Raw genomic sequence first — 288,358 nt, 5'->3', positions numbered from 1 at the left:
CAATTTTAGACATTCTGATTGGCACCAACATGTTTTGCATAAGTGTATTGTTGTTTGACTGGGCTATCGCGTTCCTACCCCTGAAGACACAAGTTGTGTTATATTTTGTATTGTAGTGTGAATAATGTCCTGCGTCTTTGTGAATATGGTGATGTCATGTGTCGTAATGGTAATATACTATATACTGTACCTGTGTAATGTATAGTATAGGGTGTATGGTGTAAGATGTAATGTTATAGGACAGGTAGTATAGTGATGTAGATAGTTAACTGTAGCATAGGTAGTGATAGGGTAAAATAGGATAGAGTTAATGTTTGGGAGTAGTCCACAAGAGTTTGGTTAGTGTTAGGGCAAGTGACTGTTTCATGTGAGTTGGGGAGCTGAAGTTTAGAGTGCAATGTGAGCAGTTCTGCCTAAAGAGTGATCCATAGAGAAAAGAGACTAAGGTGAGGGATAGTGAGATCCTGAAGAAAATTGACCGAAAGAGACAGTGGCCTTCCGGATAAGGGTCCTTGAAGATGCTGCCGAGTCACGAACCCCAGAGCTTGTAATGCAGAAGGTAACGAGCCTAAACAGAACTGAGTACTTGGGACTAGTGGAGTCCCAAGTGCAAGGGTTCCAAGGTGCCAGTAGTGGAAGAAAAAGTGTGAAGAACAGCTGAGAAAAGTAAGGCAACTTGCTGATCAGAATTGTATGGTAATGCTGGGTTGTGGCGAAGAAGGGAGAAACAGTGTACCTCACTAGCCCTACAGTAAACTAAAGAGGAAGGATACTTGTCATAACACAGCTGTTGGGTGACCCTGGACCAAGGGCTCCTTCCCTGTGGCTAACACTAGGGGGCACCCTAGCTTGCCCTACTCCCCTTGATACTTCTGACGGTGAAGATCCTGGGGCCTTCACCCTTGCCTTATCTCCTGAGTTAGCTCTCCGTCTGTTCTCTTCCCCCACCCAGGGAAGAGGGGAGTTATTGTGCACCGTAATACATCAACTTGATAAACAAGGCAACACAAACAAGGGTTATCAGAAAATTCCAGGCATACAAAATATTCACTCACATTTAACATAGGAATGCACCATGACATGGAGGTAGGGGAATAAACCAAAATTGAGAAGGATAGAGAATTACCACCCATACAAACTAAACAACAGTCACAGATAACTCCTCCAACTCTCCTTCTCATATAAACTCCTCTCCCTCCGTTAGCCAAGCAGCAAATGCTTGCTTTGACAAGAATTTGTAACAGAGTCCATATTATAAAAGGGAAAGGATTGGCTAACCGAGCTCAGCTGTGAACACAGTGATTACTAACATGGCCGATTAACCACTATTCTGCCAGAAGAAATAAAAATTCTTCATTTAAAATGAAGGAGAAGTGCTTCTTCTCAGTGCCGAAGTAGGAGCAATTAGATGATGCGGTCTTCCGGCTCCACAATGTCACGGTAACCCCATGACAGTACCTGCCCTCTTCTACAAGGAACCTCAGGACCAGGCCTATCAGGGTGTGCCACGTGAAAAGTCCAGACCAGTCTAGCCACATGAACATCAGATGCTGGTACCCACATCCTCTCCTCAGGACCATACCCCCTGCAATGTCCCAGATACTGAAGTGACCGATGAACAACACGGGAATCTAAGCTCTTCGCAATCTGAAACTCCAAGTTTCCATTGACAATGACAGGAGATGGTGTTAGAGGTGATGGTACTGAAGATGCAACATATTTTTGAGGAGAGATCAATGAATACATTATCGATCCTAAAGGTAGGCAGTAGAAAAGGCAAAATGCTGCGGGGTTAAAGATGTCTACAATCGTATCAGGACCTATAAACCTGGGACCCAGTTTCCAAGACGGAACCTTCAGCTTAATGTTTCTAGAGGATAGCCACACTAAATCATCAACACACTGGTCCAGTCCAACCAAATGTCTCCGATGAGCCACACTCTTATATTTGGATCCCATCTTCCTCAAATTATTTGTAACCCCCTGCCAAATGGTAATAATAAAAGATGAAAACCGTTCTTCCAGTAATCCAGAAGGGCGATTACTATTAAATGAACTAAACTGAGGATGGAACCCATATGCCCAAAAATGGGGCTTATCAGACAATTCCTGACAATTATTATGTACTGTGAAATCGGCTAATGGTAAATACAGTGGGTACGGAAAGTATTCATACCCCTTTACATTTTTCAGTCTTTCTTTAATTGCAGCCATTTGGTAAATTCACAAAAGTTCATTTTTTTTCTCATTAATGTACACTCTGTGCCCAATCTTAACTGAAAAAAACAGAAATGTAGTAATTTTTGCAAATTTATTAAAAAAGAAAAACTGAAATATCACATGGTCATAAATATTCAGACCCTTTTCTCAGTATTGAGCAGAAGCACCCTTTTGAGCTAGTACAACCATGAGTCTTCTTGGGAATGATGCAATAAGTTTTTGACACCTGGATTTGGGGATCCTCTGCCATTCTTCCTTGCAGATCCTCTCCAGTTCCTTAAGGTTGGATGGTGAACGTTAATGGACAGCCATTTTCAGATCTCTCCAGAGATGCTCAATTGGGTTTAAGTCAGGGCTCTGGCTGGGCCAGTCAAGAATGGTGACAGAGTTGTTCTGAAGCCACTCCTTTGTTATTTTAGCTGTCTGCTTAGGGTCATTGTCTTGTTGGAAGATCAAGAGCACTCTGGAATAAGTTTTCATCCAGGATATCTCCATACTTGGCTGCATTCATGCTTCCTTGAAAGACAACCAGTCATCCTGTCCCTGCAGCTGAAAAACACCCCCATAGCATGATGCTGCCACCACCATGTTTCACTTTTGGGATTGTATTGGGCAGGTGATGAGCAGTGTCTGTTTTTCTCCACACATACCGCTTAGAATTATCACCAAAAAGTTTATCTTCGTCTCATCAGACCATTGAATCTTATTTCTCATAGTCTGGGAGTCCTTCATGTGTTTTTTAGCAAACTCTATGCAGGCTTTCATATGTCTTGCACTGAGGAGAGGCTTCCGTTGGGCCACTCTGGCATAAAAGCCCAACTGGTGGAGGGCTTCAGTGATAGTTGACTTTGTGAAACTTTATACTATCTCCCTACTGCATCTCTGGAACCCTGCCACAGTGATCTTGGGGTTCTTCTTTACCTCTCTCACCAAGGTTCTTCTCCCATGATTGCTCAGTTTTGCTGGATGGTCAGGTCTAGGAAGACTTCTGGTGGTCCCAAACTTCTTCTACTTAATGATTATGGAGGCTGTTGTGAATTCTGTTCTCGGGCTCCCTCCTGTGGTCATGAGTGGTACTGTGTGAGTTGGTTCTTGGGCTCCCTCTGGTGGCCTTTAGCGATATGGCTGGGCTCAGCTGTTTCATCTCCTGCTAGGCTGGGCCTATTTAACTCACCTGGACCTTTACTTGTCACCTGCTGTCGGTGTATTCAGTCCTGATCCTGTGCTCTCCTGAATATTCCTTGTGACCAGTCTCCTGCTATGAGAAGCTAAGTTTGCTTGTTCAGTTTCTCATTATTTCCTTGAAAACGTTTCTCATTATATTATGAGTTCAGCCCAGCTTGCTTTCATGTGATTTTTTGCTTGCTGGTTAGTTCTGGGGTGCAGAGTGCGCCCCTCACATCGTGAGTCGGTGTGGGGGTTCTTGTATTCTCTGCGTGGTTTACTTTTGATAGTTTTTGTACTGACCGCACAGACACCTATCTTTATCTGCCTATCTAGTATTAGCGGGCCTCATTTGCTAAACCTGTTTCATCTCTACGTTTGTGTTTTCCCCTTAACTCACCGTTATTATTTGTGGGGGGCTATCTAAAACTTTGGGGATATTTCTCTGAGGCAAGTGAGGTCTTTGCTTTCTCTCTAGGGGTAGTCAGTTTCTCAGGCTGTGACGAAGCATCTAGGTTTTCAGGTAACGCTCCACAGCTGCCTTTAGTGTGTTTGGATAGGATCAGGATTGCGGTCAGTATAGCTTCCACATCCCCAGAACTTGTCCTATATATTCAGGGTATATGTGTCAGGTCAGTTTGAGATCCTACCACCAGGATCATAACAGGAGGCCACTGTGCTATTAGGAACCTTGAGTACTGCAGAAATTCTGATGTAACCTTGGCCATATCTGTGCCTTGCTGCAATTCTGTCTCTGAGCTCCTAGGCCAGCTCCTTTGACCTCATGATTCTCATTTGGTCTGACAGGCACTGTAAGCTGTGAGGTCTTATAGAGACAGGTGTGTGCCTTTCCAAATCAAGTCCTATCAGTTTAATTAAACACAGCCGGACTCCAATGAAGGAGTAGAACCATCTCAAGGAGGATCGCAGGGAAATGGACAGCATGGGACTTAAACATGAGTGTCTGAGCAAAGGGTCTGAATACTTATGACCATGTGATATTTCAGTTTTTCTTGTTTATTACATTTGCAGAGTGAAAAACTTAAAGAGGTATGAATACTTTCCGTACCCACTGTAACCCAGTTCTACTGATTTCCTGATACAAAACACCTGAGGTCTATAGATTCTGGTTAACCGGTTCAGTCTGCCTTTTAGTCTGCGGGTGAAGAGCGGAAGAAAATGACAAATTAATCCCCAAATGGGTGCAAAATGTCCTCCAAAACTTGGAGACAAACTGCACCCCCAATCAGAAACAATATTGATCAGGATCCCATGCAATCTAATTATTTCCCTGACAAAAACTTGCACCAAGGATTTGGCATTCCATAAAGCTGCTAAAGCGATAAAATGAGACATTTTACTGAATCTATCTGCCACCACCAGTATTACAGCATTCCTTTCCGACGCGGGAAGATCTGTAATAAAATCGACTGACAAGTGAGTCCAAGGTCTACTGGGAATCTCCAATGGGTAAGTATGAGAGGTCTTAGAACATGTACAGATACTGCATGCAGCTACATACTCCCAGACATCCTGATGAGCACCTGGCGACTAAAAATGCCGAAGCAGATCAGAGGTGGCTTTATTACCAGGGTGTGCAGCCAACACTGAAACTTGTTCGCTAAGGACTCTAAGATGAAGATTAACAGGAACAAACAGTTTACCAAGTGGACGGGCAGCAGGGGTGTCCTCTTTAGCATCAAAAACCTCTCTTTCCAGATCGGAGCATGTAGACGCCATAACCACCCCTTTTTGAAGAATAGGTACTAGTTCACACTTACCGTGTATACTCGAGTATAAGCCGACCCGAGTATAAGCCGACCCCCCTAATTTTGCCACAAAAAACTGGGAAAACTTATTGACTCGAGTATAAGCCTAGGGGGGAAAATGCAGCAGCTACAGGTAAATGTCAAAAGTAATAATAGATACCAATAAAAGTAAAATTAATTGAGACATCAGTAGGTTAAGTGTCTTTGAATATCCATATTGAATCAGGAGCCCCATATAATGCTCCATACTGTTCATTATGGCCCCATAAGATGTTCCATTTTAAAATATGCACCATATAATCCTGCATAAAGGTTAATAAAGGCCCCATAAGATGCTCCATAGACACATTTGCCCAATATAATGCTGCACAAATGCTGATTATGGCCCCATAAGATGCTCTATAAAGATATTTGCCCCTTATAGTGCTGCACAAACGTTATGGCCCCATAAGATGTTCCATATTAAAATATGCCCCATATAATCCTGCATAAAGGTTAATAAAGGCCCCATAAGTAGTGTTGAGCGATACCGTCCGATACTTGAAAGTATCGGTATCGGAAAGTATCGACCGATACCGGCAAAGTATCGGATCTAATCCGATACCGATACCCGATACCAATACAAGTCAATGGGACACCAAGTATCGGACGGTATCCTGTATGGTTCCCAGGGTCTGAAGGAGAGGAAACTCTCCTTCAGGCCCTGGGATCCATATCAATGTGTAAAAGAAAGAATTAAAATAAAAAATAGGGATATACTCACCCTCTGACGCGCCCTGGACTTTACCGCCATAACCGGGAGCCGTTGTACCTAAGAATGCGCGCTTGAAGGGCCTTAGATGACGTCACGGCGCTCTGATTGGTCCATAGCGGTCGCGTGACCGCTACGCGACCAATCACAAAGCCGTGACGTCACCTAAGGTCTTTCAAGCGCTTGAAATACCTTAGAAGACGTCCGCAGCTTCTGATTGGTCGCGTAGCGGTTGCGTGACCGCTACGCGACCAATCACAAAGCAGTGACGTCACCTAAGGTCTTTCAAGCGCTTGAAAGACCTTAGGTGACGTCACTGCTTTGTGATTGGTCGCGTAGCGGTCACGCGACCGCTACGGACCAATCAGAGCGCCGTGACGTCATCTAAGGTCCTTCAAGCGCGCATTTTTAGGTACAACGGCTCCCGGTTACGGCGGTAAAGTCCAGGCTGCGTCGGAGAGGTGAGTATATCCCTATTTTTTATTTTAATTATTTCTTTTACACATTGATATTAATCCCGATACCGATTCCCGATACCACAAAAGTATCGGATCTCGGTATCGGAATTCCGATACCCGCAAGTATCGGCCGATACCCGATACTTGCGGTATCGGAATGCTCAACACTACCCATAAGATGCTCCATAGACACATTTGCCCAATATAATGCTGCATAAATGCTGATTATGGCCCCATAAGATGTTCTATAAAGATATTTGCCCCTTATAGTGCTGCACAAACGTTATGGCCCTATAAGATGCCCCATACAGAAACTTGCCCCATATAGTGCTGCACAAACATTATGCCCCTATATAGTGCTGCAGAAACGTTCTGGCCCCATATAGTGCTGCAGAAACGTTATGCCCCATATAGTGCTGCAGAAACGTTATGGCCCCATATAGTGCTGCAGGAATGTTATGGCCCCATATAGTGCTGCAGGAATGTTATGGCCCCATATAGTGCTGCAGGAATGTTATGGCCCCATATAGCGCTGCAGGAATGTTATGGCCCCATATAGTGCTGCAGGAATGTTATGGCCCCATATAGTGCTGCAGGAATGTTATGGCCCCATATAGTGCTGCAGGAACGTTATGGCCCCCATATAGTGCTGCAGGAATGTTATGGCCCCATATAGTGCTGCAGGAATGTTATGGCCCCATATAGTGCTGCAGGAATGTTATGGCCCCATATAGTGCTGCAGGAATGTTATGGCCCCATATAGTGCTGCAGGAATGTTATGGCCCCATATAGTGCTGCAGGAATGTTATGGCCCCATATAGTGCTGCAGGAATGTTATGGCCCTATATAGTGCTGCAGGAACATTATGGCCCCATATAGTGCTGCAGGAATGTTATGGCCCCCATATAGTGCTGCAGGAATGTTATGGCCCCATATAGTGCTGCAGGAATGTTATGGCCCCATATAGTGCTCCAGGAAAGTTATGGCCCCATATAGTGCTGCAGGAACGTTATGGCCCCATATAGTGCTGCAGGAACGTTATGGCCCCATAGATGCTCCATACAGACACTTGCCCCATTTGCTGCGATAAAAAAATAAATCACATGCTCACCTCTCCGTCGCTCAGGCCCCCGGCACTTTCAATAGTCACCTGCTCCTCGTTCCGGCGCCGATCTGTCTCCAGCACTGACGTTCAGCAGGGGGCGCGCACTGACCACGTCACCACGCCCTCTGACCTCAGCGTCACTGCTGGAGACAGATCGGCGCCCGGAACGAGGAGCAGGTGACTATCGCGCAGCGCTGCGCTCCCCTCCCCGTATACTCACCTGGTCCTGCCGCTATGTAGATCCTGCTTCCCCGACGCCGCAGCGCTTCATCCTGTACTCAGCGGTCACATGGTACCGCTGATTACAGTAATGAATATGCGGCTCCACCCCTATGGGAGGTGGAGCCGAATATTCATTTACTGTAATGAGCGGGACCATGTGACCGCTGAGTACAGGAAGAAGCTGAAGCTGCTGCTGCAGGCGCCAGGGAAGCAGGGACCGCGCCTGGACTAGGTGAGTACTTTTAGACAGCCCCCGCTCTCCCTCCCCTGCCGACCCCCAGTATGACTCGAGTATAAGCCGAGAGGGGCAATTTCAGCCCAAAAAAGTGGGCTGAAAATCTCGGCTTATACTCGAGTATATACGGTATTTCCTCCCCCAGGAAAGCAACGGGATAAGGCATCTGCCTTAGTGTTTTTGGTCCCCAGCCTATATGTGATAAAAAAGTTAAACCTGGTAAAGAGCAATGCCCATCTTGCCTGTCGAGGTGTTAGATGTTTCACCGATTCCAATATACCAGATTCTTATGATACGTGCTTACCATAACTGGATGAACTCCTCCCTCCAAAAAATTATGACACTCTTCAAATGCCCATTTGATTGCTAAGAGTTCTCTGTTACAAATGTCATATTTTTTCTCAGCAGGTGACAGTTTTTTTATAAAAATAAGCACATGGTTGTCATTTACCAGGAGACACACCTTGGGACAATACAGCCCCCGCTCCCACCTCAGATGAATCAACCTCAATGATAAAAGGCTGAGAAATGTCAGGTAGTATAAGGATCGGCGCAGAAGAAAAACACCTCTTCAACGTATCGAATGCCTCCCTGGCAGGACTGGACCACTTGGAGAAGTCCATCCCCTTCCTGGTCATATCCAAAAGAGGTTTGGCTACTATCGAAAAGTTCTTTATGAATTTACAGCAGTAGTTGGTGAAACCTAAAAACCTTTATAACGCCTTCAAATCCTCAGGACAATCTCAATTCAATACCTCTTGGACTTTCGCTGGATCCATGAAAACAACAGGAGGAAGACAACACATATCCTAGGAGAAGGATCTTCTCAACTAAAAACATACACATCTCGGGACTGACATATAATTTGTTGTCTCGGAGCATATGTAAAACCTGCCTGATATGTACCTGGTGTGACTCAAGGTCAGGTGAATAAACTAATATGTCATCTAGATAGATTACCACAAATCTGCCTACCTGGTGTTTAAAGATGTTATTTATAAAGGGGAAAGGAGTGGCTAACCAAGCTCAGCTGTGAACACAGGAATTTCTAACATGGCCGATTAACCTCTGTTCTGCCAGAAGAAATAAACACATTTAAAATGAAGGAGAAGTGCTTCTTCTCAGCGCCGCAGTAGGAGCAATCAGACGCTTTGGTCTTCTGGCTCAACACTGCGTGGTAACACCATGACAATACTCATATCGGCCTATGAGTCTGTTCAATCCAGATCAGGAGACTCACTGCCAGTTTATACATCACAGTTCATATATGGACCATGCTTCATGAATGTCTGAATTCAGCCTGCAAGACAGAGGGAGATATCTAAACTAAAAAAAATGTGAGGAATATAGCACAATGTTCAACTACATAGAAATAGGATTTTTTGAAATGAAAGAAAAACTGATGAACTGTGAAAAAATAGACTTCCCAGAGAATTACTTAAATAAACTTTTTAAGAGACTTAACTTTTAAGCAGGCAATAAATCCTGCTGCAAGCGTGCCTGTCTAATGTCTTCTATGAATGACAAAGCCATGCATGCAGTCCCTATATGATGGCACTTGTAGTCCTTCTTACAACATGGACCCATGGGTGGAGTGTATCATATTATCTCTTTAAATAATGTACTTGCATAATACAGATTCCCATAATCCATGATAATAACGCTACACATTAAAATATAGGGACATTTCCTTAGGAAGTGTTTCACTGTTCTTTGTGTCCTTATTTTGGGTAAGAAAAGACATTTCACATTTTTTTTTTAACTTAGATCCTCAAATTGGTGCTGATCTACTGATTCTGAATCAGTTTTTATTTGTTGTGCCCCTCCTTTCCAAGCTATGTCCCTCTGTAATAAAAAGGTACCCGTATTTTTTGGACTATAGGACGCACCGGACTATAAGGCGCACCCAGGTTTTAGAGGTGGAAAATAGGGAAAAAAATATTTAAAGCAAAAAAAATGTGGTAAAATATTTAATAACATAAATAACATACTATTATATGTGGTGTTATTATATATAATAGTACGTTATTATGTTGGAAGCTGCGGGACCAGTGTGGTGTCTGTAAAGTACTATATGAAGACACTGGAGGGTGAGTATAAGAATGGGGGCACAGGGCTTATAGTGAAAGCACCACTCCAGCACTGCAAAATAACACTGGAGTGCTGCTTTAAAATCCCATGGGAGAACTATAACTCCCAGCATGTCCTGCAGATCCTATGACATGCTGGGAGTTATAATTCACCAAAGGAGTGGCAGAGTGCTTTATTGTGTTTTGTAAAGACTAACCTCTTAATTGTGGGAGCCAGCCTGTGGTGAGGTAAAAGCTGGAGCATCCCATGGCTGCACACACAGAGCCCTCTCTCTTGTAGCCTTTTCACAGCGCATGGAAGCTGCAGATTCTAGGTGGGAGTCTGAAGGACCTATGATGATGTCAGAAGAGGGAGGGCTCTGAGCTGCCATGTGATGCTCCAGCCCGCCCACTTCTGACATCACACAGGTCCTCCTTGTGCACCACAGACAGCTCAGCATCCAGCACAGGCAGGTATGCAGCGATCTCCTGGCCCCTGCTGCTGCTGCCTCCTCCCCAGGACACACAGATTCTCCCCAGAATCAGTGCTGGGGAAACTGTGTGTCGCTGCTTAAGTGCAGTATTCATTTGCTGCTCCCCGCTCACCGCTCAGCTGATCGGTGGGCGGGGAGCCGCTAATGAATATTCACTGCACTTAATCAGCGAGGCCATGTGGTTTCCCCAGCGCTGATTCCGGGCAGTGGGGACATCCTGAAGTGGGATATCATTGCGATCCCACTCGCTGCTGCCCCCCTCCCCACATGCTATATCCGTACTATAAGACGCACCCACACTTTCCTCCCAAATTTGGAGGAAAAAAAGTGCATCTTATAGTCAGAAAAATACGGTATATCACAGAATTCTGAGGGCTTGGCCATGTTTTGATTGGCCCATCACAGAGGAGAAATAGCAAATTCCAACATAATTGGTCAAAGAAAAAATATTATTTTTATTACTGGAAGGCAACATGTTGGAGTGGAGATTTAGTGGCACAGTAAATAAATAAATAAACACTTCCAGAATTGATGAAACTGCAGTAATTGGAGGAGCTACTTAGTTTACATTAAAATATCTAGTGATATTTAAATGTGACTGGATAGAAAATAGCAACATTATTTCTAAAAAAGAATTTTTACAGCAAGACTCTTTACATAGCAGATCAAGTTAAAAATATATTGGTTAAATATTACATAAAATAATAAAAGTCTATTTAAATGCATTTTAAAAATAAATGTATGATATATGGCTCCCTGGAACATTGAAACATAGATTCATTGAGAAGCTGTTCCCAATGTAGTAGTGCACTGTCAACTAAAAGCTTGATTAAATATGAGTAGTTTATTTCCTCCAGTTGACTTCACCTGAGCTGTCATTGTTTTGAATCATTTTGTAAGAAATGTTCTTTTAGTGTACTTTGGGAAAGCAGTAATTCATGCATAACACAACAAGCTTCTCATACAACATCATGGTAAAGTATGCAATTCTCCATAGTCATAATGTCAACCTCGCAAGATTTCTTTGTTGTCAGAACACATTTTCTGGATGACATGGTATATAATGCATTCTTTTGACCTCTGGTTAGAGTAATGTACCTTATTGAAGTACTTTAGTGTTTCATAAGTTGCCAAGCAACTGTCCTCATGTTATATTATCTTACCACAAAAGTAGAGATAAGCAAAACTATATTAATCATTTTAAGGTTATATGATTATAATATATTACTATTTTATGATCCCCAAAAAACATATGAACTGTAGGGCAGAGTTTTATCCTCTTAGCGCAAAGGCGATTTCTCATTTTTGCTCATTATTTTTTCCTCCCCTTCTTCCAAGATCCATAACTTTATTTTTTTGTTGATACATCCATATTAGAGTTTGCTTATTGCAAGACTTGTTGAAGTTTTGAATGACACTATTATACCATGTAATGTACTAAAAAGCGGGAAACGAATGAAATGGGGAAAAAATTGCAATTATACCATAGTTTTTTTGTGGTTTGCTTAAACAATTTTCACTGCATAGTAATAATGACCTGAAAAAATAATTTTCCAGGACAGTACAATTAAATCAAACTTGTATTTTTTTATTTAAGTGGTGAAAAAAATGCAGACGTGTATATAAAATTCTGTCTTTCTGTTTTTACTTTCTGATACCTGTAGCATTTTTATTTTTCCACCAGTGGAGCTGACCATCGGCTTATTTTCTGTGTAACAAGCTGATGGCTTTATCAATACCATTTTGTGGCTAGGTGTGATATTTATCACTTCCTATTATATTTTTTTAGTGAAGTGTTGTACCTGAAAAACTGCAATTCTGGTAATTTATTATTTTCCTATTTACAGTGTTTAGTATACAGATTAATTTGTGATATTTTGAGAAGACAAGTCTTTTAAGTTTTAGGCTATTCCAGATATGTTATTTTTTAATTACTTCATTTATAAAGAAGGAAAAGAAAAATGATTTGAATTTGTATATTTTCTTAACTTTTTGTGCTTGAAAAAAAAAACTATTTTTTTAAATTTTTTTACTCTTATTTTTTAGATTGTTCAGGGAACTTGAACCACAATTGTATGATCATATATACTATCTAATGCAATACCACAGCAAGTGCAGCATATAATGAATATATCATTCCTTGTAGCTCAGCGTGTGGCTGAGCTTCATTAAACGGTCCAAGAAGGCCAGTGACCTGGGCTTTCAGCAGACCCTCCACTGCCATAGTAGCCCTTTGATTCCTCTCTAAATTTATAGTTGTATTTAAGTTATCAGTAGCTGGCAAAGCTCAACTCTGTTAGACACAAATGCTTGTTATTTCATTTAGCCAGGTATATCCATTCTAGGAGCATATCAGGTTAAATAACAGAGAATAATATTTATACAGATTCATTAGCATCTTTTAACTCTTATAAACTACTCATATAAACTACTATTAGAAATCTACTTGATGGAGCATCAAATAGTTTTTTGTAGGGAAACATGTGAAAGGTAAAATAATAGATTTGCAAGAGAAAAAAAGAGCAGAGCTACATGGATAAAAATGAGTGATAGATCCATGTAGAATTCATCCATTCCTTCAAAAATATTTCCTGACAATGCAAGCGAGTTGGTAAGAAGCCCCACAGGTGTAAAATACTGAAGAACAAACTTTCCTACATCTGATCTTTTTATTACTAACACATTTTCTTTCATCACTATCACCGAAACCAGGCTCACCCCCTCTGACACAGCCTCTCCAGCTGCACTTTCGTATGCTGGATTTCACCTTTTCCACACCCCCTGCCCCTTCAGCAAGCATGACGGAGGAGTTGGTTTTCTCCTGTCAGATAACTGTTCTTTCATCCTAATCCCACTGCCACCCTCTGTTACCCTCCCTTCCTTTGAGGTGCACTCTGCGCATGTACTCCCCAACCAACCTCCAACTGGCTGTCATTTATCGCCCCCCCAGCCATCACCTTCTTTGACAACTTCACTGCCTGGCTACGTCATTTCCTCTCAGATGACATCCCCACTATCATCATGGGTGACTTCAACATTCCCACTGACGTTTCTATCTCAGCTGTCACTAAACTTCTGTCTCTCACTTCCTTCTTTGGCCTCACTCAATGGTCATCTGCAGCCACTCACAAAAATGGACAAATACTGGACCTCATCTTCACCCGCCTCTGCTCCCTATCTAACCTTTCTAACCTCTTTATGACCACAACCTACTTACATTTTCTTCCCTCTACGTGTCCACAATCCCCATGTGGACTTATTGCTCATGCTCAGGATATTAGATCATGCATGCTCCCAGCACTATCTACAGTAAGTACACAATACAAATACTTCATTTTCTCTCACCAGCATTACATAGGCTGGCCATAAACTGACAAGAAGAAAAAAATGCAAGATGTATTTATTATTATTTTGGCCAAAATTCCTCATTAAAAAAGTGCTCCCATCAAAGTTGTTATCTCATTAATATATTGCAATCATCATATTATAAAGCACTGTGTAATTACAATTGCTCATTTTGCCTTTTTACCCAGCTAATTCTTCTCTTTTCTCTGCTCTATGTAGAAACAGGATGTCTCTTGTCCCTACACAAATTATTCGCCTCTTCAACTCCTCACCAAGCTGTTACATTCCTTCTCCTTGCCAGGGGCTTTTGCAATGACTTTTGACTCATACAGGGAAAACTGACTTCCTGTTTCTACATTGAACTTAGAACGATTCAGTTAGTTTTTAATCACGTGATCCCATAGACCTAATGGAAAAGAGAAGAATTATCTGGGTTATAGGGTAAAATGAGCAATTGTAAGTAAACATTGCTATTTAATATGATGGATCTAATATATTAATAGGATAAAAAATTTGAAGGGGGTGAAATTTTAAGAGATTTCACTGAGAAGAGGGGAGGAAAAGAACCCTACCATGAAGTCCATGTACAAATTGTGGTGGATAATTAAGCAAACAAGTGGACTCCTTGGAAAAAGGTATACATGAGACCCAGATCCAAATATATAATAGGGACTTAAAATATTTCCAACTAAAGACAGTATAATGATAGAGAAATACATCACATCATGTCAATGAGATATCCCGTACTCTCTCGGTGTCATCACTGATGTCTACGAGTGATTCTTTGGATAATTCATCATATGCTATGACAACATGTTTTGGGACTAGACCTAAATGTAAGCGGGCACTAAGACACTTACCCTGCAAATGGAATTTTGATGCCTCACTAGACAGGAACAAACATGATATGAAGGTAGGAAGGTAATTAACCTCAGTTCATATGACTTTAATCACAGTGACTTACAAGTTCTCACCAAGGGTATTTCATTCTATCCATATTCTAACTTTGACATGTTTACAGCGGCAAAAGATTTACATATAATTGCAAGGACACTAATTTAAAAAAAAAACATTTTCACGATCAAACGCTTCATACTCTGTTCCCTACAGAAACAGAGCAGGATGCTTTGAGAAATTTGGAGGGACTTGCAACTGAACATGATGCCCTTGAAAGTGGTAAGAATCCCTCTACCATATGCCCTAAATCCAAAAAATTCACAGCCCTTTCCACATGTCCCAATGTGGATCTCTTTGTTCAAATTGTGCCCAAAATTGTGAAAAGATCCCTAGGCGGGTTAGGCATGACAATCTTTTCAGCAATGAACATACATCCCTGGATAAACCACAAATGAGGAATGATGTAATTATTAAGCCACTAGATAAAGGTGACAACATCATCATTTGGCCAACTGAAATGTATGAAGCAGAAGCTTTCCGCCAACTTACTGTAGAAACAAGGACTGCTATAAATAACTTACGGACAATTCTTCCGTCAGCTTCTGTACACAACTTCACAGCCTGCTAACGTTGGCAAAATTCTATGATATAATCTCTAAAGAACTGTTTACTGCATCACGTGTAATGGAATCTACAATTCCTACACTATATCTGTTGCCTATGATACACAAAGAGAAAGAGACACCACCAGGTAGACCCATTGTCTCTGGTACAGGAAACTATTTGGAACATGTAAATGGGTTCATAGATGCCAAGCTGCAACCCTTGGTGGAATGCATTCCATCTTTCACAAGGGACGCCACGAAATTTCTCAAAAAAGTTCATGGGTTACATATTGGTGATCGTACCTTATTTGTCACATATGATATTGAGTACCTTTGTAATAACATACGCCACGTTGACAGTATACGTATACAGGCTACCAAATTCTTTTTGCAAACCTCCAATATCTCTGCAACTATGTCATCATTTATTGTACAATTACTGGAATTTACTCTCTCGCACAACTTCTTTACGTTCAAAAGGTCCTTATACCTGCAGCTCCGAGGAGCAACGATGGGTACAGCCTTTGCTCCATCCTATGCCAACCTGTTCCTGGGGCTGTGGGAGAGTGACCTCTTCCTGTTAGATCAGCTCTCGTCAATGGACTGTGTTCTCTTTTGAACATGGTACATCAATGATATTGTCCTGATCTTGCAAGGAGCCAAATCACATGTCTTTCATATCTACTCTCAATTACAATAAATATAACATTCATCTGACCCATCATGCTAATAAACCATCCATTGATTTCTTAGATGTCAATATTAACCCCTTCAAGTCGCAGCCCTTTTTCGTTTTTGCGTTTTTGTTTTTCACTCCCCTCCTTCCCAGAGCCATAACTTTTTTATTTTTCCGTCAATATGGCCATGCGAGGGCTTATATTTTGCGGGATGAGTTGTACTTTTGAACGAGACCATTGGTTTTACCATGTCTTTTACTAGAAAACGGGAAAAAAATTCCAAGTGCGGTGAAATTGCAAAAAAAGTGCAATCCCATACTTGTTTTTTGTTTGGCTTTTTTGCTAGGTTCACTAAATGCTAAAACTGACCTGCCACTGTGATTCTCTAGGTCATTACAAGTTCATAGACACCTAATTTGTCTAGGTTATTTCTTATCCAAGTGGTGAAAAAAAATTCAAAACTTTGCTTAAAAAAAAAAAAAGTGCCATTTTCCGATACCCGAAGCGTCTCCATTTTTCGTGATCTGGGGTCGATTGAGGGCTTATTTTTTGCGTGCCGAGCTGCCGTTTTTAATAATATCACTTTTGTGCAGATACATTCTTTTGATCGCCCGTTATTGCATTTTAATGCAATGTCGCGGAGACCAAAAAAGCGTAATTCTGGCGTTTTGAATTTTTTTCTCGCTACGCTGTCTAGCAATCAGGTTAATGTTTTTTTTTTATAGATTGGGCGATTCTGAATGCGGCGATACCAAATACATGTAGGTTTGATTTTTTTTTATCGTTTTATTTAGGATGGGGCGAAAGGGGGGTGATTTAAACTTTTATGTTTTTTACATTTTTTTCATATTTTTAAAAACATTTTTTTTTTACCTGTGCCATGCTTCAATAGCCTCCATGGGAGGCTAGAAGCTGGCACAACTCGATTGGCTCAGCTACATAGCAGCGATCATCAAATCGCTGCTATGTAGCTGAAATGCAGGTGTCCTGTGAGCGCCGACCACAGGGGGGCGCTCACAGCAGGCCGGCATCAGTAACCATAGAGGTCTCAAGGACCTCTATGGTTACTGTCCTGACACATCGCCGACCCCCGATCATGTGACAGGGGTCGGCGATGACGTCATTTCCGACCGCCCGGCCGGAAGCTTTAGTTAAATGCCGCTGTCTGCGTTTGACAGCGGCATTTAACAGGTTAATAGCGGCGGGTGAATAGTGATTTCACCCGCCGCTATTGCGCGCACATGTCAGCTGTACAAAACAGCTGACATGTCGCGACTTTGATGTGGGCTCAGCGCCGGAGCCCACATCAAAGGGGGATTCACGGCATGCGCAGTACATGTACGGCGCATGTCGTGAAAGGGTTAAAAATGACATTACAAATACCTTTCAAACGGATATATTTTGTAAGCCTACTTAAGTTATTTCATTACTACATGCTTCATCCACACATCTGTTATGACCCCAATGGCGAGGGTCTCAGAGGAACGTGGAAGTCTGCAGAATACAAAAATCCAGCTCATAGGGCAGTGGTAACTGGGTTGACCATATATCTACTCCTAACGCCAACACTAGAAGTAGCCGGGGATCATTCCTACGTTGATTCTAGATGACACGCGCCAGCCGGAGAATCTAGCTACCCCTAGTAGAGGAAAACAAAGACCTTTCTTGCCTCCAGAGAAGGGGACCCCAAAGCTGGATAGAAGCCCCCCACAAATAATGACGGTGAGGTAAGAGGAAATGACAAACACAGAAATGAACCAGGTTTAGCACAGAGAGGCCCGCTTACTGATAGCAGAATAAAGAAAGGTAACTTATATGGTCAACAAAAACCCTATCAAAATCCACACTGGAAATTCAAGAACCCCCGAACCGTCTAACGGTCCGGGGGGAGAACACCAGCCCCCTAGAGCTTTCAGCAAAGGTCAGGATATAGATTTGGAACAAGCTGGACAAAAATACAAAAACAAAACAAATAGCAAAAAGCAAAAGGCAGACTTAGCTGATATAACTGGAACCAGGATCAGTAGACAAGAGCACAGCAGACTAGCTCTGAAAACTACGTTGCCAGGCATTGAACTGAAGGTCCAGGGAGCTTATATAGCAACACCCCTAACTAACGACCCAGGTGCGGATAAAAGGAATGACAGAAAAACCAGAGTCAAAAAACTAGTAACCACTAGAGGGAGCAAAAAGCAAATTCACAACAGTACCCCCCCCCTTAGTGAAGGGTCACCGAACCCTCACCACGACCACCAGGGCGATCAGGATGAGCGGCATGAAAGGCACGAACTAAATCGGCCGCATGAACATCAGAGGCGACCACCCAGGAATTATCCTCCTGACCATAGCCCTTCCACTTGACCAGGTACTGAAGCCTCCGCCTGGAGAGGCGAGAATCCAAGATCTTCTCCACCACGTACTCCAACTCGCCCTCAACCAACACCGGGGCAGGAGGCTCAGCAGAAGGAACTACAGGCACAATGTACCGCCGCAACAAGAACCTATGAAATACATTGTGAATAGCAAACGACACAGGAAGATCCAGACGAAAAGATACAGGATTAAGGATTTCCAATATCTTGTAAGGCCCAATAAAACGAGGTTTAAATTTGGGAGAGGAGACCTTCATAGGAACAAAGCGGGAAGAAAGCCATACCAAATCCCCAACGCGTAGTCGGGGACCCACACCGCGGCGGCGGTTGGCAAAGCGCTGAGCCTTCTCCTGTGACAACTTCAAGTTGTCCACCAAATGATTCCAGATCTGCTGCAACCTATCCACCACAGAATCCACCCCAGGACAGTCAGAAGGCTCCACATGACCCGAAGAAAAGCGAGGATGGAAACCAGAGTTGCAGAAAAAAGGCGAAACCAAGGTGGCGGAACTAGCCCGATTATTAAGGGCAAACTCAGCCAACGGCAAGAAGGTCACCCAATCGTCCTGATCAGCAGAGACAAAACACCTCAAATAAGCCTCCAAAGTCTGATTGGTTCGCTCCGTCTGTCCATTAGTCTGAGGATGGAAAGCAGACGAAAACGACAAATCAATGCCCATCCTACTACAAAAGGATCGCCAGAACCTGGAAACGAACTGGGATCCTCTGTCTGACACAATATTCTCAGGGATGCCGTGCAAACGAACCACGTTCTGGAAAAACACAGGAACCAGATCGGAAGAGGAAGGCAGCTTAGGCAAAGGAACCAAATGGACCATCTTGGAGAAGCGATCACATATCACCCAGATAACGGACATGCCCTGAGATAGCGGAAGATCAGAAATGAAATCCATGGAGATATGTGTCCAAGGTCTCTTCGGGACAGGCAAGGGCAAGAGCAAACCGCTGGCACGAGAACAGCAAGGCTTAGCTCGAGCACAAGTCCCACAGGACTGCACAAATGACCGCACATCCCTTGACAAGGAAGGCCACCAAAAGGACCTGGCCACCAGATCTCTGGTGCCAAAAATTCCCGGGTGACCTGCCAACACCGAGGAATGAACCTCGGAAATGACTCTGCTGGTCCACTTATCCGGGACAAACAGTCTGTCAGGTGGACAAGACTCAGGCCTATCAGCCTGAAATCTCTGCAACACACGTCGCAGATCCGGAGAAATAGCTGATAAGATAACTCCATCTTTAAGAATACCAACAGGATCAGCGACTCCAGGAGCATCAGGCACAAAGCTCCTAGAAAGAGCATCGGCCTTCACATTCTTTGAACCTGGTAAATACGAGACAACAAAATCAAAGCGGGAGAAAAACAATGACCAGCGGGCCTGTCTCGGATTAAGGCGTTTAGCAGACTCGAGATACATCAGATTTTTGTGATCAGTCAAGACCACCACACGATGCTTAGCACCCTCGAGCCAATGACGCCACTCCTCAAATGCCCATTTCATGGCCAACAACTCCCGATTGCCCACATCATAATTTCGCTCGGCAGGCGAAAACTTCCTAGAGAAAAAGGCACAAGGTTTCATAACAGAGCAACCAGGGCCTCTCTGCGACAAAACGGCCCCTGCCCCAATCTCCGAAGCATCCACCTCAACCTGAAAGGGAAGTGAGACGTCAGGCTGGCACAAAACAGGCGCCGAAGTAAACCGGCGTTTCAACTCCTGGAAAGCCTCCACGGCAGCAGGAGCCCAGTTAGCTACATCGGAGCCCTTCTTGGTCATATCCGTCAAAGGTTTCACAATGCTAGAAAAATTAGCGATAAAACGACGGTAGAAGTTAGCGAAGCCCAAGAACTTCTGAAGACTCTTAACTGACGAGGGCTGAGTCCAATCAAGAATAGCTCGGACCTTGACTGGGTCCATCTCCACAGCAGAAGGGGAAAAAATGAACCCCAAAAAGGGAACCTTCTGTACACCAAAGAGACACTTTGAGCCCTTGACAAACAAAGAATTTTCACGCAAAATTTTAAAGACCAACCTGACCTGCTCCACATGTGAATCCCAATTATCAGAAAAAACCAAAATATCATCCAGATAAACAATCAAAAATTTATCCAGATACTTCCGGAAAATGTCATGCATAAAGGACTGAAAAACTGAAGGCGCATTGGAGAGCCCAAAAGGCATCACCAAGTACTCAAAATGACCTTCGGGCGTATTGAATGCGGTTTTCCATTCATCACCTTGCTTAATGCGCACAAGGTTGTACGCACCACGAAGGTCTATCTTGGTGAACCACTTGGCACCCTTAATCCGGGCAAACAAGTCAGACAACAGCGGTAAAGGATACTGAAATTTGACAGTGATCTTATTTAAAAGCCGATAATCAATACAAGGTCTCAAAGATCCGTCCTTTTTTGCCACAAAAAAGAATCCCGCACCAAGAGGGGAAGAAGACGGACGAATATGTCCTTTCTCCAGAGACTCCTTGATATATGAACGCATAGCGGTATGTTCAGGTACCGACAGATTAAACAGTCTTCCCTTAGGAAATTTACTGCCTGGGATCAAATCTATAGCACAGTCACAGTCCCTATGAGGAGGCAGTGCACTGGACTCAGACTCACTGAAGACATCCTGATAATCAGACAAATACTCCGGAACTTCCGAAGGCGTAGAAGAAGCAATAGACACAGGCAGGGAATCCCCATGAATACCACGACAGCCCCAACTTGAGACTGACATAGCCTTCCAGTCCAGGACTGGATTATGGGTCTGTAACCATGGCAGCCCTAAAACAACCAAATCATGCATTTTATGTAAAACTAGGAAACGTATCACCTCGCGGTGTTCAGGAGTCATGCACATGGTAACCTGTGTCCAATACTGCGGTTTATTTGCTGCCAAAGGTGTAGCATCAATACCCCTAAGAGGAATAGGATTTTCTAATGGTTCAAGAGTAAAACCACAGCGCTTAGCAAATGAGAGATCCATGAGACTCAGGGCAGCACCTGAATCTACAAACGCCATGACAGGATAAGATGACAGTGAGCAAATCAAAGTTACAGACAGAATAAATTTAGGTTGCAAATTACCAACGGTGACAGGACTAACAACCTTAGCTATACGTTTAGAGCATGCTGAGATAACATGTGTAGAATCACCACAGTAGTAGCACAAGCCATTCCGGCGTCTATGAATTTTCCGCTCATTTCTAGTCAGGATTCTATCACATTGCATTAAATCAGGTGTCTGTTCAGACAACACCATGAGGGAATTTGCGGTTTTTCTATCACATTGCACCGAATTAGGTGTCTGTTCAGACAACACCATGAGGGAATTTGCGGTTTTGCGCTCCCGCAACCGCCGGTCAATTTGAATAGCCAGTGCCATAGTATCATTCAGACCTGTGGGAATGGGAAAACCCACCATAACATTCTTAATGGCTTCAGAAAGGCCATTTCTAAAATTAGCGGCCAGTGCACACTCGTTCCAATGTGTCAGCACGGACCATTTCCGAAATTTTTGGCAATACACTTCAGCCTCGTCCTGCCCCTGAGACATAGCCAGCAAGGCCTTTTCTGCCTGAATCTCAAGATTGGGTTCCTCATAAAGTAAACCGAGCGCCAGAAAAAACGCATCAAGATCAGCCAATGCCGGATCTCCTGGCGCTAGCGAAAAAGCCCAATCCTGAGGGTCGCCCCGTAAGAACGAAATAACAATTTTAACTTGCTGAGCAGAATCTCCAGATGAACAGGGTCTCAGGGACAAAAACAATTTACAATTATTCACGAAATTCCTAAACTTAAACCTGTCTCCGGAAAACAGTTCAGGAATCGGTATTTTAGGTTCTGACCTAGGATTTCTGATAACATAGTCTTGTATGCCCTGCACACGAGTAGCCAGCTGGTCCACACTTGTAATCAAGGTCTGGACATTCATGTCTGCAGCAAGCATAGCCACTCTGAGGTAAAGGGGAAAAAGAAAAAAAAAAAAAAACTCAGAATCTTCTTTCTTATAATCCCTCTTCTGCAATGCATTAAACATTTAATACTGGCCTGGCAAACTGTTATGACCCCAATGGCGAGGGTCTCAGAGGAACGTGGAAGTCTGCAGAATACAAAAATCCAGCTCATAGGGCAGTGGTAACTGGGTTGACCATATATCTACTCCTAACGCCAACACTAGAAGTAGCCGGGGATCATTCCTACGTTGATTCTAGATGACACGCGCCAGCCGGAGAATCTAGCTACCCCTAGTAGAGGAAAACAAAGACCTTTCTTGCCTCCAGAGAAGGGGACCCCAAAGCTGGATAGAAGCCCCCCACAAATAATGACGGTGAGGTAAGAGGAAATGACAAACACAGAAATGAACCAGGTTTAGCACAGAGAGGCCCGCTTACTGATAGCAGAATAAAGAAAGGTAACTTATATGGTCAACAAAAACCCTATCAAAATCCACACTGGAAATTCAAGAACCCCCGAACCGTCTAACGGTCCGGGGGGAGAACACCAGCCCCCTAGAGCTTTCAGCAAAGGTCAGGATATAGATTTGGAACAAGCTGGACAAAAATACAAAAACAAAACAAATAGCAAAAAGCAAAAGGCAGACTTAGCTGATATAACTGGAACCAGGATCAGTAGACAAGAGCACAGCAGACTAGCTCTGAAAACTACGTTGCCAGGCATTGAACTGAAGGTCCAGGGAGCTTATATAGCAACACCCCTAACTAACGACCCAGGTGCGGATAAAAGGAATGACAGAAAAACCAGAGTCAAAAAACTAGTAACCACTAGAGGGAGCAAAAAGCAAATTCACAACACACATCCATCGTTCATGTTTAAATCCATCCCAAATGGCCAGTTCCTTCTTCTTCGAAGAATCTGCTGCTCCGATACTGATTTTGAAAAAAAGGTCCAAGATCTTAGGTCCAGATTTCATGATCGGGGCTACAGTCGCCGCATGGTAAAAAGAGCCTACTTGTGATGCACAGTGTGGGAAGACTAAGTGTAACACGAGGGGAAGAGGGGAAGTAAGCCCAAATACTAGGGAAAGGGGAGTTCAGACCCCAAGGTAGATCTAATAGCACCCTACCTCCCCTACCATTCCTATATTGGTTCCACACCAATCGATGAGTAGGAACCTGAGCCCTGTATATCCTTAGAGCTAGGCCCTGAATAAGGAAGGGGGATGTGAACTGGTCAGTCCCCACTGTATGCTAAAGATGAAGGGAGGCAAACAAGTGGGAAGCAACTTATCTTGAACAGACTCAGAGAGGTAACGTAAAATGTCCTCCAACACCACCATAGAGGAAGTTGGCCAGCTGCTATTGTTCCAAGCCTTCACAAGGGAAAATGTTAATATCACAGGTGACTTACTAAAGCTGACTGGAGTCTATAAACACCCAGGTCAAGGTGTGTCAATTAGAGCTGTAGGGAGGTTGCCACTGGGTCCAAAAGTCAGAAGGATTAAGATGGCATCTACAATGCCTAACACAGAGACCTTCTACAGCCATATGCATAGCGATTGTAGCATCTAACACACCCGTTACACTACCATTACACTACCATAGAGTGATACATTCTTCACATAACTAATATCTCTATTCATCTAAAAAATCTCCACGCATTAAACTAGTCTGTTTTATTACTAGATTCCATGCCCTAGCGGATGCCATGAGGCAAAGTCTTCCGAAATTGTGGCTAATTTTACTTGCTGACCCCACACTATCCACCTACCTATCAGACAAACCTTGGATCACATTTCTCAGCACCATAAATTTACAGGATCACCTTGTGAAAAGTCACTATCAAGTCACCCCTCGGACTACTTTCTTGGATGACCATCCTCCCCCGATGTGGGCTGGTCACCATGCGGTAGGAGTGTGGAATGTCCTAATGTCGAAAGTGCCAATACCTTCACTAACTCTAACGGTACACGGACCAACAAAATCACCCAACCAATCACATGTACACCAAAGACAGTAATTTACTTTACTACTTGCCCCTGCTCATTGATATACATAGGTCTACCACAAGACAACTGAAGATACGCATCCGATAGCACGGCAACCAAGAGTGAAAATGATATCTCTGTCCTGTAGACTATTCCAAGACATTTTAAAGTCCACCATAATTGTGATACCTTTCTATTTTAAGTCTGTGGCATTGACAGAATTATTAACAATACAAGGGGTGGCAACATCAGCCGTAAACTCGCACAATGTGATACAAAATGGATTGGGACCTTGAATACTGTTCACCCCTTTAGCCTTAATGAGAACAATTGTTATGCCCCCTTTCTCTGACCACCATAAGCCATCTGGTTGGTTTTATCTGTTTTTAACTTTGTTTTTTTTATATATATTTTAATACTGCATATGTGTTATGTCTGTTTAACTATTTAATATCATTATATATGTCCCCACAATTCATTCTACTTATTTTCCCTCTCAGTTTTTCTGATTATGTAGCCAGTATGCGGAGCTAATATTCCATATTCCAGTATGTAGGGCTGTCCCATACTCCTTATGAAGCAAGAATCTTCACCAACTCATCTGACATTTGAAATCTTAAGAATTTTACTTTTACTTATGACACATGTATTTTGTTTCCTTATTTCTATTGTTCAATTAATCTTCTCCTATTATTATTATTTATTTAGTATTTTCTATTTTTTATTTATTTTTTTATTTTTCACTATGCCAGTATTTTTGTAGAGGCCGTCAGCAATGTCTCCTCATTCTCCATAACTAGATCACCAGGCTTAACGTCTTCTGTGCTGCTACAGACAGTCAATTTTTTGGCAAGGGTGTTTATGAGGCCCATAGTATATTTTTAAAAAATTTAACCCCCATGGGGAAATGTTTGCTAGCCCATACACTTAGTGTATGGGAATTACATGTCTAGGAAATCTGCTCCTTTAAATTGGGACTAGTTTTTAATGAGGCCTTCCTCCACCTCTCATCATTTTCCACCACTAGATCACCAGGGTTCACGTGTTCCGTGCTGCTACAGACTGTCAATTTTTTGGCAAGGGTGTCTATGATCCCCATGAAATATTTTTTAAAAATTTACCCCCCATGGGCAAATGCTTGTCAGGCCATGCACTCCATTACAAGTCTCAGAGACCCACCCCCCTACATTGGGCCTACTTCTTAACTCTGTTTCCTGCACTGTCTCTTCCTTACCTGCCACTAGATGACCAGGGTGAAAGTGCTCTGTACTGTTATAGGCCGGTGAATTTTGGGCAAGGGGGGCTGTGATGGCACTAGTTTATTTATGAAAATGGTACCCCCATTGGGGAATTGTTTGTCAGCTCATGCACTCCATTACAAGTCTCAGAGACCCACACCCTTACATTGGACCTACTTCTTAACTCGGTTTCCTGCAATGTATCTTCCTTACCTGCCTCTACATGACCAGGGTGAATGTGCTCTGTACTGTTATAGGCCGATGAATTTTAGGCAAGAGGGGCTGTGATGGCACTAATTCATTTATAAAAAAAGGTACCCCCCATTGGGGAATTGTTTGTCAGCTCACGTCATTCAGACTGCATTGTTGGGTATTCTCAAAAGCTTAACTAAAAACAGACATCATTATGTCTCACATTAGTAAACTTTATAGTCTTGCAAGGATTTAAAGTAATCTGTTTCACTCACTTCTGGACTAATTGGTGATATTTTTATCAGACACAACTCTGAAGTGTTAGCAAGTTTTGGTGGAAGAGATACAGATTCTTTCCATTTTATTCCTTGCAGTCAGTTCTCCTTACCTCTGTGTAATTTTATATGTGATTTTTTATTTGAACATTGAGAAATGGATTTGGTAGGGGAAGAATGCATTTTTCTGACATTTGAAAATAATCTTTTGGAAACATGCCTTGTTTAACGTCCACTATCTTGCAATGTACGATCTTTGCCTACAGTTTAAGGCCGGTGTCATACCTAAGGTATCAAAATACGGTGTCACGCTCACGCCCTGACTGGTGGGCGTGAGCTCGGGGGGTTTGTGGCCCCACTGTGCCACAAACCAGACTACCCTGGAAGGGGCGTGACTATGACAGCGGCCTGGGTTTTCACTGGAGCCCCTGATGGTGAGGTCTGGTTTGTGTAGCAGGCAGCTGCCAGGTGCTACTCCAGGGCGGTGTCTGGCTGTGGCTGCTGATCCCACTTGGGAGACAGGAATACCAGGATTGGTGCCAGCATCAGGCAGGACTGGCAGAAGAGCACGGCTGAAACTCAGATGAGTAGGCTGGCACGGCTGAGACACAGGGCTGGCAGAGACACTGCAGAGGACACAGGGCTAGCAGAGACATGGCAGAGAACACGGCTAGCAGGAACACACGACTGGCAGGGACGGCAGGAAACACAGGACTGGCTAGGACGGCAGGAAACACAGGACTGGCTAGGACGGCAGGAAACACAGGACTGGTTGATGTGGTTTATGAAGGAACAGTTAGGGACCTGTTCAAACTAGAGGTGCAGGTATGGACATGTAGTATGGAGGAACAGGTAGGGACCTGTTCACACAGGAGGTGCAGGACAGGAAACAAGCAGAAAGGAATGAGGTATGAAGGAACAGGTTGGGACCTGTTCACATAGGAGGTGTAGGTACGGAAACAAGCCAGAAGGAAAGGAGAAAGAAGAAACAGGTTGGGACCTGTTCACACTGGAAGAGAACCGCAAGGCTGCGGATAGGAGCGGTAGAGCAGCAAGAGATAGCGCAGCAATAAAAGCAAAGCAGAGCAGAACCACAAGGAATGTGGAGAAGAGCTGCAGCAAGAGATTCTTACAGCAACGGGAGCGGAGCAGAGATGAACGGAGCAGAACCACAAGGAATGCGGAGAGGAGCTGCAGAAAGAGATTCTTACAGCAACGGGAGCAGAGCAGAGATGAACGGACCAGAACCGCAAGGAATGCGGAGAGGAGCTGCAGAAAGAGATTCTTACAGCAACGGGAGCAGAGCAGAGATGAACGGAGCAGAACCGTAAGGAATGCGGAGAGAAGCTGCACTATATACTGGAGGCCTCTTGGTGATTGGTCAGGAACAGATTGGACAGATGCACCTGATTCCTATAAGAACCAGTGAGTTCAGGCGCCACCCCCCTATACACACAGCCATGAAGCATGCAGAGAGCAGAGACACAGACTAAGGAGCTGGCATGAAACAGAAACCACATCATGGCCTGGAGCAGTGGGTAAGATAGTGAGAGAGATGAGAGGCCATGCCGTGATGCCAGCAGAGTTGTTACAGTACCCCCCCTTTACGGCCCCTCTTCTTCAAGCTTGCCAAGATGATTTGCAGAAGAAGAATAGGTTCACACACAGTCCTGGTCAACATGACATCTTTAGGGTAGAATAAGGCAGGAGGGTCACCAGGTATCTCCGAAAACAAAGTCTCTTGGTGCTCAACATGGTTGGGTTTCACAATAAGCTGAACCACCTCCTCCAGGTACACAGGTAACATAGACTTGAATGCTGCTGTCTTAACATCTTCACCAGCCAGACACTTGGAAACTGGAAACCCTACCATGGGGTTCAACTTTTGCCCAACAGGTAGCACAGAAGTTCTTGGATACTGAACACAGGAAATGTCATTAGAGAAGAGTGTGGAGAACAACAGCTCCACCAGGTCAGAGAAAAATTGAGGTGAACAAACTTCTGTTTTGAAATCTTCACCAGCCTGCCACAAGGATGCTGAAGGTATCCACATAGGAACCATCTTCTGCCAGTTATTCAGAAGAAATCGTCCAAGCGGCGGGGATGTTCCTAGGAACGGATTACAGATATAGTCATTGGAGAAGTGTGGAGAGATAGTTACCGCTTCCCCATCTTCGGTGACGTTAGCACACCTTGACTCGACGACTAACTGTTTACTGGTATAGTCGCTGGAGATGTGTGGAGACATCGTCACCGTTTCCCCATCTTCGGTGACGTCAGCACACCTTGACTCGATGACTAGCAGACCAGCGGAAGTAGATGACACTGCTGAGTGTCTTTGACACATGGGAACCAGACACTTCTCAAGACTGGATAGATTCAAACGAAGCACTTTACTGGAACTCTTGACCAGAGCGGGTGGTAGAGTCCTTGGCTCAGAATGACCCATGGGCATAACATACAGCATACGGAAAACAAACTTCTTCATGTATAAGGCTCCAACTTGGAGCTGTAGTTGTCCTTGCAGGACTAGACTGCTCTTTAGCAGGGCTCGGCCATTACCAGGCAACGCCCACACCGGGTTCTGGAGCTGTAGAACGGAGACCATACACCGACTCCGAATGATAGGCGGCTTATACACCCCAAAGCTCCCAGAAGGCAGAGAAACAGTCATCAACTTAGATGGAGAGGAAGTACTCTCGCCAGGGACAGCCTCTCCTACTGGCCCAGGGTTTTGGAGTACAGGCTTCACAGGGCAAAGACCATCTGAATGTTCCTTACAACCACAGGGATACCGTATTTCAATCTCAGCACCAGATTCAGGCTGCAGATTTGCCAGCCCCCTCTTTTTAGACCTCTTATATCTTGCTCGGGTGGCCGCTTTGGCAGGTTGTGGAACAGGTGAGTCTTGGACGGTCATGGATGGAAGCGATGGTTTACCTAGAGGTTTCTTATGTCTGGACCGTCTCTGTGAGCTTGGAGGGGAAGACTTTTCAGGAGATGCAGTACTTGGCTCATCGAAGGCTTTATAGAAGGCCACCAGGAAGGCTGGCAGATTCGAGATGATGGGGTCCCCTGCTTCCCAAAGGGGGTTACACACCACATCAAAGCATCTCCTCTTAGGTAGGCCATTAAGAAACCTACTTTGAACCAGTCAGTGGGGAATTGGGGAGCATGCCACTTGAAATAACGCAAGCACCGCTCCAGGAACACACGACATTACTTTGGATCCCCATAGTAGCATGGAGGATCTGCTGGCATGGATTCTTCATTAGGAGTGCAGGCTTGAAGTTGATCCAACAGCTCATTGGAGATGACAATTGGGGATGGAGCAGTGAAGGACTGGCTTTCAGACTGGGTAAACATTTCACTCGGAGGCCAATACTGGCAAGAAGAGAGTTCATCTTGCTGAGAGAGCGAAGGCACATGGGACTCAGCGGGGACCATGGCCTGTGCAAACTGTCACGCTCACGCCCTGACTGGTGGGCATGAGCTCGGGGGGTTTGTGGCCCCACTGTGCCACAAACCAGACTACCCTGGAAGGGGCGTGACTATGACAGCTGCCTGGGTTTTCACTGGAGCCCCTGATGGTGAGGTCAGGCTTGTGCAGCAGGCAGCTGCCAGGTGCTACTCCAGGGCGGTGTCTGGCTGTGGCTGCTGATCCCACTTGGGAGACAGGAATACCAGGATTGGTGCCAGCATCAGGCAGGACTGGCAGAAGAGCACGGCTGAAACTCAGACGAGTAGGCTGGCACGGCTGAGACACAGGGCTGGCAGAGACACGGCAGAGGACACAGGGCTAGCAGAGACATGGCAGAGAACACGGCTAGCAGGAACACAGGACTGGCAGGGACGGCAGGAAACACAGGACTGGCTAGGACGGCAGGAAACACAGGACTGGCTAGGACGGCAGGAAACACAGGACTGGTTGATGTGGTTTATGAAGGAACAGTTAGGGACCTGTTCAAACTAGAGGTGCAGCTATGGATATGTAGTATGGAGGAACAGGTAGGGACCTGTTCACACAGGAGGTGCAGGAAAGGAAACAAGCAGAAAGGAATGATGTATGAAGGAACAGGTTGGGACCTGTTCACATAGGAGGTGTAGGTACGGAAACAAGCCAGAAGGAAAGGAGAAAGAAGAAACCGGTTGGGACCTGTTCACACTGGAAGAGAACCGCAAGGCTGCGGATAGGAGCGGTAGAGCAGCAAGAGATAGCACAGAAATAAAAGCAAAGCAGAGCAGAACCACAAGGAATGTGGAGAAGAGCTGCAGCAAGAGATTCTTACAGCAACGGGAGCGGAGCAGAGATGAGCGGAGCAGAACCGCAAGGAATGCGGAGAGGAGCTGCAGAAAGAGATTCTTACAGCAACGGGAGCAGAGCAGAGATGAATGGAGCAGAACCGCAAGGAATGCGGAGAGGAGCTGCAGAAAGAGATTCTTACAGCAACGGGAGTGGAGCAGAGATGAACGGAGCAGAACCGCAAGGAATGCGGAGAGGAGCTGCACTATATACTGGAGGCCTCTTGGTAAATGGTCAGGAACATATTGGACAGATGCACCTGATTCCTATAAGAACCAGTGAGTTCAGGCGCCACCCCCCTATACACACAGCCATGAAGCATGCAGAGAGCAGAGACACAGACTAAGGAGCTGGCATGAAACAGAAACCACATCATGGCCTGGAGCAGTGGGTAAGATAGTGAGAGAGATGAGAGGCCATGCCGTGATGCCAGCAGAGTTGTTACATACGGTCTGTTTTTACTGCTGAAATACGCAGAAAGGTTCCTGAACAGAGATCCATACTCAATGCGAGGATACGATTTTTTCTCCAAAAATTATCCGTGTATCATCCGTACGGCATCCATATGGCATCCGTATGACACCCGTACGGCGAGATATTCTTGCCTGCTTTCAAAATGGACATACAATGGATCCATGGGCTTAAATATTCGTGAAAACATATATACAGTCTATATATATATATATATATATATATATATATATATATATATATATATATTAGTAAAAAAATAGGAACAGCACATAATTCATTTACTTATCTTCGGGTGACAGGCCCCCAGGCAACCTGTCCATGGATTGTCCAGAGTATATAAAATTCAAAAAAGCAGGCAGCACTCCATGTAATCTGAAAATATGTGCAGGATTTATGGAACCCACATGTCTGGGCAATGTTTTGGCTCCAAATGAGCCTTGAGGCTTGAGAAAGGCTCATTTGAAGCCGAAACGTTGCCCAGAAATGAGGGTTCAATAAATCCTGCACAGATTTTTCAGATGACATGGAGTGCTGCCTGCTTTTTTGAATTCTATATATATATATACACTCACTGGCCACTTTATTAGGTACACCTGTCCAACTTCTTGTTAACACTTAATTTCTAATCAGCCAATCACATGGCGGCAACTCAGTGCATTTAGGCATGTAGACATGGTCAAGACAATCTCCTGCAGTTCAAACCGAGCATCAGTATGGGGAAGAAAGGTGATTTGAGTGCCTTTGAACGTGGCATGGTTGTTGGTGCCAGAAGGGCTGGTCTGAGTATTTCAGAAACTGCTGATCTACTGGGATTTTCACGCACAACCATCTCTAGGGTTTACAGAGAATGGTCCGAAAAAGAAAAAAAATCCAGTGAGCGGCAGTTCTGTGGGCGGAAATGCCTTGTTGATGCCAGAGGTCAGAGGAGAATGGGCAGACTGGTTCGAGCTGATAGAAAGGCAACAGTGACTCAAATCGCCACCCGTTACAACCAAGGTAGGCCTAAGAGCATCTCTGAATGCACAGTGCGTCGAACTTTGAGGCAGATGGGCTACAGCAGCAGAAGACCACAAAGGGTACCACTCCTTTCAGCTAAGAACAGGAAACTGAGGCTACAATTTGTACAAGCTCATCGAAATTGGACAGTAGAAGATTGGAAAAACGTTGCTTGGTCTGATGAGTCTCGATTTCTGCTGCGACATTCGGATGGTAGGGTCAGAATTTGGCGTAAACAACATGAAAGCATGGATCCATCCTGCCTTGTATGGAGCATCTTTGGGATGTGCAGCCGACAAATCTGCGGCAACTGTGTGATGCCATCATGTCAATATGGACCAAAATCTCTGAAGAATGCTTCCAGCACCTTGTTGAATCTATGCCACGAAGAATTGAGGCAGTTCTGAAGGCAAAAGGGGGTCCAACCCGTTACTAGCATGGTGTACCTAATAAAGTGGCCGGTGAATCAGCGACGGGCACAGTATCGACGTAGATGTCATAATGGTTGCCATGGCGACGATGATGTCATAAAGGTTGCCTCGACCAATCAGCGACGGGCACAGTCTGCCGCGAATTCTGAAATCATCATTGTCCATATACTACGGGGACATGCATATTCTAGAATACCCGATGCGTTAGAATCGGGCCACAATCTAGTATATATATATATATATATATATATATATATATATATATATATATATGTCAGTAAGACAAGATATGAGACATGGTTTACATACAGTAAACCATTTCATATCCATTATATTTTTACATATTCCTCACTAATAATGTTAGTAGTGTGTGTGTGCAAAATTTGGGAGCTTTAGGTGTAAAAATAAAGGTAAATCACGGAAAAAACTGGAGTGGGCTCCTATGTAATTTTCTCTGCCAGAGTGGGAAAGCCAGTGACTGAGGGCAGATATCAATAGCCTAGAGAGGGACCATGGTTATTGCCCCCCCTGGCTAAAAACATCTGCCCTCAGCCACCCCAGAAAAGCCACATCTGTAAGATGCGCCTATTCTGGCACTTAGCCACTCTCTTCCCACTCCCGAGTCACGATGGGATATGGAGTAATAAGGGGTTAATGTCACCTTTCTAATGTAAGGTGACATGAAGCCAGGTTAATAATGGAGAGATGTCAATAAGACACCTATCCATTATTAATCCAATATTAATAAAGGGTTAAAAAAACACACACATTATGAATAAAGAATTTTAATGAAATAAACACATGGGGTTTTAATAACTTTATTGTATGCTCAATCCAAGTGATGACCCTCGTTCTTCTGAAAAAAAAGGAAAAATAAAAAAACAACAATATCCCATACCTGTCCGCCGTACAATCATGTCCCACGATGTAAATCCATCTGAAGAGGTTAAAAAAATGTAAAAACAGGAGCCTGCTAATGCAGTCGCCCCTGGCTGTAAAAACTATGGAATGAATGGAATGCATCTTTGTTGACTTGCGGTGCTGCGCCCCCTGGTGGCATAAACTCATATAAACTCTAGCGTGAGAAAATATTCAGAAAAATTCCCACGCTAGAGTTCCTGTTTGTAAATTTATGAGAAAAGGGTTAGGTACAGAGTTATATATATCGTTTACAGTAAACAATTTTACAATGACAGACTGGTACAGAGGGAAGAGGACTCTGTCCTTGCAGACTAACATTCCATGGAATAATGGGGAAGAGACAGAAGGTCGGGGGTGCGGAAGCTCTGGTGGTGGTGAGACAGCAGCTCTGGTGGTGGTGAGGCGGCAGCTCTGGTGGTGGTGAGGAGGCGGAAAGGTTATTGCAGGCTGTAGGCTTTTCTGAAGAGATGGGTTTTCAGGTTCTGTCATCATCTCTTTAAAGGTCCAGAGTCCCTCCTCCCCATCAAGCCCCATGTGGAAGTGTGTATAAAACATTTATCGGGGCTAAGGGATGCAGGACAGAACCTTTTTCACCACTGTAAGCGCATAGCACGGACAATTTTGCCTCACCTACCCTTTTTTCATGTGGAGTTCTACTGCACATTTTACTATTGCACCAGCCAGGCATATAGCATTTTGGGCTCTTTGCTCCTAGCCTCGTGACAGCAGATGTTGACTAAAGGCCCCGTCTCACTAAGCGATTTACCAACGATCACGACCAGCGATATGACCTGGCCGTGATCGTTGGTAAGTCGTTGTGTGGTCGCTGGGGAGCTGTCACACAGACAGCTCTCTCCAGCGACCAACCATCAGGGGAACGACTTCGGCATCGTTGAAACTGTCTTCAACGATGCCGAAGTCCCCCTGCAGCACCCGGGTAACCAGGGTAAACATCGGGTTACTAAGCGCAGGGCCGCGCTTAGTAACCCGATGTTTACCCTGGTTACCAAAAAAAACAAACACTACCTACTCACCATCTGATGTCCGTCAGGTCCCTTGCCGTCTGCTTCCTGCTCTGACTGAGCCACCGTACAGTGAGAGCAGAGCGCAGCGGTGACGTCACTGCTGTGCTCTCACTTCTCACTGTACGGCCGGCAGTCAGTGAGAGCAGGAAGCAGACGGCGAGGGACCTGACGGACATCAGAAGGCGAGTATGTACTGTTTGTTTTTTTTTACATTTACGCTGGTAACCAGGGTAAACATCGGGTTACTAAGCGCGGCCCTGCGCTTAGTAACCTGATGTTTACCCTGGTTACCAGTGAAGACATCGCTGGATCGGTGTCACACACACCGATTCAGCGATGTCAGCGGGACCTCAACGACCGAAAAAAGGTCCAGGCCATTCCGACACGACCAGCGATCTCACAGCAGGGGCCTGATCGCTGGTACGTGTCACACATAGCGAGATCGCTACTGAGGTCGCTGTTGCGTCACAAAACTTGTGACTCAGCAGCGATCTCGCTAGCGATCTCGCTATGTGAGACGGGGCCTTTAGGGTATATCTCTACACAAATATGTGCCTGAAATTGTTAATTAGATTTACCTTATGACAGTATATATTTATCTGATGATATGCCCTGATACGAATATATACCCTTTATGATTATCATCATGGTATTACAACTTTTTTGATTATCTCGTTTAATGTGACCTTCAGCTAGATTTTGGATTTACTATATGGATTTAACCCTTTATGCACTGGCACTTTATAACAACCTGTGGCTGTTTTTTACAAATTGATGATTTAATTATTTACATTTGGGATATATTAGTGCTAGATATCATTCTGTATGGCTGGTAATACAATTGTATATTTTGATAATACAAATCAACTCCATTGAGCTGCAAAGGATTTTTTGGTACATTACGAATTCATTGGTCTATATGCGTAATTGCATTCTTGCATAATAATTACTTAACAGGGTCTCTACCATAAAGCATTCCTCACACAACAGGCATTTGTTTTTGATTATTGTTAATGTGTTTAATTTGTTTACTACGGTATAATAAAGGATATATTTTGATGACTATTTGTGTTCACGTCTGGCTACTCTGCAGCTTTAATATTGAAGTGAGCATAGTAGTACAACCTGATTTAAAAAATTGTCTTAGTGACACAATACTGTGACATGGATCACAGTTTTTGATTTAAGTTATGCCATTTTGGAATGCAGATTTAGCTGGATTGGAGTGCAGATTATATGTCACATTAGCAGAGTCCCCGAAGTTCAAGAAAAGGAGAACCCCCAGCAAAATAACCTCCATTTTACGAACTACTGTCCTCAATGAACTCATCTGGAAGTGAAGGGATTATGTCAACCAAATTCTATTATTCTATTATAGCAGATGAAGGATTCAGTGGAATGGGCATTAGGTGAGTATAACTAAATGGCTGCACATCGAGTTGGAAGAATGCCTCACATGGGTACCACAGGGCTCTGTCCTGGGCCCTATATTGTTCAACATATTTATCAATGATTTAGATGAAGGAATTGAGGGAAAACTGATCAAATTTGCTGATGACACAAAGCTAAGAGGGATCAAAAAAGATATAAATAAACTGGAACAGTGGGCAGCAACTAACAGAATGGTTTTTAGCAGCGAAAGTACTACATATGGGCAATAAAAATGAAAAAAGCATATACAGAATGGGAGGAATAGAGCTAAGCAACAGCAAATGTGAAACAGACTTGGGTATAGTAATAGATCACAGACTGAACATGAGTCAACAGTGTGAAGCAGCAGTAAAAAAAGGCAAATACAATCCTGTGATATATCATCAGAAGCATACAGTCTAGATCAAGTGAACTCATTATCCATCTCTGGAAGAGAATGGAGGGCACCACCCACAATATATCATAAAATAGAGGGCAATCAACCCAAGGTGTGTCAAATTGTGCACTAAAAAAGACAAAGAAAAAAGAGGCAACACCAATTGGGGAACATCCTAAATGTAAATATCAAATTTTAAAGATCAAAAAGTAGAAAAATATATATTTTATTTGAGTCCAGAACACACAAAACTTGAATAAAACCATTTAAAAACAGTATAACAACATACCCCAATGAGAGGTAAAGCTCCCCCTGGACCCACACATACACAGTTGGTGGTAATACCGTATCAACAAGATGGTAATGGATAACAAGGCTATATAGATGCTGAAAAACAAGCCACATATAATGAGCTTTAAAACAACTACAATTGAGGGCACGTGCTAACTATATATATATAAATCAATGCTAACCGTGGGTGCACAGTATACCTGTATCATAGTAACATGGCTAAATATGAGTCGTATACCAAGTCTATAAATATAAAGATACCAACATACAGGATAAGTGCACTAATACAGAGCAACAGCAAATCCTAGTAAAAGACTAGACAAAAGGAAGACCAGCCGGATTTTCCTCCCTATAGTAACCATGTAGTAGCATGCCCAGAATAAATCATAATAAATGCAGTAGAAAAGCTCAAAGGATAGATAAACCTATTAGCCCCATGGACAAATTACCCATGTAAGGAGAGATCGCCTGAGGAGCCTGTCCCAAAGCTGTGTATTTGTGGAAGGAGAAAAAGGGACCAGGGGGGGTCAAAGACCCAATGCGTGTCACCACAGGAGTGGCTTCATCAGGGGTGAAAGTAGAAGACTCAAACGGTGCTTTATATACAGAATACAGAAGTAGCCTAAATGCAAACAGCTGGAGAAGCACATGGCGTGCATAAACACAAGAGACGCCATACCTGGAGGAAGCCTGGGAGCAAAAACGCCGGGTATACCAAAATGGACGGCGCTAACTGAATGCGCATGCCCAAACAGCGAGGGCCCGGAAGTAAAAGAAATATAACCGGGTAACATGCATTAGCTTCTTAACACTTAGATGCCGGGTATGCTAATATGGACGGCGCAAGTAAATGTGCCTACGCGCGAACGGCGAAACCCATGAAAAAAAAAAAAAAAAGAGAAAAAGAAAGAATACAAACAGGTAGTGAGCAGTAGCGCTTTAAAATATAGGCGCAGGGTATACCAAGATGGCGCAGATTAGAGTACGCACGCGCGAGCCCAGGACTGGGACCTTTACAGGCAGATGATATGCACTAATGCTAATGAAAGAACCACAGCGAGGACCCGGAAGTGGAAAAAATGTAACCGGGTAACACACATTAGCTTCTTTACACATAGACGCTGGGTGTGCCAATATGAACGGCGCAAATAGAAGTGCGCACGCGCAAACGGCGAAACCCATGAAATAGTAAGCAGTGGCGTTTAAAGATATAAGCATGAGGTATACCAAGATGGTGCAGATTAAAATATGCACGTGCACGAGCCCAAGACTGAAACCGTTGCAGGCAGATAATGTGCACTAATGCTAATAAGAGGTCCATGCCAACGCAATGAAATGCCATCAGGTGCTGACCAAATAATATAATATCAATACACACACGCCTAAACAGCAATAACGGTAGATAACAGAATAAAGTCAAATACAAACAGGCTTCATTATACTCGTACCGAAGGGAAAAAAAACCCTTGCAGTAAGAGACACTGCACCTACTGCCAGGGGAAACATGGATAAATTTTACCCTCTGAAAAGTATGCTGGTAATACCCATGGTGCCCAGGTTCTGATGCCCATACCCAACCCACAATACAGGCCTCAACCAAAATGATGATAAACAATGAAAAAAACTATTTAATATGTAATATTTAGTACTCAATAAATTTATTAAGGATAGCTTTAAACAATTATGCCGTCAATTACATAACTAAGTGCCTCAAGAATGTACTAAAAGGGCACAAAAAATGTCATAACAAAGGAGGGATGGGGCTACATACACATTGGCCCAGAGAAAAGAGCCTGACTGAAAGAAATATGTATAATGTGTGCAAAAAAAAATATATATGATACAGCACACCCCATAGAAACAATCCGGCTGGTCATACATAAAAGAAATTTCAATAACAAATCAGCAAAATCGTCACATGAATGGATATATATGGTCCCAATAACAGATTCAATAATCATGTATTTAATTAGCCCACTTCGGACAGAAACTAATAAATATTATGTGCCAAACGCTGTTTAAGCAACACGTCCTTAGGGATAAGTAAAGCTGATAATGCCTGAAAAGGCCTGAAAAAAAAAAAAAAAAAAACACACACAACACACTATAATTGCTTATGATATCCAGTAAAGAGAAATTCCTCGTTGAGGCCTTTAGGTGAGAGGCTTTGTAGGGTAAAGATCCACTTGGTTTCACAACGGAGCAGGCAATTATGTATATCACCCCCCCCCTAATGTTCATCTTAACAGATTCAAGTCCCATGACCCTAAAACTGGAGGGTCTACCACGATGTCGATCCAAAAAGTGTTGGGCGACTGATGTTAAAGGCTTGTTTTTCTCTTTATCCCTCCGGGCTGTCGAGATATTTGAAAGATGTTGCTGTGTCCTTCTCCTTATCTCCTGTGTCATCTGGCCGACATAAACCATTGGGCAATCACACAGGATGGTGTAAATCACATTTTGCGATCTACAATTAAAGAATTCCCTCGGGCGGATCTGAAATGAGAGAGTTGAAATAGAACATCCATCCTGAGCGATCATATACTGGCAAACATTACAGTTACCACACGGATATGTTCCAAAAGTCCTACTGCCACAATTAAGTCTCACTGTTGGGCGCTGGTAGTGACTATGGCATAAATTATCTCTCAGATTTTTGGCCCTTCTGGCAACCAAACAAGGGGAATGTGAGACAAATGGAATAGTCCTCTTGTCACTCATGAGAATGCCCCAATTTTGATCCAAAATTCCCCGAATATCTGACCACTGATTGTTGAAGGTAGTGATCAGTGAAATCGGGCGGGAGCCTTCACATACCTTTTTAGTGAAAAGATCCCTCCTATTCTGTTGCCGTGCATTCTGAAAGGCTGCTGAAATAGCCCTCCGGGGGTAACCCCTCTTCTTGAACCGATCCGAGAGGTCCTTGGACTGTCGCATGAAATCACTATCCTTGCTGCAATTTCTTCTGAGCCGAAGAAATTGGCCCTTCGGTATGCCTTTTTTGAGGTGATTAGGATGGAAGCTGGTAAAGTGGAGGAGACTATTCGTCGCTGTGCCCTTACGAAACAGAGTACAGACGATGCCCGCCTGTTCAATGGACAATCTGAGATCCAAGAACTCAATTGAAGAATCTGAAATTATAGATGTCAGTTTAATGTTGAGTAAATTGCAATTAAGATCTTCAATAAACTGATCACAGTTCTCCAAAGAGCCCGTCCAGAGTAAAAATACATCGTCAATATACCTGTGCCAGGTCAAAACATTTGACTTGAAGGCAGAATGGTTATAGACGATAGTCTCCTCCCACCATCCAAGAAAAAGGTTGGCATATGAGGGCGCGCAACGCGCCCCCATAGCTGTACCAGAAATCTGGCGGTGAAAATTTCTGTCGAAGACAAAGTAATTTTTGTCCAGTATAAAATACATCAGCTTCAAAAGGAAGCTATCAAATGACGGAGAAAATCAGAAAATTTGTCGAAGAAATAATTGACAGCCTGCATACCTGTTTGATGGGAAATGCTTGTGTACAAGGATTTGACGTCCATGCAAACAAGAAAAGATCCTTCTGGAATTTCCAATTCCTCCACAAGCTGCATGAAATGAGATGAGTCTCTGGTGAAAGATTTAAGAGAGGTCATTATCCATTTCTACTCCTCTTTGGTCAGACCTCATCTGGAATACTGTCTCCAGTTTTGGGCACCACATTTTAAAAAAGACCTCAACAAACAGGAGCAAGTTCAGAGAAGAGCAACCAGAATGATGACCGGTCTGCAAACCATGTTCTATGATAAATGGTTACAGGATTTGGGAATGTTTAGCTTGCAAAAAAGAAGTCTGAGTAGAGACTTAAGTGCTGTCTACAAATATCTCAAGGGCTGTCACATTGTAGAAGGATCATCTTTTTTCTCATTTGCACAAGGAAAGACTGGAAGCAATGAGATGAAACTGAATGGGAGGTGACACAGATTAGATTTTAGAAAAAAAAATTGACAGTAAGGGTGATCAACGAGTGGAACAGTCTGCCACGAGAGGTGATGAGTTCTCCTTCAATGGAAGTCTTCAAAAAGAGGCTGGACAGACATCTGTCTGGGAGGATTTAGTGAATCCTGCTTTGAGCAGGGGGTTGGACAAGATGACCCAGGAGGTCCCTTCCATCTCTACCATTCTATGATTCTATGAAATAGGTGGTACATAAAATTGTAATTAAACCTCAAAAAACCTCAAACTATTGAACATTACAATGTTGCTTTAGCCTCAGATTTTTTAAAATTTTTACAAGAGTTAGTAGGTATAAATGACTTAATAATTTGTTACACATTTTAACCCAAATTCATCCATACACTACCGTTCAAAAGTTTAGGGTCACTTACAAATGTCCTTATTTTTGAAAGAAAAGCACAGTGTTTTCCAATGAAGCTAACATTAACCCTTTCCCGACCTTTGATGCAGCGTATGCGTCATGAAAACCTGTGCCAATCCGACCTGTGACACAGCATATGCGTCATGGTTGGATCGCGCTCCTGCAGGCCGGGTGAAAGGGTTAACTGTAGTGTTGAGCATTCCGATACCGCAAGTATCGGGTATCGGCCGATACTTGCGGGTATCGGAATTCCGATACCGAGATCCGATACTTTTGTGGTATCGGGTATCGGTATCGAAACAACATTAATGTAATAATGTGTAAAAGAGAGAATTAAAATAAAAAATATTGCTATACTCACCTCTCCGACGCAGCCTGGACCTCACCGAGGGAACCGGCAGCGTTGTTTGCTTAAAATTCGCGCGTTTACTTCCTTACGTGAAGTCCCGGCTTGTGATTGGTCGCGTGCCGCCCATGTGGCCGCGGCGCGACCAATCACAGCAAGCCGTGACGTAATTTCAGGTCCTTCAGGATTTTAAAATTACGTTCTGGCTTGTGATTGGTCGCGTCGCGGTCACATGGGCGACGCGACCAATCACAAGCCGTGACGTCACGGGAGGCTGGACACGCGCGCATTTTAAAACGACCAATCACAAGCCAGAACGTAATTTTAAAATCCTGAAGGACCTGAAATTACGTCACGGCTTGCTGTGATTGGTCGCGTCGCGGCCACATGGGCGGCACGCGACCAATCACAAGCCGGGACTTCACGTAAGGAAGTAAACACGCAAATTTTAAGCAAACAACGCTGCCGCTTCCCTCGGTGAGGTGAGTATAGCAATATTTTTTATTTTAATTCTTTCTTTTACACATTAATATGGATCCCAGGGCCTGAAGGAGAGTTTCCTCTCCTTCAGACCCTTTGAACCATCAGGGATACCGTCCGATACTTGAGTCCCATTGACTTGTATTGGTATCGGGTATCGGTATCGGATTGGATCCGATACTTTGCCGGTATCGGCCGATACTTTCCGATACCGATACTTTCAAGTATCGGACGGTATCGCTCAACACTAGTTAACTGTAATTTCACCCGACCTGCAGGGACAGGAGGAGTGGTACTTGAGCCCAGGGGGGGTGGCTTCACCCCCCCGTGGCTACGATCGCTCTGATTGGCTGTTGAAAGTGACGTTTCACTTTCACTTTCAATCAGAGCGATAGTAATATTTCACCAATGAAAATTGGTGAAATATTACAATCCAGCCATGGCTGATGCTGCAATAGCATCAGCCATGGCTGGAGATCGCGATCTGCCCCCCTCCACCGCCACCGATCTTGTCCCCACGGTCCTCCGTCCTGTAATTGCTGTCCTCCGCTCCCCTCCGTCCTCCTGTCCGCTCCCCCCGCAGTCTGATCCCTCCCCCCCTGTCCGATACCCCCCCTTCATACTTACCGACCTCCGGTGTCCCTCCCGGTGTCTGTCCGTGTGCTCCATGGGCGCCGCCATCTTCCATCTTCCGGCCGGCAGATTTGTTACAGGTACATTTTGATCGCTGTGATAGGTTCTATCACAGCTATCAAAATAAAAAAATAATAAATACCCCCCCCTTTATCACCCCCATAGGTAGGGACAATAATAAAATAAAGAAAATATATATATTTTTTTTTTACACTAGGGCTAGGGTTAGGGTTAGGGTTAGGGCTAGGGTTAGGGTTAGGGCTAGGGTTAGAGCTAGGGCTAGGGTTAGGGCTAGAACTAGGGTTAGGGTTAGAATTAGGGTATGTGCACGCGGTGCGGATTTGGCTGCGGATCCGCAGCGGATTGGCTGCTGCGGATTCGTAGCAGTTTTCCATCAGATTTACAGTACCATGTAAACCTATGGCAAACCAAATCCGCTGTGCCCATGGTGCGAAAAATACCACGCAGAAACGTTGTGCTGTATTTTCCGCAGCATGTCAATTCTTTGTGCGGATTCCGCAGTGTTTTACACCTGTTCCTCAATAGGAATCCGCATGTGAAATCTGCACAAAAAACACTGGAAATCCGCGGTAAATCCGCAGGTAAAACGCAGTGCCTTTTTCCTGCGGATTTTTCAAAAATGGTGGGGAAAAATCTCACACGAATCCGCAACGTGGGCACATACCCTTAGGGTTAGGGTTGGAATTAGGGCTAGGGTTGGAAATAGGGTTAAGATTAGGCTGTGGTTAGGGTTATGGTTAGGGTCAGGGGTGTGTTGGGGATAGGGTTGGGTTAGGGTTGGGATTAGGGTTAGGGGTGTGTTGGGGTTAGGGTTGTGATTAGGCTTATGGCTAGAGTTGGGGTTAGGGTTGTGTTGGGGTTAGTGTTGTCATTAGAATTGAGGGGTTTCCACTGTTTAGGCACATCAGGGGTCTCCAAACGCAACATTGCGCCACCATTGATTCCAGTCAATCTTGTATTCAAAAAGCCAAATGGTGCTCCCTCCCTTCCGAGCACCGACGTGCACCCAAAATAGTGGTTTACCCCCACATATGGGGTATCAGTGTACTCAAGACTAACTGGGCAACAACTATTGGGGTCCAATTTCTCCTGCTACCCTTGTGAAAATAAAAAATTGCTTGCTAAAACATCATTTTTGAGGAAAGAATAATGATTTTTTATTTTCACAGCTCTGCGTTGTAAACTTCTGTGAAGCACTTGGGAGTTCAAAGTGCTCACCACATATCTAGATAAGTTCCTTGGGGGGTATAGTTTCCAAAATGGGGTCATGTGTGGGGGGTTTCTACTGTTTAGGCACATCAGGGGCTATGCAAACGCAATGTGACGCACGCAGACCATTCCATCAAGTCTGCATTTCAAAAGTCACTACTTCCCTTCCGAGCCCCGACGTGTGCCCAAACAGTTGTTTACCCCCACATATGGGGTATCAGTGTACTCAAGACTAACTGGGCAACAACTATTGGGGTCCAATTTCTCCTGCTACCCTTGTGAAAATAAAAAATTGCTTGCTAAAACATCATTTTTGAGGAAAGAATAATGATTTTTTATTTTCACAGCTCTGCGTTGTAAACTTCTGTGAAGCACTTGGGAGTTCAAAGTGCTCACCACATATCTAGATAAGTTCCTTGGGGGGTCTAGTTTCCAAAATGGGGTCATGTGTGGGGGGTTTCTACTGTTTAGGCACATCAGGGGCTATGCAAACGCAATGTGACGCACGCAGACCATTCCATCAAGTCTGCATTTCAAAAGTCACTACTTCCCTTCCGAGCCCCGACGTGTGCCCAAACAGTTGTTTACCCCCACATATGGGGTATCTGTGTACTCAGGACAAACTGGGCAACAACTATTGCGGTCCAATTTCTCCTGTTACCCTTGTGAAAATAAAAAATTGCTTGCTAAAACATCATTTGTGAGGAAAGAATAATGATTTTTTATTTTCACAGCTCTGCGTTGTAAACTTCTGTGAAGCACTTGGGAGTTCAAAGTGCTCACCACATATCTAGATAAGTTCCTTGGGGGGTCTAGTTTCCAAAATGGGGTCACTTGTGGGGGGTTTCTACTGTTTAGGCACATCAGGGGCTCTACAAACGCAATATGATGCCCCCAGACCATTCCATCAAAGTCTGCATTTCAAAAGTCACTACTTCCCTTCCGAGCCCTGACGTGTGCCCAAACAGTGGTTTACCCCCACATATGGGGTATCAGTGTACTCAGGAAAAACTGTGCAACAGCTTTTGGGGTCCAATTTCTACTGATACTTTTGTGAAAATAAAAAATTGCGGGCTAAAAAATAATTTTTGAGGAAATAAAAATGATTTTTTATTTTCACGGCTCTGCGTTATAAACTTCTGTGGAGCACTTGGGGGTTTAAAGTGGTCACCGCACATCTACATTAGTTCCATGGGAGGTCTAGTTTCCAAAATGGGGTCACAAGTGGGGAAGCTCCAATGTTTAGGCACACAGGGGCTCTCCAAACGCGACATGGTGTCCGCTAACGATTGGAGCTAATTTTCCATTCAAAAAGTCAAATGGCGCTCCTTCTCTTCCGAGCCCTGCCGTGTGCCCAAACAGTGGTTTACCCCCACATGTGAGCTAACAGTGTACTCAGGAGAAATTGCCCAATATATTTTAGGATCCATTTTATCCTGTTGCCCATGTGAAAATGAACAAATTGAGGCTAAAAGAAATTTTTTGTGAAAAAAAGGACTTTTTCATTTTTACGGATCAATTTGTGAAGCAGCTTGGGGTTCAAAGTGCTCACTATGCATCTAGATAAGTTCCTTGGGGAGTCTAGTTTCCAAAATGGGGTCACTTGTGGGGGAGCTTCAATGCTTAGGCAAACAGGGGCTCTCCAAACGCGACATGGTGTCCGCTAACGATTGGAGATAATTTTTCATTCAAAAGTCAAATGGTGCTCCTTCCTTTCCGAGCCTTGCCGTGTGCACAAACAGTGGTTTGTGACCACATATGAGGCACTGTTGTACTCAGGAGAAATTGCCCAACAAATTTTAGGATCCATTTCATCCTGTTGCCCATGTGAAAATGAAAAAATTGAGGTTAAAAGAAATTTTTTGTGAAAAAAAAGTACTTTTTCTTTTTAAGGATCAATTTGTGAAGCACCTGGGGGTTCAAAGTGCTCACTATGCATCTAGGTAAGCTCCTTTGGGGGTCTAGTTTACAAAATGGGGTCACTTGTGGGGGAGCTCCAATGTTTAGGCACACAGGGGCTCTCCAAACGCAACATGGTGTCCGCTAAAGATTGGAGCCAATTTTTCATTGAAAAAGTCAAATGGCGCTCCTTCCCTTCCGAGCCCTGTCGTGCGCCCAAACAGTGGTTCCCCCCCACATATGGGGTATCAGCGTACTCAGGACAAATTGTACAATAACTTTTGGGGTCCAGTTTCTCTTTTTACCCTTGGGAAAATAAAAAAATTGTTGCTAAAACATCATTTTTGTGACTAAAAGGTAAAATGTTCATTTTTTCCTTCCATGTTGCTTCTGCTGTGAAGCACCTGAAGGGTTAATAAACTTCTTGAATATGGTTTTGAGCACCTTGAGGGGTGCAGTTTTTAGAATGGTGTCACTTTGGGGTATTTTCAGCCATATAGACCCCTCAAACTGACTTCAAATGTGAGGTGGTCCCTAAAAAAAATGGTTTTGTAAATTTTGTTGCAAAAATGAGAAATCGCTGGTCAAATTTTAACTCTTATAACTTCCTAGCAAAAAAAAATTTTGTTTCCAAAATTGTGCTGATGTAAAGTAGACATGTGGGAAATGTTATTTATTAATTATTTTGTGTCACATAACTCTCTCATTTAACAGAATAAAAATTCAAAATTTGAAAATTGCGACATTTTCAAAATTTTAGCCAAATTTCCATTTTTTTCACAAATAAACGCAAAAATTATCGACCTAAATTTACCACTAACGTGAAGCCCAATATGTCACGAAAAAACAATCTCAGAACCGCTAGGATTCGTTGAAGTGTTCCTGAGTTATTACCTCATAAAGGGACACTGGTCAGAATTTCAAAAAACGGCCAGGTCATTAAGGTCAAAATAGGCTGAGTCATGAAGGGGTTAAATGATTCAGAAATACACTCTATACATTGTTAATGTGGTAAATGACTATTCAAGCTGCAAATGTCTGGTTTGTGATGCAATATCTTCATAGGTGTACAGAGGCCCATTTCCAACAACCATTACTCCAGTGTTCTTATGGTACTTTGTGTTTGCTAACTGTGTAAGAAGGCTAATGGATGGTTAGAATACCCTTGAAAACCCTTGTGCAAGTATGTTAGCACAGCTGAAAACAGTTTGGCTGATTAGAGAACCTATATATCTGACCTTCCTTTGAGCTAGTTGAGAATCTGGAGCATTACATTTGTTGGTTCCATTAAACTCTCAAAATGGCCAGAAAAAAGAACTTTCATGTGAAACTAAATAGTCTATTCTTGTTTTTAAGGCTATTCCATGCGAGAATTGGCAAGAAACTGAAGATTTCCTACAACAATGTGTACTACTCCCTTCAGAGGAGAGCACAAACAGGCTCTAACCAGAGTAGAATGAGAAGTGGGAGGCCCCAGTTCACATCTGAGCAATAAGACAAGTACATTATAGTCTGTAGAGTAGAGAAATTGACAGCTCACAGGTCCCCAACTGGCAGCTTCATTAAACAGTACACGCAAAATGCCAATGTCAACGTCTACAGTGAAGAGGCGATTCCGGCATGCTGGCCTTCAGGGCAGAGTGGCAATGAAAAAGCCTTATCTGAAACTGGCTAATAAAAGGAAAAGATTAATATGGGGAAAAGAACACAGACATTGGACAGAGGAAGTTTGGAAAAAATTGTTATGGACAGATGAATCCAAGTTTCAGGTGTTTGGATCACACAGAAGAACATTTGTGAGATGCAGAACAACTGAAAAGATGCTGGAAGGGTGCCTGATGCGATCTGTCAAGCATGGTGGAGGTAATGTGATGGTCTGGGGTTGCTTTGGTGCTGGTAAAGTGGGAGATTTGTACAAGGTAAAAGGGATTTTGAATAAGGAAGGCTATCACTCCATTTTGCAATGCCGTGTCATACCCTGTGGATAGCGCTTGATTGAAGCCAATTTCATCCTACCACAGGACAATGACCCAAAGCACACCTCCAAATTATGCAGTAACTATTTATGGAAGAAGCAGGCAGCTGGTATTCTATCTGTAATGGAGTTGCCAGCGCCGTCACCAGATCTCAACCCCATTGAGCTGTTGTGGGAGCAGCTTGACCGTATGGTACGCAAAAAGTGCCCATCAAACCAAACCATCTTGTGGGAGGAGCTTCTGGAAGCATGGGGTGAAATTTCTCCAGATTACCTTAGCAAATTAGCTGCTAGAATGCCAAAGGTCTGCAATGCTGTAAAGGGAGCATTCTTTGATGAAAGCAAAGTTTGAAGGAGACAATTATTATTTCAAATAAAAATCTTTTTTTTTAACCTTGTCAATGTCATCTGGACTAGATTTTCAATTCATTTGGCAACTCATTTGATTAATAAAAGTATGAGTTTCATAGAAAACGCAAAATTGTCTGGGTGACCCTAAACTTTTGAACGGTAGTGTATGTGGCTACTAGTGTTGAGCATTCCGATACCGCAAGTATCGGGTATCGGCCGATACTTGCGGTATCGGAATTCCGATACCGAGATCCGATACTTTTGTGGTACCGGGAATCGGTATCGGGATTAATATCAATGTGTAAAAGAAAGAATTAAAATAAAAAATAGGGATATACTCACCTCTCCGGCGGCCCCTGGACTTTACCGCCATAACCGGGAGCCGTTGTACCTAAGAATGCGCGCTTGAAGGGCCTTGGATGATGTCACTGCGCTCTGATTGGTCCGTAGCGGTCGCGTGACCGCTACGCGACCAATCACAAAGCCGTGACGTCACCTAAGGTCTTTCAAGAGTTTGAAATACCTTAGGTGACGTCACGGCTTTGTGATTGGTCGCGTAGCGGTCACGCGACCGCTACGCGACCAATCAGAAGCTGCGGACATCTTCTAAGGTATTTCAAGCGCTTGAAAGACCTTAGGTGACGTCACGGCTTTGTGATTGGTCGCGTAGCGGTCACGCAACCGCTACGGACCAATCAGAGCGCCGTGACGTCATCTAAGGCCCTTCAAGCGCGCATTCTTAGGTACAACGGCTCCCGGTTATGGCGGTAAAGTCCAGGGCGCGTCAGAGGGTGAGTATATCCCTATTTTTTATTTTAATTCTTTCTTTTACACATTGATATGGATCCCAGGGCCTGAAGGAGAGTTTCCTCTCCTTCAGACCCTGGGAACCATACAGGATACCGTCCGATACTTGGTGTCCCATTGACTTGTATTGGTATCGGGTATCGGTATCGGATTAGATCCGATACTTTGCCGGTATCGGCCGATACTTTCTGATACCGATACTTTCAAGTATCGGACGGTATCGCTCAACACTAGTGGCTACACATTACTGTGTGGGCACATGGAATAGCAAATAGCTCAGCAGCGAAGGAACAATATTTAATTTTTGGAAAGTAGGTTTTCCTTGAATAGTTTGCAGGCTTTATTTGCAGAGCCTGTGATGTGGTAGAGCAGCAGAAAATGCATACAAGTGACAACATATTGGAAATTATACCCGTTTGGGTGCCGTTACTCTTAAGCCCAATCCAGAAATAAGCACCAGTTGGTGTTGCAGAGTGATGTTGTCAAATATACCAGCTTAGTGCTAAATACATTGTGCGCAGGTTATATTTCTGTAGACATGCATCCTGTAAATTGTTAAGTTGGCTCTCACCACTGCCAAATATGAAAACTTTAACTGCAGTTTAGGCACACTGTGGTACTCAGCAAGAATGGGGGCATTTATGTTTATGGGCATAGATTTAATTGGATTCTTTTTGGTAGGAGCTTTTGTCCTGCCAGTGATGTGGAAATTCTCTAAATTAAGATTGACATAAATGAGAGCTTGTTTTTCTTGGGTGTAGTTAAAACGTTTATTATTACCATTTTGGGGAGCATAACAGTTTGGATCATTTTTATGGGTCAATTCACATTTATTCCCTGCTCAACACTGAGCATTTAAGTCAAGGTTTACATCCAAATCTGCAAAATGTGTGATTCAGATGAATCCCATGACAAAACCATTCACTATTTTGAGGTAGATGGCGACCGTTTGAGCATTTTTTGGCTTCTGTTCTGGTGATGCCATTTTTTTTAGATATTCAGAAAGATGTGGTCGATGGTGCTTTTATAGATGCCTAAAAATATAAGACACTGATGGTAAGAGACTGAAACCCCAATGTGTTCAGTATTCAGTATAGAGCACAGGTTAAATGTGAACCGAGCCTTATTGCGATTTTTGGAAGGTGGAATGAGCAGATCACTAGAAGTTCAAAAAAACTTTTTTCCTCAGGTCAATATAATTTCAGCGATACTAGATTTATATAGGTTTCTAAGTTTTTCTAATTTTACACAGTAAAAATCCTACTAATTTTTTTTTTCTCATTCCATATTTTGAGATCCATATTTTTCCATTTTTATGCAACAACAAAGTCATCTGAAGGCTTTCTTTTTTTTGCAGGATGAGTTGAAGTTTTTATTGGCACTATCATAAGACACAAAGCATTCTTAATCACTTTCTATTTCTTTCATTGGAAAGCATAATGAGCAAAAAACAGCAATTACATTTTATTTTTATTTTTACACTTTATTAAAACTGATAACACAGTCTTATTTTTCAGATCAGTACAATTACAGCAAATCCACATTAATATGTTTTTTACTGTGTCGTGAGTTTTGCACACTCAAAATACTTTTGAAGGGAAAAAATGTTTATAAATTGCCATATTTATTTTTCAGCTAATCTAGCTGATTGGGGAAGATTTTTTGCTGGACAAGAAAGTATTTACAATTGTTACATTTTTTACATATATTCGACTTTTTGATCACGTCTTATTCCCAGTTTTGTGGGACAGAATGTTAAAAAGCGTCATTTTTTTCCTTTTTTTTATTTTTCTGGTGTTTTGACTGCTTTAATCATTTTGACACATTTTAGGAAAGAGAAAAAACTTGAGTTTTGAGTTTGTGAACAAAGTTTCCTGTTTTCTATAGGGTTCCTTATAGGACATTATTTACAATTGTTTATTAACTATAGTTTAACATTTTTAATTTCTTTGTGTTCATTTTTTTTTTTCAGTGAAGCTTAAATCTAAAAAGTGGAACATCTTTAGATATTTAAAGATATTTGAATTCTCCCAAAAGGCAATGCATGTTTTGCAAATTTAACCCCTTCACCCCCAAGGGTGGTTTGCACGTTAATGACCGGGCCAATTTTTACAATTCTGACCACTGTCCCTTTAGGAGGTTATAACTCTGGAACGCTTCAACGGATCTTGGCGATTCTGACATTGTTTTCTTGTGACATATTGTACTTCATGATAGTGGTAAAATTTCTTCGATATAACTTGCGTTTATTTGTGAAAAAAATGGAAATTTGGCGAAAATTTTGAAAATTTTGCAATTTTCCAACTTTGAATTTTTATGCCCTTAAATCACAGACATATGTCACGCAAAATACTTAATAAGTAACATTTCCCACATGTCTACTTTACATCAGCACAATTTTGGAACCAAAATTTTTTTTTGTTAGGGAGTTATAAGGGTTAAAAGTTGACCAGAAATTTCTCATTTTTACAACACCATTTTTTTTTAGGGACCACATCTCATTTGAAGTCATTTTGAGGGGTCTGTATGATAGAAAATACCCAAGTGTGACACCATTCTAAAAACTGCACCCCTCAAGGTGCTCAAAACCACACTCAAGAAGTTTATTAACCCTTCAGGTGTTTCACAGGAATTTTTGGAATGTTTAAATAAAAATGAACATTTAATTTTTTTTCACACAAAATTTATTTCAGCTCCAATTTGTTTTATTTTACCAAGGGTAACAGGAGAAAATAGACTGCAAAAGTTGTTGTACAATTTGTCCTGAGTACGCTGATACCCCATATGTGGGTGTAAACCATTGTTTGGGCGCATGGCAGAGCTTGGAAGGGAAGGAGCGCCATTTGACTTTTCAATGCAAAATTGACTGGAATTGAGATGGGACGCCATGTTGCGTTTGGAGAGCCCCTGATGTGCCTAAACATTGAAACCCCCTACAAGTGACACCATTTTGGAAAGTAGACCCCCTAAGGAACTTATCTAGATGTGTGGTGAGCACTTTGACCCACCAAGTGCTTCACAGAAGTTTATAATGCAGAGCCGTAAAAATAAAAAATCATATTTTTTCACAAAAATGATCTTTTCGCCCCCAATTTTTTATTTTCCCAAGGGTAAGAGAAGAAATTGGTCCCCAAAAAATGTTGTGCAATTTGTCCTGAGTACGCAGATACCCCATATGTTGGGGTAAACCACTGTTTGGGCGCATGGCAGAGCTCGGAAGTGAAGGAGCGCCATTTGACTTTTCAATGCAAAATTGACTGGAATTGAGATGGGACGCCATGTTGCGTTTGGAGAGCCCCTGATGTGCCTAAACATTGAAACCTCCTACAAGTGACACCATTTTGGAAAGTAGACCCCCTAAGGAACTTATCTAGATGTGTGGTGAGCACTTTGACCCACCAAGTGCTTCACAGAAGTTTATAATGCAGAGCCGTAAAAATAAAAAATCATATTTTTTCACAAAAATGATCTTTTCGCCCCCAATTTTTTATTTTCCCAAGGGTAAGAGAAGAAATTGGTCCCCAAAAAACGTTGTGCAATTTGTCCTGAGTACGCAGATACCCCATATGTTGGGGTAAACCACTGTTTGGGCGCATGGCAGAGCTTGGAAGGGAAGGAGCGCCATTTGACTTTTCAATGCAAAATTGACTGGAATTGAGATGGGACGCCATGTTGCGTTTGGAGAGCCCCTGATGTGCCTAAACATTGAAACCCCCCACAAATGACACCATTTTGGAAATTAGACCCCCTAAGGAACTTATCTAGATGTGTTTTGAGAGCTTTGCACCCCCAAGTGTTTCACTACAGATTATAACGCAGAGCCGTGAAAATAAAAATTCTTTTTTTTTTTTCACAAAAATGATTTTTTAGCCCCCAGCTTTTGTATTTTTACAAGAGTAACAGAATAAACTGGACCCCAAAAGTTGTTGTCCAATTTGTCCTGAGTACGCTGATACCCCCTATGTGGGGGGTAACCACTGTTTGGGCACATGACAGAGCTCGGAAGGGAAGGAGCGCCATTTGGAATGCAGACTTAAATGGATTGGTCTGCAGGCGTCACGTTGCATTTGCAGAGCCCCTGATGTACCCAAACAGTACAAACCCCCCACAAGTGACCCCATATTGGAAACTAGACCTCCCAAGGAACTTATCTAGATGTGTTGTGAGAACTTTGAACCCCCAAGTGTTTCACTACAGTTTGTAACGCAAAGCCATGAAAATAAAAATTCTTTTTTTTTTTCACAAAAATGATTTTTTAGCCCCCAGCTTTGTATTTTTACAAGGGTAACAGAATAAATTGGACCCTACAAGTTGTTGTCCAATTTGTCCTGAGTACGCTGATACCCCCTATGTGGGGGGTAACCACTGTTTGGGCACATGACAGAGCTCGGAAGGGAAGGAGCGCCATTTGGAATGCAGACTTAAATGGATTGGTCTGCAGGCGTCACGTTGCATTTGCAGAGCCCCTGATGTACCCAAACAGTACAAACCCCCCACAAGTGACCCCATATTGGAAACTAGACCTCCCAAGGAACTTATCTAGATGTGTTGTGAGAACTTTGAACCCCCAAGTGTTTCACTACAGTTTACAACGCAGAGCCGTGAAAATAAAACATATTTTTTTCCCACAAAAATGATTTTTAGCCCCCCAAATTTTTATTTTCCCAAGGATAACAAGAGAACTTGGACCCCAGAAGTTGTTGTTCAATTTGTCCCGAGTACGCTGATAACCCATATGTTGGGATAAACCCCTTTTTGGACGCACGGGAGAGCTCGGAAGGGAAGGAGCACTGTTTTACTTTTTCAACGCAGAATTGGCTGGAATTGAGATCGGACGCCATGTCGCGTTTGGAGAGCCCCTGATGTGCCTGAACAGTGGAAACTCCCCAATTCTACCTGAAACCCTAACCCAAACACACCCCTAACCCTAATCCCAACGGTAACCCTAACCCTACCCCTAACCTCACCTCTAACCGTTTAATGAACATTTTCTGACAGTCATAAGTGCCACGTATTTAAGTGCCACGTATTTAAGTGCCACATATTTAAGTGCCACGTATTTAAGTGCCACGTGTTTCAGTGCCACGTGTTTCAGTGCCACGTGTTTCAGTGCCACGATATTTCAGTGCCACGTATTTCAGTGCCACGTACTATAAATACTATAACTATGTGGTTATACGTGGCACTGAAATATCGTGGCACGTAAATACGTGGCACTTAAGTACGTGGCACTTAAGTACGTGGCACTTAAATACGTGGCACGTAAATACGTGGCACGTAAATACGTGGCACGTAAATACGTGGCACTTAAGTACGTGGCACTTAAGTACGTGGCACTTAAGTACGTGGCACTTAAGTACGTGGCACTTAAGTACGTGGCACTTATATACGTGGCACTTATATACGTGGCACTTATATACGTGGCCACTGAAATATCGTGGCACTTATATACGTATATAAACGTATATTTTAGTGCCACGTATTTCAGGTTAGGGGTAGGGTTAGGGGTAGGGTTTTTTTTGTTTGTTTTCTTGTGTTTTTCTATAAAAACGCATGCGTCTAAAAACGCATGCGTTTTACCACGTTTACATGCGTTTTTTCACACATGCGTTTTTTTAAAAAACGCATGCAGATAAAAACGCAAGTGTGAAACCAGCCTAAAAGACGCTTTTTATAGCAAAAAAGTTTTTGCGTCTCCACATTTTGAGACCTATAATTTTTCCACATTTTGGTCCACAGAGTCATGTGAGGTCTTGTTTTTTGTGGGACGAGTTGACGTTTTTATTGGTAACATTTTCGGACACGTGACCATTTTTGATCACTTTTTATTCCGATTTTTGTGAGGCAGAATGACCAAAAACCAGCTATTCATGAATTTCTTTTGGGAGAGGCGTTTATACCGTTCCGCGTTTGGTAAAATTGATAAAGCAGTTTTATTCGTCGGGTCAGTACGATTACAGCGATATCTCATTTATATAATTTTTTATGTTTTGGCGCTTTTATACGATAAAAACTATTTTATAGAAAAAATAATTATTTTGGTATCGCTTTATTCTCAGGACTATAACTTTTTTATTTTTTTGCTGATGATGCTGTATGGCGGCTCGTTTTTTGCGGGACAAGATGACGTTTTCAGCGGTACCATGGTTATTTATATCCGTCTTTTTGATCGCGTGTTATTCCACTTTTTGTTCGGCGGTATGGTAATAAAGCGTTGTTTTTTGCCTCGTTTTTTTTTTTTTTTCTTACGGTGTTTACTGAAGGGGTTAACTAGTGGGGCAGTTTTATAGGTTGGGTCGTTACGGACGCGGCGATACTAAATATGTGTACTTTTATTGTTTTTTTTATTTTATTTAGATAAAGAAATGTATTTATGGGAATAATATTTTATTTTTTTTTTCATTATTTTGGAATATTTTTTTTTTTTTTTTTTTACACATTTGGAAAAAATTTTTTTTAACTTTTTTACTTTGCCCCAGGGGGGGACAATACAGATCGGTGATCTGCCAGTTTGCATAGCACTCTGACAGATCACCGATCTGAGGAAAGTGCAGGCTGCTTCACAGTGCCTGCTCTGAGCAGGCGTCTGTGAAGCCACCTCCCTCCCTGCAGGACCCGGATCCGCGGCCATCTTGGATCCGGGTCTGGGAGCTGCAGGGAGGGAGGTAAGACCCTCGCAGCAACGCGATCACATCGCGTTGCTGCGGGGGGCTCAGGGAAGCCCGCAGGGAGCCCCCTCCCTGCGCGATGCTTCCCTGCACCGCCGGCACATCGCGATCATGTTTGATCGCGGTGTGCCGGGGGTTAATGTGCCGGGGGCGGTCCGTGACCGCTCCTGGCACATAGTGCCGGATGTCAGCTGTGATAATCAGCTGACACCCGGCCGCGATCGGCGGCGCTCCCCCCGTGAGCGCCGCTGATCGCGTATGACGTACTATCCCGTCGGCGGTCATACGGGCCCACCCCACCTCGACGGGATAGTACGTCAGATGTCAGGAAGGGGTTAAACATTAAATCTTTTTTCATTTATTTTCCCTAGCATGTGCACTTTTTATGTGTAGAAAAGAGTTGTACTGCACATATTTTTAAATATGAAGCATTATATATAAGTGCAATCCCAAGTTGCAAAAAAGTTAGTTTTGTTATATTTTTTTGTATGAAAGAATGTGATAAATAATATCACCTCAACTTTTTCATTGCTATTGTTTTGAATTTTGATTGTAGCTGCAAAAGTGACTTGTGAGTAGCACAAAGGTAGCATAAAAATAAAATAAATATAAATTATATTTCAATACTGTTGAGTAATGCATGAGTTAGTTCTAATACATTTTGTAGGAAATTGATAAGGTATATAATAAATCTTTATTTTATTTTATTGTTTTTCTTCATTGTATAATTATTTTTCATCATGAAATTGCCAGAAATTGTGTTTAAAACAAAAATCTTACTAATATTTATTTTTCAAACAGACTTATATTATAAAGTTTTCCATGCAATGTAGAGAAAAACATACTAAACAGAAAAGTTGTAACACATACAGTTTCAATTAAAACAATGAAGAATTATAACAAGCATTATACAGTAGAAACCTTGAGCAATAATAGCGACATACATAAGATATATTTGGTATGAAAGAAATTTTCTGTATGCCACCTCACTGATGGCATTGAAAATATGTCACACTAAAAAAATTGAGCAAGTATCTTGTAGATCTTACACATTTTTTACTCCTTTAAGAAACTGCCATTTAATAAAAACTTTTCAAAATTGGACTATCAAGAAGACCGTTGTTCATTGTGCTGTAAATTTGATATACATTGTACACAGATTTTGTGCAAAGATCTTTCAAATTACTTGGTCTCCTTATTTTCTGGGCCAAATGGTATCTTTTATGGCTACTACTGTTATAGATACACCCTGAGCAACGACACATTTTGCTTGATATACAGTATATCTCATAACAAGATTTCTTAGTTGTCAAAGTTGACTGTAGTAATTAGTTTTATATTTTTCTTGACAATGCAATTTTGATTGGTAGCTTAGACTTGTCTCAGTTCTGTTCTAAAATTACTAGTGGCTTTTTTCCCCCAATTTATTGTAGGGAAAGTGATCATTCCCTTTATAATATTATATCAGTCATGGCCACACACCTTATCTTCTTATCTCATTACTGTATTATTGCACTATGGCAATGGGCACTAACTATAATCAGGCTTTAAATAAATAATACAACTAGTGTAACAATTCTACCCCTCTGTTTGTCATAGTATGCAGTGACTGACAGCTCAGTCATCCAGTCTTGTGTAGAGGTGTTCAGAGCTATCTGTGCTGTGAATTACAGCACCATTCTCCATTCTAGTGCAGGGGCATGCTGAGCTGTCTGTGCTTTTGTTGACAGCTTGTCCATCTGTCTGAGAGATGCTGAGCTCCCTTCAGGTATTCCCTGTTCCAGTGAAGTACTCAGTGTCATGGTCAGCTGCAGCCGCTGATGCGGCCCAGCCCATAGATGCCCCCAAACCGACCGACCTCAGAAGGCGTGGGGCGCACATCTCCCGGGGATGCAATAAGGACCTTTTATACTTCAGAGGGGGACCCGGGCCTACCCAAACTAGGGGAGGGCAGAGACCGGGGTTCTGTGGCAGCTGAGCATGTGGACAAGGAGAGACACGTAGGACTTGATTACACTGCACAACTTCAGGTATAGAGAAAGTAAAGTTTACTAAAGTAAAGTCACACAGTACATAAATAAAACATAATGATGTCAGGCTCCCGATTCCATACCTCCCAGATGGGTACCACCCAGTGGACCCCAAGGGACCAACGGATCACCGAGGCACACATAGGCGGGACATCAGGACATAGGCAGGACATCAGGGTACACGAGGTCATCAGGATGCAGGCAAGATATCAGGTCACAGACAGGACATCAGGACATCTGGACACAGGAAGGACATCAGGACATCAGGACACAGGCAGGGCATCAGGACATTAGGAATACCGGATAGACAACTGGGACACTGGCGTGGCAGCCCAGGTCATCAGCTGGGACACTGGCGTGGCAGCCCAGGACATAAGTTACATCAGGACATCTGACACAGGAAGGACATCAGGACATCAGGGAACATGAGGTCATCAGGACGCAGGCAGGACATCAGGTTACAGACAGGACATCAGGACATCTGGACCAACGATCACCGGCAGACATCAGACATGAGTCAATCGATTCCGGACATCTGACATGACCTACAGGCACCACCACAGTCATCAGGCTCCAAGCCCCAGACAGCGGTCATCAGGTTGTCAGGCTCGGGCCATCGGAACTAGGAAGGAACTCAAGCCGGATGGTGTTGTGATTCGGTTCGTGGGCTCCCCCGGTGGTCTCTTGTGGTACTCGTGTCCTGCAAGCTTTGCCTTCTCAGTTCACCTGTTCCTATCAGGATGTGGGAGTATCCTATTTAACCTTGCTCCTCAGTCATTCTAATGCTGGCCATCAATGTATCCAGAGTGATTCTGTTGCATGTTCCTGCTCCCAGTTTTCTGCTCAGCTAAGTTGGACACTTTAGTCCTTAAGTCTATTTTTGTATGTTTTGTCCAGTTTGCACTTATGTGAATCTCTGCAGCTGGAAGCTCTTGTTGGGCTGAAATTACCACTCCGGTGTCATGAGTTGTCACATGAGTTAAGGTAATTTCAGGATGGTGTTTTGAAGGGTTTTGCAGCTGACCGCGAAGTCCTCTGTTGTATCTTTCTGCTATTTAGTTAGCGGGCCTCTCTGTGCTAAATCTGCTTTCATACTACGTGTGTCTTTTCATCTGCTCTCACCGTTATTATATGTGGGGGGCTGCTATCTCCTGTGGGGACATTCTCTGGAGGCAAGCCAGGACTGTGTTTTCTTCTACCAGGGGTAGTTAGTTCTCCGGCTGGCGCGCGGCATCTAGAGACAACGCAGGAATGCCCCCTGGCTACTTCTAGTGTGGTGTGTAGGTTTAGCATCGCGGTCAGCTCTAGTTTCCATCACCCGAGAGCTTGTCCGTTTATTCTATGCTTCTGATGTTTCCTTGCCATTGGAAACCATAACAGTATGGCCAGCCCAAATGTTTAATCTATAGGCTGAAGCAGGAGAGAAAAGGAACTGTGTGAAACCTTTTTTTTTTTTTTTCCTTCCTCTGAAGTTGCACTCCAGCTCTAATTGCAGTCTCCTGTTTTCCTCTCCTCTTAACCCCTGAATGGCTCAGACTTTATCTGTTGAAATATGGATCCCCAGAGTCTGGCTACCAATTTGAATAATCTTGCCTCTAAATTTCAGAATATACAAGATTTTTTGTTACATGCTCCTCGGTCTGAACCTAAAATTCCTATACCGGAGTTTTTTTCTGGAGATCGATCTTGTTTTCTAAATTTTAAATACAATTGTAAATTGTTTCTTTCGCTGAGATCTCATTCTGCTGGAGATCCTGCCCAGCAAGTAAAAATTGTTATTTCTTTACTGCGGGGTGACCCCCAAAATTGGGCATTTTCATTGGCACCAGGGGATCCTGCGTTGCTCAATGTGGATGCGTTTTTTCTGGCTTTGGGGTTGCTTTATGAGGAACCAAATTTGGAGATTCAGGCTGAGAAAGCCCTAATAGCCCTCTCTCAGGGGCAAGATGAAGCCGAAATATATTGCCAAAAATTTCGAAAATGGTCTGTGCTTACTCAGTGGAATGAGTGCGCTCTGGCGGCAATTTTCAGAGAAGGTCTCTCTGATGCTGTAAAAGACGTCATGGTGGGGTTTCCTGCGCCTACTGGTCTGAATGAGTCCATGACAATGGCAATTCAGATTTATCGGCGTTTACGGGAACGCAAACCTGTGCACCAGTTGGCGGTGTCCTCTGAAGAGGCACCACAGAGTATGCAATGTGATAGCTTTCTGTCCAGAAGCGAACGACAGATTTATAGGCGCAAAAATCATTTGTGCTTCTATTGTGGAAATTCTACTCATGTTATATCAGCATGCTCTAAACGAACAAAGAAAGTTGATAAATCCTCTGCTATTGGCACTTTGCAGTCCAAGTTTATTTTGTCTGTAACTCTAATTTGTTCGTTATCTTCTATTGTTGCGGATGCGTATGTGGATTCTGGCGCCACTTTGAGTCTTATGGATTGGTCCTTTGCCAGGCGCTGTGGGTTTGATCTAGAGCCTCTGGAAGTTCCTATACCTTTAAAGGGTATTGATTCTACACCATTGGCTAGTAATAAACCACAATACTGGACACAAGTGACTATGCGTATGACTCCAGACCATCAAGAGGTGATTCGCTTCCTTGTACTGTATAATCTACATGATGTGTTGGTGCTGGGATTGCCATGGTTGCAAACTCATAACCCAGTCCTTGACTGGAAAACAATGTCTGTACTAAGCTGGGGATGTCAGGGAAATCATGGGGACACATCTTTGGTCTCCATTGCTTCATCTATTCCCTCTGAAATTCCTGAGTTTTTGTCTGATTATCATGAGGTTTTTGAGGAATCTACTCTTAATTATCTTCCTCCTCACAGAGATTGCGATTGCGCCATAGATTTGATCCCTGGCAGTAAATTTCCTAAGGGTCGTCTATTCAATCTGTCTGTACCTGAACATGCTGCCATGCGAGAGTATATTAGGGAGTCCTTGGAAAAGGGACATATTCGTCCTTCTTCGTCTCCTCTTGGAGCGGGGTTCTTTTTCGTAGCTAAAAGCGATGGTTCTTTGAGACCTTGTATTGATTATAGACTCTTGAATAAGATCACAGTCAAGTATCAGTATCCTTTGCCATTGCTGACAGATTTATTTGCTCGCATTGAGGGGGCAAAGTGGTTCTCTAAGATTGATCTTCGCGGTGCGTATAATTTGGTGCGAATTAAGCAGGGGGATGAGTGGAAAACCGCATTTAATACGCCCGAGGGCCATTTTGAGTATTTGGTGATGCCTTTTGGTCTGTCAAATGCCCCTTCGGTCTTTCAGTCTTTTATGCACAATATTTTCCGTGAATATCTGGATAAATTTATGATTGTGTATTTGGACGATATCTTGATTTTTTCGGATGACTGGGAATCTCATGTTCAACAAGTTAGGAGGGTTTTTCAGGTTTTGCGGACCAATTCTCTGTTTGTTAAAGGTTCAAAGTGTGTTTTTGGGGTTCAGAAGATTTCTTTTTTGGGGTACATTTTTTTCCCCCTCTTCTATTGAGATGGATCCTGTGAAGGTTCGGGCTATTTGTGACTGGACGCAACCGACTTCTCTTAAGGGCCTTCAGAAATTTTTGGGCTTTGCTAACTTTTATCGTCGATTCATAACTGGTTTTTCTAGCGTTGTCAGGCCTTTGACTGATTTGACTAAAAAGGGTGCTGATGTTGCAGATTGGTCTCCTGCTGCTGTGGAGGCCTTTCGGGAGCTTAAGCGCCGTTTTTCTTCTGCTCCGGTGTTGTGCCAGCCTGATGTTTCTCTTCCTTTTCAGGTGGAAGTTGATGCTTCCGAGATCGGAGCGGGGGCGGTTTTGTCGCAGAAAAGTTCAGATTGTTCAGTGATGAGACCTTGTGCGTTCTTTTCTCGAAAATTTTCGCCAGCCGAGCGAAATTATGACGTCGGTAATCGGGAGCTTTTGGCGATGAAGTGGGCATTCGAGGAGTGGCGTCATTGGCTTGAGGGTGCTAAACATCAGGTGGTGGTCTTGACTGATCACAAAAATTTGATTTATCTTGAGTCGGCCAGACGTCTGAATCCTAGACAGGCGCGCTGGTCGTTGTTTTTCTCCCGGTTTAATTTTGTGGTTTCGTATCTGCCAGGTACTAAGAATGTGAAGGCGGATGCCCTTTCTAGGAGTTTTGAACCTGATTCCCCTGGTGATTCTAAACCTACGGGTATACTGAAGGATGGGGTGATATTGTCTGCTGTCTTCCCAGACCTGCGACGTGCTTTACAAGAGTTTCAGGCGGATCGGCCTGATCGTTGTCCGCCTGGTAGATTGTTTGTGCCGGATGAGTGGACCAATAGAGTCATCTCGGAGGTTCATTCCTCTGCGTTGGCAGGTCATCCGGGAATTTTTGGTACCAGAGATTTGGTGGCTAGGTCCTTCTGGTGGCCTTCCCTGTCTCGGGACGTGCGTACTTTTGTGCAGTCTTGCGATGTTTGTGCTCGGGCCAAGCCTTGTTGTTCTCGGGCTAGTGGGTTGTTGTTGCCCTTGCCTGTTCCTAAGAGGCCTTGGACACACATCTCTATGGATTTTATTTCTGATCTCCCTGTTTCTCAGAAGATGTCCGTCATTTGGGTGGTGTGTGACCGCTTTTCTAAGATGGTTCATTTGGTGCCCTTGCCCAAGCTGCCTTCCTCATCTGAGTTGGTGCCCCTGTTTTTTCAGAATGTGGTTCGGCTGCATGGTATTCCGGAGAATATCGTTTCCGACAGGGGATCCCAGTTTGTGTCCAGATTTTGGCGGGCGTTTTGTGCCAGGATGGGCATTGATTTGTCTTTTTCGTCTGCATTTCATCCCCAGACAAATGGCCAGACGGAAGGTACTAATCAGACCTTGGAGACTTATTTGAGGTGTTTCGTGTCTGCTGATCAGGATGACTGGGTCTCCTTTTTGCCGTTGGCTGAGTTTGCCCTTAATAATCGGGCCAGTTCTGCCACTTTGGTCTCCCCTTTCTTTTGCAATTCAGGGTTCCATCCTCGTTTTTCATCTGGTCAGGTGGAGTCTTCGGATTGTCCTGGAGTGGATACCATGGTGGATAGGTTGCATCGTATTTGGGGGCAGGTGGTGGACAATTTGGAGTTGTCCCAGGAGAGGACTCAACGTTTTGCTAATCGCCATCGTCGTGTTGGTCCTCGTCTTCGTGTTGGGGACTTGGTGTGGTTGTCCTCCCGTTTTGTCCCTATGAGGGTCTCTTCTCCTAAGTTTAAGCCTCGGTTCATCGGTCCTTATAAGATTTTGGAAATTCTTAACCCTGTGTCTTTTCGTTTGGACCTCCCAGCATCCTTTGCTATCCATAATGTCTTCCATCGGTCATTATTGCGGAGGTATGAGGTACCACTTGTGCCTTCTGTTGAGCCTCCTGCTCCTGTGCTGGTTGAGGGTGAATTGGAGTACGTGGTGGAGAAAATCTTGGACTCCCGTGTTTCCAGACGGAGACTTCAATATCTGTTGAAATGGAAGGGCTACGGACAAGAGGATAATTCTTGGGTTACAGCTTCTGATGTTCATGCTTCTGATTTGGTCCGTGCCTTTCATAGGGCTCATCCAGATCGCCCTGGTGGTTCTTGTGAGGGTTCGGTGCCCCCTCCTTAAGGGGGGGGTACTGTTGTGATTCGGTTCGTGGGCTCCCCCGGTGGTCTCTTGTGGTACTGGTGTCCTGCAAGCTTTGCCTTCTCAGTTCACCTGTTCCTATCAGGATGTGGGAGTATCCTATTTAACCTTGCTCCTCAGTCATTCTAATGCTGGCCATCAATGTATCCAGAGTGATTCTGTTGCATGTTCCTGCTCCCAGTTTTCTGCTCAGCTAAGTTGGACACTTTAGTCCTTAAGTCTATTTTTGTATGTTTTGTCCAGTTTGCACTTATGTGAATCTCTGCAGCTGGAAGCTCTTGTTGGGCTGAAATTACCACTCCGGTGTCATGAGTTGTCACATGAGTTAAGGTAATTTCAGGATGGTGTTTTGAAGGGTTTTGCAGCTGACCGCGAAGTCCTCTGTTGTATCTTTCTGCTATTTAGTTAGCGGGCCTCTCTGTGCTAAATCTGCTTTCATACTACGTGTGTCTTTTCATCTGCTCTCACCGTTATTATATGTGGGGGGCTGCTATCTCCTGTGGGGACATTCTCTGGAGGCAAGCCAGGACTGTGTTTTCTTCTACCAGGGGTAGTTAGTTCTCCGGCTGGCGCGCGGCATCTAGAGACAATGCAGGAATGCCCCCTGGCTACTTCTAGTGTGGTGTGTAGGTTTAGCATCGCGGTCAGCTCTAGTTTCCATCACCCGAGAGCTTGTCCGTTTATTCTATGCTTCTGATGTTTACCTGCCATTGGAAACCATAACAGGATGGTGCTAGATCCGCAGAATTGCTCAGCCTGCCAGGAGCTAGCACTGCATGGTATCCAGAGCACAGAGTAGTAGATGTTCAGCAGAAACACCGGTTACAAGAGACTCAAAGTCACTGGGTGCAAGACTCCAGATGCAGACGGATTCCAGGAACATAATCACAGCAGACACAGTTCAGACAGGTTCAGGTACAGGACAAGTACAGGATCAAGGATTCGGGCCTGGATATACCGCCTCCAGGACAGGCGGGAGAATAGGACAAAACAGGAATCACTGACCCGTGGAAGCGCCCAGCAGGCGCAAAACGGCCGTCGTCAGGCCCGCTGCACTCTCTGTCACAGCACACCCCCGGCCGTGAAGATGTTTTAACGTGTGTGGAATAAAGCTCTTTTGACTCGGATGCCCGGCGAGTGCTGCCTTTCTTTTCTATTTGGCTTGGACATACTCACCTGTGAATTTGGCATTAGCACCCAGGACCCGAGGACGGACCTCCGCTGCAGGTGAGCAGTTTTCCCTACTTCACAGTGGAAGCCAGTGGTGCGGTCTAGCTGTTTTCTTCTATAAATACATTCTTATTTCTTAGATCCATGGCTTTACAACAACTTCGATTAGATAGCCAAAATACATTGACCCCAATCCACAAGATCCCCTTCCCGGGGCCATAAGCCCCACTGTCCCCATACCAGGTGATACTCACTTTCTCCCAACTTTCGGCTGGCCCACAGATTTTGTATTTCCTGCAAGTATAGTCTGTATTCACAGTCCACGCTCCTCCGGATGACAGGTAGCACAACTGAAACCCATGTATCCATCTGCAAGAGTCCTTAAGAAAGTTCCTGAAATCCAGATGACAGATCCCTCAACAGCAGCATGTGTATCTAGCCCAGCTGGCAACTGATCTCCAAACTCCATAAGCCATCCATCCATGTGCTCCACAACCTCCTCCTAGATCCTCTCCCTTTGATGTCACTCTCCCCAATAGTGATGTGTCGTTCGCGAACGAGCCGACACAAAGAGCCGGCTTCCTGCTGTGAACGATGGGAGCTGGCACGCCAGTGAGAGCCACTAAAATTCCTGAATGGCTCTCACTGGGCGTAAAATCCCGGGCTTCGGCATGTGTAACTCCGCCCACTTGAGCAAAACCACGCCCACTCTTCAATTTAATTGGCTCTAAGAAGTGGGCGGAGTTTCTGCGGTACAAGGGCGGAGTTTCGGACGCCTGGACAGATAGTCAATAGGGATCCATTTAGGATCCATAAAGAGCCGTTTTGTGAGCCCAAAGAGCCGGCTCTTTTTGGTGAGCGGAGCCATGAGAGCCGGATCACCAAAAAGAGCCGGACTGCCCATCATTACTCCCCAACTCCATTAATAAATATGTGGCTTCCTCCCTCCCTGGGATCAGCCCCTGAATAGGAAGAAGTGTTCACACATGTCCCCTTAAACATTTGCTTTTAGCTCAAAGAATGAAGTATATTCCAGAAGCCCATTGCCTGGGACTGCATGTGAGACTCCCTGTGGTGATGGCTCCCCTGAGTCTACTATCCCAATCCACACAATGGGCCTTGTGGCTGGGAGAACAATGGCTTGAGGCCCCTGAGATAATGATGAGATTAATAGAATGATTGATTTTCATTTACTTTTAGCAATCTCCTGTCTGGCCTTGTGCATACATAAGATCCAACCAGATGTCTTCCTCTGCTTGCTGTCACTGAATGTAAACATTGATTCCTGAGGCTGAAGTGATGACCAAGCAAATCGCTAATAAAACACAGCAAGCAAATCTCTAATAAAACACAACACTAATATTGATGTAACCGGTGCTAAGTAAGGCAAAATGTCTGCAACGCAAAAAGACGTGGACTCCATTCTATGTGAATTGGTCTAATAATCTTTAGTAAGTGGCCAGGTCCTCACAGTGACATGCCCTTCCATCTATTGACCTCAGATGTGAGAAAACATTGCATAGCACTCGGACCATTGTTAATCTATGGGGAAGCTCACATCACCGTTATTTTGCAATTTTGCGTGTATATTGGCCGTGTCTCACCAATGCAAGTCTATGGGTGTGAGAATAAATCAGACACCACACGAACCATCAGTGTGACTTGTGAAATATACGCACACATTTTCCTCTTTTCAGCCCATTGAGCCATTAAATTCAATGGGAAAAAGCAGTGAGAAATGTAAAGCCATACACATGTCACACGGATTCGATACAGATGTCATATGGATACATAGATGCAAGGAAATCGCATTATCATATTGCAAATGCATTACACACGGAAGACCATACGACGAACATTTGTGCCACTCTCGGCCGAGAAAAGCGCACAGATGTTTCATGCGTTAAGTGTGACGCCGGCCTTACTCTGCATATATGGTTGCTTTGTCATCCCTGACTGCTTCAGTAACTTCATCATTTTTCTGTCATTCAACTCAGTTCAGGCAGTGAGATGCCGCCTGAGTTTTTAGGCACATTGAATCCCTGTAGTCACTATCACCATTAGGGATCGCCACATGAGAGTATAAATCAGACAAGTGTAATCAAATAAAAAAACGGATTGAACTCAGATCATTGTTATTTAATGAGGCAGTACAGTTCTGTATTTTTTTAATTCAGGTGTATTTGGCATGTGGAAAAATTTTGCAGCATGCTGCAATTTGACTCTGAAATCAGTTCAGTGTGAGAAAAAAAATCAGTTGCCGTACAGACCATCAGTATGGCATCCGATTTTTATGGGTACATTGCACTTTTGTAACATAGGAAACTGTAAAAAATCCTTGTGACGCATCGTGCAAGGGAAGGAGTGTGTAAACTTCACTCATCTATGGGGAAGGGAGAGAATGACTCCGCAGGGATCAGCTCTCTGGTGTTACCACTTACCCCAGGTCAGTCAGGGAACTGCACTGAGGTCAAATATTCACTGGAAAGGCTTCCCTTATAGGTACGAGATATTGAGGTGCTCCCAGGGAGGAGGGATATATATTACCAGTCCAGGCTGGGGATATATATGTAAACCTCCTGGCCATCAGTGTCAGAGTTTCTCACTAACCCAGTACTATATGCTGCCACCAGTTCCTCGTTAGATACAGTGGGGCAAAAAAGTATTTAGTCAGTCAGCAATAGTGCAAGTTCCACCACTTAAAAAGATGAGAGGCGTCTGTAATTTACATCATAGGTAGACCTCAACTATGGGAGACAAACTGAGAAAAAAAAATCCAGAAAATCACATTGACTGTTTTTTTATCATTTTATTTGCATATTATGGTGGAAAATAAGTATTTGGTCAGAAACAAAATTTCATCTCAATACTTTGTAATATATCCTTTGTTGGCAATGACAGAGGTCAAACGTTTTCTGTAAGTCTTCACAAGGTTGCCACACACTGTTGTTAGTATGTTGGCCCATTCCTCCATGCAGATCTCCTCTAGAGCAGTGATGTTTTTGGCTTTTCGCTTAGCAACACGGACTTTCAACTCCCTCCAAAGGTTTTCTATAGGGTTGAGATCTGGAGACTGGCTAGGCCACTCCAGGACCTTGAATTGCTTCTTACGAAGCCACTCCTTCGTTGCCCTGGCGGTGTGCTTTGGATCATTGTCATGTTGAAAGACCCAGCCACGTTTCATCTTCAATGCCCTTGCTGATGGAAGGAGGTTTGCACTCAAAATCTCACGATACATGGCCCCATTCATTCTTTCATGTACCCGGATCAGTCGTCCTGGCCCCTTTGCAGAGAAACAGCCCCAAAGCATGATGTTTCCACCACCATGCTTTACAGTAGGTATGGTGTTGGATGGATGCAACTCAGTATTCTTTTTCCTCCAAACACAACAAGTTGTGTTTCTACCAAACAGTTCCAGTTTGGTTTCATCAGACCATAGGACATTCTCCCAAAACTCCTCTGGATCATCCAAATGCTCTCTAGCAAACTTCAGACGGGCCCGGACATGTACTGGCTTAAGCAGTGGGACACATCTGGCACTGCAGGATCTGAGTCCATGGTGGCGTAGTGTGTTACTTATGGTAGGCCTTGTTACATTGGTCCCAGCTCTCTGCAGTTCATTCACTAGGTCCCCCCGCGTGGTTCTGGGATTTTTGCTCACCGTTCTTGTGATCATTCTGACCCCACGGGGTGGGATTTTGCGTGGAGCCCCAGATCGAGGGAGATTATCAGTGGTCTTGAATGTCTTCCATTTTCTAATTATTGCTCCCACTGTTGATTTCTTCACTCCAAGCTGGTTGGCTATTGCAGATTCAGTCTTCCCAGCCTGGTGCAGGGCTACAATTTTGTTTCTGGTGTCCTTTGACAGCTCTTTGGTCTTCACCATAGTGGAGTTTGGAGTCAGAATGTTTGAGGGTGTGCACAGGTGTCTTTTTATACTGATAACAAGTTTAAACAGGTGCCATTACTACAGGTAATGAGTGGAGGAAAGAGGAGACTCTTAAAGAAGAAGTTACAGGTCTGTGAGAGCCAGAAATCTTGATTGTTTTTTTCTGACCAAATACTTATTTTCCACCATAATATGCAAATAAAATGATTAAAAAAAAGAAAATGTGATTTTCTGGATTTTTTTTTCTCAGTTTGTCTCCCATAGTTGAGGTCTACCTATGATGTAAATTACAGACACCTCTCATCTTTTTAAGTGGTGGAACTTGCACTATTGCTGACTGACTAAATACTTTTTTGCCCCACTGTATAAGCCCCATCTCACAACAGACTTATATCAGGTCAGAAACCAACCCCGGGATAGCGTATAATAACCAACCGAGAATGCGGACATGGGGATTCGTGAATCGAGATAAAAGAGCAGCCCAAGATTAATTTTATATTTAATTGCCGAAAGGAGCACTAGAAAGATAAAGGTATATACTGTATACAAGTACAAATATACAAGTATTCAGTCAGGAGTGTAGTACAAGGGTAGGCTACAGATAGATTACAATTACCATGTTATGCAGCATGTGACCACAGGGAGGCACTGATAATTCACAGGTCGAAATCTTTGTTATGTAATTCTCTGTCCGCATCAGCTAACAGGCCTCTTGCCAGTATAAAACCTCCAAAATGAGGAAATGCCTATTATCCCCTAGGCTGCTCCCTTCCACATGCTGCACAAACCCCTGGGCTGTGCAGCTTCCCCCTCCCATATCTGAGAGCATGGTTTTCCAGCCAGAATGGTGGATGCCCATAACTTTCCTCCCGAAACTCCAAATGGGACGGTGGCGGTGCCATTGGGTTCTGCTTGATTTTATCTGTGCAGCGAGACAACTCCCATATAAATACAGCTACCATATTTGATTCCTGGTAGCTATGCTTTATAACTCAATAACACAGAGCTATAGAGGTGGTTGCATGGTATGGGCTTATGGGGAAAGGAATGCAGATTCCTATTATGTCCTCGGCTAGATTCAGAGATATTGCATTCTTTTATTATAGGTCATTTTTTTAGATTCAATATCTCAGAGCCTTGTGCTCTGCGGTGCCAATATGTCTGTACCCAACAAAGGAAGCCAGTTGGCTGGTAACTGCACAAGAGTTCACATCCCTGTGATAATTGCTGGACTTGGTGCTGGGGGACATAGTGTCTATGCCTTTTGCCTCCCCTGGAGAGTGTTTCAAAGGCCTATTTGCTTGAGCTAATAAAAAAAAAAAAACATTGGGCTCCTCGGTCCAAGGAAGTGCCTTCCCTGGATAAAGAGGTCCCTTTGTTTGATGTGTATTTGACTTCCCTTTTGGCCTGGGGAATGCCAAAGGTGTTGGCTTAGTTTGGAGCAAGTATTTTTGGGCCAAACTGTATCTGATAGTAAATTTCATCAGATATCAAAATGATATCAATTAGGTATCATTTTCCCCACACCTCTCCCCTTTAGAGGGCGCTAGGGGGCATCATATTTCTGTGTTCCCCCGAGCACACTCTCGCAATCACTCTTTGAGCACCTGAAAAGCTGACTGAAGATGGCTATATCATCCAGGTACACAGCCACATACTTTGAAGACCCTAGAGCAGTGTAATGACCATCCACTGAAAAGGGGTATTCTTCATGCCAAATGGCATCACGATGGACTCGTACAGTCCAAACGGGGTGATGAAGGCAGAGCACTCCTGGGCATCGTGGGTCAGAGGGATATGCCAATATCCCCGTCTCAGATCCATGATGGTCAGGTACTTAGCCCCGACCAACTGATGTAGCAGGTCATCAATGCATGTTTGTCCAGTACTCCTTTTACTACTATCAGTAGTTGCACTTACTGCAAAAAGACCGCAGAATATACCATACTTCATGCACGTATCTTCCACCCACCTCATACGATTCACTCAATTCCAGTGGGTGAGGTCATTAGGGCAAAAAGAAATTGTAGTGACAATGTGACGTTTGACAGTGAAAAAAGGAATATCAGAGAACGCCTTAAAAATAGGAAATATCCTGATTGGACTGTGAACCGTGCCTATAATATAGTTGATAAAAAATCGGGAGCTGAACTTATTACACCGATTTCTGAGTCAGATTCCAATTGTCAGAATCAAATTAAAAGGCACAACATTAATTCCCGTTCAGAACAACCAGTTTTGGTTCTCACGTATAGTACTCGTTTCAGGTCAATTTCTGATATAGTTCACCGAAATTTGAACATTTTAAGAGACAATGACATTATGCACACTATATTAAAAGATGGTATTAGGATTGTGTCCAGACGTGCTCCAACTTTAGCTAATTCGTTATCCCCCAGCCTTTATGATGCTACTAAAATAAAAAACTCCTCTACTTGGTTGTCCACCACATGGTTTTTCAGATGCGTGCAATTTCCCTGCAAAACATGTTTACGCTCCAAGAAAACATCTGTTTTTTCCTGATCAAAAAATCAAAAGAAGTTTAAAATAAAAAATGTTCTCAATTGTAACTCAGATCATGTAGTATACATAATAGAATGTTCAGCATGTGAACTGTTATATGTGGGTTCTACAATCAGAAGATTAAAAGACAGGATCAGGGAGCATTTTTATGATGTTACCCAGCCCACAACTCATCATGTATCTAACGCATCCAACCATTTCATAAAATCGCACAACAGACATTGCACACTTCAGTGTATTTGCAATAGAACAAGTGCATAGAAATATACGTGGTGGAGATAGAGAAAAGAAATTGCGGGATAGGGAAGCTTTTTGGATTTACCTATTAAACACTCGTTTACCTCTGGGTTTGAACTTGAAGAAGGAAATTATGTTGCATTATTGATTGTTTATAGTTAACATTATTTGTATACATTATGCACATTTGTAATTGTGTGTGTTTTTTTGTGCACTGTGCATTGCATGTCATGCTACTCATGTGTTAATTTCATTCTGTGGAGCAATCATTTCACTTTGTTCCCCACCTTTTTGGGGCATATTTTAACTTTTGGCAAGACTGCACATTGTGAAACTGAGGACTAAGGCTACTTTCACACTAGCGTTGTACGACGAATTGCGTCGTTGCGACGTACCAACGCTAGCAGTGAATGCGCTGCACAACGGGGGCAGGAGATGCTGTTTTTCAACGCATCCGCTGCCCCATTGTGAGGTGCGGGGAGGAGGGGGCGGAGCTCCGGCCGCGCATGCGCGGTCAGAAATGCTGGACACGACGCACCAAAAAACATTACATGCAATGTTTTTTAGTGGCGACGGTCCGACGCAACACGACGCAACCATCGCACGATGGTTGCGACGTGTGGCAATGCATCGCACTGCATCGCTAATGCTAGTCTATGGAGAAAAAACGCATCCTGCAAGCACTTTTGCTGGATGCGTTTTTTCTACAAAACGATGCATAGTGACGTGCAGTGCACGACGCTAGTGTGAAAGTAGCCTTAGAGCACTATACGTGTTCGAAACGCGTCCAGTTATTCAAGACATTCCTTCCTCCAGTATGCACCGGTGTTGTGAATTCTGTTTGTGGGCTCCCCCGGTGGTGTTTTATGGTAGTGCCACTTATTTGCCTTCTTCTATCCTTGATCACCTGTTGACACCCATTAGGGGAGTTTCCTATTTAAGGCTGCTTGGCTGCTGGTCTGATGCCGGCCAACAATGTATCAGTAGCATTCTGTTGCATTCTCCTGCCTCAAGATCCTGTTCAGCTAAGTTGAATTTTGTTTCTAGTTTATGCTATTTTTGTCCAGCTATTTGCAATGTGACTCTCTGTAGCTGGAAGCTCTCGTGGACTGAAATTGCCACTCCAGTGGCATGAGTTGTCACTGGAGTTTTAAAGTAATTTCAGGATGGTGTTTTTGAGTAGTGTTTTGAAGTTGACCGTGAAGTGACTCTTTCCTGTACTTCTGCTATCTAGTAAGCGGACCTCACTGTGCTAAATCTGCTGTTCATCCTACGTATGTCTTTTCCTCTTGACTCACCGTCAATATCTGTGGGGGGCTGCTATCTCCTTTTGGGGTTCATCTCTGGAGGTAAGGCAGGCCTGTATATTCCTCTGATAGGGGTAGTTAGATCTCCGGCTGGCGCGTGGTGTCTAGGGCATCGTAGGAAACACTCCCCGGCTACTTCCAGTGTTGTGTCAGGTTCAGGTCACGGTCACTTTAGTTCCCATCACCCGAGAGCTAGTCCGTTGTTATTTTGATTTCCCTGCCATTGGGAAAATCATAACAGTTTGGCCGGCCACATGTGTTAAAACTATGCACTAAAGCAGGAAAGGATATGAAAAGGTTTTTTTTCCTTCTGTGTTTGGAAAGTGCACCTTAGTGCTTATTTGTACTCCTTGCTTAAACTGCAGTCTTCAGCCTTTTTTTTTCCTCTCCTCTTAATCTCTGAATGGCTTTGGTTACACCTGTTTGAATCATGGATCCACAGAGTTTGGTTGCAGGTCTGAATAACCTGGCTACAAAGGTCCAGAACTTACAAGATTTTGTTATACGTGCTCCAATGTCTGAACCTAAGATCCCTATGCCTGAATTTTTTACCGGAGACAGATCCCGTTTTTTGAATTTCAGAGAGAATTGTAAATTGTTTTTGTCTCTGAAATCTCACTCTGCTGGTGATCCTGCGCAACAGGTTAAAATTGTTATTTCTCTATTGCGGGGTGACCCACAAAGTTGGGCATTTGCATTGTCGCCAGGGGATCCTGCGTTATTAAATGTAGATGCGTTTTTTCTGGCTTTGGGGTTGCTTTATGAAGAACCTAATTTAGAGATTTTGGCTGAGAAAGCCTTGATAGCTCTTTCCCAAGGGCAAGATGAAGCTGAGATATACTGCCAAAAATTACGTAAATGGTCGGTGCTTACTAAATGGAATGAGTGCGCTCTAGCAGCTAATTTCAGAGAAGGTCTCTCTGATGCCGTGAAGGATGTCATGGTGGGGTTCCCTGTGCCTACAGGTCTGAATGATGCCATGAAATTGGCTATCCAGATTGATCGGCGTTTACGGGAGCGCAAATCTGTGCACCATATGGCGGTATCTTCTGAGCAAAAATCTGTGCACCATATGGCGGTATCTTTTGAGCAAAAACCTGTGCACCATATGGCGGTATCTTCTGAGCAAAAACCTGTGCACCATATGGCGGTATCTTCTGAGCAAAAACCTGTGCATCATTTGGCGGTGACCTCTGAAAAGGCACCAGAGCATATGCAATGCGATAGTGTATTGTCTAGAGGCGAACGACAGAATTACAGGCGCAAAAATGGGTTGTGCTTCTATTGTGGAGATCCAGCTCATGTTATATCAGCATGCTCTAAACACATAAAGAAGGTTGATAAAAAGGTTGATAAATCTTTTTCTATGGGTACCTTGCAGTCTAAATTTCTTTTGTCCGTGACATTGATTTGTACTTTATCATCTGTTACTGTGGATGCTTATGTGGATTCTGGCGCCGCTCTGAGTCTCATGGATTGGTCCTTTGCCAAGCGTTGTGGGTTTGATTTAGAGCCTCTGGAGGTTTCTATTCCCTTAAAGGGTATTGATTCTACACCTTTGGCTAGCAATAAACCACAATATTGGACACAAGTGACTATGCATCTTTCCCCAGACCATCAGGAGATTATTCGTTTCCTTGTGTTATATAATCTACATGACGTATTAGTACTTGGATTACCATGGTTACAAATTCATAATCCAGTCTTGGACTGGAGATCAATGTCTGTGCTGAGCTGGGGATGTCAGGGGATTCATGGGGATGCACCTTTGGTTCCCATTTCTTCATCTACTCCCTCTGAGATCCCAGCATTTCTGTCAGATTTTTATGATGTCTTTCAGGAGCCTAAAACTGATTCTCTCCCCCCTCACAGAGAGTGTGACTGCGCTATTGAGTTGATTCCCGGTAGTAAATTTCCTAAGGGTCGCTTGTTTAATTTGTCTGTACCTGAACATACTGCTATGCGGGAGTATATCAGAGAATCTTTGGAAAAGGGTCATATTCGCCCCTCTTTGTCTCCACTGGGGGCAGGGTTTTTCTTTGTGGGTAAAAAGGATGGTTCATTGAGACCTTGTATCGACTATCGACTTCTGAATAAGATTACAGTTAAATACCAGTACCGTTACCTTTACTGACTGATCTTTTTGCTCGCATAAAGGGGGCGAAGTGGTTCACTAAGATCGATCTACGTGGTGCGTATAATTTGGTGCGGATTAAGCAGGGGGATGAGTGGAAGACCGCATTTAATACGCCTGAAGGCCATTTTGAGTATTTGGTAATGCCTTTCGGTCTCGCGAATGCCCCTTCCGTTTTTCAGTCCTTTATGCACGATATTTTCCGTGAATATCTGGATAAATTTATGATTGTGTATTTGGATGATATTTTGATTTTTTCGGAGGACTGGGAATCTCATGTTCAACAGGTCAGGAGAGTTTTTCAGGTTTTACGAGCTAATTCTCTATTTGTGAAGGGCTCAAAGTGTATTTTTGGGGTTCAGAGAATTTCCTTTTTGGGATATATTTTTTCCCCTTCATCTATGGAGATGGACCCTGTTAAGGTTCAGGCTATTTGTGATTGGGTACAACCTACTTCTCTAAAGAGTCTTCAGAAATTCTTGGGATTTGCTAATTTCTATCGCCGATTCATAGCGGGTTTTTCTGCCATTGCTAAACCTTTGACTGATTTGACCAAGAAGGGTGCTGATGTTGCTAATTGGTCCTCTGCGGCTGTGGAGGCCTTTCGGGAGCTTAAGCGCCGCTTTTCTTCTGCTCCTGTGTTGCGCCAGCCTGATGTTTCGCTCCCGTTCCAGGTTGAAGTAGATGCTTCCGAGATCGGAGCAGGTGCAGTTTTGTCGCAGAAAGGTCCTGACTGCTCAGTGATGAGACCATGTGCGTTTTTCTCTCGAAAGTTTTCGCCCGCTGAGCGAAATTATGATGTTGGAAATCGGGAGCTCTTGGCCATGAAGTGGGCATTTGAGGAGTGGCGTCATTGGCTTGAGGGTGCTAGACACCAGGTGGTGGTCTTGACTGACCACAAAAATCTAATTTATCTTGAGTCAGCCAGGCGTCTGAATCCTAGACAGGCGCGCTGGTCGTTGTTTTTCTCTCGATTTAACTTTGTGGTTTCATATCTGCCTGGGTCTAAGAATGTGAGGGCGGATGCCCTCTCTAGGAGTTTTGAGCCTGACTCGCCTGGTGATTCCGAACCTACTGGCATCCTGAAGGATGGGGTGATATTGTCAGCTGTCTCCCCAGACCTGCGGCGCTCTTTGCAGGAGTTTCAGGTGGATAGGCCTGATCGCTGTCCGCCTGGTAGACTGTTTGTCCCTGATGACTGGACCAGTAGAGTTATTTCGGAGGTTCACTCTTCCGCGTTGGCAGGTCATCCTGGAATTTTTGGCACCAGGGATCTGGTGTCTAGGTCCTTCTGGTGGCCTTCCTTGTCTCGAGATGTACGTATTTTTGTGCAGTCTTGTGATGTTTGTGCTCGGGCTAAGCCCTGCTGTTCCCGGGCCAGCGGGTTGTTGTTGCCCTTGCCTATTCCTAAGAGGCCTTGGACGCACATCTCTATGGACTTTATTTCTGACCTTCCTGTTTCTCGTAGGATGTCCGTCATCTGGGTGGTGTGTGACCGTTTTTCCAAGATGGTTCACTTGGTACCTTTGCCCAAATTGCCCTCCTCCTCTGAGCTGGTCCCTCTATTTTTTCAGAATGTTGTGCGTTTGCATGGTTTTCCTGAGAATATAGTCTCTGACAGGGGTACTCAGTTTGTGTCTAGATTTTGGCGGGCGTTCTGTGCCAGGATGGGCATCGACTTATCTTTTTCGTCTGCATTCCATCCTCAGACTAATGGCCAGACTGAGCGTACTAATCAGACCTTGGAGACTTACTTGAGGTGTTTTGTGTCCGCTGATCAGGACGATTGGCTTGATTTTTTGCCATTGGCAGAGTTTGCCCTTAACAATCGGGCCAGTTCTGCCACTTTGGTTTCTCCATTTTTTTGTAATTCAGGGTTTCACCCTCGCTTTTCGTCCGGTCAATTGGAGTCTTCGGATTGTCCTGGAGTAGATGCTGTGGTTGATAGAATGCATCAGATTTGGGGACAGGTTGTGGACAATCTGAAGTTGTCCCAGGAGAAGACTCAACAGTTCACTAATCGTCATCGGCGTGTCGGTCCTCGTCTTTGTGTTGGGGACCTGGTTTGGTTGTCTTCTCGATTTGTTCCTATGAAGGTCTCGTCTCCTAAGTTTAAGCCTCGGTTTATCGGCCCTTATAGGATTCTGGAGGTTCTCAATCCTGTGTCCTTTCGTTTGGACCTCCCAGCATCTTTTACTATTCATAATGTTTTTCATCGGTCATTGTTGCGGAGGTATGAGGTGCCGGTTGTTCCGTCTGCTGATCCTCCTGCTCCTGTGCTGGTTGAGGGTGAGTTGGAGTATGTGGTGGAAAAGATCTTGGACTCCCGTGTTTCCAGACGGAAACTTCAGTATCTGGTTAAGTGGAAAGGCTATGGTCAGGAGGATAATTCTTGGGTGACAGCATCTGATGTTCATGCTCCTGATTTGGTTCGTGCATTTCATAGTGCTCATCCAGATCGCCCTGGTGGTTCTGGTGAGGGTTCGGTGCCCCCTCCTTAAGGGGGGGGTACTGTTGTGAATTCTGTTTGTGGGCTCCCCCGGTGGTGTTTTATGGTAGTGCCACTTATTTGCCTTCTTCTATCCTTGATCACCTGTTGACACCCATTAGGGGAGTTTCCTATTTAACCCCTTCCCGACATGTGACGGTATAGTACGTCACATGTCGGGACCCCCGCTTTGATGTGCGCTCCGGCGGTGAGCGCACATCAAAGTCGCGACATGTCAGCTGTTTTTTACAGCTGACATGTGCGCGCAATAGCGGCGGGTGAAATCGCGATCACCCGCCGCTATTAACTAGTTAAATGCCGCTGTCAAACGCAGACAGCGGCATTTAACTACCGCATCCGGCCGTGCGGCCGGATATGAGCGCATCGCCGACCCCCGTCACATGATCGGGGGTCGGCGATGCTCCTCCATTGTAACCATAGAGGTCCTTGAGACCTCTATGGTTACTGATTGCCGGTGGCTGTGAGCGCCCCCCTGTGGTCGGCGCTCACAGCACACCTGCAATTCTGCTATATAGCAGCGATCTTATGATCACTGCTGCATAGCAGAGCCGATCGGGCTGTGCCTGCTTCTAGCCTCCCATGGAGGCTATAGAAGCATGGCAAAAGTAAAAAAAAAAAGTTTTTAAAAATGTGAAAAAAATAAAAAAAATATAAAAGTTTAAATCACCCCCCTTTCGCCCCAATCAAAATAAATCAATAAAAAAAAAACCCAACCTACACATATTTGGTATCGACGCGTTCAGAATCGCCCGATCTATCAATAAAAAAAAAGCATTAACCTGATCGCTAAATGGCGTAATGAGAAAAAAATTCGAAACGCCAGATTTACGTTTTTTTGGTCGCCACGACATTGCATTAAAATGCAATAACGGGCGATCAAAAGAACGTATCTACACCAAAATGCTATAATTAAAAACGCCAGCTCGGCACGCAAAAAATAAGCCCTCACCTGACCCCAGATCACGAAAAATGGAGACGCTACGAGTATCGGAAAATGGCGCAATTTTGTTTTGTTTTGTTTTTTGCAAAGTTTGGAATTTTTTTTCACCACTTAGGTGAAAAATAACCTAGTCATGTTAAGTGTCTATAAACTCGTAGTGACCTGGAGAATCATAATGGCAGGTCAGTTTTAGCATTTAGTGAACCTAGCAAAATAGGCAAGCAAAAAACAAGTGTGGGATTGCACTTTTTTTGCAATTTCACTGCACTTGGAATTTTTTTCCCGTTTTCTAGTACACGACATGCTAAAACCAATGATGTCGTTCAAAAGTACAACTCGGCCCGCAAAAAATAAGCCCTCACATGGCCAAATTGACGGAAAAATAAAAAAGTTATGGCTCTGGGAAGGAGGGTAGCGAAAAACGAAAATGGAAAAACGGAAAAAGCTCCGGGGGTGAAGGGGTTAAGGCTGCTTGGCTGCTGGTCTGATGCCGACCAACAATGTATCAGTAGCATTCTGTTGCATTCTCCTGCCTCAAGATCCTGTTCAGCTAAGTTGAATTTTGTTTCTAGTTTATGCTATTTTTGTCCAGCTATTTGCAATGTGACTCTCTGTAGCTGGAAGCTCTCGTGGACTGAAATTGCCACTCCAGTGGCATGAGTTGTCACTGGAGTTTTAAAGTAATTTCAGGATGGTGTTTTTGAGTAGTGTTTTGAAGTTGACCGTGAAGTGACTCTTTCCTGTACTTCTGCTATCTAGTAAGCGGACCTCACTGTGCTAAATCTGCTGTTCATCCTACGTATGTCTTTTCCTCTTGACTCACCGTCAATATCTGTGGGGGGCTGCTATCTCCTTTTGGGGTTCATCTCTGGAGGTAAGGCAGGCCTGTATATTCCTCTGATAGGGGTAGTTAGATCTCCGGCTGGCGCGTGGTGTCTAGGGCATCGTAGGAAACACTCCCCGGCTACTTCCAGTGTCGTGTCAGGTTCAGGTCACGGTCACTTTAGTTCCCATCACCCGAGAGCTAGTCCGTTGTTATTTTGATTTCCCTGCCATTGGGAAAATCATAACACACCGGTTTGTCAAGCTGCATACTTTTTAAATTTGTCCAAATAAAGACTTTTGATTTTATTTCCTGATCTGGACACCTTCATTTTCATGCACATGGCATAGGGAATGCATCGTTGACCGTGACAACATTGAGCCCCCGGTAGTCCATGCAGAATCGGGTTGCTCGGTCCTTTTTTGTGGACGAGGACTACTGGTGACGCCCACACACTATTGGATGCCTGGATCACCCCCAGCTTCAGCATCTCGTCAATCTCCAGGCGCATCTGCTGCTGCACCTCGAGAGAGATCCGATATGATGACCGCCAGATCAGGGGGGGATTCCCAGTGTCCACGTGATGGACAGCCAACACGGTCCTTCTTGGAAGGCTGATGAACAGCTCCCGGAAGAGGCATAGAGTATCTGCCAGCTGGGATCATTGGTCCTCGTAGAGCTGGTGGTCAACCTCTATGTCCTCAATGGATCCACCCGCCTTTGCTTGGGTGAGCAGATACAGGAGGGTTTCGGTCTCTTCATCCTTGGGAATGTTGCACACAGAGAGGGCGCAGGCCTCCCACCCATGATGGGCCTTCATCATGTTCACATGGAAGCCCTTCCTCCTTCCATAGGCATGGTCTAGGGTGACCAGGTATGTGATGTCATTGAGCTGCTGGTGCACAAGGTATGGGCCCTACCAGGCTGCCTGAAGCTTGTCTTGTGGTATGGGGACCAGTACCCACACTTTCTGACCCACCTGGTAGGTTTTTTCACAAGCATTCTGGTGATACCAGTGTTTCTGGTCAGCCAGGGCCTGGACCATATTGTCCTGCACCAGTCACGACAGATATCAGGCTGTCATTTTGTCCAGGAAGTGCACAATGTACTCAACAACCGACACTACAGGAGTGGCCAAGTCTCCTTCCCATGCCTCTTTCACTAGAGCAAGGGGCCCTCATACATGTTGCCCATACAGGAGCTCAAAGGGGGCGAACCCCAATGAGGCCTGTGGAGCCTCCCAGTAGGCAAATAGGTGTGGGAGGTACCGCTCCCACTCGCTCCTGTGGGAGTCAACCAACATATTAAGCATCTGCTTTAGGGTGCCATTGAACCACTCTCACAGACCATTAGTGGGGACGGTACGGGCTGGCCACCAGATGTTGCACTTGTATTTTCTTACAAAGGGACACCATCAGCTGTTACATGAACTGGGTCCCTCGGTCGGTGAGAATTTCTTGGAGAAATCCCACTTGGAAGAAAATCTCCAGTAAAGCAGTGTTAGGTGTCGAGCTCCTGCCGCTGCACAGGGAGAATCTTGAACAATGTCCGCTGCGGTCTCTCATTCTTCTCCAGCCACAGTGGAACCTGCTCAGCGGAGAAATTGGTCCCAGCGCCTGGCTCGGACAGATACTGCACGTTTGGTTACTGCTGCCCTTCCAGATTCAGCCATTATAACCAGTACTGTTCGGCGGCGAGCAGGCGCTCCTGGGACTAAGTCCTGCTTTTCTCCTTCTGAGCATGCCCAAGGGAAGACTTCTCATTGGAGGTCAGGGGTCACACGCTCAGGTCCTGTAGCAGCTTCTATTGGTCCACTAGGAAGGTCCTGGAGAGCTTCAAATATAAAAGGTTTGCATGGCCGCACAGCCATGCACTAGTATCATTTGTGTTTGGCTGTTGCCAATGGATACTCTACAACTCAGTTTATATGTGGTGTGAGTCTGTTTAGCTTTGGGGCTGTACACTCAGGCAGGCAGCTAGTGTTAGTGGGGGCAATTAGCCTTGGCTTAGCATCTGGTTCCTTCATGTGTGCGGTTAGCACAGAAGAGTTCTAGAGCAAGCACAACCCTAGTTAGAGTATTATTCTCTGTGTACAGCGTGACTCTTTTGGGTAACAGAGCTCGCTTTTATTTCACATGGGGTGAAGTTTAACCCACGTGTGAGCTCAGTGTTCATCCGCCATTACTTTGCAGCAGGTATCTCTGCACGGTGGAACCTGGGCTGCGAACGCACCTTGTATCAATCTCTCTATTACTTGGTGTGTTCCGCTAGCCCTAACAGTATACTAGCACCAGGGTCTGGCTAGTAATTGCAGACAAACAGCAACTGCTGTGGTACATCCAGCAGCTGTAGGGCAGGTTGGTGGCTCTCGAGCGCACAACCTCAGCTGTGGATGTTACCGCCATAGCTGCTCAGGCTGCTAGCATGGCTGCAGCAAGTTTGTCCACTGCCACCACTGTTCCGACCTTATCTCGCCTCCCGCTGCCAGATAAATACTCTGGTGATAGTAAATCTTTAAGGGGTTTTTGTGAGCCAGTGCGCAATATACCTCAAGCTCCTGCCTCCACGTTTTCCCCCAGAGTGGGCAAAGGTGGGATTCATTATATCTCTCCTGTTGGACATGGCGTTGGAGTGGGCTACGCCACTGTGAGAGTGTGGCAATCATGTGGTGCAGAGTGCTCCGCTGTTCTTGAGCACTCTGAAACAGGTCTTTTTAGGACCTCGAGTCAACCATGATATGGCGCTCCAACTGTTGGCCTTGACTCAGGGCTCGTCCATGGTCAGCCATTTTGCCATCCACTTCCGGACTTTAGCATCTGAGCTAAAGTGGTCGGATAAAGCCCTCATCCCTGTATTTTGGAGGGGGCTGGCTGACCATGTGAAGGACACATTGGCCACTAGGGAGATTCCTGCCACACTGGAGAAGCTAATAATATCTACTCACATAGATCTTCGTTTTAACGAACGAAGGTTGGAGCGAGCCCAGTGTAGGCAGAGGTTTCGGCTGGCTCCCACCTTCACCAAACCTTTGGAATCTCCGGTCCAGGCGCCCGAGTCACATGGGGCCATGGAGGTGTCACGAGCGGGATCTAAGTCCTGGACCGCTCGTGCACTCAAGGTCTGTCATGTCTGCCGGCAGTCAAGACATCTTGTCTCCTTGATGTTTCCAGCGGTCGAGAAAAAATCAGCATCTAGTGGTTGTAGGAGGAGGTACACTAGACACGGCGATGTTTTCCTACAAACTGTCCTTTAACCCCTTTCTGTCATTAGACGTACCATTCCGTCCATGTGCAGTGGGCCCTACTTTCCAAGGACGGAATAGTACGTCATGCCCTTTAATGCGACACTGCGACTTAAGTCGCAATGATCGCATTAAAATTCCGACGCCATCTTACCTGGAGGAAGATGGTGTCGGCATCCTAATGCCTGTCTCCGCCCCCCCGGCCTCCCGATCGCTGTGATTGGCTGTTCAATTCTTAACAGCTAATCGCAGCCTTTCTCATTGTTTCAGCCAACCAGATTGGCTGAAACAGTGAGGTCCCAGGCTAGGATCGAGTACCGATGTACTCGATCCTAGGCCGGTGCCTAGCAACGCCAGGCATCAGCCAAAACCCCCTGGATTGGCACGATCGACGATCACATTGATCGTGCCAATCGCAGGGCACAGCGGCGGTATTACCGCTCTGTGCCCTGCCTGTAACTACCTGCTCCACAGCCTTTAGTTCCCTGCCTCCTGTGCCCTGCCTCCTGTGCCCTGCTCTGATTGGCGCGATAGATGTGATCGTCAATCGCGCCAATCACAGAGCACAGCAGCGGTGTGACCGCACTGTGCCCTGCTGGTGACCTGCCGGGGACCTGCCTATGATCGGAGCTGTGGGTTCCGATCATAGGCTGGTGCCTAGCAACACCGGCGTCACCAGGGCCTCCTCTGATTGGTGGGATCCATGTGATCATCGATCCCACCAATCACAGGTCATAGCAGCAGTGTAACCGCTCTGTGACCTGTCTCACCTGCTCCTGACCTGTCTAACTGCTCTGAAGGAATCCTCACACTTGGTCAGGATTCCTTCAGAGCAGTCACACCGAGAGATCCCCTCCTGTGCTGAGACTTGTGGTGCCACAGTAGCCTGTGACACCACAATTCTTGCTAAAGAAAAAAGAAAGAAGAAAGAAGACAGAAGAAAGAAGAGAGACTACAACTATAAGTGTTGATACCCCGATCTCTCTTCATCCCCCATCCCCCCTTCCCTTTCCCCCTCCACCCCCACCTTGTGCCGTATCCGTGCCCAAATTTAGCAGCCGCCGAGCGTTGATTGGTGACGCAGTTCACCAATCAACACTCGTGCTCGCTTTTTTTTCACCCCCTTAGAGCCACCGAGTGTTGATTGGTGACGCAGTTCACCAATCAACATTCGTGCTCACTTTTCTTTTTCCCATCCCCGTGCGCTCACCCAGCTGCCGCGTCTATTCCATGCCTTCCCTTTTCTTTTTTTTTCCCCATCCCAGTGCGCCCCCCCCAGCAGCTGCGTCTAATCCGAGCCTTCCCTTTTCTTTTTTTTTCTTTCCCCATCCCCCTGCGCTCCCCCAGCAGCCGTGTCTAATCCGTTCCTTCCCTTTTCTTTTTTTTTCCCCGTGCGCTCCCCCAGCAGCCGCGTCTAATCCGAGCCTTCCCTTTTCTTTTTTTTCTTTCCCCATCCCCATGTGCTCCCCCAGCAGCCATGTCTAATCCGTGCCTTCCCTTTTCTTTTTTTTTCCCCATCCCCGTGCGCTCACCCAGCAGCCGCGTCTAATCCGAGCCTTCCCTTTTCTTTTTTTTCTTTCCCCATCCCCATGTGCTCCCCCAGCTGCCTTGTCTAATCCGTGCCTTCCCTTTTCTTTTTTTTTCCCCATCCCCGTGCGCTCACCCAGCAGCCGCGTCTAATCCGAGCCTTCCCTTTTCTTTTTTTTCTTTCCTCATCCCCGTGCGCTCCCCCAGCAGCCGTGTCTAATCCGTGCCTTCCCTTTTCTTTTTTTTCCCCATCCCCGTGCGCTCACCCAGCTGCCTTGTCTAATCCGTGCCTTCCCTTTTTTTTTTTCCCTTCCCCGTGCGCTCACCCAGCCACTGCTTCTAATCCGTGCCTTCCGTTTTCTTTTTTTTTTCCATCCCCTTTCGCACACCCAGCAGCCGCCGAACTCTGATAAGTGACAGGGTTCACTTATCAGAGCTCTCGTGCCTACCGTTTTTTTCACATCCCTGTTCGCACACCCAGCAGCCGCCGAACTTTGATAAGTGACGCGGTTCACTTATCAGAGCTAGGGCCTGCTGTTTTAGACTTTTCCTTTCACAGGTATTTTTTTCTCCCCATTTGCTTTTTTTCCTTCAGCTTTTTCTTTTCAGAATAGTTTGCACCAAACACTATCCCCCACACGTACACATAGTTACCAATAAAGTACACCCAAGCACCATACTCACAAAAAAAATGTCCCTCTCGTCCCGTTCATCCTAACAGCGCTATTCAGTGGAGGAGGTATATTCTTTCCTTGCCTCCGACACTGATAGCGAGGGAGAGAATCCCACTTTTCTTTATTTTTCTGATTCTTCCTCATCCTCTTCCAACTCCTCATCTTCCTCCTCCGGCCCTGCAGAACCGCCACGCAGACGCCATAGGACAGAAGCAGTGCCCATCATTCATGAAGATGAAGATGAGGCAGGGCCCACTCCTGAAGATGAACCAGCGCGCCCCTCTTCGGACCCCGTATGGACCTCGCCCCCTGAAAATTACGAGCCACTGATTCCTGATTTTGAGGCAGAATCAGGAATCAGGTTTGACACCACCGGCCTAACAGAAATAGACTTTTTCAAAGTCTTTTTCTCTGAGGATTTTGTTAACCTCATGGTGAAGCAAACTAATTTGTATGCTCATCAATTTTTGGAGCAAAACACCATTTCATCATATTCTAACTGGTCTCCTGCAGACACAGATGAAATGATGCAGTTTTGGGGCCTGATGCTTCATATGGGGCTCCTGAAGAAGCCAGAAATTTGCCAATATTGGAGTGTTGATATTTTATACAAAACTCCAGTGTTCCGAATGGTCATGGTCCGGACGCGTTTTGAGGCCATCCATAAGTTCCTGCATTATTCCGATAATGCACAGTGTCCCGCACGAGATGACCCCAACTTTGACCATCTGTTCAAAGTTCGGCCTATCATCGAACACTTCAACAAAAAGTTTGGTGACGTGTACGTGCCCAAAAGAGACATCTGCGTGGATGAGTCCTTGGTTCATTTTAAGGGGCGGCTCAGATTCCGTCAATACCTGCCCAGCAAGAGGGCCAGGTATGGAATCAAACTCTACAAGCTGTGTGAGAGTACCTCAGGGTACACCTACAGCTTTAGAGTCTATGAAGGGAAGGACACCAGGATTGAACCCCCTGAGTGTCCCCCTGTCCTGGGAATGAGTGGGAAAATTGTGTGGGATTTGGTGCACCCACTGCTGGATAAAGGTTATCACCTCTATACCGATAACTTTTATTCCAGCATCCCACTCTACAAATCCCTCTCTGCGCGAGGTACCGCAGCCTGCAGTACTGTCCACAAAAATAAGAGAGGCCTCCCAAAGATGCTACTTGGGCAGATGCTCAGAAAAGGTGAGAGCAAAGCCTAATGTAGCGACCTCCTGCTGGTGGTCAAGTACAAGGACAAGAGGGATGTCCTTCTCTTGACCACCATACACGGTGATGGCAGTGCCCTCAGCACTGTACGGGGTACCTCTACACAGGTCAGCAAACCTGACTGTGTGCTGGGGTACAACAAAAACATGGGGGGCATTGATCTCTCTGATCAACTCCTCCAACCGCACAGTGCTTTGAGAAAGGCCAAGGTGTGGTACAAAAAGCTGTCCGTGTACATCGTACAAATGGCAATGCTCAACGCTTTCCTGCTGTCACAATGTGCATGCCACACCGATACGTCATACCTTCAGTTCCAGGAGGTAGTGGTTAAGGTCCTGATATTTGACATGAGGGAAAGAGCGGGCCCCAGCACTTCCAGAACTGAAGGTGCTCGTATCATACCAGGTCAGCATTTCGCGGGGGAGGTCCCGCAAACTGGAAAAAGAAGTAAGTCGCAAAAAAGGTGCCGAGTGTGTTACAAAAGGGGAATATGCAAGGACACCATTTATCAATGCGACACCTGCCCCGAAAAACCTGGCCTGTGTATGAAGGATTGCTTCAAATTGTACCACACCTCCATGCACTACTAATTTACTTTACAGGAAACAGTAGATTAGTTCCAAAAAGGGGGCACATCTATGTAAGTTCATTGGGGGTCTAGTTTACAAAATGTCACTTGTGTGTTTTTTTTTACTGTTTAGGCACATCAGGGGCTCTGCAAACGGAACATGATGCCTGCAGACCATTCCATCAAAGTCTGCTTTCCAAAACGTCACCACATCCCTTCCGAGCCCCGACGTGTGCCCAAACAGTATTTTTTCCCACATGTGGGGTATCAGCGCACTCAAGACAAATTGGACAAAAACTTTTGGGGTCCAATTTCTCCTGTTACACTTGGAAAAATTAAAAATTGGGGACTAAAAGATAATTTTTGTAGGAAAAAATAAGATATTTTATTTTCACTCCCGGGCGTGATAAATTTAAGTGAAACACTTGGGGGTTCAAAATTCTCACCACACACGTAGATAAGTTCCAAATTAGGTCTAGTTTCCAAAATGGGGTCACTTGTGGGGGATTTCTACTGTTCAGGCACATCAGGGGCTCTGCAAACAGAACATGATGCCCGCGTACCATTCCATCAAAGTCTGCTTTTCAAAACGTCACTACTTCCCTTCCGAGCCCCGAAGTGTACCCAAACAGTAGTTTTTTACCACATGTGGGGTATCAGCGTACTCAGGAAAAATTGGACAACAACTGTTGGGGTCCAATTTCTCCTGTTACCCTTGAGAAAATAAAAAATTGGGGACTAAGCGATCATGTTTGTGGAAAAAATAGGAATTTTTATTTTCACGCCCGGGCATTATAAACTTTTGTGAAGCACTTGGGGGATAAAAATGCTCACGACTCATCCAGATAAGTTCTTTAGGGGGTCTAGTTGCCAAAATGGGGTCACTTGTGGGGGGTTTCCACTGTTTAGGCACATCAGGGGCTTGCCAAATGCGACATGGCATCCGATTTCAATTCCAGCCAATTTTAGCTTGAAAATGTCAAACGGCGCTCATTTCTTTCTGAGCCCTGCTATGCGCCCAAACAGTAGTTCCCCCCCACATATGGGGTATCAGCACACTCAGGACAAATTGGACAACTTTTGGGGTCCAATTTCTCCTGTTACCCTTGAGAAAATAAAAAATTGGGGACTAAGCGATCATGTTTGTGAAAAAAATAGGATTTTTTATTTTCATGCCCAGGCATTATAAACTTCTGTTAAGCACAAGGGTCACTTGTGTGGGGGTTTCCACTGTTTAGGCACATCAGGGGCTCGCCAAACGCGACATGGCATCCGATCTCAATTCCAGCCAATTTTAGCTTGAAAAATTCAAATGGCGCTCCTTTCCTTCTGAGCCCTGCCGTGCACCCAAATCAGCGTACTCAGGACAAAATGGACAACAACTTTTGGGGTCCAATTTCTCCTGCTACCCTTGAGAAAATAAAAAATTGGGGACTAAACGATCATGTTTGTGAAAAAAATAGGATTTTTTATTTTCACGCCCAGGCGTTATAAACTTCTGTGAAGCATTTGGGGGTTCAAAGTGCTCAACACACACCTAGATAAGTTCCTTACGAGGTCTAGTTTCCAAAATGGGGTCATTTGTGGGGGGGGTTTCACTGTTTAGGCACATCAGGGGCTCGCCAAACGCGACATGGCGTCCAATCTCAATTCCAGCCAATTTTATCTTGAAAATGTCAAACGACGCTTCTTTCCTTCTGAGCCCTGCCGTGTGCCCAACAAGTGGTTCCCCCTCACATGTGGGGTATCAGCATACTGAGGACAAATTGGACAACAACTTTTAAGGTCCATTTTCTCTTTTTACCCTTGGGAAATTAAAAAAATTATTGCTGAAAGATCATTTTTGTGAGTAAAAAGTAAAATGTTAATTTTTTCCTTCTGCTGCTGTGAAGCACCTGAAGGATTAATAAACTTCTTGAACGTGGTTTTGAGCACCTTGAGGGGTGCAGTTTTCAGAATGGTGTCAATTTGGGGTATTTTCTGCCATATAGACCCCTTAAAGTGACTTCAAATGTGAGGTGTCCCTAAAATAAATTGTTTTGTAAATTTTGTTGTAAAAATGAGAAATTGCTGGTCACATTTTAACCCTTATAACTTCCTAGAAAAAAAAATTGTTTCCAAAATTGTGCTGATGTAAAGTAGACATGTGGGAAATGTTATTTTTTAACTATTTTGTGTCACATAACTCTCTGGTTTAACAGAATAAAAATTCAACATTTGAAAATTGTGAAATTTAAAAAATTTTCACCAAATTTCTGTTTTTTCACAAATAAATGCAAGTTATATCGAAGAAATTTTGCTACTATCATGAAGTACAATATCTCACAAGAAAACAGTCTCAGAATCACCAAGATCCGTTGAAGCATTTCGGAGTTATAATCTCATAAAGAGACAGTGGTCAGAAATGTAAAAATTGGCCCGGTCATTAACATGCAAACCACCCTTGGGGGTAAAGGGGTTAAGGGGACAATTACCATAGGTTCATCCACTCATTCGGTAGAGCTTTGCGTGGATTCCGGGGCGGAGGCAATTTTATGTCATCTGCCTTCGCCCAACGACATGCAATACCCCTGGTGATGCTCGCCAAACCAGTGACCGTACGAGTGGTGAATAGGTCGACACTGCCCTCACAGATAACACACCAGACCCTCCCATTTACTCTATCTATGTCGCCATCCCATCAGGATAATTATTTCTTTACTGGTCATTCCTGAGGGAATTGATGAGGTCCTGTTAGGGATACGTTGGCTACAGTACCACTCCACTCATATAGAGTGGTCCACAGGCAGAATTTTGGGATGGAGTGAATCTTGTGAGGGTAGATGTCAGAGGGAGTGAGTTCAGGTTGCTACTACTGAGGTACCTGCAGATCTTTCCTCTCTCCCTAAGCAATATTGGCCCTATGTGGACGTGTTCTCCAAAAGGGCCGCGGAGACCCTTCCGCCCCACCACCCCTATGACTGTCCTATTGATCTCTTGCCTGGTGCTGAGCCTCCCCGGGGTCGAGTCTATCTGTTATCCCTCCCAGAGATGGAGGCAATGTCTCAGTACATTCAAGAGAATCTGGCAAGAGGGTTCATCAGAAAGTCAGTGTCACCTGCAGGGGTTGGATTCTTCTTCGTGCAGAAGAAGAACGGAGAATTACGTCCATGCATAGATTACAGGGGTCTTAATGCCATCACCGTTAAGAACAAGTACCCACTGCCCCTGATATCTCAGCTTTTTGATAGGTTGCGGGGAGCAAGGGTATTTACTAAGCTTGATCTGCGGGGTGCTTACAACCTGATTCGCATCCGTGAGGGGGACGAATGGAAGACGGCATTTAACACCAGGGACGGGCAATATGAATACATGGTGATGCCCTTCGGGCTTTGTAATGCTCCTGCCATGCTCCAAGACTTTGTGAACGACATCTTCTGGGATATGCTCACCACTTCGGTTGCAGTCTATTTGGATGATATTCTTATCTACTCTCCAGATATAGACTCCCACCGGAGAGATGTTTGCAAAGTCTTCAAACTCCTACGAGCAAACTCCCTCTATGCCAAGTTGCAGAAGTGTGTGTTTGAGCAGGAGTCTTTGCCTTTCCTGGCCTATATCATCTCGGCCCAAGGATTAGCTATGGATCTCGCCAAGCTACAGGCTGTTATGGACTGGCAGGAACCCCATTCTCTCAAAGCGGTGCAGCGCTTTATGAGGTTCATCAACTATTATTGCCAGTTTATTCCTCACTTCTCAACTTTGGTAGCTCCCCTGGTTGCCCTCACCAAGAAAGAAGCAAATTCCAAATTGTGGTTGGAGGAGGTCTCCAAGGCCTTCCTCTCTATTATGTCCCATTTTGCTAGCGCTCCCATTCTACATCGCCCCGATGTAGATAAGCAGTTTATAATAGAGGTGGATGTCTCATCTGTCGGTGCAGGAGCAGTTCTCTTCCAAAGGATGCTCAAGGTCGGAAGCATCCTTGCTTCTTTTTCTCCAAAACCTTTACACCTGGGGAGAGGAATTATTCCATCAGGCACAGGGAGTTGCTAGCTATGAAATTGGCCTTCTGGGAATGGAGATACCTCCTGGAGGGGGCTCATTTTCCCTTCCAAGTGTTTACCGACCACAAAAATTTGGTTTATTTGCAGACTGCCCAGCGGCTAAAGTCTTGCCAGGCTAGATGGTCCCTGTTCTTCTCCTGGATCCACTTTACTTTCCATTATCTTTCCGGGGAGAAGAACATCCGTGCTGATGCTCTCTCTCGCTCCGTGGTGTCTTCAGTAGAGGAGGAGGAGCCTTGGCTAATTGTCCCTTCTGAGAGCCTGAGGACCGTGGCCCCGGTTTCGCTAGAGTCTGTGCCCACGGGCAAGACTTTTGTGCCATCTGATTTGCGACTGGAGGTTCTCTCTTGGGCTCACTCGTCCAGGGTGGGTGGACATTTTGGGACCAAGAGGACATCTGAGCTTCTGGCGAGGATGTACTGGTGGCCGCACATGGCCCGTGATGTCAGGGATTATATTTGGATGTGTGTCTCCTGTGCCAAGAATCGGTCTCCACAGCAACGGCCTGCTGGGCTACTTTACACCCTGCCGGTGGCAGACAGGCCCTGGGAGATGGCAGGGATGGACTTCGTAGTGGGCTTGCCTAAGTCTTGTAGCCGCACCATTATCTGGGTAGTCAACAACCATTTTTGTAAAATGGTGCACTTGGTGCCGCTTCCACGGTTACCTTCTGCACGGGCCTTGGTGGCGTTGTTCATTAAACACATTTTCCATCTATATGGCATGCCTGGCAAAATTGTCAGTGACCGGGGTCCCCAGTTTGCATCTCGGTTTTGGAGAGAGCTTTGTCGTTTACTCAGCATTGAGCTGAATCTCTCTTCTGCGTACCATCCCAAGATGAATGGGTTGGTAGAGAAGGCCAACCAGACTCTGGTCACACACCTGTGACATTTTGTTTCTGCCAGGCAGGATGACTGGGCATCTTTGTTACCTTGGGCGGATTTGCTTTGAACAACGCCGTAGCCGACTCCACCGGGCAGACTCCATTTCTCCTTAATTACGGCCAGCATCTGCGTGTCCCTGTGCCCATGCCCGTGTCATCCACCGATTCTAGGGTGGCAGACTGGGTGGTGGAGGCACGTGACATTTGGGAACACACACAGGATGTCATCATGGCCTCCAAGGAGAGAATGAGGGTTTGTGCCAATGGACAATGGCGCCTCACTCCGACCTTTGCTCCTGGCGACTTAGTGTGGCTCTTCGCCCGTAACATCAGGCTGTGAGTTGAGTCCACTAAGTTTGCGCATCGCTACATAGGCCCTTTCAAGGTTCTGGAACAGGTTAACCTTGTGGTCTACTGTTTGGCTATTCCTCCTCGCCAGGACATCGGGTTCGTCCACGGATGAGAACGAGGTGAACCCTATCTTGGGGTGCAAGGTGGTAAGTGGCAAAAAATACTTTCTGGTGGACTGGAAGGGCCACGGCCCAGAGGACAGAACCTGGGAACCTCTGGAGCACATTCGGGCTCCACTGCTCATTGCAGCCTTTGAACGTAGTGAGGTCCAAGGAGGGGGGCCGTAGGAGAGGTTTTGTTAGGTGTCGAGTTCCTGCCGCTGCATGGGGGAATCTCAAACCATGTCCGCTGTGGTCTCCCATTCTTCTCCAGAAGCAGTGGAACCTGTTCAGCGGAGACATCGGTCCCAGCACCTGGCTTGGACAGATACTGCATGTTTGGTTATTGCTGCCCTTCCAGGTTCAGTCATTATAACCAGTACTGTTCGGCTGCGAGCAGGCACTCCTGGCACTAAGTCTTGCTTTTCTCCTTCTGAGCATGCCCAAAGGAAGACTTCTCATTGGAGGTCAGGGGTCACATGCTCAGGTCCTGCAGCAGCTTCTATTGGTCAACTAGGAAGGTCCTGGAGAGCAACAATTATAAAAGGTTCACATGGCCGCATGGCCATGGGCTAGTATCATTTGTGTTTGGCTGTTGCCAGTGGATACTCTACCACATAGTTTATATGTGGTGTGAGTCTGTTTAGCTTTGGGGCTGTACACTCAGGCAGGCAGCTAGCATCAGTGGGGGCAAGTAGCCTTGGCTTAGCATCTGGTTCCTTCATGTGTGCGGTGAGCACAGAAGAGTTCCAGAGCAAGCACAACCCTAGTTAGGGTATTATTCTCTGTGTACAGCGCAAATCTGTGAGGCAACAGAGCTTGCTTTCATTTCACATGGGGTGAAGTTTAACCCACGTGTGAGCTCAGTATCCATCCGCCATTACTTTGCAGCAGGTATCTCTGCATGGTGGACCCCGGGCTGCGAACGCACCTCGTATCAATCTCTCTATTACTTAGTGCATTCTGCTATCCCTAACAAGCGGTGCCCACCTTGTTGGCCCAAATGGATGTCAAGTCTACCGTTTCCGGGTACCGGGTGGCATAATTTGCTATTGTCAGTATGAAGAGTTTCCCAGAGCGTCTGGGAACGGACAGTGGTCTGATGAGATCCACAGCCACCCTCCGGAAGACTCTTCAATGATAGGCAATAGGGCTTTGGGGCCCCACCCAGTCTTCCCCATTCTATGACCGGTGTAACACGAACGGCATTAGGTAGCCACATCGGCCACATCGGCCCCCATTTTAGGCCAATAGAAATGCTGGGCTAACCTGAACTTGGTCATAGCGATCCCTAAGTGCCTGGCCATTGGAACCTCATGTGCAATTTGCAACAACTCTGCCCGGAACAGATAGGGTACCACTAACTGTTGGTTTCTAGGCCACGCCTCTGGTGACTCTTGCTAAACCGACACCCAGTACAGCCGTGCCTTGTCCTAGACCACTCGCTCAAGGTCTGAATAAATGAAAGGCTGTGCCGCCTGCTCTTAAAGAGCTTTCAGGCTGTCCTCAGCTTTCAACGCCACCTGAAACCCCTGACTAGACGTTGCCAGAATAAACAAAACTGTCACATCTTCTGTCAGTTCCACAGGACCTGTCTCCAGGTCTCCCTTCGCATCAGCAGCCACTTGGTCGGAAGGAGGAAGGCTGTTGGATTTCCATGAGGCTCCTTGGGCTCCAGCAATCCCACACCTGGTGACAGCGGCCATGACCGCTGTGTCCCTGGGTACTGCCTCCTCCCCTTGGCTTCCCAACAAGTTGCCAAGTCAGGTGGACCAACCTGGTCTCCAGGCATTCTGGGTGTGGGAACTTCCAGCCCTGGAACCTTACCTGAAAGCTCCACCTCTTCTGTGACAGCCCCAACCATTGACACAATCTCCTTCCTGCTGCTGCGTAGAACCCAGCAGTCTGGATGCATCTAGGGACCCAACAATCCCTACGGCAGCCCCTATCAACAACTCTCGTTCTGGCCTTACAGCTACCTGGCCCTATCTCTCCCTCTAGAGCACACTGTCTCATCACACCTGGTGGAATTCTCACACCTTCCTGTGTCTTCTGGCTTTGTGTCATCTACACATGCTGCATGTGTCCCGTCAGCAGAGTAGTGACTCTCAGATCCCACCTCCCCCTTAATGCAGGAGGCACAGGCAACACATTTACAACATAACTAGCAGTAGACAAATCAAGATAAAGTGGGGGGTCAGAACTTGGGGTTTCAGTAGCCACATGCTGTTGGAATGACACATCCACACTCAGGACGCTACCCTGTCATTTTAAATTGCATCACAACTGTGATAGTTCTACATTAAGAGTCAGGGATTGATGTGGTCGATTCTGGAATTCATGGTGGCAAAATCAGCTCCAGATTGGCACAGCGGGAAGCTAGGTGGATTTGGACACTAGATACAGTATATCCTCAAGGGCTTAATGAGAATATTCCTTTTGTCCTATTTCTATAAATCACTGATGGTATAAATATGCACATGGTTCGTGTTTTCATTCTCATCTGTTTTTATTTTACTGTTTTATCTAGCCCCATCAACCTCTGCTCCTTCTATGAGGAACTTTCCAATATATTGTGGAGTTTTCTGATGTCTCCATCTATGCACCTAATTCTATCAATGGACACTATGATGATTTGGCATTGAAAGGACTCAAGTTTTGAACCATAAACAGCACCTGGTGGATCAGCATATTACTGTTTATCTGATTTGATAGTCATTTTTAATTTATAGCATCTTTAAAACTATGTATATCCATCATTTCTGATTTATGTAATATTTATTTTTCATATGAGCTATATATTTAATTGTAATGATATTCTATGTACTAATTAGCTATTTTATGTTATATGGAAGTTTGTATCTGTGCTTGATAGGTGATCTATATGTATATATGCATAATATCCAAACTTTGCATCCTTTAAGCAATATGTCCGCTGATAAACCACTGTACACATGCGAGCCTAGGTCCCACCACACCCATCGGCTTTCAGCGTCTCTTGTTACTGCAGTGCTGGTCATGTGATGTGACGTCACGTGGTACATAACGCCACCGCCGGGCGTCCTGTCAACACAGCAACGCACACATCACAGGAAGTGGTTGCAGTGCTCCAGATGTGTGTAATCGTCGGGCATCCAATACCATCATCTTAATACTTTGAGTGATGCTGGACACCTCTGGGAACCTGCTAATTAATGAATCGCTTCTTCAATTGGTTGTGGGGCTTTTTATATCCACACTTTTCCTTCATTCCACACCCTTTGAGAAAGGCTGCATAGCCGAAACGCGCATCGGGGAGGACACTTTTGGATCCACTCCTGGCTGATTACGGGTAATGGCATCAGTTGATGCATTTTTACTATTAATTTATACCGCAGGAGTCAGAATATTGTTTCACTGGGATAATTGAGATATGTGCAAGATGTGTGATCACATTGTATAATAATTGACTCAGACTCCCAGCCCGTTTGATAGACTATACAATGTTTCCATGAGCATTTTACTTTTTGCATGTGCTATTGGGTGTAACCTCTCCTTCCTCCGTTTGTACCTGTTTATTTAGTAAAATTATTTTTTGGTTATTTAAACTATTCCTGGAATTTTTGATGGCTGTTGTGTTCGTTTTCATACTTTGGTTATTGAGATTTTTCCTATACTGTCCATTAATATATGATCACAGCATGAAAATATTTGATTATTGGATTATATGATATAATTGCTGTGGTATACGTTGCTCTCATGAGGTGGTCTTAGTATACAGTCAGGAGTGTAGTACAAGGGTAGAATACAGATAGATTACAGTTACCATGTTATGTAGCCTGTGACCACAGGTGCTGATGAATCACAAGTCTAAATCTTTGTTACGTAATTCTCTGGCCTTGTCAGCTAACCAGCCTCCGGCCAGTAGAAAAACGGAGTACAAAATGAGAAGCTGCCTATTATCCCCTAGGTTGCTCCCTCTCACATGCTGCGCTAACCCCTGGGTTGTGCAGCCTCCCATATCTGAGAGCATGGCTTCCATCCAGAACCGTGGATGCTTATAACTTTCCTCCCAAAGCTCCAAATGGGATGGTGCTGGTGCCACTGGATTCTGCTGGTTTTTTTCTGTGCAGGGAGACCAAATACAGCTACCGTATTTAATTCCTTGTAGCTATGCTTTATAACTCAATAATGCAGAGTTCTAGAGGTGGCTGCATGGTATGGGCTTATGGGGAAAGGAATGCAGATTCCAATTATGTCCTCAGCTAAGTTCAGAGATATTTCATTTTTTTATTATAGGTCATTTTCTAGATTCAATATCTCAGAGCCTTGTACTCTGCGGTGCCAATATGTCTGCATCCAACCAAGGAAGCCAGTTGGCTGGTAACTGCACAAGAGTTCACGCCCCTGTGATAATTGCAGAACTTGGTGCCAGGGGACACAGGGTCTATGCCTGTTGGCCCCCCTGGAGAAAGTTTCAAGGCCTATTTGCTTGAGCAAATTAAAAAAAAGCCATTGGGTTCCCCTGTTCAAGGAAATGCCTTCGCTGGATAATGAGGTCCCATTGTCTGATATTTATTTGACTTCCCTTTTAGCCTTGGGAGAATGTCAAAGATGGGGGCTGAGTTTGGAGCAAGTATTTTTGGGCCAAAATGTATCTGATAGGGAACTCCATCAGATATCAAAATTATATCAATTAGGTATCTGTGAAGAAACAAACCCCTTCACGACCTTTGACGCAGCGTATGCGTCATGGAATGATCGCATCCCTGCAGATCGGGTGAAAGGGTTAATTCCTATTTTACCCGATCTGCAGGGAGAGGGGGAGTTGTACTTCAGCCTAGGGGGGGTGGCTTTGCCCCCACGTGGCTACGATCGCTCTGATTGGCTGTTGAAAGTGCAACAGCCAATCAGAGCAATTTGCAATATTTCACCTATGAAAATGGTGAAATATTGCAATCCAGCCATGGCCGATGCTGCAATAGCATCTGCCATGGCTGGAAATCATGTTCTGGCCCCCCCCACCGCCCCCGATCTCCTCCCCAGTCGTCCGTTATGTGGCCCGGTCCTCTCCGTCCTCCTGTCCGCTTCCCCGTCCTCCTGCCCGCTCCCCCGTGCTCCTGTCCGCTCCCCCCGTCCTCCGATCCCCCCCCCTGTGCTCCGATCCACCCCCCCACCATCCCCTCATACTTACCGATCCTCCCGAAGTCGGTCCGTCTTCTCCCTGGGCGCCGCCATCTTCCAAGATGGCGGGCGCATGCTCAGTACGCCCGCCGAATCTGCAGGCTGGCAGATTCGTTACAGGTACATTTTGATCGCTGTGGTAGGTTCTACCACAGCGATCAAAATAAAAAAATAATAAATAAACCCCCCCCTTTATCACCCCCATAGGTAGGGACAATAATAAAATAAAGAAAATATTTTTTTTCTTTTTCCACTAGGGTTAGGGTTAGAACTAGGGTTAGAACTAGGGGTAGGGTTAGGGGTAGGGTTAGGGTTACGGGTAGGGTTAGGGTTAGGGGTAGGGTTATGGCATGTGCACACAGAGCGGATCGGCCGCGGATCCGCAGCGGATCGGCCGCGGATCCGCAGCGGATCGGCAGCGGATCCGCAGCGGATCGGCCGCGGATCGGCCGCGGATCCACAGCGGATCGGCCGCGGATCGGCAGCGGATCGGCCGCGGATCCGCAGCGGATCGGCAGCGGATTGGCCGCGGATCGGCAGCGGATCGGCCGCGGATCCGCAGCGGATCGGCAGCGGATCCGCAGCGGATTGGCCGCGGATCTGCAGCGGATTGGCAGCAGATTGGCCGCAGATCCGCAGCGGATTGGCAGCGGATTGGCAGCGGATTGGCCGCGGATCCGCAGCGGATCGGCAGCGGATCCGCAGCGGATTGGCCGCGGATCTGCAGCGGATTGGCAGCGGATTGGCCGCGGATCCGCAGCGGATTGGCAGCGGATTGGCCGCGGATCCGCAGCGGATTGGCCGCTGCGAATTCGAAGCAGTTTTCCATCAGGTTTACAGTACCATGTACACCTAAGGAAAACCAAATCCGCTGTGCCCATGGTGCGGAAAATTCCGTGCAGAAACGCTGCATTGTATTTTCCGCAGCATGTCAATTCTTTGTGCGGATTCCGCAGCGTTTTACACCTGTTCCTCAATAGGAATCCGCAGGTGAAATCCACACAAAAAAACAGTGGAAATCTGCTGTAAATCCGCAGGCAAAACGCGGTGCCTTTTACCTGCAGATTTTTCAAAAATCGTGCGGAAAAATCTCACACGAATCCGCAACGTGGGCACATAGCCTTAGGGTTAGGGTTGGAATTAGAGTTAGGGTTGGAATTAGGGCTAGGGTTTGAAATAGGGTTAAGATTAGGCTTGTGGTTAGGGTTACGGATAGGGTTAGGGGTGTGTTGGGGTTACAGTTGTGGTTAGGGTTGGGATTAGGGTTACGGTTGGGATTAGGGTTAGGATTAGGGTTGGAATTAGGGTTACGGTTGTGTTGCGGTTAGGGTTGTGGTTAGGGGTGTGTTGGGGTTAGGGTTGTGATTAGGGTTATGGCTACAGTTGGGATTAGGATTAGGGGTGTGTTGGGGTTAGTGTTGAAGTTAGAATTGAGGGGTTTCCACTGTTTAGGCACATCAGGGGTCTCCAAACGCAACATGGCGCCACCATTGATTCCAGCCAATCTTGCGTTCAAAAAGTCAAATGGTGCTCCCGCCCTTCCAAGCCCCGACGTGCGCCCAAACAGTGGTTTACCCCCACATTTGGGGTACCAGCGTACTCAGGACAAACTGGGCAACAACTGTTGGGGTCCAATTTCTCCTGTTACCCTTGCAAAAATAAAAAATTACTTGCTAAAACATAATTTTTGAGGAAAGAACAATTATTTTTTATTTTCACGGCTCTGCGTTATAAACTTCTGTGAAGCACTTGGGGGTTGAAAGTGCTCACCACACATCTAGATAAGTTCCTTCGGGGGTCTAGTTTCCAAAATGGGGTCACTTGTGGGGTGTTTCTACTGTTTAGGCACATCAGGGGCTCTGCAAATGCAATGTGACGCCCGCAGACCATTCCATCAAACTCTGCATTTCAAATGTCACTACTTCCCTTCCGAGCCCTGACGTGTGCCCAAACAGTGGTTTACCCCCACATATGGGGTATCAGCGTACTCACAACAAACTGGGCAACAAATATTGGGGTCCAAATTCTCCTGTTACCCTTGTGAAAATAAAAAATTGCTTGCTAAAACATCTTTTTTGAGGAAAGAAAAATGATTTTTTATTTTCACGGCTCTGCGTTGTAAACTTCTGTGAAGCACTTGGGGGTTGAACGTGCTCACCACACATCTAGATAAGTTCCTTGGGGGTCTAGTTTCCAAAATGGGGTCAGTTGTGGGGGGTTTCTACTGTTTAGGCATATCAGGGGCTCTGCAAACGTAACATGATGCCCGCAGACCATTCCATCAAAGTCTGCATTCCAAAACGTCACTACTTCCCTTCCGAGCCCCGGCATGTACCCAAACAGTGGTTTACCCCCACATATGGGGTATCAGCGTACTCAGGAGAAACTGGACAACAACTTTTGGGGTCCAATTTCTCCTCTTACTCTTGCAAAAATAAAAAATTCTGGGCTAAAAAAATATTTTTGAGGAATGGAAACACATTTATTATTTTCACGGCTCTGCGTTATAAACTTCTGTGAAGCACCTGGGGGTTATAAGTGCTCACTATGCATCTAGATAAGTTCCTTGGGGGGTCTAGTTTCCAAAATGGGGTCACTTGTAGGGGAGCTCCAATGTTTAGGCACACAGGGGCTCTCCAAACGCGGCATGGTGTCCGCTAACGATTGGAGCTAATTTTCCATTCAAAAAGTCAAATGGCACGCCTCCCCTTCCGAGCCTTGCCGTGCACCCAAACAGTGGTTTACCCCCACATATGAGGTATCGGCATACTCAGGAGAAATTGCCCAACAAATTTTAGGATCCATTTTATCCTGTTGCCCATGTGAAAATGAAAGAATTGAGGCTAAAAGAAATTTTGTGTGAAAAAAAAGTACTTTTTCATTTTTGCGGATCAATTTGTGAAGCACCTGGGGGTTTAAAGTGCTCACTATGCCTCTAGATGAGTTCCTTGGGGGGTCTAGTTTCCAAAATGGGGTCACTTGTGGAGGAGCTCCAATGTTTAGGCACACAGGGGCTTTCCAAACGTGACATGGTGTCCGCTAACGATGGAGATAATTTTTCATTCAAAAAGTCAAATGGCGCTCCTTCCCTTCCGAGCCTTACCATGTGCCCAAACAGTGGTTTACCCCCACATGTGAGGTATTGGTGTACTCAGGAGAAATTGGCCAACAAAATTTAGGATCCATTTTATCCTGTTGCCCATGTGAAAATGAAAAAATTGAGGCTAAAATAATTTTTTTGTGAAAAAAAAGTACTTTTTCATTTTTACGGATCAATTTGTGAAGCACCTAGGGGTTTAAAGTGCTCACTATTGTTCTAGATAAGTTCCTTGGGGGGTCTAGTTTCCAAAATGGGGTCACTTGTGGGGGAGCTCCAATGTTTAGGCACACGGGGGCTCTCCAAACGCGACATGGTGTCCGCTAAAGATTGGAGCCAATTTTTCATTGAAAAAGTCAAATGGCGCTCCTTCCCTTCCGAGCCCTGCCGTGCGCCCAAACAGTGGTTTACCCCCACATATGAGGTATCAGCGTACTCAGGACAAATTGTACAACAACGTCCGTGGTCCAGTTTCTCCTTTTACCCTTGGGAAAATAAAAAAAATTTCGCTAAAATATCATTTTTGTGACTAAAAAGTTAAATGTTCATTTTTTACTTCCATGTTGCTTCTGCTGCTGTGAAACACCTGAAGGGTTAATAAACTTCTTGAATGTGGTTTTGAGCACCTTGAGGGGTGCAGTTTTTAGAATGGTGTCACTTTTGGGTATTTTCAGCCATATAGAACCCTCAAACTGACTTCAAATGTGAGGTGGTCCCTAAAAAAAATGGTTTTGTAAATTTTGTTGTAAAAATGAGAAATCACTGGTCAAATTTTAACCCTTATAACTTCCTAGCAAAAAAAAAATGTGTTTCCAAAATTGTGCTGATGTAAAGTAGACATGTGGGAAATGTTATTTATTAACTATTTTGTGTCACATAACTCTCTGGTTTAACAGAATAAAAATTCAAAATGTGAAAATTGCGAAATTTTCAAAATTTTTGCCAAATTTCCATTTTTTTCACAAATAAACTCAGAAATTATCGACCTAAATTTACCACTAACATGAAGCCCAATATGTCACGAAAAAACAATCTCAGAACCGCAAGGATCCGTTGAAGCGTTCCTGAGTTATTACCTCATAAAGGGACACTGGTTAGAATTGCAAAAAACGGCAAGGTCATGAAGGGGTTAATTTCCCAGACAACCATGTTTTTCCAAAACCAAAAGAACTGGCTTTTTATCTGTATATTGGCTTGTGAATTTAAGTGTTCATGTCTGGTCGGTCAAGAAGACAGACTTGCCAACTGATATACTATCTAACAAACTGTGTAAGTCTGTAATAGTGACTGTACATAGGGTGTGTTAAGCTTTGTTTATTGATGTGTGCTGATATGCTAATAGTGCTACTTGATCCCATCACCATTGTTTGCCTTATCTTGATGTTGGACTGAAGGACCCTGTGTAATTCTAAAAATAGCTTACATGCCTTGGGTATAAAAAGTCTCACAGATCACATCATGGGAGACTGAAGTAACACAGAGCTACCAGCCGGACATTCTGCAAACCACCCAACAGACAAGAGAAAGGACTGCAGCCAATTCGTCATGGCACCATCACGAGGGACACTGATCTATGATTCTATAGGGAACAACCTAGAGGTTTTCGGCTCCGGTTGGAAGGACACAGATTTGATCCCGTGACCATCTCTGAACCATGGATATGTTTGGAGAAAGCCAGGTTTGGGACCCGCTGGTCGTCTGGTTCCATGGAGATGGTCAGATCAGCCAAGTGGTGACTCTCGTGTCAACTGGCTTTGGACCTTGTATGGACTCTATGGACAGTTCTTGGTCATCTCCCTACGCTTGTCATTACCTCTTCTCTGTGTGTGTATCACAGGTGGAATAGCGACCCTGGGAGCTCTGACATCATGTCAACTGGCTTTTGACCTTGTACGGACTCTATGGACTGTTCTGTCATCTTTCTACGCTTATCGATATCTCTTCTCTGTGTGTATATCACAGGTGGAATAGTGACCCTGGGAGCTCTGATATAACATCTACCATTATCCCGGTGAAACAATGGAAGAGTACGAGCCTGTCATGTGCACTATGTTGGAGTAATTGCTGAGATTGTTCTGTTTGCTATTGTGTTCTGTGGTTCAATAAAGTATTGCCACACTGTTTTACCTTAACCCTGTGTTGTCTGTGTGGTGTATTGCCCACCTGGAGATAGAGCGGGCGTTTAGTGGTATGAGCCCTGGACCATGAAGTCTTGCTAAAGACAGCCGGGCCAGCGGACGAGAGCGCCCACTGACCCCGTTTCTCCACAGTATCATTTTCCCATATCTCACAGTCCTCTAAAATATTAATAGCTGTAAAAAACAGATTGCATACGGACACCAGATGGATAACAATAAAGGAAACATTGTCCCACTTTTCTGGATAAGAATGGGACCAATTTTTGAAATGCTTATGTGACCCCAACCTTAGCGACATCTTGCCCTGCTAAAGCTCTGTTACTCCTACTATAGATCTCCCAGAACTGCTACATCAGCCCTAGCACTGCTACATCGCTCTCCATTAATCCATCTCTGCAATATCAGTTGCTATTTTTCCAGCTGTGGTACATCAGTTGCTTTTTCTTTCAGCTCTGTTGCATTAGTTGCTGTCAATTATACCTCTTTGCATCAGTTGTCATTTTGCTAGTGCTGATATACCAGTTGCCATTATTCCAGCTTTATTACATAAAAATAAATGGAATATCAAATAAGTACCTTGAGGCAATAAGGTGTCAGAATAACTTGTTTTATTTACAAATATATTCACAATACACCAACTTTATTTTACCTGGAAAGTAAATGTACAAAATTAATAGAAAGGTATGAAAAAAGGGAAAGAGTAATAGTGATATAAAACAAGGTAGGAAAAATAGCAGAGGAAAATGATGTATGAAAAGTTTTACAACCCTGTATAAATCTGAACTAACCCAGGAACTAGATTAATGGCTAAAAATGGGCATTGAGCTAATTCCACATGGCCCTCAAATCTGGGAAGAGAAGCCACAGAGACCATATAGTATTAAAAGAGGAATATATGTCATTGTCAATAGCAATCAAGAAGGTGTGCAGTTTTAAAAATGTTTACAAGAAAAAAACAGTACTTAGGTTGTTTTATATCTTTACAATAAAGACTTTCCCTGTAGTGTGAACAATTATTTCTTCAATTAATATTTGTCAGTTTTAGATTGAGTACTTTATGAATGCATATTTTAATTTCATGGACTGATAACTTTGAGAACTGTCTTGGCATGTGCTGAATTAGCTGAATGCTAAACCATATTTCTTGAATATGAAATTTTAACTAGTTCGTATTATCTGCAAAAAAATTATCCTGTTTCAGCTATACAGTAAGTTCAGGTATTTTTCATAAATTCAATGATAAAGATTGTTATGTAGCCTTGAAGAGGTCCTGTCACTTGCTCCAAAAAATTGAGGTAAATACCTTGTAAAAATCCCTAACCAACCATTATTCTGCTATATTTTTCTGTTTTACATTGTGTTCTTTCATTGCAGAGATATTGACATTTTTTGCTTTTGGAGTGCACCATGTGAAATTTCTGCTCTCAGACCAACTGGAGGGCATGCACTGTCACCTCTCCCTCCCAGATATTGCCAAACAAAGCTCAGCAGATGATTTACCCATCTCAGTGGTTGCTGATGTCTATAAGTCTTAGGCACCCCTCCAGAGTTTGCCAGGGAGGGGTGAAAGAAAAGACTCTGAAAAAAATGCCCAGTTGGTCTGCGAGCAGAGATTTCATATTCTGCCCTCTAAAGGCAACAAATATAAACATTTCTGCAATGGAATGACACAGCAGAAAACAGAAAAAATAGGCAGGGTCAGGGGAACTTAGACAAGGTATTTAACTCTAATGTTTGAGCAAGTGTCAGGTCCCCTTTCATTCAGTATGGATCTATCTCTTACCGGTACACAGATAGTTAAAAAAATCACTCCTATGAAAAGTTTTAGCCTCTTAATATATTGCAATAATCGTATTATATGGCTGTGTATACTTACAATTGCTTAATTTGTCTTTCTACCTAGTAAATTATTCTCTTTGCTCTATGTAGTAACTGGAAGCCTCTTTTGCAGTGACTTATGACGAGTCATATGGGGAAGTAGACCTCCTGTTTCTACATAGAGCTTAGAAGTATTCAGCAAGTCAGTTTTTAATTACATGATGTCATAGACCTAATGGAAACGAGAAGAATTATTTAGAATTAGATGGGTATAAAGGCAAAGTGAGCAATTGTAAGTACACAATGATATATAACATGATGATTACAATATATGAAGAGGATATACATTTTGATGGGAGTGCTTCTTTAATTTTATTTTAAGTAATCTGTAAAAGATCTTCATTGAGAGCCACCATTAAATAACACATCCAATGTAAAAACACCAAACAATTATTGCTGTTTTCATGTAGTTTAACCTCTTAACAACCTCAAACATGGCTTTTCATGGTGGTCATCAGGAGGCCTTATTTCTCAACTCTGATTTTTCACATTCTAACATGTAACATCAGTCTCAATCAGTTATGGAACCAATCAAAGCTGATTAACCACTTAAATACTGCTGTAAATCACAATAGCAGCATTTAGATTGTTAAAGGAGGGAGAGAACTCGCTCTTTTACCCTATCAGCGATCCACAATCATGAACAAAGTTGTGATCACAACTGAAGTCTTGTAATGATCTCATGATATGGTGTCCTGTAAGCATATACTGTATAAGCAGGGTCTAGCAGACTGTGTAATTGTAAGGCTGACAGGTCTAATGCACCCTCATAAGTACTGCAGTGCATTATACCAATGAACAAATTGAATATATTTATCTCCCACTGTAAAAAAGATTGAAAACATTGTTTAAAAGTGTGTATAATAAGCACAAAAAAAATCATAAAAAGCTGTTTAGCTACTAAAAATGCTGTTCTTGTGTAAAATCTAAAATATTCACTATAGTAAACAATAAAAAATGAAAAATATAGCCTTTTCATCATAATGACAGGCAAAAAATTGAAAATAACTGTTCAAAAAGTCATAGAAAAATAATATTACTGAAAATGTGAAATTGTCCCACATAAAAAACCCTCACATAGCTCTCACTGCTAAGAAAAATATAAGAGCTGTCAGAAAAAGGCAATCCAGAAACAAATTCATCTTAGTAAAATATTGTTTTTGGTGTGTGAAAGCAAAGCAAAAAACAACTACATAAAAAAGCAATAACTAAATTGTTGGGTTTTGTTCACTCTGTGTCTGAAAAATGTGTGCTCACAAAAATAAGCCCACGTACAAAATGATGATCAAATACATTCAAGCAGACTTGAATTCTATTCAAATTCTATAAAAATGCCAAAATGCATTTTCCAAAATGTGGATTCCTTGTGATACTTACAAGCGAATTCAACAAAATGGCAGCCACTGTCTGCTATTTTTCTGAATCATAATGGGCGATCGATAAGTTCAAAAATGTAAATAAATCAATTATATTCAACTCACCGCCGACCTCTCCGACTCCTCCACTACGGGATATGAAGATGCAGCAAGGACAAGACAGGTGGCAGTGAGTAGCAGAGGGACCAGGAGGTCATTGGTGGTGTGAGTATAATGATTTTTTTTACATATTTTGTTTATTATGCTGTGAAGATTGGAGAGATCTCAGAGACTAATAAGGGATATTAAATTTAGGGAGAATAACTTCTCCACAAATCGAATTTCACGGGAAAATATGCCCAAACATGCAAACTCAAGTTTAGCCTGATCTGCTCATCTGTACTTATACAGCTTGGTCGGAAAAAATTTAAAAGTTATAGTTCTCAAAATATTGCATAAAAATAAACAATAATTTTTATTACAAAAAAAAACATTTTTAGAGTATAAAGGTAACAATACACAAAAAGATTTACTTGTATTGCTGTAATTGCACTACCCCAAAGAATATATCTATCCTATCATTTATGCTGCATTATGAATGGTGTAAACATATATCATATTTTTGAGGACTATAAGACGCACTCAACTATAAGGCACACCTCAAATTTGGGGATGGAAAATAGGAAAAAAAAAGTTTTAAATAAAATGCTGCTATGTCTCATAGCCTGTTTTAACAGTGGCTTACTGGGAGGGCTGGCGGTGATCGAGCAGGGACACAGGAGGCATGGTTGCTGCTTCAGGAGGCCAGCGGCAGGAGTAGGGTGATGCTGCGGTGCCCAGGCAATCATTAGATGTTGGCGCCGATGAGTGAAGTCCCCTTTCCCATTCAGTTTTTTGAGGTGGGTTTGGGGAAAATGTCTGCCAAAGGCAGTGCATGCCCTGATTTAGATCCCAGGAAATGACCATATGTAAAATCTGTTCTCGAAAAGCCAATCAGCATGCCTACATTTTCAGCCCTGCCAAGACATATGTGGTATTAGCGTGTTCGGGAGCAATTGTCCAACACATGTAGCAGTCCATTTTCACCTATGAACCCTTGAGTAAAATAAAAAAAATGCAGCTAATAAAATTTTTTGTTTTTACCTTAAAGTGTTATACAGTATTTTCAGAGCTCAATGTTATAAAATTCATAAAGGCATCTGTGGGTTCAGAATACTACCAATACCCTTATATATTTCTGAATTTCTTAAAAGGGTTATGCAGGGTTATTATTTTTTCCACTATGGGTCAAAGAATTAACAGGCAGGTTGTTGCTAACTATCTGCATGTTGTGCCCGGCACAGATCTCTTCCAACACAGTCAGCAGTCATGCTCCATCGACAGAGCAGCCCAGCCCTGTTGACATGAAGCAGCTTAATAGTCATCAGGACTCAGATTAGTTGGTGATTGCTCTGAGCCAGCTCCAGGTTGAACAGGTCGATAGTTGACTCTGCTAGCAACCACCTGCATACTGACTTTTAGGCACATAGTAAAAAAAAAAATGGTCCAGGATAAATTGAGCAGTGATGATGATCCAAATAGGGTGTCACATGATGGGGTGAAAGAGGGTTGGTGTTCTGCCACCTCAGAGGCTTTGCAAATAGTGCCCACAATATATTCAAATAAATTCTGCACCCAAAAGCCAAGTAATGCGCCTTTGATTTCAAGCTCTGCTATGTGCTCAAATAGTAGTATCCAAGCACATATGTAGTATTCACCAAAACAAAAAAATTCAATAAAAAACATCACTGAGAGAGAAATGAACAGCCATACTTGCAATACCATGTCCAGACACAAATGCTCATACAGGATGCTGCAGGTTCCCCATGATAAAGGTGGGGGCAGCACAATTGCAAAAAAACATCTGTGGGGTGGCTGCCTAGTATTTTAATTGCACACAAGTCTACATAAGGTGTAATTCACACGATTATGTGTAATGCACCTCTATTCGTGTAGCAGACTATTACTGACACCCCTACTATTGCATCAGGCGGGCTGCCAATACCATATGTGCATCCATGGGCTAGACACCCCACATTACGCAGCCACCACTGGAAAGACCCAGCCTGCATTGTGCATAAAAAACATGCAAAAAATAAGTAAATAATACATGAGGTATTGGTCAATATTTTGGCCCAAATACACTAGTTCACAACCCGCATCAAGGGGCCTCATTATCTTGCGAGTTCTACACAAAATTGAAAAAATTCACTGAAACCATAAAAAAATCAATAAAAAGCATCACTGAGAGAGAGAAAAAAAACCAGCCATACTTGCAATACCATGTCCAAACACAAATGCACAAACATGATGCAGCAGATCCTCAATGATGAAGGTAGGATATACCTCCTCTATTATTTAAACCTTTTTTGCACATTTTTTTATGCAGGGTGCTGGCTGGGTCTTTCCAGTGATGACTGGGTAATGTGGGGTGTCTAATCTGTGAGTGCACATATGGTATTGGCAGCCTACCTGATGTAATAGTAGAAGCGTCAGTAATTGACTGCTATAATGGTGTGAATGACACCCTATGCAGACCTTTGTGCAACTAGAATACTAGGCAGCCACCCCACGATGTTTGGTGGGTTAGTAAGTGGTTTGTTTTCAGTATTTTGCAACTGTGCTGCCCCCACCTTTATCATCGCTGACCCACTGCATCCTGTTTGTGCTTTTGTGTCTGGACATGGCATTGCAAGTATGGCTGTTTTTTTCTATTTCAGTGATGTTTTTTAATAACTTTTTTGGTTTCAGTTAATATTTTGAATTTAGTGTAGGAGCCAAAAAATAATGAGGACCCTGGACAAGGGTTACGAGTAGAGATGAGCAAACTTTTTTTGAAAACGTTCACCAATCTAAAATTTGGAACGAACATAGTTAATTCGGATTTGTGTTCGAATTCCCGAGCATTTTCCCTCAAAGACGGCAATATTCAGGCTCAGTTCGGTAAATGATCATGTTTCCACTAATGCTTTTGCTATGACTTTAGCTAAGATAATGGTGCTCTATGATGAGCGGGGGGACAAGTTTTATGAGGGAGGGGAGGGGTTTGTATAGGTCAGAGGAGCGGCGGAGTGTAATTTCTTTTTGTTCTATTTGACTTAATGTGTGTACATTCCGGCAGCCAATCAGGGTGCAGAAACCAGCCACAATGTCCAGACACAATGGCTTCTTTCATTGGCTGCCAAAGTCACATGTCCCTCTCCATATAAAAAGCAGACATGTTGTTTTTCTGGCTCCTACTGCTGTTGCAAGTTGACATAAAGTTAGATAGGATCCTGTCCTTTGTGAAATTGACCTTCCAGCGTCAAACTACTTTGTGCTATTAGTGTTGTGCAGGCAGAAATCCATTTCCTAATCAATATCATTTGGGCTAATACTGTGATGCAGTCAGGGCTCAGGAGGTCACATTTACTAATCAAAATCATTTGGGCTAATATTGGGGTGCAGGCACCATGCCCCATTTCCTAATCCAAATAGTTTTGATCAATATTATGGTGCCGGCACCAGGCCACATTTCCTAATCAAAATCATTTATGCTAATATTAAGGTGCAGGCAAGAGGCTCCATTTCATAATTAAAATCATTTGGGATAATATTGGGGTGCATGCAGGAGGCCCCATTTCTTAATCATAATAATTTGGGCTAAAATTGGGGTGCAGGCAGGAGGCCCTATTTCCTAAGTAAAATCGTTTGGGCTAATTTTGATGTGCTGGCAGGAGGCCACATTTCCTATTCCAATTAGTTTTGGCTAATATTTGCATGTAGGCATGAGGCTCCATTTCCTAATCAAAATCATTAAGGCTAATATTGGGGTGCAGGCAGGAGGCCCCATTTCCTAATTAAAATAGTTTGAGCTGATATTATGGTGCAGACAGTAGTCCACATTAACTAATCAAAATAGCTTGGGCTAACATTGGTGGGCAAGCACCAGGCCCCATTTCTAAATCAAAATCATTTGGGCTAATATTGTTGTGCAGGCATATCTTAGAAAACACTGATTGTTAATTTAGAGACAGGTGACTGACTGGTCTGGGCCTAGGGTTGTGAAACAGCTGGTTAAAAGAGGAGAAGGGTACATACAACATGATTGGGAGAAAGCAAGGTAATGGTGGAAGGGGGAATAGGCTTGGTGTTCAACGTGTACATGAGTTAGGTGGTAATGTTACTGAATCCTCTAGTGAGCAAACATCGGCTCATCCTAAATAAACAAATCTGACAATATCTGTTACTGGACAGGCTCGACTCCCTTTCTTTGGCAGCTGCATAGTGGTACACCTTGTAGATGGAGGCCAGAAAGATCATGTGCTACAGTGGATGGCAAGCGCAGCATTAAGTGGCCTCTCCTCTTCTCCTCCTCAGAGGTGGTACCCCACTTACCCTTGTTTCCCTCTGCATCATAACTTTGCAACTGCCCAACTGACTGTGGAGAACAACAGATGGGCCAGTCTGCAGAGCTGTTTGCACAATCTATTCCATTTGGTATCAGAGGTCTGCTCCAAAGAATCATATAACCCAGGAGAGAACAGCATCTGGTCCAATTTTTTTTGTTGGATCCTGGGCTGGGCAAAGTAGGGTCTGAGCAGAATCCAGACCCTTGTCACCAAACATTAAACCCCAGGGTGCAGGGTCGTAAGAAGCAAGCCATCTAGCCACACTGTCCAACAGTAACATCGCACCCATATCAGGTAAAAAAAAAACTTTATTCAATGCCTATATATACTACCGTGTAAAAGTTTAGGGTCTCTTTGAAATGTCCTTATTTTTGAAAGAAAAGCACATTTTTTTTTCCAATGAATACACTATATACATTGTTAATGTGGTAAATGACTTTTCTAGCTGCAAACGTCTGGTTTGTAATGCAATATCTTCATAGGTGTATAGAGGCCCATTCCAACAACCATCACTCCAGTGTTCTTATGGTACTTTGTGTTTGCTAACTGTGTAAGAAGGCTAATGGATGGTTAGAATACCCTTGAAAACCATTGTGCAAGTATGTTAGCACAGCTGTAAACAGTGTGAAACCAGAAGCATGCAGCTGAGTAGCTCAGCAGACGAGGTATCAACTGCATCTGCTGCTTCTTCTTCCTCCATCACTGTGCCAAGTATTGTCACACAGGTGTCTGGCCGCAGAACCTCCACTTCTTTATCTCCTACAGGCACGGTGAGTGAGAGCACGTCAGTTGTTACAGAAGTAGAGATGCTTACTGTTTGTGTTTCCCAGAGCAAAGCACAGCTTTCTCAATCCACCATAACATCTCTGCCTGCAGCTCATTCACGGTCCAGCAGTTTGTTGTGTTCACTCTACTCCACTATCTCTCAGCAAAACAGCCAGCCCACAGTCCAGCAGTTGTGGTCACATAAAAGAATGTTTCCTCCTACACATGCCAAATATAAAAGCTTGAACTCCACCATCTCCAATCTTTGGCCAAGGAAATTCTGCCTGTCATCTGGTGGATACAGATGGCTTCTGAGCCGAGCTGATGACCGTCGCAGTCCCCCAGTACCAGTTGCTCAGTTGCCATTAATTCTCTAAGAAAGCTGTGTCTGCGATACACCAGCATGTCACCTGCTCCCTGAAAAAAATCTATGTCTGCCAGGGTTCATTTTACCACTGAGACCTGGATGAGCAAACATGGGCAGGGATGATAAATCTCACTCAGTGGGCGCTGGGTGACTTTAGTGGCTTTGCAAGCAGGCGATCATGGGGCTACTTCACAAATCTTGGAATCCTCAATGCTTGCTGGATAAGCCTCTGTATCTAACACTTCCTCCACTGCCTCTGCCTCCTCCACCTCCTCTAGTGCCTCCACCTGTGCTCTCAACCTCTCCCTTAATGAGACACATGCAGAGAGAAACCCCCACCTCCATACAGCGCAACCAGGACTCACAGTAATTAGGTAGTGCTTAAATTACCATGCCTTGGAGATCACAGTCAAACAGCTCAAGAGTTGTGGACAGCTATTCAGGCTGAGTTTGAGCAATGGTTATCTCCCCTGAACCTGATGCTGTGCGATAACGGTGCCAAACTGATGGCTACCCCTGGCAACCTCACAAACTTGCCTTGCATGGCTTACATCCTCAATCTGGTGGTACAGAAATATCTCAGCCACTTTTTGGGACTAGTTGTGCTGCTGCAGAACGCATGGTCGCTGCTTGCCCACTTCCACCATTCCCACCCCTCAGGTCATCGACTTGAATTGCTACAGAGGTTTTTAGGCCTACTGGTTAACTGCTTCATATGTGATGTACCGACATGGTGGAATACCACTCTGTACATGTTGGAGCGGCTGTAGAAGCAGCAACGAGCCCTGGTGCTTTTGTCTTATTACTCTTTGTAAAAATTACAAACTTGGGGCTAAAACAACATTACACTGGAAACAAAACACTCTACTTACTTTCATGTTTAAATGTTCTAAAGTTCTGTAAAGCATCTAAAGGTAAAAAATGTTCAATACACACCTAGATAGATTTCTTTAGTGTTCCTGTTTCCAAAATGGGGTGCTTGCAGGGGTTTCTATTGTTGTTTTTATCTTACTTCTAGAGCTCTACAATTTAAACATGGCGTCCACAATCTATTTAAAACAAATTTACATTTCAAATGTCAAATAATGCTTCTTCCATTTTCAAGCCTAGTTGTGTGTCCAAACAAATACAATATCTCAAATACAGATACCATAATATAATAGTAGCTATTAGTCCTGGAGTCAGCACCCAGGACACAATGGATATTATCCTATGGAGCGCCCTCTCTGTATCAACAACACCACAATATGGAGCATATAACCACAAACAATAAGTATCATAAAAAATACTTATTTTATTGGAACAATCAGTTATGACACAATACTACATAGTCAATAATTAAATAATTAAAACAGAGCAATCAATTACAGTTAAGGGTGCACCAAAATTTGGTGATACCCCAGGAACAGATACCTGAACATGAGACTATCTTTTATGGCCCACACAGGGTCCTCTTTTCCGTATCTAGTGTAAAGTGACAGTGCATTTTATTTTATCCATATCATAAGTCTCCAAATTAGGTTAGTCACATTAAGTCTCTAAGTTAACAGTGCATTCTATTTTATCCATCCCATAAGTCTACAAATTAAGTTAGTCACAACTTAGAGACTTAATGTGACTAACCTAATTTGGAGACTTATGATATGGATAAAATAGAATGCACTGTCACTTTACACTACATATGGAAAAGAGGACCCTGTGTGGGCCATAAGAGATAGTCTCATGTCCAGGTATCTGTTCCTGGGGTAACACCAAGTTAGCTGTAATTGATTGCTCTGTGTTAATTATTTAATTATTTATTATGTAGTGTTGTGTCATAACTGATTGTATCAATAAAATATGTATTTTTTAGGATACTTATTGTTTGTGATTATATGCTCCATATTGTGGTGTTGTTGATTGTGTGTCCAATCAGCCATGATCAGTGTTGGCACTGTTCATATCTGTTTAACCCCTTAGACGCAGCTGTCAATAATCACTACATCATATAACTGTTTAAAAGAGTGTGGCTTCTCCCTCTTTATCCCCATGATCTCTCTGAGATCATGATTGTGTGGTTTTGATGTTTGCCATGGCAATTCACAAGCAAATAGTGGCCTTAGAGACTGCCGGTACCAGTGGCCTGTTCAAAAGTCAGCGACATTCATGTGGTAAAAATACAATTTTCATTACTGTCATGTCACTTTGCATTAATTCCTGAAAATCATCTGAAGGGATAATAAACTATGTGATGGCAAATTTTAATATGTCGAGAGGTGCTGTTTTTAAAATGGTATCACTTTAGGGGTTTTTCCAACATATAGGACCCCTAAAGGCACTTAAAACAAACCTGGATAGGTCCCTAAAAAAATGATGTAAATTTCCATGAAAAAATGAAAAATTACTGCTACATTTTTAAACCTCCTAAAATGCTAACAAAACAGAATAACATTTTACAAATTATGCTGATGTAAAGCAGACATGTGGGAAATGTTATTTATTAATGTTTTCCTATGGCATGACTTATCTGACGTAAAGGGAAAATCTTTCAATGTTTGAAAATTGCTAACTTTTTTTAGATTTTTGTCAAATTTCTGATTTTATAAAAAAAACGCAAAGCATATCGACCTAAATTTACCATTATCATAAAGTATAATGTGTCACGAAAAAACAATTTCAAAATCACTGGAATTTGTTGAAGAGTTCCAGAGTTATTACCACATAAAGTGACACTGGCCACATTTTTAAAATTTGGCTCTGTCACTAAGGGGTTAAAGGGACCAAAAGTAACTGGATAATTATATCAAAAGTTCTCTAATGGACTGCATGGGATTTTTCCATGTTATTCCATAATTCAAAGCAGGTAGAAGGTTCAGACAACTGTCAAAGGAGCTCTCAAAGAAAAAAAAGCAGACCATCATTAGGCTGAAAAAAAGGAGACATCCATCAGAGATAGTGTATAAATATTAGGAGTGGCAAAATCAATGTTTGATACATTCTGCAAAAAAAAACAGTGGACTAATCAGCTTCAGAATGCAAAATGGTCTGAAGTCCACGGAAGACTTAGTGGATGATAGCAGATTAAGATAGTAGGTGTTTCAGTGTCTTAGTCTACCATAAAGAGAAAACTTCATGAGCTCAAACCGCAGAAGATTCACCAGAAGGTATAAACCATTATTCAGCCGTAAAAATAGAAAGACCAGATTTGACTTTGCCAAAAAACATCTAAAGAAGCCAGCTCAGTTCTGGACAAATAAAACTAAGATCAAGATATATTTTCACTGTCAGTAAATGACAAGTTGTTATTTTGGGGGCTGTATAACGTTTAGCAACAGAAATTCTTTTTTATTAATCTGCATGAGCTATGCAGAAAGCTGAATTTCACCACCACTAAATGACTAAGTGACATAGGGTGTGCTGAATCAGTTAGCAACTGTCAAAAAAAATCTTTTTACTGTGCAACAGCTCTGCACACAGAACAATTTCAATGTCACAAAATTACAACATGTGATATGGCAAGCTGTGTCACGTTTGTAACAGAAAAAAAATGTTTTTTTAATGTGCATGAGCTCTGCAGACAGCTTAGTTTCACTGCCTGCCACTAAATGACAAGGTGTGATATGGGATACTGATTTACGTTAGCAGCAGCCAAAAAAATAATTTTTTACTGTGCAACAGGTCTACACGGAACAATTTAAATGCCACAAAATGACAATGTGGGATGTGGTGGGCTACATCACGTTTATCAACAGAATTTTTTTAATGTGCAAGAGCTCTATAGACAGCTTAATTTCACCACCACAAAATTAAAATGTTGGATATGATGTGCTTAATCACGTTAGCAACAGCCCAAAAAATATTTTTTACTGTGCAACAGCTCTGCATACAGAACACTTTCACTGCCACAAAATTGAAGAGTGGGATATGGGGGGCTGTATCACATTTGTAACAGAAAAAAATGTTTTTTAATCTGCATGAGCTATGCAGACAGCTTCATTTGGGTGTTAATTTTGTCTCAACTAATTACAATTGTTAATTTACAGAGGTCTTGTATATATGTTAGTGTGGTGATTTCACTATAGTTATCCTAAGACTAAGGGTGGTATATGCACCAGAAACGCATCAGATTTGAGGTTTTGTTTTTAATGTTTTAACCAGATTTTTCAATAAAGAATACATCTTTTTTATTACTTGGAAGGTGCCGAGGTTCCTCCCATTTTCCTTCCTGTACTTCATGAAAGTAGTAAAATTTATTTGATTTGACTTGCATTTATTTATGAAAAAAACAGAAAAAACAGAACTTTGGCAAAACTTTGGAAAATTTCACAATTTTCAAAGTTAAATTTTTGTGATCTTAAATCAGAGAGTTATGACATGCAAAATAGTTAATAAAAAACATGTCCCACATGTCTACTTTACATCAAAACAATTTTTGAAACATACCTTATTTTTGGATTATAAGACACACCTTTTTCCCCAAATTTGGGGGGAAAATGGGGGTGTGTCTTATAATGCGGATATACCTTACCGGCCACCATGGAGCAGGGTCCCAGGGTCACTTCTGGAGGAGGCAAGAGTGGAGTGTTGCTGCAGGCCACAGACTGGGATGAGGGAGTGTTCGGATGTGCGCCGCTGTGGATGTTCGGTGGCGAGGGGGCTCTGCCGACATTTTGTGAAAGCCCAGAGCCCCAGCACTTACATGGTTCACTATGGTTAAAAAAACACCATAAGAGGAAAGACCTCCACTATTCTAAAAAAAAAAACCAGTATACAGGCAGAAATGCTTACCTGTTCAAGGCCTCCAACAATTGCACTAACCAAGGTGCAGCGGACCCCAGTTAAGATGGCAAATACACAGGTGCAATAATACCGATAATGCAGCCACCCTACAATCAGGAATTGGCCGCTTGGTGCACCTGTGCAAACAAGTAGTCTGTATGTGGCGTGTTCACACAGGAATGCAAAGTATATGGCTCAAAGCCTATTACTGACACCATGTATCGGGCTCACCATAATGCATCCTATGTGAACAGAGGCCACAGTGTACAGAGCCATCTAGGGCCCAGCCGCACCCTGGAAAAATATACAGTGCACCAAAAACATAACAATGTATGCAAGGTATTGGTCGATATTATACTTTGCATTCCTGTGTGAACACGCCACATACAGACTACTTGTTTGCACAGGTGCACCAAGCGGCCAATTCCTGATTGTAGGGTGGCTGCATTATCGGTATTAGTGCACCTGTGTATTTGCCATCTTAACTTGGGTCCGCTGCACCTTGGTTAGTGAAATTGTTGGAGGCCTTGAACAGGTAAGCATCTCTGCCTGTATACTGTTTTTTTTTTTTTAGAATAGTGGAGGTCTTTCCTCTTATGGTGTTTTTTTAGATTAGGACTGCCAATATGTAAGGACCCTTGACGCGGGTTGGCAGCTTAAATATTGTGGCCATAATATCGACCAATACCTTGCATACATTGTTATGTTTTTGGTGCACTGTATATTTTTCCAGGGTGCGGCTGGGCCCTAGATGGCTCTGTACACTGTGGCCTCTGTTCACATAGGATGCATTATGGTGAGCCCGCTACATGGCGTCATTAATAGGCTTTGAGCCATATACTTTGCATTCCTGTGTGAACACGCCACATACAGACTACTTGTTTGCACAGGTGCATCAAGCGGCCAATTCCTGATTGTAGGGTGGCTGCATTATCGGTATTATTGCACCTGTGTATTTGCCATCTTAACTTGGGTTCGCTGCACCTTGGTTAGTGCAATTGTTGGAGGCCTTGAACAGGTAAGCATCTCTGCCTGTATACTGTTTTTTTTTTTTTTTTTTCACTATGGTTAACCAATTCCACCCTGATTATAAGGATTAGTTCCAAGGTAGTAGATCACCTCTTTTCTCCTCTACCTTTTGGAAGATAAAGTTATCATCAAGAGAGGATAAAAATTTGCTGGACCTGTTACTTTTCCCTAGGAGAGATTGCCAACAAGTGTCTGGATAGTTGAAACCTCTCATGATAACTATGTCATATTTTTTTGAGAACTTGGCCATTTGAAGCATAAAGAGTTCATGTTTCTCATAAGCTTTTCCCGTTGGCCTATATTAAATTCCTACAATGGTGTCCTTTCCTTTGTTCTCTCCTTGTATTCTTACCCAAACAGAATCCACAGAACTCCCATTCTCTGAAGCTTTAATTTTTGTGGAGACATACACTTTTCTAACATACAATGCAGAACCTCCTCCCTGTTCATCAAAAGTGTTCCTTGCAAATAAGTTGTATCCTTCTAGCTTTGTATTCCAATCATGTGCATCGTCTCACCAAGTTTCAGCGATGCCAATAACATTACAATTCTTTTCCTGCGTTAGTAGCTCCAATTCTCCTTGTTTTGTTGCATATGCTCTGTGCATTTGTATAGAAACATCTTAGTTAGTGATCGGTTTCTCCAATCTTTTTATTATTCTGACTTTGTAGCCTTTGTTCTTCCTTTCCACTTCTAAGAGAGGAGTTCTCAATAGTACCTGTTTGCTGTATATTTTCCCTGGCCTTTTGCTTCTGTTCTAGTTTAAAGCTCTCCTGATGAGTGTAGCGAGGTGAATTCTAAATACAGTTGTTTGAAAAAGTGTTTGCCCCTTCTTTATTTTGTATTGTTTCGCATGTTTGTCACACTTAAATGTTTTTGATCACCTAACAAATTTAAATGTTAGACAATGAGAGCACAAGTAAACATAAAATGCATGTCTTTAATATTAAGGGAAAAATAAATCAAAACCTACAGGGCCCTGTGTGAAAAAATGATTGCCCTCCCCCCACTTAAAACATAAATTAACTGTGGTTTATCACATCTTTGGTGAGCTGAGTTCAAGTTCCCTAGCCATGTGCAGGCCTGATTACTGCCACACCTGCTCTAAAACAAGAACTCACTTAACTAGGACCTGCCTGACAAAATGAAGTGGACAAGATGTTCCTCAAAAGCTACTAGACATTATGCCGCGATCCAAAGAAATTCTGGAACAAATGAGAAGCAAAGTAATTGAGATCTATCAGTCTGGAAATGGTACTAAAGCCATTTCTCAAACTTTGGGACTCCAGCAAGCCACAGTGTGAGCCATTATCCACAAATGGTGAAAACATGGATCGGTGGTGAACCTTCTCAGGAGTGGCCGGATAACCAAAATTACCCTAAGAGCTCAGGGATGATTCATCCAAAAGGACACAAAAGACCCCACAACATCATCCAAAGAGCTGCATGCCTCACTTGCCTCAGTTAAGGTCAGTGTTCATGATTTCACTATAAGAAAGACACTGGGCAAAATGGCCTACATGGCAGAGTTACAAAATGTAAACCACTGCAGAGCAGTACGAGCATAAATGCTGATCTCAGGTTTTACAGAAAACATCTTGATCCCCAAGACTTTGGGAGAATACCGGAAGGACTGAAGAGATAAAAGTTGAACTACCAACAGTAAAATATGGTGGTAGTGTGATCATCTGGGGCTGTTTTGCTGCTTCAGAACCTTGAAAACTTGTGGTAAATGGAACCATGAATTCTGCTGTCTACCAAAAAATCCTGAATTAGAACATCCTGTCATCTGTTTATGACCTCAAGCTGAAGCACACTTGGATTAGGTAGCGGGGCAATGGTCCAAAACACAACAGCAAGTCCACCTCTGAATGGCTTAATAAAAAATAAATTAAGACTTTGAAGTGGCCCAGTAAAAGTCCTGACTTTAATCCAATTGTGATACTGTGGCATGACCTTAAAAAGGCTGTTCATTCTTGGAAACCCTCCAATGTGGCTGAATTACAAGAATTCTGAAAAGATGAGTGGGTCAAAATTTCTCCAGAGTGTTTGTAAAAGACTCATTGACATTTAGCAGTTGTTGCTGCTAAGGGTGGCCTGACCAGTCATTAGGCATAGGGGGCAATCACTTTTTCACACAAAGCTCTGTAGGTATTAAAAATTATTTAAATTAATTTAGTGATCTGAAACATTTAAGTGTGAAAAACAAGCAAAAGAGTAGGAAATAAGGAAGGGGCAAACATTTTTTCACACAACTGTATGTGTTTTCCAGTGTTACAGGACAGCTCTAGAATATAGTCCATCGTATAGGTAACTCATTCCATAATCCAGAAATCCAAATCCTTGCTGATGATACCATCGATGAAGCAAGGTGTTTACCTGTCAAATCTTGTTCCACCTCCTTGTTCCATGGCCATTCATTGGGAGGATAGATGAGAAGACCACCTGCACTCTTAGTTCTTTAACTTTCTTGCCTAAGTCTTCATAATCACTGCAGATGGTTTTCATGTCCTTTCTTATGGTGTCATTTGTCTCCACATGTATTAGCAGGATTGGGTAGTCATCCATAGGTCTGAAGAGTCCTTATATCCTGTCAGATACATTTGATTTTTGTACCTGGAAGATAGCACATTTCTCTAGAGGTTGTATCCGGTATGCAGATAGCGCCCTTTGTTCCTCTCAACAGGGAAACCCCCATGTACACTACTCTCCCTTTCATCTTCACAACATTTTTCATTCTCCATTTAAGAGGACTCAGTGCTTACAAGGTTGTTCTTTGTGCGCAAAGTCTTATCTTGATGTATTTGATCATCGTGCTCCTGTGTAAAAACCTGGTACTGGTTCCTGAGCAGTATGGGTGCTGACTGCCTCCCGATCCTCCTGCTTCTCTGGGACACATGCTTCCATTACTTTGTTCCTTCAGGTGCACTACACATATCTCTTTCTGTATTCTGAAGAGATACTTCTGCTCTGTCTCAAAACTCCACACCTTCCTTAATAATTTTCAAAATAGCTCTTCTCTCCTCTAGACTTTGCAACTTTTCCTCCAACAGGGACACAAGCTTGCATTTCTGGCAAGTGAAGTTTGGCTTTTCCATTGGTAAGTCTGTGAACATGTAGCATGCAATGCAGCTCACCAAATGGCTACTGACCTCTTCCATATTCTTAATGTTTATATGATGTGAAAGTGGTCAAGGTCATGCCAAAATTCATGCAGTTTTGAGCTGTTTGGCAGAAATATGATTTACCTTGGTGGCTATAAGGTTACATTTTGGTCTCATCTGACCACAGCACCTTCGTCCATGCATTTCCGGAGTATCCTGCATGTTTTTTTTAGCAAACTTAAAATGAGCTATATAATTTTTGTGTGTAAATAAAGACTTTTTTTTGCTGACTTTTCCATAAAGGCTTATTGTGTTCATATGAACAGATACGCCACTTTCTGCTTGGAAATTCTGCAGCTTCTTCAGGGTTACCTTTGGTCTCTGAGCTACCTCTCTGACTAATGCCATCCTTGCTGGGCTGAGAGTTTTAGAGGGTGGCCCCCTCTTGTCAGGTTTGTTGTGGAACCATGCTTTTTCCTATTCATGATAATGGATTTGATGGTGCTCCAGAGGAGCATTAGAGATTGGGATATTTTTTCATAACCCAACCCTGATTTCTTAATTACTTTGAACATGACTGGTTTGGAGATGTCCTTGGTCTTCATGGTGGTGTTGGTTAGTGGTGTCTCTTCTTTAATGATCTGGCAGCCTCTGTGGCCTTTCAGAAAAGGTGTGTATATGCTGATAGAGTATGTGACTCTAAGGCCGGTTTCACATGTCAGTGGCTCCAGTACGTGAGGTGACAGTTTCCTCACGTACCGGAGACACTGACACACGTAGACCCATTAAAATCAATGCATCTGTGCAGATGTCATTGATTTTTTGCAGACCGTGTCTCCGTGTGCCAAACACGGAGACATGTCAGTGTTTGTGGGAGCGCACGTATTACACGGACCCATTAAAGTCAATGGGTCCGTGTAAAACACGGACCACACACGGACCTTCTCCGTGTGCAGTCCGTGTGGCGTGTAGGAGACAGCACTACAGTAAGCGCTGTCCCCCCCACATGGTGCTGAAGCCGCAATTCATATCTTCTGTGCAGCAGCATTTGCTGCATAGAAGATATGAATAATAGTGTTTAAAAGAAAGATTTATCTGTCCGCCGCCCTCCCACCCCCTGTGCGCCCCCCCGCTGTTCTGAAAATACTCACCCGCTTCCCTTGTTGGCTGTCGATGCTTCCTGTGCTGGCCGCCCCTTCTACTGTATGCGGTCACGTGGGGCCGCCGATTAGAGTCATGAATATGTGGCTCCACCTCCCATAGGGGTGGAGCCGCCTATTCATGACTGTAAATGAGCGGCCCCACGTGACCGCATACAGTAGAAGGGGCGGCCAGCACAGGAAGCATCGACAGCCAACGAGGGAAGCGGGTAAGTATTTTCAGAACAGCGGGGGGGCGCACAGGGGGTGGGAGGGCGGCGGACAGATAGATCTTTCTTTTAAACACTATTATTCATATCTTCTATGCAGCAAACGCTGCTGCAGAGAAGATTTGGATGGCAGCTTCAGCACGATGCAGGGGACAGCGCTAAACTTTAGCGCTGTCTCCTGCACGCTCCATGTGGTACCCACTCGGCACACGGGCGGCACATGTGTGCCGCACGTATGGCCTACGTGAGCTCACAGGCACACGGACACGGATAACTCCGGTACCGATTTTTTCCGGTACCGGAATTATCTGAACGTGTGGGACAGCCCTAAGATTGCACAGAGGTGGACTTCCTTTCACTATTCATGAGACTTATGAAGGTAATTGACCAGAAATTTGTAGGTACTTCATTGCAAAGCAGTGAATAGGCATGCACATGCCAATTTTTAGTTATATGATCCCATATATTTAATTTATGCTTATATTTTTCTCCCTTCACTTCACCAACTTAGACTATTTAGTGCCACAAATTGAATTACAAAAATATTTAAACACAGGTAGTAATGTATCAATAAAGTTAAAAAGCCAAAGGGGGTGAATACTTTCACAAGCCACTGTAAGTAAATTATTATTATTATTATTATTATTATAAAAAAAATTCCCTCATGAAAAACTCTTCCCATGATATACACTTTTTTTTAACCATAATGTACGCCTACATTAAAACAATGTAAAGTAACCTGAATTTCTCCCTGAATTTTGCTTTGTATTATTGTGTGCACATTCCTTTGGAACAATTGTGTCCTTGAGTTTTTTTCTGTTTGCTTCCTTTTTTTTCTGCTTTTGACCTAGAAAGTTATGGTATGCAAATTAAGTACATCATCTGAAAAACTTTAACTCGTAAGGACATGCTACTTTGTTTTTATTTGTTTGTGTCCTGTAGGCATCTTTATTCTGCATGTTTACAAGAACCACTTTTATAACATGCGTGAAAATATTATTCTCCAGCTATGTCATTTTATATATGATAATATATACCTATATATTACCATAATTAGTTTTATTCCTGCAAGCTACAGTACTTCCAGTACCATATGCATTATATGTTATTTCTTTCAAGGGGCTAACTTCAGTGATTTATGAAATACTGTAAAAAAATGTTTTTTTTTATAAAGGGATTTACCTTCCTGTAAGCCATTTTATTATTATAATACATTTGAATGGTGTGTTATATGTAACAGTAACATAGTAACACAACCACCCCCAATTATCACTTCTAATTGTGTCGTAGCATTGGCACTGGTTGTTTAAGGCAGTTATAAAACTATTTTATTATTATTTATTAATTTTCATTAGAGAGGGTAACTCTGCTACTTTGTATGTAAGAGGACTTTGAAGCAGTTGAACTAATTTTGGTGGTCAATCTTAAGTTGCTGCAATGTTAAAGGGGCACTATCAAATGACAGCACTATTTTGTGGAGTATTTTTGATGTCTGCTTTTTCCTTAACAGAATACTTTCATATTTTTTAAGGTCCCTTAACCTTAACCTAACATCTTGATACAAAGGAAGAAAAATGCCTCATGAAGAAGATGAGAAACAATTCCTTCCCATCTCCACATATTTGAATTAGACAAGTTCCCTGAATAAACATAGCATCAAGAACCTATAACATTTTAGGATTCCTATATCCAAAAGGTGGAGCTAGCATTAACTCCTTTCTGGCATTGGATGTACTATTCCATCCAGGTGACCTAGGACTTAATTCCCATGGATGGAATAGTACGTCATAGGTGATCAGACGGCGCACACGGGGGGAGCGCGACTGATTGCGGCCGGGTGTCGCGGCCTGGTGTCTCCAGACCTGAGAGACATGTGCATTGATGATCAGGAAGTCTATCAGGTCAGTGTAATAGAAACTGCAGCGCTCACAGCTTCTATAGCATATGCAGATCTGAATGCTATAGAAGCGATCAGCTTGCACAACATGAGTGTCTCATAGTGGGACAAAGTGTAAAAGAAAGAATGAATAAAAAAAGTAATAATTGTAAAAATATTTAAAAAAAATAATAAAAAATAATAATTAAAAAAGTCAATATTTATTCCATCAATAAATATTTGAATAAAAAAACTGAACAAAAAAATACACATATTTATCATCGCCACGTCCGTAACGACCCGAGCTATAAAACTGCCCCACTAGTTAACCCCATTAGTGAACATCATAAAAAAAAAAACAAGGCAAAAAAAGTTTTATCATCATACCGCCGAACAAAAAGTGGAATAACAAGCGATCAAAAACACGGATATAAATAAATGTGGTATCACTGAAAAAAACATCTTGTCCCGCAGATAACAAGCCACCATATAGCTCCATCACCAGAAAAATAAAAAAGTTATAGCTCACAAAAATAATTTTTTATATAAAATAGTTTTAATTGTATAAAAGTGCCAAAACATAAAAAAAAGATATAAATGAGGTATCGCTGTCATCGTACTGACCCAAAGACTAAAGCTGCTTTATCCATTTTACCACATACGGAATAGTATAACCCCCCTCCCAAAGAAATTAATGAATTGCTGGTTTTTGTTCATTATGCCTCACAAAAATCAGAATAAAAAGCGATCAAAAATGTCATGTGCCCGAAAATGGTACCAATAAAAACATCAACTCGCCCCACAAAAAACAAGACCTCACATGACACTGTGGGCCACAATATGGAAAAATTATAGATCTCAAAATGTGGTGATGCAAAAACTATATTTTGCAATAAAAACCATCTTTTAGTGTGTGACAGCTGCCATACATAAAACCTGCTACAAAAACCTGGTATAAATAGTAAATCAAACCCCCTTTATCATCCCCTCAGTTAAGGAAAAAAAATAAAATAAATGTATTTATTTCCATTTTCCCATTAGGTTAGGGTTAGGGCTAAAGTAAGGGTTAGGGTTGGGCATAAACTTAAGGTTAGGGTTGGGGCTAAAGTTAGGGTTACAGTTGGGGCTAAACTTAGGGTTAGGGTTGGGGCTAAAGTTAAGGTTGGGGCTAAACTTAGGGTTAAGGTTGGGGCTAAAGTTAGGATTATCATTACGGTTGGGATTAGGGATAGGGTTGGGATTAGGGTTAGGGGTGTGTTAGGGTTGTTTGTGATTAGGGTTATGGTTAGGGTTAGGATGGGGTTAGGGTTGGAGTTAGAATTGGGGGGTTTCCACTGTTTAGGCACATCAAGGGCTCTCCAAATGCAACATGGCGTCTGATGTCAATTCCAGCCAATTCTGTGTTGAAAAAGTCAAAAGGTACTCCTTCCCTTCTGAGCTCTGCCATGCGCCCAAACAGTGGTTTACCCGCACATATGGGGTATCGGCGTACAAATTGCACAACAACTTTTGGGGTCCAATTTCTCCTGTTACCCTTGGTAAAATAAAAAAATTGGATGTGAAGTAAATTTTTTGTGAAAAAAAGTTAAATGTTAATTTTTTTAAACATTTCAAAAATTCCTGTGAAGCACCTGAAGGTGGTTTTGAGCACCATGAGGGGTGCAGTTTTTAGAAAATACCCAAAAGTGACACCATTCTATCATACAGACCCCTGAAAGTGACTTCAAATGTGAGGTGGTCCCTAAAAAAAATGGTGTTGTAAAAATGAGAAATCGCTGGTCAACTTTTAACCCTTATAACTTCCTAACAAAAAAATGTTGGTTCGAAAATTGTGCTGATGCAAAGTAAAAATGTGGGAAATGTTACTTATTAAGTATTTTATGTGGCATATCTCTGTGATTTAAGGGCATAAAAATTCAAAGTTGAAAAATTGTGAAATTTAAAATTTTTTTGCCAAATTGCCGTTTTTTCACAAATAAACGAAAGTCATATCAAAGAAATGTTACAACTATCACGAAGAATAATATGTCATGAGAAAACAATGTCATTGGGATCCATGGAAGCCTTCCAGAGTTATTACCTCATATATAGACAGTGGTCAGAATTGTAAAAATTGGCCTGGTCATTAACATGCAAACCACACTTGGGGCTAAATGGGTTAAAGTCCTCTTTCTCTATGAGGAGGCTATTTGCATATTTACATTCCCAGAGGAGCATTACATGTCCTATAAGCCTCATTACACTGGCTCTGTATTCTCCGCAAAAATAAGTGTTCTTAAAACCTCTATCAGAGGTCTATCAACTAGTTAAATTAGATCATCATCTTTGCACTGAGGAGGGGGAAAAAAACCCTAAATACACATCTACAAATGGAATTTTTGGTTTGGCTTCTTATCCTAAAACATCTAGCAAATCTAATAAGGGGTTGATATTGACTTTTAGGTTTGCTACATTCAATAAATGGCGCTATTTTTATTTTACCCATAACTTGTAATATTATATTTCTTTTCAAAATAGGCATCCACCATCCTCCTTGAACTTTTATTTGTGAAATTTTGTGATAAACATATTTATATATTTTTATTTAATACATTGATGAGTAAAAGGGTAACAATGTCTTGAGCTTTTTACCTTCAGGCTCTATATCTCAGCATACACTACGTGAGACTACCATCAATTTATTGACAATCATCTTGGCTATCTGACACATAAATTTGACTTGCAATGATTTAGCATATGATTACATATGCAGATTCTTGTCATGTCACTGCATTGTTACTGTTTTGCTCCTGGTGGCCCAAAAAAAATTCTTCCCTTGTACTGCAAATTACAACCTGTTCTCACATTCCCTAAAAGCTCAATGTGTTACTAAGTTGATTTCCAAGTGAAAAATCACTTTTTTGAATCGAGGACTATCTAAGAAGAAGAGAAACATCACCATCCATCTCATCGATAGTGGTCTCCCAGACAAGAAAATTGTCAAACTGCATCATATGAGTGCCATGACAGTTGGAAGAATATGAAATAAAGTCTGTCCATACAGTAAAAAGCTAAGAGGTGAAGGTCCAGGCAAAATATCGGAGTGAAGAAGTTGGCTCATCACAAAATCTATCAGTTCTGGTGCAACAAACACGGCAATGGAGGTGGCTCATATGCTTCGTAATAGTGAGATCTCAGACGTCCATGTATCGTGTGATGCCCGCTACACAAGTCTGGAATAGTTGCCCCAAAAAAAGGTTAAAAAGCCTCAACTTCAATATCATCATCAGAAGCATTGGCTTGAGTTTGAAAAAAAGTATGAAAAGTAGACAGGAATAGATTGGAAATGTGTGTGAAAGAAACAAGGGAAAAGAGGCTAATGGATTGAGACATTGAAGTAACTGTCAAGTTCGTTGGAAAAAGCCTGATAATATGGGGTTGTTTCATAGCCAAAGGTGTTGGACACTTGTCCAGGATCTATGGTGGTCTCAATGCTGAGCTATATATGAGTATCTTACAAGATGAGTTACTTCGTATACTTGAGTACTATGGGTATGAAAAGAATGACATAGTGTTTTAGCAGGACAATGACCAAAAGCATAAGTCGAGTTTGACAAAGAAATGGTTTAATGACAGTGAAGTAGAGGTGCTGGATTGGCCCCCATAGTCCTCAGACATCAACCCAATCGAACACTTGTGGGTATAGTTGAAGAAAAACCTGTATACGTACCTAAGTGAGTCAACCAGTATGCATCAACTTTGCAAACAGGTAAAAAAGACCTGGGATTAGATTTTGGTTGAAACATGCTTCACTGTGATCAAGAGCATGCCCATAAAAATTAAGGCAGTGTTGAAAGCCAAAGGTGGATTACTAAAAAATATAGAGGCATAGATATGAGCACTGGCAGGTGCAACAGAACTGACTGACATAGAGATAAGTACTGGTGGGTGCAAAGGGACTGGCTGACGTAGAGATGAGCTCTGGCAGGTGCAACATACTTGGATAGGAGCACTGGGGCCTGAAAACTCAGAAGGGTGTTAAGAAACAAACTCACAACATTGCACAGGCACCTCCATGTTGTCTTCCAGCTATTGGCTGGGGTCACTTTTGGGGAACGAACTTAGCCGGTGCATGCACCGTGGACAGCAACAGACCAGGAAGAAGGGATACAGAGCAGGATGGGGCAACAGCAGTGAGAATGCTGGCATCTCTGCAGGGAGAGAATGGCTGCAGGCAGAGACGCCAGAGCTACAGCAGCAAAATGAAGAACATTATACAGCGGAGCAGAGCTGTGCTGATCTGAATCAACCTCTGATGTGAAGCAGAATACTTGTTGCAGAGCTTTGCACAATGTTTTCTGCCTGCCACTGTTCCCTTCCTTGTTACTCACTCAACCCCCTCTTCAAAGATGATAATGAGCTCTCTCAGGACACATGCAGTTCATCTCTTCTGAGCAAGACAGACTTAAAGAAACACTCCCGTCAAAGTTTTTATCCTCTTGATATATTGGAATCATCACATTATATGGCGCTTATAATTGCTCATTTTGTCTTTTGACCCAGTTAATTATTCTCTTTTCTCTGTCCTATGTAGAAAGAGGAAGTCTCCTCTCCCTGCATTGATCATTCCGCCCCTTAAAGTTCTGACCCAGCTGCTTCCTCCTCCCCCTCCCATAGACTATTATAGGGACTCATGACTCATGCAGGGAAAAGAGGCTTCCTGTTTTTACATAGAGCTTAGAAGGATTCAGCTAGTCAGTTCTTAATCATGTGATGTCATAGACCTAATGTAAAAGAGAAGATTTAACTGTGTAGAAAGGCAAAATGAGCAATTGTAAATAAACAGTGTGTGGTGCAGTGACCAATGTTACAGCCAGGGGGCGCTGTGTGTGTGCTTCAAGATGCGCTTGGAGGCATAATGGTGATGAGAGAAAGTCCAGCAGGATTATAAATGGCCGGTATGTGTGTCGCAGAGGAGGTCACTCTGCGCTGTCAGTCTGAAGTTAAGTTGGTGTGCTGGGACCTGTAGTCCCATGTGTGATTGTTTAGTTCTAATGGGAGATTGGCAGGGCTAGTTATGAGAGATGGGAGGATCAGACTAGCCACACACACCCACACTCCCACCCAGGGGAGTGGTTACAGGTATGTAATGTGACCAGGGTGTGGGTCACGTGATTCCTGTGCAAGGTCCTGGACGGTCGGTGTTGGAAGCTCCTGTGAGTGGAGTCTTCCTGGAAGCACCTGAGACTGTGGACTTAGTGGATGAGGTGTTGGATTGTCCTGGTATGGACTGGAGTCCTGCAAGCACCTGATAAGAGTGAGTCCTGGAATGGTCAGGGTGTTGGATTGTCCTGGGTTGGACTGGAGTCCTGCAAGCACCTGGTAAGATCATGGACTGATGGCCTGTGTGTTGAAAGTGCCTGTGATTGGACTTCCTGAAAGCACATGGAGAGGCTGCAAATACAGAGCCTGTGATGGCTTCTGTATTGGGGAGGCTACAGTTCCTACTGTGGGTCTGGACTATCCGAGGTGCTCTGGTCACAAGGACGATGATCCCAGTGAGGCAGCTTTCCCCTGTGAACCAGCACTGGCAGGAGTCAGTATATTTAGCCGGAGCTCCTGTAAGTAACTCCAGGTAACAAGGGGTTACGGGCAGACACGGATCTGCCATTGGAACAGACTATCGATGGTTATTGTGTTCCGTTGATGTAAATAATGAACTGTTTGTGTTATGGTTTATGACGTTTAATAAACCGGAATAGACTGTTTAAGTGGAGAAATTGTGCCTGAGTGCTTAAATCCCATGCCAAGCGGGTGTCCCCCAACACACTCAGGTAGCGTATCACCACAAGTGATATGTAATACAACTAGCTGTAAAACCCGGCTTCGCCCAGGTTAATAACTGCTGTTAGCAAAATAGAATGTGTTAACAAAAATTTATTCTGCACACAAAAACCACAAAACAACTAGAAATGTAATTATTAAAAGACAAAAACTAAGCTAATAGAAGCATTTCACAACATATATTTCAACACCAGAGTTATTCCACACAGATTTAGCTAAATTGGTTAAGTAATGTGAAGTAATCTTGTACTACTTATTCGAGAGCCTTTAGATAAACGACATTCTTAGTTTTTCCTTCAGGTGTAAAGACGAACCAATTTTTGGCTGTTCCAACTCTTGAACAGGCCACATAAAGTTGACCATGAGAAAAGCATGGAGATTGTAAATCGATTCCAACTACTTTCAAGGACTGTCCCTGAGCCTTGTTGATGGACATAGCAAATGCCAGTCGAACAGGAAACTGGAGGTGTTTAAAATCAAAAGGCAAATCAGATCGAATGAGAGGAATTGTTGGAAAGAAAACATATCCTGTGGCACATCCTGTCAAAATGGTTGCCTCAATACATGTGGAAACAGGTTCTTATTCAAGAGCCTTGTTCCATTACACAGCTTTGGTGGATCCAAATTTCTCAATAGCAGAATAGGTGCTCAAGGTTTTAAAAAGAGGTTATGAGGAGGAAGTCCTTGTGGCTCCAAGGAATTGAGGAACTCAGTCGGATAAAATAATACGTGAGCAGGGTCTATTACTGTATCCACTGACTTGTAGGTTGTGCACACACCTGGAAGGAGATTTAGAATTTGAAGATTGATCTTGTTGATGCTGTCATTTTTGGGAGCTAGAATAGCCCTTTCACACAGTTGCTTTGGGGTTTGTGTGGCTGCTGCTTCACTGAGGGTCATGTCCCAGTGTCCATCATTTTCCAGAAGTCCTTTTCTTTGGCAAGCTTCCCTGAATGTTTCACACACATGGCCTCCGACGGTCTTCAGGTCAGAAAATTATGTAGGGTGTTGTGAATTTGCTTTTTGCTCCCTCTAGTGGTTACTAGTTTTTTGACTCTGGTTTTTCTGTCATTCCTTTTATCCGCACCTGGGTCGTTAGTTAGGGGTGTTGCTATATAAGCTCCCTGGACCTTCAGTTCTATGCCTGGCAACGTAGTTATCAGAGCTAGTCTGCTGTGCTCTTGTCTACTGATCCTGGTTCCAGTTATATCAGCTAAGTCTGCCTTTTGCTTTTTGCTATTTGTTTTGGTTTTGTATTTTTGTCCAGCTTGTTCCAAATCTATATCCTGACCTTTGCTGGAAGCTCTAGGGGGCTGGTGTTCTCCCCCCGGACCGTTAGACGGTTCGGGGGTTCTTGAATTTCCAGTGTGGATTTTGATAGGGGTTTTGTTGACCATATAAGTTACCTTTCTTTATTCTGCTATCAGTAAGCGGGCCTCTCTGTGCTAAACCTGGTTCATTTCTGTGTTTGTCATTTCCTCTTACCTCACCGTCATTATTTGTGGGGGGCTTCTATCCAGCTTTGGGGTCCCCTTCTCTGGAGGCAAGAAAGGTCTTTGTTTTCCTCTACTAGGGGTAGCTAGATTCTCCGGCTGGCGCGTGTCATCTAGAATCAACGTAGGAATGATCCCCGGCTACTTCTAGTGTTGGCGTTAGGAGTAGATATATGGTCAACCCAGTTACCACTGCCCTATGAGCTGGATTTTTGTATTCTGCAGACTTCCACGTTCCTCTGAGACCCTCGCCATTGGGGTCATAACAGTTTGCCAGGCCAGTATTAAATGTTTAATGCATTGCAGAAGAGGGATTATAAGAAAGAAGATTCTGAGTTTTTTTTTTCTCCTTCCCCTTTACCTCAGAGTGGCTATGCTTGCTGCAGACATGAATGTCCAGACCTTGATTACAAGTGTGGACCAGCTGGCTACTCGTGTGCAGGGCATACAAGACTATGTTATCAGAAATCCTAGGTCAGAACCTAAAATACCGATTCCTGAACTGTTTTCCGGAGACAGGTTTAAGTTTAGGAATTTCGTGAATAATTGTAAATTGTTTTTGTCCCTGAGACCCTGTTCATCTGGAGATTCTGCTCAGCAAGTAAAAATTGTTATTTCGTTCTTACGGGGCGACCCTCAGGATTGGGCTTTTTCGCTGGCGCCAGGAGATCCGGCATTGGCTGATCTTGATGCGTTTTTTCTGGCGCTCGGTTTACTTTATGAGGAACCCAATCTTGAGATTCAGGCAGAAAAGGCCTTGCTGGCTATGTCTCAGGGGCAGGACGAGGCTGAAGTGTATTGCCAAAAATTTCGGAAATGGTCCGTGCTGACACATTGGAACGAGTGTGCACTGGCCGCTAATTTTAGAAATGGCCTTTCTGAAGCCATTAAGAATGTTATGGTGGGTTTTCCCATTCCCACAGGTCTGAATGATACTATGGCACTGGCTATTCAAATTGACCGGCGGTTGCGGGAGCGCAAAACCGCAAATTCCCTCATGGTGTTGTCTGAACAGACACCTAATTCGGTGCAATGTGATAGAAAAACCGCAAATTCCCTCATGGTGTTGTCTGAACAGACACCTGATTTAATGCAATGTGATAGAATCCTGACTAGAAATGAGCGGAAAATTCATAGACGCCGGAATGGCTTGTGCTACTACTGTGGTGATTCTACACATGTTATCTCAGCATGCTCTAAACGTATAGCTAAGGTTGTTAGTCCTGTCACCGTTGGTAATTTGCAACCTAAATTTATTCTGTCTGTAACTTTGATTTGCTCACTGTCATCTTATCCTGTCATGGCGTTTGTAGATTCAGGTGCTGCCCTGAGTCTCATGGATCTCTCATTTGCTAAGCGCTGTGGATTTACTCTTGAACCATTAGAAAATCCTATTCCTCTTAGGGGTATTGATGCTACACCATTGGCAGCAAATAAACCGCAGTATTGGACTCAGGTTACCATGTGCATGCCTCCTGAACACCGCGAGGTGATACGTTTCCTGGTTTTACATAAAATGCATGATTTGGTTGTTTTAGGGCTGCCATGGTTACAGACCCATAATCCAGTCCTGGACTGGAAGGCTATGTCAGTCTCAAGTTGGGGCTGTCGTGGTATTCATGAGGATTCCCTGCCTGTGTCTATTGCTTCTTCTACGTCTTCGGAAGTTCCGGAGTATTTGTCTGATTATCAGGATGTCTTCAGTGAGTCTGAGTCCAGTGCACTGCCTCCTCATAGGGACTGTGACTGTGCTATAGATTTGATTCCGGGCAGTAAATTTCCTAAGGGAAGACTGTTTAATCTGTCGGTACCTGAACATACCGCTATGCGTTCATATATCAAGGAGTCTCTGGAAAAAGGACATATTCGTCCGTCTTCTTCCCCTCTTGGTGCGGGATTCTTTTTTGTGGCAAAAAAGGACGGATCTTTGAGACCTTGTATTGATTATCGGCTTTTGAATAAGATCACTGTCAAATTTCAGTATCCTTTACCGCTGTTGTCTGACTTGTTTGCCCGGATTAAGGGTGCCAAGTGGTTCACCAAGATAGACCTTCGTGGTGCGTACAACCTTGTGCGCATTAAGCAAGGTGATGAATGGAAAACCGCATTCAATACGCCCGAAGGTCATTTTGAGTACTTGGTGATGCCTTTTGGGCTCTCCAATGCGCCTTCAGTTTTTCAGTCCTTTATGCATGACATTTTCCGGAAGTATCTGGATAAATTTTTGATTGTTTATCTGGATGATATTTTGGTTTTTTCTGATAATTGGGATTCGCATGTGGAGCAGGTCAGGTTGGTCTTTAAAATTTTGCGTGAAAATTCTTTGTTTGTCAAGGGCTCAAAGTGTCTCTTTGGTGTACAGAAGGTTCCCTTTTTGGGGTTCATTTTTTCCCCTTCTGCTGTGGAGATGGACCCAGTCAAGGTCCGAGCTATTCTTGATTGGACTCAGCCCTCGTCAGTTAAGAGTCTTCAGAAGTTCTTGGGCTTCGCTAACTTCTACCGTCGTTTTATCGCTAATTTTTCTAGCATTGTGAAACCTTTGACGGATATGACCAAGAAGGGCTCCGATGTAGCTAACTGGGCTCCTGCTGCCGTGGAGGCTTTCCAGGAGTTGAAACGCCGGTTTACTTCGGCGCCTGTTTTGTGCCAGCCTGACGTCTCACTTCCCTTTCAGGTTGAGGTGGATGCTTCGGAGATTGGGGCAGGGGCCGTTTTGTCGCAGAGAGGTCCTGGTTGCTCTGTTATGAAACCTTGTGCCTTTTTCTCTAGGAAGTTTTCGCCTGCCGAGCGAAATTATGATGTGGGCAATCGGGAGTTGTTGGCCATGAAATGGGCATTTGAGGAGTGGCGTCATTGGCTCGAGGGTGCTAAGCATCGTGTGGTGGTCTTGACTGATCACAAAAATTTGATGTATCTCGAGTCTGCTAAGCGCCTTAATCCGAGACAGGCCCGCTGGTCATTGTTTTTCTCCCACTTTGATTTTGTTGTCTCGTATTTACCAGGTTCAAAGAATGTGAAGGCCGATGCTCTTTCTAGGAGCTTTGTGCCTGATGCTCCTGGAGTCGCTGATCCTGTTGGTATTCTTAAAGATGGAGTTATCTTGTCAGCTATTTCTCCGGATCTGCGACGTGTGTTGCAGAGATTTCAGGCTGATAGGCCTGAGTCTTGTCCACCTGACAGACTGTTTGTCCCGGATAAGTGGACCAGCAGAGTCATTTCCGAGGTTCATTCCTCGGTGTTGGCAGGTCACCTGGGAATTTTTGGCACCAGAGATCTGGTGGCCAGGTCCTTTTGGTGGCCTTCCTTGTCAAGGGATGTGCGGTCATTTGTGCAGTCCTGTGGGACTTGTGCTCGAGCTAAGCCTTGCTGTTCTCGTGCCAGCGGTTTGCTCTTGCCCTTGCCTGTCCCGAAGAGACCTTGGACACATATCTCCATGGATTTCATTTCTGATCTTCCGCTATCTCAGGGCATGTCCGTTATCTGGGTGATATGTGATCGCTTCTCCAAGATGGTCCATTTGGTTCCTTTGCCTAAGCTGCCTTCCTCTTCCGATCTGGTTCCTGTGTTTTTCCAGAACGTGGTTCGTTTGCACGGCATCCCTGAGAATATTGTGTCAGACAGAGGATCCCAGTTCGTTTCCAGGTTCTGGCGATCCTTTTGTAGTAGGATGGGCATTGATTTGTCGTTTTCGTCTGCTTTCCATCCTCAGACTAATGGACAGACGGAGCGAACCAATCAGACTTTGGAGGCTTATTTGAGGTGTTTTGTCTCTGCTGATCAGGACGATTGGGTGACATTCTTGCCGTTGGCTGAGTTTGCCCTTAATAATTGGGCTAGTTCCGCCACCTTGGTTTCGCCTTTTTTCTGCAACTCTGGTTTCCATCCTCGCTTTTCTTCGGGTCATGTGGAGCCTTCTGACTGTCCTGGGGTGGATTCTGTGGTGGATAGGTTGCAGCAGATCTGGAATCATGTGGTGGACAACTTGAAGTTGTCACAGGAGAAGGCTCAGCGCTTTGCCAACTGCCGCCGCGGTGTGGGTCCCCGACTACGCGTTGGGGATTTGGTGTGGCTTTCTTCCCGCTTTGTTCCTATGAAGGTCTCCTCTCCCAAGTTTAAGCCTCGTTTTATTGGGCCTTACAAGATATTGGAAATCCTTAATCCTGTATCTTTTCGTCTGGATCTTCCTGTGTCGTTTGCTATTCACAATGTATTTCATAGGTCCTTGTTGCGGCGGTACATTGTGCCTGTAGTTCCTTCTGCTGAGCCTCCTGCTCCGGTGTTGGTTGAGGGCGAGTTGGAGTACGTGGTGGAGAAGATCTTGGATTCTCGCCTCTCCAGGCGGAGGCTTCAGTACCTGGTCAAGTGGAAGGGCTATGGTCAGGAGGATAATTCCTGGGTGGTCGCCTCTGATGTTCATCCGGCCGATTTAGTTCGTGCCTTTCATGCCGCTCATCCTGATCGCCCTGGTGATCGTGGTGAGGGTTCGGTGACCCCTCACTAAGGGGGGGGTACTGTTGTGAATTTGCTTTTTGCTCCCTCTAGTGGTTACTAGTTTTTTGACTCTGGTTTTTCTGTCATTCCTTTTATCCGCACCTGGGTCGTTAGTTAGGGGTGTTGCTATATAAGCTCCCTGGACCTTCAGTTCTATGCCTGGCAACGTAGTTATCAGAGCTAGTCTGCTGTGCTCTTGTCTACTGATCCTGGTTCCAGTTATATCAGCTAAGTCTGCCTTTTGCTTTTTGCTATTTGTTTTGGTTTTGTATTTTTGTCCAGCTTGTTCCAAATCTATATCCTGACCTTTGCTGGAAGCTCTAGGGGGCTGGTGTTCTCCCCCCGGACCGTTAGACGGTTCGGGGGTTCTTGAATTTCCAGTGTGGATTTTGATAGGGGTTTTGTTGACCATATAAGTTACCTTTCTTTATTCTGCTATCAGTAAGCGGGCCTCTCTGTGCTAAACCTGGTTCATTTCTGTGTTTGTCATTTCCTCTTACCTCACCGTCATTATTTGTGGGGGGCTTCTATCCAGCTTTGGGGTCCCCTTCTCTGGAGGCAAGAAAGGTCTTTGTTTTCCTCTACTAGGGGTAGCTAGATTCTCCGGCTGGCGCGTGTCATCTAGAATCAACGTAGGAATGATCCCCGGCTACTTCTAGTTTTGGCGTTAGGAGTATATATATGGTCAACCCAGTTACCACTGCCCTATGAGCTGGATTTTTGTATTCTGCAGACTTCCACGTTCCTCTGAGACCCTCGCCATTGGGGTCATAACAGTAGGGCCTTTGACAACATGAAGTATCATGTTCAGGTAGATGCTCTCTGCATTTGACGGATGAACAGTGTAGACGCGACCAAGAGTATCTGTTGCTTTCACCCATGGATAGCCTTCAATATCAAGCCCCCGTTTCCTCCATTCCAGTATTTTTCTGGAGGCATTCCAAGTGTAGTACTTTGGTAAATCACAGTAGATAATTGTTTTTGCAAAAGGGTCTTGTTGACAAAACTCAAAAAATGACAATAGGGTGGTCTTAGTTGGTGTTAGGAGCTGCTGCTGCACGTTTGCTGGGTTAAAGTAAATTTTCTGTCCATTTTCCAAGTGCACACTTAGATGCACAACTGGTGGGTATCGCTCGTGAATGGAGAATCCTAGTATTCTCCAAACAGCTTCATTGTTGCTTATGTACCTGCCCATCTGGAATGCCTCCACTTCATCAATAATAGGTCCATTTTTCTGGAGTTCCAAAACTGCTTGATCACTTCCTTTGTGGACATATTTGCAGATATACTTGATTGATTTCACAGAGTGGCAAGATTCGACATTTATGTGGGCCTGGAAGATTTTTGAGAGCAAAAGGGTTGTAAGGCACTACCCACCTGTTGGCAATTTCTATCTCTTGGAGTGATGATCCAACATGCATTTTGAGCTTTGCTGTGAAACCACCCTCCCCTGGCTTTCTTCTTTGGTAGACTGGATATCCATCTTGTCCTGTTTGGGTTTCTTGGACCAGGGATCGTGGGTAATGCTTTGAACACCTGCCATCAATCATACAGGGAGAATTTTTGTTGAGACTCCCACACGGACCATGGATTTTGTGATGATGTATAACAGCAATGGGTCAATCTGAAGGTCTGGCAGTTCGGCACTGATGATATTGTTAATTTTGGTAAGCTGTATTTTTTGCTTCAGCCAGGTCAAGATGTGGGCGTGAGGAAGGGCTCTTTTTTGCCATTCAATTGAATACATCCAGCACTGCGTCTCACCATAAATATGTGATTTTGTGATGAGATTAGTCATTTTTGAAAGTTTCTGTTTGAAAACCCGAGCAATAAGGTCATGGCGATTCACTGTTTTTTGGCCCAGCAACAGGTGCCCTCCAATTTTCTCCCAGGCAGGATTGCAAGTAAAGGTGATGAAAAGATCTGGACAGCCATACTTTCTCACATAAGTCATTGCATCCTGTGTGTATTTATGCATGTGTCGTGGGCTTCCAGTGACAGTTGATGGAAGAATAACCATTTCCCCAACTCCTTTGGATCAGCATAATTTGCAACAGCATCTCTAAGGTGAATATATTCCTCTGCCCTGAGCTTCCTTTGATTTAGTCGGATATGTAAAAGACGTTCACTCTCAATCTTTGCATACATGTCAAAAATAAATTGGTGGAAGAGATGTTTGCATTTCAAGATGTGATTTTCCTCTGTAAATCTTGGTCATGATCCTATATGCATAGAAGTCCATGGCAGACAGTTTTTTCCTGAAGGGTTGCCTGTTGTAGGATCTGTCTGAGGTATTTCAAAGTGATATTCATCCTGTCCCTGCCAAAAGGTGAATGGATATTGCAGTGCATCATAGGACCTGTGAGTTTTTGCTACTCGTTGCAAACTATTGTTCCTTTTCTGAAGCACAATGTCACGGCTTTGAAAATCATTACCTGCAATCAAGATGGCTACCTCATCAAATGTGGGAGCATTGAAATGTTTCTGATGTTCACCTTGTGGTGTTTTGTCAGCTCAAATGACAACCTTGTAATTGTCATTTGGCATGCATTAAAGTGCAGTCTTGGAAAGTTGAACATATGGATTGTTGGAGTGAAGGAACTACTGCAAAATAGTGACAATATCAAGGCGAGTGTTAGGAATTAAAGAACATCTCCGTTGAGCCTCTGCTTCTGCATTTCCCATGAAGAAGAGTTAAAGAAATTGAGGTTCTTCTCCTTGTAATGGAAGCAGTGAGCCAATTGAGTGATAAACCTGTCCTTGAACTTTAAATGTCATCATAAATCCTGTTGTAAACATTTCTTTTGTTGCACCAAATGATGTAATTTGGAAGCAGGAGTTGTACTTCCTGATGTTGTCCAAGAAATGCTTTGATATTGTACTGGTACCTGTCATCAGAGACTTTAGAGGATCTGGTGGTGACAGGAGAGGTGGAAGTTTTATCTTGCCATTTGCACAGCATAAACCTGGCGGTTCAGCTTTCTATTTTAGGGCACTGCAGCACATGCAGACCACATCCATTTTTCCTATCTGAACTTTAGGATTATCCTGATAGTTTATGTCTGACTGGTAACAAAAGGCTGTCAGGACTCTGGACATTTTTTACCTTTTGTGCATTACTGCCCTTTTTCAAGATGGCGTCTTTGGACTCATGTGCACTGTGTCTCCTGCTATAAAACTCCACCCCAGCCTTCAGTCTGTGCTAGAGTATTCTGCCTTGCATCCAGCTCCTGACCTCTGATTACCCCCTGGCTATACACCTGCTCCTGTGAACCTGTGTGGTGATCCTGCTACTCACCTCTGAGTTCCTGCTGCATACACAAGTTTCCAGTAATCCTCCTTCATCTGCTGTTCGTGTTTACTTCCATCTGCATTTGCTGGTCATGTAAGCTGTTGCTGCTTTTCAATAACCTGAGACTATTAACCAGGCCTCCCTGGTTGAGCTAAGATATTATTTGAACTGCCTAATAAGCATATCTATCTGTGTCTGGACTAAGACAAGGATTTATTCGTGTCAAGTATCCTCAAGAATAACTGTGCTTCATAGACTTTCTGCTTGATTGCATTTTCCTCTGAAGTTTCCTATAGACTGCTAAGCTGCGTTTATTATTTGCACCAAGTGTTGTGGACTTGAGTTTCTCTGCACCTGTTTGAATCACCGTGTGATAATATAGACTTTACCACTTATAAAACTGTGTCCTGTAGCTGTCTTGTTCCACGCAAAGAGTCTCCTGAGTTACCCCCTATAATTATTACAGCAGCATGTTTCAAATCTCCAACCATGTCCTGTGCCCTGGTGGAAGAAATAGAAATTCTATTAGTGGCAAGTTGGCCTTTTCTCTGCTGAGATGACTCATTGGCCCTTGAGGAAGCAGCCCTTCTTCTCTTATCTGCAAGCCTCGCTTCACTCTCCTCAGAAAGTTCATTGGCCCTTGAGGAAACAGCTCTTGTTTTCATGTCTGCAAGCCTCCCTTCCCTCTCCACAGAAAGTTCATTGGCCCTTGAGGAAGCAGCTGCTGTTCTCATGTGTGTCAGCCTTGTTTCTCAGTCTTCACATTTTTCATTGGCCCGTAATTCACCTTTTCTTTTCACATCAGCTGACATTCATGCCATGGAATTCCTTTTCTTATGAATCATTATTGTGGTAAAAATAGTCTGTAACTGGCAGTTTCTATATCCTCTCACATAGAGGTAATGTGACTGACATCAGCCTTTCCACCAACACACCCTAACTGACATGCTATTACCTCACACAAGCTTTGTTATACTGAGAATGTCCTTTGTTGCCTATATTAAACAATCAGAGCTCAGCTTAATTAACTGTAGCAAAATAAAAGCTGAGCTGTGATTGCTACTGGCAGCCTGATAAATCTCCAGCCAACAGGAATCCCTCCCCCTGGCAGTAAATATTAGCTCACACATACACATAAAAGACAGGTCATGTGACTGACAGCTGCCATATTTCCTATATGGTACATTTGTTGCTCTTGTAGTTTGTCTGATTAATAATCAGATTTTTATTTTTGAAGGATAATACCAGACTTGTGTGTGTTTTAGGGCGAGTTTCATGTGTCAAGTTGTGTGTGTTGAGTTGCGTGTGGTGATATGCATGTAGCGACTTTTGTGAGAAGAGTTTTGTGTGTCACATGCGTGTAGCAACTTTTTGTGTGTTGAGTTGCATGTGACAGGTTAGTGTAGCAAGTTGTGTGCAGCAAGTTTTGCGCATGGCGAGTTTTGTGTGTGGCGAGTTTTATGTGTGGTGCGTTTTGAATATGTGCAAGTTTTGTGTGAGGCAACTTTTGCATGTGTTGCAACATTTGTGCATGTGGCAATTTTTTCACGTGTGCAAGTTTCACGTGTGGCGAGTTTTCCATGAGGTGAGTTTTGCACGTGTGGCAAGTTTTGCATGAGCCTGGTTTTGCATGTGGCGAGTTTTGCATGTGGTGAATTTTGCGCGTGGTGAGTTTTGAGTGGCGTCTTTTGTGTTTCGACTTTTATGTGTGTGGTGAAATGTGTGCTGAGGGTGGTATATGTGTTCAAGCATGTGGTAGTGTGTGGTGCATTTTGTATGTGTGTTCATATTCCCGTGTGTGGTGAGTATCCCATGTCAGGGCCCCACCTTAGCAACTGTACGGTATATACTCTTTGGCGCCATCGCTCTCATTCTTAAAGTCCCCCTTGTTCACATCTGGCAGCTGTCAATTTGCCTCCAACACTTTTCCTTTCACTTTTTCCCCATTATGTAGATAGGGGCAAAATTGTTTGATGAATTAGAATACGTGGGATTAAAATTTCGCCTCACCACATAGCCTGTGACGCTCTCGGGGTCCAGATTTGTGACTGTGCAAAATTTTGTGGCTGTAGCTGCGATGGTGCAGATGCCAATCCCGGACATACACACATACGTACATACACATACATACACACACGCACGCACACACATATTCAGCTTTATATATTAGATTGCAATATATTAGCTTGATACAAATTTTGACAAGAGTTCTTCTTTAAACTGTTTATTCACAATTAGTGATGAGCGAATATACTCATTACTCGAGATTTCCCGAGCACGCTCGGGTGTCCTCCGAGTATTTTTTAGTGCTCGGAGTTTTAGTTTTTTTTAGCACCGCAGCTGAATGATTTACATCTGTTAGCCAGCATAAGTACATGTGGGGGTTGCCTGATTGCTAGGGAATCCCCACATGTACTTATGGTGGCTAACAGATGTAAATCATTCAGCTGCGGCGCTAAAAACTAAAACTCCGAGCACTAAAAAATACTCGGAGGACAACCGAGCGTGCTTGGGAAATCTCGAGTAACGAGTGTATTCGCTCATCACTATTCACAATTGATCATGAGTTAAGGAGGTGGGGGAGAAAGAAAAGTGACAAATAAGTGAGAGAGAAACAGATTTTTCTGATAAGATACTGTACATTACAAAGTTTCTTAGAAGTGATTGTTCTAGTGAAACATTTGTTGAAAGGACAGTTCTGTTTTAAGTAGTCTATTTTAGACATAAAAGGCATGTACATTTCTATGCATTCTGATTGTAGTAGCCTATTCAAATATTATTTGATTTTATGTATAACTAAAGAATTCAAACCTGTGTATTTATTGTCATTATTAAGGGACAGTACATGCAATGTAAGCCAGGAATGCAGGAATGAAGATCTTGTGGGATTTGAACATGTCTCAACAGAATACTGCTCTTAAAAATTTTCAGATGCTAGATTAATTTCTTTATATGAATTTTGTGTGATACAGGTCAAGAAATATTATATAGAACTAAAACGTTAGTATCATAAAAATACCTTTAATGTTTTTAGAAATATAAGTCTGCTGAAAACTGTAAACTGGCTTCCTGAATACATTATTTCTAACTGTACTGTAGATGGTTGAGAAATGAATGTAATGTACTGATAGGTCAAAAATGACATTAAATGCATTTGATATTCAAGTAGACAATACTCCAGTCCCTATCAGCACAATACCTCTTCAGAACTTCGAAACTACATTTTGCAAAAGCATAAGAGCTCTGATGCTCAGCATGCATGACTGCCTCAGAGATGCCTTTTTCCTATGGTTTACAGGAATAATTTCCAAAGATGTACCGCTGACTAGTAGAATACATCTATCAGTGGAAAATAGTAAAAATTTAAACTAGATGAATTGTGAAATAGAATGGAATATTTATTTCACCTGTAAAAGATGCCTGTGAAGCATACAGATTTACTACACTTGAATAGCTAAAACAGAACATATCAAAACATATTTATTTAACATTTCTATTTAACCCCTTTCTGACATCGGACGTACTATCCCATTGAGGTGGGGTGGGCTCGTATGACCACCGACGGGATAGTACGTCATATGCGATCGGCCGCGCTCACGGGGGGAGCGCGGCCGATCGCGGCCGGGTGTCAGCTGACTATCGCAGCTGACATCTGGCACTATGTGCCAGGAGCGAACAAGGACCGCCCCCGGCACATTAACCCCCGGCACACTGCGATCAAACATGATCGCAGTGTTCCGGCGGTATAGGGAAGCATTGCGCAGGGAGGGGGCTCCCTGCGTGCTTCCCTAGGACCCCCGGAGCAAAGCGATTCGCATTGCTCCGAGGGTCTCTTACCTCCTCCTCCCTGCAGCAGGCCCAGATCCAAGAAGGCCGCGGCATCCGGGTCCTGCAGGGAGGTGGCTTCACTGCGCCTGCTCAGAGCAGGCACCGGGAAGCCTCCAGGATCTGTGCACGTCAGATCGCCGATCTGACACAGTGCACAGCAAAGTGTCAGATCGGCAATCTTACACTATAACATGATGCCCCCCCTGGGGCAATGTTATAGTGTAAAAAAAAAATATTCACATGTGTGAAAAAAAAAAAAAAATTCCCCAAAAAAATTCCCCCCAAAAAAATATTGTTCCTATAAATACAGTTCTTTATCTAAATAAAAAATCAAACAATAAAAGTACACATATTTAGTATAGCCACGTCCGTAACGACCCAACCTATAAAACTGTCCCACTAGTTAATCCCTTCAGTGAACACCGCAAAAAAAAAACGAGGCAAAAAACGCTTTATTATCATACCGCCAAACAAAAAGTGGAATAACACGCGATCAAAAAGATGGATATAAATAACCATGGCACCGCTGAAAACATAATCTTGTCCCGCAAAAAACGAGCCACCATGTAGCATCATCAAACACAAAATAAAGTTATAGTCCTCAGAATAAAGCGATGCAAAAATAATTATTTTTTCTATAAAATAGTTTTTATCGTATAAAAGCGCCAAAACATAAAAAATAATATAAATGAGGTATCGCTGTAATCATACTGACCCGAAGAATAAAACTGCTTTATCCATTTTACCAAACGCGGAACGGTATAAACGCCTCCCCCAAAAGAAATTCATGAATAGCTGGTTTTTGGTCATTCTGCCTCACAAAAATCGAAATAAAAAGAGATCAAAAAATGTCACGTGCCCGAAAATGTTACCAATGAAAACGTCAACTCGTCCCACAAAAAACAAGACCTCACATGACTCTGTGGACCAAAATATGGAAAAATTATAGCTCTCAAAATGTGGTAACGCAAAAAATATTTTTTGCAATAAAAGGCGTCTTTCAGTGTGTGATGACTGCCAATCATAAAAATCCGCTAAAAAACCCGCTATAAAAGTAAATCAAACCCCCCTTCATCACCCTCTTAGTTAGCGAAAAATTAAAAAACTAAAAAAATGTATTTATTTCTATTTTCCCATTAGGGTTAGGGCTAGGGTTAGGGCTAGGGTTAGGGTTGGGGCTAGGGTTAAGGCTATAGTTAGGGTTGGGGCTAAAGTTAGGGTTAGGGTTGGGGCTAAACTTAGGGTTAGGGTTTGGATTACATTTACGGTTGGGAATAGGGTTGGGATTAGGGTTAGGGGTGTGTCAGGGTTAGGGGTGTGATTAGGGTTACCATTGGGATTAGGGTTAAGGATGTGTTTGGATTAGGGTTTTAGTTATAATTGGGGGATTTCCACTGTTTAGGCAACATATGGGGTATCAACTTACTCAGGACACATTGGACAACAACTTTTGGGGTTCAATTTCTCCTGTTACCCTTGAGAAAATGCAAAACTGGGGGCTAAAAAATAATTTTTGTGGAAAAAAAAGATTTTTTATTTTCACGGCTCTGCGTTATAAACTGTAGTGAAACACTTGGGGATTCAAAGTTCTCATAACACATCCAGATAAGTTCCTTGGGGGGTCTAGTTTCCAATATGGGGTCACTTGTGGGGGGTTTGTACTGTTTGGGTACATCAGGGGCTCTGCAAATGCAACGTGACGCCTGCAGACCAATCCATCTAAGTCTGCATTCCAAATGACGCTCCTTCCCTTCCAAGCTCTGCCATGCACCCAAACAGTGGTTTACCCCCACATATGGGGTATTATCGTATTTAGGACAAATTGGACAACAACTTTTGGGGTCCAATTTCTTCTCTTACCCTTGGGAAAATAAAAAATTGGGGCGAAAAGATCATTTTTGTGAAAAAATATGATTTTTTATTTTTACGGTTCTGCATTATAAACTTCTGTGAATCACTTAATGGGTCAAAGTGCTCACCACACATCTAGATAAGTTCCTTAGGGGGTCTACTTTCCAAAATGGTGTCACTTGTGGGGGTTTCAATGTTTAGGCACATCAAGGGGTCTCCAAATGCAACATGGCGTCCTATCTCAATTCCAGTCAATTTTGCATTGAAAAGTCAAATGGCGCTCCTTTGATTCCGAGCTCTGCCATGCACCCAAACAGTGGTTTACCCCCACATATGGGGTATCGGCATACTCAGGACAAATTGTACAACAAGTTTTGGGGTCCATTTCCTCCTGTTACCCTTGGTAAAATAAAACAAATTGGAGCTGAAGTAAATTTTTTGTGAAAAAAAGTTAAATGTTCATTTTTATTTAAACATTTCAAAAATTCCTGTGAAACACCTGAAGGGTTAATAAACTTCTTGAATGTGGTTTTGAGAACCTTGAGGGGTGCAGGTTTTAGAATGGTGTCACACTTGGTTATTTTCTATCATATAAACCCCTCAAAATGACTTCAAATGAGATGTGGTCCCTAAAAAAAAATGGTGTTGTAAAAATGAGAAATTGCTGGTCAACTTTTAACCCTTATAACTCCCTAACAAAAAAATGTTGGTTCCAAAATTGTGCTGATGTAAAGTAGACATGTGGGAAATGTTACTTATTAAGTATTTTGTGTGACATATCTCTGTCATTTAATTGCAGAAAAATTCAAATTTGGAAAATTTCCCTTTTTTTCACAAATAAACGCAGGTAATATCAAAGAAATTTTACCACTATCATGAAGTACAATATGTCTTGAGAAAACAGTGTCAGAATCATCAGGATCCGTTGAAGCATTCCAGAGTTATACCTCATAAAGGGACAGTGGTCAGAATTGTGAAAATTGGCCCGGTCATTAACGTGCAAACCACCCTTGGGGGTAAAGGGGTAAAAAAAAAAAGAGTTCATGACTGTAAATTTGATATTAATAGAACCTAGGACATCGTATTTTCCAAATTACATTAGATGAAATCTATTCCTTACCTCTTTCCACCATTTGATGTAAATTCAAGTCATGATCGGGAAAGTGTTCCCGCATTATGTAATGGTATACAGTATTATGGTGATTATAGGAGCTGTGCTTGGAGCTTCAATTAACTGATAGCCAAGCTCCTACTGTATGGTGCCCTGGATTGAAGTGCCTCATAGTGACGTGTGTGGTAGGAAGGAAGAGGAAGCGTTCACGCTTCCCAATCAGCACAGCAAAATAGTGAGCAGAGTGGAAAGGTACCCCAAGCGCCAAGAGAATGAGCCCCCAAAAGTCAGCTCAAAGTAACTCTCTGGCATGGGACTTCTCCCAATGAAGTGAATACAAGGGGCAGGTCGTTTGCATGCTGTGCCATCAAAGCCTCAAGCGAGGAGTTAACATTCAAAACCTGAGTACCACCTGCATGATCAGGCATCTCAAATTCAAAAAACGAGGTGCAGTGGAGTACACATCATAAAAAGCATGACAAATCTGAGCCTCCTCCTGATCCCTCTTTTGCTGTGCTCTCGGGCTCTATCTCTCGATCGTGTTAAACAGGGCCATTTGACTCCCCACAAAGAGAGGATGTTACAGCATTAACACCAGCAGTGTCACTGACCATGTCTACACCACCCATGGAAGTTTTTAGCTCTCAATAACCCAAACCAACTAGAGAAATATTAAATTCCACCTTAACCACCCACGAGCCATTTGCTTGAATGTCAGCATTTCCAAATTACTGTGATTTAAAATGCTGCCAATCGTGCTGGTGGAGACCACAAGTTTAAAAAAACTGATGTCAGTGGCTGTCCCACAGTATGTTGTTCCCTGCTGCCACTAGGCGGGCAATGCCAGCCCTGCACACACACATTTCTGACCAGATAAGATGTGCGCTGCACAATGCCATCAGTGATAAGATCCATGTTACAACAGATACGTGGACCAGTAAGCAGTAAGCACAGCAGGGATGTTATGTTTCCCTAACTGCCTACTGGGTCAATGTGTAATGGCGGCTGAGATAGAGGTGGAAGGTGTTCCAGCAAATATTTTACCACCACCAGGGTTTACTGGATGTTTCTCGGTACATCCACACATGGCCCAGAGGGTGGGTTCCTGTACCCGCAGCAGCCTAGTACCCAAGGGTCCAGACAAGGGACAGTTTTGGAGGATGAGAAGAAGGAGGCAGATGACATTGAGGAACAGTGTTTCCAGCAGAATGGCAATCAGATCTGCTCATGGGCATCACTAGAGCGTTTGTGGGGGGATATAGAGGATTCAGACCATACACATGTTGACTCTTGGCAGCCTGACACACATGAGCCAATGCATGCTGCTGTGCCTAAGCAATTACTGCTGAGTTGCCTGTATTATTATCAGTTCTGACTACTGGGTTACCACCCTGCTGGATCTGCGCTACAAGAATGACCTACCACCCCTACATCCGTCCTTGGACTGATATCGCAAAATGTGTGATTACAAGCACACGCTGTTAGAGGCACTACTGACGGTATTCCTACCTGACAGTGGTGGGGTCTTTGGAAGAACAAGGCAGAGTAGGATAAGGAGAAAGTCGTCAATGCAGCTGGGGCACCACCACCACTTCAGAAGCCAGGGTGAGCTTGGCCAAAATATGGAAACCCTTCCTTAGCACGCCACAACATCCTACATGACAAAATGATGGAAGAGTACCTGTCCACACATCTCCGTGTTATAACTAATGGGTCTGCCCCATTTAACTTTTTGGTCTCCAAATTGAACACATGGCTTGAACTTGCCCTTTAATACTTGGATTGCTAGCCTGCCCTGCAGCAAGTGTACTGTTAGTACATGTGTTTAGCATGGCAGGGGGTGTCATCACAAACAGGTGCATCCGATTGTCCATAGCCAACATGGGCAAGCTCACATTCATTAAAATCAACCAACCAGGTTTGGATCACAAAGGAATTGTCCTCGCCTTTAACTGATCAGTCAACTATACCGGCTGCATCCCGCCATGGTTAGACTCTATTTGCCATTTACTTAATTTTGGAACCTCCCCAACCAAAAAAATAAAAAAAAATAAAAAAGGTGTTGGCTACCTCCCCTTCACCTCTACCACGTTCACCTCCACTTCCTCCTTATCCTTCACTTGAACCTCAACCTCCTGATTAAAGATAATACTTTATTTTTGTATTTGATTTCTGTTATTTTCATTAGTTTCCCTTAAAAATTTTAAAAATACAAACCCCAAAAAAATCAGTGTTGTATGACTCCTACATCGACTGTTAAACCTAATACCTTACATAAATTGATATATGGTTTTTTTTGCACTTTATCTAGCAGGGTGCAGTCGGACCAAGATGGCTCTGTAAACTGTAGGCCTCTATTCACACAGCATGCATTTTGTAGCACTGGGCTGCCCGCCTGTATGTCCGTTAGTAATAGGCTGTAAACCAGATGCTCTGCATTGCCTGTGTGTTCACATACAGACTATTATCGCTTATCTTTTTGTGCACTAATGACAAACAGCCAACACTGGATTGAAAGTGGTTGTTTGATCGGTATTTTTTGCACCTGTGTTTTTGCCATCAGTTATCAGGTCCGCTGCACCTTGATAGTGCATTTGTTTGGAGGCTTCAGCAGGTAATCATCTCTGCTTTTTTCTCTGTGATTTTTTTCAATTTTTTGGAGGACTTTTAAGTCCTCTTTTTGTGTCTGTGAGCTTTTACTCAATGTTTAGCGTTAGGACTGGCAAAATGTAAGGACCCTTGACGCGGGTTGGCAGCTTACTTATTGAGGCCCCAATATAAACTAATACCTTACATACATTGATATGTGCGTTTTTGTGCACTTTATCTAGCAGGGTGCAGTCGGACCAAGATGGCTCTGTAAACTGTAGGCCTCTATTCACACAGCATGCATTTTGTAGCACTGGGCTGCCCGCCTGTATGTCCGTTAGTAGTAGGCAGTAAACCAGAAGCTCTGCATTGCCTGTGTGAACAATGCACATACAGACTATTATCGCTTATCTTTTTGTGCACTAATGCCAAAGAGCCAACACTGGATTGAAAAAGGTTGTTGCATCGGTATTTTTTGCACCTGTGTATTTGCCATCATTTATCGGGTCCTCTGCACCCTGATAGTGCATTTGTTTGGAGGCTTCAGCAGGTAATCATCTCTGCTTTTTTCTCTGTGATTTTTTTTCAATTTTTTGGAGGATTTTTAAGTCCTCTTTTTGTGTCTGTGAGTTCTTAAACCTAAACGACAACGTCTGCCAAATTCTCCAACTTGGACCTTATTATCATGACCACAGGGGTGGATGGTCAGTGGACGGCACAACACATACTCAACGGGATGGTAAAGGGGAAAGGAAAGCCCTAACAAATAGGGAATGAGCGATAGGACACCTCCTGAGCTCCAACCTGAGCCTGTTCCTGCACTCCCCTAACACCCTAAGTGAGTCCTTCCCCAGCCGCCGTCATGAACCTTATCCCTCGCTGTCACCTCACACTGCCCTGGCTAGTGCACTGGCCAGCAAGGGTGTTAGCCTCACCACTGCAGATAGTACAAACACAGGTGCTAGTGACAAGCATGAGATAGACAAGGTAAAGGGTACAAAACTTAGCTCCAAGCACCACTTCCAAGCTTCATACCTCAAAGGACACGGAAACAGGATCCCGATTTCCAGAAGTAGCTGATACAGTGCTAACACCAGATAGCTGCACACTCCAGGGCTGGTCTGCATAGAATTACTCTATCACCAACAGTCAGCTGATGAATCAGGTGACTATTTAAAGGATGGTGGAGTGGTCACCACCCACTTTAGCTGACCTAGCAAATCAGCAGCTGCAGCAAGCTGCAAGCAAGGAAAACTGATGTTAACCTATGCTGGCCCGAAAGGAAGTATGGCAGAGACAGTAACTCTCAGGCAACAGTGTTTACAAGACTGGTCCCAACTCACCACTTCCCTAGACCGCCAATCTATGACCGGATTGTGTCTCTTCAGCCAGGGAAACCTAAGATGAAGGGGGTTGGCATCCCCTCCAAGACGTAGCACGACAGGTACTCTTCATGAAGAGTCCCAATGCACAGGTTAATATTGTCTACCACTTGGGTCAGACTCCTCTGGCTGAGAGGTACATCAGGGTCGGACTGGGGCACCGGGACACCGGAGAGTCCTCCGGTGGGCCCTGCCCCCAGCCCCTGTCTCCTTCATTTGTGCCTGCCCTGCATGCTCATAGCTGGGCCGAGCAGTGTGCACTTTATTGTATAGCCGGCATCGGCGGGCAGACTGCACAGGTGATGGGAAGTGCAGGTGCTGCTCCTTCACATCACCTGCTGCCGCTGCTGGCTTCTATTACTCTGCCAAGAGAGCTGTGTGCCTGCATGCTGACCCTCACTTCAGCCAGCACAGTCAGTGGAACAGCTGACTGTGAGGCTGAGGCTGAGAGGAGATGCACACACAACAGCTGACCCACAGTCACTTGTTTCCTGTGCTGCATCTCTCTGCTCCTCTTCAACAAAGCAAAGCCCTGGACAGCAGTGTAAATGCTGATTGGCTGCAATTTAGCCAATCAGCATTAGATTTCTTTATGTGACCTCACACAAGGAGCTGTGCTGCGATTGGTCAGCTGTCCTGCCCAAGCAGCACGACCAAATATTGGACAGAGGAGCTGAGGGATGGCTGCAGTCAGTGTGACTGTAAGTACATAACTATATGATGCCTGCACCCTGACTAGATCTCCAGCCACAGAGGCAGTTAGGGGAGGGTGTCCCATGCGACCTAAAGGTCACACAGAGGAGGGGCCCACAGTGATATTCTAATTTTCTTGTGAGTCCCCTCCCCTATTGTGTCAATGATCTCTATTTTACTGTGGCTCCCCTTTCCCTCTCTGAGCAGGCCCATAGGAAATTAGAGGTGAAATAGTGGGGGAGGGGCCCACAGAATATTGGGTGACAGTAGGGGAGGGGGCCCACAGGAAAATAGAGGTGAAACAGTGGGGGAGAGGGCCCACAACATATTGGGTCACACAGTAGGGGAGGGGGCCCACAGGAAAATAGAGGTGAAATAGTGGGGGAGGGGCCCACAGGAAAATAGATGTGAAACAGTGGGGGAGGGGGCCCACAGCATATTGGGTGACACAGTAGGGGAGGGGGCCCACAGGAAAATAGAGGTGAAACAGTGAGGGAAGGGGCCCACAGGAAAATAGAGATGAAACAGTGGGGGAGGAGGCCCACAGCATATTGGGTGGCACAGTAGGGGAGGGGGCCCACAGGAAAATAGAGGTGACACAGTGGGGGAGGGGGCCCATGGGATATCGGGTGACACAGTGGTGAAGGGGGTCCTCAGGTAATTAACACCTTTACGATATCCACCTTAAATGTATGGCACGTGTTAAATGACACTGTCAATCTCTGACAGCAGCATATAACACATACCAACATGCGTGCGCATCATTCTCTCACCCATTGGCGCCCATGATGTGATCATGGGTCGCCGATGGGTTGTAATGACAGCCAGGGGTCTTCTTCCTGTAGCCAGGCTTTAAAGGAGACCATGATTTCTGCTATATGCAGTGATGCTGTGGTATCACTGTGTATAATAGCACATGCGATCGGATGATCGCATCTTCATGTCCTCTAAGGGGGCTAACTGTACTAGTGAAACGTTTTATCCCATTGAAAATAAATATATTTAAAAAATAAAAAACAACACATATTTGGTATTGCTGGGTTCAGAAAAGTCCGATCTATCAAGCTATAAAAACAATTAACCCGATCAGTAAACACCGCAAACAGAAACAACTCAAGAACGCCAAATGTCCTTTTTTTCTGTTTGCCACAATTCCACAAAAAAAGCTATAGCAAGTGATGAAAACTACATCTATCCCAAAATCGTACTAATAAAAACAATGTCTCACCCCCAACAAAAAGCTATCATACAGCTTCCATGTGTGTAATAAAATACGCAGCAGTCGCCGTCTTCTGGTGTAGTATATAGAGGATCTGTCAGCTCTCCTGTGTGGTGTAGTATATAGAGGATCTGTCAGCTCTCCTGTGTGGTGTAGTGTATAGAGGATCTGTCATCTCTCCTGTGTGGTGTAGTGTATAGAGGATCTGTCAGCTCTCCTGTGTGGTGTAGTTTATAGAGGATCTGTCAGCTCTCGTGTGTGGTGTAATATATAGAGAATCTGTCAGCTCTCCTGTGTGGTGTAGTATATAGAGGATCTGTGAGCACTCATGTGTGGTGTAGTATATAGAGGATCTGTCAGCTCTTGTGTGTGATGTAGTATATAGAGGATCTGTCAGCTCTCCTGTGTGGGGTAGTATATAGAGGATCTGTCAGCTCTCCTGTATGGTGTAGTATATAAAGGATCTGTCAGCTCTCCTTTGTGGTATAGTATATAGAGGATCTGTCAGCTCTCCTGTGTGGTGTAGTATATAGAGGATCTATCAGCTCTTCAGCTCTCGTGTGTGGTGTAGTATATAGAGGATCTGTCAGCTCTTCTGTGTGGTGTAGTATATGGAGGATGTGCCCTCTGTGGTGTAGTATATAGAGCATCTGTCAGCTCTCCTGTGTGGTATAGTATATAGAGGATCTGTCAGCTCCCGTGTGTGGTGTGGTATAGGATCTATCCTGTGTGGTATTTTTAAACTGCATGGTGGGCCCCAAGAATGATTTTTCTCTGGTGGGCCCAAGGTACTCCAGTCCGACGCTGAGGTACATAGTCAATTTCATGAATGGAAATGGGTATCGACAGCATTCTACCAATCAGACAGTGGGTCAGAACAAAGGGAGAATCCAATAGAATGACCCCAGCTCCACTATCCACAAGAAACGGTACCTTCTCAGTCTCCCCACTAACCACCACTTCAGCAGAAATGGAAAAGTGAGACATTAGGGTAGAGGAAATATACACACCCTTGTCATCTCCCTCCAAATGACCAGGGGAACGTGGCTTTGGAGATGAAGTACCAACCTTGGCACGAGATGGGCAGGCTTTAATGTAATGATCCATATGACCACAGCAGACATATGCCCTCATCCAATGGTGAACCGCAGGCAATCTGGTTTAGAAGAGACTCCCCTACCTGCATAGGTTCGTTCGTCTGCACCAGTGTGTCCTCCTCCTCCGAAGGAAAAACGGGGCAAATTCAGTTTATGTCTCTCCCTGAGTTGTCTATCCGCCCGCATAGCAAGGGCCATGGTGGCTTCCAATGACCCAGGAGAAGCAAACTGCACCAGAGTATCCTTACGCCTAGCTGACAGACCCTGACAAAAATTACTCCTAAGAGCAGGGTCGCTTCACTGCATGTCAGTGGCCCATCTCCGAAACTGTGAGCAGTACACCTCAGCTGGCCTGCCCCCCTGTTTGATTTTACAGAGTCGAGACTCTGCCAGGGAAACGCCATCAGGATCCCCATACACCAGCGCCAATGCCACAAAAAACTCATCCACCGACCGCAAAGATGGTGAATCGGTCGGCAGGGAGAAGGCTCAGGATTGGGGAGCACCATTGAGAAGGGAGACTATAATCCCCACACACTATTTCTCACTCCCTGGAGAACTAGGGCAAAGCCTGAAATATAACTTACAGGCCTCCTTAAAAAACAAAAACGTATCTCTCCCTCCAGAGAACCTGTCAGGGAGAGATATCTTGGGTTAAGCCAAGACATGAGCCAAGAACATAAACCAAGATACCTGCTGAAGCTGCTGTACCACCTGAGACCACAGCTCCATTAACTCATCCTTAAGGGTCTGGATCAAGCAAAACAAAGCCTCTGCTTGTGCCGTAGGTTATAGAATTGGTGATAATGTCACGACCATAAGGATGAACAGTCAGCGGATGGCACAACACACACTCAATGGGATGGTAAAGTGGAGAAGAAGGCCCTAGCAAATAGGAATGGAACTCCTTCTGAGCCCCCTGTCCCTGCACTCCCCTAACACCCTAGCAGGTGTTTCCCCCACAACCACCATCATAAACCTCGTCCCTCGTTGTCACCTTACACTGGCCTGGCTAGTGCACTGGCCAGCAAGTGCACTAGCCTCACCACTGCAGATAGTACAAGCAAAGGGGATAGTGACAGGCAAGAGACAGACAAGGTAAAAACCACAAAACTTAGCTCCAGGCACCGTTGCCAAGCTCCACACCACAGAGGACGCGGAAACAGGACCTCAAACTCCAGAAGTAGTTGATAAAGCACTAACACCAGATAGCTGCACACTCCAGGGCTGGTTGGCATAGAATTACTCTATCACCAACAGCCAGCTGATGCATCATGTGACTATTTAAAGGATGGTGGGAGTGGTCACCACCCAGATCAGCTGACCAGCTGCAGCAAGCTGACCGCAAGGAAAACTAACATTAAACCCTGCTGGCCTGAAAGAAAAAAGCTATATTTAAATTATAGTGGAACCAGAGCTGCCACTGTTGTGAATTCCGCTCTTGGGCTCCCTCCGGTGGTTGTAAGTAGCACTTTTGTGAATTCTGCTCTTGGGCTCCCTCCTGTGGTTTTGAGTGGTATAGCTGCTTCTTGGATTTAGCATCAGCAGCTGCTCCCACTGATCGTCTTTCTGGCTCGGCTATTTTAGTCTGGCCTTATTCCTCAATCAATGCTAGTTGTCAATTGTTCCTGCTTGGAGCCACTGCTCTTTTGGATTTCCCTGACACTCTGTCCAGTTCAGCAAAGATAAGTCCTTTTGTCCTTTTGCAGTCCACTTGTTGTGGACTTTATTGTTCAGCACATTCTATGTTTTGCTCAATTGTCCAGCTTATCAGTATGGATCTATTCAGCTAAGCTGGAAGCTCTGGGCTGCAGTTTTTGCCCTCCACACCTTTAGTCAGGCGTGGAGATTTTTGCATATCTCTGCGGTGGACTTTTTCTAGTATTTATTACTGACCGCACAGTGTTTCTTTCCTTACTGTCTATCTAGCTAGAAGTGGCCTCCTTTGCTAAATCTTGTTTCATACTACGTATGTCATTTCCTTCTCCTCTCACAGTCAATATTTGTGGGGGGCTGTCCTATCTTTTGGGGATTTTCTCTGAGGCAAGATAGCTTTCCTGTTTCTACCTTTAGGGGTAGCTAGTTACTCGGCTGTGACGAGGTGTCCAGGGAGTGACAGGAACATCCCACGGCTACTGCTAGTGTTGTGTTAAGATCAGGAACTGCGGTCTGTATAGTTACCACCTGCCCAGAGCTAGTCGCATGTCGCTCCTAAATTACCAGTCCATAACAGTACAACTGGCCAAAAATGAGTTGAATGCATCTCAAAAGAAGGAAAAGAAAAAGAGTTCTGAGCCATTTTTTTTTCTTTAGTCTGTTTTGTCTTTTTCCTTCCTCTTAATCTCTGGGTGGATTTGGGCGCGGACATGGATGTTCAGGGTTTGTTTTCTCATGTGGATCAGCTTGCTGCAAGAGTTCAGATTATCCAAGATGTTGTTCTGACTCCAGCCTTAGAGCCTAGAATTCCTACTCCAGATTTGTTTTACAGGGACAGATCTAAGTTTTTGAACTTTAAAAATAACTGCAAATTGTTTTTTGCTCTGAAACCCCGTTCCTCTGGTGACCCCACTCAGCAAGTTAAAATAGTTATTTCTCTGCTGCGTGGTGACCCTCAGGACTGAGCATTCTCCCTTGAGTCAGGGGATCCGGCATTGCTTAATGTAGATGCATTTTTTCAATTGCTCGGATTATTGTATGACGAACCTAACTCTGTGGATCATGCGGAAAAAACCTTGTTGGCTCTGTGCCAGGGTCAGGAAGCGGCAGAATTATACTGCCAGAAATTTAGAAAATGGTCTGTGCTCACTAAATGGAATGAGGACGCTCTGGCAGCAATTTTCAGAAAGGGTCTTTCTGAAGCCCTTAAAGATGTTATGGTGGGGTTCCCCACGCCTGTTGGTCTGAGCGAATCTATGTCTCTAGCCATTCAGATCGATCGGCGCCTGCGCGAGCGCAAAGTGGTGCACCATATGGCAGCATCCTCTGAGCAGAGTCCTGAGCCTATGCAAAGTGATAGGATTCTGACTAGAGCGGAACAAAGGGGATACAGACGTCAGAATGGGCTGTGTTTTTACTGTGGTGATTCAGTTCATACTATCTCTGATTGCCCTAAGCGAATTAAGAGGGTCGCTAGATCTTTTACCATTAGTACTGTACAGCCTAAGTTTCTCCTGTCTGTGACCCTGATTTGCTCATTGTCATCTTTCTCTGTCATGGCATTTGTGGATTCAGGCGCTGCCCTGAACTTAATGGACTTAGAATTTGCCAGGCGCTGTGGTTTTTCTTTGCAGCCTTTGCAGAGCCCTATTCCTTTGAGGGGTATTGATGCTACACCGTTGGCCAAGAATAAACCTCAGTATTAGCCTCAGCTGACTATGTGCATGGCTCCAGCACATCAGGAAGATTGTCGTTTTCTGGTGTTGCATAATTTACATGATGTTGTTGTACTGGGTTTTCCATGGCTACAAGTACACAATCCAGTGTTGGATTGGAAATCGATGTCTGTGACTAGTTGGGGTTGTCAAGGGGTACATAGTGACGTTCCTTTAATGTCAATTTCCTCTTCCCCCTCTTCTGATGTTCCTGAATTTTTGTCAGATTTCCAGGATGTATTCGATGAGCCCAAGTCCAGTTCCCTTCCTCCACATAGGGACTGCGATTGTGCTATTGACTTGATTCCAGGCTCTAAGTTCCCTAAGGGCCGACTTTTCAACCTGTCTGTGCCAGAACATACCGCTATGCGGAGCTATGTTAAGGAGTCTTTGGAGAAGGGGCATATTCGGCCGTCTTCGTCACCATTGGGAGCGGGATTTTTTTTGTTCCCAAGAAGGATGGCTCCTTGAGACCGTGTATTGATTATCGTCTTCTTAATAAGATCACGGTCAAATTCCAATACCCTTTACCTTTGCTCTCTGATTTGTTTGCTCGGATTAAGGGGGCTAGTTGGTTTACCAAGATTGACCTTCGAGGGGCATATAATCTTGTTCGTATTAAACAGGGTGACGAATGGAAAACTGCATTTAATACGCCCGAAGGCCATTTTGAATACCTGGTGATGCCTTTTGGGCTTTCTAATGCTCCTTCTGTATTTCAGACCTTCATGCATTACATTTTCCGCAATTATCTTGATAAATTCTTGATTGTGTATTTGGATGATATTTTGATTTTTTCCAATGATTGGGAGTCTCATTTGAAGCAGGTCAGGATGGTATTCCAGATCCTTCGTGATAATGCTCTATTTGTGAAGGGGTCTAAGTGCCTATTTGGAGTTCAGAAGGTCTCTTTTTGGGGGTTTATTTTTTCTCCTTCGTCTATAGAAATGGATCCTGTTAAGGTCCAAGCCATTCATGACTGGATTCAACCCACATCTGTGAAGAGCCTTCAGAAATTTTTGGGCTTTGCTAATTTTTATCGCCGTTTCATTGCCAACTTCTCTAGTGTGGTTAAGCCCCTGACCGATTTGACGAAGAAAGGCGCTGATGTGACAAATTGGTCCTCTGAGGCTGTTGAGGCCTTTCAGGAGCTTAAGCGCCGATTTACTTCTGCCCCTGTCTTGCGTCAGCCGGATGTGTCTCTTCCTTTTCAGGTTGAGGTTGATGCTTCTGAGATTGGGGCAGGGGCCATTTTGTCACAGAGGAATTCTGATGGTTCCTTGATGAAACCATGTGCCTTCTTTTCCCGAAAGTTTTCGCCTGCGGAACGCAATTATGATGTTGGCAATCGGGAGTTGTTGGCTATAAAGTGGGCATTTGATGAGTGGCGACATTGGCTTGAGGGGGCCAAGCACCGTATTGTGGTCTTGACCGATCATAAGAATCTGATTTACCTCGAGTCGGCCAAGCGGTTGAACCCTAGACAGGCTCGTTGGTCCCTGTTTTTCTCCCGTTTCGATTTTGTGGTTTCATATCTTCCGGGATCTAAGAATGTTAAAGCGGATGCCCTCTCTAGGAGTTTTTTGCCTGATTCTCCTGGAGTTCTTGAGCCGGTTGGCATTCTTAGGGAAGGGGTGATTCTTTCTGCCATCTCCCCTGATTTACGGCGGGTGCTTCAGGAATTTCAGGCTGATAAACCTGACCGCTGTCCTGTGGGGAAGCTGTTTGTTCCTGATAGATGGACAAGTAAGGTAATTTCTGAGGTCCATTGTTCGGTGTTGGCCGGTCATCCTGGGATTTTTGGTACCAGAGATTTGGTGGCTAGGTCCTTTTGGTGGCCTTCCTTGTCGCGGGATGTGCGTTCTTTTGTGCAGTCCTGTGGGACTTGTGCCCAGGCTAAGCCTTGCTGTTCCTGCGCTAGTGGGTTGCTTTTGCCTTTGCCTGTCCCTGAGAGGCCCTAGACGCATATTTCCATGGATTTTATTTCGGATCTTCCTGTGTCCCAGAGGATGTCTGTTATCTGGGTGGTTTGTGACCGGTTCTCTAAAATGGTCCATTTGGTACCTTTGCCTAAATTGCCTTCCTCCTCTGATTTGGTTCCATTGTTTTTTCAGCATGTGGTTCGTTTGCATGGCATTCCGGAAAATATTGTGTCTGACAGAGGTTCCCAGTTTGTTTCCAGGTTTTGGCGGGCCTTTTGTGCTAGGATGGGCATTAATTTGTCTTTTTCTTCGGCGGTCCATCCTCAGACAAATGGCCAAACTGAGCGAACTAATCAAACCTTGGAAACCTATTTGAGATGCTTTGTGTCTGCTGATCAGGATGATTGGGTGGCTTTCTTGCCGTTGGCCGAGTTTGCCCTTAATAATCGGGCCAGTTCGGCTACTTTGGTTTCGCCTTTTTTTTGTAATTTTGGTTTCCATCCTCGTTTTTCTTCAGGGCAGGTTGAGCCTTCTGATTGTCCTGGTGTAGATTCTGTGATGGACAGGTTACAGCAGATTTGGACTCATGTGGTAGACAATTTGACGTTGTCTCAGGAAAAGGAAGGCTCAGCGTTTTGCTAACCGCCGTCGGTGTGTTGGTCCTCGGCTTCGTGTGGGGGATTTAGTCTGGTTATCTTCTCGTCATGTTCCTATGAAGGTTTCTTCCCCTAAGTTCAAGCCTCGGTTTATTGGTCCTTATAAGATCTCTGAGATTATCAATCCAGTGTCTTTTCGTTTGGCCCTTCCAGCCTCTTTTGCCATCCACAATGTTTTCCATAGATCTTTGTTGCAGAGATATGTGGTACCCGTTGTTCCCTCTGTTGATCCTCCTGCCCCGGTGTTGGTTGAGGGGGAGTTGGAATATGTGGTTGAGAAAATTTTGGATTCTCGTTTTTCGAGGAGGAGGCTTCAGTATCTTGTTAAGTGGAAGGGTTATGGCCAGGAGGATAATTCTTGGGTGGTTGCCTCCGATGTCCATGCTGCCGATTTGGTTTGTGCTTTTCACTTGGCTCGTCCTGATCGGCCTGGGGGCTCTGGTGAGGGTTCGGTGACCCCTCCTCAAGGGGGGGTACTGTTGTGAATTCTGCTCTTGGGCTCCCTCCGGTGGTTGTAAGTAGCACTTTTGTGAATTCTGCTCTTGGGCTCCCTCCTGTGGTTTTGAGTGGTATAGCTGCTTTTTGGATTTAGCATCAGCAGCTGCTCCCACTGATCGTCTTTCTGGCTCGGCTATTTTAGTCTGGCCTTATTCCTCAATCAATGCCAGTTGTCAATTGTTCCTGCTTGGAGCCACTGCTCTTTTGGATTTCCCTGACACTCTGTCCAGTTCAGCAAAGATAAGTCCTTTAGTCCTTTTGCAGTCCACTTGTTGTGGACTTTATTGTTCAGCACATTCTATGTTTTGCTCATTTGTCCAGCTTATCAGTATGGATCTATTCAGCTAAGCTGGAAGCTCTGGGCTGCAGTTTTTGCCCTCCTCACCTTTAGTCAGGTGTGGAGATTTTTGCATATCTCTGCGGTGGACTTTTTCTAGTTTTTATTACTGACCGCACAGTGTTTCTTTCCTTACTGTCTATCTAGCTAGAAGTGGCCTCCTTTGCTAAATCTTGTTTCATACTACGTATGTCATTTCCTTCTCCTCTCACAGTCAATATTTGTGGGGGGCTGTCCTATCCTTTAAGGATTTTCTCTGAGGCAAGATAGCTTTCCTGTTTCTACCTTTAGGGGTAGCTAGTTCTCCGGCTGTGACGAGGTGTCCAGGGAGTGACAGGAACATCCCACGGCTACTGCTAGTGTTGTGTTAAGATCAGGAACTGCGGTCTGTATAGTTACCACCTGCCCAGAGCTAGTCGCATGTCGCTCCTAAATAACCAGTCCATAACATGCCACAAATTCAAAGATTGATCGTGACACTTGGCTTTCTGATTCAAGGTATTTTATCTGCTGTTATTTTCATTAGTTCCACTTAAAAATTTAAAAAAAGTGTTGGCTACCTCCTATTTGGACTGTTATACCACACACAACAACATGTACCTCATTCTGCACTTGAACTTCGGCCTCCTTGTTAAAGATAAATGTTTGGTTTTGTGTTTTTCTATTAGTTCACCTTAAAAATAAAAAAATAAAAAATAGATAAAATTACTAAAAAATACTGTGTTGGCTACCTCCTACTTTCCCTCTAAGGGCTCACTCCTGCTTGCAATTTAATTGGACGAATGCAATCCGATTAAAATTCAGATTGCATTCTTACCAATTTAATCCTATGCATGTGTTCTCTGTGGTGCTATTTTTTCCTGGATCGATCTTTTCACGATCGGACAAGAACAAAATTACAGCATGCCGCAATTCCCTGACAAATTCGGATTAGATGCACAAAGGTGCATGTGAAACTTCGCACTGCACTCGGATATCACCCGAGTGCAGTGCAAGTCCTGCCAACTCCGGCAGCAGAGGAGATGAAGAAATTAATTTATCCATCTCCTCCGCAGCTGTGCTGTTATCCTCTCTGAACACGGAGCACTGACACTCTGCTCAAACTCGCAGCAGAGTAGTAGCCGAGGGTCATTAGCATATCGCATTGGATGCGTTCACATCCGATGTGATGCGCTACTTGGACACCGGTCTTACACATATCTCACCACATCCACCTCCACCTATACTTGGACCATGACCTCATGGTTCAAGATTTTTTTCCCTATCCCCATTAATTGAGGGGTGCAAGAACCTTCGTCCACCTCCTCACAACAGAATCCCATTGAGCAATTTCCCTATCCACATTTGTTTGCAGGGCAATTGACCTGCTCTTCCCCCCCCCCTCCCATTTTGCTTCCTTTTGCAGCACATTAACCCTTACTACCACCATTTTACAGCACAAAATTTCAGGCACACGTTGCCTCTTGGGGTGAAATTTTAATCAGCATCAATGGGGATTTCGTTCCCCATGCTCTGAGGCAGAAATTTGTTAAAATCTTCTGTGGATGTATTGTTCCCCATGTTCTGAGACTGAAATTTGTAATAATCTTATGTGGGGGTATTGTTCCCTTTTCTCTATGGGTGAAATTTGAATCAGCTTCCATGGCGGTACTGTGCCCCATAGTCTGGGGGTGAAGTTTATGAGCTGCTTCTATGGGCATGCTCTCCCTCATGCTCTGTGGGTGAAATTTTTAACTGGACTGTTGGTAACAAACCTCAGATCCTTGGGGGTACACTGTTAAAATTTTTCTGTTATTCATTTACTTCCTATTAGAGATTAACAAATTTGATCGGGTCAGGGCTCATTCGGCAAACTATAGTACTTGCAGAATAAGCTGCACAGGGAAACCGGCTTCCTGGATCTCTCTGGCTGATCAGCTGTTTGGCTCCGCAGCTGCATGTGTCCCGGCTGTGTGACAGTCATGATACATGCATGGAGAGCCTGGTGTTCTGGCACTTAGCAGCTCTGCAAATGAAGTCCACAAACTATTCTAAATCTGTGCCCCAAACGTTAAATAGCATTATTGTTCCCCTAAACCCTTCCATATAGTCTAACAGAACTGTACAACCACATATGGGTTATTGCCACTTTCTGGAGAAACTTTGTAATAAACTAACTATATGGTTAGTTTTTCTTATTTTGCCTTGTGAAAATGTAAAATCTGAGGCAATAAAATTTTTTAGTGATAAACAATCATTTTTTTTCGTCACTATCCAATAGTATAGAATTGTGTGGAACATCTTGGGAATCAATATGCTCACTAAACTAATAGATGAGTCAATGAGGGACACATTTTTTATAATCTGGTCAAATATGGGGGGTGATTCTGCTGTTCTAGCAACTCATCTGCTCTCCAAAATTGCAGTGCTTCCCTTCTGATCTTTGCACTGCACCTGAAAAGTTGTTTCTGATAACACATATGGCATTTGGGTATGGTTGAAGTTACAAAACAAATTGTGTGGCCTGTTCTTTTGTTATTCTTGTAAAAGTGAAATATTTTGGGCTAAAGCAATATTTTTGAATGTTATTTTACATTAATTCCTGTGAATACAATTGAAGAGTTAACTTCTGAATGCAATTGTGAAATACATTGAGAGGTGTAATTTTTAAAATAGTTACCATATTTTTCTGACCTATAGGCCCCTAAAACCTTGAGAATCAAATGTTTCATTTCTTCAATAACATTTTTCAAAACCTGTATTTTTAGGGACTTTTAAAGTTTTGTAAAATTTATTGAATAAATGAAAAATGTGATGCTAAAGATTTAAACCTTCCAACATACCAACAAAAATATGTTGTTTTTTTAAAATTGTTGTTGATGTAAAAAAGACAGGAGGTAAATGCTAGTTGATAACTACTTTGTGTTGTATGATTATTTGTTTAAAGGTAATTAAAATTCAAAGCTTGAAAATTGCAAATTTTTCTACATTTTTGAAAAAGTTTATATATTTTCATAAATAAAGAGAAATCATATTGACCTAAGCTTACCACTAACAGGAAGTGCAATGTGCGAATAAACAAACTCAGAATGAATGAAATATCTGGAAGCAATACAGAATTATTAAAACATAAAGTGAGAAACAGTTAACCCCTTTACCCCCAAGCCTGTTTTCACCTTCCTGACCAGGCCAATTTTTACACTGTTACTTTATGAGGTCATAACACTAGAAAGTTTCAATGGATCCAGGTGATTCTGAGATTGTTTTCTCATGACAAATTGTACTTTATGATAGTGGTAAAAATTTGTTTGCTAAGAGTTGCATTTATTTGTTAAAAAAATGCAAATTTTGAGAAAATGTTGCAATTTTCAAACTTTTATTTTTTATGCCCTTAAATCGGAGAGTCATATAGCAAATACAGTTAATAAATAACATTTCCCACATGACTACTTTTCATTAGCACAATTTTGGAAGCATCTTTTTTTGTTAGGAAGTTAGAAAGGTTAAAAGTTGACCAGCGATTTCTTATTTTTACAACAAAATTTGCACAACCATTTTTTTTGGGACTACCTCACATTTGAAATGACTTTGAGGGGCCAATATGACAGAAAATACCCAAATATTATACCATTCTAAAAACTATACCACTCAAGGTACTCAAAACCACATTCAAGAAGTTTATTAACTCTTCAGGTGCTTCACAGGAATTTTTGGAATATGGAAGGAAAAAATAAACATTTACTTTTATTTCACAAAAAAATTCCTTTAGACCTATTATTTGAGCAGAAAGTGGAAACCACCTCAAGTGACCCCATTTTGGAAATTATAACCCTTTGGGAGTTTATCTACAGATTTAGTGACAATTTTGACCTCATCGGTGTTTTCCAGAAACAGGCAGCAGTGCATGTTGCTGAGTAAAAATTGCCAACTGATGTTGTAGTGACCAGTACATTATGCCCAGCCAACGCTTCTGGAGACATGTACCTGTAAATTAAGTGGGTTTTCATCACTGCAGAAATGCCAAACATGTGAGTGCTAAATGTGGTTTAGGCACACTGGGGCTCAGAAGGGATGAGGCCATTTGGATTTGTTTTGGGAAGCGTGAAGCCATTTAACTTTTCCAGAGCCTTTATGCTACCAGTAATGTGGAAGCCCCCTATATTTCTGTTAACAGGTGACGGACCTAAGTGGGGACTTGCTTTTTCATGAATTTAGTTGAAGCTTTTACTGGGAACATTTTACATAACGTCAGGGATCACATTTATCTGGCACTCTACGCTGAGCACTTACTTTGGGGTTTCCATCTAAATCTCTGAGTGACATGACAGATGAAACCCCACAGGGATCATTTCACTATAATTGGCAGCAGATTTACTCTGGACTCCATCTGGCCTTTGTTCAGCAGTGTACTTTTTAGAAGTGCACAAAACTGTCGCCGATGGCACTTTTATGCAATCCTAAAAAGATGAACAACACCTGATCACAGGTCAGACGGCATCCACAGTGATTTACACAGAAACCCCAGTGTAAGCGCTCAGCACAGAGTGCAGGATAAATGTGCGCCAAGCTTTACTGAGATCTTTGGGAGGCAGAATGAAAAAATCAACAGCATGTGAAGAATTGGTTTTATTTATTCTTTACACCATTCTTCGTGTGGTTAAAGTGATTAGGTAACTTTATTCTTCGGGTCGGTGTGATAACAGCAAAACCAGATTTATATCGGTTTTTTATGTTTGGCTGCTGTCACACACTAAAAATCGCTTTTTATTGCGAAAACTAGTTTTTGCATCATCATCATATTTTGAGAGCTATAATTTTTTCATATTTCGGCCGACAGAGTCATGTGAGGGCTTGCCTTTTGCAGGACGAGTTGATGTTTCTATTGGTACGATTTTAGGGCACATGACATTTTTGGGAAACAGAATGAACAAAACCCAGCAATTCAGGAATTGCTTTTTGTTTTGTTTTTCATACCGTTCTGCGAATGGTAAAACTGGTAAGGCAGCTTTATTCTTCGGGTCAGTACGATTGCAGCAATACCACAGTCATATCTTTTTTTATGTTTTGGCTAGTGTTGAGCATTCCGATACCGCAAGTATCGGGTATCGGCCGATACTTGCGGTATCGGAATTCCGATACCGAGATCCGATACTTTTGTGGTATCGGGAATCGGAATCGGAAGTTCCCAGTGTATGGTTCCCAGGGTGTGAAGGAGAGGAAACTCTCCTTCAGGCCTTGGGATCCATATCCATGTAAAAAATAAAGAATTAAAATAAAAAATAGGGATATACTTACCCTCTGACGCGCCCTGGTAGTAACCGGCAGCCTGCTTTGCTTAAAATGAGCGCGTTCAGCACCTTCCATGATGTCACGGCTTCTGATTGGTCGCGTGCCGCTCATGTGACCGCCACGCGACCAATCACAAGCCGTGACGTCATTCTCAGGTCCTAAATTCCTAATTCTAGGAATTTAGGACCTGAGAATGACGTCACGGCTTGTGATTGGTCGCCTGGCGGTCACATGAGCGGCACGCGACCAATCAGAAGCCGTGACATCATGGAAGGCCCTAAACGCGCTCATTTTAAGCAAAGAAGGCTGCCGGTTAACAGCGGTGAGGTGCAGGGGCCTCCGGAGAGGTGAGTATATCAATATTTTTATTTTAATTCTTTATTTTACACATTAATATGGATCCCAGGGCCTGAAGGAGAGTTTCCTCTCCTTCAGACCCTGGGAACCATCAGGATACCTTCCGATACTTGGTGTCCCATTGACTTGTATTGGTATCGGGTATCGGTATCGGCGATATCCGATACTTTTCGGGTATCGGCCGATACTATCCGATACCGATACTTTCAAGTATCGGACGGTATCGCTCAACACTAGTTTTGGCGCTTTTACACAATAAAAAACTATTTCTTAGAAAAAATTATTATTTTTTGCATCGTTTTATTCTGAGAGCTATAGCTTTTTTATTTTTCTGCTGATGGAGCTGTGTTGTGGCTTGTTTTTGCGGGACAAGATGACGTTTTCAGCGGTACCATTTTCATTTACATCCGTCTTTTGATTGCGTTTTATTGCACTTTTTGTTCGGTGGTATGATGATATAGCATTGTTTTTTGCCTCATTTTCTATTTATTTTTTGCAGAGTTCCCTGAAGTGGTTGACTTATTGTTTTTTATATTTACATAAATAAATGGAAAAATATATTAGAAAATATTGGAAAAATATATACGGTATATATTTTATTTATTTATGAATTTAAAAAAATATATTTTTGCACAAGCTAATTGTTTTTTTACTTTTTTACATTGTCCCAGGATGGGACATCACTATTTAATGTCACATCGCTGACCTGACACTCTGTACGGCAGAGTATCAGAACAGCAATTTGACAGGCAGTGAAGGAGGCATGTGAGCACCTGCTCTCAGCAGGTGCTCACATGCCACCTCCCTGCAGGAATCAGAAGGACGCCACGGCCATTTTGGTGCCGGGGGTCTCCAACGAGACCATCAGGCCAAAGCGACCACATCCCTTTTTTCTGATGGAAGCGCTCAGGAAGCCCCCTCCCTGTGCAATGCTTCTCTACGCTGCTGTCACTACTGACAGTGGCATCAGAGGGGTTAAATGCCCACGATCAGTGCTAGTACCGATTGTGGGCATTGCTGCAGGGTGTCAGCTGTCACATACAGCTGACAACTACACCCGATCACAGTGGCACTCAACTTGAGGCCGCGCGATCTGTGCACCATAATAATAGTGCTGTTTGCGGGAACAAAATTCCCTCAGAGCAGTACTAGTATGGTGCATGTCAGCAAGGGGTTACAAGGCAGATTGCTAAGAGAACAGTTTGGTGGGTGGAGTTTTGCACATAAAAGTTATGGTAAGAATAATTCCCACCAGAGTTTAGCAGAAAGTCACTCAGAAAGAGTATAAAGTCAAGAGTTTAGGAAGAAATTTAAGTGAGCCACACAGCATGAGAAAGCATGTGAGGGAAGTTATTCCATTGATCCACCAGGCCGTTATGGAGTAGCTAGTCCTGAATGGATGGAAGGCAGATTCCACAGCGTTCAGTAATGGACACCAGACTCAGGCCACCAGAGGGACATACTGTCATGCGCTCTTCTAATGCTTCCCGGTTCTCTGTCTCTGCTGTCATATGCTATCTGTGATTTTGGACTGTTTTTCCATCTGCATGTGTTTTCCAGTGTACCATGTTTTGGCTGTTATCATCCATAGCTATGTTGAAGTAAAAGTTAACCTGTTCATCTTTAACGTGACTTCTGATAACTGCCAAAAGTTGCGTTTCCGTGCGGTCGGGGGCACGTCAAAACGCCGCATGCAGATGCCTCTGCATACAAAGCATGTTCCTGCATACTCAATGATAAAGATAGGCACGCAGGACGATGCAGGACAAATGAGGAAGTAGGAGGAGCAAAGGCGGAGCTTAACGAAGGATTACTCAGCCATACGCAGACCAGCCAAATGCAAGTGTGAAACCAGTTTTACTCTCTAATTTTGCCTTTGCACCTACATCATATGGAACACCATCAACATCACACAAGTCAGAGGGAATAGTAAACTGCGGAATTTAACCACCACAACCACAGCCTAGTGTCCTTTCCACCTTGCCTCCGAAGCACCAGGAGTCAGGCATGGCCATCACTGACTGTGTTAACAGGGACCAGAGGATCAAACCCATGCCCCCAGACCGTACTGTGCTCCAGTGTTTCACATGTATTTGAAATTGTAATGCATGTACTACTATGCCATAGGTCATACATAGTGATGAGCTAGCACTAAAATGCTCGGGTGCTCGTTGGTCGGGTCAAACAAATTGGAATACTCAGGTACTCGACCCAAGTGTTTTTACCGCAATCCCCCCAGGGGGTTTTTCAGATCTAAAAAAATGATGGAAACACTGCTCAAATGACATGGGAACATCATGGGGATCGCCCCTGGAAGCATTTCTGACTCCAAGGTCACAGTTGTAAGCAATGTTGTCAGAGATTCACGCCATTTTTACAGGTGCACCAAAAAACATACAAAAGCAAAACCAAAATGGATTTTGCTGGAAAATATGTTAAGGTACATCCTTTCCAGGGTAATGACTTGTATATAAGGCAAAAATGTTTTATCCCAAATCAAAATGTTCCTCCACCACAGTGTTTTTGATGCGTTTTTCAACTGTAATATTGCTTTCAACCAATTAAAATGCATTCACTGGGAAATTGTAACATTTAACAACCCTAGCTGGCCATGTGGTGTGTGACACATAAAGAGACACATCTTGTTTCATTTCTGAGGGAGGGACTCTTAAAAAATTTTTATTTATGAGTATTATACACACCCTTGTCCAAAAATTGAATGGCTGTAGCAGCATACAACACGTTCACCATGGTGTTCTAGTGGTGGGGAATGATGATATGTGGAGGAAGACATTTTTTGACTCAAATTAATTTTTATTTAGGATCACATGGCAATTAACTGGTTACATTCTTATATTTCAATACAAAGTTTTCACCCCAAAACAGACCCAACCCATTCCCAACTTAATCCACCCCCTCCCAAACAGACAGCCCACCTCTTTTAATAACTTAACTATCAGGATTATAGAGTTACTATCATCTCATGTAGATCTGTATGCCTCATACTATACACCCTTCTTTTATAATGAACCTATACCATGGAGAGCCACGAAGACCACAATTTATCAAAGGTTGCCATTTTCCCTCTTTTCTTATAGACTCCTTTTTCTAATATCAGGCCCTGTTTTACATACTGAAGGAATTCCCTTCTTGTAGGTGGCTCATCCCTAATCCAGTTTCGTGCTATCACCTTTCGAGCCATATATAGTAATCTGGCAATGGCTGTCTTCAGAATGTTATCCACTCCAATCTCATCCACGCATCCCAACAAGCACACTATCGAGTCTCTTGGCACCGTGCATTTGTACGCTGTTATGACCTGGTGGTTAAGAGGCCACACTGATATGACCTGGTGGCTAAAACGCAACATGGAACAAGCTCTGAGAAGGGGGTATCTCTACTGACCGCAGTCCCTAATCCTAACAACAACACTAGTAATAGCCGTGGGATGTTCCTGACTCTCCCTAGACACCTCTTCACAGCCTAAGAACTAACTACCCCTAAAGAAGGAAATAGAAAGCTATCTTGCCTCAGAGAAAACCCCAAAAGGAAAGACAGCCCCCCACAAATATTGACTGTGAGTGAAGAGGGAAATAACGTACACAGAAATGAAATCAGATTTCAGCAAAGGAGGCCAATACTAACTTGATAGACAGAGAGAAAAGGATACTGTGCGGTCAGTATTAAAAACTACAAAATCCACGCAGACACAAAACAACAGAACGGAGTATACAAGTCCCAATACGCATTTTATTTAAAAATTGTATAATTTTATTTATATTATCAAAATATATAATTCAAACTGAGTAATCAAATATAAATACAATACATATAAATAACAGGATTAGTGGAGGAGGAAACACTATAATAGTGGCGGAGCGGATGACAACACCTATCACATCATATCACAAGGACTGCTATTGTGGGAGCCATAGTATGAAAACAGTCTGTGGCAATAGCCCTAATCATCATAGCTATATTGCTCAAAAAGAAAAGAAAAAAAAAAAAGTTGCAACAGTGCAGGTTATATCACTAGCTAAAGTGCCATAGTGCCTACAGGACTCATCACCTCATATCATATAAAGCAGCTTACCCATTAGGTCTGAGATGTCTCACCACGCTCCACACACCACCCCCTTGACGCACGTTTCGCGGTCGCTTTCTCAAAAAGGGGTCACGCATATGTATTAATTTTTGTGAGTTTTGTATAAAATCCACGCAGAGTTTACAAAAATTAACTCCACACCGACTCACGGTGTGGAGGGGCAAATCTGCTTTCCCAGAGCTTCCAGCTAGCCTGAATATGACATAGTGACAAGCTGGACAAAAAGAGACATATTTGCAGAGCAATAGACTCAAGCAAATAGACAAACAAAAACTAGCAAAAACTTATCTTTTGCTGACAAGGACAGGCCATATGAGAAATCCAAGGAGAGAACCAAATCCAACCAAGAACATTGACAGCTGGCATGAACTAAAGCCCAGAGCAGGTTTAAATAACAAACCCAGGCAAGGCGATTAGTGAAGGCAGCTGCCACAGCTACCTAAAGGAGCAGCAGTTCCACTCGAAACCACCAGAGGGAGCCCAAGGGCAGAACTCACAAAAATACCATTAGCAACCACAGGAGGGAGCTCCAGAACGGAATTCACAACAGTACCCCCCCTTGAGGAGGGGTCACCGAACCCTCACCAGAGCTCCCAGGCCGATCAGGACAAGCCAAATGGAAAGCACGAACCAAATCGGCAGCATGAACATCGGAGGCAACAACCCAAGAATTATCCTCCTGGCCATAACCCTTCCACTTGACCAAATACTGAAGCTTCCACCTCGAAAAACGAGAATCCAAAATCTTCTCCACCACATATTCCAATTCCCCCTCAACCAACACCGGAGCAGGAGGATCAACGGAGGGAACCATAGGTACCACATATCTCCGCAACAAGGATCTATGGAACACATTATGAATGGAAAAGGAAGCTGGAAGGGCCAAACGAAAAAACACCGGATTGATAATTTCAGAAATCTTATAAGGCCCAATAAAGCGAGGCTTGAACTTAGGGGAAGAAACCTTCATAGGAACATGACGAGAAGACTACCAGACCAAATCCCCAACACGAAGCCGGGGACCAACACACCGACGACAGTTAGCAAAACGTTGAGCCTTTTCCTGAGACAATGTCAAATTGTCCACCACATGAGTCCAAATTTGCTGCAACCTGTCCACCACAGAATCCACACCAGGACAGTCAGAAGGCTCAAGCTGCCCTGAAGAAAAACGAGGATGAAAACAAAAATTACAAAAGAAAGGCGAAACCAAGGTAGCCGAACTAGCCCGATTATTAAGGGCAAACTCGGCCAATGGCAAAAAGGTCACCCAATCATCCTGATCAGCAGACACGAAGCATCTCAAATAGGTTTCCAAGGTCTGATTGGTTCGCTCCGTTTGGCCATTTGTCTGAGGATGGAATGCTGAAGAAAAAGACAAATCAATGCCCATTCTAGCACAAAAGGACCGCCAAAACCTAGAAACGAACTGGGAACCTCTGTCAGACACAATATTCTCCGGAATACCATGCAAACGAACCACATGCTGAAAAAATAATGGAACCAAATCAGAGGAGGAAGGCAACTTAGGCAACGGTACCAAATGGACCATCTTGGAAAACCGGTCACAAACCACCCAGATGACAGACATCTTCTGAGAAACAGGAAGATCAGAAATAAAATCCATGGAAATATGCGTCCAGGGCCTCTCAGGAATAGGCAAAGGCAAAAGCAACCCACTGGCACAGGAACAGCAAGGCTTAGCCCGAGCACAGGTCCCACAGGACTGCACAAACGAACGCACATCCCGCGACGAGGAAGGCCACCAAAAGGACCTAGCCACCAAATCTCTGGTACCGAAAATCCCGGGGTGACCAGCCAACACTGAACAATGAACCTCAGAAATTACCCTGCTAGTCCATCTATCAGGAACAAACAGTTTCCCCACAGGACAGCGGTCAGGTTTATCAGCCTGAAACTCCAGAAGTACCCGCCGCAAATCAGGGTAGATGGCAGAAAGAATCACCCCCTCCTTAAGGATCCAAGCCGGCTCAAGAACTCCTGGAGAATCAGGCAAAAAACTCCTAGAAAGGGCATCAGCCTTCACATTCTTAGATCCCGGAATATACGAGACCTCAAAATCAAAACGTAAGAAAAACAGAGACCACCGAGCTTGTCTAGGATTCAACCGCTTAGCAGACTCGAGGTAAATCAGATTCTTATGATCAGTCAAGACCACCACGCGATGCTTGACTCCCTCAAGCCAATGTCGCCACTCCTCAAATGCCCACTTCATAGCCAACAACTCCCGATTGCCGACATCATAATTACGCTCAGCAGGCGAAAACTTTCTGGAGAAGAAAGCACATGGTTTCATCAAAGAGCCATCAGAATTTCTCTGAGACAAAACGGCCCCTGCCCCAATCTCAGAAGCATCAACCTCAACCTGAAAAGGGAGAGAAACATCTGGCTGACGCAACACAGGGGCAGAAGTAAAACGACGTTTAAGCTCCTGAAAGGCCTCAACAGCCGCAGAGGACCAATTCATCACATCAACGCCCTTCCTCGTCAAATCGGTCAGAGGCTTCACCACACTAGAAAAATTAGCAATAAAGCGGCGATAAAAATTGGCAAAGCCCAAAAATTTCTGAAGGCTCTTTACAGATGTAGGTTGAGTCCAATCATGAATGGCCTGGACTTTAACAGGGTCCATTTCAATAGCCGAGGGAGAAAAAATGAAACCCAAAAAAGAAACCTTCTGAACTCCAAAGAGGCACTTAGACCCCTTCACAAACAATGCATTAGCACGAAGGACCTGAAATACCATCCTAACCTGCTTCACATGAGACTCCCAATCATCGGAGAAAACCAAAATATCATCCAAATACACAATCATGAATTTATCCAGATAATTCCAGAAGATATCATGCATAAAGGACTGAAATACCGATGGAGCATTAGAGAGCCCGAATGGCATCACAAGATATTCAAAATGGCCTTCGGGCGTATTAAATGCTGTTTTCCATTCATCACCTTGTTTAATACGCACGAGATTATACGCCCCTCGAAGGTCGATTTTAGTAAACCAACTGGCACCCTTAATCCGAGCAAACAAATCAGAAAGCAAAGGTAAAGGGTACTGGAATTTGACAGTGATCTTATTGAGAAGGCGATAATCTATACAGGGTCTCAAGGAGCCATCCTTCTTGGCAACAAAAAAAAATCCCGCTCCCAATGGTGACAAAGACGGGCGAATATGCCCCTTCTCCAAGGACTCCTTTACATAACTCCGCATAGCGGCATGCTCTGGCACAGACAGATTGAAAAGTCGGCCCTTAGGGAACTTACAGCCAGGAATAAAATTAATGGCACAATCACAGTCCCTATGAGGAGGCAGGGAACTGGACTTGGGCTCATCAAATATATCCTGGAAATCCGACAAAAACTCAGGAACTTCAGAAGAAGGGGACGAGGAAATGGACATCAAAGGAATATCACTATGTATCCCCTGACAACCCCAACCAGTTACAGACATAGATCTCCAATCCAGCACTGGATTATGTACCTGTAACCATGGAAAACCCAGCACAACAACATCATGCAAATTATGCAACACCAAAAAGCGAATATTTTCCTGATGTGCTGGAGCCATGTACATGGTTAACTGTGTCCAGTACTGAGGTTTATTCTTGGCCAATGGCGTAGCATCAATCCCCCTTAAGGGAATAGGACTCTGCAAAGGCTCCAAGGAAAAACCACAGTGCTTGGCAAATTCTAAGTCCATTAAGTTCAGGGCAGCGCCAGAATCCACAAATGCCATAACAAAAAAGGACGACAATGAGCAAATCAAGGTAACAGACAAGAGAAATTTAGGCTGTACAGTACTAATGGTAACAGACCTAGGGACCCTCTTAGTACGCTTAGGGCAATCAGAAATAGCATGAGCAGAATCACCACAGTAAAAACACAGGCCATTCTGACGTCTGAATTTCTGCCTTTCTGCTCTAGTCAAAATCCTATCACATTGCATAGCCTCAGGACTCTGCTCAGAGGACACTGCCATATGGTGCACCACCTTGCGCTCACGCAAGCGCCGATCAATCTGAATGGCCAAAGACATTGACTCATTCAGACCAGCAGGCGTAGGAAACCCCACCATAACATCTTTAAGGACTTCAGAAAGACCCTTTCTGAAAATCGCTGCCAGGGCATACTCATTCCATTTTGTGAGCACAGACCACTTTCTAAACTTCTGGCAGTATACTTCTGCTGCTTCCTGACCATGACACAGAGCCAGCAACGTTTTTTCTGCCTGATCCACAGAATTAGGCTCATCATACTCAATCCGAGTGCTTGAAAAAATGCGTCAATATCAAGCAATGCAGGATTTCCTGGCTCAAGGGAGAATGCCCAGTCCTGCGGGTCGCCACGCAGCAAAGAAATAACAATCTTCACCTGCTGAATGGGGTCACCAGAGGAACGGGGTCTCAGAGCAAAAAACAATCTGCAATTATTTTTAAAGTTCAAAAATTTAGATCTATCCCCAGAAAACAAATCAGGAATAGGAATTCTAGGCTCTAATACCGGAGTCTGGACAACATAATCTTGGATACTCTGTACCCTTGCAGCGAGTTGATCCACGTGCAAGGACAGACCCTGAACCTCCATATCAGCACCAAAATCCTGAACCACCCAGAGATTAAGGGGAAAAAAAAGACAAAACAAGCTACAAAGGAAAAAAAAATGACTCAGAACTTTCTTTTCCCTCTTTTGAGATGCATTTAACACATTGTGGGCCAGCTGTACTGTTATGACCAGGTGGTTAAGAGGCCACACTGATATGACCTGGTGGCTAAAACGCAACATGGGACAAGCTCTGAGAAGGGGGTATCTCTACTGACCGCAGTCCCTAATCCTAACAACAACACTAGTAATAGCCGTGGGATGTTCCTGACTCTCCCTAGACACCTCTTCACAGCCTAAGAACTAACTACCCCTAAAGAAGGAAATAGAAAGCTATCTTGCCTCAGAGAAAACCCCAAAAGGAAAGACAGCCCCCCCCACAAATATTGACTGTGAGTGAAGAGGGAAATAACGTACACAGAAATGAAATCAGATTTCAGCAAAGGAGGCCAATACTAACTTGATAGACAGAGAGAAAAGGATACTGTGCGGTCAGTATTAAAAACTACAAAATCCACGCAGAGTTTACAAAAATGAACTCCACACTGACTCACGGTGTGGAGGGGCAAATCTGCTTTCCCAGAGCTTCCAGCTAGCCTGAATATGACATAGTGACAAGCTGGACAAAAAGAGACATATTTGCAGAGCAATAGAGTCAAGCAAATGGACAAACAAAAACTAGCAAAAACTTATCTTTTGCTGACAAGGACAGGCCATATGAGAAATCCAAGGAGAGAACCAAATACAACCAAGAACATTGACAGCTGGCATGAACTAAAGCCCAGAGCAGGTTTAAATAACAAACCCAGGCAAGGCGATTAGTGAAGGCAGCTGCCACAGCTATCTAAAGGAGCAGCAGTTCCACTCAAAACCACCAGAGGGAGCCCAAGGGCAGAACTCACAAAAATACCATTAGCAACCACAGGAGGGAGCTCCAGAACGGAATTCACAACAGTACGCACCTTCCACTCGACTCAAAACAACCAACCAAAAAGCAGCCAGTCTCGGACAGGTCCACATCATATGAAATATGTCAGCACCTGCGGATTTACACCTCGGGCCCTCAGAGTCAGCATGCAGACCTGCCTTGAACAATACTTCTGAAGATTTATAGACTCTGTGTATCACATAGAGTTGTGAAAGCCTATATGGTTCGCTCAGCAATAGCCTTGGTACCCATTCCAGCACCGATTCCCAAGTTTCATTCTCCATTGGGCCCACATCTCTTTCCCACCTAGCTCTTGCTGTGATCGGATACCCCAGAAGGTATTTATGCAACAAGTCTTTATAAAGAATAGAAATAACTCCCTTAGTAGTCCCCTCACCACAGATATATTCCAACACTATATCCCTTTGAATACTGGTAGTCCCATCTCTGTTCTGAGCTCCAAATGCGTGCCTCATCCGCAGATACTGATATTCCCCCTTAAGCCCGAGACCAAACTCTGCCTGCAATCGAGAAAAAGATTTCAACTCCCCCTGCTCAATTATCTGATACACATATTGCATTCCCACTGCCTGCCACTCAGGTAACACCCCCAGTGCCACAAATTCCGACAAGTTATTATTATGCCATATCGGTGAGAACCTGGTAAGACCCCCCAACCCCACGTATATGTTTCAGTCTACCCCACAATTTACATATCAAAAATAAAGTGGGATACAACTTCCCCAATGCCCCCAGAGACCCATCCTCTAGACACTGCACTACCGGTCTTCTGTTTGTCAAATTTTCCATCAATTGCTGTACCACGCTGGACAATCCCTCATACGCCCAGCCCTTCAAGTGCTGACTCTGGGCTGCCAGAAAATATACTTCAGGATTAGGCAACGCCAAGCCCCCCTCATCCTTGGGCCGCTGAAGCGTCTCCAGCTTGATCCATGGGTGATGCCTCCCCCATATCAATTTTCTAAACAGGGAGTTAATCTGTCTAAATTTTTCCCGTGGTATCCAAACTGGCGCATTATGAAGAACATATAGGATTTTCGACATCAGAATCATTTTGATAAGATTCACCCTGCCTACCACAGATAAATGCAACTTAATCCAAGCATCCACTTTTGCCTTAAGAATACTTAAGATCGGAGTCAGATTCTTATGTATGTATTCTGCCACAGGTGTCGAGATCCATATTCCAAGGTACTTAAAGTGACTTACCACCCTCAATCGCCCCTCCTCCAGTGGCTCACTCCCCTCATCCTCCACATCATCTACCTTGAACAAAATAGACTTACTCCAATTTATCATCAACCCCGACAATGCCCCAAATCTTTCAATAAGCCCATTTGCTCCCCTCAGTGGAGGAAGACATTATTAAAAACTAGGCCCAATGTTAAGGAGCGGGTCTCCTAGACTTGTAATGCCCATACCTACAGTGCATGGGCTGACAAACATTTCCTCAAGGGGGATACATTTTTAAAAATGTACTATGGACATCATAGACACCCTTGCCAAAAATTGGACTGCCTATAGCAGCACAGAACACGATCAGCATGGTGATCTAGTGGAGGAGAATGAGGAGACATTGCTTAAGGCCTCATTATAAACTAGGCCCAATGTAAAGGAGTGTGTCTCCTGTTGTGAATTTACCTTTTGGCTCCCTCTAGTGGTTACTAGTGATTTGACTCTGGGTGTGTCATTCATCCCTTGTATGCTCACCTGGGTCGTTAGGTCAGGGGTGTTGCTATATAAGCTCCCTGGACCTTCAGTTCAATGCCTGGCAACGTTGTAATCAGAGCTAATCTGTTGTGCTCTTGTCTACTGATCCTGGTTCCTGCTAAATTAAGCTAAGTCTGCTTTCTTGCTTTTTGCTATTTGTTTTTGTTTGCATTTTTGTCCAGCTTGTACATAATCTGTATCCTAACCTTGCTGGAAGCTCTAGGGAGGCTGGAGTTCTCCCCCCGGGCCGTTAGATGGTTCGGGGGTTCTTGTATCTCCAGTGTGGAATTTTGTTAGGGTTTTTGTTGACCATATAAGTTATCTTACTACATTCTGCTATTAGTAAGTGGGCCTCTCTTTGCTAAACCTAGTTCATATCTGTGTTTGTCATTTCCTCTTACCTCACCGTTATTATTTGTGGGGGGCTTGTATCCGACTTTTGGGGTCTATTCTCTGGAGGCAAGAGAGGTCTTTGTTTTCCTCTTCTAGGGGTAGTTAGTCCTCCGGCTGGCGCGAGACATCTAGCGACCAACGTAGGCATGTTCCCCGGCTACTTCTAGTGTTGGCGTTAGGAGTAGTTATATGGTCAACCCAGTTACCACTGCCCTATGAGCTGGATTTTTGTACGTCGCAGACTTACTTGTTCCTCTGAGACCCTCGCCATTGGGGTCATAACAGTTTGCCAGGCCAGTATTAAATGTTAAATGCATTGCAGAAGCGGGATTATAAGAAAGAAAGTTCTGAGTTTTTTTTTCTCTCTCTCATTTTTTTTTCTTTTCCCCTTTACCTCTGAGTGGCTTGTGTTTGCTGCAGACATGAATGTCCAGACCTTGATTACAAGTGTGGATCAGCTTGCTGCTCGTGTGCAGGGCATACAAGAGTATGTTATCAGAAATCCTGTGTCAGAACCTAAGATACCGATTCCTGAACCGTTTTCCGGAGACCGATTTAAATTTAGAAATTTCAGGAATAATTGTAAATTGTTTTTGTCCCTGAAACCCTGTTCATCTGGAGACTCCGCTCAGCAAGTAAAAATTGTTATTTCTTTTTTACGGGGCGACCCTCAGGATTGGGCTTTCTCGCTGGCGCCAGGAGATCCGGCATTGGCTGACATTGATGCGTTTTTTCTGGCGCTTGGTTTGCTTTATGAGGAACCCAATCTTGAGATTCAGGCAGAAAAAGCCTTGCTGGCGATGTCTCAGGGCCAGGACGAGGCTGAAGTGTATTGCCAAAAATTTCGGAAATGGTCCGTGCTGACCCAGTGGAACGAGTGTGCATTGGCTGCAAATTTTAGAAATGGCCTTTCTGAAGCCATTAAGAATGTGATGGTGGGTTTTCCCATTCCCACAGGTCTGAATGATTCTATGGCCCTGGCTATTCAAATCGACCGGCGGTTGCGGGAGCGCAAGACCGCAAATTCCCTCATGGTGTTGTCTGAACAGGCACCTGATTTAATGCAATGTGATAGAATCCTGACTAGAAATGAGCGGAAAATTCATAGACGCCAGAATGGCTTGTGTTACTACTGTGGTGATTCTACACATGTTATCTCAGCATGCTCTAAACGTCTTACTAAGGTTGTTAGTCCGGTCGCCATTGGTAATTTGCAACCTAAGTTTATTCTATCTGTAACTTTGATTTGCTCACTGTCATCGTATCCTGTCATGGCGTTTGTGGACTCAGGTGCTGCCCTGAGCCTTATGGATCTGTCATTTGCCAAGCGCTGCGGATTTGTTCTTGAGCCATTGGAAAATCCTATCCCTCTTAGGGGTATTGATTCTACGCCATTGGCAAAAAATAAACCGCAGTTTTGGACACAGGTTACCATGTGCATGACTCCCGAACATCGGGAGGTAATACGTTTTCTTGTTCTGCATAAAATGCATGATTTAGTTGTTTTGGGTTTGCCATGGTTACAGACCCATAATCCAGTCTTGGACTGGAAGGCTATGTCAGTGTCAAGTTGGGGCTGCCATGGAATTCATGGAGATTCCCTGCCCTTGTCTATTGCTTCTTCTACGCCTTCGGAAGTTCCGGCGTATTTGTCTGATTATCAGGATGTCTTCAGCGAGTCTAAGTCCAGTGCACTGCCTCCTCATAGGGAATGTGACTGTGCAATAGATTTGATTCCTGGCAGTAAGTTTCCTAAGGGGAGACTGTTTAATCTGTCGGTACCTGAACATACCGCGATGCGTTCATATATCAAGGAGTCTCTTGAGAAGGGGCATATCCGTCCTTCTTCTTCCCCTCTTGGTGCGGGATTCTTTTTTGTGGCCAAAAAGGACGGATCTTTGAGGCCTTGTATTGACTATCGGCTTTTAAATAAGATCACTGTCAAATTTCAGTATCCTTTGCCGCTGTTGTCAGATTTGTTTGCCCGGATTAAAGGTGCCAAGTGGTTCACCAAGATAGACCTTCGTGGTGCGTACAACCTTGTGCGCATTAGGCAGGGCGATGAATGGAAAACCGCATTCAATACGCCCGAAGGTCATTTTGAGTACTTGGTGATGCCATTTGGGCTCTCTAATGCCCCTTCAGTTTTTCAGTCCTTCATGCATGACATTTTCCGGAAGTATCTGGATAAATTTTTGATTGTTTATCTGGATGATATTCTGTTTTTTTCTGATGATTGGGACTCGCATGTGGAGCAGGTCAGGATGGTTTTTGAGATTCTGCGTGAAAATTCTTTGTTTGTAAAAGGCTCAAAGTGTCTCTTTGGTGTACAGAAGGTTCCCTTTTTGGGGTTCATTTTTTCCCCTTCTGCTGTGGAGATGGATCCAGTCAAGGTCCGAGCTATTCATGATTGGACTCAACCCTCGTCAGTTAAGAGTCTTCAGAAGTTCTTGGGTTTTGCTAACTTCTACCGTCGTTTTATCGCAAATTTCTCTAGCGTTGTTAAACCGCTGACGGATATGACCAAGAAAGGCTCTGATGTAGCTAACTGGGCTCCTGCTGCCGTGGAGGCTTTCCAGGAGTTGAAACGCAGATTTACTTCGGCACCTGTTTTGTGCCAGCCTGACGTCTCACTTCCCTTTCAGGTTGAGGTGGATGCTTCGGAGATTGGGGCAGGGGCCGTTTTGTCGCAGAGAGGCCCTGGTTGCTCTACTATGAGGCCTTGTGCCTTTTTCTCTAGGAAGTTTTCGCCGGCAGAGCGAAATTATGATGTGGGCAATCGGGAGTTGTTGGCCATGAAGTGGGCATTTGAGGAGTGGCGTCATTGGCTCGAGGGTGCTAAGCATCATGTGGTGGTCTTGACTGATCACAAAAATCTGATGTATCTCGAGTCTGCTAAACGCCTGAATCCTAGACAGGCCCGCTGGTCATTGTTTTTCTCCCGTTTTGACTTTGTGGTCTCGTATTTACCAGGTTCTAAGAATGTGAAGGCCGATGCTCTGTCTAGGAGCTTTGTGCCTGATGCTCCTGGAGTCGCTGAACCTGTGGGTATTCTTAAGGAAGGAGTTATCGTGTCTGCTATTTCTCCAGATCTGCGACGTGTGTTGCAGAGATTTCAGGCTGGTAGGCCTGACTCTTGTCCACCTGACAGATTGTTTGTGCCTGCTAGATGGACCAGCAGAGTCATTTCCGAGGTTCATTCCTCGGTGTTGGCAGGGCACCCGGGAATTTTTGGCACCAGAGATCTGGTGGCCAGGTCCTTTTGGTGGCCTTCCTTGTCAAGGGATGTGCGGTCATTTGTGCAGTCCTGTGGTACTTGTGCCCGAGCTAAGCCTTGTTGCTCTCGTGCCAGCGGGTTGCTCTTGCCCTTGCCTGTCCCGAAGAGACCTTGGACACAAATCTCTATGGATTTCATTTCGGATCTTCCGGTGTCTCAGGGCATGTCTGTCATCTGGGTGATATGTGATCGTTTCTCCAAGATGGTCCATCTGGTTCCTTTACCTAAGCTGCCTTCCTCTTCTGATCTGGTTCCTGTGTTCTTCCAGAACGTGGTTCGTTTGCACGGCATTCCTGAGAATATTGTGTCGGACAGAGGATCCCAGTTTGTTTCCAGGTTCTGGCGATCCTTTTGTGGTAGGATGGGTATTGATTTGTCGTTTTCGTCCGCTTTCCATCCCCAGACTAACGGACAAACGGAGCGAACTAATCAGACTCTGGAGGCTTATTTGAGGTGTTTTGTCTCTTCTGATCAGGATGATTGGGTGACCTTCTTGCCGTTGGCTGAATTTGCCCTTAATAATCGGGCTAGTTCCGCCACCTTGGTTTCGCCATTTTTCTGCAACTCTGGTTTCCATCCTCGTTTTTCCTCGGGACATGTGGAGCCTTCTGACTGTCCTGGGGTGGATTCCGTGGTGGATAGGTTGCAGCGGATCTGGAGTCATGTGGTGGACAACTTGAAGTTGTCACAGGAGAAGGCTCAGCGTTTTGCCAACCGCCGCCGCGGTGTGGGTCCCCGACTTCGCGTTGGGGATTTGGTATGGCTGTCTTCTCGATTTGTTCCTATGAAGGTCTCCTCTCCCAAATTTAAGCCTCGCTTCATTGGTCCTTACAAGATATTGGAAATCATTAATCCTGTATCCTTTCGCCTGGATCTTCCGGTGTCGTTTGCCATTCACAACGTATTTCATAGGTCCTTGTTGCGGCGGTACGTTGTGCCTGTGGTTCCTTCTGCTGAGCCTCCTGCTCCGGTGTTGGTTGAGGGCGAGTTGGAGTACGTGGTGGAGAAGATCTTAGATTCTCGTCTCTCCAGGCGGAGGCTTCAGTACCTGGTCAAGTGGAAGGGCTATGGTCAGGAGGATAATTCCTGGGTGGTCGCCTCTGATGTGCATGCGGCCGATTTAGTTCGTGCCTTTCACGCCGCTCATCCTGATCGCCCTGGTGGTCTTGGTGAGGGTTCGGTGACCCCTCACTAAGGGGGGGGTACTGTTGTGAATTTACCTTTTGGCTCCCTCTAGTGGTTACTAGTGATTTGACTCTGGGTGTGTCATTCATCCCTTGTATGCTCACCTGGGTCGTTAGGTCAGGGGTGTTGCTATATAAGCTCCCTGGACCTTCAGTTCAATGCCTGGCAACGTTGTAATCAGAGCTAATCTGTTGTGCTCTTGTCTACTGATCCTGGTTCCTGCTAAATTAAGCTAAGTCTGCTTTCTTGCTTTTTGCTATTTGTTTTTGTTTGCATTTTTGTCCAGCTTGTACATAATCTGTATCCTAACCTTGCTGGAAGCTCTAGGGAGGCTGGAGTTCTCCCCCCGGGCCGTTAGATGGTTCGGGGGTTCTTGTATCTCCAGTGTGGAATTTTGTTAGGGTTTTTGTTGACCATATAAGTTATCTTACTACATTCTGCTATTAGTAAGTGGGCCTCTCTTTGCTAAACCTAGTTCATATCTGTGTTTGTCATTTCCTCTTACCTCACCATTATTATTTGTGGGGGGCTTGTATCCGACTTTTGGGGTCTATTCTCTGGAGGCAAGAGAGGTCTTTGTTTTCCTCTTCTAGGGGTAGTTAGTCCTCCGGCTGGCGCGAGACATCTAGCGACCAACGTAGGCATGTTCCCCGGCTACTTCTAGTGTTGGCGTTAGGAGTAGTTATATGGTCAACCCAGTTACCACTGCCCTATGAGCTGGATTTTTGTACATCGCAGACTTACTTGTTCCTCTGAGACCCTCGCCATTGGGGTCATAACAGTCTCCCAGACTTGTAATGCCCATACATGCAGTGCATGAGCTGACAAACATTTCCCCAAGGGGGATACATTTTTAAAAATATACTATGGGCATCAGAGACACCCTTGCCAAATATTGGACTGCCTGTAGCGGCACAGAAGACGTTAAGCCTGGTGATCTGGTGGTGGAGAATGAGGAGATATTAAGATAAATCATAATGAGATCAAACAAATAAATAAAGGATGTGAATCCACCGATGAAATTAAATAACAAAAGGGAGGGGTGAACACTGGTTCATAGATTTGAAGCCAGAATGTGTCCAATGAGATATGTTTGTCCCTAGCAACAGCTCAGAGACAGGGCTATAAATAAAAATATAATATAGAAGTCTTTGAATAGTTTTCTATCATAGAGGTATACACTACCTCATTAGAGGACTGCCCAGAGATAGGAAAAATGGAAAATATAAGAATAAATGGGAAGAATAGACGTGCATCTCTTTTTTTATGACATTTCCACCTGTGGGAGTAACATTTGGTTTGGTTTCCAATTAGTAATGGGCATCATAAAAACACCCTTGCACAAAACAATGTGTGACTTTTGTATCACGGAATATGTTCACCCTGGTGTTCTACTGGTTGTGGATGATGAGGATGAGGATAAGGAGGATAACACCAAAAAGTCCAAATCTGGAAGCGTATACCTATGTATGGTTGTGAAGAGGTGCATGAGAATACACCTTCCCAAAAAAGAGAATGTATTAGCGGTTAGGTTTCGCTGTTTTCACTTGGTGGTGTACAGAAGTCTTGGCCAATCCAGCCCTTGTTTACTGTTATGAGTCAGCCTGTCAGCATTTTCAATTGATAGGCGGATGCGCTTATCTGTTATAATTCCACCAGCGGCACTAAAAACCCGCTCAGACTGAACGCTAGCAGCAGGGCAGGCCGGGACCTCCGAGGCATAGAGAGACAGTTCATGCCTCATGTCCAGCTTGGATACCCAATAATTAAAAGGCAGAGAGGAATCACAGAGGACGTTTGTATGATCTGCAAGGTACTCCCTCAGCATCTTCCCAAACATTGCACTTCTTGTGACAGCACCCCTTGCCTCTGTGCCGGCACGATGGGAGGGTCTGAGAAAACTGTCCCAGAACTTTGCCATTGTTCCCCTCCCTGAGCTGGATTGTACTTCTGTCTCTCTCGTTTGGACTCCTTGGTAGTACAACAATCTCTGACGTCTGCTGCCAGCGTTCTCACATGGGAATTTTCAAAGTAATTCCGCTACAAGGGCCCTCTGGTACTGCAACATTTTAGTACACCTCTCTGCCTCTGGCAGAAGAGATTGAAAGTTCTCCTTGTAGCATGGGTCTAGAAGAGTCACCAACCAGTAATGAGTGTCACCAAAAATTTTTATAATGCAAGGGTCACGTGAAACGCAGCACAATGTAAAGTCAGCCATGCATGCCAGAATGCTAACAGGCAAGACTTCTGTGTCCTCATCAACAGGATGACTGACCATGCTGTCCTCCTCATCCTTCTCCTCCAACTCCCTGTCCTCAGGCCACCCCACTGAACAGACGGTATGATAGCTGTGCTTGTAGTACCGTCTATAGCGCATGAATGTTGCTCCACCTCTTCCACAACATCATCCCTTAGCGCTTGCAGTGTTTGTTGAAGCAGGCAGATAAGGGGGACAGTCATTCTGACTAGTGCATCATCTGCACTCGCCATCAGCATGGAATCATCGAAGGAATGCAAAACCTAGCAGACATCCTTCATAGTGGCCTACTCAGTGGTTGTGAAGTCTGAACGGCGCGGAGTGCGATACCTTTGCGCCTGATGCAGCTGGTACTCCATTACTGCTGGCTGCTGCTCACACAACTGCTCCAACATATGTAACGTGGAATTCCACCTGGTGGGTAGGTCACATATGATGCAATGTTCTGGAAGGCAGAATCAGCGCTGCAGAGCTGCAATGCGCGATCTTGCCATGCTGGAACACCGCAAGTGAGCACACTCTAGGCGGACCTTGTGCAGCAGTGCATCAAGATCTGGATATTCCCTCAAAAAACTCTGCACGATCAAGTTGAGCACATGTGCCAGACATGGGATGTGAGTGAGGTTGCCTAGGGCAAGAGCTGCCACCAAATTTCGGCCATTGTCACACACTACCATGCCAGGCTGGAGATTCGCTGGCACAAACCACACGTCGCTCTCCTGCTTGATGGCATTCCAGAGCTCCTGTGCTGTGTGGCTTCGATTCCCCAAAGAAATTAATTTCAAGATAGCCTGTTGACATTTCGCCACAGCTGTGCTCATGTCGGTCGTAACAGGTAAATTTTCACAGGTCCATGTGGAGGTGGACTGTGACGGCTCCTGCAGCGATGATTCTGAGGAACTTGTGTATGAGGAGGAGTCAATGCGTACAGACTGGATTCCTGCAATCCTTGGAGTTGGCAGAACATGTCCTGCGCCACTCGCACGATCTGTACCCGGCTCAACAACATTAACCCAATGGACAGTGAGGGAAAGGTATCGCCCCTGTCCATGGTGACTGGTCCACGCATCGGTGGTGAGGTGGACCTTGCTACTGACGGCGTTCATTAGCGCGTGTTTTATGTGTCCCTCCACATGCTTGTGCAGGGCAGGGATGGCTTGCCTGCTGAAATAAAAGCGGCTGGGCACATTGTATTGTGGGACTGCCAATGCCATCAAGTTACGGAAGCTATCAGTCTCCACCAGCCTGAATGACAGCATTTCAAGGGACAGTAGTTTTGCAATGCCAGCATTCAGAGCCTGTGCTCGGGGGTGGTTTGCCGAGAATGGCCACCTTTTCTCCCATGCCTGTGCTACCGATGGCTGTAGAATGGGCTGGGAGTGTGAGGATGACTGGGAATGTGGTGCTGTGGGTGGAATTAAAGTGGGTCTCTGGACAACAGTGCCAGAGGTTCTTCCATGGCAATCCTGTGAGGAAGCCGAACCAACTGTGTGTGAGCTAGAGGAAGAGGCAACAACACGAGCTGAAGAGGTGGTAGGTGCCACTGTAGGTTGGCCTAGGTCTTCAGTGTGTTTTTGTAACTCCACCGTGTGCTTGGTCCGCACTTGTTTCCACATATTTGTGGTATTGAGGTTGCTGACATTTTTCCCTCTTTTGACTATCTGATGACACACCTTGCATTTGACAAAGCAAATGTAATTTGCAACTGTGTCAAAATAGGACCAGGCACTGCAAGTCTTGGGAGCGCCCATTTTGGCTTTTGGAAAAGGCATGCTCCTAACGGGTGCCGAAGTGGAGGCTACAGGAACTGCAGTCTTCCCCCTCCTTCTCCCTCTTTGGCCCGTTTGGGGAATCTCTTCCTCAGAGCTGCTCCCACCACCTTCCTGTACCTCACGCCGTGATTGGTCAAGGACCTCATCATCTACACTACCCTCTGCCACCAACTGCTTCTCCTGGGTAGTCTCGGCAGCACAGTATGCACCAGAAAGTGGCACCTGAGTCTCATCATCAGATGCATACTGTGGTGTGGTGACCGGAGGCACTGGCCCACCCGTCTCTTCAGAGTCAGAGAGACAAAGCTGTTGGGCATCACTGCATACCGCCTCTTCTTCCATTTCTCCAATACTGCTTGGCTGGCCCCCTGTTTCCAAGCCAAGAGATTCAGACAACAGAAGTAGAGATGGCTCCTGTCCTGGGCTCTCTGACTGCCTGGGCAATTTGGCAGGTGGTGAAGAGACAGATGGGTGCTCTTCTGTGCTCTGTGCCTGAGAGGATGTGGCACTAATTGAAGTCGATGCGTTAGCTGCCATCCATCCGAAACCGGCTTCAATTTGTTCTTCACGCAGGAGTGGTGTAAGGCGATCTCCTACAAAGCTGCGCATGAAGGACTGTTCCCTGCTGAAACTGGGTGATGATGAGTCACCGGTGCCCGCAGCATGCACAGAATCCCCACATCCTCTCCCTGCTCCGCGCCCACGCCCACGTGCCTTACACCCTGCCTTCCTCATCTTGGTTGACTGATAAAGATAAGCAGAAAAGTACTAAGGGCTAAGTGTGCTTATTCCTGAACAGCTCCTAACAGGTATAAGAAACACTAATTTTCTAAAGTGTGGACTAGACTTTAATATGAGCTAATGTGGCCTACACAACTGTAAAGTGGTGTGTTTGGTGAAATTTATTAATTTTTTTTTTTTTTGCAGAAATGACTACAGAGTGAGCTGCACTCACACACAGACAGTGCAGACAGCCGTGAACGGTGCTGCAAGGCCAAAACAAGCTCCTCTATGTAATCCTATTTAGTGTTTTTCCACAATCTAGCAGGATACGGAGGGAAAACCACTTATAGGATAAATTTGAAAAAATGTGCAGCAGGCTGCACTAATTGAGAAACAGACAATGGAACGGTATGAGGCAGTGACGCACCCTGAGCTGACTACAACCAGCTGTGGCTGCGGACAGACTACAGAGCGATGTGCACTCACACAGAGACCGTGCAGATAGACGTAAACGGCACTACAAGGCCAAAAAAAGCTGCTCTATGTAATCCTATGTAGTGTTTTTCCACAATTTAGCTGGATACGGATGGAAAGCCACTAATAGGAAATATTTGAAAAAATGTGCAGCAGGCTGCACTAATTGCAAAAAAGGACAATGGATTGAACGGTATGAGGCAGTCACGCACCCTGAGCTGACTGCAACTGGCTGTGGATGCGGAGAGACTACAGAGCGATTTGCACTCACACAGAGACCGTGCAGATAGACGTAAACGGCCCTGCAAGGCCAAAAAAGCTGCTCTATGTAATCCTATGTAGTGTTTTTCTACAATTTAGCTGGATACGGATGGAAAGCCACTAATAGGAAATATTTGAAAAAATGTGCAGCAGGCTGCACTAATTGCAAAAAAGGACAATGGATAGAACGGTATGAGGCAGTGACGCACTCTGAACTGACTACAACCCGCTGTGGCTGCAGACAGACTACAGAGCGATGTGCACTCACACACAGAGAGACCTTACAGACAGCTGTGAACAGCGCTGCAAGGAAAAAGCAAGGATCTCACACAGTGGTTGCTAAATTAGCCTTGGTAAAGCACAATGAAGCAAATCGCTATCTCTAAACTGGCCCTCAGTCAGAACACAGCGTCCTGTCCCTAACTGAATTCACAGCAGAGTGAGCCCTAAATGGTGGCAGCGACTTTTATAGTGCATCATGACATCATTTCAGCAGCCAATCACAGCCATGCCAGTACTTCCATGCCCACCATACAGAACAGGATGTGCCCACACTTCTAATCATTCATCATTGGCTGAATTTGGGCACTTTGAATTGTGGGAACTTCCGATTCCGGTATCCAATATACTGAAAATATCGGAACTCGGTATCGGAATTCCGATACTGCAAATATCGGCCACTACTTATGGTACTTTGAGAAGTGTCTGGACAGAGGATGTAGATCATATTTATTGCGAATATTGCGTAAATGTTCATTGATTCTTTTACAAAGGAGCCGTTTTGTACGCCCCACATACTGTTTTTTCCACGGGCATTTGATCACATAGATTACTCCTTGTGTTGTGCACGTTATAAATCTGTAATGTCAATTTGTGTACCGTTATGGGATAGCACAAATTTTTGTTTGGTTGAGGCCACTGATTTGCACATTTTGCTTTTTCTGCATGGAAAAAAACCTTTCAGTATCTGATTGAATAGTCCCTTTATATGGCTTTGTCATTTGGGATTTTTTACTGTGGGTGCAATAGCTAGTCCCAAGTTACGTGCTTTTCTAAAAACGAATTTGGTTCATATTGATATTCTATCTCCAATTATTTTATCATCTTTTAGGAGGTCCCAGTGCTTATTCACAATTTTTTTAGCAATATGGTGTTGGAATTGTACTGGGTGATAATCGGAATGGAGATCTCGTCCTGTTGTTTAGGGAGAATTCTGTTGTCCGTCACGATCTTATCACATAAAAATTCTTCCCTTAGTATCTCCTGCACACTATCTCTTGCTTCTGTTAGAAATTGGTGGTCATAACCCTTATTCAAAATTTTTTTTAATTAAAACGTCTGTTTCCCTAGCGTAATCTAGGGAGCTAGTACAGTTGCGGTGTGACCTGACGAACTGACTATGGGGCACGTTCAATAGCCATGTTGGAAGATGGCAACTATTTACAGGTATAAAACTATTGGAGTCAGTTGGTTTTATATAAGTGCATGTCTGGATATGGTCCTCTGAGATAAAAATATATAGATCTAAAAAATGTACGTTCTCTCTACTTGTTGCGGCTGTAAATTCGAGAAAAAAATCATTTTTATTTATATCAATTAAAAACTGGTGTAGAGAGTCGTCATTACCCTCTCAAATAGAAAAGATGTCATCAATAAAACGCAGCCATAGGGCCAGACCCACGCACAGCTCGCCATTTTGATAGATGTGGGTGGTCTCCCTTCTACCCACATATAGATTTGCGTAGCTGGGCGCGAATCTGGTCCCCATGGCTGTACCCCACTGACTTTATGTCCCTCTGCTTTTCCTGTGACCCTTGCTTTGTACACATTTTGGCCAACACTTATTACTGGTTGTTCACCCTTCTCCATCCATGCTACAAAAACAACTTTCCATCCTCTTCTGGCAGAGAGGGATAGTAAAATTATACAATACCAGAAGGCCCTAGTTGATCAACTAGTAAAAAAATTCACATCTGACAGCACTGGCGGCAGAGGTCTTAGATCCTTAGGCACCATAGGAAAAAAGGAGGAGAGACATGGAAGACACACACCAGGTCCAACAGAGGCAAGGTAACACTATCAAAGGTCTGGGACAGTTTCATTAGACACTCCCAGAACCCAGATCCTGATGCCCAGAGTAGTCTGACAAGGAGGGAAAAGATGGTGAAGGAGTACCTGGCCAACTGTTCCAGCATCCTTGGTATATCCTCTGTGACTTAGAACTATTGGGTGTCTAAGCTGGACACGTGGCATGAACTATCCCTCTTCATCTTGGGGGTGCTGGCCTGCCCTACTGCTAGCATTTTCTCAGAGAGGGATTTTAGTTCCACTGGGGGCATAATAACTCATAGGCACATCTACCTGTCAACTGAAAATGCTGACAGGCTGACTCTTATCAAAATAAACAAGGCCTGGATTGGCCTAGACTTTTTAACCCTATTGGATGACTGCAGCAGAATATAAAACCAATACTTTAGAGGGTCATTAGGCAGCCCTCACTCAAAACTTTTATAGTGTCTTTCACTCCAAATCTGTATTGGGTTATCAGGCGGGCCTCACTCAAAATTTTTAGTGCATGTTTTCTAGAATGTATTTCAGTCCTTCCTTCAAATTTTTGGCAGTCATTGCAGTTGGTGCATAGGCTTTAATGGTCTAGGAGTCCCTCTCATTAAAAATGGGAAAACATATCTTCTGAGACCCTACTCTACGTGTCTTCCAGGGTATATTGCAATCCTTCCTTTTAATTTTTGGCAGCCCTTCCACTTAGCTCATAGGCTTTATGAGTCTAGGAGTCCCACTTCCTAACAATTTTAAAAGAATGTGTATGAGGCAAATATATTTAGTATCGCCGCGTCCATAACGACCCAACCTATAAAACTGTCCCACTAGTAAACCCCTTCAGTGAACACCGTTAAAAAAAACGAGGCAAAAAATAACGCTTTATTATCACACCACCAAACAAAAAGTGGAATAAGACACGATCAAAAAGACGGCTATAATTAACCATGGTACCGCTGAAAACATCATCTTGTCCCGCAAAAAACGAGCTGCCATACAGCATCATCAGCAAAAAAATAAAAAAGTTATAGTCCTCAGAATAAAGCGATGCAAAAATAATTATTTTTTATATAAAATAGTTTTTATCGTATAAAAGCGCTAAAACATAAAAAATGATATAAATGAGGTATTGCTGTAATCGTTCTGACGCGAAGAATAAAACTGCTTTATCAATTTTACCAAACATGGAAAGGTATAAGCGCCCCCCCAAAATGAAATTCATGAATAGCTGGTTTTTGGTCATTCTGCCTCACAAAAATCAGAATAAAAAGCGATAAAAAAAGTCATGCACCCGAAAATGGAACCAATAAAAACGTCAACTCGTCCTGCAAAACACAAGATCTCACATGACTCTTTGGACCAAAATATGGAAAAATTATAGCTCTCAAAATGTGGAGTCACAAAACTATTTTTTGCAATAAAATGCGTCTTTTTGTGTGTGACAGCTGCCAAAAAAAAAACCACTATAAAAGTAAATCAAACCTCCGATCATCACCCGCTTAGTTAGGGAAAAATAATAAAATATTTTTTTTCTATTTATTTCCATTTTCCCATTAGGGTTAGGGCTGGGGCTAAAGTAAGGGTTAGGGCTACAGTTCGGGTTGGGGCTAAAGTTAGGGTTAGGGTTGGGGCTAAAGTTAGGGTTAGGATTGGTGCTAAAGTTAGGGTTAGGGCTACAGTTAGGGTTAGGGTTGGGGCTAAAGTTAGGGTTAGAGTTGGGGCTAAAGTTAAGGTTAGGGTTGCGGCTAAAGTTAGGGTTAGGGTTGGGGCTAAAGTTAGGGTTAGGGTTAGGGCTAAAGTTAAGGTTAGGGTTGCGGCTAAAGTTAGGGTTAGGGTTGGGGCTAAAGTTAGGGTTAGGGTTGGTGCTAAAGTAAGGGTTAGGATTGGGGCTAAAGTTAGGGTTTGGATTACATTTACGGTTGGGATTAGGGTTAGGGGTGTGGTTAGGGTTCTGGTTGGGATTAGGGTTAGGGATGTGTGTGGGTTAGGGTTTCAGTTAGATTTGGGGGGTTTCCGCTATTTAGGCACATCAGGTGCTCTCCAATCACGACATGGGGTCCGATCTCAATTCCAGCCAATTCTGCGTTGAAAAGGTAAAACATTGCTCCTTCCCTTCTGAGCTCTCCCGTGCGCCCAAACAGGGGTTTACCCCAACATATGGGGTATCAGCCTACTTAGGACAAATTGGACAACAACTTTTGGGGTCCAATTTCTCCTGTTACCCTTAGAAAAACACAAAACTGGGGGCTAAAAATAATTTTTGTAGAAAAAAAAAGCTTTTATTTTCACGGCTCTGTGTTATAAACTGTAGCGAAACACTTGGGGGTTCAAAGTTCTCACAACACATCTAGATAAGTTCCTTAGGGGGTATTCTTTCCAAAATGGTGTCACTTGTGGGGGGTTATCTATTACAAATTTCTGGTATTTCTAAGAAAATGCAGCTACTTCACTTGTTACTAATGTTATCTTATTTGCTTTTATTTTCTTTCCAGCCAAAAGTAAAGTAAATCTTACCGTTCTCATACATTTCTAAGGATGCAAGCCTTGGGGAGATATGCTTTATGCTGACAGAAAAGATTGTGGATCCTATTTTCTTTCCCTAAATCTCTTCCTTATCAGAAGATAGGGTGGGAGAGAAATATTGTAACCTAATAGTTTTCCTTTTCTACTTGCAGTTAGGTTACCATTTGTTCTTTTTATGATTAATTCAAACTGTGTAATATTATTATCACATCATTCTATATAAACTGTTTATACACTTTATGATTGCGTCTATGACAGCTTTATATGCCATAAACAAAATCCATGTGCCATTATCATATTGTGGCAACCATTGTGGCTTATAAGAAGAACATTCTATCAGCTTGAAACATTGGTTAGTTCTTCATTCAGTATTTCTAAGTAATCGGTACTTAAATTGTCAACTACATGTGTATTATGATACGGTGACAAAATCATTTTAATATTACTAATCTTTTTATAGTTCCCAAGCTGCAGTACTGAAAACCTGTATTTTTATGTAATATTTCCCTGATAATCGTTCATCTCCAATGTGTTCCTTTCAGTGCTAGAAAAACAAAAATATTACGTTCATATAAATATTTTACTGATACAAGAACAGTGAATTAAATTAATATTTTTTGTGACTACGAATCTTAGAATTCTGTTGTCAGCCTCTCTAGCTACTATTATCTACGTTTTAGACACTAAAGAAAAAAAATACTTTTTTTTACAATTTCAGCAAATTTCTTTTTTTTTTCATTATATTTATTGACTCCTCACAATAGCAAAAAATAACAATTGCAAAACATTGTTTATTTATTAATATAAAATAGATTGGGGCACAGTCTAGAAATTGCAATAATATCTGATACTTTATTGTGCACTGGTAAAACTCTGACATCTAACAGAGTAACTATATGATGAAATGTTAAATAAAAAATAACTTCCACAAGTCCACCAGAAAACTGAATTTAATATAAACACAAATGCAATGATCATGAATATAATCATATATGAATACTTGTATAAAAAGCTACCACAAGGCCCTCAAGGAAGAAAAATAATAGTACAAAATAAATTAGCAACAGCACCGCAATAATAGAGATATGGGTGTTTATCACCGCGCCATAGAAAGTTCCTGGCAGTCCAAGCTGTGTTTGGACAATCCCAGCAATCCAGAATAGACTTCACATTCACATGTTCAGTATTTGGTCAGTATTTTATATCAGTATTTTTAAGCCAAAACCAGAAATGGATGAAAAATACAGAAGTGGTGACGTGTTCCTATTATACTTTTCCTCTGACTGTCCCACTCCTGGTTTTGGCTTACATATACTGATGTAAAATACTGACTAAATACTGAATGTGTTAACGTGGCCAAAAGGTCATCTCAACCGTGGCTTGATATGAATCAGATGAAACTAGCGTCTGTTCTCTGAAAACAATGATGCAGGTTAGGCTACTTTCACACTAACGTTGTATGACGTACATCGCAATGCGTCGTTTTGGAGAAAAAACGCATCCTGCAAAGTTGCCCACAGGATGCATTTTTTCTCCATAGACTTGCATTAGCGACGCATTGTGACGGATTGCCACACGTCGCATCCATCGTGCGATAGATGCATCGTGGTTTGGCGGACCGTCGGCACAAAAAAAAATGTTTCATGTAACTTTTTTTGTGCATCGCGTCCGCCATTTTCGACCGTGCATGCGCAGCCGAAACTCCACCCCTCCTCCCCGGACTGCAGAATGGGCAGCGGATGCTTTGTAAAACTGCATCTGCTGCCCACGTCTCACAGCATTCGTCGGTACATCGGCCCGACGCATTGCGACGGGCCCGTACCGACAGATCAGTGTGAAAGTAGCCTAAGGCTGGAGTCACACTAGCGATTTTAAAATCGGTCCAATTTTGATGCAGGAGAGTCGGACGAGTATAGTGCAAGTGTCATACAAGTGTAATGCGTTTTTATGTGAGTACAATACAATTTTTCACACCTAGCATCCGATGTACATCAGAATGCAGTGCGATTGCTATCTGAATGCAATGCGATTTTAACATGAGCTATTACAGACAGCAATTCTGTCATTTACACATCGTTTTCAAATTAAATATTCATCAAAACGCACATATATATATATATATATATATATAATGTAAGATTGTGGTAGCATTGTACGCAGTGAAGAGGCAGTGACCCACAAAGTTCCAACACAAAAGTATCTTTAATATGTTTCCTCACAGCATTAGGATATGTGCACATGATGCGGAAAATGCTGCGTATCCACAGCGTTTCCACAGCTGCGAGTCCGCAGCAGTTTCCCATGAGTTTACATTACAATGTAAACCTATGGGAAGCAAAAAACGCTGTGCACATGCTGCGGAAAAAAACGTGCGGAAACGCAGCGGTTTACATTCCGCGGCATGTCACTTCTTTCTGCAGATTCCACAGCGGTTTTACAGCTGCTCCTATAGAAAACCACAGTTGTAAAAGCGCAGTGAAATCCGCAGAAAAACCGTGGTAAATCCGCGGTAAATCTGCAATAAATCTGCAGCAAAAACGCAGCGTTTTTGCCCTGCAGATTTATCAAATCCGCTGCGGAAAAATCCGCAGTGGACCATTATACGTGTGCACGTAACCTTAAAGTCCAATTCACACAAATGCATAGAACTTCAGTGTATATTATCAGTGTTCAGTTCACACCAGTTCATAGCAATACATATCATATGGATTTAGATTTACAGTCCCTAAAAAGGCCAAACTTCCCTTGTCCAGTATCCCTGGGTGACCGAATGCCATATTAGTGTCCATACACACAGCCTCATATGTTGCAGACACTACACACACCAACCCCCTAGTTCCTGTGGGTGTCCTGCATCACTGTATCACAGTCTCTTTGCTCACACAGCCGTACACAGCCCAGGATATCCTACAGATAGAAGCCAGGCACCACGTCCACCTGTTAGCAATCGTTACATATGCTAGTCCTCTTTCGGGCCCAGGACAACCACCTTCGGGCATAGGACTGTCCACATCCGACTCCTTCAGGCACAGGACATCCACCTCCGGGCACATGACTGTCCATATCTGAGACCAGTACCATGGACGACTTGCATTGCTGTATATGCTGCGGGTGCCAGGCTATTCAGCTGCCCTGGGTGCTGGCTCCACTGGCCTGTGCCTCCATGCACCTCGCCAGCGCTCTGCAGGCCTCTACTCTGCACACCAGCACACACCAGACTGACACTGACGTGAACCTCACACACCTGACACACCCATACCTCTTACTGCAGGGCTTTTAACACACACAAACCTGTGGCCTTCAGCCACATGGAAAACCCAGATCGGAAATCTGTGACTCCCATGCATACCTTTGGACTTCATCCGTCTGCATGCACAACCTGGGAAGAACACACAGCGGCCCCTACCTGTGACATGAGTCACTGCCTCACATATCCTCTCCCCCTGTTCATACCTGTGGGTTGAACACTTGTTACCCCGTATGGGGGCGAGATAGGGCACCCATATGACCCTGTGACATCCCCACCCAAAACAACATTTTCAGTTTCTCCTGCCAATACCTCTAGAGGGAGCCTATCGGGATTACACTCTGACCCTAGTTTGGTGACTTCCTATGGCAGGTATCAACATTTTCGGGTTCTACACCCGACACAGTACATAAACACATCCTCTGCTGCAACTGCAGTGCCTCTTGCTGCTGCTGTCAGAACTGCAGCTCCAGCTGCTACAGAACCTCTTGCTGCGTAGACTTCTTGGACCCGCCGATCCACAGCAAATCTTCTAAACTCCACCGAGTTACCGCCAGAAGCCTTCAGTCTTCGTGGCCCCGCCAAGCCACAGCAAGCTGTCTTGAAAAAATGTTTCCAGCGGATTTTGCACAACGCTATGCAGCACTCTTTGGGGTATGTCTCAGTTCACACTGCCCGCATTATTTCTACCATATGCAAGATTGTGGTAGCATCGTACGCAGTGAAGAGGCAGTGACCCACAAAGTTCAAACATAAAAGTCTCTTTATTGTGTTTCCTCACAGCATTAAAGTCCAATTCACACAAATGCATAGAACTTCAGAGTATATTATCAGTGTTCAGTTCACACCAGTTCATAGCAATACATATCATATAGCTTTAGATTTACAGACCCTAAACAGGCCAGACTTCCCTTGTCCAGTTTCCCTGGGCGACCGCATGCCATATTAGTCTCCATACACACAGCCTCATATGTTGCAGACACTACACACACCAGCCCCCTACGACTAGTTCCCAGGGGTGTACTGTATCACTGTATCACAGTCTCTTTACTCACACAGCCGTACACAGCCCAGGATACGCTCCGGATAGCAGCCGGCACCATATCCACCTGTTTGCAATCATTACACATGCTAGTCCTCTTTTGGGCACAGGACATCCACCTCCGAGCACCGACTGTCCACATCCGACTCCTTCAGGCACAGGACATCCACCTCCGGACACAGGACTGTCCACGTCCGAGACAGTATCATGGATGACTTTCATCACTGTATATGCTTCGCGTGCCAGGCTATTCAGCTGCCCTGGGTGCTGGCTATGCTGGCCTGTGCCTCCATGCACTCAGCCAGCACTCTGTATGCCTCTACTCTGCACACCAGCGCACACCAGACTGACACTGACATTCACCTCACACGCCTGACACCTGGACACACCCATACCTCTTACTGCCGGGCATTTAACACACACAAACCTGTGGCTTTCAGCCACATGGAAAACCCGGATCGGAAATCCGTGACTCCCATGCACACTTATGGACTTAATCCGTCTGCATGCACAACCTGGGGAGAACACACAGCAACCCCTTCCTGTGACATGAGTCACTGCCTCGCAATATATATATGGCAAAATTAATAGACCACTGCAAAATGTTCAGTTTGTCTGATTTTTCTCTTTAAAGGTATATTTATGAGTAAAATGTAAATTGTTCATTTATTCTATAAACTTCTGACAGCATGTCTCCGAAGTTCCAAGTAATAATTTTTGTATTTTTTTTCTGACTAAGAGAAATGGTCAAAATAAAAAAAACAGTGCTTTCAGACCTCAAATAATGCAAAGAAAACAAATTCATAATCATTTAGAAACAACAATACTAATGTTTTAACTCAGGAAGAGTTCAGAAATCAATCCTTTGTGGCATAACCATGATTTTTAATCACAGTTTTCTTGCGTCTTGGCATGCTTTCCACCAGTCTTTCACACTGGTTCTGGGGCAAAAATTAAAGCAGTTCTTCCTTGTTTGATGGCTTGTGACTAGTGTTGAGCGATACCGTCCGATACTTGAAAGTATCGGTATCGGAAAGTATCGGCCGATACCGGCAAAGTATCGGATCCAATCCGATACCGATACCCGATACCAATACAAGTCAATGGGACTCAAGTATCGGACGGTATTCCTGATGGTTCCCAGGGTCTGAAGGAGAGGAAACTCTCCTTCAGGCCCTGGGAACCATATAAATGTGTAAAAGAAAGAATTAAAATAAAAAATATCGCTATACTCACCTGTCCGACGCAGCCGGGACCTCAGCGAGGGAACCGGCAGCGTTGTTTGTTTAAAATTCGCGCTTTTACTTGGTTACGTGAATTCCCGGCTTGTGATTGGTCAGGGCGGCCATGTTGCCGGGACGCGGACCAATCACAGCAAGCCGTGACGAAATTACGTCACGGCTTGCTGTGATTGGTCCGCGTCCCGGCAACATGGCCGCCATTAACCAATCACAAGCCGTGACGTCACGGGAGGCTGGACTTGCGCACTTTTTAAAAAACGCGCGTGTCCAGCCTCCCGTGACGTCACGGCTTGTGATTGGTTAATGGCGGCCATGTTGCCGGGACGCGGACCAATCACAGCAAGCCGTGACGTAATTTCGTCACGGCTTGCTGTGATTGGTCCGCGTCCCGGCAACATGGCCGCCCTGACCAATCACAAGCCGGGACGTCACTGGAGGCTGGACACGCGCGTTTTTTAAAAAGTGCGCAAGTCCAGCCTCCCGTGACGTCACGGCTTGTGATTGGTTAATGGCGGCCATGTTGCCGGGACGCGGACCAATCACAGCAAGCCGTGACGTAATTTCGTCACGGCTTGCTGTGATTGGTCCGCGTCCCGGCAACATGGCCGCCCTGACCAATCACAAGCCGGGAATTCACGTAACCAAGTAAAAGCGCGAATTTTAAACAAACAACGCTGCCGGTTCCTTCGCTGAGGTCCAGGCTGCGTCGGACAGGTGAGTATAGCGATATTTTTTATTTTAATTCTTTCTTTTACACATTTTTACATTAATGTTGTTTCGATACCGATACCCGATATCACAAAAATATCGGATCTCGGTATCGGAAATTCCGATACAGCAAGTATCGGCCGATACCCGATACTTGCAGCATCGGAATGCTCAACACTACTTGTGACTATCCATCATCCTCTTGATTACATTCCAGAGGTTTTCAATGGGGTTCAGGTCTAGAGAATGGGCTGCCCATGACAGGGTTTTGATGCGTGGTCTCTTAGTTTTTTCCAGAGTGTGTCCAAACTTTTGGTATATGTAAAATAGATAAAGTAAGCCAAAAAATGGAACAGCACAATATATAGTTACATAGTTACATAGTTATTAAGGTTGAAGGAAGACTGTAAGTCCATCTAGTTCAACCCATAGCCTAACCTAACATGCCCTAACATGTTGATCCAGGGGAAGGCAAAAAAACCCCATGTGGCAAAGAGTAACTCCACCATGGGGAAAAAAATTCCTTCCCGACTCCACATACGGCAATCAGACTAGTTCCCTGGATCAACGCCTTATCAAGGAATCTAGTGTATATACCCTGTAACATTATACTTTTCCAGAAAGGTATCCAGTCCCCTCTTAAATTTAATTAATGAATCACTCATTACAACATCATACGGCAGAGAGTTCCATAGTCTCACTGCTCTTACAGTGAAGAATCCGCGTCTGTTATTATGCTTAACCCCTTAACGACCGCCGATACGCCTTTTAACGGCGGCCGCTAAGGGTACTTAATCCACAGCGCCGTTAATTAACGGCGCTGTGGAAAAAGTGAATAGCGCCCCCCAGAGTCGGATTTTATCTGGTGTCTCGGTTGCCGAGGGTAGCCGAGACCCCAGAGAACATGATTCGGGGGGTTTTTACCGACCCCCGAGTTGCGATCGCCGGTAATTAACCATTTACCGGCGGTCGCAACAAAAAAAAAAAAACGCGATTTGCCGTTTAATTTCTCTGTCCTCCGATGTGATCGCACATCGGAGGACAGAGAAATGTGGTCCCCGATGGCCCCCAATAGCCCCCCAATACTTACCTACCTCCCCCGGTGCTCCTCGTGGCTCCCCATGGGCGCCGCCATCTTTTTTCCGGGAAAAAATGGCGGGCGCACGCGCAGTGCGCCCGCCGCCCGGCACCCGGATGTTCTTTGGGGTCTCGGCTGCCGGGGGTAGCCGAGACCCCAAAGAACATGATCGGGGTCGGTTTGCACCGACCCCTGCTTTGCGATCGCCGGTAATTAACAGTTTACCGGCGACCGCAAAAAAAAAAAAAAAAAAAGCGATCAGTTATTTCTCTGTCCTCTGATGTGATCGCACATCAGAAGACAGAGAAATAGGGGGATTCGGGGACCCTATCATACTCACCCAGGGTCCCTGGGTCCTCTTCTGTCTTCTCCTGCCAGCCGGCTTTTTCATCATAGCGGGCGCATGCGCAGTGCGCCCGCCATCTGCTGCCATCTGCCGGCCGGCAGGAGAAGACAAGTTGGGGCTAAAATTAGGGTTAGGGTTAGGGTTAGAGTTAGGGTTAGGGTTAGAGTTAGGGTTAGGGTTAGAGTTAGGGTTAGGGTTAGGGTTAGGGTTAGAGTTAGGGTTAGGGTTAGGGTTAGGGTTAGAGTTAGGGTTAGGGTTAGAGTTAGGGTTAGGGTTAGGGTTAGAGTTAGGGTTAGGGTTAGGGTTGGGGCTAAATTTAGGGTTAGGGTTAGGGCTAGGGTTAGGGTTAGGCTACTTTCACACTAGCGTTTTTTGGCTTCCGTCGCAATGCGTCGTTGGAGAAAAAACGCATCCTGCAAAAGTGCTTGCAGGATGCGTTTTTTCTCCATTGGCTTGCATTAGCGACGCATTGCGACGGATTGCCACATGTCGCATCCATCGTGCGACGGATGCGTCGTGCTTCGGCGGACCGTCGACACAAAAAAAACTACATGTAACTTTTTTGTGCGACGTGTCCGCCATTTCCGACCGCGCATGCGTGGCCGGAACTCCGCCCCCACCTCCCCGCACCTCACAATGGGGCAGCGGATGCGTTGAAAAAACAGCATCCGCTGCACCCGTTGTGCGGCGCTTACAACGCTAGCGTCGGTACGTCGGCCCGACACACTGCGATGGGCCGAGTACGACGCTAGTGTGAAAGTAGCCTTAGGCTTCTTTCACACTTGCGTCGGTACGGGGCGGTCGCAATGCGTCGGCCCGATGAACCGACGCACGTTGTGAAAATTGTGCACAAAATGGGCGGCGGATGCAGTTTTTCAACGCATCCGCTGCCCAGTCTATGTCCTGGGGAGGAGGGGGCAGAGTTACAGCCACGCATCCGTGGAAATGGCGGACGCGACGTACAAAAAAAAGGTTACATTGAACTTTTTTTGTGACGACGGGGGCTAAAGTTATGGTTAGGGTTGGGGCTAAAGTTAGGGTTGGGGCTAAAGTTAGGGTTAGAGTTGGGATTGGGGTTAGGGTTTGGATTAGGGTTGGGATTAGTGTTACGTTTGGGATTAGGGTTGGGATTAGTGTTACGTTTGGGATTAGGGTTGGGATTAGGGTTAGGGTTGGGATTAGGGTTAGGGGTGTGTTGGATTTAGGGTTTTGATTAGGGTTATGGTTAGGGTTGAGATTAGGGCTGTTTTGGGGTTAGGGTTGTGATTATCGTTAGGGTTGTGATTAGGATTATGGATCGGGTTGAGATTAGGGATAGGGCTGTGTTGGAGTTAGGGTTGGAGTTATAATTTGGGGGTTTCCACTGTTTAGGTACATCAGGGGGGTCTCCAAACACGACAGCCAATTTTGCGCTAAAAAAGTCAAATGGTACTCCCTCCCTTCTGAGCTCTGCCGTGCGCCCAAACAGTGGTTTACCCCCACATATGGGGCATCAGCGTACTCGGGATAAATTGGACAACAACTTTTGGGGTCCAATTTCTCTTGTTACCCTTGTGAAAATAAAAATTTGGGGGCTAAAAAAATCTTTTTTGTGGGAAAAAAAATATTTTTTATTTTCACTACTCTGCATTATAAACTTCTGTGAAGCACTTGGGCATTCAAAGTTCTCACCACATATCTAGATAAGTTTCTTGGGGGGTCTATTTTCCAAAATGGGGTCACTTGTTGGGGGTTTCTACTGTTTAGGTACATTAGGGGTCTGCAAAGTCAACATAACGCCCGCAGACAATTCTATCAAAGTCTGCATTCCAAAATGGCACTCCTTCCCTTCCGAGCTCTGCCGTGCGCCCAAACAGTGGTTTACCCCCACATATGGGGTACCAGCATACTCAGGACAAATTGGACAACAACTTTTGGGGTCCAATTTCTCTTGTTACCCTTGTGAAAATAAAAATTTGGGGGCTAAAAAAATCTTTTTTGTGGGAAAAAAAATATTTTTTATTTTCACTACTCTGCATTATAAACTTCTGTGAAGCACTTGGGCATTCAAAGTTCTCACCACATATCTAGATAAGTTCCTTGGGGGGTCTATTTTCCAAAATGGGGTCACTTGTTGGGGGTTTCTACTGTTTAGGTACATTAGGGGTCTGCAAAGGCAACATAACGCCCGCAGACAATTCTATCAAAGTCTGCATTCCAAAATGGCACTCCTTCCCTTCCGAGCTCTGCCGTGCGCCCAAACAGTGGTTTACCCCCACATATGGGGTACCAGCATATTCAGGACAAATTGGACAACAACTTTTGGGGTCCAATTTCTCTTGTTACCCTTGTGAAAATAAAAACTTGGGGGCTAAAAAATCTTTATTGTTAAAAAATATATTTTTTTTATTTTCACGACTGCATTATAAACTTCTGTGATGCACTTGGGCATTTAAAGTTCTCACTACACATCTAGATAAGTTCCATGGGGGGTCTAGTTTCCAAAATGGGGTCACTTTTGGGGGGTTTCTGCTGTTTAGGCACATCAGGGGCTCTCCAAACGCGACATGGCGTCCGATCTCAATTCCAGTCAATTTTGCATTGAAAAGTCAAATGGCGCTCCTTTGCTTCCGAGCTCAGCCATGCGCCCAAACAGTGGTTAACCCCCACATATGGGGTGTCGGCGTACTCAAGACAAATTGTAAAACAGCTTCTGGGGTCCATTTTCTCCTGTTACCCTTGGTAAAATAAAAATTTGGAGGCAAAAAGATCATTTTTGTAGAAAAAATGCGATTTTTTTATTTTCACGGCTCTACGTTATAAACTTCTGTGAAGCACCTGGGGGTTTAAAGTGCTCACCACACATCTAGATAAGTTCCTTAAGGGGTCTAGTTTCCAAAATGGTGTCATATGTGGGGGGTCTCTACTGTTTAGGCACATCAGCGGCTCTCCAAACGTGACATGGCGTCCGATCTCAATTCCAGCCAATTCTACATTGAAAAAGGAAAACGACACTCCTTCTCTTCCAAGCTCTGCGGTGCGCCCAAACAGTGGTTTACCCCCATATATGGGGTATCGACGTACTCAGGAGAAATTGTACAACAACTTTTGTGGTCTAATTTCTCCTGTTACCCTTGTGAAAATAAAAATTTGGGGGCAAAAAGATCATTTTTGTAGAAAAAATGAGATTTGTTATTTTCACGGCTCTACGTTATAAACTTCTGTGAAGCACTTGGGGGTTCAAAGTGTTCACCACACATCTAGATAAGTTCCTTAAGGGGTCTAGTTTCCAAAATGGTATCACTTGTGGGGGGTTTCCACTGTTTAGGCACATCAGGGACTCTCCAAACGCGACATGGCATCCGATCTCAATTCCAGCCAATTCTGCATTGAAAAAGTCAAACGGTGCTCCTTCACTTCCAAGCTCTGCGGTGCGCCCAAACAGTGGTTTACCTCCACATATGGGGTATCGACGTACTCAGGAGAAATTGCACAACAACTTTTGTGGTCTAACTTCTCCTGTTACCCTTGTGAAAATAAGAATTTGTGGGCGAAAAAATCATTTTGGTGAAAACAAATGCGATTTTTTATTTTCACGGCTCTACGTTATAAACTTCTGTGAAGCACTTGGGGGTTCAAAGTGCTCACCACACATCTAGATAAGTTCCTTGGGGGGTCTAGTTTCCAAAATGGTGTCACTTGTGGGGGGTTTCCACTGTTTAGGCACATTAGGGGCTCTCCAAACGCGACATGGCGTCCGATCTCAATTCCAGCCAATTCTGCATTGAAACAGTCAAACGGTGCTCCTTCACTTCCAAGCTCTGCGGTGCGCCCAAACAGTGGTTTACCTCCACATATGGGGTATCGGCGTACTCAGGAAAAATTGCACAACAAAATTTGTGGTTAAATTTCTGTTTTTACACTTGTGAAAATTAAAAAAAATGGTTCTGAAGTAAAATGTTTGCAAAAAAAAGTTAAATGTTCATTTTTTTCTTCCACATTGTTTTAGTTCCTGTGAAGTACGTAAAGGGTTAATAAACTTCTTGAATGTGGTTTTGAGCAGCTTGAGGGGTGCAGTTTTTAGAATGGTGTCACACTTGGTTATTTTCTATCATATAGACCCCTCAAAATCACTTCAAAGGTGATATGGTCCCTAAAAAAAACATGGTGTTGTAAAAATGAGAAATTGCTGGTCAACTTTTAACCCTTATAACTTCCTAACAAAAAAAAAAATTGTTTCCAAAATTGTGCTGATGTAAAGTAGACATGTGAGAAATGTTATTTATTAACTATTTTTGTGACATATCTCTCTGATTTAAGGGCATAAAAATACAAAGTTTGAAAATTGCAAAATTTTAAAAATTTTCGCCATATTTCCATTTTTTTCATAAATAATCGCAAGTAATATCGAAGAAATGTTACCACTAACTTGAAGTACAACATGTCACGAAAAAACAATCTCAGAATCAGCGGGATCCGATAAAGCGTTCCAGAGTTATAACCTCATAAAGTGACACTGGTCAGAATTGTAAAAATTGGCTCGGTCATTAAGTACCAAATTGGCTCTGTCACTAAGGGGTTAAACCTTCTTTCCTCCAGACGTAGAGGATGCCCCCTTGTCCCTGTCTCAGGTCTATGATTAAAAAGATCATCAGAAAGGTCTTTGTACTGTCCCCTCATATATTTATACATTAACATAAGATCACCCCTTAGTCTTCGTTTTTCCAAACTAAATAGCCCCAAGTGTAATAACCTATCTTGGTATTGCAGACCCCTCAGTCCTCTAATAACCTTGGTCGCTCTTCTCTGCACCCGCTCCAGTTCAGCTATGTCTTTCTTATACACCGGAGACCAGAACTGTGCACAGTATTCTAAGTGTGGTCGAACTAGTGACTTGTATAGAGGTAAAATTATGTTCTCCTCATGAGCATCTATGCCTCTTTTAATACATCCCATTATTTTATTTGCCTTTGTAGCAGCTGCCTGACACTGGCCACTGAATATGAGTTTGTCATCCACCCATACACCCAGGTCTTTTTCATTGACGGTTTTGCCCAGAGTTGTAGAATTAAGCACATAGTTATACATCTTATTACTTCTACCCAAGTGCATGACCTTACATTTATCCCCATTAAAGCTCATTTGCCATTTATCAGCCCAAGCTTCTAGTTTACATAAATCATCCTGTAATATAAAATTGTCCTCCCCTGTATTGATTACCCTGCAGAGTTTAGTGTCATCTGCAAATATTGAAATTCTACTCTGAATGCCCCCTACAAGGTCATTAATAAATATGTTAAAAAGAAGAGGGCCCAATACTGACCCCTGTGGTACCCCACTGCTAACCGTGACCCAGTCCGAGTGTGCTCCATTAATAACCACCCTTTGTTTCCTATCCCTGAGCCAGCTCTCAACCCACTTACACATATTTTCCCCTATCCCCATTACTCTCATTTTATGTAACAACCTTTTGTGTGGCACCGTATCAAAAGCTTTGGAAAAGTCCATATATACTACGTCCACTGGGTTCCCTTGGTCCAGTCCTGAACTTACCTCTTCATAGAAGCTGATCAAATTAGTCTGACATGAACGGTCCCTAGTAAACCCGTGCTGATACTGGGTCATGAGGTTATTCCTCTTCAGATACTCCAGCATAGCATCCCTTAGAATGCCCTCCAGGATTTTACCCACAGTAGAGGTTAAACTTACTGGCCTATAATTACCGAGTTCAGTTTTTGCCCCTTTTTTGAATATTGGCACCACATTTGCTATACGCCAGTCCTGTGGTACAGACCCTGTTATTATGGAGTCTTTAAAGATTAAAAATAATGGTCTATCAATGACTGTACTTAGTTCCTGCAGTACTCGGGGGTGTATCCCATCCGGGCCCGGAGATTTGTCAATTTTAGTTATTTTTAGACGCCGCTGTACTTCCTGCTGGGTTAAGCAGGTGACATTTAATGGGGAATTTTTATCACTAGTCATTTTGTCTGCCATGGGATTTTCTTTTGTAAATACTGATGAAAAAAAGTCATTTAGCATATTGGCTTTTTCCTCATCCTCATCCACCATTTCACCCAGACTATTTTTAAGGGGGCCAACACTGTCATTTTTTAGTTTCTTACTATTTATATAGTTAAAGAATATTTTGGGATTATTTTTACTCTCTCTGGCAATGAGTCTCTCGGTCTCAATCTTTGCTGCCTTGATTTGCTTTTTACAGAATGTATTTCATTTTCTGTATTTATTTAATGCCTCCTCACTACCTACTTCCTTTAATTCTCTAAATGCTTTCTTTTTGTCCCTTATTGCGCCCCTTACAGCTCTATTTAGCCATATTGGTTTCCTCCTATTTCTAGTATGTTTATTCCCATACGGTATATACTGTGCACAGGTCCTATCCAGGATGCTAATAAATGTCTCCCATTTTCTTTGTGTATTTTTGTGTCTCAGGATATCGTCCCAGTTAATTGCACCAAGATCCTCTCTCATCCGTTGGAAATTTGCCCTCCTGAAGTTTAGTGTCCTTGTCACCCCCCTACTACCCATCTTATTAAAGGTTACATGAAAACTTATTATTTTGTGATCACTATTCCCCAAGTGACCCCCAACCCTTATATTTGATATGCGGTCTGGCCTGTTGGTTAATATTAGGTCTAGCAGTGCCCCCCTCCTTGTTGGGTCCTGAACCAGTTGTGAAAGGTAATTGTCTCTCATAGTTGTCAAAAACCGATTACCTATATCTATTATCGGGTGCACAGGCCTTCACAGCAATCAATCCACTATGCTGGTAAATCCAATAAAAGTAGAAAAAGAAGGCAGTACTCCACTTTTAGGTGAAAAGCTGTGGTTTAATTCAGACTCACATGGCAGGCGACGTTTTGGCTCTTGTTTGAGCCTTTCTCAAGCAGTGAATCAATTTCTCAAGCAGTGAATCAATTACAATAGTGAATATAAATACACGCAAATAATTATATAAGTACATATAAAAAAGATTTCACCCTATAGGGGTCACAACATACCACATGGAAGACTCTACTTCGCCTTATTCAGTGTGCAGTAATCTCTACTGCGCATGCGTTAGTGTCTCATTACGTCAACAGGCGCTTCCAACCAATGTAATTCAATGTGTGTCAAATTCACCCTGGTATACTTGACAATGCCTTATGCAGGTCACCTCCTGCAACCAATGCTATCCTCAGGAGACATCTAACCCGCTAAGATCAAGATGTCTCTACCAAAGTCCATAAAGGTGTAAAGGTACCGTCACACTAAGCAACGTCGCCAGCGATCTGTGACGTTGCAGCGTCCTAGGGAGCGATATCGCTGTATTTGACACGCAGCAGCGATCAGAATCCCGCTGTGAAATTGCTGGTCGCTGCTAGAAGGTCTGCACATTATTTGGTCGCTAGGTCGCCGTGTATCGCCGTGTTTGACAGCAAAAGCAACCATACCAGCGATATTTTACACTGGTAACCAGGGTAAACATCGGGTTACTAAGCGCAGGGTCGCGCTTAGTAACCCGATGTTTACCCTGGTTACCAGCGTAAAAGTTAAAAAAACAAACAGTACATACTCACCAGCGCGTCCCCCAGCCTCTGCTTCCTGACACTGACTGAGCGCCGGCCCTAAACTGAAAGTGAAAGCACAGCGGTGACGTCACCGCTGTGCTGTTAGGGCCGGAGCTCAGTCAGTGTCAAGAAGCAGAGGCTGGGGGACGCGCTGGTGAGTATGTACTGTTTGTTTTTTTAACTTTTACGCTGGTAACCAGGGTAAACATCGGGTTACTAAGCGCGGCTCTGTGCTTAGCAACCCGATGCTTACCCTGGTTACCCGGGGACCTCGGCATCGTTGGTCGCTGGAGAGCGGTCTGTGTGACAGCTCTCCAGCGACCAAACAGCGACGCTGCAGCGATCGGCATCGCTGTCGCTATCGCTGCAGCGTCGCTTAATGTGACGGTACCTTAAGTGTTATGTCCAGCTCTCTTTACCCAAACCCTCAATGAACATATACCGCATTTTTCCGACTATAAGATGCACTTTTTTTCCTCCAAATTTGGGAGGAAAGTGTGGGTGCGTCTTATAGTACGGATATAGCATGTGGGGAGGGGGGCAGCAGCGAGTGGGATCGCAATGATATCCCACTTCAGGATGTCCCCGCTGCCGGAATCAGCTGCTGGGGAAACCACATGGCCCCGCTGATTAAGTGCAGTGAATATTCATTAGCGGCTCCCCGCCCACCGATCAGCTGAGCGGTGAGCGGGGAGCCACTAATGAATACTGCACTTAAGCAGCGACACACAGTTTCCCCAGCACTGATTCTGGGGAGAATCTGTGTGTCCGGGGGAGGAGGAGGCAGCAGCAGGGGCCAGGAGATCGCTGCATACCTGCCTGTGCTGGACGCTGAGCTGTCTGTGGTGCACAATGAGGACCTGTGTGATGTCAGAAGTGGGCGGGCTGGAGCATCACATGGCAGCTCAGAGCCCTCCCTCTTCTGACATCATCATAGGTCCTTCAGACTCCCACCTAGAATCTGCAGCTTCCTCTTATATCCTGTGCGTGCGCTGTGGAAAGGCAACAAGAGAGAGGGCTCTGTGTGTGCAGCCATGGGATGCTCCAGCTTTTACTTCACCACAGGCTGGCTCCCACAATTAAGAGGTTAGTCTTTACAAAACACAATAAAGCACTCTGCCACTCCTTTGGTGAACTATAACTCCCAGCATGTCATAGGATCTGCAGGACATGCTGGGAGTTATAGTTCTCCCATGGGATTTTAAAGCAGCACTCCAGTGTTATTTTGCAGTGCTGGAGTGGTGCTTTCACTATAAGCCCTGTGCCCCCATTCTTATACTCGCCCTCCAGTGTCTTCATATAGTATACAGACACCACACTGGTCCCGCAGCTTCCAACATAATAACATACTATTATATATAATAACACCACATATAATAGTATGTTATTTATGTTATTAAATATTTTAACACATTTTTATCCCCTATTTTCCACCTCTAAAATCTGGGTGCGCCTTATAGTCCGGTGCGTCCTATAGTCCGAAAAATACAGTACTAGTTTGTTTTCATCCCATAGCATTTGTGAGAATTGACTCTAAACAAATAGAAAAACATATATATATATAGGAATAAATATATCTAAGAAAAAATATATAAGAAAAAAATGATAATAATTAAATCAATAACTTATCCTCCATATGGTAGTGTATCTCCCTAGGCGAGTATATATCAGTGACATCTTGAGGAAGGTGACTAATAATGTCTGAAAAACAGAAATAATAACTACATAAAAAAATTATTTTATCTTCATCAGAGTATATATAAAAACTTATTTTTATAAAATAATTGATTCACTGCTTGAGAAAGGCTCAAACAGGAGCCGAAGTGTCGCCTGCCATGTGGGTCTGAATTAAACCACAGCTTTTCACCTAAAAGTGAGTGCTGTCTTCTTTTTATATTTTTAGAGAGATAGATAGATAGATAGATAGATAGATAGATTAAAAGATGGCAAATTATCTGCGGCGTACAGTATAATCACACTGACAGGTTAGAAAAGAATAGATAGAATAGATATATACACATATTGTAAAATAGATGTATATAAATATATGTCATTTACTTTCCTGGAACTGTAAGACGCTGCAATTTTGACACATCAAAAATACGCAGGGTAAAAATGAACCAAAAACTAATTGTGAGCAGATAGACTAAAAACAATGTGCATAAACAAAATGCATAATATGTCTCATGGAATAAAAAGACCTTTAAACGCTTCCCGACCATCCACAGTATATAAATGTCGGCACTTTCTGGGCTCTGTGCACTGCTGACGTTTATAAGCGGCCTGTGGTCTGGCAGCGCTCAGAATCCCCAGGGTCCTGCAAGCGCTGCGATTCCTGTGCAGAGCGGTAGCTCTGACAGGTAACATCATCGGGACATGATTAGATTAGGTCCCAATGATGTTAAAGGGAACCTGTCACCCCCCCCAGGCGTTTTTAACTAAAAGAGCCACCTTTTGCAGCACTAATGCTGCATTCGGTCAAGGTGGCTCTTTTAGTTCAGGTCCCTGCAAACGCTGAAATAATCGCTTTTATAATGTGCCCCTCATACCTGAATTTGTCAGGGGGGCATGTCTTTTTCCCCCTGACACAAATCTTCCCGAACCTCGAACCATGTCTGCTGTGGTCTCCCAGTTTCCTCCAGCTGCAGTGGAACCTGCTCAGCAGAGACGTTGATCCCAGTGTCTGGCTCAAGCTGATACTGTGCGCTTGGGTACTGCTGCCTTTCCAGTTCCTGCCTTTGTAGCCAGCACTGTTTAGCAGCGAGCAGGTGTTTCAGGGACTAAGTCCTGCTTTTCCCACACTGAGCATGCCCACGGGATGACCTCCCATTGGAGGTCGGGGGTCACATGCTCAGGTCCTGTTGCGGCTCCTATTGGACCATCAGGAAGGTCCCAGAGCGCTACTGCTATAAAAGGATTGTATGGCCGCTCGGCCATGCGCTAGTGTAAACTTAATAACTTGTGTGTGGATGAATGCCTGTCGATGGATGAAAGCTTCGAATCATTCCCATCCCTAGTGTTGTTGCCTGCTCACGAATGGTAGATCTACCTAGCGCTCCACAGTGCTATCCTGCAGAATTGCACAAGTTGCTGAATCCATTTAGCAGCAATTGCCAGAGCAGCACCGTGCACAGATAGTGCACTTTCCTGGTCCTAGTTAGGGTGGTTAATGCCATCCACCAGAGCGGTGCTGCACGCACTCCTGTGCAATAAATATTTACTTAGTTGTTTCCCTGGTATCGCAGTAGTGGTGTTGAGTGCAAGAGACCTAGAGGGACTCTTAGGCTGGAGTCACAATGCCATATTTCTCCTGTGAGAATCACATCGTAAAACTTGTACTGGCTGAAAGCTCTCCTGACCTGAGCTTGACAGCTGCATAGTAATCCATCATGCTGTCATGCTCGGGTCAGGAGAGGTGTTGACCAGTCCATGCAGTGCGATGCGATTATCGGCAGTGTGACTCCAGCCTTACCCTGAGTCTTGGGGCAGAGTTCTGTGTCGCCTTGCTTGCGCTTTCTGTGCGGTATCGCAGCCCTATGATGCAACAGAGTTCGCTTCCTTCATACCGGGTGAAGCTAACCCGTGTGTGTACTCACATTATACCGCCATATAGCCCGTCATTACCAAGCAGCAGGTGTCTTAACTGCACGGTGGACCTTATATCATCTCTAATTATTATTTGGTGTGTTCTGCCAGTCCTAAGAGAGGGGCACATTATAAAAGCGATTATTTCAGCATTTGCAGGGACCGGAACTCAAAGTGCCACCTTGACAGAATGCAGCATTAGTGCTGCACAAGGTGGCTCTTTTAGTAAAAAATGCCTGGGGGGGTGACAGGTTCCCTTTAACCCTTTGCTATCTTCTAGATGCCACGATCGCTGCATTTAATAGATAGCAGAGGGTGACCACTGCTGTACTCACCTCTCCGACACCCCCATGAGATCTGATCATATCACAAGGGATCCTGCTTTGTCCCGACAGCCGGAGGTCATGTGATGACCTCCGATTCTGCTAGCTACGGTGGCATGTAAGACTCAGCCTGCAGCTGAGTCTAAGGGTACATTTCCACTGGCGAGGAAAACGGACGAGTGCAATCCGATAAAAAATCGGATTGCACTCGGACCAATGTTATTCAATAGGTGTCTTTTCATTTGCGATTTTTTTCTCGGCCGAAATCGGACTGAGAAAAAAATCGCAGCTTGCTGCGATTTGCTGCGAGTCTCGGACGAGACTCGCCAATGCAAGTCAATGGGTGCGAGAAAAAAATCGCACAGCACTCGCACCATGCGAGTTCTGTCCGATTTTTACGCACCGGTGTCCTTTGAAAAGCCGGCAATTCAGCGCGGTGTACAGTAAAATCACACTGACAGGTTAGAATAGAGTAGATATATACACATAGAATGTGTATATTTACATATATACTGTATATGTCAGTGAGACACCTATATATGTATATTTATATTTAATGCAGCGCTAGATAGCATAAAAGCCGCTAATTCAATTGCCGGCTTTTGCTCTCTCCTTCACAAACCCGACATGATATGAGACATGGTTTACATACAGTAAACCATCTCATATCCCTTTTTTTTGCATATTCCACACTACTAATGTTAGTAGTGTGTATGTGCAAAATTTGGCCGCTGTAGCTGCTCAAATAAAGGGTTAAATGGCGGAAAAAATTGGCGTGGGCTCCCGTGCAATTTTCTCCGCCAGAGTGGTAAAGCCAGTGACTGAGGGCAGATATTAATAGCCAAGAGAGGGTCCATGGTTACTGGCCCCCCCGTGGCTACAAACATCTGCCCCCAGCCACCCCAGAAAAGGCACATCTGGAAGATGCGCCTATTCTGGCACTTGGCCACTCTCTTCCCACTCCCGTGTAGCGGTGGGATATGGGGTAATGAAGGGTTAATGCCACCTTGCTATTGTAAGGTGACATTAAGCCAGATTAATAATGGAGAGGCGTCAATTATGACACCTATCCATTATTAATCCAATTGTTTGAAAGGGTTAAAAAACACACACACACATGATTTAAAAGTATTTTAATGAAAGAAACACAGCGGTTGTTTTAATATTTTATTGCTCTCTCAATCCATTTGCAGACCCTCGCTTGGCAAAACAATAAACACAATATACATACCTTCTGCTGACCCGTCACGTCCCACGAAGTAATCCATCTGAAGGGGTTAAAATAATTTACAAGCAGGAGCCCTGCAAATGCAGCTGTGCTCGTAATCCCCGGCGAATGAATGAAATGTAGGTCATTGACCTACATTTCCTTCAGTCGCGGTGATGCGCCCCCTGGTGGATGTCCTCATATGACCTGGAGCGTGGGAAAAAGTTCCCAGGCTGCAGTTCATGAGAACATCCAGCAGGGGCACATCACCGCGACTGAATGTAAGTATAGATCACTCTGCTTTCCTTTCAGCACCCGGGGATTACAGGCACGAGCGAGTGGTTTATCGCAGCTCCTGCCTGTAATATTAGTTAACCCCTTCAGATGGATTACCTCGTGGGACCTGACAGTTCATCAGAAAGGGTATGTATATTGTGTGTTTATTGTTTTGCCAAGCGAGGGTGTTGCTGATGGATTGAGAGAGCAATAAAATACTAAAACAACCTGTTTGTTTCTTTCATTAAAATACTTTTAAATCATGTGTGTGTGTGTTTTTTAACCCTTTCAAACAATTGGATTAATAATGGATAGGTGTCATAATTGACGCCTCTCCATTATTAATCTGGCTTAATGTCACCTTACAATAGCAAGGTGGCATTAACCCTTCATTACCCCATATCCCACTGCTACACGGGAGTGGGAAGAGAGTGGCCAAGTGCCAGAATAGGCGCATCTTCCAGATGTGCCTTTTCTGGGGTGGCTGGGGGCAGATGTTTGTAGCCACGGGGGGGCCAATAACCATGGACCCTCTCCTGGCTAATAATATCTGCCCTCAGTCACTGGCTTTACCACTCTGGCGGAGAAAATTGCGCGGGAGCCCACGCCAATTTTTTCCGCCATTTAACCCTTTATTTGAGCAGCTACAGTGGCCAAATTTTGCACATACACACTACTAACATTAGTAGTGTGGAATAGGGTTGAGCGACTTTCATTTTTTTAAGATCGAGTAGGGTTTTGGGAAACCCGATTTTGTCCAGAGTCGAGTCGAGTGCAGTCGGCCGATTATCGCTAAAAGTCGGGGATCGACCGAAACACGAAACCCAATGCAAGTCAATGGGGAAGCATAGTCGGCAGTGAGTGGAGGCCAGGAAAACACCTACAGTGCCCATTTTAATGCCAAAAACATCCATTCTTGTTTCTGAAGCTTGCCAATCTTAATTAACTGTATAATAATAGTTGGGCATAGGGAATTGGGGGAAAGTTGTGGGGGGAGTAGGGCTGGCTCAAGTTTTTCGTGGGCCCAGGAAATGCGGACTACGTCACGGCGGTGTTGCAGGGAAAGGTAAGTATTTAAAAGTTGCAAGTGCTGTGATCCTGAGCAAGCAGGGGGGGGGCCCACTCGTTCGCATTGCCACTGGCACAGGGCCCCTCAAAGTACGGCGGTGTGTTTGCATGGCGGGGGCGCCTCCCACCAGCAGCGACACTTTTGCGTACTCTGAGGGGCCCTGTGCCAGTGACGTCGCCAACGAGTATGCCCCCCCACCTGATGAAGGAACCTGCACTTTCATCTGCACCTTCCTCTTTGTCCCTGTGTAAGGTGGTATAACATGCGGGAAGGGGAACCTTACTTTCAGCAGGGACAGATTCTGGCTGTGTAGAGTACAAGGGGAATGTAGTGGTCTAGGTCAATGTACCAGCAGACTCATTTAGCAGTGGCTGGGCAATGGGCAGGATGAGGAGGAAACAGATATAGGGCCAAAGAATAAAGTAGGCTACATGCAGTTCAAAATTGGTAACAGGACTAAACAGGCGGCATTGCTTTGTTCAGTGGAGTAGCAAACCCAAGAGCAGCAGACACTGTTTCAAGGGCCTAACCACACTAGTAGGCCAAATGCAGTTTAATATCTGATAGTATAGGGCGAAAGCCAGAATGTGGAAGCTCAGCTTTGTTCAGTTGAGGACAACACCAGGGAGGGGCAGACACCTTTAGTAGGCCGGAAAAGCCTATTGCATTTTTTAAAATGGTAATTTGGAGCAGAAGGTTGAAGCTCAGCTTTATTTAGTTGAGGGCAACACCAGGCAGGGGCACACAGACAGACACCTTTAGTAGGCCGGAAAAGCCTATTGCATTTTTCAAAATGGTAATTTGGAGCAGAAGGTTGAAGCTCAGCTTTATTTAGTTGAGGGCAACACCAGGGAGGGGCAGAAGCCGTTAGTAGGCCCTAACCACCATTTTTTTTTTAAAACCACTTAATGAGAGCCGGAAGGTTGAAGCTCAGCTTTATTTAGTTGAGGGCAACACCAGGGAGGGGCAGAAGCCGTTAGTAGGCCCTAACCACCATTTTTTTTTTTAAAACCACATAATGAGAGCCGGAAGGTTGAAGCTCAGCTTTATTTAGTTGAGGACAACACCAGGGAGGGGCAGAAGCCGTTAGTAGGCCCTAACCACCATTTTTTTTTTTAAAACCACATAATGAGTGCCGGAAGGTTGAAGCTCAGCTTTATTTAGTTGAGGACAACACCAGGGAGGGGCACACAGACAGACACCTTTTGTAGGCCTGAAAAGCCTATTGCATTTTTCAAAATGGTAATTTGGAGCAGAAGGTTGAAGCTCAGCTTTATTTAGTTGAGGGCAACACCAGGGAGGGGCAGAAGCCGTTAGTAGGCCCTAACCACCATTTTTTTTTTTAAAACCACATGAGAGCCGGAAGGTTGAAGCTCAGCTTTATTTAGTTGAGGACAACACCAGGGAGGGGCAGAAGCCGTAAGTAGGCCCTAACCACCATTTTTTTTTTTAAAACCACATAATGAGAGCCGGAAGGTTGAAGCTCAGCTTTATTTAGTTGAGGACAACACCAGGCAGGGGCACACAGACAGACACCTTTAGTAGGCCTGAAAAGCCTATTGCATTTTTCAAAATGGTAATTTGGAGCAGAAGGTTGAAGCTCAGCTTTATTTAGTTGAGGGCAACACCAGGGAGGGGCAGAAGCCGTTAGTAGGCCCTAACCACCATTTTTTTTTTTTAAAACCACTTAATGAGAGCCGGAAGGTTGAAGCTCAGCTTTATTTAGTTGAGGACAACACCAGGCAGGGGCACACAGACAGACACCTTTAGTAGGCCTGAAAAGCCTATTGCATTTTTCAAAATGGTAATTTGGAGCAGAAGGTTGAAGCTCAGCTTTATTTAGTTGAGGGCAACACCAGGGAGGGGCAGAAGCCGTTAGTAGGCCCTAACCACCATTTTTTTTTTTAAAACCACATAATGAGAGCCGGAAGGTTGAAGCTCAGCTTTATTTAGTTGAGGACAACACCAGGGAGGGGCAGAAGCCGTTAGTAGGCCCTAACCACCATTTTTTTTTTTAAAACCACATAATGAGAGCCGGAAGGTTGAAGCTCAGCTTTATTTAGTTGAGGACAACACCAGGGAGGGGCACACAGACAGACACCTTTAGTAGGCCGGAAAAGCCTATTGCATTTTTCAAAATGGTAATTTGGAGCAGAAGGTTGAAGCTCAGCTTTATTTAGTTGAGGGCAACACCAGGGAGGGGCAGAAGCCGTTAGTAGGCCCTAACCACCATTTTTTTTTTTTTAAACCACTTAATGAGAGCCGGAAGGTTGAAGCTCAGCTTTATTTAGTTGAGGACAACACCAGGCAGGGGCACACAGACAGACACCTTTAGTAGGCCTGAAAAGCCTATTGCATTTTTCAAAATGGTAATTTGGAGCAGAAGGTTGAAGCTCAGCTTTATTTAGTTGAGGGCAACACCAGGGAGGGGCAGAAGCCGTTAGTAGGCCCTAACCAAAGTTGAAGGCCAAATGCAGTTTAATTTCTGATACTATAGGCCGAAAGCCAGAAGGTGGAAGTTCCGATTTAGACAGTGGAGGACAATTTGAATTAGGGACTGCAGACAGACTTAGTAGGCTGTCCCCTGTGGACCATGCATCCACCACATTAACCCATTGCGCCGTAATGGACACGTAATCTTCCGTGGCCATGCCTACAGGTCCATGCGTCTGTTGTCAGGTGCACCTTTGTACTCACAGATTGCCAGAGTGCATGGACAATGCGGTCTTCTACATGCTGGTGGAGGGTTGGGATGGCTTTTCTCGCAAAAGAAGTGTCGACTGGTTAGCTTGTAGCGTGGTACAGCGTAGTCCATCATGGCCTTATTAATAGTAAATAAAATATATAACTAGGCTCTATGAACTTTTAAATAGGTTCCAGGGGTACACGGGCAGCATTGGTGTGGTCAGTGGAGGAGTATTGCAAGTAGGGGCTGCAGACAGGCTATCAAAGGCCTAAAATAACAAACAGTAGGCAGTCATGGCAGTTTTACATCGGTTACATGGATACACAGGCAGGCACTCCAGGCAGCATTGTGGTCAGTGGAGGAGTATTGCAAGTAGGGGCCTCAGACAGGCTATCAAAGGCCTAAAATAACAAACAATAGGCTCATGGCAGTTTTACAGCGGTTACATGGATACACGGGCAGGCAGCTTGGTGGTCAGTGGAGGAGTATTTAAAGTAGGGACCGCAGACAGGCTATCAAAGGCCTAAAATAACAAACAATAGGCTCATGGCAGTTTTACAGCGGTTACATGGATACACGGGCAGGCAGCTTGGTGGTGGTGAGTGGAGGAGTATTTAAAGTAGGGACCGCAGACAGGCTTCAAAGGCCTAACATAAGAAAATGGGCTGGCTGTAGGCACTTTATAATTGGTTCCAGGGGTACACGGGCAGCAGTGGTCTGGTCAGTGGAGGAGTATTTAAAGTAGGGACCGCAGACAGGCTTCAAAGGCCTAACATAAGAAAATGGGCTGGCTGTAGGCACTTTATAATTGGTTCCAGGGGTACACGGGCAGCAGTGGTCTGGTCAGTGGAGGAGTATTTAAAGTAGGGACCGCACACAGGCTATCAAAGGCCTAACATAACAAACAATAGGCTCATGGCAGTTTCACAGCGGTTACATGGATACACGGGCAGGCAGCTTGGTGGTCAGTGGAGGAGTATTTAAAGTAGGGACCGCAGACAGGCTATCAAAGGCCTAAAATAACAAACAATAGGCTCATGGCAGTTTTACAGCGGTTACATGGATACACGGGCAGGCAGCTTGGTGGTCAGTGGAGGAGTATTTAAAGTAGGGACCGCAGACAGGCTATCAAAGGCCTAAAATAACAAACAATAGGCTCATGGCAGTTTTACAGCGGTTACATGGATACACGGGCAGGCAGCTTGGTGGTCAGTGGAGGAGTATTGCAAGTAGGGGCCGCAGACAGGCTATCAAAGGCCTAAAATAACAAACAATAGGCTCATGGCAGTTTTACAGCGGTTACATGGATACACAGGCAGCTTGGTGGTGAGTGGAGGAGTAGTGCAAGGAGTGTCTGTCCCAGTACTCCCAAAATATAAATAGATGTTAATGTCTCGCAAAACAACCAAAACAAAAAAAAAAGGTGGCATACTTAGGTACAGGGGTGGGCTCATCTACTGAGTTTCTGACATAGTAATTTGGCAGTAACTATTTAATGGTGCCAATATAGGACACAGACACAGACTACTTTAAGTTGCATCATAGATGTCTACAAATTTGTATTGTCAGTGCCAGACATTGAATGATGTCAGCGAATAGACTAAAGATTGGTGGAGCTGTGCGACATAATTTTGCACGTGGTAGAGCACATTTTGAGCTGGGGTAGGGGGGAACTCTCTTGAGGCCGGCGGGACCGCCCCAGGGCCCCTCATGTTACAACGGTGTGTCTGACGTTGGGTGCGCACCACCACCGCCAGAGACACTACATTGTACTATGAGGGACCCAGTAGCAATGCCGTCAACCAAAAGCGAGCACACCCACCTCTTCAGACAAACAGCAGTCTCACGGGTGCTTGCGCCAAGTCGCGATACCACGGCCCCGTGTGGGGAGTTTTGCCATTTAGGGAGGTGTAAACATGTCGTATGCTGTACAATCAGCTGCAGCAAATTAGACATTAGAAAAGTAATTCACAGGCAAGAGCTTTTCATAGGAAAGCTAGGTGTCGGCCGGGCAAGGTGGGGCAAAAGATTTCGAAATCCAGTTGTGGTTCATTTTAATGAATGTTAGATCGTCAACATTTTGGGTAGCCAGACGAGTCCTTTTTTCGGTTAATATTGAACCTGCAGCACTGAATACTCTTTCTGATAGGACACTTGCTGCCGGGCAAGCAAGCTCCTGCAATGCATATTCTGCCAATTCTGGCCAGGTGTCTAATTTGGAGGCCCAGTAATCAAATGGGAATGACGGTTGAGGGAGAACATCGATAAGGGATGAAAAATAGTTAGTAACCATACTGGACAAATGTTGTCTCCTGTCACTTTCAATTGATGCAGCAGTACCTGTCCTGTCTGCGGTCATAGCAAAATCACTCCACAACCTGGTCAGAAAACCCCTCTGTCCAACGCCACTTCTGATGTGTGCACCCCTAACACTCCTAGTCTGCTGCCCCCTGGAGCTCGTGTGAGAACGATCACGTGCGCTGTGTGCTGGGAATGCCTGAAGCAAACGGTCAACAAGAGTTGATTGTTTGGTTGCTAATATTAGTTCCAAGTTCTCATGTGGCATAATATTTTGCAATTTGCCTTTATAGCGTGGATCAAGGAGGCAGGCCAACCAGTAATCGTCATCGTTCATCATTTTCGTAATGCGTGTGTCCCTTTTTAGGATACGTAAGGCATAATCCGCCATGTGGGCCAAAGTTCCAGTTGTCAAATCTCCGGTTGTGATTGGTTGAGGGGCAGTTGCAGGCAAATCTACGTCACTTGTGTCCCTCAAAAAACCAGAACCCGGCCGTGACACGCAACCAAATTCCTGTGCCCCCGGGAAAGGTTCGGCATTAAAAATATACTCATCCCCATCATCCTCCTCGTCCTCCACCTCCTCTTCGCCCGCTACCTCGTCCTGTACACTGCCCTGACCAGACAATGGCTGACTGTCATCAAGGCTTTCCTCTTCCTCTGGTGCAGACGCCTGCTCCTTTATGTGCGTCAAACTTTGCATCAGCAGACGCATTAGGGGGATGCTCATGCTTATTACGGCGTTGTCTGCACTAACCAGCCGTGTGCATTCCTCAAAGCACTGAAGGACTTGACACATGTCTTGTATCTTAGACCACTGCACACCTGACAACTCCATGTCTGCCATCCTACTGCCTGCCCGTGTATCCTCCCACAAATAAATAACAGCACGCCTCTGTTCGCACAGTCTCTGAAGCATGTGCAGTGTTGAGTTCCACCTTGTTGCAACGTCTATGATTAGGCGATGCTGGGGAAGGTTCAAAGACCGCTGATAGGTCTGCATACGGCTGGCGTGTACAGGCGAACGTCGGATATGTGAGCAAAGTGCACGCACTTTGAGGAGCAGGTCGGAGAACCCAGGATAAGTTTTCAATAAGCACTGCACCACCAGGTTTAAGGTGTGAGCCAGGCAAGGAATGTGTTTCAGTTGGGAAAGGGAGATGGCAGCCATGAAATTCCTTCCGTTATCACTCACTACCTTGCCTGCCTCAAGATCTACTGTGCCCAGCCACGACTGCGTTTCTTGTTGCAAGAACTCGGACAGAACTTCCGCGGTGTGTCTATTGTCGCCCAAGCACTTCATAGCCAATACAGCCTGCTGACGCTTGGCAGTAGCTGGCCCATAATGGGACAACTGGTGTGCAACAGTGTCATCTGCCGATGGAGTGGTTGGCAGACTGCGTTCTGTGGAAGAGCTGTAGCTTCTGCAGGAGGACGAGGAGGAGGAGGAGGAGGGGGTGCGAACGCCTACAGCCAACTGTTTCCTAGACCGTGGGCTAGGCACAACTGTCCCTAAATTGATGTCGCCTGTGGACCCTGCATCCACCACATTCACCCAGTGTGCCGTGATGGACACATAACGTCCCTGGCCATGCCTACTGGTCCATGCATCTGTAGTCAGGTGCACCTTTGTACTCACAGATTGCCTGAGTGCATGGACGATGCGCTGTTTAACATGCTGGTGCAGGGCTGGGATGGCTTTTCTGGAAAAAAAGTGTCGACTGGGTAGCTCGTATCGTGGTTCAGCGTACTCCATCAGGGCTTTGAAAGCTTCGCTTTCAACTAACCGGTAGGGCATCATCTCTAACGAGATTAGTCTAGCTATGTGGGCGTTAAAACCCTGTGTACGCGGATGCGAGGATAAGTACTTCCTTTTTCTAACCAGAGTCTCATGTAGGGTGAGCTGGACTGGAGAGCTGGAGATCGTGGAACTTTCGGGTGTGCCGGTGTACATGGCAGACTGAGAGACGGTTGGAGACGGTATTGTTTCCGCCGGTGCCCTAGATGCAATATTTCCTCCTACAAAACTGGTGATTCCCTGACCCTGACTGCTTTTGGCTGGCAAAGAAACCTGCACAGATACTGCCGGTGGTGCGGAAAATGGTGGCCTTACAGTGACGGAAGGGATGTTGCGTTGCTGACTAGCTTCATTGGCCGAGGGTGCTACAACCTTGAGGGACGTTTGGTAGTTAGTCCAGGCTTGAAAATGCATGGTGGTTAAGTGTCTATGCATGCAACTAGTATTTAGACTTTTCAGATTCTGACCTCTGCTTAAGCTAGTTGAACATTTTTGACAGATGACTTTGCGCTGATCAGTTGGATGTTGTTTAAAAAAATGCCAGACTGCACTCTTCCTAGACTCGGATCCCTTTTCAGGGATTGCAGACTGAGCTTTAACCGGATGGCAACGCTGTGCTCCAACAGGTTTTGGCTTTGACACGCGTTTTGGTCCAGATACGGGCCCGGCAGATGGAACCTGTTGCGATGTTGATGCCTGCTGCGGCCCCTCCTCCACCTCCGCTTCTGAACTACTGCCGCCTGCACCCTGTTCCCCCAATGGCTGCCAATCGGGGTCAATAACTGGGTCATCTATTACCTCCTCTTCGAGCTCGTGTGCAACTTCGTCTGTGTCACTGTGTCGGTCGGTGGTATAGCGTTCGTGGCGGGGCAACATAGTCTCATCAGGGTCTGATTGTGGATCTGTACCCTGAGAGGGCAATGTGGTGGTCTGAGTCAAAGGAGCAGCATAGTACTCTGGCTGTGGCTGTGCATCAGTGCACTCCATGTCAGAATATACTTGTAATGGGCATGGCCTGTTAAATGTTTCACTTTCTAAGCCAGGGACGGTATGTGTAAAGAGCTCCATGGAGTGACCCGTTGTGTCGCCTGCTGCATCCTTCTCTCTTGTTGTAGTTTTTGCTGAGGAGGACAAGGAAGCGACTTGTCCCTGACCGTGAACATCCACAAGCGACGCGCTGCTTTTACATTTACCAGTTTCGGAAGAGGAGGCAAAAGAGCTAGAGGCTGAGTCTGCAATGTAAGCCAAAACTTGCTGTTGCTGCTCCGCCTTTAAAAGCGGTTTTCCTACTCCCAGAAAAGAGAGCGTTCGAGGCCTTGTGTAGCCTGACGACGAAACTGGCTCCACAGCTCCAGACTTAGGTGGAATATTTTTATCCCCACGACCACCTGATGCTCCACTACCACTACCATCATTACCAGCTGACAATGAACGCCCACGACGACCTCTTGCACCAGACTTCCTCATTGTTTTAAAATCTTAACCAAAGTAACTTTATTTGTTGCTGTCAAACAACTTACACGGTGAGCTATAACTTCAGTATGATTTCAATATCCCTTAACAGGTTGGTGAGACCACAAGGAAAATCAGGCACAATGTTACACACTCTGTTTTCTGTGGCACAAAATCACAGAGATGACACACACGCAGGACTGTCACTCAAGCACTAATGTCAATATTAATCTCCCACCTAATTTATTAATTTTTTTTTCTCAGGGAGACTTTAGAAACCAAATAATATTAAAAAAAAAAAAAAAAAAAGGCTTTCTATGGCCCACAATTAGAGAGAGAGAGGTGGCACAACCAGGAGTCAAGACTGGCGCACAAGCTGAAAGGGCAATATTACTCTCCCACTGTTTTTTATGTTTTTTTTGTTTTTTTCAGGGAGACTTTAGAAACCAAATAATATTAAAAAAAAAAAAAAAAAAAAAAAATAGGCTTGCTATAGCCCACTGAATGAGAGATAGCACACACAGCAGTGGCACACAAGCCCTGACTGAGGCCAATATTTTTCTCCCACTGATTGATGTAGTGTTTTTGTGTTGAGGTAGAATTTAGAACACAAATCACGGAAAAAATAAATAGGCTTTCTATGGCCCACTGAATGAAAGGGAGAGAGGTGGCACACCCAGGAGTCAAGACTGGCACACAAGCTGAAAGGGCAATATTACTCTCCCACTGTTTTTTTATGTATTTTTTGTTTTTTCAGGGAGACTTTAGAAACCCAATAATATTTAAAAAAATAAATAAATAGGCTTTCTATGGCCCACTGAATGAGAGGGAGAGAGGTGGCACACCCAGGAGTCAAGACTGGCACACAAGCTGAAAGGGCAATATTATTCTCCCACTGTTTTTTTAGGTTTTTTTTTTTTTTTCAGGGAGAATTAGAAACCAAATAATATTAAAAAAAAAAAATAAATAGGCTTTCTATGGCCCACTGAATGAGAGGGAGAGAGGTGGCACACCCAGGAGTCAAGACTGGCACACAAGCTGAAAGGGCAATATTACTCTCCCACTGTTTTTTTAGGTTTTTTTTTTTTTTTCAGGGAGACTTTAGAAACCAAATAATATTAAAAAAAAAAAAAAAAAAAAAAAATAGGCTTGCTATAGCCCACTGAATGAGAGATAGCACACACAGCAGTGGCACACAAGCCCTGACTGAGGCCAATATTTTTCTCCCACTGATTGATGTAGTGTTTTTGTGTTGAGGTAGAATTTAGAACACAAATCACGGAAAAAATAAATAGGCTTTCTATGGCCCACTGAATGAAAGGGAGAGAGGTGGCACACCCAGGAGTCAAGACTGGCACACAAGCTGAAAGGGCAATATTACTCTCCCACTGTTTTTTTATGTATTTTTTGTTTTTTCAGGGAGACTTTAGAAACCCAATAATATTTAAAAAAAAAAATAAATAGGCTTTCTATGGCCCACTGAATGAGAGGGAGAGAGGTGGCACACCCAGGAGTCAAGACTGGCACACAAGCTGAAAGGGCAATATTACTCTCCCACTGTTTTTTTAGGTTTTTTTTTTTTTTCAGGGAGACTTTAGAAACCAAATAATATTAAAAAAAAAAAAAAAAAAAAAAGGCTTGCTATAGCCCACTGAATGAGAGATAGCACACACAGCAGTGGCACACAAGCCCTGACTGAGGCCAATATTTTTCTCCCACTGATTGATGTAGTGTTTTTGTGTTGAGGTAGAATGTAGAACACAAATCACGGAAAAAATAAATAGGCTTTCTATGGCCCACTGAATGAAAGGGAGAGAGGTGGCACACCCAGGAGTCAAGACTGGCACACAAGCTGAAAGGGCAATATTACTCTCCCACTGTTTTTTTATGTATTTTTTGTTTTTTCAGGGAGACTTTAGAAACCCAATAATATTTAAAAAAAAAAATAAATAGGCTTTCTATGGCCCACTGAATGAGAGGGAGAGAGGTGGCACACCCAGGAGTCAAGACTGGCACACAAGCTGAAAGGGCAATATTACTCTCCCACTGTTTTTTTAGGTTTTTTTTTTTTTCAGGGAGACTTTAGAAACCAAATAATATTAAAAAAAAAAAAAAAATAGGCTTGCTATAGCCCACTGAATGAGAGATAGCACACACAGCAGTGGCACACAAGCCCTGACTGAGGCCAATATTTTTCTCCCACTGATTGATGTAGTGTTTTTGTGTTGAGGTAGATTTTAGAACACAAATCACGGAAAAAATAAATAGGCTTTCTATGGCCCACTCAGTGAGAGATGGCACACACAGGGATGGCACTGTAGCAGAAATGCCAATCTTAATCTCCCACAAAAAAAAAACAAACAAAAAAAAAAAACTGTCCTACAATTACTATCTCCCTGCAGTAATGTAAGCCAGGTATGGCAGGCAGCAATAGGAGTGGACTGATGCACAAATTAAATAAAAAGTGTGGACAAACAAAAAAGATAGCTGTGCAGAAAGGAAGGAACAAGAGGATATGTGCTTTGAAAAAAGCAGTTGGTTTCCACAGTGGCGTACACACAGCAATACAGCTATCACGGAGCCTTCTAGGGCAGCCCAATGAGCTACAGCGCTGAGGGGAAAAAAAAAAAAAAATAGCTTCCACAGTCCCTGCACACCGAAGGTGGTGTTGGACAGTGGAAATCGCTGCAGCACAAGCGGTTTGGTGGTTAGTGGACCCTGCCTAACGCTCTCCCTGCTTCTGACGAAGCGGCAGCAACCTGTCCCTAAGCTCAGATCAGCAGCAGTAAGATGGCGGTCGGCGGGAACGCCCCTTTATAGCCCCTGTGACGCCGCAGACAGCAAGCCAATCACTGCAATGCCCTTCTCTAAGATGGTGGGGACCAGGATCTATGTCATCACGCTGCCCACACTCTGCGTTCACCTTCATTGGCTGAGAAATGGCGCTTTTCGCGTCATTGAAACGCGACTTTGGCGCGAAAGTCGCGTACCGCATGGCCGACAAGCACAGGGGTCAGATCGGGTTTCATGAGACGCCGACTTAGCCAAAAGTCGGCGACTTTTGAAAATGATCGACCCGTTTCGCTCAACCCTAGTGTGGAATATGCAAAAAAAAAGGGGATATGAGATGGTTTACTGTATGTAAACCATGTCTCATATCATGTCGGGTTTGTGAAGGAGAGAGCAAAAGCCAGCAATTGAATTAGCGGCTTTTATGCTATCTAGCGCTGCATTAAATATAAATATACATATATAGGTGTCTCACTGACATATATATATGTATATATACCTATTCTATGTGTATATATCTACTCTATTCTAACCTGTCAGTGTGATTTTACTGTACACGGCGCTGATTTGCCGGCTTTTCAAAGGACACTGGTGCGTAAAAATCGGACAGCAATACGGATGTCATACTGATGTCATACGGATGATGCGATTAAAAATCGCATTGCACTCGCATGACACTCGCATGACACTCGCATGACAATCGCATACGTTACATCCGTTTTTTCGGTCCAGATTACGGACCGATTTGTCTCTCGGCAGTGGAAATGTACCCTTAGAAACGATCTGCCAGTGTAAAACTGACAGGTCTCAAACAATGTGTATTGCATTGTATGAGACCAGTAATCAGACAAATAAAAATTGAAATCCTATACAGGGACTAAGTAAAAAAAAGTAAAAAAAAAGTAAAAAAATGTTTTAAAACTAGTAAAATAAATCACAAAATAACTAAAAAAAAGAAGCATAATAAATATTAAACCAATAAATACATATATTTATGTAAAGGCAAAACAAGTACACATATTCGGTATCTCCACATCTGGAACGAGCAGACATATAAAACTGTCACACCTGTTAACTCCTTCAGTGCACACAGTAAAAAAGCAAACAAAAACCCCCAAAACAAAAACCTTAGCTTTTTCATCATTTTCAAACAAAAAGTAGAATAAAATGCGTTCAAAAAGTCAAATCAAAATAAAAATCTTAGCGATGAAAACGTAATTTCCTTCCGCAAAAAAACAAGCTGCCATACAGCTCCGAAAGCGGAAAAATAAAAAAGTTATAGCTTTCAGAATAAAGCGATGCAAAAACAATTATTTTTTTCTATAAAATAGTTTTTATTGTGAAAAAGCTGCAAAACATATAAAACTATATAAATGTGGTATCACTGTAATCTTATTAACCTGAAGAATAAAGCTGCCTTATCAATTTTATCACATGCGGAAAGGCAATACAAAAAAATACAATTCCTGAATTCTTGGCACTTGATCATTCTGTCTCCCTAAAATCAGAATAGAAAGCGATCAAAAAATGTCATGTGCCTGACAGTGGTACCAATAAAAATGTCAGCGAGACCCACAAAAAAACAAGCCCTCACATGACTCTGTGGGCCGAAATATGGAAAAATTATAGCTCTCAAAATATTGTGATGCAAACACTTATTTTTGCAGTAAAAAATGTTATTTTAGTTTGTGACTGCAGCCAAACATAACCTGATATGAATCTGGTATCATTGTAAATGCACCGATCCACAAAATAAAGTTGACTTATCACTTATACAGCACGAGGAATGGCGTAAAAAATAAATAAAACCAATTCTTCACCTGCTGTTGATTTTTTCATTCTGTATCCTAAAGGTCACAGTAAGGATCGGCTCACATTTATCCTGCTCTCTGCATTGAGTGCTTACACTGGGATTTCCGTGTATATCTCCAACATACGTGATTCACATGGAATCGACAGTGGAAGATTCCCTATAATGAGGCAGATGGAAGCACTGCGGATGGCATAGAACCTGTGATCCGGAGGTGTCCATCTTTTTAGGCGTGCATAAAAATGTTGTCCACCATAGATTTGTGCACTTCTGAAAAGAAGGACACCGCTGAACAGAGGCAAGACAGAGGCCAGATGGAGTCCAGTATAACTGTTGCTTCATTATAGTGAATGGATTCCTTACAGGTTTCAACACCAAAAGTAAGTGTTCAACATAGAGCTCTGGATAAATGTGATCCTTAACGTAAAATGTTCCCAATAAAAGCTTCAACTCAATCCACAAAAAAAGCAAGTCCTCACTCAGATCCATCATCTGGTAATGGAAATATAGGGTGCTTCCATGTTACTGGTAGTGTAACACCCCAGGGTTCTGGTTGTTACAGTGGCATTGCTTTCCTCATGGTGAGAGTGATGTCATGCTTGGAAGCGAGCGAAGATCTTCTTTATCAGGTAACCACAAACATACAACATGTTCACACTCCAGGCCAGAAGGGGGAGCTCTGATCCAGCTTATGGGTGGCTCCCCTATATATATATTCTTGTCTGGAGGGAAGGTTGGTTAGTCTGTCAGAGAGACAGAGGGGAGAGCAGTCAGACAGTGAAAGTCGGAAGGACTGGAGGGGCCATGCAGCCAAAAGGGTGCTGCAGCTCCTGGAGAAAGAGAATACAGAGAGAACAACACATTGTATAGAGCGTGCAGGAGAGCGAAGCACAAGAGAGTGACAACTGGGGATGACAGCTGCATCTGGGCTACCTCCCTACAGAGCGCAGACACCGGTAGCAGGAAGACTGAGGTTGTGTCGGGCTCTAGGAGGCACAGTAGAAACCAGCAGGACAGCTGGAATACATGTCACCTGCCTGCCCTAATACCCAGGAGACACAGTGACGCATAGGGCCTGGGTCATGATAGAGACCCTGTAAAAAGGCTTGAGCCACCTGTCATATGGGTTAGTGTCCCACCTTTATGGAGGACAGAGAGAACAGTGAGGACCTTGACAGAAGCCACAGGCAGCAAGGGACTATAACACAGTGCTAGTAGGATGGTTTTCAACTCCACCCGGTAAAGGGGACTCTTAACTCACTTCCAAGCCAGCCGGACCCTGTCTGTACCTGTAATCCGGGACCCTGGACTGTGGCTGCCTGAAGTCTTCAGTAAACCAGGTAAAGAGACTGCAAACCTCTGTCCTCCATTTCTTTATACACTACCCACCATTTCCAGCTACACACTGGGAGCCCTGGGGACCCAACTTCACCTGTGGGAAGTTATACCATCTTAGCTGCCATAACATTACCCCAGAGGACCCCTTTTAGCAGTGTCGGTCCCCACTGACCGAACACCACAGGTGGCGTCACGAAGATAAACTTTATTCACCTAGTTCCTTTAAAGACTTTTCAGTTAACATGGGTGCCCAGGGCCATGGACTGGGTCGCCGCCACCATGACATCCCCTTTAAGTACCGGACCCGGTAACAAGTACCCCATGGCCCTGGCGGGTGTTTCACTAGTACAAAGGCTTTGGAAAAGCGTTATGGCTCCTCACCCCCTAAAAGAAATTCTGCACCTCTTATATTCCAAATCATAAAAGGGGTCAAATTCTGCAGCAGGATAGTGCTCCATCTCATACATCCATCTCTACAACAAAGTTCCTCCAGGCAAAAAGGATCAAGGTGCACTATCCTGCTGCAGAATTTGACCCTTTTATGATTTGGAATAAAAGAGGTAGCTAATACTTCTTGATATTTTAGGCTATTGATAATGCCTTCCACCTTGCAAACGCTTTGCACACCCCCATACTGAATGTAACCCCAGACCTTGATCTTTCCACCAGCAAATGTAACTGTTTTCTGGGTGTCCTTTGGATCCATACAGGCTCCAGCAGGTCTCCTGCAGTATTTGCTGCATCTGTCCTGTAATTCTACCTTGGAGATTCATCTGAGAAATCCACCTTCTGCCACTTTTCCAGCATCCATCTGTTTACCAGGCTGTGGGACTTTGCAAATGCCACACTGTATTTTATTTGCCCTTTGTTTAGTGCTGGCTTCTGGGCACTGATTCGACCATGGAGGCCATTTCGAGACAGAATCCTACAAACTGTTCTAGTTGACACAGGGACTTGAGGTGACCAGGCCTGTTGGTGCTCTGCTGCAGTGGAAGAGGGGCTTGCTTTGGATTTTCTAACTAACAAATGTTCCTCCTGAGCAGTTGCCTTGTGGGGTCTGCTGGACCTGGGCTTGTCAAACACATCTCCAGTCCCTTCAAATCTTTTTTTAATTATTTGTACTTGACGCTGAGACACATTAAAGGTGCCAGCCACCTCTGCAGTGGATCTGGTCTTCAGCCTCTTGATAATCCAGGCTTTGGTCGCAGGGTGGATTTTTGGCATGTTGTCAGGGCTCAAGTTGCAGTTCAAGTGAAGGTCTGGGATGCTGGGTTTCTTTTTATACACACACACACTAATTAACTGATCATTTACTGAGCACAGGTGAGGATGTAAACTAGGAATGGGTGCATTATACGACCAGGCGACAAAACTTTTGTCTTGCCAAATTCTGACCATTCTGTGTCCACTAACTGATCAATATTTCTGCATTGATGTCAATTTATTTTCTTAACCTAAACCACATTTCGGAGGGTTTCAGCTTTCAAAAGAATAATTTATACAACCAATGGATGAATTTAACGTGAGGTTATAAGCTTTTATTTACATAACATGGATAAGCGACATAACTTCTGTCAGGGAGTGTACTCAGGAGAAATTACATAACAAGTTGTACTGTTCATTTTCTCCTATTACCCCATTTGAAAGTTGAAAACTTGGGGTAAAAGCGACATTTTAGTGGAAAAAAATGTAATATTTAATTTACTCAGCCCAATTTTATACAAGTTTGTGAATCGCCTGAGGGTTTAACATACTCACTACTCCCCTAGATGAATTCCTTGAAAAGTGTAGTTTACAAAATGTATCACTTGTGGGGGTCTCTGCTGATTTGGCATGTCAGCCTAAAAAGCACTCATTCTCTTTCCAGCCCTAGCATGCACCCAAACAGTAATTTTTCAACAAATATGGGGTACCTGCGTACTCACCACACATATAGATAAAGTTCTTGAGGGGTCTGGTGTCCAAAATGTAATTTTGTAATTTGTGAGGAATTTCTACTGTTTAGGCACCTCAGGGTACTATAGGGGACCATTTTTTCTTGTGAAAATAAAAAAAATGAGGCTAAAATACCATTTTTGTGGGAAAAAGTTGCAGTGGGTACGGAATATATACAGACTCCTTTACATTTTTCACTCTTTGTTACATTGCAGCCATTTGTTAAATTCATAAAAGTTCTTTTTTCACATTAATATACACTCTGCACTTCATCTTGACTGAAAAAAACAGAAATGTAGACATTTTTACAAATTTAATAAAAAATTCAAATGTAGTGATGAGCGAACGTGTTCGCCACTACTCGTTACTCGCCAGAGTATCACTATGCTTGGTGTACTCGGTGAGCACCGAGCATTTCTGGGATTATTCGGCGGTAACTGGTGTCTCCACCCAGCATTTTTTGCAGACTTTAGAGATCCAATCATGATGCAGGGATTGTCTGCCAGGCCATGAAACGCCGCAGCCAACTTTGTTGTGGTCATGCAGTGATTGGCTTGGCCACACAGCATCATCCCGAGTATAAGATTCCTGGGGCCGCCCTGCTCGCCACATTCTGCTCTGGATTCAGCGAGAGTAGGGAGAGCTGCTGCCGAGATAGGGTCAGAATTGTGGTTTTTATATTTGTGTAGGTCTGCAATTCTTAAATCCACAACTCCTGAGAAACCATCAGTCCTTTTTAGGGCTAATTCATCGGTCCCGATATTGCAGCGCTAGGTAGGCAGGGCACAGCATATCCACATCAGTGCAAGGCCTGCAGGCACTGTATGTGCGTCCATTGCCCCCACTGAATCCTCCCAAAGCTCCATAACTGTCTGCTGCTGCTGCAGCTTCTTTACTATATACCTAGTTGCATTTTTTTTTCCAAAAAATTCACCCCACCGAAAAAAAATATACAGTGTGTTCTGTCAGACTGAGGCCTGCTTAAAAATCATAGTTTGTCAGGCATACGTAGCATAGTTGTGTGTGCTAGCCTTGTGTCACTTTTTTTTGTGTGTTTTAAATTCACCAAAAAAATGGCTCATATTTCTGCGTGCACCAGGTTTTTGCATTTTAGGCCATTTTGCCACTGTTTTTGCTGTCTGTTACACTAATTATATACAGCACTATTTGGCTTTTTAAAAAAAAAAAAACAGGCGACATATTTGCCAGTGTGGTATTTCTATGACAGCCCTTATATATCTGCGTTCTGCAAGTTTGGGCACTCTAGGCCATTTTGCCACTGTTTTTGGTGTCTTTTACTCTAATTATATACAGCACTATTTGGCATTTTTTTTAAAAAAAGACAGGCCACATATTTGCCAGTGTGGAATTTCCGTGACAGCTATCATATATCTGCATGCTCCAAGTTTGGTCATTGTAGGCCGGTGTACCACTTTTTTTGCTGTCTAATATTCTAATTATATAAAGCACTATTTAGCATAAAAAATATAAAAAGGCCACATATTTTCCAGTGTGGTATTTCCGTGAGAGCCCTCATATATCGGCTTGCTCCAAGTTTGGGCATTGTAGGCCGTTTTGCCACTGTTTTTGCTGTCTGTTACTCTAATTATACACAGCACTATTTGGCATTAAAAAAACATGAAAAGGACACATATTTGCCAGTGTGGTATTTCGCTGACAGCCCTCATATATCTGCCTGCTCCAAGTTTGGTCATTGTAGGCTGGGGTACCACTATTTTTGCTGTCTGTTACTCTAATTATATACAGCACTATTTAGCATAAAAAATATAAAAAGACTACATATTTGCCAGTGTGGCATTTCCGTGACAACCCTCATATATCTGCGTGCTCCAAGTTTGGGCATTTTTTTGCTGTCTGTTACTCTACTTATATACAGCACTACTTTTTGCATAAATTAACTTCACAAAAAAGCCCCCAAAAATTGAATACAGTCTGTTATGTCAGGATGAGGCCTGCCTGGTGTTTGGGTTTGAAAAATCGTAGATTTGCAGGCGTACTGATCAGATATAAGTTCGCTACTAATAAATATATTTGTGTTGAGCATTTGAAGGAGGAGGAGCAGGGTGCGGATGTGGAAGACGAGGTGGTGGATGACTATGTAACTTACCCAACCTGGCAGGAGAACATGCAGAGCGAGGGCAGCTGCACACATGGGGAAGGAGGCATATCACCCCAACAGGCAGGAAGAAGCAGTGTGGTGTCCACACGCATCCATTCCCCATAATACCAACATGAGGGAAGTTGCCATTCCAACTGTTAGATCTTCCCGAGTCTGGATATTTTTTAAATACTGCCAATAACCCCAAACAGGCCATTGCAGCACCTGCCATGCCCACATCAGCAGGGGTAGCAAAACAACCAGCCTGACCACCACCAGCATGATCAGGCACATAGCAGCAAAGCATCCGACTTTATGGGGCAAACCCCAGACTCCAGGACCATTGTCTGTAGGTCACACCACTGCGTCTTCCACTGTTTTGCATAGAAGCCAATCCCTAGTCCACCGTGCATTTGAAGATGCCCCTAGCCCTGCACCGGTTGCCCACAGTCAAGCAGCACCATCATCAAGCCCGTCCACGTCCTTGTCCCAGCACAGCTTTCAGTTGTCTATAACCCAGTCTTTGGAACACAAGCGGAAATACCCAGCAAACGCCCCACAGGCCACAGTCATAAATTCTAATATTTCTCTTCTGCTTTCATTACAAATGCTGCCTTTTAAGCTTCTTTAGATGGAACTTTCCTGATGGCGGCGGCCGTCCCAAGGTATTCTGTCCCCACTCGCCACTATTTCTCCCAGTGTGTCATACCGGCATTACACCAGCATGTGTCCCACAACATTACCCGTACCCTCAACAATGCTGTTACAGGGAAAGTCCACCTAACCACGGACACATGGACACATGCTCGTGGGCAGGCATGGAACATCTCACTGATGGCAAACTGAGTTATCATAGTGGAAACTGGGACCCAGTCAGACCTTGGGATGAAACACATCCTCCACATACCGAGGATTGCTGGCCCCACGTCAATCAGGGATGCCCCCACAGTCTACACCTCCTGCACCTCCTCCTCCTCCTCTTCATCCTCCATCTCTGAAATCAACACATCAGTCAGAAGCTGGAAGCACTGCAGCACTGCCTCAGCCAAGCGGCAACAGGCTGTGCTGAAGCTAATCTGCCTAGGTGACAAACCGCACAATGCTGAAGAGTTTTGGACAGCGCTGAAAGAGCAGTCAGATGTTTGGATGACAGCGCTGAACCTACAGCCAGGCATGGTCGTGTGTGACAATGGCCGGAACCTGGTGGCAGCTCTGTAGCAAGGTGAGCTCACACATGTACCTTGCTTGGCCCATGTGCTTAATCTCATGGTTCAACGTTTTCTGAAAAGCTACCCGGAGCTGCCAGATCTGCTAGTGAAAGTACGTCATCTGTCTGCCCATTTTAGAAAGTCAGCTACAGCTTCAGCCACCCTTGACGTGCTTCAGCAGTGTTTGCAGCTTCCAGCTCACCGGCTGGTGTGTGATGTCTCCACGCCCTGAAACTCTATGCTTCATATGTTGGAAAGGATTTGTGAGCAGAAGAGGGCAGTTGTTGACTACCAACATCAACAAGTCCGTCGATATTCAGTTCAGACTCCACACATAAGACCTCAGGAGTGGACATGGATGTCCAACATATGTACCCATCCTCCAAAACTTTGAGGACTACACCAAGATGGTGAGTGGTGATGACACCATAATTAGCTTCACCATCCCTCTACTCAGCATTCTGAAAACCTCTCTGCTCACAATTAAAGAGGATGCATTGCAGGCAGAGCACGAGGACATGGGGCAATGAACCATAGAGGGGGGTTACACTCAGCCCAGCCTCATGTCTTCTCAACGTGGATTGGTAGTTATTGAGGAGGAGGAGGAAGATCAGAAGCTACTTTCATGCTCAATAGATGGTACTGCAAACACAGCTGTCATACTGTCTGTTCAGCGGGGATGGCCTGAGGACAGGGAGGAGGTGGATGAGGAGGAGGACAGCATGGTCAGTCATCCTGTTGGTGAGGACACGGAAGTCTTGCGTGTTAGCAGTCTGGCACACATGGCTGACTTTATGCTGTGCTGTGTTTAACGTGACCCTCACATTATAAAAAATAAAATAAATGTAGAAATGTTGGGTGACACTCATTACTGGTTGGTGATACTTCTAGATCCACGCTACAATGATAACTTTCAATCTCTTCTACCAGAGGCAGAGAGGTGTAGTAAAATATTGCAGTACCAGAGGGCCCTTGTAGCGGAATTAATTAGAAAATTCACATGTGAGAACGCTGGCAGCAGATGTCAGAGTTTGTTGTACAACCAAGGAGTCCAAGTGAGAGAGACAGAAGTACAATCCAGCTCAGGCAAGGGAACAATGACAAAGTTCTGGGACATTTTTCTCAGATGCTCCCATCATGATGGCACAGAGGCAAGGGGTGCTGTCACAAGAAGTGCAATGTTTGGGAAGATGGTGAGGGAGTACCTTGCAGATCTTACAAACGTCCTCCATGATTCCTCTGTGCCTTTTAATTATTGAGTATCCAAGCTGGACACATGGCATGAACTGGCTCTCTACACCTTGGAGGTCCTGGCCTGCCCTGCTGCTAGCGTTCTGTCAGAGCTTGTTTTTAGTGCTGCTGGTGGAATTATAACAGATAAGCGCATCCGCCTGTCAACTGAAAATGCTGACAGGCTGATTCTTATAAAAATGAACAAGGCCTGGATTGGGAAAGACTTCTGTACACCACCAAGTTAAAACAGCGAAACATAACCACCTCAAAAACATTCTTTTTTTTGGGGAGGTATATTCTCATGCACCTCTTCACAACCACACATGGGCATATGCTTCCAGATTTGGTCTGTTTGTTGTTATCCTCCTCTTTATCCTCATCCTCATCATCCAGAGCCACTAGATGACCAAGATGAACTTGCTCTGTACTGTTATAGACCGGTGAATTTTGGGCACCGGGGCTGTGATGGCACTAGTTTATTTAGTAATAAAAGGACCCCACATTGGGGAATTAGGCATTACATTACATTGGGCCTACTTCTTAAGTCTTTCTCCTGCAATGTGTCCTTTAACTGCCACTAGATGACCAGGGTAAATGTGCTCAGTACTGTTATAGGCCAGTGAGTTTTGGGCAAGGGGCCTGCGATGGCACTAGTCTATTTTTAAAAAAGGTACCATCATTGAGGAATTGTTTGGCAGCTCATGCACTCCATTGTAAGACTCAGTGACCCACACCACTACATTGGGCTTACTTCTAAACTCTGTCTCCTGCAATTTCTCTTGTTTAACTGCCACGAGATCACCAGGGTGAACGTGCTTTGTACTGTTATAGACCAGTGAAGTTTTGGCAAGGGGGGCTGTGATGACAATAGTATATTTTTTAAAAAAGTACCCTACATTGGTGAAACCACATCCTTGTTGGCAAAGACTTCATAACATTTGTGTACCTTAAAGAGCTCCCTTAAAAACTCCTTTTTGTGTTGCCTGGTTGCTCACATTGGACACAATACACTTCAAATAAATTTGATAAAGCAATGCTGTTAGTTTGGCTCAGTAGTTCATTTAAAATGTGTCCACTATATTAGTTTCTCTCCTTGAGAGCCATAACTTTGGCTGCCTCAAATGTACAAATGGCGAATACACAAATGATGATTTGTAAACAAGATTAAAATACTGTATACCGAATGCATTCAGACAATCACATAGCTGCATTTTTTGTAAAACATGTACAGATGTGACAGACAATGCTCATAGTGACCAAATCTTGATAAATGTTTGTTAATTCACTTTACAAACAGTTCTAAGCCTCTATATGTTTGCTGTTTGCCATTGGAAAGCATTAAGGTTTACTGAAACTATGCCTGTGGTGGTTTGTTCAAAATCCTTGTGGCTTTTATTTTCTAGGGGTTTATGGCCCCTCGTCTGATGACTCCATGATATCTCAGTTTCATCCAACCGTGAAAAGTGGCCACTTCAAGGTCTGGATGAAACTAGAGTTACTACATATTGTAAATCACTGTATAAGACCAGAGAAACATGACTAAGACAGATGCCAAAACTGGGGTACCTGTACATGTACAGTGTGCTGATACCTGCATAATTGGGGACACCCATGCAGTGTAGGTAATCTCTCAGGGTTCTCTGTCTTGGTGTTGCTTCTCTGATATTCCAGACGGATGATGTTTAAAAGCCTCTTGCTGATTATCTAAGTATACTGTATGTAGTTAATCTTCATATATACGTAATCACTATATTTATTTAATGCTTATATGTACTTATTAACCTTTATATGTTAACATATACAAAAGTGTACGCACTCACACTATTCAATCATACTATTCCTTGAATTTTGTGGTTTGCAATAAAATTACGTTGTATTGCAAGTATTAGCCTTTTTTAAAGCTGTATCTGAACCTTAGTGTTAAAAACATGGCAAATAAAATTGCCAAATTCTCCTGTAAATAATTCTGAAAAGAGGGAACCATCATACCATTACAAAATACGAGTGGATTTTCATGGGCACATCCAGTATGTGAGTTCAAAGGTGTAATGGGGTGCATATGACTGACTATGCAGCAGGGCTGGCCTTGCTGCCACTGTATGGGAGTAAAAATTGCACATTGTGAAGTGGATTTTCCTGGGCCCATCCAGTATGTGGGTTCTAAGGCGTAATAGGGTGCAACTGACTTTGCAGCAGGGCTGGCATCTCTGCAAATGTGTAAAACAAAGGAGTACGGGAGTACAAAATGCATATTGTGAAGTGGATTTTCATGGGCCCATCCAGTATGTGGGTACCAAGGCGTAATGGGGTGCAACTGACTATGCAGCAGGGCTGGCCTTGCTTCCATTGTGTAAAACAAAGGAGTCCGGGAGTGCAAAATGCATATTGTGAAGTGGATTTTCATGGGCCCATCCAGTACGAGGGTTCCAATGTGTAATGGGGTGCAACTGACTATGCAGCAGGGCTGGCCTTGCTGCCAATGTGTAAAACAAAGGAGTATGGGAGTACAAAATGCATATTGTGAAGTGAATTTTCATGGGCCCATTCAGTTTGTGGGTTCCAAGGTGTAATGGGGTGCAACTGACTATGCAGCAGGGCTGGCTTTGCTGCCATTGTGTAAAACAAAGGAGTCCGGGAGTTCAAAGTGCATATTGTGAAGTGAATTTTCATGGGCACATTCAGTTTGTGGGTGCCAAGGCATAATGGGGTGAAACTGACTATGCAGCAGGGCTGGCCTTGCTGCCAATGTGTAAAACAAAGGAGTACGAGAGTACAAAATGCATATTGTGAAGTGGATTTTCATGGGCCCATCCAGTATGTGGGTTCCGAGGTGTAATGGGGTTCATATGACTGACTATGCAGCAGGGCTGACCTTGCTGCCAATGTGTAAAACAAAGGAGTATGGGAGTACAAAATGCATATTGTGAAGTGGATTTTCATGGGTCCATCCAGTATGTGGGTTCAAAGGCGTAATGGGGTGCATATGAATTGCTAGCAAGGCAGGCCTTGAATTCAATGCAACACTTTTTCAGGAGTCCCCCTGGACATCTTATGAAAGGGGTATTGTGGTGCGTCATAATTCACAGCATAAGCTACAACAGTTTAGGAGACTCACTGTTTAATAATGGCTAGTGATGAGCGAGTGTGCTCTTTGCTCGGGTTTTCGGAGATTAAGTTTTCATCGCCGTAGCTGAATGATTTACAGCTACTAGACAGCTTGATTACATGTGAGGATTCCCGAGCAACCAGGCAACCCCTACATGTACTCAGCCTGGCTAATAGCTGTAAATCATTCAGCTGAAGCGAGGAAAACTTAATCTTTGAACACTAACAAATACTCGGAGATCACCAGAGCGTACTCAGGAAAACCAGAGCAACGAGTACACTCGCCCATCACTAATAATGGCCCTTTCAGAAGATTAATGCCGCCTGATTCACCAGTAAAAATAGGCTCTGTGACTTTAAGAGTCCCTCCTTCATAAATGAAACATGATGAGTTTGCGTATATGTGTCACACACCACATGGCCAGCTAGGGTTGTTAAATGTTACAATAACATTTCCCAGTGAATGCATTTGTAGAGGTTGAAAGCAATGTTAAAGTTGAAAAATGCTTCAAAAACGCTGCATCTGAACTAAGCCTAAGTGGGGAGGAAATTTTCGGTCTGGGGTTAAATATTTGGCCTTACAGGCAGGTCATTAACCTGCAAAGGATGTACCTTGACATATTTCCCAGCAAAACCTATTTTGGTTTCGTTTTAATGTGCTTTTTGTTGCACCGGGAAAAATGGCATGAATCTCAGAAAAAATTGATTAAAGCTGTGAACTAGGAGTCAGGAATGCTTCCAGGGGCGATCCCCATGATGTCCCTGTGTCATTTGAGAAGTGTTTCCATCATTTTCAGATGTTTTTAGACCTTAAAAGAACCCCTGGGGGGATTGCGGTAAAAATACTCGGGTCTCCCATAGACTGACATTGGGCTCGTTGTTCTGGCCGAGTACCCGAGTACTCCAATCTGCTCGACCTGAGCAATGAGCACCCGAGCATTTTAGTGCTTGCTCATCACTAGTGTGCACATGTCTACTGGTGGTCTTTCTCTACCTGATATAGACCTGATGATGCTGTGTGACCAGCCAATAGCTGTAATGCTACAACCAACATTGCTGCGGCATTGCAATGTATGGCAAACAATCCCTGCATGTTCATTGGCTCTCTAAAGAGCACCAAACATGAAGGGATGGGACCTGAGCTTTCACCGAGCAACCCCGGAAATACTCGGCGAGCTCATCACTAGTGCTGACTACTGGGTTGCCACTATGTTAGATCTGCATTTTAAGACACAATTTTGCCAGATGATTCCCACACTAGAAAGGGACCCGTGAATGTTGGAGTATTAGAACACTTTTTTTTACACAACCTTAAGAGAGGTTTCCCCAAGACAGCAGTGAAGTCCACAGTGTGCATCGCAGCTATAGACTTCCAACCTCCGGCACGTCAATTCGTCAACATTAGTGTTGAGCATTCCGATACCGCAAGTATCGGGTATCGGCCGATACTTGCGGGTATCGGAATTCCGATACCGAGATCCGATACTTTTGTGGTATCGGGTATCGGTATCGAAACAACATTAATGTGTAAAAGAAAGAATTAAAATAAAAAATATTGCTATACTCACCTCTCCGACGCAGCCTGGACCTTACCGAGGGAACTGGCAGCGTTCTTTGCTTAAAATGCGCTCGTTTACTGCCTTCCGTGACGTCACGGCTTGTGATTGGTCGCGTGCCGCCCATGTGGCCGCGACCAATCACAGCAAGCCGTGACGTAATTTTCAGGTCCTGAATGCCTAATTCTAGGCATTCAGGATTTGAAAATTACGTCACGGCTTGTGATTGGTTGCGTGCCGCCCATGTGACCGCGACGCAACCAATCACAGCAAGCCGTGACGTAATTTTCAGGTCCTGAATGCAGAATTAGGCATTCAGGACCTGAAATTACGTCACGGCTTGCTGTGATTGGTCGCGTCGCGGTCACATGGGCGGCACGCAACCAATCACAAGCCGTGACATAATTTTAAAATGCGCGCGTTTCCTGCCTCCCGTGACGTCACGGCTTGTGATTGGTCGCGTCGCCCATGTGACCGCGACGCGACCAATCACAAGCCGTAACGTAATTTTCAAATACTGAATGCCTAGAATTAGGCATTCAGGACCTGAAAATTACGTCACGGCTTGCTGTTATTGGTCGCGTCGCGGACACATGGGCGGCACGCGACCAATCACAAGCCGTGACGTCACGGAAGGCAGTAAACGCGCGCATTTTAAGCAAAGAATGCTGCCGGTTCCCTCGGTAAGGTCCAGGCTGCGTCGGAGAGGTGAGTATAGCAATATTTTTTATTTTAATTCTTTTTTTTACACATTAATATGGATCCCAGGGCCTGAAGGAGAGTTTCCTCTCCTTCAGACCCTGGGAACCATACAGGATACCATCCGATACTTGAGTCACATTGACTTGTATTGGTATCGGGTATCGGGTATCGGTATCGGATTAGATCCAATACTTTGCCGGTATTGGCCGATACTTTCCGATACCGATACTTTCAAGTATCGGACGGTATCGCTCAACACTAGTCAACATCAAAACATTAGCAGTAGCAGCAGTAGTGTAAGAAGCAATTTCTGTGAGTCCTTTGACACATTTTTTAGACCAGCTCATGCACCAGAACAACAGAGTCAAAGTCTAGTCTAACAGATGGTGAATGGAGAGGATGGTGCAAGAGTATCTAGAAATGAATATAAATACCATCAGGAAGTGTTTGGACCCTTTGACATTTTGGTATTCAAAAAAGGATGAGTGGCCTGAGCTCGCTTCTCACACCTTGGAGGTTTTATCATGCCAGGCAGCCAGTGTTCTCTCAGAACGTGTCTTTAGCACTGCTGGTGGTGTACAGCCAGCTGTCCCCTGAAAGTGTAGACTGCCTAACTTTCATTAAGATGAACAAGTCATGGATCTCCAAGGAATTTTGCCCCCCAATCACAGACTGTACAGACTAGACGATGTTGAAGTTTTTAGTGTGCTGCATTGATCTTGAGGAGGATTTGGAGAGTTCCCTTCAGTTTTCATTGAGGTTCTTCTCCAAAAACTCCTCAAAAACCTTTGTGTGCACATAGCCTAAAAATGACCTGCTGTTCATATGCTCAGACTCAGGAATGGTTTTAAAGTGCTTGAGGTTTCTAAAAATGCAATGTGGTTAAAAGAATGGATATGTCCATTCCTCTGGCATTTTACACTTGGAAGATTCAATGTAGTGTACAATTTGAACTAATAGGAAAGCTCAAAAGATGACGCCCAGATGTCTTTTGGAGTGATTTTTCGTTGTTTTTGCTTTAAAGCCCTGATGTCTCTTCCTTTATTATTCAAAGGAAGAAAACTAAAAGAGAACAACACTATTAGGCCTCCTTCACATGTCCATTTTTCATGTCCGTATTTGGTCCGTTATGCACACGCACACCTATTGTATTCAATGGTATTGCGCACATGTCAGGTTTTTCACACGTACCATGCATCAGTGTGCAAAAACCAGGAGACATGTTCATTTTTTATCAGACTCACTAGCCAGCGGTGGACGCCGCGGGGTCAGCCTGCATATAGGCTGTAGTGTTGCTTCCTTGACACTCAATATGATATTGGTAGCTATTTCCGGACAGGCCATATAGCCATTTGAATTTATCCACTATCCCAGTATAACGTTACTAATGAAGGTCAATTTGTGTGACCGAAACGTTTTCTGATTTGGGATAAAATAAATCCTTAATTTCTTCCCACTACAAAGTTGAGTGCTGGGTTTTGTATTACTTATTGATTACGGTTTGGGAACCTACCTGTGCACCTAATACGGTTGTGCACACATCTATTTAACCACATTTTTTATCAGCAGCATGGGCCACAAAACATCCATCACACGGGCACACTGATGACATAAGGATGACATACCTGTGAATCATCATCATGACACATATCCGCGCCTCAGAAAAAGTAATACAGTTCGTGTGTTTCCCAGTTTTTGGGTGCTGAATACACAGCGATGATCAATGTTGCCTTGTCCCCCTGAGTTCAAAGCGACCAGGAGACAATGATAGAAGTTGTATTCACCACTGGCTGTTTACATCGTGTGTAAAATTATAAATTAAATAGAAAAAATTATTGTGGTTCCCTGGGTAATTTTGATAACCAGCAGAGGGAAAGCCCACAGCTGGGAGCTGATTGTACTAATTTTTGAAAAGGGGAGAACAGCTGATCAGCGCGCCGACTGATCAGCAGTTCGGCTCCGCAGCTGCATGTGTCACGGCTGTGTGACAGTCACAACACGTGTTTGGTGACTTAGATCATTACATTTTCCAATTGGGTGGTATATAGTGCTTGCCATCACTACCAAACAGATTGAGCTTGGTTTAATCCGAACACAACACCTCAAAGCAATCTGTCTCTTTCCTTTGGCAAAATCAGGTCAAACCTTCTGTTTTTTTGCAGAGATGAAAGACTTCTTGACTGGAACTCGTGCATTCAACCTTGCTGCTCTTAGCCATCGCACCACAGTTTGACGCCATATTCTTCTTTCATTTTGTGCAAAATCTGTACATGCACTTTTATGGACATCAGATACCGACTTTTTCTTATTAATGTAATCAACTTTGGAGGAAGTTTTCCATGATCATCCACTTCTAGATTTGTCACGGGTGAGTCATAGGCTGCAGACAGCTGCACTGCATCTAGCTGCAGAAGGTCTCAGTGGTTTGCTTTGCAGACTCCTTCCTAGTCCTTCTGACTTTACGACCCATTGCCAATCTCCCCCTGGCTCTAGTTGACAAACCTGAACCAGTGTGTATATAACTCCCAGCTTGCTGCTGAAAGTTGCAGGTGATATTTCTATTTCCAGTTCCCTGTTGCGGCTTGGAGCTATAGAAGTCGGCTATCTTCCTCTCTGGTATTTGGAGGATGTCCATAATTCTTTATGAGTCTACCCAAGCTAAGTGTCCCGCCTTGTTTGTGTATGCCACCTGTCTTTACTGGTATTGGGGATTGACTAGTGCTCATCCTGTCCCCCTGATGCAGGGCTTATCACCAGGGTCAGGCACGGATTAGGTATTCTGCTCGGCGATAAGTGTGGAACCTATATAGTGATGATAGGGCAGACAGGATGACGTTAGAACTGTCTAGGGTTCTCCACTCCCCTCTTCACTAGTGTTTGGATCCCTTTCCCTTATCCCTTCATGTTGCACTGAGCCTTTCCTACACTGTGCATGACAATACCATTATTTTTCTTTATTATACTGTATGTGGCACTTGAGACCAGTTGAATTCCATAGGTAGATTTTGCCTGACTTTATCTGCAGAATTATAAGCTTCCTGACATCTGGTAATAAATTTGGCTTTGTCTTTGCCATGTTTTAACCGAAAAACACACAAACAATTAAAAAAAAAATTAGGCAAAATTCGACTACCCATGACAAAATATGCAAAACTTTTGGCTCAGCAAATGATGAAAGCTAACACATAAAGGGATAAAAAAAAATGTCAGCCACAATTTTTATACTTATAGCTGACAACCATTTGCTTCCGGTTTACTAAAATCACCAGGAAAATGGCATCACGGCAACCAGACTGAAGTAATCACCCTTTTAAAAAAATGCTAGACTTTTGGTCGCTACCGTAAATATCAGATGCAGACAATGTATGAGTGAAGAAATACTGTAGATGAAGGTACTTGCGTTACTTTATGGCAACAAAATGTATAAAAAAATGTTTATAATACTTTCTCTGAAGAACACAAAACCATGTTACTTTTTCCATTTACAATACATGATAATGTCTATTATATTACATGTTTTGTCTGTTTTCCAATTAGAAATGTCTTCTAAGTTTTATTGGATTGTAGAGGTTTATTTTCCCCTGCAGCTTTGTCACTGTAAGCTCAATCTGGAAGTTAACCTTGAAAAAGTAATTGGGCTCATTTTGTGCTATATTTTAATTATATTGAAACTGTACATTGCTGTAAACCTGCAGTATTTAATAAATGTTTTCAAGGGTCTATGGGCGCACTGGGAAATAAAATTGGAGTGTTTTTTTCCATTTGCTTATTTTGATTAGAATACTATTTTAATATGTTTTCTTATTTGTATTATTTCTCCTGCAATATTAAATAGTTAATCTAAAATTGTGTGAGAATATTTTTTCTTTTTCAGATATTAATTTAATCAATTTAAAATACATAAAAATGAAATGTGGTGAAAGTTAAAGAGATGTGATCACTTATTGCATATTTTTACCTTTTAAGTAGAGATGAGCGAATATTTCAATGTTCAGTTCGGATTACGATCGCAGAATTTGCAATATTTGCAGATGGAAGGCAAAAGCGAAAGCATACACAACATTTTCAAATGGACCCCAAAGCTGCCAAAACACATGAAATTAGGTCCAGACACCAGAAAAGTGGCCTCAATTCACCCACAGTTCAAATTTTAGTATGGCACTGCAGCAATAAGCCATGCATGAGGTATCAGGGTCTGGGCCAGCATTTACAGCTTTTAATCGAACATCAAATTTAGACGAGGTGGGTAAGGGATTGGTGAAGGCCTGTTGTGCTGGGAGCCCTGTTACCACATGCAACATCTCAACCTGCTTTGATGCTCAGCCACACTAAGGTGGGAAAAATATCAGTTTCGTAGTCTACTATTGTCAGAAAAATCTAAGGATATTAACATGGGTAGCTGTCTCAAAGGAAGTGGAGGCCTGCCAGTCTCGGAGGCCTACTGCTACAAAGTACACACATGAAGGAAACCAAACCAGGAGTCTACACATTTACAAAAATCAATGGCAGACACCAACAAAGTGGCATCAATTTCATTACAGTAGAAATAGTATAATAGGGACCAAAACATCTTCCACTGCAGCCAACCCAGCAGATAAACACCCAACCAGGAGTGTTCACATTTCCAAAAGATAGAGGTAGAAACCATAAAAGTTGCACCAATTTCATCACAGTTGAAATAGTATTATGGGGAGCGACATCTTTCCATTACAGCCAACCTCCTAAAAATGACTCTATGTTCACATACCATTACATAGAAAAGCATATATTCATTCTTTTAAGGGTTTTCTGTACATATACCCTACGTTTTTGGTGAGTTCTTTTTGCTGTGTATTTTCATTGTGCAAAAAATGCAGTGTCTTGCAGTTAGAGCAAAGTGAATGATATTTAAAGAAATCTCATGCCCACTGTTGTTTATTAGACTGCATAAACTAGCCTGAGATACATTTTTTCAATCTGCAATTTCACTTGCAAGTATGATGAGTATTATGTGTGGATTTTTTCCCAAAGAGTTGCATTAGATTCGGAAAAGCTGCTGCTAAAAAATCGAACATGCAATTAGGAGACTTAGGCCGGGGTCACACTTGCGGGTGCAATGCGAGAAACTCGCCTCAATACCTTGGACTGTCACTGATACTCGGGACCGGAGCATGTGGCTGTACGCTCTGGTCCCGAGTGCAGGCAACAGTGCCAGTTATTGAGGCACGAGTTTCTCGCATTGCACTCGCAAGTGGGAGCCTGGCCTTAGACTTCTCCTTCTCCTAAAATGATTTTTGGACTTTTGCTTCAAAAACTGCATCAAAAACCTGAATGTACAGTGGGAGAAATAAGTATTTGATCCCTTGCTGATTTTGTAAATTTGCCCACTGACAAAAACATCAACAGTCTATCATTTTAAGGGTAGGTTAATTTTAACATTGAGAGATAGAATATCAAAAATAAAATCCAGAAAATCACATTGTATAAATTATATAAATTTATTTGCAGTTTGCAGTGAGAAATAAGTATTTCATCCCTCTGGCAAACAAGACTTAATACTTGGTATCAAAACCCTTGTTGGCAAGCACAGCAGTCAGACGTTTTTTGTAGTGGATGATGAGGTTTGCGCACATGTCAGGAGGAATTTTGGTCCACGCCTCTTTGCTAGTGTTGAGCATTCCGATACCGCAAGTATCGGGTATCGGCCGATATTTGCGGTATCGGAATTCCGATACCGAGTTCCGATATTTTTGTGATATCGGAAATCGGAATCGGAAGTTCCCAGTGTATGGTTCCCAGGGTCTGGAGGAGAGTAGACTCTCCTTCAGGCCCTGGGATCCATATTCATGTAAAAAATAAAGAATAAAAATAAAAAATATGGATATACTCACCCCTCCGGCAGCCCCGGCTCTCACCTGTCCAAGCGTCTGCCTCCGTTCCTAAGAATGAGAGCTGAAAAGGACCTTCGATGACGTCGCGGCTTGTGATTGGTCGCGTGAGCGGTCACATGAGCGGTCACGCAACCAATCACAAGCCGCGACGTCATCGAATGTCCTTTTCAGCTCTCATTCTTAGGAACGGAGGCTGCCGGTTGCAGCGGTTACAACCAGGGCGCGTCAGAGGGTGAGTATATCCCTATTTTTTATTTGTATTCTTTATTTTACACATGAATATGGATCCCAGGGCCTGAAGGAGAGTTTCCTCTCCTTCAGACCCTGGGAACCATCCAGGATACCTTCCGATACTTGTGTCCCATTGACTTGTATTGGTATCGGGTATCGGTATCGGCGATATCCGATACTTTTTGGATATCGGCCGATACAATCCGATACCGATACTTTCAAGTATCGGAAGGTATCGCTCAACACTACTCTTTGCAGATCATCTCTAAATCATTAAGATTTTTAGGCTGTCACTTGGCAACTCAGTGCTTCAACTTCCTCCATAAGTTTTCTATGGGATTAAGGTCTGGAGACTGGCAAGGCCACTCCATGACTTTAACGCGCTTCTTTTTGATCCACTACTTTGTTGCCTTGACCGTATATTTTGGGTCATTTTCTTGCTGGAAGACCCAGCCACGACCCATTTGTAATGTCCTGGCGGAAAGAAGGAGGTTGTCACTCAGGATTTTACGGTACATAGCTCCATCCATTCTCCCATTGATGCGGTGAAGTAGTTCTGTGGCCTTAGCAGAATAACAGCCTCAAAACATAATGTTTTCATCTCCATGCTTGACAGTGGGGATCGTGGTCTTTGGGTTATAGGCAGCATTTCTCTACCTCCAAGCATGATAAGTTGAGTTAATGTCAAAGACCTCAATTTTTGTCTCATCTGACCACAATTACGTTTTTTTGGTTACCTTGACATTGCATTAATATGTAATAACGGGCGATCAAAAGATCATATCTGCACCAAAATGGTATCATTATAAACATCAGGCATGCAGAAAATAAGCCCTCACCCAAACTGAGATCATGAAAAATGGAGACGCTATGGATATCGGAAAATGGCGCAAATTCTTTTTAACAAACTTTGGCATTTTTTTCACCATTTAAACAAGAAAAGAACCTAGTTATGTTTGGTGTCTATGAACTCATAATGACCTGAAGAATCATAATGGCAGGTAATTTTTAGCATTTACTGTACATGATTAAAAAAACAAGAACAAAGATGGGATTGCACATTTTTTTCGTCAGGTTGCAGCAAGCATACGAGTAATATAATACTGCATTGTTAACAAAATGATATTTGTGTAATATTTTTTGTTAGTTATCTGTTTCTGATGTGCATATAGCCTTTATAAAGGAAATGACATCATCTTAACCTCACATGGACCCGTAGAAGTGCTGATTGCACGAAACGGCCGTCGTCCACCTGCACTCCCTGCTCCCTCGCTATCGCCTGAAATGTGTCTAAAATAACCTGTAATATGGATTAAAGACACATTAAAGACGTTCATCACAGCAAACTGGTGAGTGCCGCCTTCTGTTCTATTTCTTTATATGGAAAATGGGATTATCACTGTGTAATAGGCAGAGCCCCTGAATCCAGTGAATGTTGGCAATCCGCAAGTGAGAGGAATAGCAGCATATAACAGCACATGATTGACTGGGGAAAGAAAATATCCTGGTGCCATTCTACTCCAAAGACAAAGATTACAATACATATTTTTTTGCATTATGCTAAGTGGGAGAAAAAAAACAAAGCTAACAGGGAAAGAGGAGGAAAAGCGATGGAGAGTGGCATTCTACATAACATAAACCTCCTTTACCTATTTCACAACTACTGTATATCTTAGGGCACACAGAGCTGTATTCCTTGGTTTGTACATTATGTAGTCACAGCACCTTTAATCTGTCCACAATTGCTTCATTCTGTTAAGAGGTGCTGGTCGGTCTTTTTTTTTTAAAGTGCACAATTGGAGAGGGGGACTGCCTCCATATTTGGTTGAGCACTCTTCCTATCAACCTAAGAATCCATTTACAAACCTATGTCAGGTACTGTCCAATTTTTTATTGGACAGCTCAGAGATACATAGATTATGTCCTATTTTAATCCAAAAAATCGGCTCAGAATTGGACATACTATGAGTTTCATGGACTTCATTCTTCAATCTGTCATTCGTAATAGATGTCTGGATAAGACCATTCTATGTTTCCATGTGCTGCCCAATAAAAAAAACCCTTGAGGTCCCTTCCAACTGTAGCATTCTATGATATGGTACATGCATAAAAGACAAAGTGGAAAAATCCTGGGAGCATTGGGAGTAAAATAAAAACAAAAACTGTACAGTTTTTAACTAGTGACTGGTCCTCTTTAAAGGCCCTTGTGTGAATGAAGCAATTGTGAGCATGTGTAACTACTGCTGTATTAACTGAATACAACTCACATATACACTTAATGGAGCAAAATGGTTGCACATGGTCACTAATGCATCATCCACACTTGGGACTTTGAGACCTCCATTCTCATAATCAATAAGGCCTCATCAGTAAAAGCCCCATTGATCATAAATGAATCACTTTTCCTGTGGATAGGTCACATATAGAGTTGATTTGCCAAACTGCTTATCTATTTTACGATCTAGAAATTATTCTGACGGTGAGTGCCTAGTCGTTGTTAAGGTAGCTAAAGTGGATATGTTCCGATAAACACACACTTAAACCATGTTTTCTCATGATCCTGACAGTGAAGGGAAAGTGAATATATTGTCCCTTGCATATTATATTTCTTTGCATAATGAGCTTTAGAAAAACTCCAACTAACAACCTACTTTTGCATAATATGACATTCTTCACAACAGCAAATGTAAATGTTATGCAACACTGGTAGGAAGAACAATACTTTACTTGATCTCCAAAAGGTCAAATCATTGTTTGTGGCACCACTCATCTCACCATTTTATGTTCTAAACCACCTACATTACAAGTCGTGATCTTCAACTAAGTTGCAGATTTCATGCCACTGGTAAAGTGTTTTGGACATCAGATGAAAAAGAAAAAAATACTTGGCATTACCATTGTCATCTATCACAGTATTTATGTGAATACTAAGTATTATCCCTACAGAGCAAATTATGTAAAATAGGGAGGAAAAAAACAGAGCAGGCATTTTGTATTCATTTAATTATAATGAAGGCTTTGCAAAATAGTCTGAAAATCAAAGTACAATCAGCAGGAGCTATCATTTTTGAAAAATCCTTCTTTCAAGTTTTCAAATACCTTACATTTTATTTTTTACATGCAAAACAGATTTCTAGCAAACCAAAAAATAACAAAGAATTATATAATATGCTTAAATGAGAAAAATATGTCTTAAGAATCGGCTGATGTTATACTGTATGTTTCATGCCAGAATTATCCACTATAAGTGCACAGTTGTAAAAGCATATTGCATTAGTGTATTATCATGCACAATATGAAGCCGATATTAATATTCATTGATTCTAAATTTAGTGAAAAGTAAGGGTATTGTGTATTTTAGTACTTTATTTTTGATTATATACCGGTTTTCCTTTGAACATCCTTATTCTCTGTGAAAGGCCTTTTTTTATATGGTCTATGGTTTCAAAGTTCAGGTCTTCAAGTCAACCATTCAGAATTCAAAATGTTCCTATTTTTTCAAAGTTAACCTACTATGTGCTCCTTCACCTCCTAAACATTAAGTGCAAGTTACAGGCTAGGTATTATTTAAAGTAGTGAAGGGTTTTATGTTTTTAAATCACATATTAAGTCTACAAAATGTTACAATTTTTTTTTTAGAACAACATTCTACTTGATTTTACTTTCCTCTTGACCTCTTTGCCAATGATGGCAAATTATAGACATTACTTTGTACTCGCAAAGTTAATAACATAAGTAGATGAAACTGCATTTATCGTATATACTTGTGTATTGATAAGACTAACTATTATTCTTCCTTAGGTACAAAAATATTACAAGTTGCATATATGATTCCTGCAAATTACTAGTTTGTAAAACACCTAAACCATTTATATTCCTTTCTGACTGGTACTGGATACTTTAAAGTAAAAAAGCTGGAAATTCTGCAAATTATTACTCTATAAAAATTATCACTCTACAAAATAAATGTAGTACAACAATTGTTCCTTGATAACTTTGAGAAACTTGGAGAAAGTCTGTGCCCCAAAATAAATTCAGACATCACATCTGAACCCAAAATTAATTCACAATCAAAAGCAGTCAAGGTAGATTCCATGCAAACCTTATTATTCTGTGCTGTTCCATGCTGTGATGTCCAATTCACAAAAGAAAGCTCCAGGATATCATACACAAGGTACTGATGCTAGCAAATTTAAGAATGAAAGGTGGCTGTGTCCAAAGTTAACTGGTAGTAGATCTATTTAGAGCTTCCACAGACAGCCTTTGTTTTAGCTACTCCATGTATCAGGTCCCAGGGAAGCCCTCGTATTCACTCTTTAACCCCTTCACCCCCAAGGGTGGTTTGCACGTTAATGACCGGGCCAATTTTTACAATTCTGACCACTGTCCCTTTATGAGGCTATAACTCTGGAACGCTTTGACGGATCTTGGTGATTCTGACATTGTTTTCTCGTGACATATTGTACTTCATGGTAGTGGTAAAATGTATTCGATATAACTTGCGTTTATTTGTGAAAAAAATGGAAATTTGGTGAAAATTTTGAAAATTTTGCAATTTTCCAACTTTGAATTTTTATGCCCTTAAATCACAGACATATGTCACGCAAAATACTTAATAAGTAACATTTCCCACATGTCTACTTTACATCAGTACAATTTTGGAACCAAAATTTTTTTTTGTGACGGAGTTATAAGGGTTAAAAGTTGACCAGCAATTTCTCATTTTTACAACACCATTTTTTTTTAGGGACCACATCTCATTTGAAGTCATTTTGAGGGGTCTATATGATAGAAAATACTCAAGTGTGACACCATTCTAAAAACTGCACCCCTCAAGGTGCTCAAAACCACATTCAAGAAGTTTATTAACCCTTCAGGTGTTTCACAGGAATTTTTGGAATGTTTAAATAAAAATGAACATTTAACTTTTTTTCACACACAATTTATTTCAGCTCCAATTTGTTTTATTTTACCAAGGGTAACAGGAGAAAATGGTCCCCCAAAGTTGTTGTACAATTTGTCCTGAGTACGCTGATACCCCATATGTGAGGGTAAACCACTGTTTGGGCGTATGGCAGAGCTCGGAAGGAAAGGAGCGCCATTTGACTTTTCAATGCAAAATTGACTGGAATTGAGATGGGACGCCATGTTGCGTTTGGAGAGCCCCTGATGTGCCTAAACACTGAAACCCCCTACAAATGACACCATTTTGGAAAGTAGACCCCCTAAGGAACTTATCTTGATGTGTGGTGAGCACTTTGACCCACCAAGTGCTTCACAGAAGTTTATAATGCAGAGCCGTAAAAATAAAAAATCATATTTTTTCACAAAAATGATCTTTTCGCCCCCAATTTTTTATTTTCCCAAGGGTAAGAGAAGAAATTGGACCCCAAAAAATGTTGTGCAATTTGTCCTGAGTATGCTGATACCCCATATGTGGGTGTAAACCATTGTTTGGGCGCATGGCAGAGCTTGGAAGGGAAGGAGCGCCATTTGACTTTTCAATGCAAAATTGACTGGAATTGAGATGGGACGCCATGTTGCGTTTGGAGAGCCCCTGATGTGCCTAAACATTGAAACTCCCTACAAGTGACACCATTTTGGAAAGTAGACCCCCTAAGGAACTTATATAGATGTGTGGTGAGCACTTTGACCCACCAAGTGCTTCACAGAAGTTTATAATGCAGAGCCGTAAAAATAAAAAATCATATTTTTTCACAAAAATGATCTTTTTGCCCCCAATTTTTTATTTTCCCAAGGGTAAGAGAAGAAATTGGACCCCAAAAAATGTTGTGCAATTTGTCCTGAGTACGATGATACCCCATATGTGGGTGTAAACCATTGTTTGGGCGCATGGCAGAGCTTGGAAGGGAAGGAGCGCCATTTGACTTTTCAATGCAAAATTGACTGGAATTGAGATGGGACGCCATGTTGCGTTTGGAGAGCCCCTGATGTGCCTAAACATTGAAACTCCCTACCAGTGACACCATTTTGGAAAGTAGACCCCCTAAGGAACTTATCTAGATGTGTGGTGAGCACTTTGACCCACCAAGTGCTTCACAGAAGTTTATAATGCAGAGCCATAAAAATAAAAAATCATATTTTTTCACAAAAATGATCTTTTCGCCCCCAATTTTTTATTTTCCCAAGGGTAAGAGAAGAAATTGGACCCCAAAAAATGTTGTGCAATTTGTCCTGAGTACGATGATACCCCATATGTGGGTGTAAACCATTGTTTGGGCGCATGGCAGAGCTTGGAAGGGAAGGAGCGCCATTTGACTTTTCAATGCAAAATTGACTGGAATTGAGATGGGACGCCATGTTGCGTTTGGAGAGCCCCTGATGTGCCTAAACATTGAAACTCCCTACCAGTGACACCATTTTGGAAAGTAGACCCCCTAAGGAACTTATCTAGATGTGTGGTGAGCACTTTGACCCACCAAGTGCTTCACAGAAGTTTATAATGCAGAGCCATAAAAATAAAAAATCATATTTTTTCACAAAAATGATCTTTTCGCCCCCAATTTTTTATTTTCCCAAGGGTAAGAGAAGAAATTGGACCCCAAAAAATGTTGTGCAATTTGTCCTGAGTACGATGATACCCCATATGTGGGTGTAAACCATTGTTTGGGCGCATGGCAGAGCTTGGAAGGGAAGGAGCGCCATTTGACTTTTCAATGCAAAATTGACTGGAATTGAGATGGGACGCCATGTTGCGTTTGGAGAGCCCCTGATGCGCCTAAACATTGAAACTCCCTACAAGTGACACCATTTTGGAAAGTAGACCCCCTAAGGAACTTATCTAGATGTGTTTTGAGAGCTTTGAACCCCCAAGTGTTTCACTACAGATTATAACGCAGAGCCGTGAAAATAATTTTTATTTTTTTTCTCAAAAATGATTTTTTAGCACCCAGCTATGTATTTTTACAAGGGTAACAGAATAAATTGGACCCCAAAATTTGTTTTCCAATTTGTCCTGAGTACGCTGATACCCCATATGTGGGGGGGAACCACTGTTTGGGCGCATGACAGAGCTCGGAAGGGAAGGAGCGCCATTTGGAATGCAGACTTAAATGGATTGGTCAGCAGCCATCACGTTGCATTTGCAGAGCCCCTGATGTACCCAAACAGTACAAACCCCCCACAAGTGACCCCATATTGGAAACTAGACCTCCCAAGGAACTTATCTAGATGTGTTTTGAGAACTTTGAACCCCCAAGTGTTTCACTAAAGTTTATAGCGCAAAGCCGTGAAAATAAAAATTCTTTTTTTTTTCACAAAAATGATTTTTTAGCCCCCAGTTTTGTATTTTCACAAGGGTAACAGGATAAATTAGACCCCAAAAGTTGTTGTCCAATTTGTCCTGAGTACGCTGATACCCCATATGTGGGGGGGAACCACTGTTTGGGTGCATGACAGAGCTCGGAAGGGAAGGAGCGCCATTTGGAATGCAGCCTTAAATGGATTGGTCTGCAGGCGTCACGTTGCATTTGCAGAGCCCCTGATGTACCCAAACAGTACAAACCCCCCACAAGTGACCCCATATTGGAAACTAGACCTCCCAAGGAACTTACCTAGATGTGTTGTGAGAACTTTGAACCCCCAAGTGCTTCACTACAGTTTATAACGCAGAGCCGTGAAAATAAAACATCTTTTTTTTCCCACAAAAATGATTTTTAGCCCCCCAAATTTTTATTTTCCTAAGGATAACAAGAGAACTTGGACCCCAGAAGTTGTTGTTCAATTTGTCCCGAGTACGCTGATAACACATATGTTGGGGTAAACCCCTTTTTGGGCGCACGGGAGAGCTCGGAAGGGAAGGAGCACTGTTTTACTTTTTCAACGCAGAATTGGCTGGAATTGAGATTGGACGCCATGTCGCGCTTGGAGAGCCCCTGATGTGCCTGGACAGTGGAAACTCCCCAATTCTACCTGAAACCCTAACCCAAACACACCCCTAACCCTAATCCCAACGGTAACCCTAACCACACCCCTAGCCCTGACACACCCATAATTCTAATCCCAACCCTAATCCAAACGTAAATGTAATCCAAACCCTAACTTTAGCCCCAACCCTAACTTTAGCCCCAACCCTAACTTTACCTCCAACCCTAGCCCTAACCCTAACCCTACCCCTAACCCTAAACGTGACTGAAATACGTGGCACTGAAATACGTGGCACTGAAATACGTGGCACTGAAATACGTGGCACTGAAATACGTGATACGTGGCACTTAAATACGTGGCACTGAAACACGTGGCACTGAAATACGTGATACGTGGCACTGAAATACGTGGCACTGAAATACGTGGCACTGAAATACGTGGCACTTAAATACGTGGCACTGAAATATGTGATACGTGGCACTTAAATACGTGGCACTGAAATACGTGGCACTTAAATACGTGGCACTTAAATACGTGGCACTGAAATACGTGGCACTGAAATACGTGGCACTGAAATACGTGGCACTGAAATACGTGGCACTGAAATATGTGATACGTGGCACTTAAATACATGGCACTGAAACACGTGGCACTGAAATACGTGATACGTGGCACTGAAATACGTGGCACTGAAATACGTGGCACTGAAATACGTGGCACTGAAATACGTGGCACTGAAATACGTGGCACTGAAATACGTGCAACTGAAATATGTGGTACTAAAATATGTGGCACTGAAATACGTGATACGTGGCACTGAAATACGTGATACATGGCACTGAAATACGTGATACGTGGCACTGAAATACGTGGCACTGAAACACGTGGCACTGAAATACGTGGCACTGAAATACGTGGCACTGAAACACGTGGCACTGAAATACGTGGCACTGAAATACGTGGCACTGAAATACGTGGCACTGAAATACGTAGCACTATGACTGTCAGAAAATGTTCATTAAACGGTTAGGGGTGAGGTTAGGGGTAGAGTTAGGGTTAGGGTTTGGATCCCTTTATCACCTTGATGGTGGTGGGTGGCTTTTCAGTGTGTTTTCTGTTTTTTTTCGATAAAAATGCATGCGTTTTTAACGCAAACAAACGCATGTGCTTAAAAACGCAAGAAAATACTGCAGGTTGTATTTCTGAAAATGAACGCATGCAGAAAAAAACCGCATGCGTTTGAAAACGCGACCAAACGCGTACAAAAAAAACGCATGCGTTTTCAATGTTAAATATAGGGAAAAAACGCATGCGTTTTTTTGTGCAAAAAACGCTGCAGACAAAAACGCAAGTGTGAAACCAGCGACGCTTTTTATAGCAAAAAAGTTTTTGCGTCTCCACATTTTGAGACCTATAATTTTTCCACATTTTGCTCCACAGAGTCATGTGAGGTCTTGTTTTTTGCGGGACGAGTTGACGTTTTTATTGGTAACATTTTCGGACACGTGACCATTTTTGATCGCTTTTTATTCCGATTTTTGTGAGGCAGAATGACCAAAAACCAGCTATTCATGAATTTCTTTTGGGAGAGGCGTTTATACCGTTCCGCGTTTGGTAAAATTGATAAAGCATTTTTATTCGTCGGGTCAGTATGATTACAGCGATATCTCATTTATATCATTTTTTTATGTTTTGGCGCTTTTATACGATAAAAACTAAAATATAGAAAAAATAATTATTTTGGTATCGCTTTATTCTCAGGACTATAACTTTTTTATTTTTTTGCTGATGATGCTGTATGGCGGCTTGTTTTTTGCGGGACAAGATGACGTTTTCATCGGTACCATGCATATTTATATCAGTCTTTTTGATCGCGTGTTATTCCACTTTTTGTTCGGTGGTATGGTAATAAAGCGTTGTTTTTTGCCTCGTTTTTTTTTTTTTTTCTTACGGTGTTTACTGAAGGGGTTAACTAGTGGGGCAGTTTTATAGGTTGGGTCGTTACGGACGCGGCGATACTAAATATGTGTACTTTTATTGTTTTGTTTTTTTTATTTAGATAAAGAAATGTATTTATGGGAATAATATATATATTTTTTTATTATTTATTTAGGATTTTTTTTTTTTTTTTTTGCACATGTGGAAAAATTTTTTTTTTACTTTTTTACTTTGTCCCAGGGGGGGACATCACAGATCATTGATCTGGCAGTGTGCACAGCACTCTGCCAGATCGACGATCTGCTGTGCAGGGCTGCAGGCTTACCAAGTGTCTGCTCTGAGCAGACACTCGGTAAGCCACCTCCTTCCCTGCAGGACCCGGATGCCGCGGCCATCTTGGATCCGGGACCTGCAGCCAGGAAGGAGGTAGGAGACCCTCGCAGCAACGCGATCACATCGTCTGATGTCAGGAAAGGGTTAAACACTCATACAGGAGAGTCTTGAGAGTAGCTGCTGGCTGGCTGAGCTTGCTGGCCGGAATGGTCAGATAGCTGGATAGGAAAGAAGAGATATGGATAGGGACAAAATTGCCAGGCAGAAGAACAGTCAATAAACAACCAAGGTATGTAACAGCCAGCATTTAGTTGACATAAACCATAGCAACTCTGTGGTATGTAATACTGTACAAATCAGAATTTAAAGAAGGTGTTCTGTCTCTGGTGAAAACCATAAGGTCAATTTGGGCACCCTTTGTCATCCCAGAAATCCAGTCCTTTTTTGGTGTGATTCTTTTCTTACTTTTGTAGATGTTTTATTAACCTCTTCACCTCAAGCCTGTTTTCAGCTTCCTAACCAAGCCATTTTTTTCAGTGCTGATCAGGGTCTATTTTCATGGTAATAAATCTGAAATGCTTTGATATGTTCCAGTTATAATGAGATTGTTTTTTCATGATATGTTGTACTTCATTCTATGATTTGTGTTTATTTAAGAAAATATCTTAAATTTGACAAAAAATGCGAAAATGTAGCAATTTTAAAACTTTCCGGGCACATGACTGCTGATATATACAGCTGAAATGAGTCCACAACAGCCGCGGGTGGTCTCGCAATCCACCAGAGACTGTTAACTAGTTAAATGCTGCTGTCAATCTCTGACAGTGGCATTTAATTCCAGCAAGCGCGCAGAAAATCAAGCTCAACCATGACCCCTCACGTGATTGCGGGTCACCGATGGGTTGGCATGACAACCAGACCAGCAGACCTCTATGGTTGTCATAGCCAGATTGCTATGAGCGCTGCCCGGTGGTTGGCGTTCATAGCAAGTGAGCATTTCTGCTACATACAGGCGAACCGATCATCACCTGTATGTAGCAGAACTGATCAGACAACTGCAGCTTCTAGTCTTCCATGGAGACTATTGAAGCATGCAAAAAGTAAAACAAAATGTTTTTAAAATACTAAGAAAAAATGTCAGCTCGACATGCAAAAAATAAGCCCTCACCCAACCCGAGATCACGAAAAATGGAGACGCTAAGGGTATCGAAAAATGGTGCAATTTTTTTATTTGTTTTAACAAACTTTGGTATTGGAACACTTAAATAAAAAAGAGCTTATACATGTTTGGTGTCTGTGAACTCATAATGATCTGATGAATCATAATGACAGGTCAGTTTTAGCATTTAGTTAACATGGTAAAAAAACAATGCAAAAAAACAACTGTGGGATTGCACTTTTTTTGCAATTTCACAGCACTTTGAATTTTTTCCATTTTTCCAGTACATGATATATTTAAACCAATGATGTAATTCAAAAGTACAACTCGTCCTGCAAAAAACAAGCCCTCACATGGCCATATTGACAGAAAAATAAAAAAGTTATGGCTCTGGGAAGAAGGGGAGCAAAAAATGAAAATGCAAAACCAAAAATTCCTGTGGTTGTTAAGGGGTTACACCAGATAGTTGTACACAAAATAGATACTCAATAACATTTATCACATGTCTAATTTACCTCAGCATAACCTTTTAAAAAAATTTTGTTAGAATATTAGAAGGGTTAAAGGTTTATAAGTAGTGATGAGTGAACATGCTCGGATAAGGTGTTAGCTGAGCACGCTCGGATGCTAAGGGAGTGACTTTAGCGTGATCAAATAATATGTTTGAGTCCCAGCACTTTCATGTCTCGCCTCTGTTCATCAGCTGCAACAGTTGCAGGGATTGCCTAACAAACAGGCAATCCATACATGTGTTGAGGCTGTCAAATAGCAGTGAGACGTGCAGCCGCAGGCACTTCAGCATATTTTTTGAGAGCGCCGAAGACACTCGGTTAGCACACGAACATGCTTGGATAGCACCTTATCTGAGCTTGATCGGTCATCATCAATTGCAGTGCATTACATCTGTCAGAGTTCCCAAGGCACGCTGGCATGGTCTAAGAGGCCACTGTTACTGGCAGAGCATGAGGTCATTATTTGATGTCCTCCTGCCATGGCAAACATCAGGCCCCCATGATCACATTGAGGGTGTGCCCGATCGGATGAGAGAGGGAGCCCCTTCCATCTTCTAGCCTTCTAAATGCAATCACTATTGATCATGGCATTTAGTGAATTTAAAAGCTAGAGGCAGTGCAGACATCATCCCTGCCTATGACAGCCACAGCTAGGCTATCACTTAAGCCAAACTCCCGGCGGTGATCATGTGCCCACACATTTCCCATGACTTATCTGTATGTCATTTCTTGGCAAATCATTGCTAAATATGACACATTTCGTTTGGTTCAAAGGCATTAATGAAGCACTAACAATAAACTTTTTAGTTGCTAAACTTGTTCTGATGCTCCACTTACATTGTAAAAGTGACTTCTGGCTCACACATAGAGCTTAGTGAGGACCGGCAAGTCATAGATGCAGTAACATTACCCAGAGGAAGGCCATAGCACACTGAAAAATGGGAAGTCAGCAATCAGTGACAACATTACTGTATCTACACTATACTACATATATATGTACATAGGTTTAGCCAATAAAATGTTTAATAGGAGTTATTCTTTAAATAGAGAATGTGGAATGGAATCAAATCAATTTAATGACATATTTTGATATTTTATTGCTTCATTGTGACACCTTTATAGGTCCCTGGGAAAATAGAAAATTCTCAGAAAAATATAAATTTTTTAAAATCAAGTTGTTATGTTCAACATATTTTCAGGAATTGCTGATATTTTTATTTCATTTTCTGTATAAAAATACTATTGCTACAGGAGGGATAATAATGAAGTTTAACTCCTGTATATTCACAACATAAAAATCATACACAGTAGGTAATGGTTACAGTTCACCTACTTGCCCTTCCTGAATATTGACCTACGGTATGCATAGGTCACTGAGCATGCCTAGAACACTCTACCATAAAAGTCAATTGACATCTCCAGTCTACAAGTTGCCATGGCCTATGTGGCAGCTGTAAAGAATATGTCTAAATATTAAATGCAAGATTTCTGCCTCTACAATCATGTAAAGAAACAGAGCAAAAAAACTACAATCGGAAAAAAAAGCTTAAAAGAAAAATGAAGTGTCAGCATCTGGTTTTAATTAATACAACAATATTGGCGTAACATTAAAACTAATGAATGCAAAATGTAGAGTTTGACTAGATTTGATTTGTAGCTATGCTAACAGTATTTCTTGCTAAGTCATATGAGATGATAGCCCATTTTCTATGTTGTCAATATGACCATTATGAGACCAAAATAAAATTTAAAAATTCTAGAAGTTATGTATACTTTTTTTCCTTCCAAAGTAAAGTAACTGAAAGCTGAATGTATGCTGTATAGAATGTGACTTGCAAAATGTGATTTTAGTTTACTTGGATGGGTAAGCAGAATAAGCAGATGGCTTTTTAATAATAAGATCCAATTGGGTAAACATTTTTATCTTGATAAAACCTATATGATGATACCAGACCCATGCATAGGAATATATAAAAGTAATTTACATATAGTAGTAAAGGTTCCCATCACATAAACTCTCTAATAGCTGTAATCCTGTTGATCGCCGAATCCTTAGATCTCTAGAGCATTGTCATGCATTTTGTCTGCCTATTCCATGACTGGCATCTTGCTTCAGTGAACCTCATTCCAGCTGGTTGCATTAAAGGTTTATCTAGCCTTAAAACGAAATAGAAATGATCAGCTCAGGTTTTACACGACCGATATTTGCAATCAAAACTACAGTCTCCTCAATCGCAGGTATTACTAAATTGAATTTAAATCCACTCTGATATATTTTCCATGGGTTGAATGTAAAACCTACAAGCTGAAAGTTACTATTTCAGTTGCATATAGCAAAGTAAAATAATTAAGACAATAATTAATATTTCTTTCAATGTATATTCCAATCACATTTTAAAATAATTGTAAAGTAATATTAATGCTTAAAGATAAACAGGAATGTTGAAATTAGGAAGTTAGGTGTATATATATTATACTCCTGGTGGAGCTGCATTATTCTCCTGTGGGAGCTGTATTGTACTATATGGAGGACTATGGTGTGCATTGTACTGTATGGAGCACTATAGGGTGTGAATTAAACTATATGGAGGACTATGGGGTGCTTTATACTAAACTAGCAAAATGCTGCTTATTCATTGAGTGGTTAGAGTGTATATGCCGGAACAGAAATCATTGTTGTCAGCAGCACATCGCCCGATACAACTGCAGATGTGCTGCTGATAACATGATACTGTATGTGGACAGATTGATCTACTAGTGATCAACACTCATAGATTTTATTGTGCAAAAGCCCCAAAACTTAAAAAAATAATATAAATATGATATTGTTGTAATTGTACTGACCTGAAGAATAAAGCTATTTTATCAATTTTCTGGCATAAAGACCATCTCCAAATAAACAATTCCTGAACCGCTGTTTTTTGTTCATTCTGACTCCCAAAAATTGGAATAGAAGGCGATCAAAAAATGTTATGTGACTGAAAATGTACCAATAAAAATGTCAACTCATCCTGCAAAAAATAAGCCCGCACATGACTGTCAGCAGAAATAAAGGAAAATGTAGCTCTCAAAATATAACCCTGTTGGCGCAAATTTTTCAGTAAATATCGATCAGCCAAGTGGTGCCAAAATGGCTAATAAACATAGGTGATGCTGCGATCACCCCATCCTTTTTCACTGCTATGACTGCTGCCGTCTCAGACAGCACCAATCATAGCTTGCCAATGTTGGATTTTTTTTCTAACTTTATTGCTAAAACGCTGTGATTGGCTGGTTATAGTTGACTGTAATAGTGATAGTAAATGTGGAGGGACAGTACAGTATATTGAAAAGTTTATTATTTGCTATGATATTGGAATATTGGTCGTCCAGTGTGATATAATATTGATCATTTGATATAACATTAGAGCGTTAATCATTTAATATGATATTACATTTTTGTATTTTTATTTTCTCTTATCAATTGTGGCAATCTGAACGTGAGAGAAAAGGTTCACAAGTTTTGCTAGCATGTGATTAGAGATGGGTGAACTCAAACAGTAAAGTTCGGTGTCCATCCCAAACACCTACTGTTCAGGCACGGAGCCCGAACACGGGCTTCACCAGGAATATTACCGAGTAGATTTTAGGTAGCCTATTAGGGGGGTGGACGTCACAGCGTTTTAGTGACGTCCAGTTTTCTTTTGCATTTGTTTCATTTTACAAACTACACCTCTCAATTAATTCATCTAAGGTTGCAATGATCATGTTGACACCACAGGTGGGTCACATAATTTTATACCATTGGGCAGGGAAGAAAAATTAATTACATTTTTACCACAAAAAGTTTGTTTTAGCTTTAGATTTCACATTTTTGCACAGGGAATGGTACCAAAATTTGTCACCCAATGTCTTCTGAATGTGAAAATAACCCATATGTAGCTGGACAGTACTTATTAGCTATACAGCAAGACTAAGGGCTCCTTTCCACTTGCGAGATAAATGTCCATGTCTCGAATGTGAAAACCAAGCTCTGGTGCCGGCATTTGGGAGTGGAGCGTGCAGCTCCATGTATTGCTATGCAGCCGCACGCTCCGCTCTGGAGTGACAGCGCCACAGCTTGGTTTTCACATGCGAGACATGGACGTTTATCTCGCAAGTGGAAAGGAGCCCTAAGAAGGGACGGAGCGGTTTGCCTCCTGGAGCACAAATTTTCTTAGAGTAGCTTGCGGACACAATATACAGAACTCGATCTCCTCCCTTTTGAAAATTATACTCCTTTAGGAATTTTTCTACCGGTGTAGTGATCATTTTGACACCTTAGGTGTTTTCCACAAATACGCTGCAGTGGATGTTGCTGAGTGAAAATTGCAAATCTGACAGTGTAGTACCCAGTACGTTGTACTGCCCAGTACATTATGCCCAGCTCTTGCTTCTGGAGATGAGCACCTGTAAATTAGGTGAGCTCTCATTGCTATAGAAATGCCAAATACATGGATGTTAAATGTGGTTTAAGCACTCTGTGGTGTGAGAGCGATGTTTGGATTTGGGAGCTCTGGATTTTTTTGAGGGGTGAGGAGCTATTACACTTTTCCAGAGCCTTTGTAGTACCCATAACATGGATTGATTTGAAGCTTTTTGTTGGGTACATTTTACATTACACTACATAACATTTTGGATTAAATTTATCCTGTGCTCTACCCTGAGCATTTACCTTGCAGTTTCCATCTAAATCTCCAAATCACATGATTCAGAGGGATTCATTCACTATAATGCGGCAGCAGAGTTAGTCTGGACTCCATCTGGCATTTGTTTAGCTCTGTTATTCTTTTCAGAAGTACACAAAAGTGTGGTTTTATGCATGCCTAAAAAGACAGACTCGCATCTCCCCATCTGCCTCATTATAAAGGAATCTGCCACTGGGAGTTCCATCTGAATCAGAATTTCAGAGATTTAGACTGGAACCCAGGATGTAAGTTCTCAGCATAGAGCGCAGGATAAATGTGAGCTGCAATCTTGGGGAGGCAGAATGAATAAATCAACATGTGAAGAGTTGGCTTTATTTATTTTTTCCTTGTGCAGTATAAGTAATTAGACTTTTTTCGTCGGGACAGTGCAATTAGAGTTATAACCGACTTATATAGCTTTTTTCGGTTTGTCTGCTGTCACACACTAAAAGACGCTTTTTATTGGCATCGCCATATTTTGAGTGCTTTCCTTTTCATATATTTCTACCGACAGAGTCATGTGAGGGCTTGTTTTTTGAAGGACGAGTTGACATTTTTATTGGTACCATTTTGAATCACATAACATGTTTTGACCACCTTCTTTTCCTATTTTTGTGAAGCAGAATGAACAAAAACCAGCTATTCAAGAATTGTTTATTTGGAGGTTCTTTATACCGGAGAATTGATAAAACAGCTTCATTCTTCAGGTCAGTAAGATTACAGCGATACCATATTTATATCATTTTTTTCATTTTGCATTGCTTTATTCTGAAAGCTATAACTTTTTTAATATTCCACTGATGCAGCTGTATGGTAAAATTTGACTATTAAAATGGCAATGCAAAAACACAGTACTTTGTGAAATGTACAGTCTGTGAGGTAGACAATCAAGGTGTGAAAAACTTGTTGAATCATTCCCAACAAGACTCATGGCTGTACTAGCTCAAAAGGGTGCTTCTACTCAATACTGAGCAAAGGGTCTGAATAAATATGACCATTTGATATTTCAGTTTTTTGTCTTTAATAAATTTGCAAACATTTCTACATTTCTTTTTTTCCAGTCAAGATGAGGTGCAGAATGTACATTAATGAGAAAAAAAATTATAGAGTATCAATTTATTTTTTCATTCTTATTTCATAAATCAATGGAACACGTGGAAATAAGAAACTTTGTAATATATCAAAGAAATCTGCTGATCTACTGGTCAGATTTTATGTAAAGTGGAGGAGGAGCCAGATGCAATCCTCCTCCCTCCTACTCCCCCCTCCCATTTGCACAGTATCTTAAAATGTCATCTTCTATCTCAGTAATGTAAAAATATGTCTTCAATAAATACAGATTTTACCCATGAATTGAGCATTTTGAGAATGAAAGATCAGTCCTAGAGGAGAAAGAAGCAAATTTCTCTGACAACATATATAACAAAGTTTTTAAGTTTTCATTTGTCCTATTGATTTATGAAATAACGATAAAAAACAATGGTTATGATTTAAACAAAAAAGGATTTTCCCCAAACTGTCCCCACTTACTTGAAAGCATACATTTGTCCAAAATATCATGGTACTTTTGAAATATTATAATTTATCTTCACTTTACCTAAGGGGTGTAGGCCAACCCCTTAAAAACAACCTCTTAGCATTGTCCCTCATCCATCATTTTTACTGTTTGCATAATGCAGTCAGGCTAATAACGTTCTTTTGACATTTCACCAAATACAGCCTCCTCCTTCAGACTGCCAGATAGAACTGTTTTGCGACTCCACAGATGATCTTTCCATTGCTCCAAAGATCATTGGTAACTTTACACCACTACATCCGAGGCTTGGCATTGTGCTTAGTGATGTAACGCTTTCATGCAGCTGCTCACCAAGAAAATCCATGGCATTACACTACTTTTGCACAGTTTTTTGTGCTGATGTTAATGCCAGAGGAGATTTAAAACTCTGCAGTTATTGAGTCAAATAAACAAAATGATCCAGCTCACCCTTTCCAAAATGAATCCAGTGAGTGGGAAGCTCTGAAAGCATGCCACTGCATAGGGTTTAGGTAGATATGTTCAAGAAAGTTAACCTTTCTTGGAGTTATTGAGTCAACAAAGAGTTTGCCATTTTTATGCATGTCAAGTCAGGGACCCCTCTATGCATCTTTACTAGTGATGAGTGAATATACTCGTTACTCGAGATTTCTCGAGCATGCTCAGGGGTCCTCCGAGTATTTTTTAGTGCTCGGAGATTTAGTTTTTCTTGCCGCAGCTGAATGATTTACATCTGTTAGCCAGCTTGATTACATGTGGGGATTCCCTAGCAACCAGGCAACCCCCACATGTACTTATGCTGGCTAACAGATCTAAATCATTCAGCTGCGGCAAGAAAAACTAAATCTCCGAGCACTAAAAAATACTTGGAGGACCACCGAGCATACTCGGGAAATCTCGAGTAATGAGTATATTCGCTCATCACTAACCTTTACCTCCTCTATGTCCTAATATGTTTGTCCACACAGTGTATATAAATATATTTATTTTTCCAATTCAAATATATCCATAGACTTATATAGTGCAGATTTGTTGTGCTATTGCAAAGGAGCTTTGCTAGAAACCCATCCAAATACATATTTGTATATTACTGAATTCCTCTATAAATTTTGTTACTGAAATTCACCAAGTACATAATATGTAAATCGCCAATGGACACATCACCTGAAGTATCACATTCCCTAGCAATACACTGATACCAGCAATAGTAGAGATGTTGAGGGAAAAAACATGGTTCCCCACATATCTATAGATTTTGTGTAGTATTGCAGATGAGCTCCTTCTGTTTCACTAAAGCTGATCTGTAATACTATACTCAACCTACAAACACGTGAGGCACAGTTTTCAAAATCAGTTCTGTTTTTCTAATCATGCACAACCCACTTATATGTAAGAATTCCATAGTATAAAGATAATTTAATTACTAAATCCGTCTTGTCGGATCTCTGGATGTCCATAACATTGTAAGTGATGGAGTGTCTGGTTCACCATATTGACTGAATAGTGTGCTTGCATTGCCTAGAGTTAAATATTATTGATTTCAGTCATACAACCAGCTCCAGTGGTTACTGGATTCCCGCCACTTGTTCTCCCATATGACAGAGAGCATAAAGTGTTCTGGCATTCACAGACAAATCATACTAGATTACGTCAATGGTTTTTTATGGAGAGTAGTCTTGCTCAATTATAACAACATGCTATTAATCCATATCTTTTATACCCTTATTTAAATATCTGTGGAAACGTTGAGCTGTAGATCTGTACATGTTCATTACATTTTTTTTCTAGCCTAATTACTAGATTTATCCTTAATTATTCTCTGCACTGCTTTTGCCAGGATATCCTCTAGCCATTTCCTTTGACTAATGCCTCCTTTTCATGATCCAAAGGTCATTTTTTAAAATTCATAGCTCATTTTGCATTGTTAAATTGCTTTACCCACAGGGATATTATCGCAACACATTCAACAGAAGATTTCAACTTGTCTCTGAGATCGGGCCGACAGTATTTTGTCACAAAAGTTACTTGCATTTGCTTTCACCATCCATCAGCAAACTTTAGGCATTATCACTAGTACAAACTCTTTATTTAGCACAGACTCATATTCATACCTCCAATTAGTGTCCTTTATTGTTCCTTTGCCAAAGTGTCTGTTAGGCTTTACTGCATAATACAAGATGATAGCGATGAAGTAAAGGAAAAAGGACATCATTATTTCATAATCAAAATTAACTACAGCATCATTTCACAGAGATTGGGTGCAATACATCTTCCAAATCACTTTTCTGTTCCTTTTCATATTATGTTCTGTTAAAAAAGAATTTAGAAGTACCAACAGTATATAGCCAGCAGGAACTAGACATTAATATTGTCAACTTCTGCTCCCTCCGGACAACCATGGATTTAAACCTGTACTACGCAGACTATAACAGGATTAGACCAAGGTTTTCAGTACTTCTAAACTTCAAAGCAGTACAAGGATAAAGAAAATGTGCTGCCTTTAATCTTCTTTTACAAGAAACTTCTCTTACATGTTACCTTCCAGCTCAATATTTAGTTCAATTACTCTGAACGTTAAATCATATATTACAAACATTAGCAGGGGTATTAGCATGCCTAATGATCTGTCCTTTACAGTAATCTGACAAAATTTAGTTTGAAGACAGGTTAAAGGCACAGAGTTGCATTTCGTCCTCATAGTGCGATGATAAATTATTACCAGTGCTTGATTTTAGTGGATTCCTAATTAGTGGGAAAGTGTGTAGTTATGCTCTTAAAAATGGATGTGCTTTATAAATACTTCTACATACAAACCTCACAAAATTCACACCTCAACATAGTCCATGCACCCCAAGTACTCAAGTCACAACCATCACCCACCCAGTTCATGGAGGATAGGAACTCAAACACACATTATGCTCAAGTAGTCAAAGGGTCAAGGCACTCTAAGAAAGGCATAAAAGGATTACGCCTATTACATGTAAAGCCTTAGCATAAATATTGTTCACAAACATTAAAGAGGAAATAATATAAGATAACAGAACCAAATGTGAAGCAGAAGAGGAAAAAAGAATAAAAAACACACTAATTTAAAAACCTCTATTGCTCTGGAGATGTGAAGAGAGAGAAATACACAACTCAGACCTGCATGTGACCCCCCAGGATGTGGACCATTTTTGGGGTGCAGAATCATATTTCATATGCTTAGATGTAGAATTTCTTATTATTTTATTAATCATTAGCAATATACAGTTAGGTCCATATATATTTGGACAGAGATAACATTTTTCTAATTTTGGTTATAGACATTACCACAATGAATTTTAAACAAAACAATCCAGATGCAGTTGAAGTTCAGACTTTCAGCTTTTATTTGAGGGTATCCACATTAAAATTGGATGAAGGGTTTAGGAGTTTCAGCTCCTTAACATGTGCCACCCTGTTTTTAAAGGGACCAAAAGTAATTGGACAGATTCAATAATTTTAAATAAAATGTTCATTTTTAGTACTTGGTTGAAAACCCTTTGCTGGCAATGACTGCCTGAAGTCTTGAACTCATGGACATCACCAGACGCTGTGTTTCCTCCTTTTTGATGCTCTGCCAGGCCTTCACTGTGGGTCTTTCTGTCTAAAGTTTAGTCTTTAACAAGTGAAATGCATGCTCAATTGGGTTGAGATCAGGTGACTGACTTGGTCATTCAAGAATATTTCACTACTTTGCTTTAATAAACTCCTGGGTTGCTTTGGCTTTATGTTTTGGGTCATTGTCCATCTGTAGTAGGAAACGACGACCAATCAGTTTGGCTGCATTAGGCTGGATCTGAGCACACAGTATGGCTCTGAATACCTCAGAATTCATTCGGCTGCTTCTGTCCTGTGTCACATCATCAATAAACACTAGTGACCCAGTGCCACTGGCAGCCATGCATGCCCAAGCCATCACACTGCCTCCGCCGTGTTTTACAGATGATGTGGTATCCTTTGGATCATGAGCTGTACCACGCCTTTGCCATACTTTTCTCTTTCCATCATTCTGGTAGAGGTTGATCTTGGTTTCATCTGTCCAAAGAATGTTCTTCCAGAACTGTGCTGGCTTTTTTAGATGTTTTTTAGCGAAGTCCAGTCTAGACTTTTTATTCTTGATGCTTATGAGTGGCTTGCACCGTGCAGTGAACCCTCTGTATTTACTTTCATGCAGTCTTCTCTTTATGGTAGATTTGGATATTGATACGCCGACCTCCTGGAGAGTGTTGTTCACTTGGTTGGCTGTTGTGAAGGGGTTTCTCTTCACCATGGAGATTATTCTCCGATCATCCACCACTGTTGTCTTCCGTGGGCGCCCAGGTCTTTTTGCATTGATGAGTTCACCAGTGCTTTCTTTCTTTCTCAGGATGTACCTGTAACTGTAGATTTTGCCACTCCTAATATTGTAGCAATTTCTCGGATGATTTTTTTCTGTTTTCGCAGCTTAAGGATGGCTTGTTTCACCTGCATGGAGAGCTACTTTGACCACATGTTTACTTCACAGCAAAACCTTCCAAATGCAAGCACCACACCTCAAATTAACTCCAGGCCTTTTATCTGCTTAATTGAGAATGACATAACGAAGGGATTGCCCACACCTGTCCATGAAATAGCTTTGGAGTCAATTGTCCAATTACTTTTGGTCCCTTTAAAAACAGGGTGGCACATGTTAAGGAGCTGAGACTCCTAAACCCTTCATCCAATTTTAATGTGGATACCCTCAAATGAAAGCTGAAAGTCTGAACTTCAACTGCATCTGAATTGTTTTGTTTAAAATTCATTGTGGTAATGTCTAGAACCAAAATTAGAAAAATGTTGTCTCTGTCCAAATATATATGGACCTAACTGTATTATCAGCTCTGACCATAAATTCAACAGGCAAATGCATTTTTTGTGAATGTGCAAGATGAGCCAAGTCAGAGGATGGATTGCTTACAAGGGAGGGGTCTGCAAGTTGAGTTTTGCAATTCAGATGGAATCTCTGGTCATTAGACTTCAAGATGTCCACACTTTGTCTCAGTTTTTAAAACTGGGTTTCTAGGAGGGTTATAACTCCATCCACCTTAGGATTCGGTCAGATGCCTGTATGTTCTCTCATGCGAGAGAATCAGACCGACTACGCTAATGACACTTGGCTCAAACTCTGTCAGAGTTTGAGCCGACTGTCATTTTAGTGTGATACAATTCTATCACATGAAAGAATTGCAGCACAGGTGTGGAGAAGAAAAATAGCTTAATTTCTCCATCTTATTCATTGACTGTGTTCGTGTAAATCAGACTGCACTCTGATGTCTTCAGAGTTTGTTCCGATGTTTTACACACACCCATAGACTTGTGTGGGTGAGCATCATCCAATTATCTGATGTATTCGCAGCATACTGTGATTTTTTAATAGTGTCAAAACGGCATGAGATAAAAACACTAGTCCGCACTGCCCCATAGCATAACATTGGGCCAAGTGCTAGCCGATGAAATATCAGATGGCACTCAGCTGTGTTATACACTCGTATGAGCGAGCCCTAAATCTCACGCTTTCGTCTCAGCACACTCAACACCCATGGCAACAGTGGCCTATTGCACTCTCTTAGGTAACTCTCCTACTTAGCCTTCACTTAAGTACTGGAGGAGCTTTGTTTTCTGGCTCTGCGTCAATTGTGCTACTGATTGACTATAGTAGTCAGATGTCTTATCAGACTAAACAGGAAATATATAAATAGGCAGGGAATTTGGAAAGCACTAGAATGATAGCAATGAGGGATCAACAAGGTGGTTATCATATTTTGTTATTATACAGCATTCTGGAGCCCCTTCAAATAAGATACATATCCCCCACAATACCAAACTTAGGGAAATGCTCCATTTTGGCTTTTGCTTGTGTTATATTAAATTGTAGATAAATCATAGCCGACCATGTTAAAATTAATTTGTTAACATGCATTATCATCATGAGTGACTTCAATATCTCCATTGACACTTCCACCTCAGCTGCCTCTAAACTGTTATCACTGACTGCCTCCTTTGGCCTCATTCAGTAGTCCTCTGCGGCCACTCACAAAGATGGCCACAAGCTGGACCTTATCTTCACCTGCCTCTGTTCCCTTACTAATCTCACTAACTTACCCCTTCCCCTGTCTGACCACAACCTACTGACATTTTCTTCCCTCTCCTCTCCTAGTGTGCAACCCCCACTCCACAAACTCACCCACTCTCGCAGAAATCTCAAACATCTCAATTTACACTTTTCCCTCTTACAGACATAGCTTCCTTACAGATGCTGCTGCCACTTTATGCAACACCACAATAACAGAAGCACTTGATTCAGCCGCCCCCCTCATACACAGCAAATCTTGTACAATCAACAGGGAGCCCTGGCTGACCAGCCTGACCAAAGAACTGAGACGGGCTTCCAGGGTTGCTGAGCGGAGATGGAAGAGATCCCGTTATGCCGAGCACTTTATCGCATACAAGCAGTCCCTCGCCAGCTTCAAGTCCACACTCATTGCTGCAAAACAAACTTACTTCTCATCTCTCCTATCCTACCTGTCTCACAACCCTAAACAGCTTTTCAACACTTTCAATTCTCTACTCCGTTCCCCAGCACCACCTCCCTCTGATCTCATTTCTGCTGAAGACTTTGTTTCTTTCTTTAAGCAGAAGATCGATACAATCAGAGTAAGCTTGGGCCCGCATCCCCCAATGCCCCTCTTAGCTGCTCAATAGTGAAGTATATCGTGGCACAGCTGTGTCGGTGCTCAAGATAGGTTGCCCACACCAGTAAACGTATAGAAAGTAAATAACTTAGCACTCAACTTGTGTATAGTGATGATTTTAGAGATTAAATATTTATTACTTGGATAGCAGTCCAGCATAAACATTTTGGTCAAAATAATGAGACCTTCCTCAGTAGACTGCATTATAAAATATAACAAAACAATAATAAGTACATAAACACAAAATATAATCTAACAAAGAGATCAAAAAAAGAAAGAAAAATCTCACAACAATATTGTGATATGTGTCAGGTTGGAGGGCAGGAGAGATAGGGGAAGGGTAGAGTAGTATTTTTACATACCCGACTGCTTGTCTGATGTAACGGATAAAGTCTAGGTCCTATGTATTGGAATGGAATGGACCTCTAGAAAAAGGCGATTTCCCTAAAGTAAAAATAGTAACTGTGTAATAAAGTGTGTAATATATATAGGTGAGGTACATATATGGTGTACTGACCAGGTAAGTAGGGTGTGAACATATAGTTCTCCAATATTGTAGTAAGAATGGAAGCTGAAACACAACATACAGTCATGTGGGAGGAGCTAATCATAATAGGGAGAATTAGCCTGTAACAAAGGAGCTAACAGGAAGAGAAGAGACTGGAGATTCTCACCTAAGGTAGCCACAATAGGTAATTGCACCGTAGTATTAAAGAATGGGATAGTCTCCAATATGTTAGCTGTAACACAAATATATGTATACGGTTGTAATCATAACCATAGGGATAAATGATTAAAATGTGGATGAACTAAATATCTTACCCTGTAGCAGTGTGTTCCTCACCATAACAGATATACGTGTTGTATATATTGGCAGATGGTTGTTAGTGCAATGGCACAAAATCTAAGGGAAATGTATAATTAGTGTCATATTCTTCTAAGTGGTGTTGGATTAACACATGGCACTACACAGGAGGTATATATCAAGAAAAGGAGTATCTACTCAAAATGGCTCACCTATTACTTAAGGTCTCCTTGTGAGTCCTGCCAAAATAGGTGCCACTGTGGCCCCGGCTCCTGTAATATAGCAGAGTTTATGCGATGATCGATGTCAGTAGCAGGGAAGTGAGGCAGAACTTACCAGTATGTAATGGGTAGATGGCGTGCATCAACGCGGTGTCCGCCGCTGGTTGAGTGCACAGGGGCCAGTGTGTCAGATTTAAATAGTAACAGGGCGGGAGCATCGATACCGCCGAACCGGAAATGACATATCCAGTTAGTAAGGTGAAGGGTCCGCCCTGTGGTTGTGAATCCCGCAGTCTGGACGGTCACATGACCGCTGCTGGTGAGGGATTATGGGAATTGTAGTGTGGGGATACATCGTAACCGGAAGTGCATCACTGGGCCTGACGCGAACTTCCTGTTTATGTGTAATGAGTATTGTAGTCATGGTGATCGGCTTAGGAGAGCGATCACATGATACAATAGCTAAAGTGATGTATTGGGATGAGGATATGTGTTATGTTACGGAGAAAAGACAATCTTAGCCCATATGATGAATAATTATGACAACATACTATACAGATATGGGGAAATCAATATGCAGTCGGGTAAGGAACAGAGGATGGGAGAGTCCAAAGAAGAGGAGGGATCAGGAGGTGACTTGCATGATGAAAAATCAATACAGACGACTCTGTGAAGAGAGACAGGTATATTAGTATACAACATCAAATCTATGACCATAAGTAACAGAGTAAAAGTTACAGAACCCTAAATAGCATTACGGATAGCTATAACAATACCACTATGTAAAGGCTAAGGGGTCATAGTCCCTGTTTAAGCCCCTTGGGGCCAGGGTCTGCAACTCATGGATCCAGAACGCCTCCCTTTTCTTCAGGAGGTGGATCTTATCACCCCCCCCCGTCTAGGTACTGGAATATGTTCCAGGACCTGGAACCTAAGTTGTGATATAGTATGACCTTTAGAGATAAAATGGTTTGGGAGTGGTAATAGTAGATTCTGGCAGCGGATGGTAGATTTGTGTTTGGAAATAGGGGACTTAATTGGCTGTGTTGTCTCCCCGATATATAAAAGACCGCACGGGCATTTAATGGCATACACCACAAAGGACGAGTCACAGGTAGAGTAGCACTTTATCCTATACCTTTTACCAGAGTGAGGAAGACAGATATAGTCCCCCCGAATAACATTATTACACTGGTTGCATTGCAGGCACGGAAATGTGCCATTCTTGGGTTGACTGAGGAAGCGTTGTTTAGTGTCCCTCTTTACTCCAAAATCAGAGAATCACGGATATTGGAGGGGCGTTTGTAACACGGTAAGAAATGCTCCTGAAATTCGGGAATGGACGGATGTGCAGTTCGTAATATGTTCCAGTGTCGTCTAATGGTATGATGTAACACATGTACATATGGATGATAGACATGAACGAACGGAACCCTTTTGTTGGATACTGGACGTGCAGTAGTAGGGGGTTCATGGCCTCAGTTAATAGGTCGGGTGGGTAGCCCCGTTCCCTAAATTTGGTATACATTTCATCAGTCCTAGTTTTAAGGAGACTTGGTTCGGTAACTATCCTCTGTACCCTTTTAAATTGTGATCGGGGGATCGATTTTTTCATGGCAAAAGGATGTGAACTTTGGAAATGTAGGAGACTATTCTTGTCGGTAGGTTTGGTATAAAGATCCGTCACGAGAACTCCTAGTGTATCTTTTATGACTAGGGTGTCGAGAAAGCTGACTCTCTCTGTGCTGCTGGTCATAGTGAAGTTAAGTCCTGGCCAGGCCGTATTAAGAGTATTGAAGAAAAGATCCAAGGTTTGGGGTGTGCCAGTCCATAGACAAAAAACGTCATCTATGCACACAAAAATCAATAAGCATGTATTGTAAATGGCCGAGAGCATATTCAGAAATCAGGTATTGCTCTCCCAATATCAAAGCAAGTCTATAGGAGCGTCACTCTCAATAGGACATATTATATACTAGCGAAAAGAGGGAGTATAGACACTAAGATAAAAATCACAAAATTTTATTAATGAAGTACAGAGAAAACCATACAAGAAAATATAAATAAATGAATTATAAATACATGACAGAATATATAAAAGATTCCAACATGTAAACAAAAGGAGAACCAACCAGTACACTAAGGGGTAGGATACATATCCAGTGTATGACCTGGGTAAGTATTATTAGTCCACAAAAGTAATGTGTACTCCCATCATGGGAGAAAGATCTATACAGGACCAACACCTTATGTCACCTAGTACATCATTATATCCCAATATGTAAATACCGCCAAGGTGATAAGGAGTTACCCATAATGGATCAGGATACGTGTGTAGCCTACCCGCTACCCCTGACGCGTGTTTCGCTTGATCGCTTCTTCAAAGGGGAAGTGGTGAGGGTGTCTTGCTACTAATGCACTATTTATAGGAGGTCGGATACTAGTATAGTCGGCGCATGCGCACCTACACCCCACACATACATAATAGTGCACACTCCATATGCGTCATTGTGCGGCGCGCATGTGGGCGATAAAACACCTATGGTACCAATCAACATGCGCGTCGCATCTCGTATAGACGCCATGGAGATCGCACTGTGTTGGGTAGAAAGAACTGCGCATGCGCATCACTAGCGCCAACGTACCCGGAAGTGTATACCAGAAACCCGGAAATGCCTGAGTGCTGATTGGAATCATACAGCGCCTGCGTATACCAGGCATCCAATATCATCAGGTTTGCGGTAACGTTGCCATGGAGATGCAGGTAAACGTGCGCGTGCACCCACTAATATCTGTATATGTGCCTATTGGGATGTAAAGGGTAATCAAAAACGCGCCATATTTGTACATCATTAATACCTCTCAAAATGAAGATCAGGCATACATACTTATATTGGATAAAAACATCACCGGGTCATAAACACAGGAAAATAAAAAAGAAACTATCCATACCGACAACAGGAATATAAAATATGGAAACTACTAATAATAATGAAAGTACCATACCACAGTCCATCAATATATATAGTTTCCAAAACAACCCATTTTGCAAAATAACATCTTAATAAAGGACCGAGCAAAAAAGTAATAATAATCAAAATAGGGAACATAAGGGAGATAAAAGAGTTATAAAGACACTGTGTATTAAAGTGCATACAGTGACAGTGACATAAATGATGACTGTGAATGTCAATCTACGGTCTATCGATATAATATATGATAAAAAAATTCCATCTTGATAAAAAGCTCAAAAATAGGGAAAACAGGACAGAAGATAAAAGAACCCGTAAAAATACAGAGTAATAAAGTGCATGAGTGACAAAAAATAAAAAAGCAAATATATGAACAATGACTATAAGTCCAGATATAAGTTCTAGAATATTGTGACATATACCATACAGTGTCAAATTAAATGATGTTCTGAGAACAGTGAAAGAATTGTAAAAACAACACTTATTCGTGTATAGTGGGAAAACAATAAAACAGTGAAAGTGTAAAAAAAATATATAAATCCCCCCCCCTAAAAGTTCTCTCTAAATTTCAATCCCGGTCTCAGTAGGATATTTCTTCAATTGCCGATAGGTTGAACATTTCTGTGTTGTAGAACGGATCTTGATAGCCAGGCTCCAAAAAAATACTACAAGGATTTATAGTCACATGTAAAAAATTCAGAAACACATACTAAAAAATAAGAATAAAAAAGATAAATATTAATAAAAGACATTTATTAATATTTATCTTTTTTATTCTTATTCTGGTACTTCCGGGTACATTGGCGCTAGTGATGCGCATGCGCAGTTCTTTCTACCCGACACAGTGCGATCTCCATGGCGTCTATACGAGATGCGACGCGCATGTTGATTGGTACCATAGGCGTTTTATCGCCCACATGCGCGCTGCACAATGACGCATATGGAGTGCGCACTATTATGTATGTGTGGGGTGTAGGTGCGCATGCGCCGACTATACTAGTATCCGACCTCCTATAAATAGTGCATTAGTAGCAAGACACCCTCACCACTTCCCCTTTGAAGAAGCGATCAAGCGAAACGCGCGTCAGGGGTAGCGGGTAGGCTACACACGTATCCTGATCCATTATGGGTAAGTCCTTATCACCTTGGCGGTATTTACATATTGGGATATAATGATGTACTAGGTGACATAAGGTGTTGGTCCTGTATAGATCTTTCTCCCATGATGAGAGTACACATTACTTTTGTGGACTAATAATACTTACCCAGGTCATACACTGGATATGTGTCCTACCCCTTAGTGTACTGGTTGGTTCTCCTTTTGTTTACATGTTGGAATCTTTTATATATTCTGTCATGTATTTATAATTCATTTATTTATATTTTCTTGTATGGTTTTCTCTGTACTTCATTAATAAAATTTTGTGATTTTTATCTTAGTGTCTATACTCCCTCTTTTCGCTAGTATATAAAAAACGTCATCTATGTAGCGTTTCCAAAAGGGGCAGTAGGCTTGGAATAGAGGATCAGGGTATACGATTTCCTCCTCAAATAGGGCCATGTAGCTGTTTGCGTATGGCGGGGCCACATTAGACCCCATAGCGGTGCCTTACGTTTGGAGGAAAAAACGATCTTCAAACATGAAAAAAAATTTTGTCAGGACTATAGTCAGGAGGTCAATACAAAGATTAATGACGTCAGGATCAAGCTGTGAAGTAGTGAGTAGATGTTTAACACTAGAGATCCCTTGTGAATGAGGGATTGAAGTATAAAGATCCTTCACGTCTAGGGAGACTAGTAGAAGGTCGTCTGGGAGGGAGTCAAGTCCCTGCAGTTGGCGTAAAAAGTCACCTGTATCCAGAAGAAAAGAAGGTAGCGTGCGGATTAGCGGAGTGAGGTTCTTTTCTAAAAAAAATAGCAAGTGGAGAGAGTATGGACTCGGTGGAGGCCACAATAGGGTGGCCTGGGGGATGTTCAAGGTTTTTGTGTACCTTGGGCAGTATATAAAACACCGGTATAATAGGATGGTTTTTAGTCAGGTACTCCCGTGTTTTATCATCAATGACACCTTTATCTACATAGGGAATAAGAGTATCCCTGATGTGGTCCCTAATTGTAGTGGAGGGGTCAGTTGAAAGTGGCTGATAGACAGTATTGTCATTAAGCTGTCGGTAGACTTCTTTAGTGTAGTCCGACCTGTTCATGACAACAATAGCCCCGCCTTTATCGGCTGGCTTAATGATGATGTCTTTGTCGCTTTGCAATGAATGTAGGGCTTGAAAGTCATGGGCATTGAGGTTGGGAGAAGTATGTAACTTACGTGCCTCAATGTCCTGACGTAGTTTTGAGAAGGATTGTTCAAGGAAGCCAATGAAGGTCTCCACAGCATGAGAGCCTTTAGGAGGTCTATACGTACTTTTAGTACGGAGACCTAGGCTTTGTGAAGAGATTAGAGGACCGTTAGACTATTTTGTCCTCTGAATTTTTTTCCGCCAAACGAAAGGCACCGCTATGGGGACTAATGTGGCCCTGCCATACGCAAACAGCTACATGGCCCTATTTGAGGAGGAAATCGTATACCCTGATCCTCTATTCCAAGCCTACTGCCCCTTTTGGAAACGCTACATAGATGACGTTTTTTGTCTATGGACTGGCACACCCCAAACCTTGGATCTTTTCTTCAATACTCTTAATACGGCCTGGCCAGGACTTAACTTCACTATGACCAGCAGCACAGAGAGAGTCAGCTTTCTCGACACCCTAGTCATAAAAGATACACTAGGGGTTCTCGTGACGGATCTTTATACCAAACCTACCGACAAGAATAGTCTCCTACATTTCCAAAGTTCACATCCTTTTGCCACAAAAAAATCGATCCCCCGATCACAATTTAAAAGGGTACAGAGGATAGTTACCGAACCAAGTCTCCTTAAAACTAGGACTGATGAAATGTATACCAAATTTAGGGAACGGGGCTACCCACCCGACCTATTAACTGAGGCCATGAACCCCCCTACTACTGCACGTCCAGTATCCAACAAAAGGGTTCCATTCGTTCATGTCTATCATCCGTATGTACATGTGTTACATCATACCATTAGACGACACTGGAACATATTACGAACTGCACATCCGTCCATTCCCGAATTTCAGGAGCATTTCTTACCGTGTTACAAACGCCCCTCCAATATCCGTGATTCTCTTGTTAAAGCTGATTTTGGAGTAAAGAGGGACACTAAACAACTCTTCCTCAGTCAACCCAAGAATGGCACATTTCCGTGCCTGCAATGCAACCAGTGTAATAATGTTATTCGGGGGGACTATATCTGTCATCCTCACTCTGGTAAAAGGTATAGGATAAAGTGCTACTCTACCTGTGACTCGTCCTTTGTGGTGTATGCCATTAAATGCCCGTGCGGTCTTTTATATATCGGGGAGACAACACAGCCAATTAAGTCCCGTATTTCCAAACACAAATCTACCATCTGCTGCCAGAATCTACTATTACCACTCCCAAACCATTTTATCTCTAAAGGTCATACTATATAACAACTTAGGTTCCAGGTCCTGGAACATATTCCAGTACCTAGACGGGGGGGCGATAGGATCCACCTACTGAAGAAAAGGGAGGTGTTCTGGATCCAAGAGTTGCAGACCCTGGCCCCAAGGGGCTTAAACAGGGACTATGATCCCTTAGACTTTACATAGTGGTATTGTTATAGCTATCCAAAATGCTATTTAGGGTTCTGTAACTTTTACTCTGTTACTTATGGTCATAGATTTGATGTTGTATACTAATATACCTGTCTCTCTTCACAGAGTCGTCTGTATTGATTTTTCATCATGCAAGTCACCTCCTGATCCCTCCTCTCCTTTGGACTCTCCCATCCTCTGTTCCTTACCCGACTGTATATTGATTTCCCCATATCTGTATAGTATGTTGTCATAATTATTCATCATATGGGCTAAGATTGTCTTTTCTCCGTAATATAACACATATCCTCATCTCAATACATCGCTTTAGCTATTGTATCATGTGATCGCTCTCCTAAGCCGATCACCATGACTACAATACTCATTACACATAAACAGGAAGTTCGCGTCAGGCCCAGTGATGCACTTCCGGTTACGATGTATCCCCACACTACAATTCCCATAATCCCTCACCAGCAGCGGTCATGTGACCGTCCGGATTGCGGGATTCACTACCACAGGGCGGACCCTTCACCTTACTAACTGGATATGTCATTTCAACCATCTGCCAATATATACAACACGTATATCTGTTATGGTGAGGAACACACTGCTACAGGGTAGTTACATAGTTACATAGTTATTAAGGTTGAAGGAAGACTTTAAGTCCATCTAGTTCAACCCATAGCCTAGCATGCCCTAACATGTTGATCCAGGGGAAGGCAAAAAAACCCCCATGTGGTAAGAGTAAGCTCCATCATGGGGAAAAAAATTCCTTCCCGACCCCACATACGGCAATCAGACTAGTTCCCTGGATCAACGCCTTATCAAGGAATCTAATATATATACCCTGTAATAATATACTTTTCCAGAAAGGTATCCAGTCCCCTCTTAAATTGAAGCAATGAGTCACTCATTACAACATCATACGGCAGAGAGTTCCATAGTCTCACTGCTCTTACAGTAAAGAATCCGCGTCTGTTATTATGCTTAAACCTTTTTTCCTCCAGACATAGAGGATGCCCCCTTGTCCCTGTCACCGGTCTATGATTAAAAAGATCAGCAGAAAGGTCTTTGTACTGTCCCCTCATATATTTATACATTAACATAAGATCACCCCTTAGTCTTCGTTTTTCCAAACTAAATAGCCCCAAGTGTAATAACCTATCTTGGTATGGCAGACCCCCCAGTCCTCTAATAACCTTGGTTGCTCTTCTCTGCACCCGCTCCAGTTCAGCTATGTCTTTCTTATACACCGGAGACCAGAACTGTGCACAGTATTCTAAGTGTGGTCGCACTAGTGACTTGTATAGAGGTAAAATTATGTTCTCCTCATGAGCATCTATGCCTCTTTTAATGCATCCCATTATTTTATTTGCCTTTGTAGCAGCTGCCTGACACTGGCCACTGAATATGAGTTTGTCATCCACCCATACACCCAGGTCTTTTTCATTGACGGTTTTGCCCAGAGTTTTAAAATTAAGCACATAGTTATACATCTTATTACTTCTACCCAAGTGCATGACCTTACATTTATCCCCATTAAAGGTCATTTGCCATTTATCAGCCCAAGCTTCTAGCTTACATTAATCAGCCTGTAATATAAAATTGTCCTCCCCTGTATTGATTACCCTGCAGAGTTTAGTGTCATCTGCAAATATTGAAATTCTACTCTGAATGCCCCCTACAAGGTCATTAATAAATATGTTAAAAAGAAGAGGGCCCAATACTGACCCCTGTGGTACCCCACTGCTAACCGTGATCCAGTCCGAGTGTGCTCCATTAATAACCACCCTTTGTTTCCTATCCCTGAGCCAACTCTCAACCCACTTGCACATATTTTCCCCTATCCCCATTATTCTCATTTTATGTATCAACTTTTTGTGTGGCACCGTATCAAAAGCTTTTGAAAAGTCCATATACACTACATCTACTGGGTTCCCTTGGTCCAGACCGGAACTTACCTCTTCATAGAAGCTGATCAAATTAGTCTGACATGATCGGTTCCTAGTAAACCCGTGCTGATACTGGGTCATGAGGTTATTCCTCTTCAGATACTCCAGTATAGCATCCCTTAGAATGCCCTCCAGGATTTTACCCACAGTAGAGGTTAAACTTACTGGCCTATAATTTCCGAGTTCAGTTTTTGTCCTTTTTTTTTAATATTGGCACCACATTTGCTTTACGCCAGTCCTGTGGTACAGACCCTGTTATTATGGACTCTTTAAAGATTAAAAATAATGGTCTATCAATGACTGTATTTAATTCCTGCAGTACTCGGGGGTGTATCCCATCCGGGCCCGGAGATTTGTCAATTTTTGTGATTTTTAGACGCCTCCGTACTTCCTGCTGGGTTAAGCAGGTAACATTAAATTGGGAATTATTATCACTAGTCATATTGGCTGCCATGGGATTTTCTTTTGTAAATACTTATGAAAAAAAGTCATTTAGCATATTGGCTTTTTCCTCATCCTCATCCACCATTTCACCCAGACTATTTTTAAGGGGGCCAACACTATCATTTTTTAGTTTCTTACTATTTGTGTAGTTAAAGAATATTTTGGGGTTATTTTTGCTCTCTCTAGCAATGAGTCTCTCTGTCTCAATCTTTGCTGCCTTGATTTGCTTTTTACATAATTTATTTATTTTTTTGTATTTATTTAATGCCTCTTCACTACCTACTTCCTTTAATTCTCTAAATGCTTTCTTTTTGTCACTTATTGCGCCCCTTACAGCTTTATTTAGCCATATTGGTTTCCTCCTATTTCTAGTATGTTTATTCCCATACGGTATATACTGTGCACAGGTCCTATCCAGGATGCTAATAAATGTCTCCCATTTTCTTTGTGTACTTTTATGTCTCAGGATATCGTCCCAGTTAATTGCACCAAGATCCTCTCTCATCCGTTGGAAATTTGCCCTCCTGAAGTTTAGTGTCCTTGTCACCCCTCTACTACACATCTTATTAAAGGAGACATGAAAACTTATTATTTTGTGATCACTATTCCCCAAGTGACCCCCAACCCTTATATTTGATATGCGGTCTGGCCTGTTGGTTAATATTAGGTCTAGCAGTAAGATATTTAGTTCATCCACATTTTAATCATTTATCCCTATGGTTATGATTACAACCGTATACATATATTTGTGTTACAGCTAACATATTGGAGACTACCCCATTCTTTAATACTACGGTGCAATTACCTATTGTGGCTACCTTAGGTGACAATCTCCAGTCTCTTCTCTTCCTGTTAGCTCCTTTGTTACAGGCTAATTCTCCCTATTATGATTAGCTCCTCCCACATGACTATATGTTGTATTTCAGCTTCCATTCTTACTACAATATTGGAGAACTATATGTTCACACCTGTTGTGAACTATACTTCTTGGCTCCCTCTTGTGGTCACTAGTGATTTGGCACTTGGATTGTCTTTTACCAGGTTGGTACTCACCTGCTTCGTTAGGCCTGGGGTGTAGCTATTTAAACTTTCTGGATTCTCAGTCCAGTGCCTGGCATCGTTGTAATCAGTTCATTTCTGTTTGCTCCTGTCTTCAGGTCCTGGTTCTTTGCAAGATAAGCTAAGTCCTGCTTTCTTACTTTTGTTTATTTGCATTGTTCTTATTTTTGTCCAGCTTGTACAAAATGTGATTCCTGATCTCGCTGGAAGCTCTAGGGGGCTGATATTCTCCCCCCTCACCGTTAGTCGGTTTGGGGGTTCTTGGATATTCAGCGTGGATATTTTGCAGGGTTTTTTGCTGACCATATAAGTCATCTTACTATCTTCTGCTATTTAGTCAGTGGGCCTCTCTTTGCTAAAATCTTGTTCATTCTTACGTTTGTCTTTTCTTCTTGCCTCACCGTTATTATTTGTTGGGGGCTTGTATTTCTTTGGGGTCTTTTCTCTGGAGGCAAGAGAGGTCTTATTTTCCCTGATAGGGTTAGTTAGTTCTCCGGCTGGCGCGAGACGTCTAGGATCAACGTAGGCACGTTCCCCGGCTACTGTTAGTGTTTGTGCTAGGATCAGCTATATGGTCAGCCTAGTTACCACTTCCCTATGAGCTGGTATTTATGTTTGCAGACTTTGCTTAATCTCTGAGATCCCTTGCCATTGGGATCATAACAGTATGCCAGGCCATGAATAGTTAATGCATTGCAGAAGTGGGAATTTTAGGAATAATTGTAAATTGTTTCTATCTTTGAAACCTCGTTCGTCTGGAGATTCAGCTCAGAAAGTTAAAATTGTTATCTCCTTTTTGCGTGGCGACCCTCAGGATTGGGCTTTCTCGTTGGCGCCAGGAGATCCGGCATTGGCGGATGTTGATGCGTTTTTTCTGGCGCTCGGATTGCTTTATGAGGAGCCTAATCTTGAAATTCAGGCAGAAAAAGCTCTACTGGCTATCTCTCAGGGCCAGGATGAAGCTGAGGTGTACTGCCAAAAATTTCGGAAATGGTCCGTGCTTACTCAATGGAATGAATGTGCTCTGGCCGCAAATTTCAGAAATGGCCTTTCTGAAGCCATTAAGAATGTGATGGTGGGTTTTCCAATTCCTACAAGTCTGAATGATTCTATGGCGCTGGCTATTCAGATTGATCGGCATTTGCGGGAGCGCAAATCCGCTAATCCTCTCGCGGTGTTGTCTGAACGGACACCTGTCTCAATGCAATGCGACAGAATCCTGACTAGAACCGAACGACAAAATCATAGACGTCAGAATGGGCTGTGTTTTTACTGTGGTGATTCTACACATGTTATATCAGCATGCTCTAAACGCCTAACCAAGGTTATCAGTCCTGTCACCATTGGTAATTTGCAGCCTAAATTTATTTTGTCTGTGACTTTAATTTGTTCATTGTCTTCCTACCCTGTTATGGCATTTGTGGATTCAGGTGCTGCCCTGAGTCTTATGGACTTGTCGTTTGCCAAGCGCTGCGGTTTTGTCCTGGAGCCTTTAAAAATTTCTATTCCTCTCAGAGGAATTGATGCTACGCCACTGGCGGAAAATAAACCGCAGTTTTGGACACAAGTGACCATGTGCATGACTCCTGAACATCGGGAGGTGATTCGTTTTCTTGTTCTGCATAAAATGAATTATTTGGTCGTGTTAGGTCTGCCATGGTTACAGACCCATAATCCTGTTTTGGATTGGAAGGCTATGTCTGTGTCGAGTTGGGGTTGTCAGGGAATTCATTGCGATTCTCCGCCGGTGTCTATTGCTACTTCTACTCCTTCAGAGGTTCCTGAGTATTTGTGTGACTATCAGGATGTATTCAGTGAGTCCAGGTCCAGTGATCTTCCTCCTCATAGGGACTGTGACTGCGCTATAGATTTGATTCCTGGCAGTAAATTTCCTAAGGGACGATTATTTAATTTGTCTGTACCCGAGCATGCCGCGATGCGTTCTTATGTCAAGGAGTCTTTGGAGAAGGGGCATATTCGCCCATCCTCTTCCCCTCTTGGTGCGGGATTCTTTTTTGTGGCCAAGAAAGACGGGTCTTTGAGACCTTGTATAGACTTTCGGCTTCTGAATAAAATCACTGTTAAGTTTCAGTATCCTTTGCCACTATTGTCAGACTTGTTTGCTCGGATTAAGGGTGCCAAGTGGTTCACCAAGATAGATCTTCGTGGTGCGTACAACCTTGTGCGCATTAGGCAGGGAGATGAATGGAAAACTGCATTCAATACGCCTGAAGGTCATTTTGAATACTTGGTGATGCCCTTTGGGCTCTCTAATGCTCTTTCAGTGTTTCAGTCCTTTATGCATGATATCTTCCGGAAGTATCTGGATAAATTTATGATTGTTTATCTGGATGATATTCTGGTTTTCTCGGATGATTGGGATTCTCATGTAAAGCAGGTCAGGATGGTGTTTCAGGTTTTGCGTGATAATGCTTTGTTTGTGAAGGGCTCAAAGTGTCTCTTTGGAGTGCAGAAGGTTTCCTTTTTGGGTTTTATTTTCTCCCCTTCTGCTGTGGAGATGGACCCAGTCAAGGTCCGAGCTATTCATGATTGGACTCAGCCCACATCTGTTAAGAGTCTTCAGAAGTTCTTGGGGTTTGCTAATTTCTACCGTCGCTTTATCGCTAATTTTTCTAGCGTTGTTAAACCTTTGACGGATATGACCAAGAAAGGTTCTGATGTGGCTAATTGGGCCCCTGCAGCCATGGAGGCCTTCCAGGAGCTGAAGCGCCGGTTTACTTCGGCGCCTGTTTTGTGCCAGCCTGATGTCTCACTTCCCTTTCAGGTTGAAGTGGATGCTTCTGAGATCGGTGCTGGGGCTGTTTTGTCGCAGAGAGGCTCTGGTTGCTCTGTGATGAGACCATGTGCCTTTTTCTCTAGGAAGTTTTCGCCTGCTGAGCGGAACTATGATGTTGGTAATCGGGAGTTGTTGGCCATGAAGTGGGCATTTGAGGAGTGGCGTCATTGGCTCGAGGGTGCTAAGCATCGTGTGGTGGTCTTGACTGATCACAAAAATCTGATGTATCTCGAGTCTGCTAAGCGCCTGAATCCTAGACAGGCTCGTTGGTCATTGTTTTTCTCTCGTTTTGACTTTGTGGTCTCGTACCTGCCTGGTTCGAAGAATGTTAAGGCTGATGCTCTTTCTAGGAGCTTTGTGCCTGACTCTCCTGGAGTCTCGGAGCCAGCTGGTATTCTTAAAGAGGGAGTAATCGTGTCGGCCATATCTCCTGATTTGCGACGTGTGTTGCAGAGATTTCAGGCTGGTAGACCTGACTCTTGTCCACCCGACAGACTGTTTCTTCCTGATAAATGGACCAGCAAAGTCATTTCCGAGGTTCATTCCTCGGTGTTGGCAGGGCATCCGGGAATTTTTGGTACCCGAGATTTGGTGGCTAGGTCCTTTTGGTGGCCTTCCTTGTCACGGGATGTGCGGTCATTTGTGCAGTCCTGTGGGACTTGTGCTCGGGCTAAGCCTTGTTGTTCTCGTGCTAGCGGGTTGCTTCTGCTCTTGCCCGTCCCGAAGAGGCCTTGGACACACATTTCCATGGATTTCATTTCTGATCTTCCGGTATCTCAAGGAATGTCTGTCATCTGGGTGGTGTGTGATCGTTTTTCCAAGATGGTCCATTTGGTACCCTTGCCTAAGTTGCCTTCCTCTTCTGATCTGGTTCCTTTGTTTTTTCAGAATGTGGTTCGTTTACACGGCATTCCGGAGAATATCGTGTCCGACAGAGGATCCCAGTTTGTGTCCAGATTCTGGCGATCTTTTTGTGCTAAAATGGGCATTGATTTGTCGTTTTCATCTGCCTTCCATCCTCAGACTAATGGTCAAACGGAGCGAACTAATCAGACACTGGAGGCTTATTTGAGATGTTTTGTTTCTGCGGACCAGGATGATTGGGTGACCTTTTTGCCATTGGCGGAGTTTGCCCTTAATAATCGGGCTAGTTCCGCTACTTTGGTTTCGCCATTCTTCTGCAACTCTGGTTTTCATCCTCGTTTCTCCTCGGGTCATGTTGAGTCTTCTGACTGTCCTGGGGTGGATTCCGTGGTGGATAGGTTGCAGCGGATTTGGAATCATGTGGTGGACAACTTGAAGTTGTCACAGGAGAAGGCTCAGCGTTTTGCCAACCGCCGCCGCGGTGTGGGCCCCCGACTTCGTGTTGGGGATTTGGTTTGGTTGTCTTCTCGGTATGTCCCTCTGAAGGTTTCCTCTCCTAAGTTTAAGCCTCGCTTTATTGGTCCTTATAAAATTTTGGAAGTTCTTAACACGGTTTCTTTTCGTTTGGATCTTCCGGTGTCGTTTGCCATTCACAACGTGTTCCATAGGTCTTTGTTGCGGCGGTACGTTGTGCCTGTGGTTCCTGCTGTTGAGCCTCCTGCTCCGGTGTTGGTTGAGGGCGAGTTGGAGTACGTGGTAGAGAAGATCTTGGATTCTCGTCTCTCTAGACGGAGGCTTCAGTAATTGGTCAAATGGAAGGGCTATGGTCAGGAGGATAATTCCTGGGTGGCCGCCTCTGATGTTCATGCGGCCGATTTGGTTCGTGCCTTCCACGCTGCTCATCCTGGTCGCCCTGGTGGTCTTGGTGAGGGTTCGGTGACCCCTCCTTAAAGGGGGGGTACTGTTGTGAACTATACTTCTTGGCTCCCTCTTGTGGTCACTAGTGATTTGGCACTTGGATTGTCTTTTACCAGGTTGGTACTCACCTGCTTCGTTAGGCCTGGGGTGTAGCTATTTAAACTTTCTGGATTCTCAGTCCAGTGCCTGGCATCGTTGTAATCAGTTCATTTCTGTTTGCTCCTGTCTTCAGGTCCTGGTTCTTTGCAAGATAAGCTAAGTCCTGCTTTCTTACTTTTGTTTATTTGCATTGTTCTTATTTTTGTCCAGCTTGTACAAAATGTGATTCCTGATCTCGCTGGAAGCTCTAGGGGGCTGATATTCTCCCCCCTCACCGTTAGTCGGTTTGGGGGTTCTTGGATATTCAGCGTGGATATTTTGCAGGGTTTTTTGCTGACCATATAAGTCATCTTACTATCTTCTGCTATTTAGTCAGTGGGCCTCTCTTTGCTAAAATCTAGTTCATTCTTACGTTTGTCTTTTCTTCTTGCCTCACCGTGTTTATTTGTTGGGGGCTTGTATTTCTTTGGGGTCTTTTCTCTGGAGGCAAGAGAGGTCTTATTTTCCCTGATAGGGTTAGTTAGTTCTCCAGCTGGCGCGAGACGTCTAGGATCAACGTAGGCACGTTCCCCGGCTACTGTTAGTGTTTGTGCTAGGATCAGCTATATGGTCAGCCTAGTTACCACTTCCCTATGAGCTGGTATTTATGTTTGCAGACTTTGCTTAATCTCTGAGATCCCTTGCCATTGGGATCATAACACACACCCTACTTACCTGGTCAGTACACCATATATGTACCTCACCTATATATATTACACACTTTATTACACAATTACTATTTTTACTTTAGGGAAATCGCCTTTTTCTAGAGGTCCATTCCATTTCAATACATAGGACCTAGACTTTATCCGTTACATCAGACAAGCAGTCAGGTATGTAAAAATACTACTCTACCCTTCCCCTATCTCTCCTGCCCTCCAACCTGACACATATCACAATATTGTTGTGAGATTTTTCTTTCTTTTTTTGATCTCTTTGTTAGATTATATTTTGTGTTTATGTACTTATTATTGTTTTGTTATATTTTATAATGCAGTCTACTGAGGAAGGTCTCATTATTTTGACCGAAACGTTTATGCTGGACTGCTATCCAAGTAATAAATATTTAATCTCTAAAATCATCACTATACACAAGTTGAGTGCCAAGTTATTTACTTTCCTCTTAGCTGCTCAACCCTGTTCCTCCATAACTAACTTCTCCACCATAACAGAAGATCAGCTCTCCACCCTCCTGTCAAGATCACATCTCACCACTTGCACGCTTGACCAGCTCCCATCCCACCTCATCCCTTACTTTGCCACAGTCTTCATCCCAACCCTAACACACCTCTTCAACCTCTCACTCACAACTGGTGTCTTCCCCTCACCCTTCAAGCATTCCTTGATCACACCCATCCTCAAAAAGCCCTCCCTCGACCCATCCTCTGTATCTAGCTATCGCCCGATATCTCTTCTCCCTTGTGCCTCAAAACTACTGGAGCAGCATGCCCATCTTGAACTGTCATCCTAACTCTCCTGTTGCTCCCTCTTTGACCGGTTACAGTCTGGCTTCTGATTGCATCACTCAAACGAAACAGCCCTGACTAAAGTCACCAATGACCTACTAACCACCAAGAGCAAGCAACACTGCTCTGTCCTCCTTCTCCTGGACCTGTCTTCTGACTTTGACACTGTGGATCACTCCCTCCTCCTACAGATTCTGTCATCTCTTGGCATCACAGACTTGGCCCTATCCTGGATCTCATCATATCTAACAGACCGAACATTCAGTGTTTCCCTCTCCCACACCACCTCCTCACCTCGCCCCCTGTCTGTCGGTGCTCCCCAAGGCTCAGTCTAGGGCCCCTGCTCTTCAACATCTACACCTTCAGCCTGGGACAGCTCATAGAATCCCATGGTTTGCAGTATCATCTCGACGCCGATGACACACAGATCTACCTATCTGGACCCGACCTCACCTCCTTACTCCTTACAATGTCTGTCTGCTATTTCAGCTATCTTTTTTGCTCGCTTTCTAAAGCTGAACATGGACAAAACAGAATTCGTCATCTTTCCCCCTTCTCATTCTAACCCTCCACCAAACCTATCCATCAATGTCAATGGCTGCTCACTCTCCCCAGTCCAGCATGCTCAGTGTCTAGGGTGATCCTCGACTCTGCCATCTGTTTGAAGCCTCAAATCCAAGCCATTGCCTCTTACTGCCAACTCAAACTCAAAAATAATTCCCGGATCCGTGCATTCCTTGACCAGGAAACCAGAAAAATGCTAGTGCACGTCCTTATCATCTCCCGCTTCTTACTGCAACTTCCTACTTTCTGACCTCCCCTACAGCACTCTAGCACAACTCTAATCCATTCTACACTATGCTGCCCGACTAATCCACCTGGCTACCCATTATTCCACAGCCTCTCCTCTCTGCCAAGCCCTTCACTGGCTTCCTATTGTCCAGAGGCTCCAGTTCAAAACCCTTATTATGACATACAAAGCCATTCACAACCTGTCTCCTCCATACATCTGTGACATGGTCTCCCGGTACTTACCCACACGCAACCTTCACTCCTCTCAAGATCTCCTTCTCTACTCCCCTCTTATCTCTTCTTCCAACAACCACCTACAAGACTTCTCCCGTGCTTCCCCCATTCTCTGGAACGCTCTACCCCAACACATCAGACTCTCGCCTACCACGGAAACCTGAAGACCCACCTCTTCCGACATGCCTACAATCTGCAGTGATCCTTAGTCTGCTGAACTGCCACATGACCGGCTCTACCCTCTCCTAGTGTATCCTCACCCATCCCCTGTAGACTGTGAGCCCTCAGGGGCAGGGTTCTCTCTACTTCTGTACTTGTGTGTGCCTTGTATTGCTCATGTTTATTGTGCTTGTCTATATTTGCTCCTTTTCACATGTAAAGTGCCATGGAATAAATGGCACTATATAAATGTATAATAATAATTGTTATATGACTATAGACCATTGTGAAACCTTAGTCTTGCTGCTGTAACATGTTAAAAATGTTAAAAAGTTAATGCGAATAGATTCTAATATAATCTCATATAATTCTGATATAATCTCCTGCAACAGAGCCAGCTTGCTGAATAAGCGGTGACCCAAACAAATTCGCTCAACACTAATGGCCGGTCTCCAAACCTTAATCCCATAGAAAACTTATAGAGGAACTTGAAGCTCCAAGTTGCTAAGCGACAGCCTCAAAATCTTAATGATTTAGATATGATCTGCAAAGAGGAGTCGAACAAAATTCCTCCTTACTTGTGCGCAAGCCTCATCATCTACTACAACAAAATGTCTGACTGCTGTGCTTGCCAACAAAAGTTTTGCCACCAAATATTCTTGTTTGTCAGAGTGATCAAATACTTATTTCTCACTGCAATGTGCAAGTAAATGTATATCATTTATACAATGTGATTTTCTAGATTTTATTTTTGATATTTTATCTCTCAATGTTGAAATTAACCTACCCTTAAAATTATAGACTGTTCATGTGTTTGACAGTGGGCAAACTTACAAAATCTGCAAGGGATCAAATACTTATTTCCCCCACTGTACATGTGTAAGACAACAAAGTTGTAATAAATTAACAGCAGGAACAATAAGGACTAAATTTGAAAAATCAGTTGGTTCAAAATCTGAATGCAGAAAAAAAGTAGCTGCCTCTAGAGAGAATAAATTATTAACCCCTTCCCGACCTTTGACGCATACGCTGCGTCATGAAAGTCTGTGCCTTCCCGACCTATGACGCAGCGTATGCGTCATGGAGGGATCGCGTCCCTGCAGATCGGGTGAAGGGGTTAACTCCCATTTTACCCGATCTGCAGAGACAGGGGGAGTGGTGCTTCAGCCCAAGGGGGGTGGCTTCACCCCCCCGTGGCTACGATCGCTCTGATTGGCTGTTGAAAGTGAAACTGCCAATCAGAGCGATTTGTAATATTTCACCTAAAAAACTGGTGAAATATTACAATCCAGCCATGGCCGATGCTGCAATAACATCGGCCATGGCTGGAAAACCTAATATGTCCCCCCCCCACACCCACCGATCGCCCCCCCAGTGGTCCGTTATGGGGTCCGGTCCCCTCCGTCCGCCTGCCGGCTCCACCGTCCTCCTGCCCGCTCCCTCCTTGTTTGAATAAACCCCCCCTGTGGTCCGATCACCCC

Source organism: Ranitomeya variabilis, chromosome 1 (genome assembly GCF_051348905.1).
Source record: "Ranitomeya variabilis isolate aRanVar5 chromosome 1, aRanVar5.hap1, whole genome shotgun sequence".
Classification (NCBI taxonomy): domain Eukaryota; kingdom Metazoa; phylum Chordata; class Amphibia; order Anura; family Dendrobatidae; genus Ranitomeya; species Ranitomeya variabilis.
The sequence above is the reverse complement of the archived record's forward strand: the minus strand, read 5'-3'. Positions refer to the sequence as shown.